Source organism: Acanthochromis polyacanthus, chromosome 1 (genome assembly GCF_021347895.1).
Source record: "Acanthochromis polyacanthus isolate Apoly-LR-REF ecotype Palm Island chromosome 1, KAUST_Apoly_ChrSc, whole genome shotgun sequence".
NCBI classification, from domain to species: Eukaryota; Metazoa; Chordata; class Actinopteri; family Pomacentridae; genus Acanthochromis; species Acanthochromis polyacanthus.
In genome coordinates, this window is record NC_067113.1 from 4,654,637 (window position 1) to 4,942,994 (window position 288,358).

Here is a 288,358-nt window from a genome sequence, read left to right on the forward strand (position 1 = left end):
AACAGTTTCTTTCCCACCGCCATCCGTCTAAACAGAGGACTGTAAATATCAACACAGACACTTTTTACTGTCTTTCACATGTGCAGTTTCCTTGGGACATGTGTAATAACTTCTTATTTATTCTCTGTTTTCACTTATTTATTTTCATTTGCTGAACTACCGCACCAGTATTTATAATTTATTTTATCTCAGGTATTTTTTGACTATGTATGTGTTTTTTGTTTTGTTTTTATCGCTGATCCCTGCATTGTCATTTCATTCTGCAGTGCATTTCTGATGTATATGAATGACAATAAAGTAATCTGAATCTGAATCTGAAAAAGTTTTACTTCAGTTGTGAACAACTTCTGCATACTCAAATCTATCCATGGCCACATTCTAATTCTTTAGAATACTTTTTGTGATATTCAATTCACTTCAGTTCAATTTTATTTATACAGCACCAGTTACAATTAAAATTGTCTCAAGATGCTTTACTGTACTTCATTCCTTAATCTTAGTAATTAGCCAGTATTCACATTAAACTATTGAGCTTACGAGAAAACTATTTCAACCATATATATATGTATATATATATATGTGTGTGTATATCTATATATATATATATATATATATATATATATATATATATATATATATATATATATATATATGTGTGTGTGTGTATATATATATATATATATATATATATATATATATATATTGTTCGCCAGTCTAGCCTTTTTTAACCCTTGCCTCAGGTTAAAGTTGGTCCAGCTCTCCGTTTAAAGGGTTAGATTCTATCTGCCTATTAGTATTTCACCTAACAGGTTTCAGCAGAATAAATTAAGCTGGAATCGAGAGATACTCGCCCAGGTTCTAACTGCCTTGCATCCGAATGTCTCACCCCTCTTATCTGATAAATGCTATCCCACCAAGCAGCCTTTCTTAGTAGTAGAATTGATCTATCATTCACATTCGTTATTGGTCAGCTTCTCTCTAAGGACTTGCCTGCACTTGGTGCTATTCCTGGGTTCGTTTTAGAGGTTTGGAAGAACTAACCTCAGGGGTAATGTTTAAACACTCTCACTTTAGACTAAGCAACCTTTAAGAACCATTGGATTGAATGCACACAATCAACTTAACTTTTTACCACTATGCAGATTTCCAGTGATTTATAATAATTTCATTAGGCTTCTCTTTAAATGCAATACAGCTTTTTATTAAGCAAATCTTAGCAAGAGCACAGCATCAATTCATGATTAAAACAATTAATTATTTTTGATTATAAATGATATTAAAGTAAATAAATTGAGCGTACCTGACAATCTTCTCTAATTATTAAATTTAGGAGAGAGAGAGCAAACAGCATGGCCACTACCGTATCACTCGGTCTTGTCTTGCGTCTGGGAAAAGCACTCAGTTGTCCGGAGGACTCGGTACGATGTCTTCTTTGTGGACAAAAGGATCTTATCCCTCGGCAGGGGGGAGCGGAGGAGTCCTGTAAGCCAATCGTGGTCTGGCAGTTATCTTCTGGAATTGGCTGGCACGTTAGTGCTTACGCCCCAGCTGTCTTCTCTGTGGTATGGTGGTGATGGAAAACCCTCGTCTGGTCAGGCTGTAGTGGGTCACTGGGTCTCCCAGCCCCGGGGAGGGGAACAGCCCGGTGCTGTTGCCTCCTTTGCCTCTTCGGGTGTAGTCGGATCTTCCCTCTATTGGTTTCTTCTGGATAACTTCAGAACCTCTTAGGACTCTCCGTTTGGCAGAGTGTGGTCTTCGCTTGTTGAACAAAGTCAGAAAAAGACTTTGCTTCCAACGATGTCCTCAGCGATCTCTGGAGCCTAAGTCCCGCGTCGTCTTCCCGTCTCTCGGGCAAAAGAGGAAGGTGAAGATTCTTCAGAACTCTGGCCAAGTTCCCTTTGCTGTTCTTCTGACGGCTCCGGCGAACTACTCCCAACAAATGTCTCTGCGCTTCCCTTTTTATACTTTCTCTCTCTCTTACAAACACATACACCGTTTTACACACAGTTCTACCTCTTGGTACGCCCATATCCTTGACTCATAGGTCTTAAGACTCAACCTTTTTCCTGTTACACACACAACAGTTGCATAGAATCATGTGTTTTACAGCAAATACATTTAACACACACTCAGTTGCTATGACAATGTTCTGCAAATAGGCCTCAGCCCATCCTGTCATCCTGTGGAAACTCCAAGTTCCTCATTTCTAAGGGGACTTCTGCCATTCTCACTTCTGTTTTCTTAAGGCCTGGACACACAAGCCTATGAGGCCTGTACGCACACACAGAGCCTAAACAAGGATTACTTCACACAGAATCACTTCTTAAATCATTCTTCTCAATCTGAACATAATAAATCATCTGAGTCATTACTTCAATCAAATCAACACTTCAAAAAATATATATGTATTTTAGCAAGCACAATCATATGGTTAACTTATAATGTTTCTTCTTAAGATCTTTATTTGTCTGCTTCAAATCCTTTGTTACCTTAGGGCCGTAATGAGCCTGAGTCCTCTCTGAGACCTCAACATCTGCATCTTACTTGACACCCCCTTCTTGAGGTCACAGATAGCGACTCCAAGCAGTCAGGGGAAGAGGTCAACGTCGTCTTCTGGTGCAGTGAGATCCAGCAGGTCTCCAAGCTGCATCTCAGTGTCAGTGGTGGTAACAACTTCTTCAACGATGTAGAGCTCTCCAGGTGACTGCTCCCAGCTGTCGATCACTCGCAACTCTGATAGGTCAGGTAATGCAGGTCGTTGGACGCCCTGTACCACAGCTACTGCAGGCGTCACTGGTCGTTGGATACCCTGCACAGCAGCCAATTTGGGCATCGTGAGTTGCTCGATGGCTCGCTCGATTTCCACCAGCGTGTCTGGGACCGTCATCGTAGGCTGCGTGTCTTGGCATCCCATTGTTTCAGGTGTAGATTTTACCTCCAATATCTCAGGCGGGTCGTCCGTTAGTGGTGTCGGAGGCCGTGAAGGTATGGGCGACAGCACCGGAGGTAACTGACATTCTGCTTCCATTACTGGGAGTGGCATCTCCAGTATTTCACTGAGTTCCTGGCTGTAGTTCCACTGGACCTCCGTTTCTTGTGGTGGAGGCTCAGTCTGCGTGCCTTGGGACCGTCCAACCGTCTTCTTTGACGGAGTAGGGGGCCTCTCAACTACTGGCATCGCTGCTTCGATCGGAGTTATAGGTAACTCGGGTAATTTCCATGGTTTCCCTATGGCGACACATCTTCCGTCTGCAACATGGGTTGTGGAGACGCCTTCTCCAGTTGGAAGTTTCCAGAATCTAACATAGACTGGGAGGTAATACCCAGTCGGACTTTCTTGACACCATTCTTCAGGCTTGGCTTGATATGCGACCATCGAGCTGCCCATCGGCATGGCCGTGGTTTGTATGCTTATGTGGTGTCCCAGGACAACATTAGGGAGGTAAGCTTCAGGTTTCTTACAATAAATGCCTTGTGCTGTGGTAACAGGGAAGGCTTCCTTGTAACAGATCTCACACCAAAAGGTAGGTGAGACATCCCAGAGGCATTTCTTTTCTTCAATTGTACCCCCACATTTAACGCAGGCTGCACTCATCTGGAATTTAAGCAGACATAGAAACTCTTGATTTCATTTAATATATGTATAAATATTCATAGCGTAGCAAGCTAGCGAGCAAAACAGGGCATGGTGTTGCTTCTTATTCAGCCCTGTCATCTCTTTGGGCGCGCCTTTGTGCCATTCTGCTTCTCCAAGGGGATTGCAGGACCACTGGTGGTGTGCGTCCTGGACTTTTTGCTTCTCCTTCTTTCCGAGGAAAGAGGGCTCCGTACAACATGAACCAAACTACTCCAACTACCCCTCTATCTATCAGCAGCCAATACATAACTGCCATAATGCCCCAGCCTACTCCCCAAAGAGTAATGGCGCCTAGCTTGAGCAGCCAACGCCCTCTTCCTCTTTCTTGTAGCGCCATTGCTAGTGTGACTAGATATGCTAACAGCAGCACCACTAGCAACCCTTCGTAGGCGACGCTGATCCATCTCAGGGGGCTGTAGAACAGGGCGGCGAAATCCAATATCGCCCAGGAGATCACACCTGCTCCCTTAAGCAGGCCAACTCGGGTGGTGTCAATCCTGGCTCGTCCCTGGATGTAGGTCATGAACAGGGACAGGGTATTCAGGCCACACCGTCGATAGACGTTGACTAGGGCTTCTTTAGTGAGCCCCAGGATCAGGGTAGCGATTCTCAGTGGCTGGTCCAGGGCCCATGCCCCGGTGCAGCAATGGATGATCCAAGTGACTTCAATAGCCCAAAACTCCATGCATTCTCTGAAGCTGGCTTTGTCGCAAAGCAAAGTGCAGTCACTTACATTGAATCGAGTGCTGTTGTTATCCATGGTTCTTCTTTTCTGTTGTAGGGTGTGGTCACTTCTCAATCTGTCCTTGGTTTAGCTGTGGCTGGTTCAAGCTCAGCAAGTAAAATGGCTGAGGCGCGTCCGTGTTCCTTCTCTTATACTGTAGTCCACGCCTCCTTCCGGAGGAGGGACTGCTTAGCCTCCTCCTTCGCGCCTGCGTGGTCGTTCTTCTGGCAGGAAAGGAAGGCAGCTCCAATTCCTCCCTTGATGACTGCGTAGATTATGACCATTATGATGATTATTACCAAAATCATCAGCAAATATGGCCATAACCAGGTGAACAAACTCTTGATCCACCCTCCTACCACCGAAGCTCCTTCTTCGATGGTCTCAACCACAGTTTCCAAGGCTGTCTCGAACGTTCCTTGTACCGTCAGGGTGGCTCTCTCCCACCAGGTGCATTCATGCTCCTTTCTTCCCTGACCACAATGCATCCAATGCTCTTCTGGTGAATGGCAGGTCCCGTTGTTGTAGATTCTGTTGGGACCCAACCACTCGAACCCTCTGGTTTCTTTACCTTCACAAAGGCTCTTTCTGAAGGCGTGTCCTTCTGCTATGGCGACAGTCGGGTCTGCTACATGTGGAATGATCTTTCCGTTCACCTCTTTTCTGTTCATCATCTGATGACCCAGAATTGCTTTAGCACATCCCACTCCCTCAGGAATGTCTCTTCTCCATTTTCCACTCTTCTTAACCCATTTTACCTCCAACCCATAGGTCGCGTAGTCTTCTCCATAGTGGCTTTGGCAGTGGTCTTCCCATCCTGGAACCCCCTGGCAATGCTGTCTGGCTAGGCCGATGGTGCACGTCGTGTTAGCTCTGTCACACACCATGCTCCATGGCCTTGGACTCACGTAGGGCTCAGGTTTGCTCCATATACCAGGCCAAATGTCTTTTTCTTTGGAATAGACTGTAGCTAAATACTGGTACTTTACCCAGTAGTTGCTGGTCTCGCTCAGGCAGGGAACTACCCACTCCTGGATCTCTTGTTTCTGCAGGCCCCACCAGGTAGAGGATTCACTTCTGGTGTGTCCTTCACTCCAGGCTTGTAGAATACCTTTAAGTGTCTCGTTGGCTGTCAGTCCGCTGCAGTTGTAGGTCCATGTACCATAGTACCTGTTCCATTCTTGCCATAGTGGGCATCTTGGCGAGGCACCGTTACTCACGTACTCTTCTCCGTCCAGTGCTTCAACTACTTTCTTCACCACACATTGGTCAATCTTCTGGAAATCCCCTCTTGGAACCCCCATCAACTCTAGTGGCGTAGGAAGCTTCTGTACGTACATGTCAGTTTCTGTTGGTCCTGCCAGGCCCTGGCCTGTTCTTGCATAACCCTTCTGGAATGCTCCTCTAAAGTGTTTTACTGGAACTATCCATAACCAGGGCAAAGTGTCATTTAACCAGTTCTCATGATGTGCCCGTGGTTCAGCTCCATACATGCCTTTAGTGACGTAGAACATCAGGTGTGTAGCTGGAGTTATTACCAGATAATTCTGAGTTTTACAGTCGGCTAGCATGTTCCAGTAACACGGGTTTAAGGTTAAGAACTTATTCGTTACACAGGCCTTGATTATTTCCCAATAGCGGTTCTGGCGATGGTTTCTTCTTGGCTTGAAGTTTGGATCTACTAACTGTATAGTAGCTTTCTGGGTAGTTGTACTCACCCCAGGTGCTGGTGTAAGGGTGGCTGAAACTGAACCTGTTTCAGCAGTGATGGTGGTTAGACCTTGGGTTACATTTCTTGAGGCCGTGGTTACCATTGAAGGTGGCTGTGCTGTTGGAGGTGGTGGGATATCACATGTGAAGTTGTAGTATCCCCAAAACATCCCATCTGACGGGAGGATTCTGGTACACGTCTCATTCTTGTGGTGTGCTGGATACACGACTTCAGATTTCCAGTAGCCTTTGGTCGTCTGTCCCGGCCATAGGACACATGCCTTCGTGCAGTACCATCTTGGGGTTTCTGAGTTTGGATGAACCCAGTTACACTGACCTGTCTTAATCCTGGTTCCATTCCTGATCCAGTACTGGATACCTATTTCTTCAGAGTAGGTCTGCCAGTCTTCCACCATTGTGGTCGCGTTGATCAGGTCTTCTGCTTCAAGGATGTCTCTCCAGGTCTGCAGAGTGGTCTGGTTGTTGGTGGCGTTTGTTCCAATCTCTCCAACCCAGGTTAGGATGTCTGTGGTGAGGTTCTTGCTGTCATCTTTGCCTTGTATGGGGCCCAGCAGCTTCATCACTTCTGGTAGGGCCGTCTGGTTTGTATCATTCCCCCATGCTTGTAGCTTTGGTAGGAATAGGTTTCTGGACTGCGCTTCTCCGCAGGTCTGGTTAAACCTCTTCGTTGAGGTGTAACTAATCTCTGTATAGGCTTCTGCCCATGGTTCTTCTCCAAGAACATACAGTATAGTTAGGACTGATGTACATCCCACTATAACTGCTAAAACTCTAATCGCTAGACATATCCAAGTCCATTTACCGTTCCGTGGTCGTTGTCGTGGTCGTGAATGCCGTTCATCCATGTCGAATTCTTCATCTAGGCCCATAAACTTTCTGCTTTTTGGGGACATTTTGCGTCCCCTTATCTTCTTTTGGTGCGTCTGTGGGTTCTTCTTCTGGCGGTTTGGGGAAGATAGCCTTCAGTTCTTCGTAGCGTTCCCTCTCTTTATCTCCGCAAACTCTTCCTTCAAGTAACCTTGTATAGATGGGAAGACGGTACTTATCAAGCCGTGGGTCCATCCCTCGCCACACCCATCTCCATGACGTAATGATCAGCCGATCTGGCCTCGGTAGGGGCCCTTGAGCAATTCTTGAGTATTGATCAAAAGGTCTCACCTTTAACCCTCTCCGGGCCACTTCGTAGGGGGAATCTGATGAATAGTAGTACCGATGTTCATTCCAAGCTCTGGCGTTGCGTGGTCCTGATTCTCGACTTTGCAGCAACTCGGCGTACAGCGGGTGGCCTTCTGGAGTCACTAGTTCCACCAACTTTGCCTTTCGTTCATGGTAGTACCACTCTCCTCTTCCCTCACTCACTATAGGCCTTTCTACTGTTCTAGGAAACATTTGTCTCCCATCCAGAGTCGTAGGGACTTTTTTCTCTTGGACGATCATTCTTAGTGGAAGGTTCCAGTTCTCCAAAACATACCTATTAGGGTCGTCCATTCGTTTTCTCAGCTTCTTGTACATGTAGAGGTTAGAAGCCCAGACCACTAATTCCCCCACACTGATCTCAACATATTCTCTCTGCCATGGGTCGGCATAGTTGGGTCCCCAAGTCAGCTTGATGCTCGTCCTTCCCCAGGGAATACAGGCTACATTCAGGATCCAGGGGCCTGCGACAGGACAGGTTGGGACTGGCTGGTCCTTCCATCTACCCCTTGATTCTTCGTATCTTTTCTGCCTTTCCTGGAGTTCCTTTCCTTTCACTATGCACTGAGTACACACTTTAATTGACCTGGTTCGGTCAATGTCTGGATCTCTAGAATACTCGTAGTTGGTACAAAAATAATTCAGTGTGCCACACTTGTTGTTGGTATATTCAAAATCTCTGTTGGGACGATCCAAATATATTTTTCCATTAATCTCTTGTATACATGGTCGCCCCGTATACCTATCATTACACAGATATGGTCGGCGTGGCATTATGTACAAGGAGAGGCTTTATCTTACTGTCGGCTAGGATCGGAATCCTTCCTCCTTTTGTCGTTCCTTCGTCCTGAGTTTCCTCTCGATCCGCCTGCGGGCCGCTTCTTGGTGCAAGGTTTCAGGATCTGGACTGGTTTATCCTCAGGTTCGGTCTCGGGTGAGACAGTGAAGAGGGGCTTCAGTGCTCGTGCCAGCTCCGCTTCTTCATCTCGTGTGACCCTTCCTTTGAGTAACTCCGTGTAGATAGGAGCAGGGTACTTGTCTATCTCTGGGTCCAGCCCTCTCCACACCCATTTCCATGACGTCACGATCAACCGATCTGGCCTTGGCAATGGTCCTTCAGCAATTTGTGCGAACAATCCTGCATTCATTTGCACTCCTCTTCGGGCCTCCTCAAAAGGGGTGTCTTCTAGGTAGTCTTCTGCCGTTCCGCCATCCCTTTTAGCGTTTCTTCTGCCCGATTCTCGGATCTGCAATAGCTCAGCATATAGTGGCTGGTCTCCTGGCGCCACCAACTCCATCACCTTGGCTTTTCGGTCATGGTAGAACCAGTTTCCTCGCCCAGGATATATGAGAGGACTTTCCACTGTTCTTGGAAGCAGGTATCCTCCATTCTGCCTTGGGTGGATTTCTATTTCTTGGGTGATTGTACGCAGAGGAAGACTTCGGTTTTCAAGGAGATAACAGCTAGGATTCACTATCCGATATCTCATCTTCCTATACATATAAGGGCTGGAGGTCCAGATTACCCTCCTTCCTATACTGATCTCGCAGTACTCACCCTGCCATGGGTCAGCGTAGTTAGGCCCCCATGTCAGTTTGACTTCTGTTGACCCCCACGAGAAGCAGGCCACATTTAGGATCCAAGGACACGACTTTGGGCAGGGGGGCACCGCTTTCCATATCCAGTGCCTTCTTTGGTTCACATCGTCGAACCGTCTCTGCCTCATTTGAAGATCGATCCCTCTTACTACACGTGGCGCACGTATAGGAAATGGTCCAGATTTCTGCGTATCCGGGTCTCTGGTGTACTCAAAATTAGTGCAAAAATAGTTCACTGTCCCACATTCTCTGTTAGTGTATTTGAAATCCCTTTCTGGGGAGTCTAAGTATATTTTACCATTACATTCTTGTATATATGGCCTTCCAGAATGCAATTCTTCATCCGTGTATGGTGCATACACTGGTAGATACGGCATTTCACAACGACAGGTTGACCTTACTGTTGGCTGGGTTCAGGATTCTTCTTTCCTCTCCCAACTCTCTTGGTGAGGCCTTTGATTCTTGACCAAACGCTCTCCTTCTCTTTCTCCCCCTTCTTGGCAGAATCTTCTTCAGGCTTCACTTCTCTCTGTACCTCGGACACGTCTGCCCCCAGCGAGTACACACCCACGAATGGCACAATGACCATGCGCACTCGTACCTTCACCGTCATCGTCTGATGCGGTCTTGTAGGCGTGGCTGCCCTTGACACCCAGGAGTTCACCAATTGGACACTTCCTTCTCGGCGCCAGTCTTCTGGTGTCACAGTGTACTCTGCAGACTTCTCTTTGGCTTTCATGCCCGAGTGGCCCCATGCATCGAGGCTTGTGACGCTGTAGTAGAGGTTCGTGCCTCTGGCACCTTCTTCTCTTGGCACTGGTCCAGCGTCTACTAGGGGGATGGTTGAATCAGCATACACTTCTTCTACTAACCTATCCCAGGTAGTTAGCTCCCATGGTCCTTCCCAACCATGCGCTTGTGCCATTTCTCTGTGAGGGCCTGGAATCGTTTCCATACCTGATGTATACTTGGGCCCATCTGGGTCACGATAGACCCTGAACACCAGAGGGACTTGTGTTGTCGCTAGTGGCGGAGACATCATTTCTGCTGAAGCCGTGCTGTAAGGCCAGGCCCTCTGGATGGTCTTCTTCCAGAGCGGTTGCTCCCGGGCCTCATCCTTGGTGGCTCCCTTTCCTTCATCCTGTATCGGTGGATACAGTGGCGGTGCTGATGGCTCTCCCTCACCCTCGGGGGTCCAGGCTGAGGTCGATGCTTCTCTTTCGTCACCTTCAATCTCCCCTGGTCCCAACGCTTGGAGAGGATCAACCATCTTCCTCACCTGCCATCCCTCGGCCTCACCAGTTTGCACCAGCTGCCCACATTTTCTCTGGAGGCTGCAGCCGCTGCAGTAGTTAAGCATATCTCCATCCCACTGACAAGCACACTCCGTAGTCTCTGGCCTTACCCCGCGTAGATCCCATTGGGTGATGAAGATCAGCCTGGGTAACTTATCCACTCTGCATAGCCCACAAACATAGGCATCAGTTACCTTTACTGGTTTATGGTGCAGACTTTTCATCTCTCTTCGCTTTGGCTTAACCTTCGTAGGTTTTTCTTGCCCTGGTCCTTCCCATTGGACCGTCAGGGTGGTTGGCTTCCAGCAAACCACACAGTTGTTGTTCATCTTCCTCCACTCTAACATCTCTTTTTCTTCTGACAGGAATCCTTTTTTAGCATAGTCCAATTTCTTCAGGGCTCTGCCTGCCCAGAGTCCCGTAGTACTTCTCCGCATAGTAACCACCCCTTTAACGTTGGCTACTCCGATGAAGGGTGGTAAGCCTTGTGTGCTCGTAGCCATGGTTTTTGATTCCTGGTTTTCTCTAGTCTGGAACTGGCTTAAGCTGCTCCACTCCTTGGATTCCTCCTTTCTTTAGCAAAACTGTGTTGCTATCCAAAACTTCTTTTATTATGTCAGGCTTCTCGTATTTGGCTTTCACCGCTGTGCCTGTGGGTGCGTCTCTGGCCTTCACCCACACTCGCTGTCCAACTTGGAATGGCACTTTAGGGCTTGGTGCTGCCATCTTATCTTCAGAGCCCCGCCCTATTTCTTCTGACACAAAGGGGCGTTGATTTAGCTCCTCGGAAGGGGAAGGCCTATCAGCTCGATGTCTGTCGTTCAGGGCCTTTCCTATTTCTAGGGTTTTAGTGCTCCATTCTTTGGAATTTGCATTCTTGCCTATCCAGTTCTTTACCAGCCCAATGGCTCGCTCGACCACTCCATTTGCTTGTGGCGTGTATGGAGGTGAATAAATCCTCATCACCCCATACTGTTGGCACCATGCATCCACTTTTGCATTCTTGAAGTGTGTTCCATTGTCTGTTCTCAATTCTTTTGGCACCCCTAGTATGCCACACGTCTGTTCCAACATGCTAACTACACTGTTGCCGTTAGCTTTCTTCACTGGTTTAGTAACCACATAGCCTGACATTGAATCAACTAGCACTAAAAGGTATTTCTCACCTCTTTTCCCTGCAACCCCCATTGGGCCTGCTACGTCCATGCAGATAGAACCCCAGGGAATAGTGCTCTTGATGGTGAGCCCGTCTACTCTTTGCCCTCGGCGTCCTGCGTTGTATCGACCACATACTTCACAGGCCCTCAGTACTTGTCGCACACGGCGCTCTGGAATCCAGAGTTGCAGCTTTTCCAGCTCCCTACGGGTAGGAAGTGTGCTCACATGGCCTAGCGCCTCATGTACGGCCCGCACTACTTCTTCCACGTACTTCTCTGGGACAATTTTTCCTTTAGGGGTCTGGTCCCATTCCTCGATCCCGACAAAGACGAATTTTCTCATCTGGACGAAACGATCCACTTCGTCGTTCCCCTTCCAGTGGGCCCCTTCTCTCGTATGGGCCCGTTGGTGCCTCACTTCGAGGTCCATGTTCATTCTTAACTCGGCAATCTTTTGCCACAAATCACGGTGTGCTACCGTCTTGCCTTTAGCTGTTTCAAAACCATTTTCCTCCCAAATGGCTAAGTCTTCATTTAGAGCTTGTGCACAGTAAGAACTGTCTGTTATTACTCTAGCTCTCTTAACCTTTCTTTTCTCCAGCTCCAGCAGGCCCTCTAGGACTGCTGTGACTTCTCCTGTCTGTGCACTGCCTTCTGCTTTACCTTTCTGTCGGTAACGCTCTTTTTCTCCTTGTTTAAGGATGAAACCCCAATAGGCAGTGCTGTCTGGACCTTTTCTCGATCCATCGGTGTACAGAGTCCATTCATATGGATCCTCTGTTGGTTCTTCAGGCTTTGGTGCCTTCTTACTTGTGGGTTGAGTTGGCCCAATCTCGAGGTCTGGGTCCAGTAGGATGTCTTCCCATCTTCCCCATCTCGCATTGGTCGCCTTGGTACTCTCTACAGTGGCCTTTCTCAGGAATCGGTGTACTTGGCTCTGGGTGTTGACTTTGATGCCCTGACCCTGTGCCAGGTCCTTCAGGGCACTCCAGTATCTTGCCAGGACTGCCAATTCCTTTTCTTCTGGTGGGTACTTCTTCTCCACGGATGTCAGTGTGTAGCTCCATAGAGCCACAATTCCTGCTCCTTCGTTACTGACTTTTACCACGGCGTCGTCGTCGTCACAGCTCGTCTCAGCTACCAATCTGGTTGTCAGGCTCCTAGGTTCCAACCGTAGGGCTCCCTGGATCGCCTTCTTCAGTTCTTCCAGATGGTGCTGATCTGTTGCTGTCCATGTCCAAGTCTTGTCGTGCTCCTCTTCGGGCTGGTCTTCAGCTTTCTTCAATCTTGCATACAGCGATCTGGCATACTTCTGGTACCCAGGGACATGGTCTCTCACGTAGTTACACAAACCTAGGATCTGTTGTAGTTCTCTCAGTGATCCTGGAGGTCTAATTTGCTCTAGTTTCTCTCGGTATCCTTCAGAGATCCCTAGGTCGGTTGAGACCTGGAATCCTAAGTAGTTTACCTCAAACTGGCCAAATTGACATTTTTTCAGGTTCAGCTTTAGGCCGGCTTCTGTCAACTTCTCAACAATCTTTTGCAGCTTTTCCAGGTGTTCTTTCTCAGAGTCGTCTGCGATGAACACGTCGTCTATGTAGATTGTCGCTCCAAGCCCTTGCAGAATATCCATTACAGCAGCTTGGAACACATTTGGCGAGTTCTTGAAGCCTTGGGGCAGTCGGGTCCACACATAAGCTTTCCCTTTATGTGTGAACGCTGTCTTGCCTTGCGAAGCTTTGGCTAGGCGCAGGGAGAAGAATCCGTTCGCTAGGTCGATACAGGACTTGTACTTCTTGACCTGTAGAGTCTTCAGGGTGCCTTGGGGATTGATCAAACTTGCCTTGTTCGCGGTTGTCCGTCGGTTAAGGGCTTTAAAGTTGATCACTGGCCTCCATCCTCCACCCGTCGACTCAGGTTTCTTCACTGCCTGGATTGGGCTGTTGGTTATTGGATTCGGTTCCTCTCGGATTATCCCCAGTGCGCTCAGCTCTTTGACGATCAGGTCCATTTCTTCTACTGCACCTGGATTGAGGGGATATTGGCGGACCGCTGGATGCACTCCTCCAATGATAGTATGGGTGTACTTCTCCCCAAGATCCCCACAATCATTCTTGAACCGTGCTACCTTGGCTCTGGAGATGATTCCTTTCAGCTGCTCTTTCCCTGCAGCTGACAGATCACTCTCTTCAACCTTTTGTGCTGCGACTTCTTTTACATCGACTGGCTTGTACCACTGCTTAAGCTGGAACTCTTCTTGTTGAGGTGTAAAGCGGATCATGCGGGCCCGCAACTTCTTCAGTCTCTCGACTGGCATGTTCTTCTTGGGTTGATGTAGCCGTTTTAGGTCTTTTGTTGTTACCAGATTGAAAGGCCCAAGAACCCATACAATTCCTTTCCAAATTGCATATGGGAACTCCTTAACTGCTCCATCAGCTAGTTGGGCCTGTAGGTGTCCTGCTATGTCGAGGCTCTTGCGGGTCATCGACACCTCTGCCCCGGAGTCTACTTGGTAAGGGACTCCATCCACATCTGTGTAGATTTCATCCCCCTTCCAGTAGGCATGTTCCAGGGTGACCCGTGCCTCTTGGGCCATCATTTAGCAGGCCCCTGAGTGCCCGCTGCTTGGCGAGCGGCACGGAGGGCGTCTCTCTGCTCCGGGGTCAGCTTTCTGTACTCTTCTGGGGGCAGGTAATCACTCTTCCTTTCACCAGCTGGCTTCTGGGTCTGTCGAGGCTGGAATGGTTGCTTGTTCTGGGCTGGTCTTGCCTGGTCTCTGGGGGCTGGTCGGTTAGGCCAGGACCGAGAACGCTGTGGTGGGTTTGGTTCTCTTGGTCGTTGAGGGGTCTCTTGTGGTGGCTTAGCCTTTGGTGGCTGCTGTTGTGACTCCTTCTCTTTCCTTGTCTGGTAGAACCTCCTCTTCAGGTCCCACCCCTTTACTGCTGCATTGAGCTGGGTTACTGTGGTTTCATACGGCATGGCGGCGAAGTCTACCTCATCCCTCTGGTTTTTAGTCAGGGCCCTCAGGGCTCTTATATACCTTGTCGGCGGAAATTTGTCTTGGATCTCATGCCAGATGAGGGTGAGGGTCTGTCCCTTTTCTAGCCTTGCTTTGGCTCTGAGTAACCAGCCCTCTTCGTCATCTGAGTCTTCAAGCACCAACCGGTCATAATGGCTCTGAGAAGTTTCTCCCTCTTTCACTGAGTTACCTGTTGCATAGGTCAACCACAGCTTTCTGGCTTCTTCGCACGTAGTGGTATTCTTCACCAGTGACCAGTTGTCTCTCAGGTAATTTACCATACTTTGCCCAGGCTCTTTGTCCTTCACTAGCATTTTGACCTTTTTGAACTCTGTGAAGCCCTGGGCTGGTGTCAGCAGGCTCATCGCATTACCTGCTGCTCCAGCCACGGATGCTGCTGGGGCCTGCTGTGGCTGCTGTTGGGGTCTTCCTCCGGTTTCTTCATCCTCGGAAAAGTCTTCCAACATTGCCCTTTCCACTTCTTTGGAGTAGCTGTATGCTGCCCTCTTCATTCTTCGAAGCATCACATCATGGGTTATGGCGATGAAGGCCGTTCTGAAACCAGCTGTCAGCTGCGTACATGCTGCTAGAGTTCCATAACTAGGCATCATCAATATATTAGCCCATTCCCCAATTGTAGCACTCACCGGCAGGATTTTCCTCTCATCTGGTTTTTCAGCCCAGCTGACTGGCACATCATAGCTGGTCTGGCCGACTTCTGGCATGTATGCTTGCCTCTCATCTCTGGTCTTTATGGGGCCGAAGCTTGGATCTCTTGCCAACCTTTCTGAGGTTCTTCTTACTGACACCATTTCTACTGGTTTCTTCTCACCTTTTCTGGTGCCAACTCTGAGGTCTTTTGGAGGGTTAGGTGTCTGATGGGGGACTGATTCCAGTGACTGGTCGTCTTCTTGCTCTTCTTCTTCATCGGACGACTCACTGCTGCTTATCACGATATCTGGTTCTGGTGCTGGATTGACGGTAACACGCCTTGGCTCCAAACTAGTGCGTCGTCTTGGGACAGGAGGCGTTGGTCCTGGAGTGATGGGTGAAACTACTGGACCTGTAGGTACAGGGGTCCTTGGTGTTCTCTGCTCTCTTGGGTCTTGCCCAGTGGTCTGCAGGTTGGTATAGTCACCTTCGGGGATTGCGGCTTCCATGGCCCCTTCTTGATCCCGTAGGTACAACCTCTGTACTACAGCTCCCGGAGGAGTCTCTTGCTTCCATATCACCATGGACTTGGGTTGAGACTGGCTCTGTACGTAGCTGTGTTCACCCCCAGGGTAAGCTCCAGGCTGGGCTGCTTCACCGGGTGTGGATGATTTTCTTTCCCGTTCAGGGCTGAACACCTCAGGCAGCTTTGCCCCGTCCTCTGCTGGTCGATCAGTTTTTCCTTTTGCTTTAAGGCCTCTCGCCTTCTCTGCGTCTTTGCAGGGCTTCAGTATGCGATCTCTCCGCTCTTTGTTCTGTGCTTGAGAGGTCATGACTACCAGTTGCTTCAACTCGTTACAGACCTCATGCGCCATCAGCTGCCATTTCGCCGCTCTTGTGGCTGCCTCTTCTGCCACTTCCCAGGGCAGCGTGTTGGATCTCAGCCCATCAGCACAAATGACCACTCTTCTGTACTTCAGGTCATTTGCTTTCGCCAGTCCTTTGACCAGGGCACTGTACAGCTTTTTCCTGTATGACTCAATGTCATCTCCTTCACGATACTCATCTTCTATCACATGGATTATAGAGTAGTACGTTGAATCACCCCCGCTAGTTACCACCACAGATCTACATCCATCTGGACGATTTCTATTCTCTTTACTGGCTTCTTCTCTCTCCCTCTTGTACTCTTCGCCACCTCTGCGTGTGAGCGCCTTTCTGAAAGCTGTATTTCTGACTTTCAGGATGGAGGAGGATATCACCAGCAGAGCATCTGCGTGGTACTGCCAAGGGTCTCCTTCGATGTAGTAAGCTGTAGCGCCTGTCTGGTTGCCGAACTTTTTACCATCTGTGGGCAACGGGGGTAAGATGGGGAGGATCCTCTCGGATCTGTCGCTCACTGATTCGTCCTTGGTGCAGAGGTCGTCGACTGGGTAGTCTGCAATGGCGTATGCGGCTTGGTACGCCTTTAAGGTTTGAAGGGCCTTCTGTGTGGTTTGGAGAACTTCGTCGGTTGCTTGCACCCTCTCACGGCCTGCTGGAGTCAGAGCAGTGTAGTTTCCTGCAAAACTTGGGCGAGGCATCGGGTGTTGACGGCTTGGTTCACCAGATTCCATCAGGGCTTCCCATTTGGCGAACCCTGTTGGCTTTGGCAGCCCGGCATACTCAGGTCCCCCTGGCTCTTCGTCTGAGTCCTCCGACTCGTTTACGGATCCGGTGTGTGTTTGTTCACTCTGCCGGTCTTCTTCAATCGTCATCTGGGTTCTTGAGGCCCTATATTCATGTATGGGCTTCAACACATCTCTCCAGTCCCTCTGGATTGCCGTTGCCCGGACGCGGCTGGCAATCAGGACTGGAGTTACCTCTGTTTCTCTGGCGAGCATCTTTACCACTGGGTCATATTCTGGAGAAGGACTCAAAAGCATGACAACTTTCGACATTGGAGCTGTTCTCATTGATTCCTTCAGATACTCACCCCACCAGATTAACCATTGTCTCGCCCCATCCTTCGACTTTGGTGGTGTCGACAGGGCTCCTAGCACTGTCAACCAGTGCTTTCCTATTTTCTCGTGGGAGGTGAAGCACCCGTCTTTGTCAAGGCCTTCCTGTATTTGCTCTTTTAGTTGCGCTTCTGTCAGCCTCTGGTTGAAGTTGCGCACATGCTTCCTTATTCCTTCTTCCCAGGTATCCCACCCTTTACCTGCCAGGACAATCTGGTACTGGAAGGTCGGAGTGAGGTCTGGGCGAAGCATCTTTGAAGTGGAATCTTTCACTACTTCGCTGATCGTTGTTTCCCCCGGCACTGGGGCTTCGGAGGATGGATCCTCTTCTTCTTGCTCACCGGACCCTCCGGCTTTTGTGTCGTCTTGTGGGGCTGTCGCCTCTTCTATATCAGGGACGAGTACATCATTGTCTTGCTGGCTCTCAGCCATCGTCTTTGTCGTCTCGAGTCGTCTGCTCCCTCAAAACCTCTCGTAGGACCGTTGAGCAGGGATGGGTGCAGACCTCGTCTAGCTGCTCCGCGGTGCCTTTTTTCTGGGATGCGCTGGCCCAAGGTCACTGCGGCTTCTTCTAGCCTGCGGTTCTCACTGTACCTCCCGTCAGGCGTGATGATCCCGAGTCTCTCTATCGGCTGATCACCCGTGCTGTGGATCCTCGGCCAGAAGGTCTCGTCTTTTTCTTCCCCGATCTCCGCAGCGTGGACCCTCGGTCAGAAGAGATTGGCCCTCTCTTCCCCAGTTTCCACTGAAAGGTTCTGGCGGTTGATTCTAGGTGTCGGTGCCGGACCCTCAGAATCTTCTTTTGGACACTTTCTCTTCACTCGTGCCCACCCAGGGACGCCATGTTCGCCAGTCTAGCCTTTTTTAACCCTTGCCTCAGGTTAAAGTTGGTCCAGCTCTCCGTTTAAAGGGTTAGATTCTATCTGCCTATTAGTATTTCACCTAACAGGTTTCAGCAGAATAAATTAAGCTGGAATCGAGAGATACTCGCCCAGGTTCTAACTGCCTTGCATCCGAATGTCTCACCCCTCTTATCTGATAAATGCTATCCCACCAAGCAGCCTTTCTTAGTAGTAGAATTGATCTATCATTCACATTCGTTATTGGTCAGCTTCTCTCTAAGGACTTGCCTGCACTTGGTGCTATTCCTGGGTTCGTTTTAGAGGTTTGGAAGAACTAACCTCAGGGGTAATGTTTAAACACTCTCACTTTAGACTAAGCAACCTTTAAGAACCATTGGATTGAATGCACACAATCAACTTAACTTTTTACCACTATGCAGATTTCCAGTGATTTATAATAATTTCATTAGGCTTCTCTTTAAATGCAATACAGCTTTTTATTAAGCAAATCTTAGCAAGAGCACAGCATCAATTCATGATTAAAACAATTAATTATTTTTGATTATAAATGATATTAAAGTAAATAAATTGAGCGTACCTGACAATCTTCTCTAATTATTAAATTTAGGAGAGAGAGAGCAAACAGCATGGCCACTACCGTATCACTCGGTCTTGTCTTGCGTCTGGGAAAAGCACTCAGTTGTCCGGAGGACTCGGTACGATGTCTTCTTTGTGGACAAAAGGATCTTATCCCTCGGCAGGGGGGAGCGGAGGAGTCCTGTAAGCCAATCGTGGTCTGGCAGTTATCTTCTGGAATTGGCTGGCACGTTAGTGCTTACGCCCCAGCTGTCTTCTCTGTGGTATGGTGGTGATGGAAAACCCTCGTCTGGTCAGGCTGTAGTGGGTCACTGGGTCTCCCAGCCCCGGGGAGGGGAACAGCCCGGTGCTGTTGCCTCCTTTGCCTCTTCGGGTGTAGTCGGATCTTCCCTCTATTGGTTTCTTCTGGATAACTTCAGAACCTCTTAGGACTCTCCGTTTGGCAGAGTGTGGTCTTCGCTTGTTGAACAAAGTCAGAAAAAGACTTTGCTTCCAACGATGTCCTCAGCGATCTCTGGAGCCTAAGTCCCGCGTCGTCTTCCCGTCTCTCGGGCAAAAGAGGAAGGTGAAGATTCTTCAGAACTCTGGCCAAGTTCCCTTTGCTGTTCTTCTGACGGCTCCGGCGAACTACTCCCAACAAATGTCTCTGCGCTTCCCTTTTTATACTTTCTCTCTCTCTTACAAACACATACACCGTTTTACACACAGTTCTACCTCTTGGTACGCCCATATCCTTGACTCATAGGTCTTAAGACTCAACCTTTTTCCTGTTACACACACAACAGTTGCATAGAATCATGTGTTTTACAGCAAATACATTTAACACACACTCAGTTGCTATGACAATGTTCTGCAAATAGGCCTCAGCCCATCCTGTCATCCTGTGGAAACTCCAAGTTCCTCATTTCTAAGGGGACTTCTGCCATTCTCACTTCTGTTTTCTTAAGGCCTGGACACACAAGCCTATGAGGCCTGTACGCACACACAGAGCCTAAACAAGGATTACTTCACACAGAATCACTTCTTAAATCATTCTTCTCAATCTGAACATAATAAATCATCTGAGTCATTACTTCAATCAAATCAACACTTCAAAAAATATATATGTATTTTAGCAAGCACAATCATATGGTTAACTTATAATGTTTCTTCTTAAGATCTTTATTTGTCTGCTTCAAATCCTTTGTTACCTTAGGGCCGTAATGAGCCTGAGTCCTCTCTGAGACCTCAACATCTGCATCTTACTTGACAATATATATATATATATAGCTATATCTTGTGTATCTTTATTTTTATTATTCTTATTGTTTTGGTCTGGAACAGGTCCACAATACATTTCACTGCATATTAAACTATGTATAATTGTGTTTGTGATAAATAAAGGCCTTGAATCTTGAATCTTGAAATCATACATGATGGTAAGACAGCTGTTTAAACATGCCAAAATTAAATAAATCCATGCTTAAATTCGTAAAGGTTAGCTCACATCAAGGTTCTGCAGTGGCTTCCTCCCACAGGCAGTCAGACTGTTGAACACCTAAGACCTGCACACACCCGTCACCTCCATACCCAAAAGTGCAGTCACATTAATCTCACTCATTATCACCCAAGTAGCGAGTATGATTGCGTCTGATGTATGCTTGTGTTTTTGTTTTGTTTTGTTTTGTGTAGTTTAGTATTTTTAATTTATCTTATATTTATTTTTACCTTATATTTATTCTTAACTTTTAGAGTATTACCTTTATTTATGAATGGATGTGAGAAACGTCATTTTGTTTAACTGTGTATTACGTACATTGCAGAATGACAATAAAGCTGAAGTTGAAGTTGGAATTCCATTGTATATATGGGAAAACGTTATTTTTGATCATAAAACACGTGTTATCTGATTTATATAGGGGATGCCAATAAAGGATTGGCTTCCACATCGGGAAGTTGGCACCAGTACTAAAAGTAGACAACAGGTTAGTGTTGAGACTGGACTGGGCTGACAGGCAGTTCAGGAGGGGCAGGATTGTTATGCGAGGCACAGAGACACACCTTGGCAGGAAAAAGCTGTACTTTCCCAATCAAAACAAACAAAAAAATGGAGTAAAGCTTAGCTGGATTATAGTTTTCAGTGCTTTCAAATAAAAACAGAAGTGTTGGAAGATGAACTGATGGTGCACACTGTGCTGCACTCAGCTACACTCTAGGAGGTAACTGGATCACTCTATAAATGACCTACTGTGAGAAAAAGGTTTATATCCTGTAATAAATAAACTTAAATAGTACAGTTAAAACGACTACAAACAATTTAAAGCTAAAGAAACGAGTGTCTTGGTATCTGGCTAGAATTAGGTGTGCACAATTTTTTAAATGTATTTTTGTCTTGACAAGAGCATTACTTACAAAAATAAACACATCATACAACAATGTAGAGAACATGTGAATTTGAGAATGCAAAAACACAGCTCTGAGCTCACATCATTCCAACAAATGGAAATTTTCTAGAGGTCAACTTTACTGGCTGTGACTCATCCATCCATCCATCCATCCATCCATCCATCCTCTACACACCGCTTTATCCTCACTAGGGTTGCGGGGGGTGCTGGAGCCTATCCCAGCTGACTCGGGCGAAGGCAGGGGACACCCTGGACAGGTCACCAGACTGTCACAGGGCTACATATACAGACAAACAATCACACTCACATTCACACCTATGGGCAATTTAGAGTTATCAATCAACCTCAGCATGTTTTTGGACTGTGGGAGAAAGCCGGAGGGCCTGGAGAAAACCCACGCATTCACAGGGAGAACATGCAAACTCCAGGCAGAAAGATCCCAGGCCCAGGCCGGGATTTAAACCGGGGATCTTCTTGCTGCAAGGTGAAAGTGCTAACCACTACCCCACTGTGCAGCCCTTAACTAAATAACAATACAATATAATAACATACAATAGCAGTTTGACATATACAAGCATATAATTTTTGACTTATATTCCCATAGTGTATTTCTAAATTAAGTTAAGAAGATATCACCATTTGGGTTAGAATACATCCTTCTACAATGTGCTTGAAACTTTTCCATTTTCTCAAAGTTGCCAGGGTGACACTTCCTACCCTAAATGATGTTTGGGTTACTGAAAAGGAGTGAAGTAAAATAATAGAAGCTAAAAACAGTTTGTTTTGAACCTTAACAGTGATATATCACCAACATACAGAATCGGAATGACAATACATTTTCCTCATCGCTGAGAATGCAATTTAGTTCTACTATTACAATTTAGTTCTTTTTCTTGCATTACGCTCCACTGGGGACTCATTTCCCCACTGACTATATAATTTTATTTAATTAAATGCTACTATTGTACAGTTCTTGCTACTGTTCTATGATCTACGTGCCTTGAATCTCCCCCAAAACTCACCTCTGACACTTCTCCAGTCCTTTGTCGTACTGTAGTTGTGTTTGATTGGTCAATATTTTATTTAGCATGTAATTGCCAATAAAGATGTCATGGTACTACAACTAGTAATTCATGTACAAGAAAATATATTTCTTTGTAATTTTGCATTCTTAATATATACATGGGCTGATCCTAAATATTTCTGACTTAACTTTAAAAGACATGAATATGTACAACGTATGCTCAGCACATGGTTTGCATTGAATATGAAAATAACTTTAGTGGAGGGATGAAAGAAGAGTGGTTAAGCTAACTACCCATGTATTAATAATGTTTTACTGTCAACTCAGTTCACTCACCACAAACTAATTGCAAGTCAGGTTTCAGTGTTAGTTTTCTAAAATTCTATTTACATGCATTAAAAAGACAAAAAATCAAGTAAAAGTCAATGCACTGTATACATACACAAATAAATGACAAAAATAAGGAGGTAGCACATTTTAAAACAGCCTTCGAGTTAAATGTGTAGTTGTATTAATCATGTATGATTTACTTTCTTTGAAAATGCAAACTTGTTATCACTGTGCTTCCCACAGTTATAATTTCATCATCTGTACCTAGATTTAAGGACCAGCAGTCATTTTATTGGTACCCGATTTAGACAGTAAACTCACTGCGAATTGTGGACTGCACTGACATTAAGTGTTGTCGGAATGGAACAATGTGTTAAAAATAGATATTTTGGTTTCTGTAAAGAGGTGAGTTGTGCTGGGGGAAATGCAACTAGTTCTAAAAGTCTGACTACATGTACGATAACGCCTGTTGACCTATAATCTCATGATCCTCTACAAAGGCTGTGAACATGATAGTGGGTTTCTTACCTTTGTGATCCACTTCTATGTGACACAGTGAGATTCCATGTTCCAGCAATGAGTAAAGCAGCAGTCATTCCCTCTGTTGTTGTCTGAACTACAATCCAGCATCATCACAGCTGATTATCTAAATTTCATTATATTTTTGTGTTCTTGTGGTCTGGATAATCCAGTGATAGACAGTAAGGATCACAAAAAGGGTCTCAAATTGAAACTGCAACAAACACTCAATCCCAAAGTTTCAGATTTAAATTCGGAAGCTAAAAAAAGAGTTGAAAATCAAATGAGCCTGTGAAACATTCAGTTCAGATTCCACAGTCACAATCCACAAGCAGTTTGTTCAATTACAAATGAAAAAAAACGTCACTGAAAGCTGAGTCACATACGGATCCTTGTGGCAATTTGTAAAATTTCACAGAAACTTGCAGGCATCCAAAAAAAAACTATAGATGAACTCTTGTTTTCTTCAAGTATCCACACAGAGTATGTTCTTGTTTTTTTGACTCTGTACTCTTCTTTTTCCCTCTCCGTTACGATGTCTTCAAGAGAGACTGTCTCTGCTGTTTCACATTCTATCAAACAGAATGTATAGAGAATGACAGATCAGTCATGGTGTACAAATGTGGAGGCTTTAAAACTCACACTGCTGCATTCCTGCTGGTGGCAGTCACACCCAGAGTTCACATGCTGCATTGTCTGTGTGTGTAGTGTGTGTGCATGCATGCGTCAGACTGCTGTCGGTCAGTGTTCAAACATCGCTATGGGGTCATCATGTCTGATATGTATTTGATTTTTCAGATGTAGATAAGCAGACAACACCATATACTGAATTTTGTTTCTCTCTTTAACAATGTTACACCAGGAACATAACTTAGCATGTCACAACTAACTGAAGGACATAAAAAAATCGGACACAACACATACAATACTTATTTAAAGCTATTAAAAAAAACAAAAAACCAATATGAATCTCTGACAGGGCAAATGCAGCACAATAGCATCTGTGATATATTAATGAATGGAATGTTGTATGGTGCAGGAAAGGATTCTACATGTCACCAAAGCAGCACCAAACACAGTGAAAGCCAGTAGTTCCCCACAGTGGAGACAGTCCGGTCATGTGAGCCTGATGACCCCCAATGCCACCCTCAAGGCTTGTGTGGGGAGAAAGTATTGATGCCTGATGACTGGTGGAAACAGAAACACAAAGTACCATATTATTACGGAAAGAAATGAGTGGGCATAACAAAAAAAATCTAAAATAATTGTGTAATAACTATAACATGTGTCTGTAAAAAAATACACAGCAGGTGGAAATGTGTCAGATGTTATATTTTTTTCTGTCATCATCGGTGTAAGAGTATCATAAATACCTTCACATTATCATTCACTCCAGCTATGTGTGTGTCTTTTTTATTCACTGTTACTTCTTTTATTCTTTAATAAAATACAAAGACAAATAGTGTTGCATCTTGACTGTTTTTGCTACGGCTCATCCAGATTTCCACAACACTGACAGAATTCAGTAATGCAACAACAATACTCTGTTACACCAACACTTACTGTAATTGAGTAGGAAAATGCTGCTGAAACTGGAATGAATGTCCTCTACTTCTTGTTTAAGGTTTATTGGCTGTTGGATAACAGCAAATTGGTGCCTTACTGCCACCAACTGGTATAGTGTGTGTATTGTGTTTTCCTACTTATACAGTGTTTTAAAAAGTGTACTGCTTAATCTAGTGTCAAAATCTTAGTCTTGATATTATTGTCTTGTCTCTCCTGAGACCCACTGATCACTCCTATCTGATACATACGGCTACTTATTGCTCTAGAGTTCAACCTCAAAACAGGAGTAAATATCAGATCATTACTCACTAATAGTTACTTCCATTTTGAGGTTGAGCTCTGAAACAGTCAATGCTATTCCTACTTTATTTCTCTTAATCTTTGAAGCACTGGTGTAGATCTGTAAGTAACTGTGGCAGCTATCAATAAACCTATGTCTGTGAATTAAAAATGGCTTCCTTGTTTTTGTTCTTCTTAGTTTGCTGTGACATCCTGATGTTTCCCTAGTTGTTTAGCTGGAAACTGCGAGGCGGATGGTTAACTTATCTCATTAATTGTTGCTGATTGCTTACTTATAGGGAATCCATAGGCAACTTTGGATTGTTGGGTTCTCTGTTCCTTGTTTATAATTTGTAAGGTCTGTACCTTATTATGTTAAGCGCTGTGAGATGACATGTTGTGAACTGGTGCTATATCAATAAAATGGAAATGAATTGAATCTAGTTGTTATGTTCAGTAGTTCTGTTGCTTTTTGTGTTACTGTCCACCCAAAGCTTCTTGTTCCCCCCACCCCCTCTCTTTCTTCCAGCACGGTTTCAAGTCCTGTGTTGAATGATCATGACTGTGTTCCTGTAAATGAACCTAGTTGTTTGGTAATAACTGTGTCCTCATCATTTCCATCGCCATTTCTCCCATTTTCAACCTGTAGTGCTGATGTAGTTTTCAGCGGTCCAGTGCATAACAATAATGCATTATAGAACACATCCATAATCCAGTGCTGCCTGAGGTACACCATAATAAACAGTCCTTAGTGCACTTCTGCCTTCCCTTACCACTAAACATCACAACTGAATATATACATTTCTTGATTAAACAATTTTAGTTTATAATGCTTGTCTTTTGAGAAGTCAAAATCCCATTAATGAGACCATTCTTCTGCTTTTGCATTACCCTCTTGCAGTTTTAAACATGAATTCAGGGCTTCATAGTCAATGTCTGTTGAACGACCGACTTAAATCTTCCCCGCGGTCAAAAACAAAGCAACATTCAAGACTGCAAATCAGCAGCCGTTTGTTTAGTAGTCAACTGCCTCATGATAGAATGAATAATGTGTACGGCAGGTTACAGATGAAGTGTTTGAAGCAGTCCTAAGTCTGTCCCATCTCGGCTGAAGTGGACGGGACAACTCGGTTGCGCAGTTTTCTGGGCGGTGCGACGTTCACGAGCTCACAGATGTGCAAGCAACAGCGCGGCGCGAGCTGCTGGTGTCTACTTCCTGAACTCACAGCGACAGATGAAAACAGTTTGGCAGGACAAGCTCAAGATCAACTTTGGCTTTTAACTCCGGCTTTGCTCTGCCGCGATGGTCGAGACTCCGGCTGGCTGTGTGTTTGAAGACATCCAGCATGAAGACATCCAAGTTGAAGCGGTAAGTTTACTCTCCAACCGCGGCTCAACACGGGAACCAACGTTCGGTCAGCAGCGGAGGGGACAAGGTTTGGTCCAGGAGCAAGGCAGAAATAAAAGACAGACACCGACTAAGAGGATATCTGGTCTGCTTGTTCAGCTGCAAGGTTTGTTCTCTCAGACAAAGAACAGTAGTGAGGCGTTTCTAAACCAAACCAGCGTAAACGGTGAAGCCATACATCATTCGGTTGGATTTTAACACTCAATACAAGGCCTGTTTTTTAAAGGCCAGGCTTTTTGCGAAAGTGGAGATGTAGTAAAATTGCAGTCTAGTCTTATAAAATAAGAAAAGGCAATATTTTAAGTTCCTGTTTTCATACTGAATGTGGGTATGTCATGTTTCCCTGTTGATGTTTCCTATCCTGAACTGTATGTGGAGCTGGACTGTATTCTAATGCTTTGTGTCTTCAGGCTGTTGGCAGAGGGACTTTTGGAGTTGTCTTCAAAGCAGTATGGAAGGGAAAGGACGTAGCAATCAAGACAATTGAGAGTGACAATGAAAGGAATGCTTTCCTTGTTGAGGTATTGTAAACACGTTTGTTTTTCTGTTTTGTGCAGTGCAGTGTGAAACCAGTTTTACATGTGGTTTGCTTTGTGGTCCATTTCAACTATATTCTGGCACTAAAGGCTAGGCTCACAATGGAGTTTTAAGTCCTTAGAAACTTTGAAAAACAGTTTACATCACATACAGAAACTTCAGATATGACTTTTTTTTTTTTTTTTTTTTTAAAGTCATCAGACACTGCAGGATATTTGTGAGATTACTGTGGCAGAGAGCTTTGAAGGAGGAGAGCACCACCTTGCATGATCTCAAACCTAAAAATATCAAAGCAGAAGCCTAAGCAAGTCTGGATGAGAAAATAGTTTGGGACATGCAAATAAACAACATGGGTCTTCAGCAAGAACTCTAGGTCAGATGTGAACAGTTTTGATGTCTGTGACTAATATTAACCTCTTACAGATAGAATGTTTAGCTATGTTTGACAACCGTGTGTGCTGCTTCTGGCTGTAGTGTGATAATCATAACCATCTGACTTTTAACTTAACATGTTTGATATTATTTGGAATAACCCAGAAGAGTCTGTGAGTAATTTGTCAGGTTTCAGACTAGATCTGTGAAACACCGGGTCAGACAAAGGTCCTATACGAGGTTCCTAATGGTAAATGTATAAACCCAGCCTATTGCTTTGGGAATTATTTCAACAGTTTGAAACACTCCTCACCTTTAATGACCACAGATTGTGCCTGTGGCCTGCTGGGTTCTAGGTGCAGCCATTTAAAAGGAAATGTGCAGACCTGGAATCATGTTAGACCTCATCATACTAAAGGATACATTTTTAAGAGCAATAGTAACATAAACCTTGTTTAAGCTCAGCCTGTCTATATTTTATTTACTACCACTACCAAAACAATATTTTCAGTAGCTTAAAATGAGGAGTTTCGACAAACACCTTTTCTCCCCTTGAAAAAAATAGCCAGTGTCCTCAGAAATGTGATATTTCTGAACACAATAACCTCTTCATGCAAAAATGGATATAATGATCAAAATTTGTAATTTTATTTCAGGAAATATATGATCAAATATTCAGTAAACTGAGTACGATACATCTGGGAATATGGAGTGTGTTATCTTTTTTGGTGCAGGCTACCCTAATTGTGTAGCTGATGCACACAATGAATCTTCTGACTTTAAGGATGTGCTGGTCAGCTCATTAACAGTGTGTATTGTTTCCCACGTGTCCATTTGTTGTCTGTTCACAGCTCCGCCAGCTATCCAGGGTGAACCATCCCAACATTGTTAAACTGTATGGCTCCTGTGACAATCCAGTGAGTATGCAACACTCAACACCAGATTCATTGGGATCAGTGCCCCTCTCATGATGTGTGTGATAAAGGACAAACCACATCCTGAATGAATTTCAGAACTAAATACCAAGGTTTGATTTAACTCTAGGATGTAACACCGTCAAAAAATGAATGAATGCATTCATTTTAATTTTTTTAACAGTAATTTTTGTTTCTTTTTCCTTTACATTGCCATCAGGCATCTGGAACTATTGAATGATTTGCCTCGAACCTTCAGTTATTTTCTAGGAAGTGCTGGTAGTGGTTGTTCAGGTTTTTCAGTGGAACAGCTGATAAGTGTCTATGAGTGGGGAATAAATGCTTCATGATACCAAGATTATTAGTTCAGTTATCGCTAAATATCTCACTGGGTCATTCTTCCCCAATTCACTGAATGCCTCATGCCTGATCATCTTCAGTTTGAATGTTTGTTTTTTTTTCCAAGTGTTGTATATTCATTGAGTTGACAGTTTGCAGTATCTGGGGTCACAGGTAACTTTAGTTTTTGAGTTAAAAAAATTTAGAGAGGTGGGGTCATGCTGATTGTTGTGTTGTTTTTTTCGCTTCAATTTGTGGAGCAATGTTTCATGTGCCATAGCTTGAGAAATAATGTAACTAGAGTCCTGAAAATTTGTAGGCTCATTGATTTGCACAAATGTTCCCTGATAGTACAATCCTGCTGTGACACAATAATACAAACCAGTTATGTGACGGTTCAAATTTGGTCAAAAAATGTCCATGTTTTGTCTTTTCCGAAAAAATCTGTGACCAATGTTGTGCATGTATGCACAGAAAAAATCTGGCACGTGTGATACGGCCAGGCATGAACTTTTAGAAAAATATGACGTACTGACCCCAGTACCAATACCACAGCAAGAACATCAAACATCAGGAAAAGTAGTGGAGCAATAAATACCAGAACTGGGAACTTAAAATTTATTGCTTTATTTTATTAGTTAGTAAAAAAAAAAGAAACAATATTTTGCAATCATTGCAAGGCAGCAGAAAATGTGAAAAGAAACCAGAAAAGAACAGGAGGGAACATGTTGTGTTCATGTATTTTAATACTGAACTAGGGCTAGAAGAAGTCTTTCTTGAGGTTGACATCCTAGAGGAGAAAATTAGCTAAAATTATCAAGACAAATCACACGGTGATCATTGCCATAAAGTGCCTTGACACATTGTGATGGTGGAAAAAAGTTGACAGTGTGGTTAAAGATGGGCTTTGTCTGTGGGATTGTTCTGATTGATGCTCTAAACATAAAGCATCAGTCAGTGCACAAAATCTGCTTTGTGCACAATCCGTGGACTGTCAGCCAGAGCACTTAATTTGCAATCATGTCTCTTTTTTGTCACCATGAAAACTCCAACATACATGCAACCAATGGAAGCACAGTGCTACACACACAGTGTTCCACTATTGCACATCAAGGAAGCTGATAGGAAACAGCTTCTATAGGCCACCGTCATTTATCCTAAACTAGTGGTATGGATAAAATGGGACATAGTACGTTTTTCAATGGTATTGCAAGCCTTTTTACGTTAGTATACCATGCAGCACTAGTAAGTGCAGCGTGCCAAACTTAAGTCCATCTCACATATGCGCTCTGCACAAACAGCTGTACTTTGAGTTGTGGGAAGTGACTTTTTAGGGAAAGATTTTTCCACATTTCAGCCCTAATATTTGTTCAGTAACATTACAGATTACAGTTTGTGTGCCAAAATCACAACACATTTTTCCACGCACCTTGCTTTACAATTTAAAATCTATTAGGCAACAAAATTAAAAGCCATTAACAATAAAAACTTACTGTGATGAAAACAGACACCACCAGGCCATTGGTTAATGATACTAACAACAATAATGATTATAATCAAAAATTTTTTCCCCACAAGACATAAACAGGAGCTGAAGTTTGTTTCTTCCAGCTGTTTGAAGCTGTTAGCTCCGAGTTTAATACATGCAGCATCAGACAGCAGCAGGACCCAGATGTGTGTCTCCAAAGAAAGAGAGTTGCGCCATTTGCACATGTAACATCAGTGGCAGTAACTTAAAGTAAATTTTCCTGAATTGTAACTTATCACCGACAGGACATAGAGAGCGGATCACTTGAAACCAGGATCTGACAGCAAGTCTTACTGTGTAGGTTTATATGTTGTAACATCAGAAAAGTGAACTGTCACACACGGAATAACAGTTTAGTTTTAAGCTGTTCAAGGCCGTTTCATAGTTAATTACATGAGACAGCTGTAGGATCCAGACAGACAAGTGACCTGTCACAGAGTCACATTTTTAAATGCTGCAGTTAAACATTTGGTTATATTGTGGTCAATCTCACGTTGAGTCCTGAGCTTTCAGCTTCAGCGTTTATTAAATCAGAAATAAACTGGGTTGTTTGTTGTTTGGACACTTTGATCAGCTGTTGTTAGGTTAGCTCAGAATATGCAGTTTTTAAAATGAAATATTTACCTGGCATTACCTTGTAAAAGGAAAGGGTGTAAAAACTCCACAGGAATGTATAAAAGATTCAGATAAACTAAAAATAAATAGTAACGTGACTTACAGTCATATGATGAAAAAAGTACATTATTTCAGATATTTTAGTACCATGTCACATTTATGGATATGAAGTGAAGTTGTTGAAGTTAATCATAATATTACAGAATATTGGTGTATGTATAATAAACACAGTAGCATAAATAAAACAAATGTGAGTTAAAAACCATATTACTTTAGCTCATCATGCTATTTTTGGCATGAATATCTTGTCAGATATTTGCAGGACGTTGGACGTTAAGGGTGTGTGATTTTAGAAGATTCCACAGCATCACTGTCATGCCTTCATTTTTAACATAACATGATTTGTGTTCTCAGGTCTGTCTGGTCATGGAGTATGCAGAATGTGGTTCTTTATATAACCGTAAGTCCTATTTTGTCTAGAAGAAAGTCTTTTTTAATTATGTTCACCATGATCAAAAATAATAACTAGTTTATTGTCCACAAAAAGTCCTTGATTAATGTTGAAATTGCCTCTCTGTATACATACATATATATATATGTGTGTGTGTGTGTGTACAGGGTGGGGAAGCAAAAAATGTTCTGTCAGGTAAAAACAACTATAAATGGGTATAACTTTTTTATTCTTTGGAATTTTGAACTGATTTCTTGAACATGTTTATTCAATATGTCCTCCATCAGCCATGATGAAGGCCTCGATACAGCCTCTGAAAGAGACACAGACCCTCCTGATATCCTCCTTGGGGTAGGCCTCCCATTCCCTGGAGAATGCAGCCTTAAGTAAATCCATATTGGCATGAGGGGTGGCATTGTTCCTCAAATCAATGGCACCCCATCAGAAAAAATCCAGGGGGTTTAGCTCAGGTGAGCTCGGGGGCCAAATGCCTTTGGGCCAGAAGTTCGCCATATTCTACTCACAGAACTTTTGGACCTGGATTGATGTGTGAGAAGGAGCCCCATCTTGCTGCCACACATAGTTGTTGTCAGGGTAGGTGGCCTTCAGCCAGGGCAAAACAGTGTATCTCAGAACTTTGTAGTACACATCAGCCCCAATTTTCTGATCTGGCTTGAAGAAGTAGGGGGGCATCTTATTGCCATCTGAGCCCAAGATTCCCAGGACCATCTGGAGATCTCTTGGTGCCTAAACTGGATTGTCTGGCATGCTGGATGCGGCGAATGGTCCTCTCACTGATGCCAACAATCTTGGCAATGTCCTTCTGAGGGATTTGGGCATCCAGGAGATCACAAACCCTATTGCGTTTTGCTTGTTGCTTGCTCACTTCACAATGCACCAAGGTCTGACAAATACTAAAAAGATTGGTTAAAGGTAAGGAACTTTGATTTTAATTATTGTTTTTGGCAGGGCATTCAAATTTGTCAATAGGACATTTTTGCTTCCCCATCCTGTAACATAAAAATTCTGGAATCAAAAATTTAAATCTTTGGTTCATCATGTAGGATTTTCGTATACTACAGAGTAGGTGAAAGAATGGTTCCTCAGTGTATGACATCAACTGTCAAACATGGAGGAGGAAGCGTGATGGAAATGTATTGACCTGCACCAGAAGTGTGATAGGAAGATGGAAAGAGTACTTTGAAGAGTTGATAAGTGAGGAAAATCAAAGAGAACAAAGAGTAGAAGAGGTGACCGTTAGGGACCAAGAAGTAGCAAAGTTTAGTTCAGGGTGAAGTGAGGAGGGCATTAAAGTTGATGAAGAGTGGAAAGGGAGTTGATGATATACCTGTGGAGGTATGGAAGTGTCTAGGAGAGATCACAGTAGAGTTTCTGACTAGGTTGTTCAACAAGATCTTAGAAGATGCCTGAGGAATGGCGAAGTGTGCAGGTGTCATTTTCTTTTGTGCCGGACATGTATGAGGGCTGTAAGACAGTGGTGAGGTCTGCTGTAGGTGTGACAGAGGAGTTCAAGGTGGAGGTGAGGCTGCATCAAGGATCAGCTCTGGACCCTTGTTGTTCCCTGTGGTGATGGACAGACTGACCGATGAGGTTAGAGAGAAATCTCCAGGGACTGTGATGTTTGCAGATGACATTGTGATCTGCAGTGAGAGCAGGTGGGGGTATGACCTGGACAAGAGGAATGAAGGTTAGCCACAGCAAGAAAGAATACATGTATGTGAATGAGAGTGGAAGGGTGAGGTTACACGAAGTAGACATAAAGAAGGTGAAGGATTTTAAGTATTTAGGGTCAACACTCCAGAGCAATGGAGAATGAGAAAAAGAGGGATGAAGCAGTGTGTGCAAGCAGGTTGTAACGGATGGAAAAATATTTCAAGTGAGATGTATGATAAAAGAGTATCATCATAGAGGAAGACCAAAGATGAGGTTTATGGTTGTAGTGAAAGAAGTCATGAAGTTAGTTGGTGTGAGAGAAGAGAATGCAGAGGATAGGGTTAGATGAAAGAAGATGATTTGCTGTGGCGACCGCTGAAGGGAAAAGCCAAAAGTAAAAGAACAACATTAGTTAAGCATAGCCAGTGAAAAGATAATGAATATTGGTAACAATATAAACCCAGCTGGAATGCACTGGGCAACAACATGTCATTCACATACGTTACAAATCAGATTTACATAGAAATGGTGTGGTCATTTGTGTGTTTGTACAATAAAACATTCCGTTGTTGTTTCATTATTTGGTTCTCTCTTCCATTGTCTCTCATAGTCCTGCACAGTGCAGATCCACAGCCCCACTACACAGCATCCCATGCAATGAGCTGGTGTCTGCAGTGTGCCCAAGGGGTTGCCTATCTTCATGCAATGAAGCCAAAGGCCTTAATTCACAGGGACCTCAAACCACCGAAGTAAGACTCTTCATAGCAAAACAGACAGGAATTACACATTTCAGGACTTTTGTTAGAATTACAAAGACATAGGTGGGTATTTAGAGGTTTTTATCCATTCGTTGACACCTGACTGTTCTGAATCAGTCGATGCAATCCGGGTAAACACACCAGATCGCATCTGGAAACACGGCATGTGGCATGCTGGTCCGGCTGCGGTGCGTTTCCACTTGTGATCCAGTGTGTACGATCCTCATTTGCATAAAGTGGACTGGACTTCTACTTCTACTTTATTCGATGTGGCGTGCAGAGATCCCACGCATCGTCAAACTTTCTTCAAACTTCTAAACTAGCCGTTAGTGGCCTAAAATGAGGACAAATTCAGCTGCTGCACAGCTTATTTCTCACCTGAAATGCTTTCAGAAATACTTTTCACTGAAGGGTTTTCGAAATAAAAGAAAGTTTGCAGCTTATCCGACATGCCTACTGGACCATCAAGCTGAAAGCTCGGTCATGTGACCACGTAGTGGCCTGCTGTTGCTCCAGCGCTGTCATGTGACAATGTTGTGGTCCGCTAGTGACCGCCCACTGTCCATGCGATTTTCAGACGCGGTGCGTTGCAGTCCGGGACAATCTCATCTAGTGGACACATGGCTTTAGGCTTGCCCAATACAATTGTGATTGATTTTATTGAAATACAAACAAGCCAGAGTGTTTGCTTATCCTGTAACAGAATGACAACAGAATGAGGTATGTGAATGACAAGTCTGAGTGGTCTGGTTATGGGAGACTAAATTGTTCTCTGCTTTTGGTTATGAGTAAATATCTTCAAAGGTATTTAGTTTTTCCTCTCTTTTCGTTCACTAAAATTGTTTTAAGTACCGCAGAATATTTATAGTATGTACCATGTTAAAGGGGAACTTCCTTTTTTTTCAACCTGGGCTCTGTTTTCATATGTCATTTCATACATGTGAGTGATGGAGAAATGAATTTTTGACATAGCTCCAGTATTTAGCCAGGCAGGCAGCTTAGCAGCTCAGCTAGCGAAAAGTATGGGGCAAGAGGCCCCCCCGCATCAAAGTCCGCCCTAAGGTGCTTTTTTCCCCACACTTACCGGCTCGGATAGTCTCAACGAGTGTCCCACAACATACTAGAGATGAGAAGTGAACGAAAACCTCCACATTACCTGGCGATCGCTCTTTGTTGTGGTCTGTATCCAAATCTCAGGACGCTAGAAAGCAAATCTTGTTCCGAAATCTCGCGATAGCTCGGTTTTGGCGCGAGCTATCGCGTGATTTTGCCATACTTTTCGCTAGCTGAGCTGCTAGCTGGGCTGCTAAGCTGCCTGCCTGGCTAAATACTGGAGCTATGTCGAAAATTCATTTCTCCATCACTCACATGCATGAAATTACATATGAAAACAGACCCCAGGTTGAAAAAAAACGAAGTTTCCCTTTAAGGAAGGTCTCTTATCCGTGTCCACTGTTTTGTTTCAGTCTGCTCCTTGTAGCCCGTGGTACTGTGCTGAAGATATGTGACTTTGGAACAGCTTGTGATATTCAGACCTACATGACCAACAACAAAGGCAGTGCAGCCTGGATGGCACCAGAGGTATTTGAAGGTCAGCCATACACGGTATTCTTTTCATTCTGGAGCCTGTTCCAAGACTGATTAGATACATATTTATTTGCCACACTTGGTATGTAGATCTGTAAGTCTTTTTATTAAATATATTAGAATTGAAGGATGACAAATGCGGCAAGGCACAACTAGAATTGATTCTAATGGCTTTGCTCTCCAAAGGTTGTGCTTGTCTGGCTAAAGTATTCAGAAATTGTGTGGTTCATTCTCTCTCATTGTTTGTAAGCTTGTTTTTGTGGAACAGCTGTTGAAAAGACAGAAATCCAATGTTGTAGCTCACAGTTTGTTAATTAATGACTGCACTTAATGTCATTTTCCTCTACACCTATTTTTTCTCCTGTAGCAGTGGGATATAGCCTTTTTCCTCTTGCATATAGTGCTAAAATACGATCTGTAGAATTTGATTCAGCGCCCACCAGGTTGGTTTATATCTTGACAGCATTACCCACTTAGCTTCACTTTATTCTACAATTTTTGTGTACATTCCTCAGGCAGCAACTACAGTGAAAAATGTGATGTCTTCAGTTGGGGCATTATCCTGTGGGAGGTCATCACACGCAAGAAACCCTTTGATGAGATTGGTGGCTCTGCATTCTGCATAATGTGGGCTGTTCACAGAGGTGAGTAATATTCTGCCTCAACTGGGCCTAAAATCTTGCTCATTGCCCACAGAGGATTTAGAGAGATTTCAGTGCCTTTACAAAAACATGAATTTCCCACTGTTGGAGGATTCTGCAAATGTGTTGATGTTTTGTATTAACACTTTCAGCCCTTGCTGCTTCTTGTCTTGAAAAAGGGACATTGGGGCAAGTAGCCTAAATGAATACAGTCACTGTGCTAGACAGAGGGCTGTACTACGAAGCAAGATTAGTGGGTTACTGAGGTTTGTTGAGCCTGAATTTTGTGCAGAAGAAGAGTCACACAAGGCATTAAGCACCTATTTTTATATGAAAGAGTACAGAATCTGAAGAAGAAAGCCAAGGTTGACATATAAAGGTGAGATCCACTGTTGTGATACCCATTATCTGTGACTGGGGTTTTGGATGTTGCTCTGCAGGCTCACATTAAGGAAGCCTTGCTCTGTCAAACTTGCTTTGTGGTACAGCCCTTAAGTGTAGTGTGACCGGACTTACTTTATTATTGTTACAGTATCCTGACTTCTCAGCTGTAGTGACAGTAAAACAAATATTGTTGTCCTCAGCAAAGCTTCATCAACAGGGCCCTAAATGACCGACTGACTGCTTACTGTGACACAGGTACACGACCTCCTCTGATCAAAGATCTTCCAGAGCCCATAGAGACTCTGATGACCCGCTGCTGGGACAAAGAACCCAGCCAGAGACCATCCATGAATGAGGTCAAAAACACCATGAGCCACCTCATGAAGGTATAATCCCACCACATGACTCTACTGTAAATCCACAAACTGATTTTATTGTCGTTTGTATACACAATATAGATGTGTGTTTGAAAATCAAACCGGCATTAAAGTAAATTAAAGCAACGCAGAGCTGTTGAAAATCTAGGTTGAGTTGTTAGAAAGTTAGTTGTAAGCATGCTCTACAATAATTAGTTTTCACTGTAAATGTTGATTGACTCAGGTGCACTTGGGTTTCAAGGAAAAAATCAGTGGAGAAAAACAGGATTTCTGCAGGGCATTAAAAAGCATTAATAGTCATTAAGTTGATTTTGCGAAAATGAAGGCCTTAAATCGCATTGAAAATCATTAAATCTGATTCTCAGTGACATTAAAAATAGTTTCTGCAGTTTTCAAGAAAATATTTGGCAATAATAATATAATATATAATTACAGACTGCGATTCGTCAGATGTGTGCATCTGTGTAAACATGTAAAACTATTGCAATAATTGTTCAAGCCGGTCGAGTACAATTACCCAAAACTGCATGTTTTTAAAGTGGCCAGCAGACTGGACCAGGTGGAGGAGAGCTGGGAAATTGGGAAAGGCAAATTTCAGCAAAAATGGCTAGAAAACGTGGGTTTCAGAGAATCCCGTGGGTGTTCAGGGGTGGTTTCCGAATTCAGAAAAAATGATTAAAACGATTAACGATCCCTTCGATTAAAACGACTGTCTTACACTGGCGTGTTCCAGCTGAATTACCCATGTCTTCTTGGGGTTGTCCTACTGCATCTGGTCACGTTTTGCTGTATGCAGGCCCAACATGCTTTTCTGGCCATTCTGATCCACACCATTATGTCACTTATGTCTGTGTGAGTAGAACAAAGCTTGAGCCACTGAGAGCACGCAAATAGATGGCAGCTCATTTCACACTACAAGCATGTCCCAATTGTATGAATATGGCCTGAAGGAAGCACAAGCTACTATGCATGTCTGGCTAGGACATGACAGGATAATAAAGATATTTAGGCTAAGAAATGCCTTGTTTTAGAGAGTGTTTTTCCTCTCTCTTTTTCCTCTTCTGAATAAATTAATTCACAGTTCAGGAAACAAACATGAAGAAAAAATTACGAGGCCGGATATGCTTATACCTTTCTCTGTGCATTGTGGCTACCTGACATGTCTACTCACTTCTTGGGAGCTTGTCTACGTTCTCAGAAAATAATTCTACATTTCCACTAAACACAATCTGACACATGACCACTGGGGCCTGAAAATAAGGTGAGCAACAGCTTTGGATCAACACAACAGTGGTGGAAAGTTTAGAATAGAAACTGACAGTCTGACTGACAGCGTGCAGTGTCGCTGTTTTCTTTGCTGGGATCTGAACATGCAACACAGTGTGACCCCCTGGAGGACTGAAATGATTTGTCTTTACATGCTGGAAGAAGTTTAGAAGGAAGAAGTTAGCCAGGTATGATTAGCCTATAATTTGTCCTTGTGAACTCTGACGATGGTGTGGCAGTCTTTGTTAATGGGCGTGCACTTTGTTACATCCCCATGCAACTAGGGGATTAGGAGAGTAACAAATGATGTTCTGAAAGCCAGGTTAAAGGAAGAGGAAACTGGTTATGTAACAAAATGCTTTTTTTTTTTACAGTTAAAGCAAAGCTATATTTCAAATTAAAGCAGCTTCTAAGAAAAAGGCCAAAGCAGTCTATAGGTGGGGAGAGCACCACATGTGTCTGGATGCATCAACACCACACGGTCCACAAGCTGATTGCAGCAGTGATTAAGGCGGCCTCGCTCTTAAGCTCCATGTCATTTGCAGAGCGGCCTCAGGTGCACCTGGCCACTCCTATTGCTTCTCAGAGAGACTTAAAAATAACTTTAAAGTATGTCCATAAGACATAAGCAACATATTTTATTTGATTGAAATCAATAAATTTAAATACTGGCATACTGGGCAGAACTTGTTACTGGATGATAATCAAGAAACAAAATGAAGATAAATAAAATGACATGAACACAATTAAAACTTTTCGACTTCTCAAAAACTGATGGAAACTGAAAACAGTGACTTTGATAAGATTTTGTCATTTGAAATGCGACGTTTACCAGACAGTATCTGTTCACATTTCACCACCCGCTTTTGTTCTGCTCAACAGGATTGTTTAAGCTTCATTTGAAAACTGGTGTTCCCAGTGCAGCAGGAGAAAGATACAAAAACACAGACAGATTGTAGTACTTTGCATTTGGCTGGTTTAACTTGAGGTGAAGCTTAAAATGAGAACTCGCCTGACCAGGACCAGGTTAGACTTGAATCATCAGTTTCCATGTCAACTTAGGTGAAACTTATGTAAGCATCCCTAATAAAAGATGATTTCCAGAAAATATTTATTTGAACTGGTGGTATTTTAGCTGATGATGTAGCTTAAATAAATGTTCTTCACTTATATCAGTAAAACAAAGACTAAGAGCATATTTCCAGAAAGTTAAATTATTTCTTAAATTTGTTAATGTTGTTTTTACCTCCAACAAATAGCCTTTTGAAAATGTTCCCTTCTAATGAGGCTTTATGAAGCAGGTTACACTGAGGTCTTTTTAAAAGAGCTGAGTGGTATGTGTGGATCTTCCAGTACTTCCCAGGTTCTGATGAACCACTCAACCTCCCTCACCAGTCTGCAGCCAACAAAAGTGGCTCCTCATCAGCTACAAGCACAGGTGAGTCTCTGCTCCACAGCTTATGCATGATAGTTTCTGTCAACTTTCTGAAAATGTATATGGTCAACACTGAAGTCAGTACATTTTTTTTTACATCATTGTATGTTGCAGGTAGACAAAGCGTTTTCATGAGTCATTATTCGCTGTTTCCAGGCTCGTATGCGGACTGCACCATGAACAGTAACCGGAGTGATGACAACACAGAGCACAGGAACTCACTTGGCAGAGACGAAACCCTGAAAAGCTTCGAGTCTAAATTCCCACTTCAGTTAAAACCCTCAAAGGTAGTATCACCTTAAAATTAAAGGTACACGATCATATTTTAGGACTGTTTTGTTGCACCCTACTTTAGTATGGTGTTCTTTCTTCCCAGACTGCTGGATTGCGTACCGATCTTTCCAGGATGTCCAGTGTAGACAATCAGCCAGGACGTTCCCAGAGCTCCTCCTACTCCACCAGCCCTGTAATTTCCTCTGGACAGTCGGAGCTAAGGATGACTTTGAGCACTACTGGTAGGGAACCCTAATCACAAGTTTAATCACTAATACTAGAGCTGCAATCAGGCTGAAATCCACTTGGCACATTGTACTTACTTTCCTGGTCAAATTGAAGGAAGGGAGAGAATTGCATGTTTGTAAAATGTACACTGCAGGAGCTAGTATGGCTATCAGGCTAACAAAAGCAGTACACAAAGTTGTCAGTTGTACAGTGTTTTATAAGAGGAGGTCACCTCCTTCACTGGCATATATCTGGATAAGTCATACATTGCCCAGTTAGCTGTTTTTTCCAAGACTGATAAGAAGACTAAATTTACTGTTTTGCATTGACATAAGACAAGTGAAGACTGATCCACACCTTTTTAAATACTTATTTTTATTTTTTAATACTTGTTTTTGTAAAGTTGTTTGTTGTTGTGTGTTATACTGTGTTGTTGTTTTTTTTAAAAAGTGCCAACAAAATTTTGCTGTAGAAATGCAAAGATCCTCGATACTTTATCCTCTGAACTAAAATTCAATAGTCAAGAGGATTTAAGAATCTTCACTTGTGCTGTGTAATTGCAGGACTAACAGCAATATTAGTCAATTTATGAGCCATGGGGAAAGGACAAAATGGACAAAACTTTTGAATAGCAGTGACTTTATTATTCATTTATTTTCTTTAGAATTAAATACCATGCAGCATTTTACATTACAGTACGTCATTACTGTTCACGGCGCTCCCATCTGAAGCACCTCACTAAAGCCTCTTTCAGACATGCACTCTGTTCTGTTAATAGGCAGCTGAACATGTCAGCTTCACATCTGAATGCGTACTTTAGTCACTTTTCCATAAATGTCACTAGGTCAGACCCAGTAATATTTCCAAATCACATTTAACACGGCACAAGTCTGAACTGAACCTAGTCACATTAATGGAAAGACACACAAAAGTGATACACTTTGAGTTGCGTGAAGTGACAACGGGAAGGCTTTTTCCATATTCCTGCACCAGTATTAATAAATTAACTATCTACTCTCAGATGTACGATGCTTTAGATATGAGCATCTGCTATATGAAATTGTAGAATAAACATCACAGGGAGTTTTTCTTCTGTTTATTAAATTCCTGCAGCATCACTTAGCAGCAGAATCCACATGAGCTGCTTGAATCTGCACACATGAAACAACAGTTCTGATAACTTCATGAATTACTTGTAATTTTAAATGAATTCTGATATGGAGAATTCATTGTCCCACTGTTGGGGGTATGTGTGAATAAAACTGTGAGGAGCGTTAAGAGAAAAGCAAACATTGGCTGCATGACTGAATGCAGCGAATTTAACAGACTGATGAAACCATTGTCGGGTATCCCATGTCTAAAAAGGGATTAAAATTGTAATGTTAACAGGACCTCATTCTGTGAATGAGCGATGATCACAGAGAAAACTGTTATATGCCTAAATGTGCCATAAATATTTCTTTAACCCTTGAAGAAATTTCTTGCATTCAACCCTTTATCAAAGTGGATATAACAAATCTTACTGAAACGTGTCAAAACTTCTGATGTACAAGTTGCACTGCCCACTATACACCACCAGGGGTCAATATACTGCTACCTGCCAGTGTGTATTTGTGCAGGTTGCATATGCTTGTTCTACACTAAGCAGCTCCTTTACCATGACAATGACAGATATATATGTGTGTGTCTTTAGCTACCAATGGATTTGACAGCTCCATTCCCATGGCGTACCTAAAACTTGATCACCAGTTACAGGTATGTTGAAAACAATGGGGATTTTTTTTGACTGAAAACATATATGATCACTCATTTATTTTCTAACTTAACATAAAATAGACCAAGGGTCTGTAGAGTAGTCATATGAATTACTCTATGCCAAACCTTATTGTTTAAGTTTAATACTGTTCACTGTCTTTTATTAAACTGTGTCTTTACCTAAATTAAAATGACAATTTCATTCATGCAATTAAAATAATTCATTTAGAACCTACAGAATATTTTGCAAAGCTTTTTGTTGTGGATGCATTGGTTGCCAAGTTCAACTGGTTTGGGTTACAGAATTTCCCTTCAACTGGGTATTCAGCATGTTTAGTTTATCAAAACAAAGAAACGCTTAAGAGCGAACTCCCCTCATCTATATCAGTTTTAAAATTACAGCCATGGCCATAAGTTTGGACACAGCATGACTTACTATGTCTGTTTTGATGTCTATGACAGAACATAACTAATATTTTTTGACAGCACCAGTTTAATTAGTCAACAAATCAACAAGGGATATAATATTATCAATAAATTCCAACAATTGGAACAACTTTGTTCCCAAAACATAATATTAGAAGAAAATAACAAAAAAATGCAGTACTTTCACAACCGAATTTGGTAAGAATAACAAAATGACACCAAACTCTTTTGATGTTTTTTTTTAAAATATGAAACTTAATATAGTTCTCAGGAGTTGTGTACTGTATTGTAAGTGACAATTTTGTGGTATTTTCTAAGATTCACAAGCGTCATGGTACTTGTGTCCAAACTTATGGCCATGGCTGTAAGTTGAACCTGTTGCAGTGTGGAAGTATTGCCAGAGGATTTCCAGTCTGCATAACTATCTCTGGCTTATATCTTGCCACATTTTCAAATTGAAAGTGAAGTAGTGTTTTTTGTTGGACAAAAATTCCGTACTAATCTTTGAGCACGTTTCAGTTCAGATGGAAACAAAACAGAACTTTTGCACTTCCCTTTTTCTTCATTTTAAAGTTTTGGAAAATCTAGCCTGTTCCAGGAGATTTCAGTCAGTCACACGGCTTCTCGGTTATCTGATGAGATAGTATAAATATTGCCAAAGACCCTGGATGTGGTGACACAGTGGATTAGGACTTTCCTTTGGGAGCACAAAGTTTGGATAATTGAAAGCATAATTTTTTGTCGTCTTTTAGCTTGAAGTACATGTTTGTCTGGTTGCAGGGAAAAGCTGCAGGGCTGTGTGTTTTCGGCTTCTATGAATGAGATTTCCTTTTCCTCTTTTCTAGATTTCTGCCTATTCCAGCTTTTAATGTGTAACATCTCCTGCTGTGTGATGACAGAACTCTTCAACACACTGTGGCTCCATAAGCACTGACACTGGTACCACATCATTAGCTCTAGAAAGGAAAACAAAAATCTCTCGCGTTAACCTGACAGTATAGCACTACAGCTTAGATGCCTTGTAGTTAAACACATATGTAATATTACTACTACTTTACGATAGTATTAGTTAAGTTGACCTGAAATATTCATAGAGTCACTGTCACTGTACACATGGTCTTAAAGAGGAAAGGATAATGCAAAGTTACCTGTCAAATGCAGTTTTAACAGTCCAAATTCAGACATTGCTTGCTAGCTTCATCTGGCAGTGTTTTCTATTTTCACATAATGTGGAGTGGTAAAAAATGAATGATCATGATGGACGTTTATGATGAGAATTATTTTTTAAAGTACTTTTTGGCCTTTACTAGACAGATTAGTAGAGAGGCAGATAGGAAAGTAGGGAGAAGAATGGGGGGAAGACCTGCAGCAAAGGGCCATAAGCTGGAATCGAACTCAGGCACTGTGTCGGGGACTGTAGCTCCTGTTCATGGGTCACCAGCTTAACCAGTTGAGCTATCTGGGCACTCTGATCAGGTTTTTTTTTGTGACGCATAGTGACTTGTCTAACTTCAGGTCAACCATAGTGCTTTGTGTTCACTCTGTTTTAGTTTTCTGGAAGTTTTCCTGACATGGGAAAGACCACAGGGGTAACATTAGGATCACATGTTGACACGCAGGTGATAACACTGTTGATGGAGAATGTCTTACTTGTCCAGGGATGAAAAAAGTAATCATTTTTTGTTGTATTATTGCACTGGGCACAGCCTTTACAGTGATAGTTCCTGTCTGGAAGGGGATGCAACGGTGTTAGCAGCTGGGATTTATCCCTCTGGTTGAAATGGACACAGACCAGATGACAAATACTTCGGCACCTTACTCGTCCTGAGAAAACCCATACAAATTATATATCAAACTGCTCGACAAGGAATAGTGTCTCTTGGTTTTGGTTTGTCATACTGTTTGTATGAAATTCGTGAAAAAACTTTCAAAATCCCCATTGAAATGAACAGGAAGACGCCTGAATAACTGGCAAAACTGGCCCCAGCCATCTTTGGAAAACCCTGTAGCTCTGGCATATTTTACAGTAGACACTTTATTCAAAATGTAACATTTTGATGCATAGGATGGGTCAAAAGTGACCCAAATCCAATGAAAAATGGGTATTTCCTGACCCACGCTGGGTATCAAAGGATGATACAAGTCGCAAGGCTTTGAATGTAATTTGTCTCCATACAAAATCCAAAGTAGTTTAAATCAATCCACTGGACTTTAAGAAAGTTCCTTGAAGACGTTTCACCTCTCATCCAAGAGGCTTCTTCAGTTCTGGTGGTGGTTGGTGTTCCCTCAGCTTTTAAACCTCTGTGAGGTGTCTCCAGGGCTATTATTCCAACGACCAATACCAAGACTCATCTGACTACTCAACGATGGTCGTTGTGAGTATCGGTGGGGGTCGTTGAAATGCACAGATGTCACTGAGCCCTTGTGGGCTAATGTTGGTCATTAGCATGAGTCTGCTGAGTAGCTCTTCTGGGGAGTTTTGAAAGGACCTGATTGTAAATTGGCGAAAGATGATGACGCAGACCACCCCCACCCCCACCCCCCCGTTCAGAGATGGCTTCTCTACTTTGACATGGATGGCTTCTTTCACTCCTCTCTCAAACCATCTGTCCTCCCTGTCCAAAATCTGAACATTGGTGAGGTCCGCATAGAAGAGGACAGAAGTCTGAGTGTTGGGGTATACAGGAAACCAACACACACGGACCAGTACCTGCTTTTTGACTCTCACCATCCACTGGAGCACAAGCTAGGAGTCATCAGGACCCTGCAACACAGGGCTGACAAGTTACCCACAAGTACCCAAGGCCAGGAACAAGAACACAAACACCTGAAAGAGGCACTGAAAACTTGTGGATACCCTGACTGGATCTTTGTGAAGGCTCACACAAGATCCAGAAAGGAGAACAACCCAGTAAGACGTTAGAGAAGGAGAGCAGGCGCAACAATATAGTGATCCCATATGTGTCTGGTGTGTCTGAAAAACTGAGGAGGATTTTCAACAAACACCAGATCCCTGTCTTTTTTAAGCCAAATAACACCCTCAGGCAAAGACTGGTCCACCCAAAAGACCCCACACCACACAGCCAGAAGAGCAACCTGGTGTATGCAGTTAAGTGCAGCGAGGAATGCTCAGATCTCTACATAGGGGAAACCAAACAGCCACTTAACAAGCTCATGGCTCAACACAGAAGAGCCAGTTCCTCAGGACAGGATTCAGCAGTCTTCCTTCACCTTAAGGAAGAAGGACACTCGTTTCAGGACACCAATGTTCAGATTTTGGACAGGGAGGACAGATGGTTTGAGAGAGGAGTGAAAGAAGCCATCCATGTCAAAGTAGAGAAGCCATCTCTGAACAGGGGGGGTGGTCTGCGTCATCATCTTTCGCCAATTTACAATCAGGTCCTTTCAAAACTCCCCAGAAGAGCTACTCAGCAGACTCATGCTAATGACCAACATTAGCCCACAAGGGCTCAGTGACATCTGTGCATTTCAACGACCCCCACCGATACTCACAACGACCATCGTTGAGTAGTCAGATGAGTCTTGGTATTGGTCGTTGGAATAATAGCCCTGGAGACACCTCACAGAGATTTAAAAGCTGAGGCAACACCAACCACCACCAGAACTGAAGAAGCCTCTTGGATGACAGGTGAAACGTCTTCAAGGAACTTTCTTAAAGTCCAGTGGATTGATTTAAACTACTTTGGATAACCATGACCTGGATGAATGAGAAACTTCACAGACATCTCCATCCAAAAATATTTTGTAGTTTTACGGAGTAACAGTTTAACTTTCTGGAAATTTTTGTAAAATTCAGACTTTTTGTTTAGTGACATCACGTATAATGTTACATTTGCAAAGTTTTTACTCAAAAATTTTTTTGGAATAAGTGTGGTTATCCTTATCTCCTTCTCACAAATTTTCCTCTACTTGAACAATATATGCATAGACATGGAGGCATTTTCATCCTCTTTCTTCCATTGGTAGTTTAATTAATTAATTAATACAGCTTACATTTTTTGAGCTGTGACCGTTTGTTCAAGGGGCTAATCATTAGTCTGCCTGTCGGCCGTCTCTCTGCACCCATGCTTGGGAAAGACGGGAATCACCATAGCAACCAGTGACCAACAGGTAGTTGGCTTGTTGATACCACACTAAGAAAGAAGGATTACAAAAATGGCTGCCTCCATCAGCAATCTGTAATGTTATAGTGTCCTCTATCAGCACATATCTAACAGGAGCTTCAAGATAAATCAACAAAGCCTTAATGCATGTTCTAACATGTCCCAGACCAGTATCCACAAGCCATACAGTGTTTAGGCTCTCCATATCATCCCATGTAGCAGTGGTTTAAGGATTTCTAGGAGCTGCATGTCGTTTTTACTATATAAATGATACCTTAAGTATGATCATAGCAGGACATATCAACCAGCAGAAGGTGCACTGGCACAAATTTCTTCAGAATTTTCTGAGTTAAACATTGTTTCTACTCGTGAATTCTTTTTTTTTTTTTTTAACAGACATTAATTAAGGATGTTACACCACCCATGGGAGCACAGAAACCCAATGACCAGTTTTATATGCTCAATCACTAAGCTGTTGTTTTGTTTATAGCCTCTTGCTCCATGTCCAAACTCCAAGGAGTCCATGGCTGTATTTGAGCAGCACATCAGGGTGGCTCAGGAGTACCTTAAAGTCCAGTCAGAGATTGCTCACCTTGTTCGGACAAAGTAAGTACAAGCGCTTGTTGTATGCCATTAACAACTGAACTGTATACATGTTTTGGGATTTTGTAGTAATACACATGATTTCAGAATGAATTCAAACTCAACTACTATTAAATCCATTTCATCATCATTGATTTCCATGCGATCTTTGAAAGCAATATTTATTTTTGTACAGTCATGACGGTAACTTCACCTCACACAGGGGTCTTGTATGTTTGATCAGTTCTTCATTAACATGTCAATGAAAAGTAGCAGACACCATTTCAGAACATCATACCTCTTTTCTATTTTGTTTCTACCCGTTTATTGTTTAACAACTTAATATTGCTACACTAAAAATCTTTGTCTGGAAAATATCTCCGTGCTTTCCTTTTACTAGAAAATGAATGGCATGCCCCTGTGATTATTTTCTGTGACGACAGAGTCACAGGGGTGTGCCTAAACTTTTCTTATTCCGCTGTCTATATAGGTTTGCTGGTTATACATTTGAGTGTATGATGACTGAATGTGGACTCCTAAGCTTTCTTTTTTAGGGTATAGATATTTTCATTTGTATACCAGTCACATATGAAGTGTCACCGATATTCAGTTTATGTAGTTTGCAATTTTTTTTTGTTGTAAGCTCTTGAAGGAAAATGCTGTAAATATAATTGTCTAACCAAGAAGAAAATAATTTTGAAGTTACTTTCAAATTTCAGCAAAAGGATGATGGAATATCAGTTTCTCTAGATCGAGTTCAACACTCACTGAACTATACTAACAATTCTGGAAAGATAATGATCATTGTCAGCAATTTTCAGTCCCCTTGTAGTTTTATTGCTAACTGCACAGAGTAAAACACACGAGCAACTGAGACATGAAAGGTTTGTCAAATAAGCTGTCTTACAAGTATGATCTGATTTTCTCCTTTTCAAGCTGTGTAGTCAAATTCACATCAACCATCTCATGACTTTATGACCAACAAAGCTATATTTCTGCGTGTCCTGTTTTGCACGTAGTCATTATTTAAACCTCACAATGTCTCCGCTTTCCTTGCCCAGAGTTTAGAGTTTAGCATTAGATTTCTTCATCGTATGATCTTTGTGATTTTTTTCATATCATGATTTCTTTCAATCTTCTGATTGTGCATTACCTTTACCTTTGAGTCCATGTGTTTGTATACTTCCTTGTAAAAACTGTTACACAGTATATTTCTTGGTAAACTACAGTGTGTCCACATGCCCGGTTTCTGTGTGGTGTCCCTGACTAAAGCACAGTCAGAAGACTTTGGTTTTGGTCTATGCATGCACAGTGACAGTAGTACTACATGGCCCCACTATGATAACAGAACTGCGATTATTTTTAGCACGTACCTCCCCTTAAAACTGCAAATTGTTGTTTTTACATTTCTACATTTTTCTTTGCATACAGTATAATAGATCAGTTACCCCCATTCCAGTGTGTTTGACTTAGGTCAGCTTGTCTTTCTGGTTCCTGTTGTTTCTACTCATCTCACAAACACAAAGAAAGCAAAATAATATAAATACGTGTATTTCCAACAATGTTAACCATATATTTAGCAAAATAGTAACTAATTCCTCTCAAGTTAAAAATTGATGATGATGTAATTATATCAGTAGATACTTTCTGCTTTTCTTTCTATATAGACAGGAGCTAATGTCTGAGCTGGAGCAGGAGCAGAGGGAGCAGCAGACTTCATCTCGACTCATCGAGGAACATAGCAAGCTGCTGGAGGAAAACAGCAACTTGTCAGCCTACTGCCAGGGCCTGAAGAGCAAACTGAGCCTGATCAAGAGCCAGAACCAGCACCACAGCTAGGACAGACCGATGGGCTGCAGCAGACAAGACACGTCTCTGCTTTTGCTTTTACTCTAGTGTTTTCAGCACTGCCTTTTTCTGTGATGGATCAGAAGAATCAGTTTGGTAAAGTTCGTTATCATGAGAAAATAAGACTTGCTACAAAACAGGTATCAACACAACATTAGAATTGAATTGTTATGTGGCGATTACAGTTTTTACAGTATATTTGAAAGTCTGTTTTTTGTAATGAATTATAAACTAATAGTAGTGTGATATTTTTGGAGGTACATGTTTGTGGCAACGGCATTCTAACTTTAATGGTGCTGTATATAACATTCACAACCACTGGATGCCACTGGAGCTCCAGCATCTCAGACAAGAACAAAGGGCTGTTAGAAATGCAGAAACGGACTTACATGCATGTACAGCTGGATACAGAGCAGAGAAGTTCTGATTCCAACATACAAAGGGGGACTTGCAACTTCAGTCTCTGGAAAAGACACCATTACCCCACTCTGTCTTTATGTAGCAGAAAGCTGTTTGCTGCTACTTTAGTGCTCAAAATCTCACACGCTGAACGTTTCAGTCTCTGATTGATATCAGTTTGTAGCTTAAGGATTAAATGGACCTGTGAGGGACCCAAAGTTGTGTCATCTTAGCAGTGGAAGTGACTATATTGTGCTAATTCTGATGTTCTATTTTATCTCAGATACCTGTCAAGCAGTGTGACATCTGCCTAAAGCAGCTGATATTTGCCCCAGGCTTTCTAAGCCACCCTTTCCTTAAAGCCTTCTCTTCTGATTAGCAGGTTTTGCTGAATTCCTTTGACTGTGAGCATAAACTCACCCTCTTTCTGGAGTAGGTACTCGATGTGCTCAGCCTGCCAGATATAGTGTCATGTGTTTACAGATTGCACCATACATTGCCACCCCTATCACATATATGCACTCTATTCTGTTAATCTGATGACAAGTAAACGGTCCGGCTGCACGTGTGAATGCACACCTTGGTCGCTTATCCATAAAAGTCACGGCAGTGATCTTACTAGGCAGGACCTCCAACTTTCAGCACGGCACAAGTATGAACTGAGCCATCATATTAAAAAGTGGCGGTACTTTGAGTTGTGTGAAGAAATTTTAATGATTTTTCCGCATTTCAGCATCAGTATTTGTCCGAAAACATCACAGAGATGCCTAATACACAGTTTGTGTGCCAATAATCACAGCACACCTTTTTCAGACACTTTGCTTCACAATTACAGCTTAAAGAATAATGATACTCACCAACAATCAATCTATAATAATCTGAGTGTTTTTCCCCACAAGATGTTAAACGTAGCTGAAGTATATTTCTTCCAGCTGTTTGACACTACAGACTGGTGACCTGTCCAGGGTGTCCCCTGCCTTCGCCCGAGTCAGCTGAGAGAGGCTCCAGCACCCTCCACGACCCTAGTGAGGATAAAGCAGTGTCTAGAGAATGGATGGATGGATGTTTGACACTATTTCCTCTAAAATCTAGGTGTATTGATTAGTCTCACGTGAATGGCAAATATCGCGAGCCTCGTGCTGCACTCTCAAGCAGTGTGGGTGGTGTGTCTGAATGCAGCCTTGAGGACCATTAATGGATAAGTGACCTACATGTGAAAGGGGCTTAAATGACAGACTGCCGTCACATAATGAGGTTGAATAACCCAGCAATGTTGCATGTCTGAAAGGGGCTTATGACTAGCAGTAGAAACAAATGCTAATTTGGATTGTGCACAGTAATAGATCTAGATTTTAATGAAATGTAAATGCCTTATTTTGACATATCTTGCCATGTCTGTTTGTGTAGGGATTGTACACTGACAGTCAGTAGAAACTTTGAGACCATATTTTTCAACATAATTTTTATTTTGAAGCCTGAAACTGGATTTTCTTCATATGAATAATTAGTTTAGCATATTGGCATACAGAAACAAAAATCTAAAATTTCAAGAATGATTTCAAAATAAAGAATTTCACAAAAGAAAACGGCACCTGCCAAACACAAAGTCACAACACTCAATACCGAGTATGGCCTCCATTTGCTTTGATGCAGGCAGCAATCTGTCAGCGCATGCATTGGACCAGGCTTCTGATTGTGGGTTGGGAACAGCCCATACGCCTGACTACGTCACTGTAGCTCAAACCGGCCTCCACCATACCCAGTGCTGTTCACTGGACTAACAGTGGTGGCCTTTTTTGGGCCTTTATATAGGCCTTCAAAACCCATTCTCAAATTGTGCAGATACTCACTGAGTATTGCTTGGTGTGTATTTGGTTCACTTTTGCAAAGTGACCAACCCATGTGCAATGAATCATGACAAAATGACAACTCATCATTATCTCAACTACCAGGGCACCAGATCATCAGTAAATCCACAATGAATAATTACAACCCCCCTACAAGTAGAATTCTGCGTACATTTCTACCTCAAAGTTTCTATTGACTGTCAGTATATGTTGGCTACACTCATAGAGCATTGGTGTTGGTATGTGCTTATATGGGTGAAAGAGAAACACATTGTAAAGAGCTTTGTGCAACCTAACATAGGTTAAAAGGTGCTATATAAGTATGAACCAATTACAATTTCACAATATACAGTTGTAAACGAAAGTGTGAATACTCTTGTAAAGACCAAGCATCCCATGACAGTCCAGTGCAGAGTTTCCAGTGCGTCTTATAACTCTTCATTTTGTATGAGGCAATCATTGAAACACATGTCTTGTTCACTAAAAACATGCAATGTGGTTCTTTCATTATTTTGTTATAAGTGTTTTGGAAATATGACAATCTGTTCAGTCAAAGTTATAAATACAGCAACCATCAGCTTTGGTAATGTAGGTAATGTTAATTAGATTTCTTGGTCGCATGACCTCTTAATTTCTCGTGATTACAATTGACTACAGCTGCGCACTTCTCTGAGTCAACTTTAAATGGGGTCAGTTTGATACACTCATGACACACACTGCTACAGACACAAACACTACAGTAGGAAAGTCTGAGGAGCTCAGCAAATGTATGAAAATGCAAATCATTGACTGAAACAAGTCAGGAAAATCATTTGTAACCATTTCAAAGCAGCTAAAAATCCCAAAATCATCTGTGCAAAATATTGTTTGAAAGTATATAGTGCAAGAATATAGTGTGTGACACCGTTGTGTCACTGCCACGATCAGGAAGAAACCCAAACTTTCACCTGCTGTGGACTGACAGTTGGTCAGAATGGTCAAGAGTCTACCCAGCATCACAAAAAGCAGATCTGCAGTAAAGTAGAAGCTGCTGCAACACAGGTGTAAGTGTCCACACTCAGGTGTGTTTTACATTACTGTGAGAGGCTGCCCTACAAGAAAGAAGCTCTTTCTCTTAAGCAGCACCTTAAGGCTCAGCTGAAGTTTGCTGCTGATCACATGGACAAAGAAAAGGCCTTCAGGAGGAGCTTCCTGTGGTTGGATTAAATAAAAAAAAAAGTGCCATTTGACAACAACAAGAAGTTTATTTAAAGGAAGGAAGGTGAGACCCCTAATTCCAAGAACACTAAAGTATTGTCAAGCATGATGGTGGTTGTTTTATGCTCTGGGGCTGTTTTGGTGCCAATGGAATCGGTGCGCCACATAAAGTAAATGTTATGATGATGGAAGATTACCTCTAGGGTTTCTTAGACTATCTTTCCCAAATTCCTAACTTAAATCCCATCAAAAATCTATGGATTGTGCTGAAGAAACAAGTCTGTCAGAAAGGCTTAGTTTACCTGCACCAATTCTGTCAAGAGGAGTGATCAAAGATACAACATGAAGCTTGTGGACATCGTGGAACCTTAAGACTGCCATGATACACAATGTCTTAAGTGAACACTGCAGCAAAAAGAATTGGCTGTCCAACAGGTATGTTATATTTGTGCGTATTTGTCACTGTTAAATGTTTCAGATCAAATTAATTTTGTTATAAGACAAAGATAACCCAAGAAAACACAAAATGCAGTTTTTAGATTATTTCATTTATTGAAGGAAAAATGCGGTCCAGCTCATCGTACCCCATGTGAAAAAGCAATTTTCCCCTTAAGTATCAATCTACCAAATTCACTTGGCAATTTAGTTGAGTTTCACCAGATACAGTCATGATTGCTGCCAGGCTTGTTGAATCTAAACAGTACTAAATGGAACTCTAACTTAGTGTCAGTGGTGGTATAGGCTATTGCTATGAGCTTTGCTGTGTCTCTTAGCTTGCAGCTAATGCCATTTAGAGTACTCTAACATCTTTCTAAAATCAGATTACTGTAACTATAACAGTCTGCTCTAACTGACAGACACATCTCTCTAGCAGAGCATCTTGAAGAAGATGAAAAACAAGTACAGCCAGACAGTCATAGATGAGCCTGAAACAGTATCTGGAAAACAATAAGAAATGGTCCGTATTTATATAGCGCTTTACTATACCTGCAAGGTACCCAAAACGCTTTACAAGATACATCACATTCACCCATTCACACACACATTCACACACTGATGCTTTCAGATATGGAACTTAGTGGTCAATAAAAGTGACAGAACAGAAGAGCAGCAGACTGAACGGCAGGACACAAACTGGTGTTGTCAAACTCACAATAAACTGAAGCGCATCATAGTATCATGAGCCACTCAAATGTCATCACTCTTATTTCTACTGTACATATTTATTTATAGGATCATTATTAATGAAGCCAAGTTAGGAATGAGAGGCTGATTGGAATCATGTGCTGTTAACATATAACAATGTATATATTCAGTAATAATAATCCTTCTTAATGAGCAAATCTAGTCATGAATGACCCATGCTATCACATAACTTTACCCTTTAATGTTACAGTTACACATATTGATTATTGGCCTTTTAAAATGACCAATAATCGATACTGACATTGATTATGCAGGGATGGTAGTAAACCTCCACAAACTCGATGAACCAAATGGCATCAAAGGGCAAAGCGTGATGAAACAATCAGAGCAGCTGACCAGCAAAGAATTTTGTTCCGGAGCTCCAATTTTTACTACCTTTCACATAAAAAATACACAGCTCACCAAAACACACCAGCAGGACAAAGAAGTCACCCAGGTGCAGACATGGTGGCAGATTTCATCAGCTTCAGCCTGACCCCTTCCTTCTCACACATTGCATTGACTGTTCAACTGTCCTTTATAAATCTCCTCTCACCTCAGTGACAATCCCGTGACCTGGAAACACTTCTGTTTAAAACGTCTTTACATAATTTAAATTTATTTAACCACTCCCTTCTCCCCGCTCTGATCACTCAATTCAGCCTAATCAGGTAAATGACAACTGATCTGTGGCCATATCTTCACCTAAGCACTCCATGAAAACACTCCTTGTGAAGTGAATTTTAAAAAGAGAGAGATTGACAGTTTTTTTCACATCACAAAGCAAAATAATAAATGAACTTATATCAGTTTGTCAGTAAGCAGGTGTTCTTTTATCCCCGGTGAGAAGGATGCTTTCCAGCTCCCTCACAGGCCCTAGAAAACATATTGGTCATCCCTTTTCAGGAGCATGTTACATTTGGGATTATTCCCGAGTTGTGCCAGGTACAGTGTGTGAGCATGGCAGATGATTTCTGGAGAAATGAGGACTTCATTCTATATTTGGGCTCAATAGATGAAAGCATGATCAAAAAAGGTTCCTCCAAAGCAACTACTTCAATTAAAACTCTTTAAATGTTTAATTATAAAGGTGTGTATGACAGCATTCATGTACAGTCTCTCCCCAGACATTTGATTCAAGTTTCAAACGCCGCTTGTTTTCCTGATATATGTGCAGTCTGTGCGCAGACAGAGCAGACCGTAGCGTGCAGCCAAATTTGGTGACCGCGTGAACCCTCGCGGACTTGGGTGAAAGATGACGTCTATCTCCTACGCACCCTTGCGGACGCGGAAAGCATGAAGGTGTCGGCTACGTCACGGCCAATAGTTTGTGTCTGCACCGTCAGGGAGGGCGGGGCTTGAAGGGATGGAGAGCCGCTGTGAATGAGGGCCAGCATGACGTCAGGAAACCAATGTCAACAATGCAGCTCTTGGAGGAGAAAAGGCGTTTCAGCTGCACGCGCGCGGGCGCGCGCACGCACGCACATACACACACGCAGGAGAGCAGTGTACCACAAAGCGACCGATGTCTGCGGTCCTTTAAAAGCAGTTTGGGCTGTGGGAGGACAGCGGACAGAAAACACGATGTGGACTCACTCTTCTTATCTCTAGTGAACTGAACGCAGACGAGCAAAAATTAGGTGAGTCTGATATTAAGCAACCAGCTGGGTTTTATTAGGCTTGAATAAAGCAGACTACAGCCAGTTGTCAGCACTGGGTTTGTTTGTTTGTTTGTTTGTGTGGTTGTCTTACTGGTCTCTGTGCATTCCTGAGGTGTCCCATCTGATGATGCTATTCTGCTTTGTGCCGACATGCGTCTCTAATAAACGTGTCCCCTCTGTGGTCGGTGATAGTAGGCAAAGTGCAGCTCTGACAAAGTGATTCTGTGATTCAGGCCTGTTATCGCCAAGCTGTTTGTTTTGCAGAAATCACTAGCACCACTTTACGTTATTCCAAACACTGAACAGGGATAGTAGCTGAATGTTGGTGCCATGTAGTGACCGAGCAGACCTGTTTGTGTTGTCTTTATGTCGGACCACACGCGTCCCTTAATTCTACAAGGAAGTTGTGCACTGGTCTGCCGTCATTTGTTGAATTATTACCTTTATTATCTAACTCGTGTCTGCAGAGGGTTAAACGGGGGCTCATGTTTTACATGGGAAGCAAATAGTGTTAAATACTGGGCTAGATGCTGTCAAAGTGGGCCAGAGGGACAAAGAGCCAGTCTCCCACTCCCTTATCCCGCCCCCAGACACCCAGCTGTGGGCTGCATGTCCCTAAGCAGGAATGCCTGTTTGGACTGTGATGATGTATCCTCATATTTGTTGCATGTTACATCCATGTGAGGTTATGTGTCAGAGATGTGCCACTGCCCTTCCCCTATTAGAATTTGCTACTTCAGAAGCCTTAGTTACCGTAATTGATATTATGTCTACCTCAAATAGTTTGTTATAGCCTATTCATTTATCACCAAAATCTAGTATTATGAACTAGACTGGAGTTAGTGGCTGTTTGTATCACTTGTTCAAGCCATTGAGAACATGGCTTGTTGTGAACAGATAAGCTCTTTGTTGTCCTTTTATTGTGCAGTCACTACTACAGAGCCACATGCCCTTCTTTCATCTGCCATGCCTCCCTAATAGAAAAACAGTAACATCTGAGTATTTGAAGCACTTACTATCTCTCCTTCATGCTGTCTGGTGATTTGCATACAGTTCAGTGGAACAGAGCTGATGAGAGGTGACTGAGGCCCATGAAATATTGACCACCACCACCTCGTCTGCTGCAGACAGTTATCTTGAACAAAGATGGCTGAAATATTTCTTTGGGCTTCGTGTAAATGTTGTCTGCTCAGGTGAAAGCATAGACAAATTTAGAGTAATATTTTACAGAATTGTTACTATTTTTATAAATCAAGTAATGCTTAATGCCTATTTCATAAAAATGGAAATATATTTTCAGGTTTGAGAAAACAGCCAGTGGTGTCACTATGGTTATCTCTGCTTGGGCCTGTGCTGCACAACATTTGACCATATTAGAAAAAAAATCAGTCTCTTGCAGGTTCTCTAACTTTGTCGATGTGATATACATAAATATCAGATTGGCGTTTGTGTTTCTCAGGGTAAACATGGCTACAAAATAGAAGCACTCTCTTGTGCACTGCCTCGCTACTTGATACTGCCATTGTGAGACGGTGCCATAAGAAAAACAAGACTGAGTATTTTTAAGTTAACGATTGTAGTTAGATATTAATTATTATTAGGTATTGTTAGTGCTGAGTTGATTGTTAGGATTTGGAGTAGGGTTCAGATTCTATGGAGAATGAAGTTCCATGGCCATGAAGGTAATTTGCGTTTTCAATCCATTTCGATTCTGCTAACTCTAACCACTCAAACAATCAGAATTGATAAGAATAACAGCAAAATTCCACTTTTACATAAATGCAGGAGTAATACTTATCTAATGACATGATACAATGTATTATAGTATAACAGTCACAGGAGTATTTTTCTGTATTGAGTACTTTTGTGTTTAATCTCATGGTACATTTTCCTGATTATGCATCCATACTTTACTTAAACTGACATTTTCTAAGGAATACTTTTATAGTGTGCTGCTAAGTCTTTACTTAAGTAAAGGATCTCCACTACAGGCCATCTCTGTCAACTAAACAAACATTTAATAATTACATGAATTAAAAAAAAGCTGGAAAAGGCACAGAAAGGCAGAATTTTGAAACTCCACAGCACTCCCCCAGGAGCTCTTCATATTATCAAGTCCTTCCTGAGTTCTCCACAGCAGAGTCGTGTGAAACACTACATACAGCTAATAAATGTTACCAAGAGATACACAAAACCAGAAAATGTATTTGTAACTGTAGTGATGATGCTGTCCTTTGTGTGATTTGTTGAATAGATGTGTGTTTATTTTGCTTACTATAAGTCCTTGTAAAGTATTTGCTAAATTAACATGATTGTTGTGCGAAAAAGTGGGTGAGAACTCTCATTTCTCCTCACCACTGGTCTGTTGATGCTTTCATGCTGCACATTACACCATACACAACATCCTTATGTGTATTTTGCTTTAATTTAACCAAGCTAATGTAACATTGCAGCATGTACTATCCCTGGTTTGTTTGTGTTAATATCATGTTGCAGTTCACATCCATGATATGGAGGATTAAAGTAAAACATGCCGTCATAATTAGTATCAGTTATCCTTGATTAAGTTACAGGTGAAATGTGTTTTAGTTGTTTGTTCCTTTGTTCTGGATCACCATGCAGGACTAATGTTTGGGAGGGGGGCCTGCCCAAAACTTCCTGAATTTATGGTGTTGGTGATGTCAGAGTTGTCAGACCAAGTTTTTTTTTTCTTATTGAAGAATGTTTCTTTTGTATTAAAAGACATCAGTCAGTATTGCTTTCACATGTTTAGCTTTCATAGGGAGACAGAGAGAAATGTAGAAATGCCAACAGGTTTCTAGTGTGTACAGTGAGATTGTTTACAGATTTGTTTGCATCTGGGCTGAGCGCCCTATATAAGGGGCAGAGAGTTTGCTTCCTCAATGTGACTTTTTTAAGTAGCTATGAGTTAATTTTGAAATTATTTTTCTTTGTAAACTATTTCTGTATTGTTTTGTAACATAAATCTCACATCAACGGAGAAGTACTGTAAAATAAAATCTTCATCTCTTTTGTTCTCAAGAAGTCTGCTGAGTCTGCCTACCACCTTCCTTGATCTTTCTGGCCAGACTACTCCACATGTTGTGACACAGTCACATAGTTGGTGGCTTTTACCTGCTAGTCACACAGCTCAGCAGCATCTGAGTAGGTTAACTGGGAATAATGTTAAATTCACTATTTATTAAGAGAAATGCATTAGATGATGTAAAGACATACAGGTGTTGAGCTCACATAAAAGATGGTGCAGACAGGTAGCTAGGTCCTGGTAGATGTCTGCAGTGTGTACAGTACACTGTGTATTTGCTGACACGAGGGAAATTAGTTTCAGAATCAATATACAGGAATGGCAGTTTCTTAGTAATCCTAAGGGACTGGAATTTTGGAACGATTTCTAAGTTGGAACTTCTTGTCAGTACCCAACCCAAATGGCCAGTCAGCTTATTACGTGTTTATTTTTCAGCAGGGTGCTGATACGTGTCATATGTCTATTGTTCAATCATGACTGGTGCAAGGCAGAAAAAACGTGATTATTAGGAATCTTTTTATGGCCAACTGAGTAGTTGTTGTTGCTTTTGCTCTGGAATTGAGCGTTGGAAGGAGGGGAAGAGTGTGGTGTTCAAAGGAAAATGTGTACTCCCAGGGCTTTCAAAAGGAATACAACATGAATCAACTCAGGTATGGAAATATTTTAAGTTCAATGTTTCAATAATTCAATGTATGTTTGCCTGAAAGCAAACCAGACATCTGCATTTTCTCTCGGCTCTGTTTTTATATTTTATAAAATCCAGCCCGTGATGGACATTTTAGCCAATCATAGGGTTTTTCACACAGGTCATGGCGTGAGTTGGATATGTTGATTGAATGGGTTAACTAGGGGCTTTTCATTCAGGAGACTGGAGTTCTCTTGGTTTTCCTTTCCTGAGGTGGTCCTCATGTGAGCTAGTTTCGTCCAAGCGCTCAACGGTTTTTGTGACTGCACTTCGGGATAAATTAAATTCCTTTTTTTTTCTTTTTTCTTTTTTTACAATTTTCAGAACTGACTGACCTTCAGTTCTTAAAGTAATGATGGACAATTGTTTCTCTTTACTTAGCTAAATGGTTCTTGCTATAATATGGATTCTATCATTTGTCAAATAGGACTGTTAACTATGTACCAACCTGACTTCTGCACACAACTGATCTGAGTCTATATATAGATCAACATTAATGTCGGAAGAACACTTGCTGTAGTTTGACATTCTATTGTGTTTGATAATCCTAGAAGCAATGCAAACATCAAAAACACTGAAATAAATCACGGCATTTCAGAATTGTAATACAAATCGTGTGAGATTTCCTTAAGAGCAACTTTGTGGTAGGAAATCAGCCCACACGTGCACTTTTGTTGTGACGCTTACACTGTGTTGCCTTGTGAAGGAGATAAAATAATCCTCTGCTTAACATTCCTGCCTTAATGAAACATTTTAGAAACTGATCATTTTTTCACCCTGTCAATTTATTTATTGCAGTTTTGATGTAACACATTTGACCTTGGCCTATAGGTTATAATGTGTAATTGCTCTGGCCCGTATTAGGAGCTGAAGCCAGTGATGTCTGTGTGACTGGACCGTCTGATAAAATTAGATTCCTGATGATGTCATATGATAAAAGTACTAATAGTAGTTACTAACATGCACTGTTGACATGTAATTAAAGGCACCAAACCGCAAAGCGTCCTTTTGCCACAACAGTGTTTACCAATGTTCCTCTCCAGTGTAACTGCTATGTGAAAACATACATGTGGTCCAAGAAGACAGTTCCCTACCAGTATTGATAAATCTCTTGCATGCAGAGAAATGAAACAGTGTGCATAAGTTTATTATTCTAATCAGTGTTAAAAACCTAGATATTATGCCAATTAAACAGTGACAGTGTAGAATAGAATGCTTTATTGTCATTATACAGTGTATAATGACATTGGAAAGCGTCTCCTTTTCAGTGCAAGAAAATCTTAATAGTGTAGATTTTGTACTATGACTAAGCTTGTTTTAAGGGAGCACCCACATGTCAGACCAGACCAAATGAGTATGTTGGCCACCCCCATTTCATTTACAACCAGGGTTGTGTGCATGGAAGTCAAATTTTTTTAAAGTCAACTGTTAGTCTGCCCCAGGGCAGCTGTGGCTACAAATGTAGTGAGAATGTGTGAGTGAATGAATAATGGATCCATTGTGAAGCGCTTTGAGTGGCCAAAAAAGCGCGATATAAATCTAATCCGTTATTATTATTATTAAGTTTTAGTAACATTAGCTTCACTTGACCTTTCACTCCTTCATGGGTCATGCTCATGACCCAACAGAAACATACATAGAGGAAATGAACAAACCTGAGTGGAGAAGCAGAGAAGAGCCTCAAAACAACAGTAGAGCCTTTCACAGTGGCCTGAAAAGTGTACTACTTCATTTTTAAAGTCCTTGTTTTTTGTACAGAATTTCTTTATTAATCTCAAAAAGCTACAGACATTTGTGCTTGCATGCACACAGATGCTGTACACACACAGATGGTATACCCCACATGACATAATCAGGGCAGGTCAGACAGCAGGCAAGGGTTATAGAAAGTAGGGCATAGTATATAGGACAGTGTATATACTCACACACAGTTAAGATTCTGTGAACAGAGGCTCAAGTGAAGGAGCAGAGACACGACACCAGGCGTTGGCAATTTATAGGAAAATTTACAACAAGCACAAAGGTATAAAGAACTACAACAACTGCCAGAAGGACTACACAGGAAATAATACATTACACAGGAAGTGACCAGAACAATACAGGGCATAAGGCCCTCTAGGGAATGAGTGGAGTTATAGCTATGCACCAAAAACAAGATATGGACCAATACCAGGCTATACAACTAAACGACTGATCTAGAAACACTGACACGACAAAAACACAACGCTTCTCTGGCTTGGAGATCAAGGGAGAACTTAACTATGGTGGTACACTGGGAGCAGCTGAGCGGGGAGCAGGTGGCTTGTGGCAGCAGGTTGGTGGCTGAAGGCAGGCACCAGAGAGCAGAGGGTTCCAGAGGTCCAACAAACCGGGTTGAACAATGATATAGCTGCTGTGGTGAATAATGGCAAGTCCAGGTGAGCACAAGCAGGTGGGAGTCTAGATGTGGCTGTTCAACAGTCCAATGCAGAATGAAGTGCACCGTCTGCTTATATGGGGAGAAGGTAGTTGTCTTGATTACTCCCACCTGCTTGTGCACCAATTCAGTTGATTGGATGGAGAACACCTGCCCTCCTTGTCACACACACACACACACACACACACACACACACACACACACACACACACACACACACACACACACACACACACACACACACACACACACACACGTTTGTTTTTCTATACCGGTGGGGACTTACCATTGACTCCCATTCATATCTAGCTCCTAACCCTTACCCTAACCCTAACCTTAACCATCACCAAATCAATGCCTAACCCTAAACAAACGTTTTTGCACTTTTACATTTTTTATTAACAACAATATGGCCAAGAAAACGGTGTTGCCACCCATGGGGACCTCATTTTAGGTCCCCACCGTAAGACAAGTCCCCACCTTTATAGCAAATAGTCAGGTCAAAGTCCCCACCGGAATAGCAGAAACAAGTACACACACACACACACACACACACACACACACACACACACACACACACACACACACACACACGTTTGTTTTTCTATACCGGTGGGGACTTACCATTGACTCCCATTCATATCTAACTCCTAACCCTTACCCTAACCCTAACCTTAACCATCACCAAATCAATGCCTAACCCTAAACAAACGTTTTTGCACTTTTACATTTTTTATTAACAACAATATGGCCAAGAAAACGGTGTTGCCACCCATGGGGACCTCATTTTAGGTCCCCACCGTAAGACAAGTCCCCACCTTTATAGCAAATAGTCAGGTCAAAGTCCCCACCGGAATAGCAGAAACAAGTACACACACACACACACACACACACACACACACACACACACACACACACACACACACACACAGACACACACACACACACACACACACACACATGGAATGAGGAATGAGGGAAGGAAAACCCACCACCATCTTGCTCCAGAGGCAGAGGGCATGACACATACACAGTACTACTCTGTCTGCTGTTACAAATTACTGATAAGGTCAATCCATGTCATTTAATTCATGTTCTAATTCAACTACTTCAGTAAAAATACATATTGTCTTGTTCAGGTAAAGGTTTGCTATCACATATAGTTAAATTAAGCTACAGTATATATCATTTTAAATTTCCGGGTGCTGTATTTTCCTGTTCAAGCATTTGAGATATAGGGTATACTATTACTATTAATATAACAGCAGTGACACGAAAATTAGATGATTAAATACTGGAGGTCAAACAATATGCCTGCTATGTGTAAAAATCTATCTTTGACCAGGGATTGGGGGTATATATGTACATGTTCTATAGAACTGGTAAGACAGGGTGAAGTTTATGACGTATTTTTTCCTCTTCCTACTGCTCCTTAGGGGATCACCACAGTCGGTCGTCAGTTTCCATTTGTTTTATGATCAAATTTGGCAATAGGTCCCCAGATAGCAAACTATGGGTGAATCAATGTTGAATCTATGTTGAGACCTAACGTCGAAATTATACAGAAAGCGCAAGGTTGATAAAATGTTGAGTCAACGTTTGCTTACTTAGAATACATGTTTGCAAACATAGATTCAACATTAATTAAACATTGACCTGTCAAACATTTTAATTAAACCAAAATACAATGTAGATTCAATGGTATCTTTTAAACACAAACTTCAATGTTGACAAAATGTTGTTGAATCAACGTTGATCCAACCATCAATCTTCAACCGTAACCACAATTCAACCTTCTTAACCCTAATTCAACATTGATTTAACATCTTTTGCTGTCTGGGTAAAGTGTGATTTATGGTTGAAAAGCAAACGTTGACTCAACATTTTATCAACCTTGCGCTTTCTGTATAATTTCGACATTAGGTCTCAACATAGATTCAACATTGATTCACCCATAGTTTGCTATCTGGGTCTTGTAGCCCGTCCTGACACAAACCTCCACCTCCACACTTGAGACTTGCAATGAGGATGCATTTGCTTGTGCACAGGAGTGGCTGCTGTAAGTTGTGTCATACTTTATATACAGTATTTACATAACTTATTTCCACTCAGTGCATTCTGGAAGAAATTAGCTGCACTTCACCTCCCCTCTCACACTTAACTGCAATTTTATAGTTTTAGGACCATGAATCTCAGTTAGCTGCCCATCAGCCCAGTCTGCTGCTTAAACGTGCCATCCTCTTCTCACACATTAAAGCACACCCCAGACGACATGATGAAACCACTGGCAATGCCTTGCTAATACAAGCCTTCTCTCTGAACATTTTATCCAGCATGACTGGAAGAGAAAAAGAAAAAACAGACGCATAACTTTGAACGTGAAAGACACAAAGAGACAAATAGGAAAACATGATTGTATATTGTTTAGGCAGTTGCTCTTCAGCTTTCCTTGTAATTATATATCCAGTTGTGACAGCACAACTACCTCTGGCTTTTCCTTCTCAAATAATAAAGTCAGCATTGCTGTCACGGCTACTCAGAAAACCCAAATGAAAAGCATGAATCACAAGTAAACCAGTACAGGCTAAGAATGAATGAACTTACAGTATCTACCAAGATTTGTGATGAGTAAAAAATGAGGGGTCGGTGTGTTGTGGACATTTTTTGGCCTTTATTACATTACCATAATGTGACTGACTAAGTTCATGTTTCTTCTGCAATTAATGGTCCAAACTGTTTTTATTAGCTCATTCAGCACACTACATGGATGGCACGTCTAAGTAATTTGAGGCATAGCATAAAAAAGAAATTAACCACACGCAGCAGTTTGCAGGTTATACATTCAATAGGAGGTATTAACCCAGTCACACAAAACTGAAATTGAAGCCTTAAGCACTTTCAAATGGGTTTTTGGATTAACAGAGCCAAGGAGTTTGTTTTTCACAATGTATGTAAAAATAATTCTAAGCTCTATGAACTGTTCGTATGGTAAACAGGATCTTATCTTACTTCCATGTGGTAAATGAGTTAATGATTTATCATAGGTTGTTATGTTGTTGGACATATTTATATTAAAGAAAGATGTGTCTTCATAGCTGAGAAATGTACAACTAATGCAGTCAGGATGACTATAGCTGTAACTTCAGTGGCAAAGCAGGTCCACAAATCACAGGGTTGATCATTTTAACTCCTCAACCATTGGTGAATAGGTGAGTGACACACATTTGGACTCGCTCAGGTTAACAAGACACTTTAATTTACTTGATTTATACTTAATTCTAAAAATTGTGTTGTATGAGGAAAAAGTACAGTTTGTAGTTAGATATGCAAACATATTTAAACCACAAACTTTTATTATTGATGGCAATGAGAAATCCTACAATTTTATGCATTTTCTTTTCTTCATGGCGTTACGGAGCAGGTCAGAGACTCAAATGTGGAGCAAACAAGACACAGCAGACCAGAGTACTGAATAATAACAAAATTTACTATAAATGTGTACAATAATTTGCACAGGAAGTATACGGGCAAAAGGGGAACTGACAGGGCATACACAGATTGGTGACTCCGAAGGGAGAGGACTTTTGGATGGGCAGGTAACTACCCATGAAACTGATAGAAATAGAAATGCTAATATGACACGAATCAGACAGACTTAAGCTTCTAAAAACAGGAAACACGTACATGGCGCAACAAAAACCTTCTAACACTACACATATCTACATGGTGATTACACAGAACATGCTCAACAAAGTACACAAGCGCTACACAGACTAAGACTCAAAGAGAGAGCGCGGCTCCACATGAGCAAGAGAGAGCATCTAATGCAGTCCATTGGCGAATATGTTTTTGATCAAAATTTTACCATCTTGAAAAATTAGGTATGACATGAAAAAGCACAAATTAGTGGCCTTGCATAATGAATTGCTTCATCGATGAGAGCCAAGTGAGGTGTCTGAAACTATAGAAACACATTCAACACAGTAGTAAATGACTACAAAAAGCAATGTTAATAAATGCGTCTTTGTTTTTCTTTGGTTTTCACTCCCAGCAGGAAAGGATAACTAGAATTCGGAGGGAACTTGGGTAAATAGTGGCAGTTGTCAATTTCCAAGTGTCATGAAAAGCTGTCATGCATGGTCAGAGCTTCAAGCATTCCTGGGGCACAGAACCAGAACATTACTACTACTTCAGCAAGCCTTCAAAAGCTATGAATCAGCAGAAAGCAACTGTTGTGTGCTTACTGACACACACATACACACACACACACGCATCGAGCCCTCGGCTGATGAGGCAGACAGACTGCATACTCAGCCGTCTGTGACAGGGCTTCATGTGCTACAGCATCGAATGGAAACACAATGAAAAATCCACGGAGAGAGCTGCCTGCAATCAATGTAAAATACTGATTTTACATCTATATGTATCTACTTCCTTGTATATACATTTACATGTATACTCTTTTATACCCACCGCAAACATTTTGTATAATATCAATAAGGTGAATAGTAAAATACCCCCTTGTGTCCAGTTTGTTAAAAGAGATTGTCACAGACTTGTTTTGGTGAAATTAAGATTGGTAGGGCTCAAACTGCCTTACTTTGCCTCACTGTAGACAGTGTGTAGATAGTAATCAAAACTGATTACTGTTGTGATAGTATAGGAAAGGTTAGAGGGTCTTGTAAGAAAATTATTGTTTTCACAATAAGTAAGCTACTATACAGGTATGTCACTGTGTTTGTTTTCTCAAAGGTATTCGGGTGTCCATCATGTAGGACAAAGAAAAGCAACAAACTAATGCTGAGACACTAGGAGCACATTTTTCCTTTTTCAATTCACAAAGTCTCTGAATTGCAGCCATTAAATTCTGTTGCTTTTATCATATTTTCAATCATTTCAAATTCTGCATGGCTCGACAGAATTCTTGCACAATAAGTGTACTCATGTAGCTAGCTGACATTTTGCCTTTTTTCCTTCTGTGCAGGGTGCTAGCTTGAGTTATGTCGGCAGGCGAGGAGTGGGACAGTGAGGCAGCAGCACCTGTGTATGTGTATGAATCCAAGGTCCACTGTGCCAACGTGCTGTTGAGCCTGGAAGAGCAGCGACAGCAGGGCATCCTCTGTGATGTGACCATTCTGGTGGAGGGCACGGAGGTGCGAGCACACAGAGCTGTCCTCGCAGCAAGTAGCCGGTACTTTCTGCAAGCCCTGCTGGGACACAACAGGTCACCAGGGGAGGCAGAGCCCATCATTAACCTGCCAGACCAGGTAAAGTGAGATAATGATAACAGAAATGAACAGTGAGGTTGTTCCAGGGAGTAGTCTCAGTTCTTTTTAAAAGAAAAAAAATTACACAGAAGCTCAAATTCCCAATATCTGGGTGTGTTGTGTTGTCTCAGAAAGCCGCTTACAAAAGTTTCAAAGGTGTGGGCATTCAACATGGTAAACAACCACACTGTTTCATCCTTACCCTTCAACAAAAAATAGCATAGCATCTGTGGGAAATTCTAAATTCTAAATGAATAGAACTCCACTTTTTTTCCAGCTTTGAAGATGTCTGCTTGCTCAAATTATATCTTTGGATTTGTTGGGTTTCTCTCATAGACTGTATATAAAGATGGACGTAGCATCTGGCTCCAAAATTGAAGCCCACCCGGAAGTGTCAAAAACTTGCAATATCACGCCGTCCGCTAGGGTTGGCTCCAAAAAGCTTTTTCTCCATAGACCCCAATTCATTTTTGGAAAAAATAAAATTTGATAGACTGATTTTCTACAGCTCAGGATTTTTTTCCCGTTAGTTTTCATGGTCAAAATGACAGATCAGGTGGCTGATCTTAAAATAAATCAATACTGAATTTGAACTAAATCGTTAAAGTTGGCGGAGCCAGGGGGTGTGGCTATACTTGATAGACAGTCCCATTGACTGGTCCTGCCCCTGGTTGCTCTCCGGTCCGGCCTGTTTGATGACGCTTTTTACATCACTGGCTCCAAAAAAATCCAAACTGGCAACCAGGAAGTAGCAAAATCTGGGCTTCATTTTCTCGGGTGACGTCACGGTTAGTTTACATCTGGTTTCTCTTTAAAATTGTGTAAGATTTTCAACTTGCTTTGTGAAATACCTTCAGATGATATATGTTGCTGGCCCTTTATAGATCAAACTGAATTGAAATGAATTTCTTTAAAGTACAAATTTGTGAATTATACAAAGAAACTAGTTTGTGATGGAAGGGGCAGCAGTGTTAAGTGTCGCGCACAGTGATGCTGCAGCTCTGTCAACACAATAATCCATATGGTAGTACTGTTCAGGTAGCTGCCCTCCAACGTACTGGCCCATGGCAATGAAGTAAATATTACTGGAATGTGGAATGAAATTATTACATGGACATCTATTGTAAAGGAGTTTCTGTCAAATGCTGTGTACAGGGGTATCATAACCAGAAAAAAGTGGGATGGATTGCCCAGGGTCACACTGATTGGAGGATTCTCTTTTTGTTTTCCATATTTTTTTCCCCCTGAGTGAACGGTGCTTAAACTAAATTTACATTTTGTTAATAAATTGGATAAGAGACTGAAATTTGTATCCAAATAAGTGAGGCCTCTCTCACTCTTTACAAAAGGCATAAAATGGATATGCATTAGGATTTCTATCTGAAAGCAGCTAATGTAAGTGACAGACAGGCAGACAGACAGACAACATGCTATGAAACTCCACAGATACCAACACAGCGATGTTTTTTTTATCTTGACAAAAAGATCTCAGTCAGTTTTCTCTGCAGAGAGAAATAACTGAAGTGTCTAATACATACATACGTTTTTATAATGTTGGCAAAAATCTGTGTATCATTTCTTTTCTAATGTCCATCCTCTCTGGCTCCCTCTACCAATAAGGATATTTTACCTAGATTATTATTATTATTTATTATTATTACCTAGATTATTATATATTAGTCTCCTTTTTCAGTCAGCCTGAGGTGGAGAGCAGTGGTGAGGATTTTCTGTTTACACATTCCATTCCGCATTCTTCTTAATAAGAGGTGAAATGAGAATACACTACAACTTTGCTCATATGAAAAAAGAATGATGCAGTAATTGTTAATATGTAAAAGTTCATAGAACACATGCATATCTATATAGAAATATGTATGACCACATGGATATCTGTGTATGATTAAATGACTGACTACAATACGTTTAACTCATGAACACACAAATGAATTAATATAAAAAAAAATATATATATATATATATATATGGAAACCCACATTTAGATGACATTTTCCACTGCAGTCATAATAAATAATCAAGTTAAAAGGTTGTAACAGAAAATATCTTCTCAGGTCCAGTCTACTTTTGCACCAGTGGGGTTCTGTTGTGAATTTTTGCACCAGTATTGAACTCCTAGTTATGACTTAGTGAAGCTAAAGTGCAAGAAGATGAGCTTAAGAAAGGTGGAAATGGAGAGGAAAAGCATTCAGTCGATGACCTGGATCAAATATCTAGGATAGAGTGGCTGCAGTTTCATATCATGCTATTGCTGCACTGAGTTACATTACATGAGTGTGGTCATTAAGCCTTTGTTGTCCTCTCCTCATCACACCCTGACCCCTCTGCCTGTGCAGAGATGTGGAAGCTGGGCGTCATTGCCCCTCATCTCATCTTGTAAATGCACCTATGCATACTGAAGGCCTACCCCATAAATATCCACTGGCAGCTTCCTGGCACCACAGGAGACATCCTGGAGGTCACAGGTCCATTGTCTGGTGGGTCAGAACTGTCAAGAGAGTCTTTTGTTCCTTTTGGAGTAAAATCCAGTCTCAACCAATCAATATTTTGTTTTCTTAAAAATAATGTCATAATGTTGTCCTTTTACCATCCAGAAACAGTATTAATTCCTGGATAGTGAATCTCTTCTAATCCTCAATTACTGTGTGTCCAATATAATAGAAATTTCTTTCCAAAGTTTCAATGTTTGTAAAACTTCGTCTCTTTTCATTCTCATACGGTGCACTGTGCTGCTCTCATAACTGTGCTGTATCTACCGTGATATTCTTGTATAAAACATGGAAAATTCTCATACGCCTCAGTAGCAGAAAGAACCAAGCTTCTATTATTTATTTATTTATTTTTATTTATTTATTTATTTGGTAGGGACAGTGCACATTAATGAATGCCTGCAATACAGCAATGGATGTAAATATGCCGGAATTTAGCAACAGTGCTAATCTATATCCGCAGTCCCTAGGTAAAAAGAAAAAAAGACACAACAGTGATACATAGGACAATAAGTCACAATAAAAGCACATTGCAAAAAGTACACAAAGAAAACATAACAGTAAAACATACAATAAAACATAGGACAGTAGGTCACAATAAAAGGACATTACAAAGTGTACACAAAGAAGTTAAAGGTCAGTGGTCACAAGATTGAGGTGAGATTTGAAAGTTGGTAACGTGGGACACTCCCTTATGGAGAGTGGAAGATTTTTCCAGGTCTTACTGGCCTTCACAGAAAGAACATTTCGTCCGCAGGCTGTTTTTCTGTGTGGGACCTCACAGTCCCCTCTAGAGGAGGCCCTGGTCCTGAGACCGCTGTGAGCCCTTCTTTTAAGAAAGTCAGACACTGGGGGTTGGGCGAGTCCATGTACCACCTATTATTACATACTGAAGGTAGACCTTTATTTATAATTTCCTCTGATCCCAAATCACAGCAGTTGTTTTACTGGCTGTTTAACAGATGCTAGTAGGCCTATCTGCTTCAGACATGTAGAAAATGGATGGCAGCGTACACATCCCTTCACAGTTTGTTCAGCATGGCAAGGTCCTGAGCATTTATTGAAATTTGTCCCTTTTGCCGCTAGTTTTATTAATATATACGGTACACACAAAGGCCGCTACCTGCATGAAGCAAAGAAAAACTGAACATTGTAGCAAACTTTCAGGTTCATGTGTTCTGTGATCTGCATCCCCAGAAATTTGCGCTGTACACCTTCTCGATAGTGTTCCTCACAGTTCACCAGTGTGTGGTCAGCACATGTTTTTGGAGTTATGATAACCTCTTTATACATGCGACAATAGCGGACTTCTTATCTCGGAAAGTATTTGACATATCAAACTAAATATTAATATCTATAATTTGTGATGTAAATTTTCCAGGCAAATCTGAGATGGTCAACAGATACTCTTCTAAAAATATGATGATTTAAAATGACAAAAATTGACAAAATTTGTGGAGTCTGATCAGCACAGTTTCCTTGGCTTTTTGCATGTTGAATATTGTCGTTGTCTGTCAACTTAGTCTCTATTTCCAAAAGCTATATGTATAAATGCAGTATTTGTTCACATAAGGTGTGTTGATTTGTATTATTCTTCTCACAGTTATTAAAATCTACTCTCAACTCTTCTCTGCAGGTCACAGCAAAAGGTTTTGCTCCATTGCTCCAGTTTGCCTACACTGCCAGGCTGGTTTTAAGTCAGGAAAACATCCATGAGGTCATTCTGTGTGCTGACTTCCTGGGTGTTCACAATTTGGAGGACACTTGCTTTGTGTTTCTTCAAGAACAGTTACAAAATGACAGCCAGCAGGCCAGCAGTGGCAAGGGGACATATGATGATGACAATATGGCCGAGGATACAGTCTTGTCTGAGAAAGTCTCCTTGGATGATTCTGCAAAGACAAGACAGCAGACCAATAATGTAGCCAACACTTCTTCGCTTCTTGCTGACTTCCCACGGTGTTCTAAATCTAGGATGTATCAGTACCAGATCTGTGACAACAAGCACAGTGGAGAAAACCATCATGGCAGTAATGATGTTGTTTTATCCGACCATAGCTCAATCAACCCATTGAGCTTACAGTTGGCAGACAACAGTGCTTCTCCACAAACTCTTCTTACACCCTCCAGGATCAAAGAGGAAACCTTTGTATTTGAGGAAGGAGGAGATGAAAAGACAGGTAGCAACCCAGAATTGTGTACTGAGGAGGTATTGGAGATGGAGCTCGAGGTAGAAGGGGTTCCAATAGCTGCTGAGCACCCTCCAAACCAAGAATCTCCTTCTTCCTGTCTGCGTTCCTACCTCCAGAGTAGTGGCTTGGATCTCAGCAACATTCCAAGCACCGCCATTGAGCAGCTACTCACCAACCGACTGTCCTTCAACCACTGCAGGGAATCAGTCAAGAACAGTCACCAGAGTAAGAGGGACAATAGCAGGAAAATGGAAAGCTCAGTTTCTAAAGTTTCAGCCTCTAAACATGAGGGAGAACTAGACAGATGCAGTGTGATTTTCTCTTTTTCTGCTGGTGGGGCAGACATGTTGAGCCAGTCCTACATGGATGAAAAGCTAAGAGAGAAAGTCTCAACCCTGATGCAGATAGAACCTAGTTCCTCGAGTCGGTTATGCCTTACTAATAGCTGCCCTGCTTCCATCAAGACATCAGCAGACTCTCTTGCTACCTTTAAACCCTGCACCCAGACCAAAAGTTTCCGCTACTCATTCTCTTACCCTGAGGATACAGCCAGTGGTAGCTCACCTTCCAGCCTACCCCAGCTTGACGTCTACTCATCACCACACTCAAGCTCAATCTCTGGACTTCCTTACTGTATGGCTGGGGTGTTGGAACAGAAGGATCCCCATGGTAGTGAGGTGGTCTTTTCTCAGGGTTGCACTAAGATCAAAAGTGAACAGGAATTTTCTGTCAGTGGTGGCAACTTCAGTGATGAATCCAGCTCTTTCTCAGAGGGAGATAGTGAAAGTGGCATCTCAAGAGTCTCTGGCCCTGAGGTTAGTACAGTCCTTCATTATACCTTTCACTGGTTTGAACTGTGTTGAAGACTCTATAACTTTTGTTGTACCGAGTCCATTGACCACAGTGTGACCATTAATTTATGTTTAATTGCTGTTATGTCATGCGCTTTAAAGATGTTATTAGCAGTGTGACCGAGAGGACATGGAATGAGATCACAATTAGGACACATCACACACATTTTTGTGGTGTTTACTTCTCGTTTTATTTTGGTGACAAAAACACAAAATGCTTTAAAAATATACTTAGTGTAACACAGTTCACTTGCTGACTTCATGGCAACAATATGCCTACTGTTAAAACAAAGCCATGATGGGAAAGATGTTGGCAAAACATGCAAAGCTAAGACCAAAACAGTATGCTGACATGCTGAATATACCATGTAACTCAAAGCATTGCTGTGCCCAGGTACAGTTTCAAAGAGCCTCAGTGCTAAAAACTCCGAATGTGCCATCACCATTCTTACATTCCTGAAACACTGACCCTCACACCTATTGACCTGTTCCATGTAACTGACTACAAAAATACTAATATCCATCCATTCTCTATACACCGCTTTATCCTCACTAGGGTCGCGGGAAATACTAATATGCAAGTTGGTATTAACCCTCACTTATTGTATTCTTCTCTGTCATGATGGTACATGACTTACAACTGTACGGAGCCCCCTAGGGGACATCCTTCCTGTTTGTGTTATATCCCTTCCTGTTGTACTTTTTCTCCTCCGCGTTTGTATTTTATTCCTTCGCGTTTGTGTTTCTTTCCTTCGCGTTGTACTTTCTCTCCTCCACGTTTGTATTTTATCCCTCCGCGTTTATTTTTTAAGGAACACTTTTGTCATTTTTGCCCTCCGCCTTTATTTTTTAAGGAACACTTTTGTCATTTTTGCCCTCCGCCTTTATTTTTTAAGTAACACTTTTGTCATTTTTGCTGTTGACAAGTTGTTTTTCAAAGACGGAGTTCACGTTCAAAGTCGAACTCCGCGTTCAAAGTCGAACTCCGCGTTTAAAAACGAACTCCGCGTTCAAAGTCGAACTCCGTCTTGGGCCCGAGCAGTGTCACTCAGTCTGTCTGTTGAGCGTGCAGCAGGGGAGTCAGAGGACGGATTCCTACGGTACTACTTCCTGTCCAAACTTAGTTTGGAGGTTTGCTTTGCCTGGCACACCGGCTGATCATCACCTTGGGACATTACACGCCAAACGGTAAATAATTATTTTAATGAATACCACTGTGCTTCGTCTATTGTTCTGAACTCTGCTGATCTCAAGTCACATTAGCCCTTTCTGTATTTATCGCAGTTGGCCTGCTTCGGTTTGCACGCTGGCATGAAGCTAAAAGGAGCGCTCGTTTTTGTCAACGTTTCTACTGACCAAACCACGACTGTTTCTCTGAATGTATAAAAAGCGCACCGTCCCGCGCGCGGTCCCACTGAACAAAAACTCCTCCCCGGACCAATCGGAGGCAGCCAAGCACCACACCTGTGGACTATAAACCCCCACCACGCCATCAGTCTTGGTGGCTGGTATTTTGACCAGTCCACCCTGGTGCTCTCTTTGTTCTGTGGTTTTGTGTGGTCATTTGGTCTGGAAGCACTTGTGGTGGGTGCTCCAGACAACTCTGACCTTCTGTTGGCTTTAGTTTAGTGTGGAGACTGAGGCTCCACTTCGTAGTCTGCCAACTCTGTGTAGAAACCACTATGTATGTTGAGCTGTTGTAAACTATGCTCATTATGTACGTCGTTCCAGAGGCACCAGTTCTGTTTAGTTTGTTTGTACACCTTTTGTATTAGTTTTTGTTCTGGTGGTGGGTGTTGCTACTGTAGTTTGGTTTGGCTAGGGAGTTTAGTTGTTTTCTTTGTGTTTAGCTTAGTTGTAAACTCTGTTAGCTGTTATGTTTTATTCTGTTCTTTGTTTTAGCAACACCCACCAGTCTTGTGTTTCTTTCGTTGTCACCTTTTTCGTTTCCTTTTACTACTAAGCAATAAATCCCTTACCTAAACCAATTACATCTGGTTATTTTGTTGCATCCAGCCAGCCCCAAGAGGTTGGATCGTAACAGTCAGCATTACGCATTCTATCGTACAGCCTGCCGGAATTAAAAATACATCCTTTTTAAAAAGAAAAGCTTTAAGAGCTGCTTCTTGTTGAGGTTTTAAGGACAAATTCAGCCCGTGCAAAACAGAGGAAAGCGCACGAGAAAAACCTCGCTCTGTTGCGGTCGCCAACTCGGCCCTGAAGTGGACGCATCGTTAACTCCCGCCTCTGGTGCTCTGATTGGTTCGGTCCGATCTGCTCGGAGCTTGAAAACCTGTCAAAATGTGTCAATGGAGGAGGGCTAGACCGTATTCCCGTATATCCCTTATAATGGGAATACAGTCTAGCTAAGCTAGGCTAACTCAATCTCACTTCCCTTCCCCGAGCTCATCCACCGTCTCATCCTCAACAATCCAGTTATTTCAGGTGAAAAGGGAACTGGACAGGCTGAAAACGGGCCAAGGCAGCTGGTCCTGATGTTATCAGCCCCAGACTGATGAAGACCTACTCAACTCAGCTGTGTGACATACATATCTGTTCAGCCTCAGTCTGAATCTCTTGAAGATCCCCACACTGTGGAAAACATACTGCACAGTCCCTGTTCCCAAGAGAAGACATCCTACTGATTCCTGTGAATGCAGACCTGTAGCCCTCACTTCTCACATCATGAAGACACTTGAGAGACTGGTCCTTTCCCATCGAAGACCCACAGTGAGGACATACACAGACCCCCTGCAGTTTGCATATCAGCCCAGTGTTGGTGTGGATGATGCCCTCATCTACATGCTAGAGGACCTGTGGACATCTGAAAACTGTAAATGTGATTGTGAGGATCATGTTTTTTTAATTTTTCAAGTGCCTTCAATGCTATGCAGCCAGCGTTGCTTGTCGAGAAGATGAAGATGATGCAGGTGGACTCACCAGTGGTCTCTTGGTCATGGACTATCTGACCTGCAGACCACGGTATGTTTGACTGCAGAACTGTGTCCAACAAAATCCTCAGCAGCACAGGGGCCCTACGAGGAACTGTCCTGTGCCTTTTCCTCTTCACATTATATATGTATTACTCAGACAGCTGCTCTCTTCAGGAATATTCTGATGACTCTGCAGTTGTCGGCTGTATCGGAGGAGGACGTGAGAAGAAGTACAGGGACATGATCATGAACTTTTGTGACTGGTGTAACCTCAACCACCTTCTACAGAGCACCTTTTAATCCAAAGAAATGGTGATTGGCGTCAGGAGGAAGAAGTCCACACTGGCTCCAGTCACCATTCTTGGCATGGAGGTGGAGGTTGTCTCCTGCTGTAGGTACCTGGGACTGCAGCTGGACAACAAGCTAGACTGGTCAAGACAAATGGAGGCAGTGTACGAGAAAGGTCAAAGCAGACTTTACTTCCTGCGAGGGTTAAGGTCTTTTAACATCAGCAGGCCTCATGTACATTTTACCAGACTGGTCACCTTAGTGCAGAGTGGCCAGATCAAAGGCTCTCCTCAGTGAAACGCACATTGATACCTACCTGGAGTTTTAAAAAAAAATCTAAAGAAAAAATTAAGCTATTTGTCCACAATAACCTGCAATCTGTTCAGAGGACAGCTTTTAGTCCCAAGAACACCAAACCTACCATCAGTATTATGCTCTGGGCTATTTTGCGGCCAGTGGAACTGGTGCTTTACACAAAGTAAATGTAATGATAAAGAAGGAGGATTACTCTCATACACTTCAGGAAAAGTTAAAATCCCCCGTCACAAGTTTTGGTTTTGGACACAGTTCTGTGTTCCAACATGACAAGACCCCAAACACACCTGAAAAGTAGTAAAAAAAATTGAACTAAGGTTTTAGACTGGCTTTCCCAAAGTCCTGACTGTGCTGACGAGACATGTCTGTCAGAAAAGCAACAAATTTAGTTTCATTGTACCAATACTCTCACTAGGAGTGGTCAAAGACACAACCAGAAGCTTGCCATAAGGTTGTGGATGGATACTAAAGGTGCCCAATTTAAGTTTAAATGTCCAAAGAACATTTTACCAAATATTATAATTGCTAATTTCTAGAATTTGTCACATTTCCAGAGGATCTGTAATAAATCTGTGAGAAAATCAAAATGCATGATTGTTTTTTGTGACAAAGATATATGTAAACCTTTGTCCAAACTGTATGTGTGACTTAAAGGACATAGTATGGTCAATAGTAACTCTCTGGTTCTTTACAGTAGAACTTGTGGTAACACCATCCAGAGTAGCTATCTGATAGTGTGCGTCTGACGCTTTTAGGGCCAAATCCAACGACTAAGTTTTCTTTGAATTCAATACACAACAATGACAAGTCATCCAGGCCTTCATGTCCTTAAGACATGCTTTGAGTTGCCAAACTAATTAGTCTTATGTGACTTCAGGAATAAATGTAGTGTGGAAGTCATCTGTTTAATCTGTGCAATTTATGTAGTGTTCCTAATAACATTGCTTAAGGGGAGCATGCACAAGGTACATAGTATCAATCGTAGCACAGAACCCTGTGGAATTCCATAATGAACTCTGGTGTAGGCAGAAGAATCATCATTACATGAATAAACGGGAAAATAAACGGGATGAATATGATTTAAACCAGTTTAATGTGTTTCCTTTAATCCCAATAACATGTTCCAGTCTATGTAATCAGATGCTGTGATCAACTGTATCAAATGCAGCACTGAGGTCTGACAGATCAAGTATAGAAACTAGTCCACTGTCTAAAGCTATTAGAAGATCATTGATGACTTTCACTGGTGCTGTCTCTGTACTATGATTCATTTTAAATCCTAACTGAAAATCTTAAAACAAATAATTTGGTCACCTTGCAACAGCTTTTCCAAGAATGTTTCATATCAAAGGTGTTAGATATGGGTTAATAATTGGCTAAAAGTCCAGCATCTAGAGAAAGCTTTTTGATAAGTGTCTTTCTTACATCAACTTTGAAAGCCTGCGGTACATATCCTGTTAGTAAAGATAAGTTGATTACTACTGTAGTGTTAATTAAAGGAAAGATGTCCTTGAAAAATCCAGTGGGGATGGGGGTCTAACAGATATGTTTGCTGATTTTAAAGAATTTGCTATCGATGTGAGCTCTTAGAGATTTACAGAAGATATATGTAACTGGTGTGAATTTTTATTTTTTTGGCTCTTGACAAAATGTGTAATATGGGTTTTTTTGTTTGTTTTGTTTTGTTTTTGTTTTTTAAGATTACATGCCTTTCAAACACACTGTCAGGTTTTGTTATTTGGAAAGTTAAATGTGCCTAACACCTATTAAGTAAAGGATTGAGTGTCCTAAAGAATATTTACAATGTTAAAAATCAAAACCACAGCACCCCAAAGAGAGGCAGATTGGTGAGGAAATTTGTAACTAACTAGCTTTTCGTGTCTAAGCTGCTATTCCAAGAGCTTTGACTAATACTGACATCTAGTGGATTTTGCTCCACATGGTCTCTATCTGACAACTTCTAATAGTCAATGAAGTATTTAGATCTGTCAGTTTGCTTACTTTTACTTATTTGAGTTACAATTAGGAAGCCTGTACAAAATCCTACTTAAAATGTAAAGCGAGTTTAAACACAGAAGCACTGTCACCAAATGTTCTCTAAGTTTTCAAATTTTTAATACAGTTATTCTTAAAATTATTGTTATTACTCTGTTGTTTACTATTACAAAATAGATGGGTGTACAATCACTAGAAGAATGTTTTTCTTATTTTTGTTTTTGATTCCCAAATGTAGGAAATAAAGTAAGCTTCTTTAAAAAAAAAATCAGAGCAATAAGGATTCATTTGAAGGGTTAACTGTTTATGTAGCTCTATAACAGCAATTTTTGCATTAAAAACGTGGATCATTTTTTTTGTTCTTCTTTACTTTTTTAAATGAATTTCCACTATAGTCCCAGCAGTCAGTTAGGTGCATTTGCAATTATAATCCCAAATAGCGATCTTTTTGGATGGACCTCTCTTTTCTGATGGTTTTCGAAAACAGGAAAAGTAATACTTTCCAGGCAAGAAGCAAAAAAAAAACCCAGAACAGTTTCAAGAACTGCAAACACAAATAATTCATTCATTTATTCACTTCTGGTCCAAACTCAAAATTTTAACTGAGAAACATGTTTCTTACATTGACTTACTTATAGTTTTAGCTGAAAGGTATATTTTTATTTCGGTCTACTGATGAGCTTTTTGTGGAGCTTTCAAATACAACTTTACCAGTAAATGCAGACTTCTTTGGTACCATCAAGATGGTTCAGGTCATCATGTAAAGTGGATTCATTTTGTTTAAAATTGTATTGATTAACATGAAGCAATGCGGTCCTTTTAGGTAAAACTGCCCTTTCCTGTGGACCAGATCACCAACTTGCCACGTAATGACTTCCAGATTCTCATCAAAATGCATAAACTGACCTCTGAGCAGCTGGAGTTCATCCATGACATTCGGCGCCGGTGCAAAAATCGCATTGCTGCCCAGCGATGTCGCAAGAGGAAGCTGGACTGCATCCAGAGCCTGGAGAACGAGATTCGCATACTGGTAAAGGCATCTACCGCTCACAAACACATGCACACATACTCCATAGATGAGCACAGTCATGCACGTCATTCAAATCAAAAACAGTACCCTCCTGGGTCTCAAGAGTATAGCTCGTATCTCAAATTAATGCATTTCTAAAGCTTTCATAACAATTTAATTGTCAATTAACAACTAACCATATCATAACAAATAATAGCAACCAGTCAATCAACCAATTCACAATTATTTGGGATTATCAGTGAGGTTTTCCAATGAGATTTACATCTTTGTTTTGAAATTAAAAGGCTAAACAATCATTTCAGTTTATTATATTTAAAGTGTTTCTTTTTGGCATTCATATCCAACAGATAGAATAAAATGAGAAAACTGTCACAATTGATGATTGCACAGTAGCAGGTATCTGGAGAGAAGAATCCAAATGTAGACACTGGATACAGAACTAATGCATTTCAGTGATTTATTTTACACAAAGAGCAACGTTGAGTGTTAGAACTGGAGAGATGAAGGGAAGAACATGGCTCTAAGAAAAGTGAACAGGGGCTGGACACTACGTATGCCTAAGGGGAACTGTGGAACAGATTGTAACAAAAAGGTTAACACTGAAATTCTAAAAGTATAAACATCCTGAGTTTACCCACCCAAATTCCTTTTCAACTTTCCTGTGCTTACTGTAGCCAAGTGAATACATTTTTTCTTTTGAAATGAGGAGAGTTACCAAAAAAAATCCAGGTGGGATCAGTTTTACCTCTGAATCACATCAGTGATGTCATAATAACTGGATTATACTTATACTGTCTTATGAACCCAGGTATGTGAGAAGGAGAAGCTACTGAGTGAGCGCAGCCAGCTCAAGGTTTGTATGTCAGAGCTATGGCGGAACTTCTCCTTCCTCTCTCAGCAAGTGTGTAGGGAGGTGCAGGGCAGCCATCCACCTTCCATTTCCGGCAGCATCAACCACACATCCAACCCTTCATCGCCTTCTTCTGATGAGGACTCTGACCAACCCAGGCCTCCTGTGTCACAACTAAGTGAGCCTGCTTTTCTGTCTGATGTGGGTGTCATTCAGAGGTTGCTGGAGAATAGACACTCTGGGGTGGAGGTGTCACGTCTAGGGCAGGAGAACCCAGATTGTCCACTGCTGCTTGGATCCACTGAGGAAGTATGTAGCACCACTGTATCAGTGGATTTCTGTCAGCAGTTGTCTGAGAAATGCACAACAGAGGAACAGAACTCATAGGACTGTCCTTGGAGACTGGTGGAGAATACCTTGGTCCAAGATGCACTCATACTTCATACTTGTATTCCTTGATATTTGAAGTTGTTTGTTTTGTAATACACACAGATGTTGTTTTATCAGCAATACTGTTCAACTGGTATTTTCTGGATTGGTATAAAAGAAACACATTGGCAGCTTACTCTCTCTTTCTCATCTAGCTTTTACTTCCTGTTAGTTTCCACCCTCTCTCTTGGGAGGTTCAACTCAGGAATTCCACAGAATGTACAGTGAAATCCTTCTTAACATGCATATGCACTCTACTTTTCAGTCCTGCTAATCTTGACAATTGCTTTAGTGCATATAATTCATTTAAAATGGATAGTATTTGTCCTCTGAGCAGTTTTAGTTTTCAGCATCAGTAAACCTATGGTTAACAAAAAGAATAGCTTGAAATTGGGGCAATCTGCTTTTCTCATTCGCCTTTTTGTGAGAATGAGATGAGAAGATTGAGAACATCCTTATGCCTGTGTGTTGAAGGAGGAAAACAGCAAGCCTGGCTCTGTCTTAAAGTGAAAAAAAAACTAAACATTCCTATTGACAAATCTAAGACAGACCTTTATGCATACTGTATTGTTTGCTGGTCATTTGTGATAATAATAAGGGTGTTCAAACTTCAAAATTTCCTCTTTCCACAATAGCAAGCACTACCAGATACAGTCAGTGTAGGTCTCTGCTTAGGTCTCCCTCCTGGAAATCTCACAAAAGCCATACTGCTACATAAACATAAGCAGAATTGGAAGAATGAGGGCAAATGAATAGAAAATTCTAACATTCCATGAAGATAGTAACACCAAGTATTAGTCTTGTAGTCACACCTTTTACCAACTTAGTTTCAGCTTCAATATTATTAGTAGTATTTTTTTTCTTTATTCAATAGAAAAATAGAGAGGCAAACAGGAAAGCACCTGTGGTAAAGGACCATGAGCTGGATTTGAACCCAGGCCACTGCATTGCCTGTTCATGGGTCACTTGCTCAACCTCTTGAGCTACCTGGATGCCCCAATTTTCAATACTGTTGTGTTCCAGATTTGGAGCTTTTGTTGATGTTGTGCAAGTGAATTGAAACAGATTCACAAGCAGGACTTGGTCAAGTGTGGGCAGTGGGTAGTAATGGCGTCTCCAGAAGTTTTTCATGGGCTGGACACTGAAAATGTTTGTGTGGCACACCAAAACCAAAAGCCATCATTTAATTTCAGGAATTCTGTTATGCTTTTGTAGTATAGAAGCTCCTTTAAAGCAATTCAATATCAGTGAGACTTATGAAATCACATACTTTGCTTTCTTATTTACAGAAATTGTTACTATTTCCGACAAGTGCACAGACAAGTAACAGTACACTTACATTTTTTGTTATTTGAGTGGCTTCCCTTAAAAAGCCCAGGAGAACAAGCTGCGGTGTACTTGAGAGGAAAATTTTCTCCTATATGCATGGCATCTAGACTTCATTTATGATTCAGACATACAAAATTCTGTCCATGTGTGACCAAACTATGATACAATAAAATATTTTTTCCTTGTTTCTAGGTTACCCATTACCATGTTTTGGTAGTTACTTTAAAGGTCCCACATTGTACCCATGTCTATCAAACAATGAAAGTCTCACTTCCTCCTCGAATGTGCCTTCCAATTTTCTGCCCAAAATACTGCAAAGATGGTTCATCTCACCATGACTAAACAACCACTAATTTTAGTTCTGTTCTAAACAGGCTTGTGCAGTTTTAACAATGGTATATCCTTTACTTAAGTCTGATTCTGCCTGACCCGCGACCAGGAGAAAAACACTCTATAGAAATACATCGGTCTCTCCTATTACCATGCAGGAAGGGTTAGGATGTACAAGAGCTACAATTGATATGTACATTTAGTATAATTATTTACACAGTGCTCACAAACGGATATAAATGCTCACTACCCACTCAGTCTCACTTAAAATAAACAATCAGCCAAACAGAACAACTCATTCCCAGTCCTTCTTCTTCTCCTCAGTCCACTTGGTCTGCTCCAAAGAAGCCGACTGAAATCTCCAGATCCCTAGCCGAGCCGCGCTAGACCCATGCTCTGAAGACGCAAGGGTCTAGGCACGCTTGACAGGGAGGGAGGCGGGCTAAAAGGTTGTCTATCAAATCACTCTGCAGCAATTGGGTAGATATACAACCAATCAGCGCAACGAATAGGCTGACGTAGTTCCTAGAGCGCCGGATTGTGTGTAAGTCCCATTAGCTTCCCAACCAGCGGAGCCAACTGGTATATTAAGGATTTGCCATATCCCATCGGCATAAGTCCAAATACGTCTTTCTTCTCAATGAAACACTTCAGTGCCGTCCTTTGTTTTTCTTTCAAGTTGAATTTTAGCTTCAAATCTTTAAGGGCTGTGGCCAAAGCTGAGTCAAAAGATAACTGTTTATTGTGCGCCGGTTGTTTCTGTCAGAATCGTCGCGCCTCTGTCGTCACTTAGTTACGCCCGCCTTCTGACTCTACACTTCATGGTGATTCGTCCGGCCAGTTTTAGGAGCATCCAACCTCGAGCCTTATGGAGGGTAACTAGACCCACCCTGGCAGAGAATTAAATTCGTCGTCGTGGGTTGTCTACCATGGCTAGGCTACCAGATCCCTGTAATAAGAAGCAGGATTGAACATTATCGGGGTATCTTCAGGGTCACCTGAGGGTTTTTGGTTCTACAGCGGTGGTTCACGTCTTACTGGTGTACATTACCATAGTAACTTACATGAACACTCCAGATGAGAGATCAGCGCATATAGTGGCAAGAAACAGTATGTGAAACTTTTGGAATTTCATTGGTTTTCTGCAATAATTTGTCATAAAATGCGATCTGATTTTCATCTCAGTCAAGGGTATTGACAGACATAATGTGCCTAAAATAGTAACACAAAAAATTCCGATCTTCCATGCATTTATTGAGAACAACCATAAAAACCTCATGGTGCGAGTGGAAAGAAGTATGTGAACCCTGAACTTAATGACCTCAAAAAGCTAGCTGGAGTCAGGTGTTAGCATATCTGGACTCATGTTCAGAGAATGAGTTTGGAGGTATGGACTAGAGCTACTTTGATGGATAAAAACAACTAAAACATTTTGAGTTTGCTCTGCACAAGAATAATTTGTTTACGTGAGCCATGCCTCGAAAATAAAGAGAGGATCAACAATCAAGAATTCTGGATTTACATAAAGCTTGAAAGGGTTAGAAAGTGATTTAAAAACCTCAAAAAAATCACCAGTCTACAGTTATGTAAAGGATCTACAAATGGAGACACTTTGGGACTGTGGCTGCTCTACCAAAAAGTGCTCGCCCAGTCAATTGACCTTAAGAGCACAACAAAGACTCATCAATGAGGTAAAGAAATAACCAGTCACTAATTCCAAAGGTTCACTTACATTTCCACTACCATTTTGAACGTTGAATCAGTGTATTCAATAAAGACATTACATTTGTCAATCCCCTTGATTTAGATAAACATTGGTTCACATTTTTTGACAAACTAATGCAGAAAACCATGAAATTCCAAAAGGTTCACATACTTTTTCTTGCCAATGTACAAAAGCATCTCCTACTGACCAATTCATTATCTTGAAAAATATCATTAGTGTCCTGGAAGATCTCAAGGACAAACATCTAAAAGATGGAGGCTAAAAATGTCTTACTTGCAAAAAGAATGGCACTTAATGTGAGATTACTTAGTTCATCTACCACATCATCACCATGAAAATAGTTACACTTTATTATGTAATATAAAAAGTAATGTTGTAATTACTTAAATAATATGCCTTTTTTTTAAAGTAACATGAAAAGCCTACATCTGTGATTTTGTTACTTCATTTTGTAATGCTGGACTGCACAGTGGGTCAGTGATTAGCAATGTCAGCGCACAGCTAAAAGATCCCATCCTGGCCTGATCCTGGGATCTTTCTGCGTGGAGTTTGCATGTTCTCCCTGTGCAATACGGCTTCACACTGGGCTCTCCAGCTTCCTCCCACAGTCCAAAAACATGCTGAGGTTAATTGGTGACTCTAAATTGTCCATAGGTGTGAATGTGACTGTGCTTGTTTGTCTGTATATGTAGCCCTGTGATAGACTGGTGACCTGTCCAGGGTGTCCCCTGCCTTCACCATAAACAGCTTCACCATCTGGGATAGACTCCAGCCCCCCTATGACCCTAATGAAGATTTAGTGTGGTATAGATGATGGATAGAATCTTCTAATACATGAGAGTAATTGAAATGAATTTTAAATAAACCTTTATCAAACAGCATGTACAGAAAGGGGCAGTGATGTTGGCAAGCATGTTAATTACGTTTCACACAGTCTGCGGTCATTTGAAGTTTTTCTTCCTGTTTTGACTGCTGCAAAAGTGTCATTTTTAGTTTATGTTATGAGTTTAAAGTGTTTCTCTAATATTTGCTCTTCATTTGTAAAATGTGCCACTCTGATGCCAGTAGACCAGTCCAGCTCTACCTCTTTCATGTGCACATGCACGGAGCTAAATTCCACAAAACCTGAGTTGACGTACTGGGTTGATAAGCAGCTTTGTAAAACTGCCAATCCCAGCTGCAGTTGTTAGGTTAAGTGAATTCGGGTAACGAAAAGATTCTCGGTGTATGTTGAACTTGCTTAGTAATACAGGCCAAAGGCCGTTGTTTGTGTTATCATGGCGCTGTCTCCATAACAATGCTTGTTGGTCTAACCTCAGAAAGACTAATCAGAAACAAGAAAACATTGCTACCAAAACAAATAATGAAAATTGATTCAACCAATCATAGGTGTCAGTTTAGGGGGGGACGGTGGGGATGTGTCCCCCCCACTTTTTGTCAGGGGTCATTTTTGTCTCCAACACATTCAAATTCTTCACATGTAAGCCGTTGTAAACCCAGTTATTTTCAGCAGTACAGAAAATTCCTACGCTTCTGAACGCACCATCCGCACTCGGCCGAGAGTTGCACAGACACGCAGCACACCTTCGTGAGGTTAAAAAAAAAAACAAAAACGTGCAGATGCTAAATTTGCGCCTGTGCCAAGTGGAAGCTCCGACCAGAGGCATGCTGGGGCAAAATTTCGGCCCGGGAGAATTAGTACTATAGCGGCCCACAGACCCCTCTACCTGCATGTACCGATAGCTCAACAGGGTGAGCCTCCGCCTTTGGTGTGGTGGTTATGAGTTTGAGCCAAGCTTGTCGCATGTTGCTGCTGTTCTTTGACATTTTCTCAAAGTGCTGTGGTCTCCATCCCCCCCCCCCCCCCCCCCCACACACACACACACACACACACACTTTTAAAAACAAACTGACGCCCTTGCAACCAATATGTCACTCAGTAAATCTGTAGCAGATTACCACACCAAAGAACAAACATCACACAGGCTGAACTTAATTAACTCAGTTCATTTGTATCTGAGTGGATTTAGGAGTGTTTCTGTGTGAAACACGTACACTTGTTTAGTAAGGAGATGCCTGGAGCTCCCTCACAGGCTGTTTCAGTGTCTGTAGCTTCAAATGCAGCTGAGCTGATGCTGTCCACACACCCTTCAGAAAGGAGACTAACTCAGCATCAGTGAGGGACAGAACAGAGCAGCACATTTTACCACATGGCAGCCGGCACAGACACTGAACATATTCAAAAATCTACAATACTAGGTTACGTTTTAGGAAATAATGAGTTGTTATATAAAGTACACAGTAATGAGCCACAGCATTAGAGCCTCCAGGATCACAATTTTTGACCCTGACATTTAGCTTACACATCAAGACTTCAGGCAATTCCAATACACTGGTATGCTCCTTGTAATTCAACAGTTTAAACAAGTCATGTGGTCTTTTCAGCTCATTTATTTATTCACTTATAGTGCTTATACTTAAATAGTGTTGTATTTAGCTGCACTATTCTTGTTTTGTACAGAAGAAAAATTGCCTTACTACAAATCTTTGGTACAGTATGTTGGTGTTAGACACCTACGTTTTAAAATTCACACATCATATGTGCATTTCTTCAACTATTAAGCAAATAGATGAATTTCTACAGACAAATCAGTAGCCCTAATAGTGCATGGTTTGAAGTTCAAAGATCTAAACAAACACACAGGCACATTATTGACTGAGAGAGACGCCAAATTAATCTGCTGAAAAGTCAATGGCTGAGCACGTGGCAGAGGTGAGTGCTGCTGCTGTCTGCTTTATCGCTGCCTAATACTATGCTGCTGCACACTCACACTCACAGTGGTTCATGTCCACAGCATGTGAATCCTGACAATTACAATTGGAATTTGATGCAAAATAATATTACAATAATGAATTGCACGTGATTGTTCAGATATTGATTGACAGCCCTTAAATAAAGGGTTGTTTTTTCCCTGTGAGATTTTGTAAATATACTTTTTCTTTTTGTTCTGGAAAGAGGAACGGATGTTTAAATTGAAAAAGTAAAAGTAGATGATGGCAGCTTGGCCGTGCTCGCTTGAAGGGACAAGATGTATAGTCAATCAAAAGTAAATGTGAATGAACAGATCCAACAGACAATACTACTACAGCACAGTATTAGAAAATGAGAAACATTTAGACACTCTTCAACTGATTGTCCGATTTCTTTAATTGTTCAATTTCCATTTGTACGTTTATTTATTTGGACTCTTGTTGGAAGTTATGATGGTGTGTAGATTTTATTTATTTATTTATATTTTTACAATTGGCATGGTTGTATTTTTCTTTATTGACAGTTTAATGAGTTATAAGTCTTTGTTTACAGATCACACATGTGCTTATGCTGGAATGTTTTGACCTAAAGGGTGTAAGTTAGTTTACAATTTTGTGTATCACATCTTGTTTTCATTTATAAAGATTTATTTGAAACTGATAATTAATTAGAACAGGAAAGATGATGAAGCTCCTTTTTAATATTACTTCAAGCTGTTTACGATTTTATGTGAAGAATAGCATTCTGGCAAGTGCAGCTACAACTTCTTGGCTTAGAGGTTATAGAGGCCCAGCTATGCAGGAAAGGTAGCAAGGATTTTATTTGTGTGAGTTAAAGCCTCAAGAAGGAGAGTCTGACTTTATTTTTTCCTTCGAATATTCAGAAAGCCTCCATCTGTGAAAAATACTGACATTTGGAGACCCAGTGTTCAATATATAGGATTAAAATGTGCAAAAATATTTCAGTAATCATAAATAAATATAACAATTACAATAAACAATTAATGATCTTGTGAAAACATTGAAAATAATGATGAAAAACGGCCTGTAATACATTTTTAAAATGTGCTTGATTTTCATTGGTTTTATGGTTACATCAAATATTTGTTTTGTATTTATTCATATGATTATGTAATACAATTTCCTATTTTTTTCTTCTCTCCTTTATCCTTTTCTATTTGCCAGATGGTGTTTTAAGTGGCCCTTGGATAGAGTACGTATTTACTTGCTGTAATTAATCAGATGCTCTAATTTTTTTTTTGAATAAATATCAAAATTAAGCATCAAACCATTTTACAGCAATCAATCCCTTTAAAACAAAACAAAGCATAAATTATTAAATCTGACTAAAATGCATTCTTTAGTACTATTTTTTGCAATGTTCTGCATCATTTGTGCTTTTTTTTACGAGACATTACGGATAAATAAGTGGCATGTGTTACTGTGACTTTTGAAGTTTCCAGAGAGTATCAGTGTCTGACAGTATTAGTTAGCATGGAGCATCTGTTACCCCGCAGCAGTCATACATTAAAAGTCATGAAAAATAGAATATAAAGGAACATAACTTCAGACTCTTCTACCACTGTGCCCAATAAAAGAGCAACATTGGCTCACAGAATGTCACCACATTAATATGTCATCAGATTACTCATATCAACAAACTGAAGTTGACTAAACTCTTCTACTTCAAATTGTTACTTGACCAACTTCAGTGCATTTTTTCCAAATAAATGTTTGAGTTTCAAACTTTCCAGTAACTTAAAATGCTGCGGTAGTAGCACAACAGTTATTTACGTAAACTTTTAGCAATGGAGATATGGGAGGAGATTTTGGAGCATGTATTCTCTAATAAAACGCCTCAATTTACAATTACAGTCCATGGCAGCAGACTAGTGGAAGTACCTATTTAATCCAGTCAGTTTACAGGGAGCATTAAGTGGAAGCCACTTTTTTAAACCTTAATTTAACAGTTATTACACATGACGACATTATTCAGCGTACCTCTTCTTATAGGTAAGGACTGTATGATCCACATGTGGACAGTGTCTGTGATGTGTTTTCTACCTTTTTACAGTGGTGACATCATTGTATTTGTAGATTTTGGTGACACATTTTTTACACTTCATTTTTTTTTGAATACCTGAAACATGACTGTTACATGCAGATTGAATTTCGATTGTCTTGTTTTCTGTTTAACTGGTAAAATGAGCTGTATTGTGTTTAGGTTTTTATAAGTGTTGTGCAACATGTCATCTCTTACTTATCTGAATGAAAATATTGCAAAATTTTGAAGTAAAAAAACATAACATTTTGTCAAGGCAGTTTTGTTATGAAATAAAACAAAAAGCATGAAAATTACACAGTGTGGTGTTGGTGTGTGGATTTTGATAAAATACCTGTTGACAAATTCTTTGTGTTTTGTTAAGAATCATTTAATTTGAATATAATAGAAAGTATCATAGTTTTTCATGAAATGACTGTATAAATGTCTATGTACACATACACACAGATTCTAATCAAGTACATGTTATGGAAGCAAACATCCTCTGAGGCTTATGCTCCATAATTATTCATGTTGATTCGGCACAGTCCAAAAGACTCAGTCAATACATTGAAATTGTCCACATTTATAAGAACATTCAGTCATTTCTTTTTAGTACTCAAATGTAGACATGTAAGGTGCTTTAAATCCCAAACATACTGGGCTTTGGCATTCAGTCCGCAGCTTCATCATGGCTGACTGACAAGTTTTGGCCCCATGTGACTTGAGCGGTAGATCAATGTTGATGGCTGGATCATTGATACAGTTTCAGCCTGTTTGTCACTCGGCTAGGCTGTGGAACAAAACTGCGACAGCCACAATGTTAGTCTTTTCTCTTCACTTCTTCATGATAGAGGAGATATCCAGAAACATACTCTGAAAAAGACAAAAAGACAGATTTCACTTATACAGTACACATATATTTATCACATTTAGAAAAAACTAACAAACAAACAAAAACAGTGTCGTAGTGATGACTGTGTATGAATTTTGTTGTTAGTGTATTTGTCATGCTGTAGCTGATGGACTGGACTGCAATGATCCATCCAAATATACAAGTAAATACAAAATGTGTGAGACCTGTCGAGTGTCATGAGGAAAATGTGCAGAAATAAAAGAAGAACTGTAGGTGCAGATTAACTCATTTATTAAGATTACATAATATCAAAATATTTTAAGATGTCAGTAGGGATGTCAAGGACAGCTCGGTGTTGTTTAGCAGATGGAATTCAAAGTATTTTCTCAAATCTTCATTGTTAAAAGATTTGTGTATGACATCCCTAAATATATGCTTAATGGCTGTGTCTATGTTTTCAAAAGTCGAGCAATATATGCCCACAAATGATTAATGTGGGAACAAGAGCTCTGTAGCTGTCTGTATTTGTGAAAGACTAGTAATGTCTATGATGTTTATATAGTGTCTAATTGTGCATTTTGTTTTTTTTTAAGTGATTCCAAATTGTGTTTAAATGCCTTATGCTGAGAATCAACAAAAACTTTATTTTATGTAAGGTATGTCTTAAAATGGACACATATTGCAGATTGTAATATCCGTCTTATCTTTAAAACATATAGTTGAAATTTAAAATAAAAGTCAGTCTAGTGCTGTCAGCGCTTTGCTCTGTCTGTAGTACCAGCCCATGCCGTACTATTGTTGCTGCTGTTTTCCTTTTCAGATAGCCTCATTTGTTTGACATTCTGTCACAACACAAATGAATAGTTTGGAATAACTTCAGAGCTGTTTGATTTCTTCTCATGATTTGACAGTGCTGAGCCTCAACCAGATCAACAGAAGAGCTTTCTCACTTTCTCTTTCTTCTGCTTCACTTGCTACTTTTTGCAATTATTCCATTCTGTTGAGTGTTTTATTCAGATTCTGTGGTTAATTTAGTTAACAAAGTACTTCCATAATTCTGTCAGGAAGGAAATATCAGATTACAATAATTGCAAGTAATTGTGTCTTATATGTAAGTGATAAAAACAACTATGCTCTCAAGAACAATGACAGATCAAGCTTAAATGGAAAATAATCTGCAGTGTGATTATCAAGTACACAGCTATGCATAACTTAGCCTCTGAACAGTAATTGTTACTGTTATGTAACAATTATGATGTTATGAGACAATGTCAGCTCTTTACTTGCCATTGACATTCTTCGACCTCCAGCAGGCGGCATCATGGGCATGTCTCCCTGAAGGGAGCCCAGTTCATCTGACTCCTCTGAGGTATGTAAGGAGGGACTTGTGGAGCCACTCATGGACGACAAGCTTTCAGATGGTGGCCTGATCATAAAGCTGGTCTTCCTGGGATTGGGGATCAAGTGCTCGCTCCCCACCGACTCTCTTCTGACATCTTCATTGAGGTGTCTGATAGCACTGGGCCTTAAAGTGCTACTGGACAGCAGAACTTCCAAATGGCTTGGGGGAAGGTGCTCTATCTCTTGGGTGTTCTCATGTCTAGTTGTGTTCACTTCCACAGTGGGCATGACAGAAGTCCAGGCTGGATGGTGGTCCATCACGGCTGCATGGACCTCTGAACCTTCATTGCTTTGGGGGATTTGGATTGTGCAGTTCTGACCAGACCTGGGTGGCATCCTAGGTTGGGGACAGATATAACTGGTCTGACTGTGTCCCAGATGAGCCAGGCTGTTTTGTCTAACTGCTTCCTGGTTGGCTTTGAGCCCACTGTTGTAATGAGGAGGCTTCATGTCAGCCTCTGGAATCACTTTGAAGGTCTGAGTCAAAGGCCCATTTTGAGGTGATATATTGCTCATTACACACAGGTGTGGTAAAGATGCTTTCTTCTTGGACTTGTAAATCAAACTGTCATCTTCCATGTACCTCTCTCCATTCAGTGCATGCTTGATTTTCCTGATGCCTAAGTGGGATATTTCCAGAATGTTTAGGAAAAGTGACACACCAGCAATGGCAATCATGAAGACCATGAAAATGGTCTTCTCTGTGGGCCGAGAGATGTAACAGTCTACACTATTGGGGCAAGGCAGTCTTTCACACTTATAGAGTGGCTCCAGTTGGATACCATATAGTATATACTGGCCCAGGATGAAGCAGACCTCCACCAGAGAGCGTGTAAGGATATGGATGATATAGGTTCTCAACAGAGAGCCTCTAAGAGGAGCCTTCTTCACCTTCCTCTGCTCGTCCAGCTTCCGCAGTTCCTTCTCCATGCGTTTATGTTCATCCAATGCTAACTCAGCCTCATCCATCTCTTCCTTCAGCTGGGCCCGTCGGCGGTGACGATCCTTCTCCATTGCACGTATGCAGTAGAGAGCATGACCCATGTAGACCAAGGAGGGTGCAGACACAAAGATGACCTGCAGGACCCAGAAGCGAATGAGGGAGATAGGGAATGCACGATCATAGCAGACTGCCTTGCAGCCTGGTTGGTCTGTGTTGCAGACAAACTCGGACTGCTCATCATCCCATACATCCTCAGCAGCCGCTCCCAGAATCAGCATACGGAAGATGAAGAGTATGGTAAGCCAGATCTTGCCCACAATGGTGGAGTGAATGTGGACCTCTTCTAGGATGCTGCCCAGCAGGTTCCAGTCACCCATAGTCAGCTTCTTACCACTTCAATGCCACATATTCAAACTGTGGGGGGAAAAAAGTGTGCAATTACAATTCATTATTTTCACAAAGCAGGAATTATGGTAAGTTTTGCTATTAAAATTCAAAAGGAGAACTCCAAGTTATTACAACTCGTGGTGTACTTTTCTGATTTTCACAATAGTTAGATAACACTGCAATCAGTAAAGATAATATTTATATCTCTGGGCAATGCTATAGCTACCTCCAAAGAGGCAGGACACACGAGCAATGAGATGACCAGACAGGTTGCCAGCAAGGTCACAGTTGAGCAGTTTAGCAGTTTAGCAGGTAGGTATTCCAAGGTAAAACTGAGAGTGAGTGCAGCAGCAATCCAGCTCATAATGCTTCATTATACAAGACAAATGCAGAAATGTTAAATTAAAAAATGCTGGAGAAAACCAAACTTTATAATTCAGCTTACTATAGCTGGGAACACATTTGTTTTCATGCCAGTTTAGCCTGTATTTGTAGCCCCATTGCATCTATTTTGAGCATTGTTGTATCACTCATATCTCTGGAATTACTTGAGTAATTCAAGCCAGGGATATGTTCTAATTCACTGATGGCATACAAACAATCAGATTACAAGATGGCATGTCATTCATCTGAGCCCAAGATTATGAGGAAGTGTTGCATATGATAAAAGAAAGTTCAGATTTCCAACATGTTCCAAATGCTTTCACAAATTTGGGCCCATTGACAATGCGATTGAGCATCCTTCTCTGTCAGACCCACGGACTGCCATGGAGTACAGCAATCTGTCTTCCTTCTAGCTGGTTCCCTGCAAACCCCTGTGTGCCTATGAAACAGTAATCATATGGTTCTCCTAAACTTTCTAAATGCAGTTAGACTTAATAATGTAAAAAGTCATTGAGTCAAGACCATAATCCTTTTTATGTTGAGTGTGGGGAAAAATGCTCAGAGAGAGTCTGCATCACATGACGAACGTGAACATTGTAGTAACAGTTAAGCCACTACCCCAAAGTGCCAGTTATTTACTATTCACTTACCTAAAACAGCCCCAAATATGAACATCTTACACAGAAAGATCAGTCATGTTAAAGGCAGTCCTTGGTGCTTACTGTGCACAGACTTTTACATAACTTTGCCTTAAAGAAAGTTCCCTTCTCAATCTCAGGAGAAATGCTGTGTTAAGGACAAACTCAGAGAACGAATGTCCCTTCCATTGTTATTTTAAAAACTAGTAACTTCATAGCTCCCATAAATATAAAGAAAACAAACAGTAGGGTACTTGTGAGCTTTGGTGGCAACAAGATAATATTGACAATCATATAAATATCAATTGTATCAATATATCACAGCTCCCTCAGAAGGCACTGACATAACATTAGATAACATTAAGTACAAAGCCAGCAGTGGGCCTTCATTACTCACTGGCTCACCAATGTAATTGATCAAATTACATGTTGCAACAATATATGCTAGAAAAAAAATACATAAGGAAAGAAATAAACAAGAACTGGATTTACATTTGGCTTGTGTATGTTGAATTTATCTTCTAATTAAAACGGAACTGTAGAAACAGTGGTTGTGTTAAATGTCCAGAATTGGTTCCTATGATTCAGTCAGGCTGACATTTCCCTTCACTGGGCAGGCTAGCTGGCTTTTAAGGGGATCTAACATTCACAACAACAAAGGTTAAACAAAGTTCTATAATGTGAAATAATAAAATAAAAGTAAGATGTGACACGCTTCCATCGATCCACCCAGTACACCCAGTCAAATTCTTCAGAAACCACAAGAACAAACGCATGGCTGCCTCCTTCCTGGTGCTAGTACTGTTTGCTGCTCAGCCTGACGTGAATTCACCTGTCGATTTACCTGCAATTGATGTTTTTAACAGCCGAGTTTAAAAATATTTCCCTGCACAATCAAGGATAGAAAGTCAAGATGCTCCTCATCAAATTGTCATGGAAAGACATCATTTTGAAAAAGAGATGAAGCTAACAGAAGAGCTGGTGCAGAAAACTGGACTTCCAAGCTGAGCCATCACTACTGGGTCCAGGGAGAGAATGCTCCCTTACAAGGCTTGAACACAACTAGCTTGAGAAAAGCAACAAATGTGAAGAACAGTTATGACCTAAGACACATTTAGAATAATACATTTGACAGACAACTGACAGAGCTGGACAATCTCCTGCAGGAAGACCATTATGGAAAACTGACAACAGTACGATTTCTGTTTCTCCCACAGTCAACTAAGTTTACATAGATCGAGTCATTGTGAACTTGTGTGCATGTAATCATAGTGACTCTTCAGATTCTGATAAGAAGACTTCTTTTAAAGGCTAAACCCAGGGGTTCAAACCTTGTTATATAGACCATGAAAACAAACTAAGAAGACATGTTAATTTATGAATTTTCATTACGTTTTATTGGCACCTGAAAGGCTTTCAAGGTAAGTAATGGTATGTTGTGTATTGTGCACTGCATGCCTACTGCAAATTTGCTGTTACTGTTAGTTTTGAGCACAGAAACAAAATTTTAAGTTGTCAACCAATTTTTTTTTTTTTACCATACAAATGTTAAAGACATTAAGAAGTGTGTTGTTCTTTCTCAGTTCAACCAATGGTCAGCTGGATGTTGTTATGCAATGATTTCCTTTTACAAAAGATTTGCATAGTTGCCATATTGGCTGTTATGTGTGAGCTGACCATGGTACTCAGGCAGCAATGACTGTAATAAAAGTGGCTGAGGCTCAGTTGTAGAGTGGGTTTTCAACTAATGGGTTGGTGGTTTGAACCCATGCAATTCTCCAGAATTTGCTGAAGTGTCCTTGGGCAAGACACTGTACCCAAAGTCGCTCCTGACGGCAGGCAAGCACCTGTCACTGTGTGTGAACGGGAAACATTGTAAAGTGCTTTTATGGCACACAACAATAAAATATAAGCAATACACAGCTATAGAATACAGTCATTGTTAGTTTTAATTTAATATATGTGGGATTTGTTGAGAGGAAAAATCTGCAACATCACCAGAATCGAAAAAACATTTACACTAAAACTTCATTGCGATACATATGCATAGAAGTTGGTGTAATATTGTGACACAGCTACTGTATGTCAGAGACATGTTCTAGGTATGTAATTCAGAGTTATTTACAGAACTAGTTGTGGAGAAATGTAAAAGTTTGTTTTTTCCATTTTCAAAACTGCTGTATCCTTTGACTTCCTAGGAAATGCGATGCCTGTCCAGTGAGTTGTGGCAGGATTCCTCTTGACTGAAGGCGGTAACTGTCAATCATGCATTGTACAACCCTGCACACGGCCTGTCCTGAGTTAAGTTTGACCAGATCAAACAGCAGAACAGAAGAAGTGTGGTTTGGCAAAACAAAGTGTGAGAGCATTTACATTTGAGCTGTCAATAGGAAAGACATCACAGTGTTTGGGAATAAAACGCCAAGAAACAAATATAGTCCTCAGAAGGAGAATAATGACTTTTAAGCATTCACAGGTGACTCCTTCAATGAAAGTGAATTTGTGATGCCATTTTTGAGCGTATATTTAAGACAGTACACAGAAACAGTTGGACTTCAATATCGGCCTTTTTCTATCATTGTCCTAGAACCTCCATAACAGCATCACAGCAGTGTGTGTTCAGAGGCATTTATTTAAAAGGAAGATGACTTAACCCAACTGAATTTATTGGATTGCTGCTGTTCCAACTGTATTCTGGGGTAACATATAAATTCTATTTTTGTTTGAATCTACAAGTACTAAATGCTCTGCATGGTCAGTTTTATGTAAATGTGTCAGAAATTCAGCTAGAAACATTTTCTTTTGACTCTACCTGCAACAAATTAAAGTATGACATTTACAATGACTGATTCAGCTGTCTAAAAACTATTTTACATGAGTCATTCGAGGACCTATGTGTTGCAGACATTTTGGATCATGACATGACAAATTACTTAATTTAATACATCAAGCATTTCAGAAGTACTTACATATTACTGGTATGGGTTCCCTCTTGGCCTCTTGATACACTTCATCGTGTTTATATAAGCATGCCAGGAGTGAACTGTGGCTGTATAGCTACCCCATCGATGTGTTTGAAGGTCCTTTTGTGACAATCCCAAACTCTAATCCAGATCCATCTGCTCTCCTGTGTCTTTATGTCACTGTATGACTGTGTGTTCTGAGGTTACCAATGTGTTGGGAGTGCTCTCCCGTGTTACATGCTGGGTTCACAGGATGTGAACATTGATTGCCTCTCGACGGGACAATGCCCCCACCCCACTCCCTTCTCCTACAGCAGCAGTGCCAACACCAACCAGTGCCATCAATATCGCCCTTTCTGACAGAGAGCAATGATATTTGTTTATGGTTGGTCTTTCATGTAGAGCCTGCTTCTGATGATCCCAACATGTACATATAGCTGAGCTAACAGGGAAGCTTAAACACAAATATTGAATTCATTTCACTGAACTGAAGTGGGCAGTGTGATTTATTAGATTGCATCCTAGCTATTATCATGCACACAGCTTTGAACTTAACAGATGTGTGCTGTGCATGTGATTATGTGTACATGTAGGCATGCCAGCCTGGAATCCCTCCAACAATCCAACAAAGACTGTGTATGAATGCTGTAAGAGTCCTACATGAAAAGCATAAGATGACATTGATATGAAATATGTGGAAAAACTACCCAAATAGTTGCATTGCTGCTTTTCTCATAGGATTATTCTAGGAGGAATATTTAAACATTGGGAAATACCCATTGATAAATGTCTAAAAACTAAAATACAGCTTTAACTGTAAAACTTAAGTGTTGCTGTTAGTTAGTCTTGACACTTTTCTGAAAACATTAGACATATTCTTCAATGTGTGGTTAATAGACAAACATTGATGAGTGTAGCTTTAAAAAACCCGAAGGCGAGCAGAATTTGGCAAAGGTTGTCCATTTAATACCGAAATTAACGGGAAAGCTACTGTAACATAATCTGATATCACATTGTGCCATTCAAATAAATTCATGTTTACTTTTCTCTCAAAGTTAAAGCCTCATCTCTCATACATGTATTTGCCAACAGATCCTCTCTGTCACTGTGCAGAGCAAAGCAATAGTGCATATTAGTGGCTTGATTTTGGAGTCCTGCTGCTTGGCTGCAAAAAATGACCAGCTGTGCCTTTAGGGGCTTTAATTAGGTTTCCATCGTGCTCTGACAGTCAATGGAGCATTGATTTGATTTCCCCTTCAGAAGCTACTGCTGTGGTTGCTGAGGCCAGATGCCAGATGTCACACCAGGATCATTGGGTTACACAACCAACACTGACTTCATCAGGAGCTCCACCCACCTGCCTGACTGACAGCTGAGCAGCGTGGGTGGGACTTTATTTAGTCTCTTTGTTTGTTTGTTCACGCCAGACCTCAACTCACACACATGTTGGTCTTAATATCCTTGTGTGGACTTCGGGGATGTCATTCTAGATTTTAAAAAACTCACAACTAGTGGGTTAGATCAGCATTGCTCATCAGGACAAATCTCTCTTTCACACATTAACCCAAACCATTCTCTATCACAGTAATCTATCCATTGCAAACATGTATTCTATATGATATATGTGTAATATTACACAATGTTAGTAATGGTATTTATGTACTTGTTATTCATTTGTTTAAATAATCTTTTTTTTCCATTTCATTTTCCAGCCTAGTTGAAAGCATTTAGTCTCCCTCCAGCATTGATCCCTGTCAGAGTGCATCAGTTTTCTACATTTTAATTGGTTTTCAGCCTTTGAAGCTCCTCCTCTAGCATGCTGATTCGCTCCAGTAGCTTCTTCCTGTCCTGTTGCGCTCTGAGCTCAGTCTGCTGCTCCACCTCCAAGATCTTTCTCTCACACCAACGTTCCAGCTGAGCTGACACTGTCTCAAAGAAACGCTGAGTCACCTGACAGAGAGACAACAGCACACTTGGAATGGTTGGAAACTTTAGTATCAGCTTAAATGAAAAGAAAGTTATTACTTATAGACCTAAAGACTGCATGCCTATTTCTGGTTCTGCACTTCATGCAGACTTGAGGTTGCTGTCGATACTCCCACCACATTCTCAGTAAGAAAGACAATATGCCAAAAAATATAAATGACTGTAAAAATACTGTACATTCATGTAAGAAAAATGTTATTTTTTTAGTCTTGTACATAATTTCTATCAGTTGCAAAAAATATCAAATTAACCAAGGTAATTTACTGAAATAATGACATCACTTAAGCAAGCAATCAAAAAAGTCAGTCGGGTCAAGAAATCGGATTATCAGTGCAGATCCATATTTGCTAAACTGCTTTATTTCTTAGGTCAAATTGAATGTTAACACACCTTAAATGTTGTTAATAATTCTGAATTTAAAAAAAAAAAAAGCTATTAACTGCATTGAATACAACAGATGACTCTACTCTGACAGATGTTCCCAACAGTGAAAAATAAATTTCCTCTAGTTCTCATCTAGGTGGTTTGTTTAAAACCTGCGCGACTGGTTGTTTCTTGAACCCTTTTGACCTTGGGCATTATATATATTTTTTTACTGCTGAGAGAAATGACATCCTATATAAATAAAGACCATTTTGTAATTACCTAGCATTATGCTCTCCTCTAAAGCCTGTTTGCTTGGGAGCATACTAGATATTTTTACAGGATCAGTTATATCAATCTATCACTGCTGCTGTGGTGGGTAATTCCTAAATTCACCCATCAGTGAACTGACCTCTATAGTGTGCAGATTGTTCCTCTCCTTGCTAAATGTAGGCTCAGAGGGATGATCAGTGAAGGATTCATGTGTCGTGATGCTGTCAGCATATATTCCTGCATGGCTGCTGGCATTCATCAGCGTTCCAAAGTGTTCTTTGTGTTGTCTGCTAAAGCTGTGTTCCTGATGTGGGATCTGACTGGATCTAGGGTCGCTGAAGCAGGATTGCTTGCTGCTGCTTGAGACGGCCTCCTCACACTTGGCAGGCAGAGGAAAAAGGCCTGCGTTCTCATAGTCATCTGACAAGGAAGGTGAGGGATCACAAAACAAAAGTTCAATAAATCAAGTCCAGCCTTAATTCAGATGAAAAATGCATTTTTTTAAGTTTTAATTTTGATTTTGAAATCTTTAAAAAAAAAAAACTTAAATCAAGGCATCAACTGCATCTCATGGCTTCCCTAGATGGGTCAAGTTTGCTTCATTGTCCGCTACTGATCTGCCAGTATGCATGACAGCTGAGAACAAAGTGGACTCAGAGACAGAACTAGTACACAGATGAGTCTGTCAATTCTAACTTAAGCCATCTGCTTTCTTTCTCTCCATAATACTACTTCCAAATTAAACAATATTGATTTCTGCATTTTCAGATCCAATAACTGACACCAGAACTCATTTAATAAGTAAATGCTAAAAGTCTTTTATTAAAACTTTATTTATATGTTTGTATTTTGTAGGTTCATAGCCAATGACACATGGTTTCTCTGCCAGATATTTAGTTTCCAAAACGGTGATGGTAAGATTCCGAAGTCAAGCCTTCAAAACAGCAGTCCACACACCAATAGGTTATGTCATGTCACTTTAGCTATGTCCGTCTTTTATACACACTCCATAGTCCCATGGAGTGTTTATGGATGCTGTTGCGTTGACAACAGCCAGAAATAAATGCTGAATGCTCCTTTGCAATGGTCTTTATTGGCTGCATTTATTTGGGTGTTCTCCACATACCTAGTGACCTGTCCACTTTCATTTCAAAGTATGTTCTACTCCCCATCTGCTCCTGCTCTGGGCATCCCATACTAAAGGCAGATTGAGATGGCAAGGTGTTGACATAGGTGGCCAGTGAAGTGTTGCTGTCTCCAGACAGTAGGGGCAGTAATTCTGGGTTAGCTTCTGCCGCTGACTGCTCCACCAATGGTGATGGCAGAAGTTTGTAATGCTGGGTTTCAGCTGGGATGTGGCCGTCCATGTCTTTGAGGTGAGATATACACCACCTCTTCAGTTTATGTTTCACTGCTGCCTGCTTTAGATAAGAAACAAAACTGATGAATGATCATGTTCAAAAAGAAGGCAGAAGTCTTTGAAACTGAAATCTGGGCCTTCATTTTCAGAAATACTGCCTTAAGATATAGAGTTAACCTTAAGCTCAAATATTTTTGGGCCCTGAAAGAAAGCTAGTGCTAGCTGTAAATCGTAAGTGATACCTGTGACATCAGGACTTCCTCTCTGCATTCAGCAGCTTTCTGTTCCATCATGTGAATCATGCTCTGCCTCTCTGCTGCCACTCTTTCCTGGTTCAGCATATCCAACACTTTAATCTGTCCAGGCCAAAGCACAGAAAATCTGATTAAGGAAAATCCTGAATCAAGCAATTACAGTAATGCTTGTGGAATTTTCCATTATTAAAATGACCACACTGGTATGTGCCCATGCTGTTTCACAAAACTGTAATTACTAAAAAGAAAAAGGTTAAAGTTAAGTTTTAGTTATTTTTCTACTGTGATAGCAGCTTTAAATTCACATCGACCTGCTGTTGGGAATTTTAGGAACTAAGAGGCATTCTTGCTACTGTTTCTTACTGTAGCATTTGGCTTTGACAGTTTCCAGGTTCAGGGAAAAATGTACAATTATTCGTATTGTAATTTACATTTCTTTATTGAAAAGTGAGGACAATTGAAATTGTAGTTTAACTGTAAACACACACAATATATAGAAAGCCGCCTTTGGTAACAAATAAGAAAACCACTTGACTCTGAAAGTGTGAAAGTAAACTGAGGGAGTCAGTCAGAGACAGAGAAGAAGCAGACCTGATGCCTGGTCTTACGGTCCATTTTTTCCAACCTACTGTTGACCTGTTCTTGGACATTCAGGATGTGCAGCCTCATCTCCCCCTGCATGGTTTCCAGCTGGCCCTCCAGCATCTTAAGCAGGGGCTTGCAGTGGCACCTACTGGCTGGTGCCTGAAAACAATATTTACAAGTCACAAACTGTATCTGTAGCTAATCAAGGGTTCCATGCAGTATCCTGCTAATGCTTTTCATAGTTTTAGCACTAAGAGCAATATGGTTTTGACAAGTTCTATGCAAGTGATGCTATTAGTGCAGACTCACTGCATTACAAAAACACGTTGGCGTTCATAAGAATTTACCTGCTTAATGTTGCCTTCCTTGTCACGATATAGCGTGTAAAGCTGATAGGTTTTTCCATTCTGTTTGGAACTATCTTCAGCATTATCACAAAGCAGATCCTTCTTAGTGTGAAAATCATCATCTTCATCCAAATCCTGCAAAGACAGAAAAGTAATTTACAGTTACAAAAGTTTGCAATGTGTGGTCTTCCTTCATAAAACCATATTCTCTTAATGGGCTGTTCCCATTTTCTTATGACACGCAGAGTAGTCACAACACGAGAGTATTAGTACAGGTAAAACGTAGTGTTATATCATCATAGTTTATCTGGTTATTGCCACAAAATTCTCAGCTGAGTATTATAAACATATCTCGTGGCAAAAAGCGATAGGCTGCCAAAGAACAATTACCCTTGTGTCTCTGCATTCTTTTATCTACTCTGTGCCCTGCATTTTAACAGATCCAGTTGTTTTAACTGGTTGAAATAGCTTCACTGCACCACTTAAGTGCTTATAATACAATTTTCCTCTTGCTAAAATGTGATCACTCTGCCAGCATTGTGACTGAAATATTGTTAATGCATCAAATTAAGTTGAGTTCAATTCATGAGGGTTGTAGTTTACAGGTTATAGCCCAAATTAGATAATTTACTTATCTTATTTGTAAGACCTAACTATTTATCATGTACATTACAGTATAAACAATGGTATTAGACATATCAAACACATAGAGCAAAACCAAAAGATGTGTGCGATCAGTTTTTGGTAAATGATCATTTCTTGGTAAACTGGACACTGGTATTTCATATTGAGGCAAGGGTTATTGATTTTTTATGAGAAGTTAGCTCCAAATTAAATGACAAAATGTAAAAGAAATCTGTGGCATGGCTGCATTTTGTTTGAAAGACATAATCGAAAAGTAAGTAAGCTTGTAGAGTAAGCTTGGCAAACAGTATTTTGTATTTCAGAGCGCAACAACCAACATGGCAAGTTATTTAAAAACGGGAGGCAAACTTGTCTGGGCTCTTGTGCTGGGATTACCAGTTGATTTGGTTATATTTTTAGAAATTATACAAATATGATCTGATCAGATCTGCTCCGAGTCTACTCTTATCATTTCAGTATAAAATAACCAAGTTCAAATGAATTAATATGCTGTAAATGCTCATTTTTCAAGTTTATTGAGAATTCATTTAGGCTGTAGTCCACTGTGTCAAAGTACTTGAACAGCAACAAGGACCCCACTGACAGAATGAATCCTTCCCATTTATTAAACATGTGAACTATAGAATGTATCACGTAGAGAACTCAAAGATGCATCATCACTATGTGTTAGAAATGTCAACAATACCTAAGTAATTTGGATGTTTGGGTGGCAGAGCAAACCGCTCCATTTAGCATGAGTGGACTAGCCATAGACATAATAAAGAGTAGACGCCGCTCGGGGTGCTGCGCAGCGAGAAATACAGCAGCCATCTTGGTCCGGTCACCCGCTCCACACAGCGCTGTTTGACAGCGCATTTAATCCATCTTAACTCTGAATATTAAACTGATTTTCACGCGTTTTTTATTTATTTTTTAAGAACACTTGGTAACGCTGATGTCAGTATTTTGTTTATATATGTATATATAGCGTAATCATATATTGTCTCTTCAAATTATTAAAATAATTGACTTTACTGCCATTATCTGCTTCTCTAACATATATTAGTGTGTGTGTGTGTGTTTACAGTGTTTGCAAAATACCTGTCTACAGTCGAGCTTAATATCAGAATATTCTATTACCTGTTATTATTATTATCTCTTATTCCCGCTATGAATATTAAAATACGCTGAACCATTTGTCCTGTATCACACAGCTACATGTATGATGTTTGCAGCAAAAAAATAAAAATAAAAAACGCGTGAAAATCAGTTTAATATTCAGAGTTAAGATGGATTAAATGCGCTGTCAAACAGCGCTGAGTGGAGCGGCTGACCGGACCAAGATGGCGACCCCACCGCTCGTCAGCCCCAATAGGCAGTAGCGGTCGATGCACCGTCTACTCTTTATTATGTCTATGGGACTAGCACTCAGAACTCATAAAACACAGTGACTTCAGTGGACTTTGTGAGATCGCACAAAACGTAACGGCTTGATTGTCTACCTGACAGCTGATGGGCAATCAGCTTATCTATCAATAAAATGTAGACATTAAATTATTAATTAAACAGCTGATTGGTGCACAAATTATAATATTACTTTCGGAAGTCACTTTTTCCCAGTCAGAAACAACAGATGCAACATTTATATCAAGTACCCGAATTAGCTTTTATTTGTAATTATTTCTATTCATAGGAATAAGGCACAGATGAAAGTTTGCTACTACTCTAAAGCTGTTGCTCCTGCTGGTGAGGACTCACCTTGACCGCTGTCCTGCTGCTAGTTTTCTCCACCACAGCAGGTCTGTCCTATCATGAAACACATGAAAGATTAAGAACCTGAAATTCAACTTAAACGTTAAATGAAAATTGCAGTTGACTACAACAAAAAACAAAACAAATACTGAAATAACACTTTATTTTATTTGAATAAAAATGACTTACATCATTATAGGATTTTTTCCTGCAGTTCAAAGAATCTATCCCCTTATTTCCACATGCCATGAAATATTTCAAAACTTAAGTTACTTACTTTGTGTGGTAGTGTTTCTACTCGACTGACAGACTGGATCCTTTGTTTTACTGCCAGCTTTACTCTTCTCTTCCTTACTGTACTTCCTCTCAGGACGTGTTCTACCTAAAAGCAATGACAAAATCTGCTATGATTACAATACAACGTTTCATTATTTATTGCTAAAAATGGACATTAAAATACATAAGACGTTTACTGATTCATTGAAAAGAACAATAAATTTTGCATCTAATCTAAAACAGGAATACAGGCAAATGAAATCTAAAATATATTTGTTGAACATCACCTGAGGAGCTCTGGCCAAGAGAAGCGCCACGTCTTTGTGATTATTGTCTTTGGCCTTGTCCAGGGCTGTTTTCCCCGCCTGGAAGGACAATATGCCACAAACGCAAGAAACACAGTGACATACTGTATTATAAGCTGCAGTAAAAGGACAACACGTCTTTGATGAAATTTAGAGCGATCAGTTGTGAAATGCATTTTATTACTACAGATTAAGATGGTTTGCTTACATGATAAATACAAAAACAACCTGTGAGATAGAACTTACTTTGTTTCTAATTTTGCAATCAGTCCCAGCATCCAGTAAGAGCTGAACTGTTTTCTTATGGTTTAGAGCTGCAGCCACATGAAGAGCTGTGTCTCCTCCCTACGGTCAAACACAGATATGTTGTTTGTTTGCTTGTAAGCACTGGTAATACTTGAATGCCGGCTTAGGAACTTTATACATACTGCACCTATAGTCAGGTTCATAAATATTTGTACATTGACACACTTTTAAGTGTTTTGGCTCTGTACACCACCACAATGGATTTGAATTGAAGAAATCAAGATGTGCTTTAGGTGCAGACTTTCAGCTTTATTTGAGGGTATTTACATCCAAATCAGGAGAGCAGTGCAGGAATTACAACACATTCTATACGTGCCCTCCACTTTTTTAAGGGACTAAAAGTAATTGAACAATTCTTAAAAAGACAGAATGCACTGGCGAGCTCAGCAATGCCAACAGAATGGGAAGACCACAGAAAACAAGTGTGGTGGATGACAAAAAAATCCTTTCCCTGGTCAAGAAAAATACCTTCGCAACAGTTGGCCAGATCAAGAACACTCTCCAGGAGGTAGGCATATCTGTGTCAAAGTCAACAATGAGCAGAAGACTTCGCTAGAGTGAATACAGAGAGTTTACCACGAGGTGTAAACCACTGGTGAGCCTCAAAAACAGGAAATTCACATTAGAGTTTGCAAAAAAAAAGCAAAAAAAACAAAACAATGATAAGATCCTGTGCAGTTCTGAAACTGTGGTAGTGTAATTGCAGGGGCATGTATGGCTGCCAATGGGACTGGTTCTCTTATATTTATTGAAAATGTAACTACTGGCAAAAACAGCAGGATGAATTATGACGTGTTTAGGACAACATTATTGGCACATACTCAGCTAAATGCTTCAGAACTCACTGGATGGCACTTCACGGTGCAGATGGACAATGACCTGAAGCAAACCAACCAAAGAGTTTTTTAAGGCAAAGAAGTGGAATGTTCTGCAATGACCGAGTCAATCAAAGGACTTGAATCCAATTGAGCATGCATTTCAGTAACTGAAGACAACACTGAAGGTAACTGCCTCAAGAACAAGCAGGAACTGAAGACAGCAGCAGTAGAGGCCTGGCAGAGCATCACCTGGGATAAAACCAGTATCTGGTGATGTCTATGGATTCCAGGCTTCAGGCTGTCATTGACTGCAAAGGATTTGTAACCAAATATTGAAAATGGCCATTTGATTTATAATTACGTTAGTTTGTCCTATATATCTCGTCTGGCCTTGGAACGCCTCGGCATCCCCCAGGAAGAGCTGGAAAGCGTTGCTGCGGGGAGGGATGTCTGGAACGACCTGCTTCGCCTGCTGCATCCACGACCCAGCCCTGGATAAGCGGAAGTCGATGGATGGATGGATGGATGGATGGATGGATGGATGCATGGATAGTTTGTCCAATTACTTTTGGTACCTTCACAGGTAAAGGGCACATGTAATGTGCTGTAATTCCTACGTCACTGATTTGGAGGTAAATACCTCAAAAGCTGTAAGTTTACACTTAAAGCACATCTCGATTGCTTCATTTTAAATCCATTGTGGTGGTGTACAGAGCCGAAACGTTGAACGTCGTATCAATGTCCAAATATTTCTGGACCTGGCTGTACTGTATATACTGATGAAACCACAGATAGTTTTATGATGTCCACTTCAAAAAATTACAACTTGCAACTGAATAACCTCTGACACATCCATATACATTAGCAAAGCCTCAACCACCTTCAGTGTTTTTTTAAAATAAAACATCACTAGTATGGGATTTTTTCTCAGGCAATTTACAGTGGAGTTGTTTGTTAATGGTTTGCCAGTGTTGAGGCTAAAGTTTTAATTAAGAACAATAAATTTGTCTGAATATGCTGATCATGAACATACTAAACCTGGTTTGTCTCTGTCACAGAGCACAGTGAACTCAGCAGCATTTTCACCAGGGTCAGGTTGTTGTAGCGGGCAGCCACGTGCAAACAGGTGTCACCCACCTGGAACCAAAGCAAAGTTTAATATCTTATCAAAGGATACCATGAAGCACAAGGTGCATTGTGAAATTGTCAAGTACTATTAAGCACTTCATAGTACCACAGCTCAATGTTCTCATAGTGATGTCGCAGAGAGTTTACTACTTTTCACTGTTAGATGCTCTGACATGATGGGGTATGAGGAAAAAGAAATGTAATGTACATTCTCCGTCGTGATTCTAGCACTCCAAATGTGTTTACAGTGAAGACATCACAATTTACCCATTTTGATTATGTCACTTGGTGAGGATCAGAACGGAGAGTTCAGCTCCAGCAATTTGAAATGTTAAGGTGCATACTGTCACCTACAGTATCAGAAACTGAAGAATACAACTTAAACCTGCAAAGAAACCGTTGTCTCCCCATTCTGGCAGTGAGAGTACATTGTCAAAAAATAGAGGGAAGGTGGTCCACTAACTGGTTTACTTTCCATGTGGCAAAATGTCATTAAGAGACTGAACCCCACGATGCCTCTGATGGCAGGCAAGGGCCTCGCATGGCAGCTCTGCCACCACTCCTGTGTGTGTATGTGAAAAGGCGAATGACAAAAGGTACTACATAAGAGCTGACCATTTACAATTACCAAAGCTAACTTAAATAAGAACTGCTGATGGTTATTGAATATGATTAGATACGTACAAACAAAACACAAATGGAAGATATTAGAAATACTTGTGGCATGGCAAAAGATGCTAAAAAAAGATGCTCAGTTTAGTCTACAAGCCAAATTTGATAACAGCTGTGGTTAATTTTAGAAAGACAATAACACCAAATCTACTTGTTTCTAAATGTAAATACTCACCTCAGGGGTCAAAAATGGAGGTAACGGGAAAAATGAAATCAGCTCAGTGCTTTCTCAAAGTAGCACTGTCAGATGCATCATTGAGCAGACACTTAATTGAACCACAGTGTAAAGAAAGGTTTTATTATTAAATATATCTAGTAATCTTAATGCTACATGATGGGGGAAAAAAATCCATATGCATATTTTGCACATACAAGGACAATATAATTATCTAATATCGAGTCTAAAATGACACCGGCTCCATACTGGAAGAATATTGTACAATTAAAACAGCATGTAGTAGTTATTCTTCCATTAGAAACTGGGCATTTAGATCAGATATGGAATCAATGATTTACGCTACATGTGACACCAATTGCTGATTTTGATTGACTATGACTGTTTAATCGCCCTCAAAGGTTGTTGAAATTTAAGCTTGCTTCCAAAGAGAACAAATCCTAGAGTTCTGACATTCTGACATTAGACACATGCGTCCAATGGGAACAGTGTAACTGGATGCAGAAGTTTTCAATATGCTAGCAATTATATCCGACAAATGTCACGTTCAGTGGGAATAGGCCATTAGTCTATTAGAACAAGACTGACATTGTTCTTGGTGTCCGGTGTGGATCCTCCAAGCAACAGAAGGCGAGCGGTTTCAGCGTGTGCGTTTTGACATGCCAGGTGAAGTGCTGTGTTTCCTGCCTGAAACAAAAATAATACTGTGACAACAGAATATGTCATGATAATGGCTTCATCTTTCCTTGTTTCCTTTGTTTTTGTTTTTGTTTTAGTCCCTATTGCAGTCACTAGTTTGTCCTTCTCTGTCTCTCTGTATATGTTTGCGTGGTCATGTACCATGCTGCCACATCAAATGCACATCAGAGTCTTTTGTGGCATACTAACATTAAGGCCAACATTCTGCTCTAGTTTGTTTGCTCCAGTATGCCTTTGCCAACTCAGGAAAGTCTGATGTCTCTCTGCCTCATGTTCACACTCTGCACACTGCCAGTCTGATCAGGAACCCTGCCTTGTTCAACTCTGTCAGCTTCATTCTCCACATCGCAGTGCCAGCATGTTACAACACCCGACAGCCCAGCTACATGTTGTTATTCAGCCTGCATTCTTAAGCACTGTCTGCTCCCCCAAACTACAACTGTCTGAGAGCTTACTGCTAACATCAAGCAACATTAAGGCCTTACCTCTGGACATTTAAGCATAATTATTTAAATAAACCACTCTCTCTGCTCAAGTCTGATTACTGATTTCCACGTAAGCACTCTCACATCATTCATGACCTGAATAAAATCAGTGCTAAAGGGATTCTTAATTGTAGATGGTTAAGATGCATAGTTTAGAAACCACCATGATCTGAAGGAAAAACCACAATATGTTCGGATGGTATCCGGGAGTTTTGCATGACAGTCCACACTGCTACCATTGTAGTATTTAGCAACTTTTTGGTTGACCTTCTTATTACATTAGAATGTATTTTACAACAGTATCAACTTGAGATTGTTTTGACAGGGAGGTAAGTGCATGATTACTCACATGACAAATGTGCTACTGCTCACAAATGAGTGACAACTCAGTATAATCAGTTCACTTTGAAAATGCACTCATACAGGGTTAATGCAATATCCATGTGACACGTGATTCTAGCTTTATCACATTTCTGATCATCTACGTAGGAGTGTCTTTGACGCCTCCATGTCACAGCCATCTACACACGTGGACAAAATTGTTGGTACCCCTCAGTTAAAGAAGGAAAAACCCACAATTCTCACTGAAATCACTTGAAACTCACAAAAGTAACAATAAATAAAAAATTATTGAAAGTTAAATAATCAAAATCAGCCATCACTTTTGAATTGTTGATTAACATAATTATTTAAAAAAACAAACTAATGAAATAGGGCTGGACAAAAATGATGGTACCCATAACTTAATATTTTGTTGCACAACCTTTTGAGGCAATCACTGCAATTAAACGATTTCTGTATTTGTCAATGAGCGTTCTGCAGCTGTCAACAGGTATTTTGGCCCACTCCTCATGAGCAAACAGCTCCAGTTGTCTCAGGTTTGATGGGTGTCTTCTCCAAATGGCATGTTTCAGCTCCTTCCACATATGTTCAATGGGATTCAGATCTGGGCTCATAGAAGGCCACTTTAGAATAGTCCAACGCTTTTCTCTCAGCCATTCTTGGGTGTTTTTGGCTGTGTGTTTTGGATCGTTGTCCTGTTGGAAGACCCATGACCTGCGACTGAGACCAAGCTTTCTGACACTAGGCAGCACATTTCTCTCCAGAATGCCTTGATAGTCTTCAGATTTCATCGTACCTTGCACACTTTCAAGACACCCTGTGCCAGATGCAGCAAAGCAGCCCCAAAACATTACTGAGCCTCCTCCATGTTTCACCGTAGGGACAGTGTTCTTTTCTTCGTATGCTTGGTTTTTGAGTCTATGAACATAGAGTTGATGTGCCTTACAGAAAAGCTCCAGTTTGGTCTCATCTGTCCAAAGGACATTCTCCCAGAAGCTTTGTGGCTTGTCAACATGCATTTTTGCAAATTCCAGTCTGGCTTTTTTATGAGTTTTTTTCAGCAGTGGTGTCCTCCTTGGTCGTCTCCCATGAAGTCCACTTTGGCTCAAACAACGACGAATGGTGCGATCTGACACTGATGTACCTTGGCCTTGGAGTTCACCTTTAATTTCTTTGGAGGTTGCTCTGGGCTCTTTGGATACAATTCCAACGATCCGTCTCTTCAATTTGTCATCAATTTTCCTCTTGCGGCCACGTCCAGGGAGGTTGGCTACTGTCCCGTGGGTCTTGAACTTCTGAATAATATGAGCCACTGTTGTCACAGGAACTTCAAGCTGTTTAGAGATGGTCTTATAGCCTTTACCTTTAAGATGTTTGTCTATCATTTTTTTTCGGATGTCCTGGGACAATTCTCTCCTTCGCTTTCTGTTGTCCATGTTCAGTGTGGTACACACCTTTTCACCAAACAGCAGGGTGACGACTTGTCTCCCTTTAAATAGGCAGACTGACTGATTATGAGTTTGGAAACACCTGTGATGTCAATTAAATGACACACCTGAGTTAATCATGTCACTCTGATCAAATAGTTTTCAATCTTTTATAGAGGTACCATCATTTTTGTCCAGGCCTGTTTCATTAGTTTTTTTTTTTGTAATAATTATGTTAATCAACAATTCAAAAGTGATGGCTGTTTTTGATTATTTAATTTTCAATAAATTTTTATTTATTGTTACTTTTGTGAGTTTCAAGTGATTTCAGTGAGAATTGTGGGTTTTTCCTTCTTTAACTGAGGGGTACCAACAATTTTGTCCACGTGTGTATGTAGTAGGGTACACACTGCAAAAACTCGAAATCTTACCAAGTCTGTTTGTCTTATTTTTAGTCAAAATGTCTCATCCCATTTGATTTAAGATAAATTCACTTAACAAGTGACATTTCAGCAAGATGGAGAGACTTCTTTTAAGACCACACATCTTAGATACACACGTGGACAAAATTGTTGGTACCTCTCAGTTAAAGAAGGAAAAACCCACAATTCTCACTGAAATCACTTGAAACTCACAAAAGTAACAATAAATAAAAATTTATTGAAAATTAAATAATCAAAAACAGCCATTACTTTTGAATTGTTGATTAACATAATTATTTAAAAAAACAAACTAATGAAACAGGCCTGGACAAAAATGATGGTACCTCTATAAAAGATTGAAAACTATTTGACCAGAGTGACATGATTAACTCAGGTGTGTCATTTAATTGACATCACAGGTGTTTCCAAACTCATAATCAGTCAGTCTGCCTATTTAAAGGGAGACAAGTCGTCACCCTGCTGTTTGGTGAAAAGGTGTGTACCACACTGAACATGGACAACAGAAAGCGAAGGAGAGAATTGTCCCAGAACATCCGAAAAAAAATGATAGACAAACATCTTAAAGGTAAAGGCTATAAGACCATCTCTAAACAGCTTGAAGTTCCTGTGACAACAGTGGCTCATATTATTCAGAAGTTCAAGACCCACGGGACAGTAGCCAACCTCCCTGGACGTGGCCGCAAGAGGAAAATTGATGACAAATTGAAGAGACGGATCGTTCGAATTGTATCCAAAGAGCCCAGAGCAACCTCCAAAGAAATTAAAGGTGAACTCCAAGGCCAAGGTACATCAGTGTCAGATTGCACCATTCGTCGTTGTTTGAGCCAAAGTGGACTTCATGGGAGACGACCAAGGAGGACACCACTGCTGAAAAAAACTCATAAAAAGCCAGACTGGAATTTGCAAAAATGCATGTTGACAAGCCACAAAGCTTCTGGGAGAATGTCCTTTGGACAGATGAGACCAAACTGGAGCTTTTTGGTGAGGCACATCAACTCTATGTTCATAGACTCAAAAACCAAGCATACGAAGAAAAGAACACTGTCCCTACGGTGAAACATGGAGGAGGCTCAGTAATGTTTTGGGGCTGCTTTGCTGCATCTGGCACAGGGTGTCTTGAAAGTGTGCAAGGTACGATGAAATCTGAAGACTATCAAGGCATTCTGGAGAGAAATGTGCTGCCTAGTGTCAGAAAGCTTGGTCTCAGTCGCAGGTCATGGGTCTTCCAACAGGACAACGATCCAAAACACACAGCCAAAAACACCCAAGAATGGCTGAGAGAAAAGCGTTGGACTATTCTAAAGTGGCCTTCTATGAGCCCAGATCTGAATCCCATTGAACATATGTGGAAGGAGCTGAAACATGCCATTTGGAGAAGACACCCATCAAACCTGAGACAACTGGAGCTGTTTGCTCATGAGGAGTGGGCCAAAATACCTGTTGACAGCTGCAGAACGCTCATTGACAAATACAGAAATCGTTTAATTGCAGTGATTGCCTCAAAAGGTTGTGCAACAAAATATTAAGTTATGGGTACCATCATTTTTGTCCAGCCCTATTTCATTAGTTTGTTTTTTTTAATAATTATGTTAATCAACAATTCAAAAGTGATGGCTGATTTTGATTATTTAATTTTCAATAAATTTTTATTTATTGTTACTTTTGTGAGTTTCAAGTGATTTCAGTGAGAATTGTGGGTTTTTCCTTCTTTAACTGAGGGGTACCAACAATTTTGTCCACGTGTGTATCTTGTTAAGTCAAACAATCTTGAAATGATCTTGTTTTGAGTTGAATTTTACAAGAAACAAGGTTAATTTTACTTTCCATACATTTTTCAAGCTGAGGTGTTATTTGTAGAAGCTACACAATCTAGATTTAAGAAATAAACTTCACTTGATTCAAGCAAATGCGTTTTATTGGAAAATCACCAATTAGTTCATATTGTCAAATTTGCTAAAGCGTTGCATGCAAATTCTCAAATAAATTGTTGATTTCAATGCCAGACTTGTTTATTGGTGTAGAGTTATTTATAAATGAGGGAGTAAGAACCATGGTCATATTTGGAATTAATGTATTTTCAACTGACTGTATGGGGACGGATAACTTAAAATGCTTAAATCGCACTTTTTACTCTTGTTTCAGAGACAAGGTGGTCTTAAATCTAGTCATGTCACTGTTATACAACTTAAAAAAAGTAAAATACATCTTAAATTTTGCAGTCAACATACATGTTTACAAAGCAAATGTCTACTTTTGAGTTAAAAACACCTGCTTTTGGACAAAGCTGGTTTACCCTAAAGCACAACACCTCCAGATGCAGTCAAAACACGACGAAATATTAGGATTTCTAGTTAACTGTGAGAAGACATATCTCAAAATGCTTCAATTAATCTTTGTTATCCTATTTCAGGTACAATCTAGAGAAGTGTCACTATGATACTACTCAAAATAAGTTTAATACAGGGTGCCTGGTTAGCTCAACGGGTTAAGTGTGCGACCCATGGACAGGGGCTGGTCCCCAATACAGCAGCCTGGGTTTGATTCCTGCCCATGGAACCTTTGCTACATGTCTTCTCCCTCCTTTCTTGACTGTCTCCATTACACCTATCTAATAAAGGAAAAAAAAAAAAGTTTAATACATCTCAAATTAGGAGGTTACATGAAAGCAAAAATCTATTTTTGAGTGAAAAACTGCTATTTTTTTTAGTATGTCTGGCTCATTTTAAGACACCTAAGCTTGACAATCCTGGTAAAATGTAGCTTAAAATAAGTTTTCCCAGCTAATTTTAAGATCTTAATATTCTAAATGTATCTTATTTCAAGAAATCTTACCAAGCTATTTTTCACTTTTTCTATTGGCAGATTCACCCCCCCCCACACACACACACACACACACTTATTTCAAGGTAAAAGTTCTTTGAAATAAGTCTTTCTGTTCTTGTTTTGAGAGGGACGTTTTCTCCAATGCAGACAACATGACAATTTCTTCTGATCACGTTTTATTTTTCAATATTTACTATTCTTGTGTTTTTGACATTTTCCATTTATTCTATAACATACAAATACAGTGTACTTTTTCATCTGTATTAAAATCAGGGAAAACATTTCCACAACAGTTCATTTTGATACTGGGCTGTGTCTTTGGTCTGAGAGTATTTTCTATTTTATCAGTTTGGTATAGCAGTAATAGTAGTCCAACCTTGTTCTTGATGTGTACATCAGCTCCTGTTTTGACCAACAGTTTGACACACTGTGAGAATCCATGCCAGGACACCTGATGGAGCGCAGTGTTGCCATCCTGAAACAGATATGGACAAAGGATTCCTATCAAACACTATCATCATTTTATTAACCACATCAATTATGGTGTGTATGAATTCAGTATACTATGTGATTGTGTGCTGACATGTACAGCATGGCTGCCACTCACTCTGTCCTGCAGGTCCACAGCACAGCCTCCCTGAATCAGTGCTGCCATGGTCTCACTGTTCCCCACCATGGAACTTTGATGCAGGGCAGTTAGATGACCTGAGCCTTGGCATAATGATGGAGGGGCATGGCCCTTTGACTGTTCACTCATCCCTGTTGGTGCACACACATTCATGCATATACATTTGTGAATAAAGTTTACATACCCTTGTAAGGACTGTGTACATCATGGCAGTCTGGAGTTTCCATTGACTCCTGAAACTGAATTGTCTACGATGGAATTATTGAAACACAAGCATCTTTGTCACACAAAAATACTCATGCAATTTGGTTCTTTTATAGATTTTTTTTTTCAGTCTTCTGGAATTGTGCTGGGTCAACAATATACAAACAGAAATGTTAATGTTTGGACAAATGTCGCTTGGCCATTTTTACCTCAACTAGGTGCTTTTGAGAGCCATCATCATAACAGGTCCACAGTTTCTTGATGGATGATGGAGAGGCCAGGAAATAAATATAATAAATAAAGTACATCTAAGAATGAACCAAAATGCATGATTGTTTTTGTGACAAAGATGCATTCGTTTAAATGATTCCATTGTAGAAAATTCAGAGTAATAGGAATCACTAGAAAGTCAAGACTGCCAGTGATATCCATGGCCTTTACTAGTGTATGCAAACATCTGTTCATGACTGTAGATACATGTGTATCTATTGGGATTATTGTGACAGTAACATGACAACACTGCATCTAAGTACAGGTTTGGTTCAAAGAAGCATTTTCTTTGATACTGGAATATAGTTATGACAGCAGTGCTGCAAATGTACCTGATGATGACTGATGATAAGTTGTCAAGTATCTATAAACATTCAACAGGCCCAAGAAAAGTTAGGACTGATGAGGTCTCACTGTCTTCAGGTCTTCAGCACAAGCAGTTTTCCAGATGAAGATTCCAACATAGGAGGCCCGAAGATTCTGCAGACACAAACTCACCTGGAAAACACCGTTAAAAACTGTTGGATGCTCTGAAAGCCTTTAGCTTTTCCAAAAATAACATTCATTGTTCTGTTTGTACTGTTTGCCTGTTCTCCATCTGCTCTTCTGCTATCCCTACTCTGGAGGTTCTTTGTTTCAACCGGTTAAAGGAGGTAACTTTGGATTGTTGGGTTCTCTGTTCTTTGTTTAAAATTTGTAAGGTGAAGACCTTACTAGTATGTGAAGTGCTATGAGATGACATATGCTGTGAATTGGCACCATATAAATAAAATCAAATTGAACTGAACAACAGAATCTCTGAAAAAAATCATCACACTTTCCTTAGCCACAAAACCGTGAACAGTCAATAAAAAGTAGAATGAGTTTAATATGTGGTTAACAAGCCTTGCAATAGAGTCAGTGGTCACAGTGACCAAAAAAAGCTGAAGTCGTTCAGGGTTAAATCTTCCAATTGTTGTTTGCCTCCTACAAAATGAAAATTGATGGGACTTGATGGGAAGTAGCACAGTTATTTGTAAATAAATGAAATATCTAGCAGAGTCGGGTGACTATGCCAAAAGCCTACAAATGAAAGGACTGACAGGAACTGAACTGAAGCAGCATTAATGTGTTTATGTCTAGAAAATGAAATTCAAACTATGAAGGCCACACTCTGTCACACTCTAGCATGCATTTAGTTTACTCATTAAAAACCACTGCCCTGCATTTTCATGCAGATTATCCTGCTCCTTTACTGCTAAGCATCTTACCCAAATGACAAAGGATTTCAGTGCTGCATTATTTTAGCTTTCAGATTTGCTCTATGACCGGGGTCGAAGTTTAACCTTTGCTGGTGATTATAAACAGTCTTGAATGTAAAGCATGTTTACATACTGAGTAACAGTTTACATACTTATTCTCCCCACTCTTTTCACTCATCCCTTCTGTATTACTATGTGGTCTATGTGTTTGTAATAGAACTGATATTTTATGGTGACTTCTCATCTGTTTAACTCACCTTGAAACCTTTGATGGATTGATGTGATATATTTTAAATCACAGACTATTTTGTGTTGTGGTGTGATGTGCTTATTGTCCTTTGGAAAGATTTTAAGTGATCTTGACCTGCAGCATTACCATCAGGTGAAATATTATCCTCGACCAACCGTTAAACCGAGACAACCTATGATATGAAGTAATTTAGGATACTGGGAATGTGAACTATCTTTTCCTAACTTTGAAATACTATGAGTTTTTTTGTGAGAACCAAAAGTAAAAATGGTGTAAGCTTCTATGATCAGATATTGTCCATCCATCTGTTAGCTATACTTGGCTTGTCCTGCAGATGGTCGCAGTGGGCTGGAGCCTATGCCCGCTGACACTGGGTGAAAGACAGCATATTCCACCAGGTCAGCAGTTAATCACAGGACTAAAACAAGAAGACAAACAGTCATCCATACTCACACTCACACCGACAGTCGATTCAAAATCCCCAACCAACCTCCGCATGTCTTTGGATTTTAGGAGAAAGCTGGAGCACTTAAAGAGAACCAGCACAGGCACAGGGGGAACATGCAAACTCCCAAAAGATAAGCTCCAGCTGACCAACAGGTTGAAACCCAAAGCCTTGTTGCCCTAAGAGGACACTACTTACCACTGCACCACCTGGCCTTGTTAGATATTGTAGGAAAATAAATGAAACATGCCATGTCATTAATGTGTGTCCAGTATGAACATTTTGAAGTCAAATGTAATCCAAGTGGCGGTATGTTTTTTTAATTAAAAAAAAAATAGGAAAAAAAAATCTACTTCCATTAACATATTGATAGTTTCATGTCATTTCAGAAGTAGAGAATGTTAAAAAATGTTTATGTTTGCTGTATATTCCATGCTATAAAACATACAATATCTTGAATATGCCCTTGTAAGTATGCAGTGTAGTTAGGATAACCCTTATAATATTAATCGGGAATCACTCCGAATTCAGTTGAAAGTGCCATAATACAATTTAAATCTATTTTATATCATGTCAATTCACAACATATATCATCTCATTACACTTCACAAGACCTTACGAATGTGAAAGAAGGACTAGAGAACCCAACAAGCCAAGTTGCCTTTGGATTCCCTATGACCAAGCCTATGATATTTTTATTATTGTATCCTCATACGGCTTTTTGCTAAAATGTTTGTTCATATGACATGTTCTTTACCTTGTAGTCCACAGAGCCCGGAAAATTCTGTTACCTTGTGTAGTGCAAAGGAGCATCCATGCTAAATCCAACCGAATAAGTCCAAAAATGTCCTGCTGTGATGCTGTGACAGCAGATAGATAAATAGACAGATCTGTGAACACAGATGTACTGGTAGGATGCCAGCTGTTGTGTATTACAGCTTAGAGAGAGAGAGCAGACAGTGCAAGAGATTAGGACTGTCCATGTCAATGTCAGATTTATTTATATAGCACTTTTAAAGGCCTATGGCCAAGCAAAGTGCTTTACAGTAAAATAAATCATCAACAATACGAGAACGATAAAAGCAAAATAATAAAACAGTGAAATAAAACAGATAAAAGATACATTAAAGGTGACTCTGCTGAGCCATAGGCCAGGGTGAACAAGTGGGTCTCTAGACATTTTTTTTTAAAATTAGCTCTACGACTCTTTGACCTGCATAAATATAAATGTTTATAATGTTAATAAACAAACGGCCCTCTCCATGCAACCTCCAGATTTGCAGAGACATACTATTGAATGTCATTAATCCAAGATCAGTGGTCGATAAATCCAGCACCAAGACACACAGAAACACTAAAACACAATGTTCAGACTGCCAACAGATTTACATCAACAATAATACCTTTATGCCTCCTCCTACACATGCATCCTAAAATGTTTTAAGATGTGAAATGTCAGCTGACTGCTTACTTATCTGCATGCAAACTACGCAAACACAGACCTGCAGAGCGTCTGTCATAAATATTTCTTACACGCGTTCTATGAGGATTAGCCTTAGGATACCCCTATGAAATCTGTAACTTACCCTGTTTTATGGAGAAAGTCATTGTTTTAGCATATTCTTCAATTGCGCATGATACAGAAAATAAAATAATACTGGAGGTCAGGCTTTCCAATGGACATTAATATTTTAACTTATGATTACATTCTGTGCATATGTGTTTAATTTTTTCTAATGTATATCCTATGCATATGGTCATACTTGATACTTGTTGGTGTTCTGTCAGGTTTGTGGGTTGGCTGCATCTTAACATGCTGCTGTAACAAAGTAATTTCCTGTGAAGGATCAATAAAGTATTATTCTATTCTATTCTATTCTATTCTATTCTATTCTATTCTATTCTATTCTATTCTATCATTATGACCATACAGACATTGAGCTGGTTGACATATAATGGACATTTTTGTACCATTCAAGATATAATTTATTTCCAATGAGGAAAAATGTGTTATTGTCATTTCAACAGCAGGTCAGAGGTTTGAATTCCAGTCAGGGATGCCTCTATTATGGGTCCCCAGGCTAAGACCCACAATGCTATGCAAGTCTCAGAAAATGTGCAAGAGAACTATAATTACAGCTGCACCAGCTCAGAGATCACCCAGCTTAACAGATTCCATGTCAAATGTTGGGGAACCACAACACCGAAAAATTGATGGCAGAAAAAACTGCTGAAAATTGGGCTTCTGAAGAAGACACACATGGAGAGGACTGAAAATATGTAATTTATAGGATGCTACTACAGCAGCAGGCACAAGGATAGAAACATGCAACATATGTGGGAGCTATGAATAGGCATATGGTCATTTTTCACACATGGTGGCGCAGTGCACTAACCTCAGTAGAATTGAATAGAGTTTATTGCCATTTGCACAGGTATATCACAGTACAGGTACACTGGAAGTCTTGTATGTGATTGAATCAAAAGAATAATTTAGCAACATTTTATAAAAAAAAAAAAACAAGAACCCTGAAATAAATCACATTAAAGCACATTAGCAGTGCAAGTATTAGCATAAATAGATTAACAATAAATACAACAATCAATAAAATACTTGTTTGCAAATGTACACATTACACATCTTGAAGGTATTGCACATTTGTCCATTATAATTTGCGTAATGTCGCCATATTTTGATATTATGCCGTGTTATAGTAACTCCCCTCCCTGAAGTCCAATGCCACTTTTCTGATGGTGTCCGGGAAAAAGCTGTTATGAAAACGGGCTGTGATGCTCACTAGTCTGCTGTGTTTAATGAAGTGCAGCCTCTGTTGAGTTTTTTTTCACCATGATTATAGCGTGTTTGGCCCAGCTGAGGCTTTCTGAGGTGTTCAGGTTCAGGAACTTGTAGCTGTCAGTTCATTCTGCCGTGGTGTCTTTGATGGTGAGTAGTTGCAGAGGTTTGGCAAGTCTCCTAAAAATCTATGATGAATTCTTTTGTTTGATCAATGTTGAGTAAGAAGTAAAAAGGTCATTGTCCTTACCGTAGACAGTTTTGTGAACCAGTTCCATGTATGACGACTCATCCCCTCATCTGATGAGGACGAGGATGGTTGTGTCATCTGCATATTTAATAATGATGCTATTGTCCTGAGTGGAAGTAAAGCCATATGTGAAGTGCAAAGAGTTTTGGACTGAGGCAGTAGCCCTGCGGAGTTCCAATGCTCACTGTGAGCACTGTGGTGACCTTGTTCCCCATCCTCACCACCTGTGATCTATTTGTGAGGAACTCTAGTATCCAGTTGCAGATGGGTGTTAGTATTCCTAGTTCTGATAGCTTCACAGTAAGCTTCTTTGGCCTGACAGTATTAAACACGGAGCTGTAATGCAGGAAAAGGAGTCACGCATATGTGTTGGCGCCTTCCAAGTGTTTCAAGATTTTATAAAGTGCTATGGCCACTGCATCATCTACTGATCTGTTTGAGCAGTAGGCGAACGGAAGGGGGTCTGTTTTGTTTAGAACCACAGAGTTGATGTGATCTAATACAAACTTCTCAACACATTTCACAACTCACTAGCGTGAGTGCCACTGATCTGAAGTTGTTCATTGTGAATATGTTTGCTTTTTTGGAGACAGGCACTATGACAGGATTTGAAGATGGGGGGGACTGTGAATGTCTGTGTATACCTCTGCCAGCTGTTCTACACAGGCCCTCAGGGCCCTCGGTCCCACAGCTTTGCAGGGGCTCACCATACACTGTATATATAGTGGACGTTGCATCTGGCTCCAGAATTGAAGCCCACCTGGAAGTGTCAAAAACTTGCAATATCACGCCGTCCGCTAGGGTTGGCTCCAAAAAGCTTTTGCTCCATAGATCCCAATTCATTTTTGGAAAAAATAAAATTTGATAGACTGATTTTCTACAGCTGAGGATTTTTTCACATTAGTTTTCATGGTCAAAATGACAGATCAGGTGGCCGATCTGAAAATAAATCAATATTGAATTTTAAATAAATTGTTAAAGTTGGCAGAGCCAGGGGGCGTGGCTATACTTGATGGACAGCAACAGAAGCCTCTGCGGTAAAATGTGGGCAGGATAAGAGAGTCCTCAGCCAATCCTGTCCCTAGTCCTGTTTTATGACGCTTTTTACGTCACTGGCTCCAAAAAATCCAAAACGGCGACCAGGAAGTAGCAAAATCCGGGCTTCATTTTCTCGGCGTTGAAACCAACGGGTGACGTCACAGTTAGTTTACGCCTGGGGCTCACCTGCTTCAGTGTTCTGAGAACCAGGGAGTGTGTCACCTGAAGTGGGGTCTTCACTGAATTGCATCGGGCCTTTAGAGGGATGTCTGTGTTGTACTGGTCAAAACTGGCAGTTGTTGGGTAGGGTGACGCTCCGGATTGTAGTTGTGTCTGCATTTTTTCTATAGTTAGTGACTGATTTTATTCCATGCCACATCCTCCTTGTGTTGATTTCCCTGTAGCAGCTCTCAAGTCTTTGGGTGTACGGTCTCTTAGCTGCTTTGATGGCTGTCTGGAGCTCATATCAAGCCAGCCTGTACTCCTCGATGTCTTCTGACTTGAAGGCTGCACACCAGATCCTGATATTGTGGCAAATCTCTGCGTTGATCCAGGGTTTCTGATTGGGGTACACACGGATAGTCCAGGAGGGGATACACATAGATGTACACCAGTCAATATAACTACTCAATGTGTCCGTGTACTCATGAATATTGTCAGTAGCATTGAAAATTCTCATGTCTGTGGCATCTAGACAGCCCTGCAGTTTTTCCCACGGCTTCCTCAGTCCACATCTTTACAGTCCTGATTGTGACTGAGTCTGCTTTAAGCCTCTTGGTGTAGGTGGGCTGTAGTAGGATGGCAAGATGATCACATTTCCCAAAGTGTGCCTTGGAAAGAGCAGTGTAAGCGTTTCTGATGTTACAGTGGCATGTATCCAGCATATTATTTCCCCTGGTGGGGAACTTAATAAACTGATGATATTAGGGGATGCTTTTCCTGAGATCACAATGATTAAAATCTCCCACAACAATAAAAGCAGCCTCAGGATAGTCTTTCTCATGTCTGCTGATTGTGCTGTGCAGTCCTCTAAGAGCACTGTCCTCATTAGCTGAGGAGGGGATGTCCACTATACTCAATGTGAGATGATGCAGCTCTCTGGGCAGGTAGTTTTCCCTTGTCCCAGTGTTTCCTCAGAGAGGGAGCCCTCTGTATTGAGAGCGGTGTTCGGCTGTGGCGGCCTGGGTGCTGTGTGTGCATGAGTGGAGTCTGGGTGTCTCTCCCACACGTCCGCTAGGCGCCGTGTTGTGCCTGGCTGCCGTGGCTGACCTGTCGCTCTCGATGCAGACGGCTTCTCAGGTGGTGTTTCCTCACCTGGTTCGTCTGTACCCAGCCCCATGTTAACTATTTTAATGACAGTCACGTCTCTGCATGTTTGCAGGGTGGGCTGGGGGTGGGCGTGGGTGGTGGGGAGGTATGAGTGTTCCTTTGTGTCTTTTTTGTACTGTGTGGGTTCAGGGAGGTGGTGTTCGTCCCCCATGAGTTTTACCGCATTCCGTAGCATTACGGTCGGTCCTGAAGACGATGTAGCCTGCTGGTGTTATAGCCCCATCAATTGGAGCTAAGGAGGCTCAAACAGAAAGTTTGTGCATTTGATACCACCATGATTTAACACTCATTTCTACTTTCAAATCATTGTCCAATCAACCTGATGTGCAGAGACCTGATGTGCAGATTTGGTAAAATATCGGTTTCTCATCCTCATGGGTTAGAAATCTCTAGGTTGTCTGTTACAGCACAAATGGTGAAATGCAGCCCACAGTCACTGCTGTATGCCTTCGAATGGACGCTGCTGCCATCTGGTGGACATTCATTGCAACAACATCTCCCATCATTTACACACACATTGCACACAGCTGACTGTGCCCGCTGATTCATTACACTGCACTACATACGTGACACATGGACCAAAAACAGGTTGGAAGAACAGTGGTATAGACATGATCAAAGATTTGAAAGATTAAATCTGCCATTTGTTCTCTGGACAAGGTCTGCTGCTGCTGTCTTTGTGTTTCTATGGTTTTGTGTGTATACAAGACCCAGGTAACATCCACCGCATTGGATAAAAGAACAGAACCATCAGAGGTGCCCATTTGTTTGTGGGCCAAGCGCAAATATGATGTGAGGCTCAGATCTTGAGCAAGCCATAAGACCACTCTCTGCTTGAATCTCTGATCCCACTCAACATGGCTATCCAAGACCACAGATACCTCCCCACTGGTCAGAGAATGATGCTCAAGATTCTCAAAAAAAGTAGATGTTCAACGCTTTGATGGTTAGTACTGACTCTGAACACCTCCTAAACTGCATCCTCTTGGACATGTTGAGACTCCTCCAACAGTGCTTTACATGGCTCCTCTATGAGTCGCTGGCAGACATGGCTTTTGACAAAAGGACGTCTGCTCTAAGCATCAGCAACAACATTCTAGATAAATTCAGAGAATACTTAAATCAGATGAATGTGGATAAGCACTTCAATTGTAGAGTTGTCAAGGAAATGACAATGGCCAAATACCTTGGAATACCTTGGATTATGAAGGGGCTTCAAAACGCCTGAAAGAAGAAAAACTTATTGAAAAATAGAGAATTTACAACAGGACTGCACACGCTGAAAATAGATATGATATATAAGAATAGGTTAACAAATGTTTTAAGAGTTTGTAAGAAAGATTATTATGATAGAATATTAGAATATTAGAACAAAAATAATTTTAAGGCCACATGGAAGGTGTTAAATAATGTTAAAACGAATTAGAACTGAAAGCTACCTACAATATTTTGTGGAAAATAATAGAACTGTAAATAATAGTAATGAAATTGTACTCCAATGATTGAAGATCACAGTTCTGTAGATATAAATCTAACATCAGTGTTTCTTAAACCAGTAGATGAGAAGGAAATAGTAAATATTGTTAGTAAATGTACACCAAAGACATCGACTGGCTTAAATGAATTTCATATGAAAATAATTTATTAAAAAAGGGTAATACATCAGATTGTAAAGCGATCCCTACTCCAGTCCCTGTTCTTCTAAAGGTAAACCATAAAAGGAGTAGCAATCAACTGCTTGAAAAGTTATTTTAGCAACAGGAAACAATTTGTGCAGATTTCACAGCAAAAATAAAGTCTGTTATTACGTGCGGTGTTCCACAAAGGTCAGTGTTGGGACCAAAACTGTTTATTCTATACATGAATAATATTTTGTGTAAGGTGTCAAGGGAAATGACATTTGTGGAGTTTGCAGATGGTACAAGTATTTTTTTTTGCTCACATGACATTGTAGAGAGACTATTTATTAAAGTTCAGATGGATGGCTAATTTAAAACAGTGGTTTGACAAAGTATCTTTAAATCTGACAAAAAGTAAATTTGTACTGTTTGGAAATCAAAAAAACTATAATTCAGAAAAAGATTGATAGTACTAATATTAATAGTTTATGAAAAGGAATTTCTAGGTATGATACCTGATCACAAACTTAGTTGGAAACCTCATATAAAGTATATGAGAGCAAACCTGGCAAAAACTGTCTCATTACTGTGAGTGCCACAGATTAAGTGCCTCCATGCCACAGAGCATTGCTGCAGCAAAGGGAGACCCACCAAGTTTTGTCAGAGCATACACAAACATACTTTTCAGGGTTTGGATATATGTGGATATTTTAATTTTAAATATTCTAATATAATGAGATGGATTTTGGGGGGATTTCATGACTTGTAAGTTGTTATAATCAACATTAAAACAAATAAAAGCTTTAAATGTATCAGTTTATGTGTTTTGAGCAATGTCTGCAGAAAAAAATGTAAACTTTCCCTCATTATATGAGATGTACCTATACTTCAACACAAACAATTACCGAGTCATGTGCTGTTGTGTCCTTGGGCAAGACACTTTACCTGCCTTGCCTGCTGCTCTCACACTGGTGTGTGAATGTTGGTGGTGGTTGGAGGGGCCGTAGGCGCGGATTGGCAGCCACACTTCCGTCAGTCTGCCTCAGGGCAGCTGTAGCTACAAATGTAGCTTAACACCGCCAGAGTGAGAATGTGTGAGTGAATGAATAATGGATCCATTGTGAAGCGCTTTGAGTGCCCAAAAAAGCGCTATATAAATCTAATCTGTTATTATTATTAGGGTCCGAGCACCGACAGGCGGTGCAAGGGCACCGACTGTCCAAGGCACCAACGGTGCCTAGGACCCTATTGGAACCTTAGGGTTCTTTATTATTATCCTGCCAAAAGAACTGCATTTTTCAGGGCCTGAACATGCTCGAAAAGTCATGAAAATTTGCACACACATCACAACTGGCGAAAAATTTCATATTTTTTAGAGCATGTGGAGGTGTGTAGCAAAATGGCTCCATAGCGCCCTCTACACTTTCCCACGGCCATCATGTTTCACCTACAGCTACCAAATTTGGTACACATATGAAGCACATCAGACTGAACAAAAAAGTCAGTGACAGCCATATTCCAAACCCAACAGGAAGTGAGCTATTTTGCGTTGAATGTCAGATTTTGCCCATTTTTCATTTTTTTCCAGAGCGAACTCCTCCCAGGGCAAAACTCCAATTTGCCTCAAATTCGACCAGTACATACAGGAGGCCTTAATGAGCAAAAGTTATTAAAATCTTTTTCCAAAGTCAAAGGGCGTGTCCGTGGCGGTCTGTGGAATTTTGATCCTTCGCCATGAAATTTCGAGTGCTGTGTAAATGCCCTGAACATGCTCCAATCTGCCTGAAACTTTAGATGTATGATCAGATTCCTGCCCTGATCACATCCATATGATGAAATCCATTCACAGTCAGAGTGCCACCTGCTGGCAACAGAAAATGTCATTGTTTACACTTTGATGTATTATTCATTGTCTCTTGTTCAGATTCACCTCAAATGTGGTGATATAAACCTTAACATGTTGATGATGATTCACAGTTAAAATGGTGATGTGTCATCAAAAGGCGTGTCTGTGGGGGCACGGCGAATTTCGATGTCTCGCCATGACTTCTAAAATGCTTATATCTCAGCAAATCCTCATCATATCTGCCCCAAACTTCATGTGCTGGACACCAGGCCCAGTGTGAGGACATCCACAGTGAAAATTTTAGAAAAAGTCATAGCGCCACCTATTGGTAACAAGAAGTTTAGAAATTACATTTGCACACACCATTGCTCCAAACTTTTTCATATCATTCTGAAAATTGGTCAGCTGATTCTTCACCCCCGGACAATACCACAGTGTGAAGATTTTGACATTTGATGAAATGCTGTTGCCGTGGCAACACGTTGTTTTTGTGACAAACAAAGTACTTTTTGACAGGCTTAGAATGTTCAACAGCTCACCAAAATTTACACACACATCACAGTCGTCTCAAGGAATAACACTGTATGCATCTCTACAGGGCATGTGCTATAGCGTCCCCTACAGTAGGTTTAACAAACAGCCCCGGCAGCACGTTTCACCTACATCCACAAAATTTGGGTGGCCTATAGAGCACACCAGGACACACAAAAAAGCCTCTTGGAGCCATCCCCTAAACTCAACAGGAAGTCCGCCATTTTTAATTACGTGGATAAATTTTCTCTATTTTTTGAATTTTTGAGAGCGAACTCCTCCTAGGGGTTAACTCCTAGAGACCTCAAATTTTACCAGGGTATAAAACACGATGTTATGATCAAAAGTTATTAAAAGATTCTTCCAGAGTCAAAGGGTGTGGACATGGCGACCTCCAGAATTTTGATGGTTCGCCATGAAACATCAAGTGCTAACTATCCTCTGCATGCTCCAATCTACCTCAGACCTCACATGATTAAACACAGTCCTATCCTGATCACATTTATAGGCCAAAATATATTCAAAGTATGTACCATAGCGCCCCCTAAAGCATTTAAAAAATAGCCTCCACACAGACTTTCACCGATGACTATGAAATTTGGCATGCATATGTAGCACGTCAGTGCAAACAAAAAAGTCTCTTGGAGTCATTCTCTAAACCCAATAGGAAGTCCGCTATTTTGAATTAAATGTCAGATTTTTGCTGTATTTGATCATTTTCAACAATTCATTTCTTACAGGCAATAGCTCCAAAACACCTGAAATTGGGACAATATATACAACACGCCTTCAGGTTGCGTATTTGTGAAAATTGTTCACAAAACTCAAAGGGCGGGGCCATGGCGGCCAACTGAACTTTAATGTTATGCCATGAAGCAGGACGTCTTATGTAAATCCCCTGTACATGCTGCAATCTGCCTCAAACTTTACATGTTTGATCAGAGACCGGTCCTGATGAGTTTCATAGACCAATATACAGTCACAGAGATATCGCCACCTGGTGGATGGACAGAAAGTGCTGCATAAATAGCCTGTACATGCTCCAATCTGCCTGAAATTTAACCTGTGTGCTCAGAATCCAAGCTTTGTGACATCCGTGGGCCTAAATACACTCTCAGTCGTAGCATTGCCTGGTGGAGATGCTTGGGGTCGCCAACCAGCAAGGATGCGAGGACCCGTTCAACGCTGCTCGCAGCTTTAATTATTATTAGAGTCCCATTTCCACACTATCCAAAATATCAAAAATGAAACTAAACAAACAGCATTTTCACTTATTTGTCAAATGCACCCACACACTGAAGGAACACAGCCAACTCTCTTCAAATATATAAACATAAATACAGTCTTCACAAACACTCTCCTGAACCTTCCACAAACTTGTAATGAGAGTCCTCTTCTGTAGAGAAGTGGAGCACTAGTGGCCATTGTTTTGCTTGATTGCCTGTTAAACCAGCCTGTCCCAATCATCCTTTGTCACAGTTAGCATTGAAGCGTACATGCTTCTGGCTCAGCTTGGAGGCCCAATGAGGTGTGCTTGCTTCTAGTGCAGCCTGGAAGTGCCATGGTCTGCAGTTCCCAGGCCCTGGGGAATCCCAGTTACTGCTTCTGGTGTGTGCTGGATCTGTATTGAAGAGGCTTGAAAGCTTCTCTCGAATACATTGTTATTTAGAACCAGGCGAGATGAAGAAATACCATTTTTAGGCCTTTCAAAGGAAATACAAGTGCTGAGAAGCTTGCTTAGTGGAACAACAACAAAAAAAATCCAATCCATACACATGTGCATCCTATGCATCATATGATACCCAGCTGTAAAGTTAGCTGACCACTAGAGAAGATGGATGCCACTAATGTGAAGACAAAAACTCTTCATGTTGTGATAAGTTGTATTTCTTCATTTGTGAGCAAATCATGCTGGAGATGATGCTTTTCTGAGTTAGGATGATTGTGGTGAAGATGAAAACAACTTTAAGATTCTAAAACTAAATCTAGCTGAAAAGTAAGTTTATGAATATAGTTCCCAATACGTAACGACCGTAAGTCAATATTTTGAAATCGCTTCTCATTAATTTGACAAAGTGGGTCATAATTAGTAGAAAATATCAAATTGTTTTGACACAGTTCCTATCTTGAGATAGTGATTATTTTTTGATAAAGTTTCACATTATTTTGAATTAGTACCTAGTAAATTCACAAGGTTTGTCACTGTTTTTACTTACACGATTTTTTTTTTGCCATCACAGCAATGGGCTTCCATATTATGGTTCACAGAAAAAAAAAAGGAACTAGCCTATTAGTTAATTTAATGAACTTCATTTTCCAGAATCGAAATGCCCACATTTTGCATCCATGGCAACGTAACACTTCATGTATACTGTGAACGTTTGTATTTGTTCACACAAAGAGATTATACCAAATAATGATCAGAATGAATCATTATGATGCCCACATCTGCCTCCTAAAACGCTAAGGATGGCGCTACCCGAGTTAATGTGGGAGCTTTTGTTGCGAATTTAAAAATATATTCCGTTGAGTGAGCGCACACAGCCACCGTAAAGGCTGCTTCGTTGCAATGCCCATGCCTTCCTCTGTTACCGCAGTATGTGGGGACTCGGGGGTGAAAGTTCACCAGCATGGCTCTCACGTATCAGTTGACAATATGGGCAAGTTGGACATAAGAAGCAGCTTGAATTTAAAGTAAAGAAGCAAGACATCAGGAGGAAGAAATCAACATGACGAGCGACAGGGTTTCATCGCTGGGCGCAGAGGAGGACGACACAGCTCTGGGATACTATGACGACGACGATCTAGAGGCGTTTTCAGACGCCGGTCTGGGCTGTGAGGACGGAGGTAGGGGATATTTCTGCTTCTCGGGAAGTTTACACAGCGGCTAGGAGCAAGGGGAAACTGTATACTTTCACAGCTCCGCTTCGTTAACGTTTGAACAGACTCACTGTTGTGAACTGCACTCAGTTGTAGCTGCTAGCCCGTCCTCTGGTTAGCTAGCTAACTCCCATCGTTTGTTCAACCCAATATTCATTTTGCATCAGCTAGAAGTTTTATGAGTAGTTTTATGACGTTTGAAGCTACAGAGGTGTGGCTGAGCGCATTTCAAGTTTGGCATCGTCACGACGACGGAGGCCGATAAGTGACTTTATTTAAATAACATAAATTTGAAAATAAAAATATAATATAATTTTTATTCACTGCCTTTCTTTTTTTTTAAAAAATAAAAAAATAACTTTGAGAACTATGGCAACTCTTGCATAGCTTGTTCATAATTTCTTACTCTATGCATTCCATACATTCATGCACTTAAAATGTTCTGTAAATAGGTTGTTTACTAGTGTGATCAGAAACAATGAATCTCAATTATGAAGCTGTTATGTAAATTCATTCATACACTTAAAAATATTCATGTTCTGACTCAATAAAAAATACTTGTTCTGTAAATAGTTCCTTTACTATAGTGATCAAAAATATTCAAATCTCAGTTCTGAGGCTTTTGTGTGAATAAATAATCATTTATGTAACTTTAACAATATTCATGTTGTGACTAAAATAAAAAACTTGTACATTGTATCATTGAGACTGTTCTGTAAATAGTTTTCAAATAATCAATAAATATAGCAACTTCTGAGCAATCCATATCAATTTCAGACTTAAAATATTGTACTGATTTATGCCCCGCCCCATTTCCAGTTAAACCTCGCCCACATCCGGTTTAGGCCATGCCCCCTCCGAGTACAGATACGATACAGATATTTGGTTGGGTAAACAGATACAGTTACAGATAGTGGTATACTCACTCATTCCTAGTGGTAACCCTTCTTCAGTGTCCCTGTCTTTTAATCAAAAAGGTTATTTTTCTCTGCATTATTACTTTGACAAAAAAAGTCTTGACTGTTTGGTTGTGCTTCTCTCTGTTTTTATTTAACATATGTATCTGTCAGTGATGACCATTGTAAATTCTGTTGAAAGTTTTTCAGCCAATCACAACAACGTGTGGAATTTCAGGTGTAATTTATTGCTCGCCCCGTCCCGGCGCAAGCGGCGCTTGTTGACGTCTGTTGACTAGTTATGGAAAATGTCCCAGTGCAATAAATGAAGTGCACTTATTTGCTATTGGCTGCTACTGGCAATAGCGATCGCAGTTTTACGGAAAGTAGACACGCATACACACTCACGTACTACTGAGTGAATGGTCGATAGCAGGCAGTTGGGCATTGTACCAGTGGAAGAGCGACGATCTTTTCCCGGTACTGCGCACCGCCACCAGATCTTTTGCCGGTACGGAGTGCCGGACCGTACCAGCTTATTTTCACCTATGCTTCTAAGTCATAACATATTGATGTTGTATATGCTATCCATAATACTGGTATATTTTTCAGTTTCATATGAATTTGCTTGAAGATAAAAATGATATTGGGATGTTTTGACATATTTTCATCTTGATAGAAGTGACAATGTTGGCGATAACTGTTGTTGTTTTTCAGATATTTTGTACACTGGTCAATTTCAAGAAATAGTGCAACTGAGTGTTGTGTAAATGGTTTGGTTGTAAAATATGCAAATCACAACAAATGATCTGGATGAGATGGAAATTGCAGAGTAACAGCAAGGAGAACACAACAAAAAATTTCTCAGTATTTTGCTTCACTATGTTGTATATCATTATCACAAAATTGTTCTACCATATCGTGATAATATTGTGGGGCAATATCACCCACTTCTGCTGAAAAAAACTTAAAACTTGACTGTTCTCATAGGTGTTTGACTGATATAGGTTTACATATTCAATTGACAGTGCCTCTGTCCCTTTTTTGCTGTGTAGTTCTGGGCTTCAGTGACTCTCTCAATGGAGATGTCAAACCTCGTATCTTGTTAATGGGCCTGAGAAGGAGTGGGAAGTCCTCCATCCAGAAAGTGGTTTTCCATAAAATGTCACCCAATGAAACTCTGTTCTTGGAGAGCACAAATAAGATCTGCAGGGAGGATGTCTCCAGCAGTTCCTTCGTCAGCTTCCAGATCTGGGACTTCCCTGGCCAGATCGACTTCTTCGACCCAAGCTTCGACTACGAAATGATCTTCATAGGCACAGGAGCTTTAATCTTTGTCATCGACTCACAGGTCAGGCCACAAGGAACAAAAATATGTATACAAATTCAACAAGCAATATAGAAATAATTATTCCTAAATATTAATTATTAAGAGAGAGTGAAAGATTTACTGCTTTTTGTCCTCATACTAGGATGACTATGTGGAGGCACTGAGTAGATTGCATCTTACAGTGACCAGGGCCTACAAAGTCAACCCAGATATCCACTTCGAGGTGTTCATTCACAAAGTGGATGGCTTGTCAGATGACCACAAGATCGAGAAACAGGGGGACATTCACAAACGTGCAAATGATGACCTTGCAGACACAGGCCTTGAAAGAATACACCTAAGGTGGGCTTTAACAGCAGCTTTTGGAGAGTTTTTTGTTTGTCTGAATTAAATACATTCTGTAAAATTTCAAAATTATTTACTGATTTTATATTGAGACTTGAATGACAGAATCAAAAATGTATCATCTCTGAATAATTGCATTATTTTAGAGTAATTCTTCATATGAACAATTCAAAACAACTTTAGAGATACTGTCTTGAGAATGTAGTCCCAAAAGTAGAAACTCAGTGCAACAAAACACCTGTGATTACTGACACACACTGTTAGATTACATTTATATAGTCAGATCCATAAATATTTGGACATTGACACAATTATCAGCATTTCGGCAATGTACACCATCACAGTAGATTTGAAATGAAACAATCAAGATGTGCTTTAAGTACAGATTTTCAGATTTAATTTGAGAGTAGTAGCGTCAAAATCAGGTGAAAAGTGTAGGAATTGCAACATGTTTAATTTGTGCCCTCCACCCTTTTAATGGACCAAAAGTAATTGTAAAAAGTAAATTGAGTAAAAAGTAAATTCTTATCGCAAAATTAATATTCCGATACCTCCGTCACAACTCAATGTTCGGGTATTCGGATATTTGGGTCCAGCCCTATAAATAATCAAACATGTTGTCCAGTGGGTGAACAAACTGTTGGGACACAGTTTAAAAGAGCCTGTGCAGATAACAACATCTTATGGACAGATGAGAAAAAAATCAACTTGTACCAGACTGATGGGAAGAGAGAAGGGAAAGAACTGCTCAAGATCCAAAGCATACCACCTCATCAGTGAAGCATGGAAGTGGTAGTAGAAAGGCATTGGTATGCATGGCTTGTCAGTGGAACCAGTTCTCTGATATTTATTAATGACGTGACTGCTGACAAAAGCAGCAGGAGAAAATCTGAACTGTTTTGGGCAATATTCCCTGTTCATATTCAGCCAAATGTTACAGAAGTCATTGGACAGCGCTTCCCAAATCATAGTATGAAAGCAACCAAAGGGTTTTTTAATTCAAAGAAGTGGAATGTTCTGTAATGACCAAGTCAATCGCCTGACCTAAATCCAACTGAGCATGCATTTCACTTGCTGAAGACAAAACTGATGGGAAAGTGCCCCAAGAACAAACAGGGACTGAAAACAGCAGGAGTAGATATCCAGCAGAGCATCACCAGGGACCAAACCCAGCGTGTGGTGATGTCTATGGGTTCCAGACTTCAGGCTGTCATTGGCTGCAAAAGATTTACAACCAAATATTAAAAGTGTCAGTTTGATTCTGAATTTTCTCCAATTCATTTTGGTCCCATTGAAGGGTGAAGAGCATATCTTAAATGTGTTGTAATTCCTACACTATTCACCTTTAAATACCCTCAAATTAAAGCTGAATGTCTGGACCTAAAGCCCACCTTGATTGTTTCATTTCAAATCCATTGTGCTGGTGTACAGAGCATGTCTGAATATTTATAGACCTCACTGTACTATAAATACCTGTGGATTTACCAAAATAGTGGCCAAGAAGAAGACTTTCAGTCCAGAGAAGCTTGACAGAAGAGACAAGCTGTTGATAAATTAAAATTATCTAACACCAGCTTTCCTTACTTCAAGCAGAATTAAATATTTCTTGAAAAATAAGGATTAAATAAAAGCAATGAAAAACAGAAGGACTTTTATCTTAATAATGAATACTGGTGTTGCATTGAATTCCTGCTATGGATGTTGATAGAGAAGTACAGAAAGTCAGAGGGAGCTGCATTCTGTCTTTGTACATCTGGAGAAATCATATGATAGGGTGCTGAGACAGGAACTGTGGTGTTGCATAAGGAAGTTTGGAGTGGCAGAGAAGTATGTTAGAGTGGTGCAGGACATGTATGAGGGCTGTAAGACAGTTGTGAGGTGTGCTGTAGGTGTGACAGAGGAGTTCAAGGTGGAGGTGGGACTGCATCAAGGATCAGCTCTGAGGAGCTTCTTGTTCACTTGCTCCATAAAGCCAGAGAGGCCAGACGGAGATGGTTTGGACAAGCACAGAAGAGGGACAGTGAAAATCAGTAGAAGGATGCTGAATTTTGAACTTCCAAGCAGAAGGCCTAGAAGAAGACCAAAGAAGAGGCTTATGGATGTAGTGAAAGAGTTAGTTGGTGTGAGAGAAGAGGATGCAGAGGATAGGGTTAGATGAAAGCAGATGATTCGCTGTGGCGACTCTGGAAGGGAGAAGCCAAAAGGATAAAGGATTTTCCTTTACTTCCACAGTCACTTAATTTAAATGTTTAATTTTAATTCACTGACATAACATTGTAGAGATCTGTTTTCACATCTCAAATCATTTTTGTAAATTCTTGTCTAAAAAGTCAAATCAGATTGGCAATGATTCAGTGCTAAAAAGCAAAAAAAGAGTGAGCCTCGCATGGAGTGAATACTTTCTATAATCACCGTATGTTGCATAAAGACACTAATTAATCTATTACTACAGTAAAAGACAGATAAAATAAATGCTCCAGACCTCCAGTTTCTGATATTCTAACCGGAATTTACTGTCCATGTTAGTCGCCTCAGCCAGTCTTTTCTTTTAGTGTAGTTGTTACATCCCCGGTGACAAGGGGAGTAACAAACATACGATACTATCTGTCTATACACTAAAATGGAATAAGTGGAATACTCTACTACTAATTACTAGAGTCTAGTTTTGTAGGAAAATGTGTTTGTATGCATCAAAGTAAAGTATCCAATAAGTACTGTTATCAATGTTGAAAATCTGGTTCTGCATCTCAGCTTGTATAATTGTAAAAATTTCCCCATCGTTTTGACCTTGAAATGCTGATAATTTGATTAATGACAATTGCCTTATTTGTTCATAACTGAAAAGTCATATTAAAATGTCAAATATAATTTGATATAAAATCTATTTTGATTCAGATTTTTCTTCCTGACCTCTACAGCTTTTATTTAACCAGTATATATGACCACTCCATATTTGAGGCTTTCAGTAAAGTGGTCCAGAAGCTCATCCCACAGTTGCCGACACTGGAAAACCTGCTCAACATCTTCATATCTGTGAGTAATCTGATCTTGTGGCACACAATCAGGCTGGCACTTTATATAGTGCTGTGAAAACTATTTCCAGCACTACAGAAATCTTGTATTGTTGCATATTTGTCACGCTTAACTGTTTGAGATCTAGAACTTGTTTTAATTTGAGACAAAGATAACCCAAGAAAACACAAAATGTAGTTTTTAGATGATGATATTGTTTTTGATGGAAACATGCTGTCCAACCCATTTTGCCCTTTGTGAAAATTGCTACCAATCTACCAAATGACCAAATTAATTTGGCATTGGGGTTCAATTTTAGCTGCCACACCGACAAATGATTGCTGCCAGGCTTGTTGAACCAAATTATCATGAAATAGAACCTGTCTGGCATTGTGGAATAGACTAAAGGGGTCTCAAACAGCGGAACATGATGCCACATTCTAAAGAGATTTAAAAACAATTGCTAAGCAAAGTAGTTGACGCTGATCAGATTAAAAAGGGTTACAAAACCATTGCTAAGGCTCTGGGACTCCTGAAAACCACAGTGAGAAACTTTATCTACAAATGGAAGGAACATGGAGCAGAGAGTGCATCAGTATCTTATCCAGGAGGTCACAAAAGAACACAGACAGACATGAAAAGATCTGCAGGCCTCACCTGCCTCAGTTAAGGTCAGTGTACATGAATCCACAAAAAGGAAGACACAAGCCCCAAGAACTTGGGATAACATCCTGCAGACTGATGAGTGAAAGGTGGAGCTTTTTAGAAGTCATGGGTCCCGTTACATTTGGCGTAAAGCTGATACTACATTCCACAAAAAGAACATCATAGTAACAGTAACACGTGATGGTGGTAGTGTGATGGTTTGGGGCTGCTTTGCTTCCACAGGACTTGGACATCTTGTCATTACCTTCGCCAAGAAGGTTATGTGACACTCGGCGTCAGTCAGTCAGTCAGTCAGTCAGTCAGTCAGTAAGATAACTCAAAAACGCCTGGGCAGATTCGCATGAAATTTTGAGGGGATGTAGACTATGGTAAGAGGAAGAGCTGATTTAATTTTGGTGGCAATCCGGAAAGGATTCTGGATCACTTTGAATTTTTTAGTATGTGGTCCAAAATATGACAAAAAACTTCATAGGTTAGTATGTCGTCCAGCAAATTGGATTAAGGTTCTTGACCTCAAGCTCAAATGGGTTCTGCAGCATGCCAAAAAACCAAAGCACAAAATCAAGTCCGCCTCTGAGTGGCTCAAAAGAACAAAATTAAGGTTTTGGAGTGACCGAGTCAAAGTCTGGAATTGAATTCCATTCTGTGGCAAGACTTTGGGCAGTTCATGCTTGCGAACCATCTAATGTCACCAAAGTTAAACTATTCTACAGAGAAGAGAGGGCCAAAATTCCTCCTTGGTGACTGATGATAAGCTATCACAGACATTTAGCGTATGGTTACATTGTGAACTTGGTTCTCTGAGTGAAGAGACTGTCTCTCCACCTAGTTACATGTTTCATATGTCTAGTTTTATTCTCCAAGGCCCAAGGGTGCTCACTGAGGTCGTGGAGAAAGGTTTGCTGCAAATTTTTGTAACTCAACTCCTCTCTCTGTGTTATTAGGAGAAGAGGCTGCATTTCTTAAATCAAATTAAATTTGCATTATACGTGCAAACGTGATCTATTCGTCTCTCTCCATAACCCATCAGCATGAAATAAGTTCAATGATGTACATGTACAGGATATGTCATAAGTTTCCATACAGAGGAAAAATAAACATTTTATGTTAGACAACTGCTTTTATTTATATAATGTGCTCTATATGATTATCATTGTTTCAAAAACATATATTAATACATGTTTTCCACTGTTGATGAACTTGCATTAGTACAGTTTATGTTATGCTTGTAATGGCATTGGTGATACGTTCCTTGAGCTGATTTATGTCTCATATCTTTCACCTGATACACCATGGCCTTCAAGTGCCCCCAAAGATAGCGTCAAATGCATCTTCTCGGGTATCTGAAACATAAAAAATATACATGATGCATTTTCCTATGTATGGAAACTTATGGCCTGTCCTGTACATCACAGGATAGCACTGGCTACACAAAAAATAGAAATAAGATATGAAAAGGTTTAGATATTAAGAATGTATGTTATCGTAGAAGAATATAATAATAATAATAACAAATTTTATTTAGAAAGCGTTTTACAAGTATCTCAAAGACTCTGTACATAGAATACAATAAAATAAAGCAAGAGTTAAAAACAGTTAAAAAGTCAATAAACAGTAATTTAAAAATGACAAAATTAAAATATTAAAATAAAATTGTATTATTCAATAGAAGCATCTCTAAAAAGGTAAGTCACTGAGTAAAGTATATAGTTCTAAATATAATCGATTTCTCCTATTAGCACATTTAATCAACAGTAACAAATCTATCAATGGTGATTTAGTCTCGACATCACCAGACCTTCCAATGTCAGTACAGTAGATGGCACTGTGGGTTTACATTAAAAATGTAAATATTTCCGTAAAGTATTAAATTTGTTCCCATATCACCTACAACTTAATGACAATGAGGTATGTACAAACACACAAAACGGAGACTAGAAAAGCAGTCATTTAGTCCGTGTCTGCGTCAATGTATAAAGTGTGGGAGCATTACTTAGATCCCTGCAGGTATGCAGCAGCAGTTTTATGATTGTTTCCTTTTTAGCTGGCAGTTTTATGGCAGGAGTAGGTTGAGAAACTAAACAAAAGGGGGTTTGTTACCTGTTTTGACCTCTCCCTTGACATTCCAAAGAGGGACACACTGTGTCTGCTACACTGAAGAACGGTAACCACAGAAACTGCTTCTATCAATTCTTGTGCTTGAGAGTGTAAAATCTGGCTTCCCATGGGGTGTCACTTACATTTGTGTAATGTATTTATATTTGGTTTTTCTTACTGACAGAATGATGACTGACAAAAATTCTGACACACTTTTGTAATATTCAAAATACACAGAATTTAGAAGGCTGAGTTTGTTCCAGTGTCTGGATCATCTCCATCTATGACACATACACAGTCTATTTCGCAACCATTCTAAAAAGATTTTGGCATTAGACTTTGAGTTAGATTTGTATGATCAGAAGATTAAACATAACAATTTATCAGTTAAATTATTTTCTGTGTTTAATGCTGTCTTATCTTATTTTTGATCTCCTTCCTGACTAACAGACGTGTATGAAATAAAAGACAAGAAAAAATGCATTGGTCTGTCTGTCAAGAAAACTGTTTGTGTCGAAGATAGTACCTGAAGCTGGCATAGGAGTTAATTAAAGGATATAATTCATGACTTGCACTTACTGTTCCTCTTCTTTGTCTGTGCTTCTGTTTTCAGAACTCAGGTATTGAGAAGGCCTTCCTGTTTGATGTGGTCAGTAAGATTTACATTGCCACAGACAGCAGTCCAGTAGACATGCAGACATATGAACTCTGTTGTGACATGATTGACGTGGTCATTGACATCTCCTGCATCTACGGGTAAGCCAGTATACATGCTCAACAAACTTTAACAACATCACCCATATTAGTTTTTAGTTGTCATGAGATTTATACAAACTTCTGCAGTGTCACAAAACATGAAAGATGCTTTTGGTCTTCATTGTCAATTATGGTGATATTAATGTGTCCAGACAAAGATTAGAGACAGCACAGGCTATAAGTTTTCAACACACAATTTTAAATATATACATCCATGATGGATGCGTCTACATATTACATATCAACAGATGTGGCAGATGGAACCAACAAAAGAGGGCATAATGCAATCAACTAGTCAAAATACTTTACATGATAGTTGCATGTGGATTCCTCGGTGAATAGTTACACTTTAACATAGAATGTTTCTTTATCAGCAGTATATATGCATTGGTTTAATGTATATTTTACATCAGTAAAATGTGTAAGCCCTTAAGCAAATCTCTAAAGGGCAGTGGAAACGACACAAAAAGATCCATGTACAAGCTACTGGTAATAAAGCAATGACCAAAGACTCTAAGACTAGACAGATAAACCTGAGTACAGCTTCCATTGTCTACATAAAAGCCTATGTCTCACTGCTAAACACATGAATGCTAGAGTGGCTACACCAGGCTATAGAACAGTGTGTGAGTAAATGACATAAAATGTTACACTAAAAATTAATTTCTTAAGATGAAATAAGTTCAATGTTAAGCATTTATATCTTCATGTCTATAAAAGATTAAAAGATTAAGAACAACAGGCACATTCAGCTATTACTCATACAGCTCATACAGAGGTATTTTATGCAGAGAATAGCAGCAGCTTACACATATGTACACCATGTGTGCTGGTGTCTGTGCTGTTCTGCTTTAACCAGTGGTCAACAGTGTAGAACTGATTAGAATGTTAAAGGACAGACAGTGTGTAGCTGAATGTGAAGTAAAGCCCAAAACGCACTCAGTACTCTGATCCTCTTGAACAAATCCTTACCAATCTGTGTGATATTCTCACTTCAATTATCAGTTCTTCTGGGAGTATAAGTTTATATTCATAACTAAGACCTGTGTGATTCTTTAGGGATTCCTAAGTAGAACATTGAAAGGCAATATGTGTGTTGTGGCCCAAACCATACAAATTCTTCCACTATCATGAAGATATCAGGGGACAACTTCTTTATCTATATCTCATCAAAAATAACAAAGAAAAATTCTGTCCTTCACCAATTTTGTAGACATTGTGTACGGGAGAAACAAGACACATTCTATATATGTGATTCAGAAGCTAAAAGCAAATTCTCTGGTGTAATGTTTTTATAAGGGAACTTGGCAGCAACAACACACTTAGTCGGGTAACATCACCCTGGCAACAATAGAAAAACAATCATCCAGCTAGCCAGCAGAGGCAGACTAATAAAACAACATAATTTAAAGCAAGCAAAGACATGGCGACTAGTGACTAGTTCAAACTACTCAGCTGACAGCAGGGTTGGGGTCTGGTAAGATGGGGGTTGGTCTGCAGAGTTGGAGGCCATTGGAGGTGGGGAAGGCAGGAGTAGGTGAAATAGCTGAGTTGATGCACGTTGGCTGAAGTGTAGTCTGTTATGATTCAAGAGAGATGGGAGGAATATGAGGCAGGAGACCTGTTGGAGAAAATGTGAAGCAGAGCAAACAAAGTTCAACTTGGAAAGTGCCATTTGTTTGCAGTTTAATTATTTCACTTTACAAAGCTGCATGATTATCAGGGCAGAGCTGTGTGATGTTTGGAGTAACACGTAAGGGGTTTTCAATAAAACTGAAAATATCCTGATGTTCATTCACATCACTGAATCTGGATTCAAAGTCAGCCTTCAGCTTAAGATGCCTCTGTTAAATGCTCTGCAGCAGAGGTTGATAAGATTTTGCTGCTCACAAAGTGAAGCAATAAGCTGTGCTGTTTTTCTCTTTCTGGGTTCGCTGCCAGGTGGATCCCTTTCATTGAATTTTGTATGCACTTTTGTGAAATGGTGCTCCAAGTTGCTTCTTTTGAAACAGATACGGGTTTGTATATTAAGCACAGAGGGTCCATACCTTCCTCTGCTCCTCTTGTATTCCTTGCACCTTTTGTTTTTTGCATGAATACCCGCCGTTTGCCTGCTCGTCTCCTTTCCAGCATCTTCAAGTTGATTTTTGTTTGCTGCTTCCACAGGTTTTTTTATTTTCACTATTCCTTACTACGTTGTGTGTCCGTCTGGTGTTTGTATTTTTTAATTAGAAATTGATCCATTTTGTGCCCTGTGCATGTCACTCTGGCTAGCTGAGCTATCGTGACATGCTCGCGTGTACTGCCATAAAGTAAGCCAGTGCTGGAATGGATGTTGGAATTAGTGGAATTAATGTTGGAAACAACATTAATTGAGGTGAAGGGAGAAATATAGTGTGGGTGTTTGCATGTTTGTAGTGTAGTGTTCATTGTGTATTTATATTTATTTTAATAAATGTATTGGCTGTGTTATGTTGTTATAAGCTACCATGCAATCCATCAAAAAGCTTGACGAGTCACATGTGTTTTTTTTGTCACTGATGATACTTTATAGTGACAAAAACCAAAAGTAGGAAATCAAACAAGTCTGTGTGAAAAGATGGTTGAGGAAACATGGCTTGCTTTTTATCCGCAAGAAAAGACATTGAAATATCTAGATAACGTCAGCCATAAGAGATAGAATGTTTAGTGTCCCCTGCTCTGATTGTGTGATAATCGGCAGCCGTGATGAGTCTGCAAGCAGATTTAGAGGTGTAAGACCTCTCACATTATTAAATTGTCTGAGCAGAACATCGGTTCAGACCAACGTTCCAGACCAGAGTTCTTCTCTGTTTATTGGAAGGGGTGAAAGGGTGTAAATTTGCCCAGAACTGTAGTGTGAAACCAATATTAGTCATTTAAAAGAAAAAAAGATACATTTTCTCTCAGTTTTTACTTACTTTACGTAGATGAACTGAAGTTAGCTTGTTCATTTCTGATTTACACTTACATATATAAAACAGCAACCTGTGTTTCCCAGCATGATCTCTATTTCATTCAGTCTACATGATGCGTCCCTAAAGCTTTTAGTTATTAATTTTACTCACTTCTGCAGGTCAGGTTTACCTTAGGCTTTACACATGTAACTGCAACCTGAAGTGTCATCTTATGTAATAATCTGTTCTCAACCAACTTAACCCTTTGTTTTGTTTGCTTGATTTGTCCATGTAAATGTTGCAGAAGTTAAATGTCTGTCATCAATCTGCTCCCACATTTCTAGCATTGTGGTCACTCCTTATGCTGGCATTTATTTTGTCTGTTCTCCTTTAGTCTAGAAAATAATGTAGCTGGTTTGCCCTATGACAAGGAGTCTATGGCTATCATCCACCTGAACAACACTACAGTCATGTACCTGAAGGAGGTCACCAAGTTTCTCGCCATGGTCTGCTTCCTTCGCAAGGAAAGCTTCGACAGGAAAGGTAAGTTTGTTAAAAAAAATTATTTGCATGTTTGTCAGAAACTAACCATGTGGTTCAACCATGCCACCCTGGACTGTATAAGAAAGATGGATATAGCAACTGGCCCTGAAAAGTGGAGCTAACCTGGAAGTGTCAAAAACCTGCAATACCACAACAGCCAACAGGGGCTGGCTTCAAAAATCCCTGACTCCCACAGACACAAATTCTAAATGCAAAATTACACAAACTCACAAAAGGCTCTATTTCAACAGAGCCTGTAATTTCCCTGGCCAAGCCCAGACATCTGGTGTCCTATCTGAAAATATTTCTAGAATTAATTTAATATAAGGCGTCAAAACATTGCCATGTCAGAGGACATAGCTGCTTCACTGACAGTCTGGTCTGGAATGATGGACAGGTCACGTGGACGAGGCAGCCATGACAGTCATTTAGCGTAAACTAGAGTCTCATCCTGGTTTAGATTTACTTCTGATATGACTGTTAGTTTATTTGTCAGTGGAGTAACATTTTCGACTGACAGTTTTACTGCCCATTGGCTCGTTTTAATCAGTTTTCTGTCCACCATAATTATGACTTTGTACCAGCAGAAAGGACTCTGACAGTCTGTTCAGTAAGTAAATGTTAATTTTCTTAATGGTTGCCAGTTTTAATGGTGGCCAGCTTTAATGCACTTTATATGCAACTGTAGCATCAAATATATATTGTATACAGAGCACCTCAGAGGATGGTACGGTTTATTTCTGTGTTTTTTTGACCAGAGAAGAGAGCTCGCATCTCAGTGGATATGATCTTTAATTTGAATTACAGTTGCCTTTAAAAGGGTGTTTTCCTTGCCACTTTCGCCTTAGGGCTTGTTCAGGGGGTTCAGGCATATGAGTTCTGTAAAGCGTCTTGGGACAATTTGACCTGTAATTGGTGCTATATAAATAAAATTGAATTGAATTGAATTAACCAGCTGCTGTGTCTCTGATGTGAAACAGGAGAAAACCGTTAATCTACACACTCTAATCGTTAATGTGGTATTGTAAAACCACTTGTGTCATGATGAATGGTAAAACACAGACTCTATAGATGTCAAATTAAACTGCTGGACAGGAAAAACTGAAGGCAGTTAGTTTTTTTTTTTTTTTTTTTTTTTAAATATTTTTTTTATTTTTTGAAGAACAAAGAACAAAGCTCAGGCAAAACGTACACAGGTCCAAGTGGGTATACAATAACAATCAAGAATACAGCATTTAGCACATTACAGCAGAAATGAATAAAAATAGAAGTTAAACAAAAGTATACATGTATTTACTTTTTATGAGTGAGGTAGCATACCTAGTTACTACTAGGGAAGCCAAGTAAAATGGAAGATGAGAGCTGAGGACCAATGTGTTTTAAGTATGGCTCCCAGAGCTGATAGAAACTTCCCAAAGAAGAATGCAACAAACAAGTAATGTATTCAATAGGGATACTGTCCATGATCAGGTTATGCCAGGACTTTTTGGAGGGAGCGGAGTCTTTAATCCAGAAAAGCAGAATGTTCTTTCTGGCAGCAAAAGTCAATAGATTAAAGAGTCTTTTATGATTTACATTCACAATATGATGATCAGGAAAACCAAGGAGAAGGCACATTGGGTCCAGGTCTATTGATACTCCGAAAATAGCACATAGTTCTGTTACAATGCCTGACCAGTAGTTTTGCAGCTTTGTACATGTCCAGAAACAGTGAATGAAATTACCAACATCAGTGTTACATTTACAACAGATAGGGGAAGTCTTAGAATCCATTTTATTTTTCAGGGCTGGACTTGTATAAATCCGGTGGAGAATCTTAAATTGGGTTGACTTAGTACGGTTACAAATAGAGATTTTCATAGCCTGCAGCCATACCCTCTCCCATTTTGAAACCTCAATAGAGATTCCAAGATCTCTCTCCCACGCTTCCCTTGTACTCTGAGACATTAAAGACAAATTTAAATTTGAATTCAGTGCCCTATGAAAAAACCTAATATGTTTCATAGACGGCTGCAACAGTAAGGCACGTTCTACCTCTGAGATGTCATTCCTGGAGAACAATGTAGTATCCTTAGAAACAAAGTGCCTGATTTGTAAATATCTAAAAAAATGACTATTTTCTAAACCATGTCTCTGTTGCAGTTGCTGGAAGGATAGAAATCCTGTATCACAGAAAAGATCACCTAGCTTCACAATACCCTGTTCAAACCAGACTGAAAAACCCTTATCTAAAGAACCTGGCAAAAAAATCAGGGTTATTCAGAAGCGGAGTTAGAGGAGAAGTTAACTGTACACGACCCTCTAAATTACGAATAATTCTCCAGGCTTTTAGAGTGCTTAAAGTTATAGGGTTAGAGCAGGAGTTTCTGACTGTTTCCATGTTTTTTATAAATAACAGATTCCATAGGGGACACTCAGACATACAGGATTCAATGTCAAACCAAATGCATGAAGGGTCTGATTTGTACCAGGCTCCCATGACACGAAGATGAATTGCCAGCTGATAAAGCCTTAAATTAGGCAAGTCCAAACCCCCTTCAGGACCAGACAACTGGAGTTTAGCCATTTTTAACCCTGGTTTCCTTTTGCTCCAGATAAACGAGCTTAACCAGCCCTCAAGTACCTTAATGACCTTTTTTGACAGCAAAATAGGAATCATTTGTAATGGGTAAAGTAACCTAGGCAAGATGCACATCTTAATGAGAGCGACCCTGCCAAGCCAAGAAAGGGGAAGAGGAGACCAGCGCTCTAAGTCTGCTCTTATGGTCTCAAAAAGAGGAGGAAAATTGGTTTTAAACATATCCCCAAAAGATGGAGTAATATGCACCCCCAAATATACGAACCCAGAGGGTGACCAATGAAAAGGAAAGGACCCTGGTAAGAATGAGGTAAGCTCTAAAGACCCCAAAGGCATAGCTTCAGATTTGGACATATTAATTTTGTATCCTGAGAATGAGCCATATGAGGAGATTAAATGAATAAGGTTAGGAATGGAGATTTGTGGCCTGGAAAGGAAAATCAAAATATCATCTGCATACAGCGAAATTACATGCTCTCTTTTTTTGACTCCAATACCGAAAATACCAGTATTCTGCCTAATAGTTTGAGCGAGGGGCTCAATGGCTATAGCAAAAAGCAGAGGACTAAGAGGGTCCCCTTGTCTGTTACCACGATAGAGAGGAAAGTTATCAGATCTTAAACCATTAGTTACAACTGCAACAGTTGGATTATTATAAAGAATCTTTATCCATTGAATAAAATTATCACCCAGACCAAACTTTTCTCAAGTATAAAATAAATAAGGCCACTCCACGCGATCGAACGCCTTTTCAGCGTCGAGGGAAAGAACAAGTAATGGCTCTTTACAACCCTTTGAAAATTGAATAATATTAAGTAAGCGTCTCATATTATCAGTGGAGTGGCGTCCTTTAATGAAACCTGTCTGGTCCTCTTTAATGATTCCAGGTAGAACTCTCTCCAGCCGCATAGCTAAAATTTTTGAGAGTAGTTTTTGATCAGAGTTAAGTAAAGCTATTGGCCTGTATGAGGCACATCTATAAGGACATTTGCCTTTCTTAAGGATGAGGGAGATATTTGCCTCGCGCAGTGACTGAGGTAGAATCCCTTTCCCAAAAGAGTGATTAAACATGGCTAACATAGGGTCCAAAAGTACATTGCTAAACTCTTTGTAGAACTCGCAACCGAACCCATCCGGTCCAGGCGCCTTTCCGGAGGGCATCGATTTTAAAGCAAGCAGGGCCTCGTCCCTTGTGATGGGAGCGTTCAACATTAATTTATGTGCATCAGAAACCACAGGAAGTTTAATGTCTGAAAAAAAGGAGCGCATGAGGGCTGGAGCAAGATCTGACTGCTCTGATTTATATAAATTTGAATAAAAGAGTGCAAATTCGTTATTAATGGTTTTGCTATCAAATGATTTAATACCATTTGAATCTTCAATTGAAACTATGGTCTGGGATTCAGCTCTCTTTTTAACAAGGTTAGAAAGGTATTTACCCGGTTTATCCCCAAACTCATATAACTTTTGTCTTGCAAATTTAAGCGAAAATTCTGCATTCTGAATTAACAGAGTTTTCAAAGCAGTGCGAGTAACTGTCAATTCTGAGAGTATGCTTGGGTGAGGGCTAGAGAGATATAGCTTCTCCAAATCATGTAATTTAGCTTCAAGGGACCTTTGCTGTACAGACGTAAGACGTCTCTTAGATGCTACAAAAGACATAATTAGGCCACGGGAATAGGCTTTGCATGTTTCCCAGATAATGGAGGGATCATTTATAGATAGGGAGTTAATAGAATAAAATATTTTGAATTCTGATATGAAATAGGATGCAAATCTTTCATCCTTCAGGAGGGCAGGTTGTAATCTCCAGCTTTTGGAAAATATTTTCCCTCCAGGGAGAGAGTAAACCATAAACAGGGGGGCATGATCAGACAGAAAAATATTTCCTATGGAACATGATTGAACTAAAAACAGTTTGCACAGAGGAATAAAAAAATAATCTATTCGTGTGTAACTTCTATGGAGGGGCGAGAAAAAAGTGAACTCAGAATCATTTGGATGAATTTCCCTCCAAACATCGGAATAGCCAATATCCTTACATATAGAGATGAGCATCCTAGCCTGCTTTGAAACAGAAGTACTTGCTGGAAATCTATCAAGAGAGGAATTGAGATGGCAATTGAAGTCTCCTCCCACAATGGATTCATCCGAAGTCAGATCAGCAAAGTCTATGAAGGCCTTGGATAAGAAATCAGGAGAATAACCGGGAGGACAATAAAGGTTCATAATAGTAATTGATCTACCAGCCAGAACTCCTTTAACAATAATATAGCGGCCATGACTATCTTTAACACAGCTGAGAGGTTGAAAAGCAAGTTTTTTATTCACTAGGATTGCTACACCTCTACTGAAAGACGAGTAAGACGTTGCAAAAACCTGTCCAACCCAGTTCTTCTGTACTTTAACAATGTCTTCATCCATTAAATGAGTTTCTTGAAGTAAGGCAATTGAGACCTTCTCTCTCCCAAGAAATGACAAAACTGACACTCTTTTAGCAGCTTTGCGAAGACCCCTCACATTCCAGGAACACAGTTTCACATTATTACGGTCAGCCATCACTAAACATAATTTTCAAAACCCCAGACCTTCCAAGCACACAGTTGAGCCACAATAAGTAAATACAAAAGAGAAGTAGAAATAGTGTAACACTCCCAATTGCAGCTTCCAAAACCTGAAACAACCATGCCTGAGCTAACTAAAATAGAACAGAACATATGAACCTCACAGCAATTATAAACAAAGTAACACTGGCAAAGGGGTCTTTCCCTTAAATAGCAGGGAATCAATCCAACAACTTCCATTCTCGGAGTTGCAACACACCAGCAATGCACAAATAAAGTAAAAAGGAATGTGGACAACGAGTGACCACGCCACTGGCTGAGAAATAGAAACTAAAGTAATACATTATCCTGAGAAAAATGCAAATGTTTAGGGAATGTCTGAGTTGAAAAAGTGTCAAAAGAAACAAATATATGTATATATATCAACCATCAAAGTGTAAGTATGATCTAAAGCCAAAGTTCCAAAGCTAGTTCAGCCGACACAGGCCGAAGAAAGTCAGTCTTTACCTTACAGGTTTGTTTTCTTATTGAAGAGATGAAAATACTGAAGAGAGTTCTGGATGAGGTGATCAGGGTAAGGAGTCCACATAGCTGAGTACCTGCTCTGGGGTGGCAAACCTTTTCTTAGAGCCTTCGTGAGACACCTGTAAAGTGGCCGGGAAAAACATGGCATAGGGTATCCCACGCTCACGCAGTTGTTGTTTCACCGCATCATATGCCTTCCTCTTCCTCATCACCGCTACGCTGAAGTCGTTGTAAAACGCGATCCTGGACCCGTTGTGCAGTAAGGCGCCATCCCGGCCCACCCGACGCGCTGCCTCCATGACTTTCTGTTTGTCTTTGAAAGCGTGAAAACGCAGCAGAAGCGGTCTGGGAGCCTTGTTATGACCCGACCTGGGTGCGAGGGTCCGGTGTGCTCTCTCCAACTTTATACGGCCGGCTTTAGTCTCAATTTTGAGAAAACGAGGCAGCCATGACTCCAAAAACTCTGTAGGTTGACCCTGCTCCGTGTCTTCGGGCAGACCGACGAGGCGTATGTTCAGGCGTCTGCTATAGTTTTCTGCCATGTCGAGACTCTCTTTAAGGGCACCCACCTGCGCCTCCAGCTCGGTAATCCTCGGCTCGTGTGCCGTGGCGGAGTTCTCGGTTTCAAGTAGCCTAGCTTCCACTTCGTCGGCACGCTTGCTAACAGTCTGGAACTCCGCGGTCAGTCTGTGAATGCCCTCGCTCAGAGGGCTCAGTTTTTCATCAAGCACTTTGGTAATATTTGCTGTCATCAATTCAAAAGCCTTGGCAAGGGCAGGGTCCAATTCCGCCACGTTTTCAGAGCCAGACTGGTCTGCGCCATCTTGCGTACTCAAACTCGACGGTGAAGGCAAATCCTTCTTCTCTTTGCCTTTTAAACTTTTCCCCATTTCATCAAAAGACTGTGGCCAGAAGTTCTCCAAGGACATAACACTAAACGAGCCTGCCAGAATTACCACCAGTTCACAGTCAAAATCAGGATAATTACAAAATTAGAGCCGAGTGGCACGGAGCTCTCACAGAAATGCTGCGTTCACGTCGCCGCCATCACGTGACCCCCTGAAGGCAGTTAGTTTACTACATTTTGTGAACTGATCCTAGATTTTAAGATTAAACATCCAGAATATGACTGAAATAGTTACTAACACTGCAGGTAAATATAAAATTTAAGGTGTAGCACAGAGCATCTGAAGAACAAAATCCTCTCACTTAACTGTGAAACAAATCTAGTGGCAAGAAAAACTCCCTTTTAATATTTTCTTCTTTGACAAATTTGACTCAGTCTTCCCTCTGTCCCTTACAGGGCTGATTGACTACAACTTTCACTGTTTCAAGAGCGCTATCCAGGAGGTATTTGACGTTCGGGTTAAGGTTCAACAGAATCGCAAACTCCTCAGCCAGAGGAGGTGGAGCAAACTCACCAGTACAGTCCTCAGTAACACGCACTGAGAACTGATGGCAGCACATCAATCAGCCAAATGCACCTGAGCTACAATGAACTGACAAACACAAGAGACAATGTTTTTCTTCTTATTGGGAATCATTCCACCTATTAAATACTCTATCCTCCACTGAGTCCATCATCAGAAGCAGCTTTCTGTCAGCAGAAGACAGGGCAAAATCTCTTTCACCTGCCTAATGACATTTACTGTACAAAAAATGTAGCCTCTTCAAGAAGTATACAGGAAAGTGAATTGATTTCATTACCCCTTCTATATTTTGAAATGGAAAACTCATAGCAAAACTCGGGCCTTTACCACTCACTAGAGATACTGTTTCATCTCAGAAATGCAGAAAATTTCTGAAATTCAGAAAATCTAAACAGTGAGAGACTTTTTTTGTAATTTAAATGGCTGTTAATGTAGGTTCACTAAGCACACCAGAGCACGCCTGAATCTCCAAGTTCACAGTTGTGAATGGGGCATGTTCAAGGTAAGACGAGGTTTGAAGTTTGTCTTTGAAAAGGTTTACGTTTCACATTTGGCCAGTCCTGTCAATTATGTTGGGTCTGGTCATATTTGGATCGTAGTAAGAGTATGATGTCAGAATATGAGCTTGTGGGACAGAATTTTAGTTGTATGTTTTCAGTTCAGTTTATATCTTTAACACGTATGCGAAATGATATGACTGTAAAACCAAAGAGTATTAAATTTTTTTTGGTTTGTCAAAAGACTCTTTAAAGAATACACTTTTTTTTTTTTCAACAGCAGATATATGATAACCATGCCTACCCGAATGGTACTGACAGTGTGCATGTTACGTATGCTAAACATTGACTGGTTTATTGTGTGACTGTGTTTATTTGATACCCATAAATAAAACCACATTTCTTCACTAGCTATCTGCTTGTGTCAGAATAGATTTTAAAGTTTTGTTATTTATTTTATCTTTAAATGGGCTAGCATCAACATATGTTACTGAACTCATACATTTCCATGTGTAAGCCAGTTCATTAAGCCCATTTTGACCAGATCCTCCTGGTGGTTTGAAAATCCAACTTAAAAACAAAAAAGAAACACTATTTAATTTGCTGCCCATATTTAGAACAGTTTACAGCCCTGTCATTTGCCGCTCTGACTTACTACTTTAGCTTTGCATGTAATCCATCTTGAAAAGAGATTTGTATAGTATTTATTTTATCTGCTTATTTTTTAATATTACCTAGTTTTCAGTTTCTGTTTGTAATGTGTTTCAGTTTTTAGAATGTTGAACAGTACTTTAGTTGATGTGCATTGCTTTGAAACATGCTTTTAAAAATAAATTGATCAGGATAACTAGTACAAATGTAGTCTCTCTGTATATTTATTAATGTTTGGTATTAAATCTGTTCTAACAGAATAATGTTAATGCTTCTTATACAAACACTTTTAATGAAAGGATGAGCTCTGACTGTTAACTTTAAAGCCAGCATGACCGAAAACAAGGCTCAGAAACAAATTGGTTGATGAAGGCAGTATGAAATGTTTGAAAGTTGTAGAACGACAAGGTTGTTAGTTTTTTACAGTACATACCAAACATTGAAATTTTGGCTTAAAAAGTTACTTTTTGGCAAAAACAGAAAACCAGACATAACGTCTGTATTGATAAAAACTGATAACTTATTAAGCATGAATTGAAGGAAATACGGACTTTTCAGTTTAGTGAACACGAATGAGGAAATGACTAGACTCTAAGAACAGTTACCCTGTGCTGAAACATCTGATGAACGTAATTTGATGATCTTGAAAGTGATCACAGTTCAAGAACTTCATGAATTCTTTGACTCTTCAGATCATGTGGTCAAAAAAATCGTTTTTTATTGTTTGGTTTGTAAATAAAAGAGGGCAGAGAAGAAGCGAGACACTTCTGTTGTCAAAAAATTTGGAAATTCAGTGTTGAGATCTCTAATAAATTATCCTTAAACTGGTCATCTGTAATATGAATTTGATGTTTTAAACATGAAAACGGGGCTTTAAAATTTAAATATCTTCCTTATAATGTGCAATTTCTTTCCAAGAAACATGACCCCAGACTGCCACATGGTAGCACTGTAACTATGACCCAGAAATTCAGTTTTGGAAAGGTCACATCTATCACAGAATAAATCTGAATGACATTAAATTTGAGTTCAGTGTTCTTTACAAGAAAAAGACTCATGATCATTAAAGCCTGTCATGTCTGTTGTTGCTGTTGTTTTTTTTGATAATTTGCATAACTTGAAAAACAGTAAAGTGACTGTATTCACATCAAATTTGGTATGCAGCATTTACAGGATGGAGCTACATAATTCTACAATAAACAGGCAGTATCAGTCAAAAGCCATGACCACCATCATTAAATGTTCTTCACAAAGGGTAAAGGATCTAAAGATGGTCTAAAGGGTTTGCACATACCCAGTACTTTTCTGCCATAGTGGTTTTCAGAGGGCTTCACAATACTTTACCATTCACCCGTTCATATACCAAAGGCAACAGAACTTCCCTGCAAAGTGCCTGCCTGCCATCAAGAGCAACTAGGAGTTCATTGTCTTGCCCAAGGACACTTCGGGTTACAGAGGGGCATCAAATGGCCAACCTTGCGTTTAGTAGGCAACTCGCTCTACCACCTGAACCACAGCAGCCCCTAGAGCGGGGATAATCAGGAAATTGGCCACAACTTATTTACCATTTCTCAATGATCATATAATCTTGATAAATATGTTCATTATTTGTTTAGCATTGAGCCATCCAATAGGGGGCACCTTAAAACCCAGACAACACAATTTCACCGATATCGGTCCAAATGGTCAGTGAGCAAGCATTAACCAGTCTGAAGTTTTTATATCGATTGGTTCATGTTTTACTATTCATCAACATCTGCCATTATATGCTTTTGCTGAATTTACTGTGAGCTGAAACCACCCAGAGACATGCAATTTTGTACAATAGCTAGAAGTCACAAAAAAATATGATCCCTACTCGCCTTGTTGTGGTGGTGTTATAATGTACAGTTCTGTTAGGGTGGACATCACTACGTGACAAAACTGCTCTTACTCACCAAACAACTTGCCATGTAAAACCCCTTTACACAGTCTCAGTCATATTTTAAATGTATGAATGCATTTATTTTATGGCTGCATGTTGAAGCTTTAACCTTTATGTTCTTATATTCAGGATTTTTAAATTAAACCCCGTACTTATCATTACATTTATGGACATTGTACCCATTCAGTGTATTAGCTTTGTGTAATTTCCAGTCATCTTTGAGAAGTTTGCCTCTCATTTGCAGGATTGTCATTGCATTCCCTCACATGACATTTAAATGCTAAATGCTCTGTATTTACATAGTGCCTTTCTACCTTTCTAGTGCTCAAAGCACTTTACAGTATATTTCTCATTCATCCATTCACACGCCACTGACGACAGAGCTTCCATGCAAGGTGCCTGCCTATCATCGGCAGCAACTTTGGGTTCAGTGTCTTGATTAAAGACACTTCAGCATGCGGAGGCCAACCTTGCGATCAGTGGACAACCTGCTCTACCACCAGAGCCACCAATGACTGAATACATTTATTGATGTATCGAAGGCATTGGAAAGTTCAACAGAAAGAGGATTTTGAGGCGGATTTTAGGCTCAAGCTAGACTTGGATTTGGTTATTTTTAAACAATTTGTTTATTGTTTTTCATCTCTTTCCCCACCCAGATTTTAGTTGTGTTTTTTCTTCCCCATCTTGGTACATGTTTGCTCAAATGGTAAATGATGGGTTTCTCTCAATAATTATATAAGGTCTCTGCAAACTCCACCCAGAAAAAACCCACAGAGGCAAAGGAAGAACAAGCTAACATTGCTAACCTTCATCGTTTAAATCCAGAGCCTTCTTGCTGTAAGGTATTACCTGCTGCACCACCGTTCAACTAATTACCATACCAGTTTTGTGGTCACAAAATACCCTTGCATATAGATGCGGTAAACTATGTTTTGCTAGCTGAATGTGAAGGTTAAACTAATTCAGAATAATATGGTTCATTAATCTTGCACAGTTCAAAAATTCAAATGAAGTAACAGTAAGCAAAGCACATGTTCTAAAGGAAGATCAATAAGACAATTACCAAGCCTTTCTTAAATCTTTCACGTGTTTTACCTGTTAAGTATACAGTCTTTTAGTTTCATATAGATTGTTGCCTCATAGTAAAAAAAAAATGTTTGAATGTTTCTGATTGGCACCAGCTTGTCTGTGAATATCTTTGCGTACATATATTCATGTGTTTGAGCATCTGTCTGTGTATGCACATGTGCTGCCATGTCTCCTCCTTGCCAGGTCAACTGTGGATTGCATAACAGCTGCTGGTGGCTGTCGTCTGCACTACAATGTGTTACATAAGACAATTTGATGTTCAGAATTATAATCCGGCCTGTGCTGAGCACTCCCCATCTGGGATTTCCAGCTTGTCCTCATCCTGAGCTCTGTATTCAGCTCGCCCCACAGCTCTTTCACTCATATGCTACTCTACATGTAAAGATGGGTCAGAACGTCCCCTTTGACATTCTGGGGACTAAGGCCAGAATTTACTATTTTTTGTTGCAACATGTACCATAGTAATTCAATTAGTAGCTGTCAACATTCAACATGTGTGGTGCCCCAGTAGCTCAAAAGGTTGAGCAGGTGACCCATAAACAGTGGCTGTTGTCCCTGACATAATGGTCATGGGTTTGAATCCAGCCCATGGCCATTTGCTGCAGGTCCCTTCCCCATTCTTCTCTCCACTTTCCTGTCTACTACCCTGTCAATAAAGGTGAAAGGCATAAAAAATATAATATTATACACACACACACATGGTAGGGTTAGGGTTATATATATATTCAACATGTATGACATATAGTTTGTGAACTGCACATGCCAAGCACCACACAGTAAATGCCTGCAGGTGAAAAATATGCTGCTGACTGATAAACCAGTGACTAATGAGCAATGTGCTCTTTGACTTGAGCTTGCTCGTAGATCAAATAATTACATCTGATGTGAACACTGTTGCAGTGATGAACCCCCAAAGAAAAATCACCAAGATGGCAGTTTCTGTCAGCTCTGCAGGGCTTGTTAGACTTTTTTTATCTCATTGTTTTTGTTTGATGGTACGCTTAGAGTTAACAGCAACCATGAGACTTATCTGTAGTCAAAAATGATGAATGTCATATAAACGGCCCATTTGCCTGTATGTATAAATAGAGTATATTTGCATTTTATTTCTTTCATACAACAAATGTGTAAACAGAACTGTACCATAAACACCATTGGTGAATTGCATCCTTGTTGTTTTTGTCGCCTTTCTTCTGTTGGGAGATCTATTTCTTTTTGTGACTGTAGTCTGATTTTTCTATTTCAGTATCAACACCATGATCCTATAGCAGCACTGAGTCCTCCTGACAATTGTGGCATTGATGGTTTAGAGTTTAGGTAAGTGTGAAGGCGATTTTTCATGAACAACAATACTTTTTTTGTGAACACCTTTCTTGACACCAAAGGTCGCTTAATTTATTGGTTCTCACTTGAAAGCATTCACCCAGTGCAGGTGGTGTTTAATTGATTTACTGTTTCTGACATCAATATTGGGTTTTGTCACACTGGTCTGGGTTGGCGTGCCACTAAACAAGAACTGCAAATCACCTACCAGCTCTAAAACATCACCTTTTAGCTCATCTAGCAGATAGTCAGGCTGATCAATGAGGACTTGCAACATCTCAGATTTTGGGATGCAGACACTTTGCATAGAGTTATGATGCACATGCAAATCCTCATTACGGTCCGGCTGTAAGCCTCCACTTATGGTGCTATAATTGGGTCAAACGTCACGTGCGCGTAACTCTCTCTCTCGCGCACGTGAAACACGTACCCCGCGCGTGCGTAGCAATGTCTCCGCACGCAAAAAACACTCTGCGCGCACGGAGACATTGCTACGCGTGCGAGGAGCCTCGTGGAGCTCTGATCTACGCGTGCAGGGAGAAGACTTTTGACCCTTTGTGGGCGGCTACCAGTGCTCGCCACAACCTCCCTATGATTGGCTGTCTGCGACAGCAAGAACTCACCCCCCACGTGGGATGCCACTGTATACAAGAGAGGAAATGACACAGTCCGCTGAAGCCCCTTTGATGCTGCTGCCGCTGACACGCTGGGTTTTGGACCGATTCCAGTCAGTCCACCTGGGTAACTGCCGTTAGCAATGGAGCTAACTAATGTCCAATCGCTGTACTAAAGGCTGACAGCCCCGCAATAGAGCACTGAGACCTCCCGTTTAGAGCCAGAAATACGTGGAGACACTCACCCACCGGCAGTTGGAGATCCGGGCTCAGTTCTGTGTGTGTTCGGCGGAGCTGCAGTCCATGGGCACAGCAGAACAGCGGCAGCAGCATCAAAGGGGCTCCAGCGGACTGTGTCATTTCCTCTCTTGTATACAGTGGCATCCCACGTGGGGGGTGAGTTCTTGCTGTCGCAGACAGCCAATCATAGGGAGGTTGTGGCGAGCACTGGTATCCGCCCGCAAAGGGTCAAAAGTCTTCTCCCCGCGTGGGTAGATCAGAGCTCCACAAGGCTCCTCGCGCGCGGAGACATTGCTACGCGCGCGCAGAGTGGTTTTTGCGCGCGGAGACATTGCTACACGCGCGCGGGGTACGTGTTTGGCGTGTGTGAGAGAGAGTTACGCATGCGTGACTTTTGACCCAATTATGGCACCATACCACTGGCTATTGCAGCAGATGTGGAGTGGATTTTGCTAAACTTACGCCTGCTTGGAATTATATAGCTTTAACATAGTCACATGACAAACATGTGACTTGCACCTTCTATCAGGAGCTCCAAAGACATTATTATACTTACCATGCCTCTTAAGGATGTCACGTGGATGTGTTTGGTTGCAGGAACTGGATGCAATTAGACACAGGATCGGGCCACATCTTATTTTAAACCTGGCTACAAAAACTGCTTAAGTAGAAAGTAATATATTTTGGTGACCCCCAAATATTCTGACCATTGACTTTCATAAAACTGATGGATGTAACAGGACAGAATCACTAGCTGCTTCATAGCACTCCAATCAGAGGCATCTGTACTGATGATGACCACTTGTGCATCAGGATATCCTGATCAATGAAATATGCTGTTTTTCCACTGTTAACTTGATCAGCACCTACCACACTGGAGAAGCTTTTTCACCACATTGGGTAAGCTTTCTGAGCAGTGCACAAGCAACTGTGGATCATCAGTACAGACATGCTGTCTGAGAGTAGAGGCTCCGCAGCAGGTTGTTTCGTTATCTGCCATGTTTTCTGTTTTTTTTTCTTGTCCTGAAAGAGCTGACATGAGAGCAATGTCAGACAGAGAAATATCTGAATATTTTTGCAACTGGGCAAAACAAGTGATTACAAATACCAGATATAACTGAGAAGACAGCGACTCAGACATGTTGTTGACTGTGGTATTAGGTGTTACTTCTGATCTAGGCATCACTTTGCTGCCAGCCACAGTGTTACCCATCAGTATGACGATGCTTTTAATTGGCAGCACAGGACAGACAGCGATGGGGAGGAACTCAACAACAAGCTTAGACTTAACATGAAACCTATGTATAGGCCGAGGACATATTCCATCTCTATACCATGCAGGGTTTCCTCTACATGTAATTGATTGTGGCGCACCACCACGGCAAAATAAAAGCCGCCACACCTTCAGAATAATGTTTTTTTTAACCTTGTTTTTATGTTGTTTTATGTTTACAGTGAACCTTTGCTATAACACGGTTCACCTTTCACGGCTTCACTGTTTCACGGATTTTTTTAGTGCAGTTTTTTTATGCTTTTTTTAAACAGTTCATTGTGTTCTGCATCCTGATTGGCTAAGGGACTGACCAACGTGAACAGTCTCCGCGCCTCGTCTCCTCTGCCATACAGGCCAGCGCTGCCTGCTGTGGAGCGCTGGATCATTTCTCTCCTTGGTCTCCATGTAGTGAGACACCCTGAAAGACGGAGCCGAAGGAGCAGCCTTATTCTTTTCCACCGCCGTCTCAGGCCACCGCAGCCGCGCTCCCCAGGAGAAGAGCGCCGGCGCGAGCCTTCCCCACCCCCGACTGCTCCAATAGACCTTTTTCCGAAACGTCATCATCGAACGTCACCGCCGGTCACCGGCCCTAGCAACGCGATTCCGCCATTTTAAGAGGGGTATGCTTTGCCTTGACGACCATTACTTTCCCACGTTTCCCTCCCGAGTTGAACGACCAAAAGCAAATATGCCCAAAACCTGCGCTGTTTTTGGCTGTAGTTCTCAGTCATGGAGCAACAAGAACATTTCCTTTTACAGGATTCCGACTGAAAAGGGCCAGAAAAGGAGTTTATGGCTCAAAGCATTGAGGCGGATTAACAATAATGGAACCACATGGAGCCCACAGTCAAAATGGTCCTATGTTTGCAGTCAGCATTTCGTCAATGGTATGTTGTGTTTCATGCAATTATTAACCCTTAACTGATTTTCTGAAATTATTAATTAATAAGCTTAACCCGTTGCGCTTCAGTGTCCCGCCCGCGGTACACTTTGAAATCTGCATAAGCAATTTGCTAAATGTCTGAAACTGCAAACACGATTATACAAACACTATACGCCGATGGAAAGCTTAGATTCTCATGAATCCGCTGATATAAACCACTTTCAGATGTGATTACCACAGCGGGTAATATAAACACATTTGTCCGACAAAAACGAATATCCATCCATCCTTTCTCTGTACACGGCTTCAACATACACAGCGCGACTCACATTTCCGGGTTCATTATGACACACAGATGAAAATATTCCACAAAAAACGGCCATAATCCAACCTTGGACATCCAGACGAAACAAGCCAGTAACCTATTTTGTCCAAAACATGTCTTGAAGTCGGTATATAATCCACGAATAGGTCGTTTTCAAGGAAATGCACCTCGCGATGCACGTCCAATATTCCCTGTATTTCTCGTCATATTTTTATTTACAAATAGAATATTACAGATTTTTTTGTACTAAAAGTGGCTGGAATTGACTGCAGCTTATGATGTCTATAATTATCTGAAATGTTGAGGGCTAGCTACTTAGCTTAGGCTAGTGCTAGCTGTGCTTCCCACAAAAAGTCAGGGGTCTTTCTACTCACACTGCTATTTTTAAACCTTCTCTCCTCCCTTTCGTTCTGCTAACTACTATGCTGTAATCAGCAGCATTGTCCTCATTATTGTTAGCACCTCATACCCTTGGGCCAAGGGTGGGTAGAGCTCATTTACAGGTATCTGACTCTTAGTTTTGATAATGCACATCTAACTAATATACATACACTACTTCCACTTGAAATTAAAAGGTGTAATGGCTCACCCCGTTAGCTTAACATTAGCTTAGCATTGCGGAGCTGGTGTAGCCCTATCTTACAAAGCATTTATCATTCTGACATTGACCTGTATGCACAAAAACGTATAAATATAAGCATACCTCAAAGAAAACGTATGAGTCCAGGCTTTTATAAGTCTTCATCTTCTCCATTGTGTGGATGTCTGGGCTGTTGATAAGGTACTCGTAAATGGAGTGCCAATGAAGATCTGGACACGTAGTAGGGTCGTTTTCCCATGAAACCAGAGGAATTTGGTACGGACATGACTGCAAACCAACCAGTTCTATTTTTTCTTTATACCGTAGCTTGGCTTTTGGCTCAAGATTTCCGAAATAATCACCAGACGTTTTTCTCCGGGTCAAAACCGCGTGGTTTCGGTGGTCAAATCATGGTTGCTAATGACTTTGTTGCCCCCTCTTAAAATGGCGGCGTGCGTTGCTAAGGAAGGTATGGTCACGTGTCCCCGACTCTGACGTCACTGCGAAAAGGTCTATTGATTCAACCGGCTCGCTCTCTGAGGCAAGAGTACCGCCGCGGCGTCCACCTGGCTGCAGCTGCAGCGCTCCCCCAAGTGCAGTATTGTATAATAACTGTAAAAAATAAAGCTGACTACTTCACGGATTTCGCCTATCGCGGGTTCTTTTTGGAATGTAATCCCCACAATAAACGAGGGTTCACTGTATATTAATGACAATTATTGTATTAAATGTGATTTCGGCACAAAACGTGGTGTTTTTCGTGAAATGTGAGGCTGCTGCAAATACCCTACCTTTATTTTGAAAAACCAACACCGGAACACCGAAGTCACTGCCTGGCACCTGCCTGTCTAACTGCTGCGCGCGAAATGCGAAGTGAGTAGAGACAACAGTCCGACGTGGAGGGAGAGAAAAGGGTGAAAGAAAGGGACCTAAACTAGGTTGTATTTGATACAGTTTTTTTCAAACCAGTGAAAACGAAATATAGATGGATTAGGCTACAGAAAAAAATCCTGAGTCGTGATAAATGTGTTATTCATTGTTTAATACAGGATATGCATTATCATTATTTCAGAGAGATTCATATTTTTATTTTATTTTTGTACCATTGACACTTGTTAAAGAGAGATTAATCTAGGCCTAATAAAGCATGTCGAGTCTTTGGTTATACAGTAGAGAGATAATATTTTGTTGGAGATTATTTTTTAACTGTAAAATTAAATTTTCTGTTGATAGAGGAAACCCGTTACATTTCAGATAGATGTTCTGAACAGCACGACATAACGTTAGCTTAGGTCATGCCCAGGTAATTTTCTGCCATGACTCTTTTCTGGTCACATTTTCAGATGAGTATATTAAACTATTTTCTCAAGAAGAGAAAGGTTCCAGAGGAAGAGACTCAGGTAACCTTACATAGAAGCTCAATGTTCTTGAGACTTTTGTCGTGATGTAATTCCCTCAAGTCAATAGAAATGATAATGATGTGCACCATGATAAGTGCAACATTTAAATATTACTAACATTACCTGCGTGTTATTGGTGATGATGTGAACAAATTTAACACTTCCCAATAGACCCTTTAATGACCCACGTCACGAATGACGTCACAGCTTTAGCTGGAGGCAAAAGAGGAAGCCCGTGACCGAAAGGCGAAAGACTGAGGGACTAGGCTCTATCAACTTCTCTAAAATGTCGTCCTGCTGTGTTTTTGGATGCCAGAATAGGAGGAATGACAATGGCGAACGCAAATTAAAGTTTTATAGGATTCCACCGAACACTCGTGCTCAGAGGGAACGAAGACAGTTGTGGTTAAATGCACTGAGGCGAAAAGACTGGACAGAGACGATCAGCTGCAGTCAATTCCAGCCATTTTCAGTACAAAAAAATCGCTAATATTCTATTTGTAAATAAAAAATATTCAATTCAATTCAGTTCAGCTTTATTCCAGACACTGGGTCCAAATACACACACCATAAGGACAAGGACACAACAAGACACAGAAAAAAATACAATCAAAAACAATAACCCATTAAATATGACGAGAAATACAGGGAATATTGGACGTGCATCGCGTGGTGCATTTCCTTGAAAACGACTGATTCGTGGATTATATACCGACTTCAAGACATGTTTTGGACAAAATAGTTTCCTGGCTTGTGTCGTCTGGATGTCCAAGGTTGGATTATGGTCGTTTTTGTGGAATATTTTCATCTGTGTGTAATAATGAACCTGGATGTGAGTCGCGCTGTGTACGTTAAAGCCGTGTACAGAGAACGGATGGATGGATATTCGTTGTTTGTCGGACAAATGTGTTTATATTACCCGCTGTGGTAATCACATCTGAAAGTGATTTATACCGGCGGATTCATGAGAATCTAAGCTTTCCATCGGCGTATAGTGTTTGTATAATCGCGTTTGCAGCCTTCGGACATTCTTTAAATTCCTATGCAAATTAGTAAGTGTACCGTCGGCGGTACACTTAAGTTTAACGGGTTAAAAATGCTCGAGTTTGCAGCGCAAACTCCCAGCGCAAACTATATACTCCCAGTCCAGCTTGACTTCTCGCTCCGCTTTTGCCTCCAGCATAAGCCCCGCCCACAAAAAACGTCACAATGTTTGTAAACAAATAAAGGGTCTATATTATATTAGATAAGAGCGCAGGTACAAGTAGTGCAGGAGGTGAGTAGAGGAGAGGCAGGGAAGGAGGTTGAGCATGGTGAGGCAGCAGAGAGCAGCAGCGAAGGAGAGAGAGGGAGGAAAAAAACAAAACGGCGAATGGGGCCAGCTCTATCCGTCCTTGAGCCAGCTAGCGGCCATTGCGTTGACATTGCCCATATCATCCGTCAACTGTGAGAGAGATTTCTCTACAATGAGCAGGGTCAGACATTTGGTTATTAGTAAACTTCAAGTCAGAGATGGTTTGGTTTCTCTCAATTTTCTACACCCCACTCACTTTTAATTGTTTTATGTGTAGGTGAAGACAGATCTCAGGAATAGGCTGCAGGGGGATCATCTGGCAGCGTGTATGCTCCTCAGCATCAACGGACCAGCTCTTAAGGACTTCCCTTATCAAAGAGCCTTAGCGCTCTTCTTCAAAAGCCACGGAAAATGAAGTGCTCTGAGCCAGGCTGCAAATCAGATAGACAGTGCAGTTGCAGTTGCAGATGCAGTTTCAAATGTTAAAAAAGTCTCACAGGAGACAGAAGGGCACAGTTGTATATAGTTTTGCTACAGCCTTTTACTTTATGCCTCTTTGTTTACTGTTGTTGCCACAGCACTAGGATAAAGCAAAGGCACAAGCTCTGTGGCACTGGCAGATTGACACCTCTTCTAGATGCTGCTTTAATTTGTCGTTGTGTTTGTTGTTACTGCAAGATAGTCTTTTGTTATTATTTTCAATTATTGTACTGGAAACCTGATAATAAATAATGTATTTAGAAAAACATTCAGTTTGAAATAGTCATAATTTCACATTTCAAAATTTGTTGTCGTCGTCACCCCCCCCCCAGTTAAAAAAAATCCTGGAGGAAACCCTGCCATGTCTTGCAAAAAGATACCAGCCGCTGCTCAGCTGAGTCGCCAATCAACGGCACAAAGCCTTTAAAGATTTCAACTTAAAATGCAAGCCAGCGTCTCATTATTGCAGACATTAAGCGTCTGGCTGCAGAGCTCTCATGGATTATTCTCACACCTTTGAGCTGCTGTGGAATTTGTTGGGCTTCAGCGTCAAAGTCATATAGTCAGCTATTCCTCAGCCTGCATCTCTGAAAGTACGCTTGGAAGGTCAGATTTTCTGAGGCCCCTTTTCCTCTTGGCTCGACCAAAGACAGAAAAATGATATGTTTAGCCATCCGTCCATCCATTTTCAATCATGATCATGCCTTTGATACTTCTACTTCAGTAAATTTTTGGCACTCTTTACCTTAACCAGAGTACAAAGCAGTTAGTTCGTCCTTCATCACAACTAAAAACGACATGGTGTGAAATTTCATTTCGTCTTACACACCTTTTGGAGTTGCTGAGAACCGTTGCATTTTCTTGATCTATGTATACTTTGATCCAGTCATTTAGTTTCACAATTACCTAGTGACTATAAGAAGAATGGCTACAGATACTACACTGCGTCAGAAAGTAAATTAATTAGTGACTCACTCGTTAAGTCAATGGGAAAAAAATGCAGCTGCATATGTTCTGTTTATGTGCCACTGTAGCTACATGTAGCTTTCATCAGGCGTTCTTGAGTTGGCATGCTGCACACTTTACACCTGAATTCTGGGTCATTGGTCTCTCTGGTCTGATCTCGCTTGCAGGCACTTACACCTGCAATAATAATAATGTGAAAATCAACCATGGTCTCTGTTTACTGCTTCTTTCCAGTTAAAAGATGTTGGTGTGATATGCTGGAGGTTGATGTTGATGGTGTAGGTGTCCGAGCTGGTACTGGTGTTGCAACTGGTGCCGGAGTGCAGGGTTCTCGCCAGGATTTTTTTTCAGCGTAACGGCAGGTCCTCCTGCACGCGCGCGCGCAATAGACGGGAACGCGCGCGCAATAGACGGGAACGCGCGCGCAATAGATGGGAACGGGTCAATCGACAGGAAAGTACGGCTGAGGTGGGGAGACATAAATTAACCTAGGTAGGCAACCCAGTTGATAAAAACAAACGCACATGGCATTATCTGTCAAAATAACAGCGCAGCGGCCCTAATCACAGTGTTAACCCTTCCTGTTCGGCCCCCGACCGTGGTCAGGAAGCCCGGGGTTAACTCCCTTCACTTCCTCAGCAGCCGTAGAGGCAAAGACACAGGAGCCCAGCCACATCGAAGAACACTGCAGCCTTTATTGTCTATAAACAGTGGCTGAACCGAACAGTACCGCCAAACCAGCAAATACACACCTTCTCGCCTCCTCCGACTGCCCGTCTCTCTCACTCGCTCTCCCCCTCCCTCCCACACAGACACGCTGCTCTCTCTCCCACTCTCATGACGGAGCCACACACTCTCATAACAACAGCGTAATCTTTGAAATGCGCTGGCGTAGCGGCCCTAATCACAGCGTAATCTTTTAAACTGAGCGTAACGGGCCGCTAAGACTGTGTAACGGCCCGTTAGACAGCGTAACGGCCCGTTACGCTGAAATGCGCTGGCGAGAACCCTGGAGTGGAAGCGGCTGCTGGTGCTGGAGAGGAGGCAGGGGAGCTTGGGGGCTCCATGACCGAGGTGAAGAAGGCCTTGCATGTGGAAAGGGATTTTTTATTCTTCTTGGTGATGTCTTTTTGGTTTTGATTTTGGTGATTTGGAGGCAAATTTTGTCTTGCTTTATTTTCCACTGTCTCTCTGACTGAATGTTGGTGTTCGTGGTAGGAAAAGTACTTCATTGTTTTCTTCGCTAAACTATTTAAAATGCACAGTAAAAATACCGTCAAAGTCATGCATTCTTTTTATACCCAAAAGTTGAAGAATAAAAGAGGTTTTCTCAGCACAATGTACTGACATATACTTCCATTCAAGATGGAGCTTTTAATTCTGATTTAATTCTGAGCAGTTTAATGAAACACACTGCATAATGTTGTATTTTGTCCACAGAGCTCTGATCATTCCCATCAACACAACACTAGTGTCTGTATAAATTTACATTTAAATACAGTATGTATGAGAAAAAAACTTTATTCTGTTCTGAATTTGTTTAATTTTTTCTCCTTAAGAAAACAAAACAGAGAATAGCTATCAAAAAGAACATAAAGTAGTACCATTAGATCAGCTACAGATCAATAAGCAGTATCAGTAGAATTAGTATTGTTAAAATCTTAACAGTACTCATCTCTAGTCATATCCCTGAGATATGACCTGACAAAGGTGGAGGAGGATGACCAGGATGCTGCCAAGGGGATGTATTTCTCTCAAAACACCTCTAAGGTTGTGGAAGCAGCAACCCCCCCTGGTAGAGTGCGTGCTGTGAGCTACTGAAAAGCCACTCAGGAAAGCTCACCTGACAATGCTGGCCAGCCACCAAACTCCGGGGATATGCCCAAAATGCTGAGCTGAGCTTGGAGTTCCAACACGGCTTTTCATAGTTTCTCAGTCGGTCCTCTGGAAATATTTCCTTCTTGCAGGTGTTCATCCATTCATCTCTGGATTTCCAACTTGTGCAGACGTGCTTCTCTTTTGCTCAGCTTCAGCTGGGTCATGAGGTGGGAAATGACCGTCATAACCTCTTGATGTTTCTTGGTTGCTATCATTCCGATTGAAGTCCTCTGGTTTCCTGGTTTGTTGTTTCTCTTCATATCCTGGAAGGACATTCTCTGTCATGACACTCAACCAGGTTGTCATATCCCCCCAAGGGAAAGGGGGAGGGACTCACAAAACACTGATGTTTTGTGAGTCAGGTGTAAATAAATATCACCAGTTTTAAGAAAACTTGTTTGACTGAGCTTAGTAAAGAACTGACACCATTACTTCAACAGGAAATAATTATAACGGAGGTACGGCAGAGAGTCACTTTAACCATAAAACAGTTCACATCAGCTCAATCCCTGTATCACCACAATTTACCCACTGCTTAACAGGACAATCACTGTAAAACACAACCAATACACGCTTATAATCAAAGAGAACAGGTAAGGTCAGTTTGAGATTGTTGTCTCTAAAATGTGATGCTATGAATGCTAATAGTATTGGCATCAAGCAGTTCTCTGTTTTCCTCAGTGCAGAAGGGGAAGCTCTGTGAGGGTCTATGAGTGTGACATCGGTACGTCAGGCTTTAGCTCCACCCCCTGACAGACCCTCAGGACTGAGACTAGAGGAGGTCAGTCTCACTTAGAATACAGAAGTCACTTCTTTAATTTTTACTTTATTTCTTTGCTCATCAACTTTAACAATGGGTCTGAGCACAGTGACTCTCAAGTTTCATCGCACAAGTTTCTTCTGTGTGAGTTTTAACAGTTATCAAGCAGTTTTGGTTTTTCAGAATTAAACAGGTTCTTTTCACTTTTTCTTAAATTCAGGGGTTTCTAACAAGTGAGAATTTTTTCTTCACTATTCAACAGTTCTCGTCCTGGTAAAACACAGCGACGGGTTACTTTGCCTTTTTCTGGAATGAATAATTTCCCTCTCAGACTTAAAAATGAGTGATGAGCAATTGTATTTTATTAGCTTTTCATGAAAAAAACACTTGAGGGGATTCTCTTTTTAATGAGACAATGACATGTGGATCAAATCCTACACAGGCAAAGAACAATAACAATCACGGCTTGATTTATTAGTCCACTGCAGCTAATTTATCTGAAAGGTCTTGTGGATAACAATCTGCATACATTTTCTTTAATAGATAGGTTATATAATAGATATGAAACTGAGATCTTACAAATAATTACAAATATATTCTATAAAAATCGTTTTTAATACATGTACGCTACCAGTCAAAAGTTTTAGAATACCCCAATTTTTTTCATTTTTTATTGGAAATTATGCATATGAATGTCTCACTGTACTCTGAAATGAAAACATAGAACAAATAAACAAATGAAGTTAAAAAGCAATTGAGAAACCAAAATGTATTCCAAATTTTTGACTCATCAATGTAGCCACCTTTGGCTGATATAACAACTGAACACACTCATGGCATTCTTTCCACAATGGAAATCAAATATTCTTCAGAAAATTCCTCTCAACTCTGTTGCAAAAGTTCCCATAAATGTGTGGTTCTTGTAGGTTGCTTTGCTTTCATTCTTCTGTCCAGTTCATCCCAAACCAGCTCCATGGGGTTTAGGTTTAGAGGCTGTGCTGGACACTCCATGTTTTCAAGCCTACCATCTTGGTCTTTTTTTTTTTCTAAGGTAGTTCTGCAGAGCTTGGACTGATGTTTTGCTGTAGGATGATCCTCTGACCAACTAGGAACTAGGGCTGGACCCGAATATCCCGAATATTCGTTCGCTACGGCACTATCCGGAAAATATTCAGAGCTCGTCTCTTCCCTGCCCCTTCGGCCCACTTTGGCTCATCCCGCCGTGTTCTTCGGCTCATCTCGGCTCCTCCATTCGTGTTTGTAAACACCACCCGAATGGCCGGATGGCTGCTGACTCTGACGTCACGCTTGACTTCGTTGCATAAACACAAGACAAGATGTTGAAGACCTCCGCTGCTTGGGAATTCTTCAGTTTAACTGAAGACAAAACGAAGGCAACATTTGGACCCGGGAGACGAGACGAACGGATCCGAGTATTCGGGCCGTCTCTGCCACCATATCTATGTCTGCCACAAGCCGCCGCCGCGCCGTCGCCATTGCCGCCCCCCCAGTCGGACATTACGGGGCGGAACGAATATTTGGATATTGATCTTTAATAGGGCCCGAATATTCGGAGGCCAGAAACCACTATTCGGGCCAGCCCTACTAGGAACATACCAGAGGGTTCTGCATGGCGCTGCAGAATGCTGTGGTAGCCATTTCCTCACTATGTTGCTCAGTCGAAAATGGCAGATGAAATCTCTGACGTAGCTTCATATAGACTTTCCCTAAACCATAACATTGAACAATCTTTGTTTTCAAGTAATTTGAGAGTTGTTTTGAGGCCCCCATGTTGCCACACTTCCCTTCACAGAACAACTTGCAATTGGTCATTTTACTGGGGAGTGGTGCATCGTACTTTGCAATACTAGACTTTCTTCCACAGACATTTAAGCAGTCTTAGTGATGGAGCTGCATTCAAGACACTCAACCTAGCGTTAAGAAGAGCAGGAATCAAACGGACAGAAACCATCATAAAATGTTATGTGTGAACTAGTCACAAGACTAAACGAAATGAGGGGTGGTGGATGATTCTACCAAGAGCCCTAAATCCTGAGAGTGGCTCTGCAGTACGTGAATAATAGTTGCAATGAAACTGTTTCACCATGCCCCTGAGTGAAACGTGACCCTTGTGATGAGGTTTATATTTACCAGAGGGAGAAATAATCTGGCTCTCTTGTTGTGTCATGCCAGCCTGAAAATAATCCCTGTGTGTGTGTGTGTGTGTGTGTGTGTGTGTGTGTGTATGTGTAGTATGCGTTTACCATGGAACATGTAGGGTACAGATGTTCGTTCTCTCTTTCTCTCTCTCTCTCTCTCTTTGTGTGCGTGTGTGTGTGTGTGTAGTATGCATTTACCATGGAACATGTAGGGTACAGATGTTCATTCTCTCTCTCTGTCTCTCTCTCTCCCCTCTCTCTCTCTCTCTTTGCGTGCGTGTGTGTGTATGTGTGTGTGTAGTATGCGTTTACCATGGAACATGTAGGGTACAGATGTTCGTTCTCTCTCTCTGTCTCTCTCTCTCTCTCTCTCCCCTCTCTCTCTCTCTCTTTGCGTGCGTGTGTGTGTATGTGTGTGTGTAGTATGCGTTTACCATGGAACATGTAGGGTACAGATGTTCATTCTCTCTCTCTGTCTCTCTGTCTCTCTCTCTCTCCCTCTGTGTGTGTGTGTCTCGTGAGGGGATAAGTGCAGGCAATGAATAGCATCTGACACACTCCCTCTCCTCTCTGCAGCCTGGCCAGTGTGATGCCATGCCCGAGGAAGGCTCTATCCTCTGCTGAGAACCATGCGCTGCCGCCTGAACCCTGCTGGAATGAACCGACTGAACGGGGCTTTTAACGCTCTCACCTGTGGATTTGCAGCGTCAAGATGCCTTATTTGACCAAACCTCTATTTTTACTTTTCTGTCTGGTTCTCACCGGGGAATGCCGTAATCACCGTCATCGGGTGCGGAGATGGACCGGTACCGTAGAGAACCAAAAGCATGGAACGTAAGTGAGGAAATACATAGAACAATAAATACATGTTGACTTTACAGTTAGCCGATTGGTAGCAGAGGAAAATAATGATGCTGTTTTATGTCATTGAGGATTAATTCGAGGGCCCATTAGATGTCAGCACTAACTCTTTAACCGGGGTCAACTGATGATGGTTTAAGATGCTTGGCAGTACTGGTGCCCATGGATTACTTGTCATAGTATTTAGGGGGGAAAAAATCACAATTATGAAAAGACAGCAGAACTAAATCACATCTACTCCATCTGCAGTCAAATATGCACATGCAGGATCATATGTAATTAAAAACAAATGCTGTAAAGGCATAGAACATGTTGAAATGGAACATTTTGCCTTTAATGATTTTGCCCAAATGATGCTTTCATCTACTGGTTTGGTTAAAAGAAACTCAAAGTCTAAACTTTGTGTACTGCATTATTTGTTCAGAAGTAGATCTCACAATTAGGATGTCTTCTGTACATGATTTTTACAGTTTCACCAATAACAATATCAGTTTAAATGAAGTAATGACAACATTCAACAATTTATAGACTGCACTTATATCAGCACAAAATGAGTATCACTACGTCAAGTCTATCAATATTCACAGATAACTAAACACAGTATGCTACTAAGGGTATTAAAGATGACAATTATCACAGCATGACATTATATTAAGATAAGAACTCTGATACAGTTCCAGAAGTGGCATGGCTGCAGCCAGGGTGACAGGGTTTCAGTTGCTTTTGGAAGTTTGAAGAGCAAAAGTCATTTTGCCTTTGGTCTTTTTAATGCAATACAGCAATGCAGGAAAAAAGAAACAAGTTGTAATCACACCAGAATACAGTAAATGAGCAATTTATGAAATTCCATTCTATATTGCACATTTTTGGAGCATTGCTTCTAATCTCTTAATAACCAAAGCAATTTTTCAGACAGCTATTTGACAGTAAATCTCATCTTTCTCTAGCTCCTACGCAAAGAAACCTCCAGATGTGACCAAGTCTCGCAAAATGAAGACAGAGCATCTGCTCAAAGTAGATGACCATGACTTCACCATGAGACCAGCATTTGGAGGTAAGTGTAAAAAGCTTTGACTTTGATAAATCATGAGACATGCTGAAAACTCCACAAAAATCTGGAAAGGGAACTGTGATTAGGCTTGCTGTTAAGACACATTATCAAAATTGATACAGGTGGCGACTTCTTGCTAGTGTTAGATTTCTTAGGTTGTTTGAATCTCTTTAGAGTAATTTATATTGTTTCTTTTTTCCTTATTTTTTGCTGGTAAGAAGTTGAGTTCTAAGCAACAGATCATATGAAGTTTTGAACAAATATCTCTTTGGAACAAGCACTGATGACATAGAGGAGTACATTTGTTTCAGTGTATCATGTGTTCATTAAATTTCCAAGATTAGTCAGGAAAAGAAGCAACCTCCCGAGTATACATGTAATATTTATATATGTGTATTTAAAGCTGACTAGATTGTGTATCAATAGATTTATACTATTTTATTTATTGAAAAGTGAATGCAAGTGTTGCTCTCATTTGCATAACAGTGGACGGTTTACCCAACAAACTTTGTCAGTATGAACTTATAGTGAATATATTACTGTTTGACAAATAAGCAGACATACCGATGTGGAAACATCAGCTATGGTGCATGCTGCCAAAACCCAGTGTCTTGACTTGAGCACAAGCTATGTTTTAGAAAAAAATTATTTGTATAGTGTTCAATGTCCAACGTACAAACAATATTTTAGGCTTCCCTACTAATGTTGTGTGTAATGGCCACTAAACCACTATCAAATTTTTGTAGCGGTTAAATATTAGTAGAAGTGTTGGTCTTAAGTATCTATTATCAGAAATGTTATATAAGACATCTTAAGTTTATATAATATACAGTACATTCAAATTTTGAAACATTTTACTACCCTCCACGTTTTTTACATTTTGTTGTGTTTCAAAGTCATCACTCATTTTACTTTATTCTCATCAATTTACACACAGTGCTCCACAATGACAACCCAAAACAGGTTACTGGAGGGTATTTTTTTTTAAAGACAGAATGTGGAGTTATCTGATTTACATATTCTTATGACGTTTGCAATATAACATTCTACTTTTATCAATGATCCTTGAGGTGCTTCTAGACCTTGAAAGGAGTGCATCTCTACATTCATAATTCAAAAAAGCACATACAGAAATGCCTAAGGCCTAATCACTAAATCTTCACAAACTCACGTGAAGTCACAGCTATTGTACGAGTTAGTAAGTGGTAAAAATGGTGTAAAAAGAAGGAATGTAGCACACTATCATGACTGTACATTTTGCTTAGAAACAATGCATTGCCATTAGAAAGAAATATGCACAGGCTTGTTTTATTCACTCTTTGGTTAGCTGCTTGGATGGTCATGCCCTGTTTGTGACATTACAGCATCTGAAATGTTTTTGCAAACTCAGGAAAACCATGAAATCCTATGTTTCACTTCGGATATAAACAACTTCACAAATATGTAATAAATGAGCAAATATCTTTCTCATACCATCAGAACTTGGTTTCTATACTTTTATATGGGAAGCAGGATAACCATGTAAAGTCCCTCAGGAAAGTGCCCGTTGTGCCTTATGTGTGATTCATAGAACAATTAAGTCACTTAGCTGTTTGACAGGGTGACTGCCCTGCGCTTTCATGCCCTTAGCAGAAATGTGCCTCGAAGTTCATGAGTCTGTGAGTGTGGAGACTAGAACTGGGCCAAGATCTAGGTCACGGTCAGAGTTGATGGTGTATGTTAAAATGAAAACCAAGCCATGAAGTCAACAGAACTGTTCATACACATGTAAGATTGGATTTTGTACGAGTATATATTCCTCTAAAATGGAACAACTGTGGAAAATTTTAAAGGCTCTGAAACCTTGGAAAGCATTAATAAACTTAAATGCACTGTAATTGCTTCTCTTTGAACTTAAGACTTCGTGCCGCACTCCAGTGGTTTATTAATGCACTGGAAGTTAGGGTCATGCCAAAGGAGGATAAAATAGTGTCATAATCTGCACAAAATCTGCACCAAAATATTCAGACTTGTAGTCCCTCCTATGAGCAACACTTCCAAAACACTTGTGTGTTTTCTAAAAACAAATTAAAACACACATTTCTTGTTTAATTTTGTAGCCCAAGTTAATAATCCTGACGACATCATCATCAAATTACCACCAATGTACTCACATATTGGCCTCCTCATGAGAAGTAATATGATCTTTATGTGTAAAGTTGGTGGACTACCTCTTTAACACTGCAGCAACCTGCAGGAAGACTGGGCTAAGGAAATAACTTAGGCAGTGATGCTCATGTGCTATAAGGTATCTTTTTTTATCTTGTATAATCTTCTCAAACCATCAATCTCTCTCTGTAATACTATAGATACATTTTCAAAATGTTGAATTTTTTAATCTGGAACTTAAGAAACAGTATATATGACAGTCTAACCAGATACAGATACGACTTTTTTTCAAATGACGACATTGCCACAGTAATGTGAAGTTAAATGCTGTGGTGGCAGTGATGGAGTGTGAAATAATTAATGTAGTAGAGGTAGCTGCAGTGCATATCAACAAACACCAGGGGGCACATGTCAGCAGTCAGTACCAAATGGCAGCCATGATAGGCAGGCATCTGACAGATGGAACAAAGAGTGACAATGAAACTCTTTGGGAATGAGTCACAGCACGGTTCAATTTTCTACCAGGCCTTTAGAATATACTTAGATATGAATTTCTGTGAAAAATTAACATCCATGTGGCTTTATTGTATATCTATGTGTGATTTTACTGTGAAATGGCCTCTTGGCTCAAAAGGTGCTCTTTGAACATTAAGGTCAAAAGTGCAATTTGCCCAAACATCCTTTGCTTCTCCTGCTTGCTTGATTTCCTAAGGATTTTGAATGCGGTAATTAAATAGGGAACGTTCAGGTTACTCTCGTAAAGTTGTCTCATAAAAGCACAAGATATTGCTAAAACACAATAATAAAGCAAAACAAAAGACTTTTTAAAGTTATATTTTTGGGCTTCTTAGCCTTTATTATAGTTTGAAAGTCTTGAACCCATGACTACTGCATCAGGTGTTATAGTCCCTGTTTATGGGTCGCCAGCTCAAGCAGTTGAGTTGCAGGGGCACCCAACAAAAGACTTTTATCATCGCTGTTTTATTTGAATTGAAGCTCCTACATAAAACTCAAATTAGTTCTGGCACAGTGAAGTTGATCATCAGCTTATCAGCTCCTCATGACCAGAGGCTTAATCCACCAACAGTCCCACCCAGGGCTCCAGCCTGTGACTAAATGTTTGAGAGAATGCAAGTAAACATTTCAAGTGGTCGCATTTGTACAAGTAAATCACAAAGCTGTTTTGCCATAGCTCTAACTGATATGGGCAGTGACTGTGTTAGCTTTATTGATGAAAAGTAATATTTTGATTTTTTTCAATGGCTCCAGCAGTTTGTCCTGCCGAGTGTGTAAAATCAAACTGTGTGCTCCAAAGATAAAGGCTGCTGGTGGAGAAAGACAGATTCTTGGTCATCTTGGACAATTGTGCCATCTGAATGCACTATTTCACCCTTTTCAAAGTAATTTCGGTCACACGCCACTCTGAGTACACCAGAGATACCAAGCAGCACCTACAGTAAGGTGCTCAGGAAACCCAGAGACCGTCTTATATGCACTGGACTTGTAATCAGTAAATTGCAATAGGATTTTAAATTTGATGGGTCATCACATTTACACAGCTTTTTCAGTGTTTACAGCATTGGTTATTAGCTCAGGAACACACAAACCAATTACGTACAAGTTCATTCATCGCAAGTGGCGCTACTCAGCCAATGAAGTCTCTGCATTGCAGGTGTTAAACATCACGGCTCTGCGTTCAGAAAACAGCTGAGAGGTGAGGGACAGATAGGAAGAGGACAAACATAAAAGGAAAATAAATAAAGCAACACAGAGAATAAAATAGTCCTGCACATACTGACCATATTTGGCTCAACATACAGCTGTGAGGCAGCTTTCTCAACTGTGAACATAGTCAAAACTAAATATCATTCCAGACTCACCAATGAGCTCCTTCAAATGTGTTTGAAAATGACCCTGACACCATTCAGGCCATGATTCAAAATATTGGCAGGGCAAGCTGCTGCTCAGTTGTTCCATTAAGCAGCAAGGAATATAAGGGGAGTGATGTAAGAGAGGAAAAAAAAGTAAAAGTGTTCAATTGTTTTTTTTTGTTTTTTTTTTAGGTATTGTTAAAAATGTATTTAAGATGGTTCAGGTTGTTCATTCATTGTTTTTTCAAATTCTGCATTTTATTTTAAGATGTACACTTATATAAAAAGTTATTTATTAATAAATGTTGTCAAAACGTTTTTGAACCATACTGAATTTATTTGATTTGACAGTCAGTTATTGATTACAACAGACAGTAATAAAACTACGAGGTTACATCAACATATATCACACTTATTCAAGTAAGACAGTGTGATGCTTCAAAGATTTTTCTTTGACTGGACTTCTTTGAATATTAGTTGCATATCCCTGATATAGATGCTCAGTTAAGGAAAGTGGACTTCATTGATGCTCTTTTAATGCTCTCGCACAATTCAGTGGGATCTGTTTGAAACTGAGTGAAAACACGAACCACATTTTTTTTGCAGTCAGACTGGCTATGGTTGTTTAGAAAAAAAAGGGGAAAAAAAAATTGGTCTCCCCACAACCATCAATCAGTCTCTAACTATGTAATCAAATTAAATATTATAGGTAAGTATAATAATATATAGGATAATATACCTTAGATTTGTTGATAACACCTCGTGTTTTAAGCGCGTTATGTTAAAAGCAACTCGACTTTATGTCTAGATTATAGCAAATGAGTATCTGCCCCAGGACAAGTTAGATGTATTTTGGGAAGTTTTGCGGATGCTTTGTTATCTCAATCTATGCTGAAATATGATCATATGGTCTGGCTAGGGCACCTTAATTATGCAACAATAATTATTTCTCAGGCAGCTCTTTTGTGTCCAGACTTCTCAACCTTTTTTAAATTGTGGATAAGTTGTGTATCATCTTGATATCAGGACTTTCAATCAGATTAACTGTTGAAAGAGCATAACCTTTCTTTATAAAGACACACTAGCATTGTTGGCCACCCCAAGGTTCTTATCGATGCTACTGCCTGAGCAGGTTTTGGGGTCTGTTTTAATAACTTATGTTTTGCAGATGGCTAAGGGACTTCCATCTTTGCCTGCTAACTTCCAGCCTACCACTCTGTTATGATCTATTCCCCTTCCTGCAGAAAGATACAGTTGTGCTCTTAAATTTACATGCCCTGGCAGAATTTGCAAAATATTTACCATTCTTTAATGAAAACATGGATGATGAGGCAACACAAATTTCTTTTTATTTTAAATTTGATTCAGACTAAACTATGGGGCTGTTTCAAAACACACAATCCTGAGATGTTCAAAAAAATTTCATACACTTAGTCCTTAATTCTCCACTTTAGCAGAAATGACAGCTTGTAGTCTTTTGTGTGAGTTGCAGATCAGTCCTTTTATTTTCTCAGATGATTAAGCCGTTCTTACTATTCTATACCTATTCTTCTTGGCAAAAGGCTTCCAGGTCTTGTAAATTCTTGGCCTGTCTTGCATGAACTGCATGTGTGAGATCCCCCAAAAGTGGGTCAATGGCTGTGTCCGAAATCGCATACTAACGTACTACATACTACATTCTCAATGAGTATATACTGTATACTACGTACTATAAGTATGATTAGAATGCCGACCGTTCACACTGTCGTATACTACTCCGTTTCCCATAATGCATTTCAAACCTCCGACGACAAAAACCGGAAGTACGGCTATCAAATATCTCGGCTGAATGCCGGCTTCAGGTCGATTTTACGCTAACAAACAGTCGCATAATTAATGTGGCAATTTCAAGCCGGCACTCCTCATGCAGTTATTAGCCAGATTATGCGAATCGTTTCAGTTGTAGCTGCAGGCTACTCGAGGTAGCTGCTACTTGTTCTGTATGCAAAGCGAGCTGCTGTAACAAGCTGCTAGCATTCAGTAGCACGTTGTGAGGCGTCTGACAAATTTAAAACGTTGGTCAGAAAACGCCTATTTCTCAAATCTGTGGGGTGATTAGGATGACTACTTAACCACATAAAATAAAATAAAAATCACCGCGGTCCGGCCACATATCCCGCGGAGGCTTGCATTTCGGTGGATAGCTCGCAAAGCATTATGGGGCGGTTGAGTATGACTAGTGTGGTCACCGCGCATACTTAAAATTTTTCCGGATATAGTATACAACCGGGTATTTCTCGCGTACTCAATCTATTCATACTATCCAGTGTGAACGCACTACATACTTATTTTGACGTCACATTTAGTATGAGTAGTACGTTAGTATGCGATTTCGGACACAGCCAGTGATATTGAGGTCAGGAGATTGTGATGGCCACTACAGAACCTGCATTTTTTTCTGCTGTAGCCAAAGACTTGTTGACTTGGCCTTGTGTTTTAGATCATTGTCATGTTGGATAATCCAAGTGTGTGCAGCTTCTGGACTGATGAATGCAAATCATCAGTGCTTTTCCAGTACTGATATCATGGATTCAAATGGGAGAAGGAAGTTTTGCATAACACCAATGCTTAGTGGCTGATGGATGGCACACCAGTCTCCTGATACAAAACTCATCACGAAAGCAGCCATCCAAGAAAAACTGTCAAGAATGAAGAGCTGGACAGCACCAGGCCTCAACATAATCACCAACAGGGGGGCGGCATGGCTCAGTGGGTAGAGTGGCCGTCTTGCAACCAAAGGGTTGACGGTTCGTTCCTTGGCCCGTCGCGCTGGTGTCGAGGTGTCCTGGTGGGTCGTGGTTAGCGCCTTGCATGGCAGCTTCTGCCATCAGTGTGTGAATGTGTGTGTGAATAGGTGAATGTGACGTATCATGTAAAGCGCTTTGGATAAAAGCGCTATATAAATACAACCATTTACCAAAACCAACTGGCTAAAGAAGCTACACTCTATGGACACTGAGCAAATGAACCAGCTGCTAATGGATTACCCAAGGACAGAGAGTCCTGATAATGAAGGATTCCCAGAAGGGAGCAATTCCAGCCAATTACTGGCCATATTTCTTTGCACAGTGTAAAAACTAGTGTCAGACATCATAGTGTCTAAGATGAGTATGCACATGCCTCAATTCATAAGCAAGTCCCAGACATGTGTTGCACCAAGCACCAGCTACTGATATCAACAAAGCAGTCACTGGAGACTGTAAGACCACAAAACTAACCTGTGGACTGCCTGGGCTGATTACTATATAAAGAAAATTGAACTGAATTGAATTGAAATGAATTGAATTGAATTGAACTTCCAAATCCAGAGTGACAAACTGTTAGTGGCGAATCAACCAGGCACCATGGTGGTCGATAAAGAGCAGAACAAGGCAGCAGTGATAGATGTAACAAGCCTAAGTGACAGCAACATCAGAAAGAAGGAACATGAGAAGCTCAGAAATACCAAGGACTAAGAGAGGACTTAGAAAAGATGTTGAAGGTGTACCCAGCGGTAGTACTAGTGGTGATTGGAGCACTCATGGTCTTAACCTCTTAACTGGGAAAGTGGCTTCAGCACATCCCCAGAACAACATCTGAGATTTCTGTTTAGAAGAGAGGAGTCCTCTCAACAGCTGATACAATGAACACTCAAGCTCCCAGGAACTCTGGTAGAAGACCTGAGCTTGAAGGATGCAGAAGATTCCCTGTAAGGGCCAGTGGGGAGCTTTGTTTGTTTTTTTCTACACCTTTAACTCAGAATTTTTGGTGGTGGAATCACTGAAACTCATGTGTCTTTGTCACGTGAAAAAAAATGCATTTTGGTTTTTAAAGGTCTTCTGGAAATGTCTACTGGGTCAAAAATATGCTTACAGAAATGCTAATATTTGGTTTAACATCCTTTGACCATTTTCACCTCAACTAGGCACTCTTGGTAGCCATCCACAAGCTTCTGGTTACATCTTTGACCACTCCTGTTGGCAGAATTCATACAGTTAGACTAAATTTGTCGACTTTCTGACACAGACTTGTATTTTTATTACAGTCCAAAGGTTCTTGATTGAGTATAAATTAGGACTCTGGCGAGACCAGTCTAAGCTCTCAGTTCTTATGTGACTTAGCCATTTCTTAGCTGTTTTTGATGTTTAATTGTGGTCATTGTCTTGTTGGAACACATAGCTGCACCCTAGACCCAACTGTCTAGCTGATGATTTGCATGCCAATGTAAAGCATCTTGACTGTGGACACTGAGACATGTCATCCAGCAGCTTCTAATTCAGAATATATGGAAAATATATGCCCATATGTTGTTATTCAAACTAGAGACTATCCATATCAAGCTGCATTTATTAAAGAAGACTATTAAAGCTATTATAGAGGCATTTGAATCAGGCAACAATACTAGAAAAAGTGTATCAAGGCAAAATCAAGATTGTATTCATCACAGATATGATGTACTGTATATTTACTGAAGGGCTTATTTTACATTACCTTTGTAAATTAAATATTTGCGGGCTTGAATAGCTCATGAAGTGCACTTTTTTTTAAAAGTGAATGCCACTGTATGTCTAACAAATTTCAAGATATAGGATTCTGAGAATGTGGTTAAAAGGCTCTCTTTCCCAGGTAGTTTTTGTTCCCACTTATGCCGGATAAAAGTAGCTTACAATAGGAAAGTGAAGTAGCTGAATGTTTCTCTCAAAAACTTGATTAGGAAATACATATCTGCTCTTGTGTCCAATTATGACCTTGATGGATGAAATCTTGCTTCATTAAAGTCTCAGGAACATGCAATATTTGGTGTTTGATTATTCTTCTGGGTCCATGGACAGGTGTAGCATTCTTTGTAGAAAACAAGGCATAATCTACTAAAAATAGCTTTTTTATGCATCAAAATGTTAGTCAACTAGCTACCCAATGATGACAATAGCTGAAAGGACATGAGGCTGCCAAAAATATTGGCCCTATGAATCTCTGAACAAAATTATCTTACTCTGTTGCCAATGACTCTGGTGTTGACCAGTAAATGCAAACTCGTGGCAGAGGCTAGTATAGCCTGACTTTTCGTTCCCAGTATAGGCAAAAAACCTGAAACGTTTGGTTCAACATTTTCAGTAGTGGGATTTTTGATTAGGACACCTGCTTTCCAGGTAAATTCCCATGGCTTCATTACATATGTAGCTATACATAGTTGTACACAAACATATATTCAACCTGATCTATACCAGATGCTTCAAGTCTTTGAATGGAAAGAGGGGGAGGGGTGTGTAGCTAACGTGTGGGGTGTATTATTGCTCTTAATCCTCGATAAGATAACACGTTAAGCTCGTTGTTAATCCATGCAGAAGAGAAGAGATAAAAAGCCCATCGGCCAATTCATTTGATGTATGGGCTCAGCGCAAGTCATGTTATGATCTGTTAACTGTATACCACAGCCGCTGTGAGCTTTTCAGAAAATGTCATCGCTTAGCAGTGCTGTGGATTTATCAGAGGTCCCAAAGTCCGAGGGTGGTTATTTCATGGAGCCTATTACTTTATTATATCCTCCACTCAGTTGTGTGACCTGGATGCCAAGAAGATTGTCCCCTAATGACAGGGTCATGCTGTTTGATCCCCAGCTCCTCCTAAGACAGACTTACTTTTACTGAATGCAACTGTGTGCCTCTAAGGACTATGTCCGTATAATCAGACAAATGTAATGACAAGTGTAACGTGGGGGTTCTTGTTCACATCATACTCTAACTGATGTTTGTATGCATTTAATGAATGACGCATGAAAAGACTGTTACAAAGACAGTTGAAAAGGAGGCTCAGATGGGCAGGCATCATGAACTCTGGTATCCGGATATCTTCGACATCCATGCAGAAAAAAAAAGGGATGTCCATCCCAGCTGACTTATGTTGAAGGCAAGGGACACCCTGGGAAGGTCACCGGTCTAGCACAGGGTTACACAGAGAGACAGACAAGCACACTCACATTCACAATTACAGGCAATTGAGAGTTACCAATGAACCTCAGCGTGTTTTTGGACTGTGGGAGAAAGCCAGAGTACCTGCAGAAAACTCACACATGCTCAGGGAGAACATGCAAACTCCACATAGAAAGATCCCAGCCCCAGGGGAATTGGGGATCTTCTAGCTGTGAGGTGATGGTGCTAACCACCGAGTCACTATGTAGCTGCTTCAACAGTGTTCTGGAAGCCTTCATGCTGAACAATCTTTCAGTTATCATGACATAAAGGGATGCATCACTGAAAGGCAGAAAAAGCCACAATATTTTTTGCATTCTGAATATAGGCTGTTAAAAACTTATGTTTTTCAGGTCATAACTGGTGTTGTTTCAAGACTTGTTAAGGATGACATTCAAACCTGTAGCAGACCTGTGGCTGCTGCTGCCATAGTTTAATGTCAAAAAGATTGCTTTACACTTGCTGCATTAAAGTGTAACAATTCACTGATTTGTGTTCACTGCTAATATATTATTCCAAAACATTTAAATGCTATCATTTTTAAATATGTGCATGATTAAATATTTTCATATTTCCATGAGAAGAGTCATAGCTTCTGAAATATCACGAACAGCAACACTTGTCATTTGCATTATCCCCCAGAACACCAAAATGACATGCTAGCACTGTGTGTCATCTGTTCATGGAAATAAGCCCAGGGGAGCGCAATAATACTCATCACAGTCTGTGTTTCCATTTTTCAGTCAGTTGCACCCAGAGACCATCTGGAGATGTCAGCTTATTTTGAGGTGACTGGAGTATAGTTTAGCTGCTAGCTACACCCAGTGTAATTCAGCTTGCCTTTACAGTTAGTCTAGGTTAGCTTTGTCTAGCTGCACGCCAGTCCCCATTCAGCAGTGAAAAGTAGATTAAGCTGGCAGGGGCTCCTCCTGTTTACTGTTTAGATTAGCATGGGCACCAGTCTGTTACGCCATCAGACAGCTGTTACCCCACAACACGGTGCTCTGTCCCAACTGAACAACAGATATAGAAATGAAAAGTGCCTTGTATTGAATTGTTTGCCAAGAGCCATATAGAACCCAAACCCTAAAGTCATTTATACACACACACACACACGCATATATGTGTGTATATATATATATACATATACATATATATGTTACTGATTTGTATGTATTTGTATGCACATTTAAATTTTTGTTTAAATTTTTTTTTATACTACATGGCACATAGGTCTTGAGTAACTACATGGCCTGCATTATAAGTATGCTGAGCTACATGTTGAATAAAATATAAGTAGTTAAGCAAGTTTAAAAACTGATTGATTGTCCATGTGCAGGGGCTGCACAGTGGCTTGGTGGTTAGCACTTGCGCTTCGCAGCTTGCCAGTTCTCATCCAAGCCTTCCCGGGATCTTTCTGCATGGAGTTTTTGCATGGTCTCTCTGTGCATGCGTGGGTTTTCTCCGGGTTCTCCAGCTTCCTCCCACAGTCCAAAAACATGCTGAGGTTAATTGGTAAATTTAAATTGTCTGTAGGTGTGAATGTGAGTTGTATTGTTTGTCTCTCAGTGTAGTCCTATGATAGACTGGTGACCTGTCCCCTGCCTTCACCCTCAGTCAGCTGGAATAGACTCCAGCCCCCCTAATGAGGATTAAGTGGTGCATAGATAATGGATGGATGGATTGATTAATTCGAAATGAATACGAGTAGACATAGGTCTCAACTAGCTCAACTAATTTTGTTAACGGATAGGTTTTTTGGTTGAGCATTTTTCTAAAAGTCAAACACTTATGCAACTTATAATAGCATTTATGTCAATTGTGTCAGACACACTGAAGTCCATTTTATTTTCATTTTTTTTATAAAATATTATAAACCCAACAAGACTTCAAAATTCTCAAGCATCTAATGGTAGCATTCAGTTATAAAGTGCAGTAAAAAAATGCAATATATAAATATTTGTTCTGATTTTTTGCTCTTCTAAGTTATCCCACTTCTAAATTTCTTAACTTCTATCTTAATTTTTAAGTAATTTAAAAACATAAACATGATAAATAAATGCAAAAAATATAATATATTTCTTTAAAGAAGAACAAAATTATCATCTGAATGTACTGGCAAACCTCTGATGGTGTTGACAAACCACTGATGGGAAATAAATGAGATGAAGTATAATTGTGTTCTTCTCAATAGAGCTGATTAAAATCACAACGGATAAATAATCTAGCTACCACAGTGTTTGGAAATATCTTATTGTAATTCTATCATTATCATTTTTTTAAGTTACAGATTCTGCCTTTTGAAGAAACATAAGGTGGCTAAAGATTCTGGAAAAATCAAAACTAAATGTGCATGTATCAAGAAAGAAAGAGAAATCTATAAGGTACAAAAACACAAACACAAGCACAAGAAACAACACAGTTTAAAAAAAAAAGTAAAAATGAGGAAGTGATGAGCAGAAACAAAGGGCTTCAGTTCTTCTCTTTTTCTTATTCACTCATTTGAAACGGAAAATATATATTTTAGTAAGCATAGTTTTATTGGCTGTATTAAGCATAGAGAGCGAAAGGGAAGCAAACAGGTGGAAAAAGGGCCGACTCTAGCTCAGTTTAACTTGAAGTGAAGCACAGCAGGTGACATGAAAACACAGTAAGCACCCAGTCCTTCTTCTACTGGTTTCAAATGACTCTTCAAGTTTCCACTATCTCTGACTGTCCTTTCAATTCACAGTTCCCCATTAGCTCCAGCCTGTGGTCGACAATCAAAGGGAACAGTAATGTTAGCCACATTAGCAGTACAACATGCTAACACTAAGGATTGTCCTATTGCTGTGGGGATGTTGCTATCCGTAATAAAATAGTAAAATAATTCACTGTGTCTACGGTGCTCATGTGTGCTTTTGGCAGACAACAGAACTTTAGATGTGCTTTATTTATGGCTGATAGTTCTGAGTTATACACACGTGGACAAAATTGTTGGTACCCCTCAGTTAAAGAAGGAAAAACCCACAATTCTCACTGAAATCACTTGAAACTCACAAAAGTAACAATAAATAAAAATTTATTGAAAATTAAATAATCAAAATCAGCCATCACTTTTGAATTGTTGATTAACATAATTATTTAAAAAAAAAAAAACTAATGAAATAGGGCTGGACAAAAATGATGGTACCCATAACTTAATATTTTGTTGCACAACCTTTTGAGGCAATCACTGCCATTAAACGATTTCTGTATTTGTCAATGAGTGTTCTGCAGCTGTCAACAGGTATTTTGGCCCACTCCTCATGAGCAAACAGCTCCAGTTGTCTCAGGTTTGATGGGTGTCTTCTCCAAATGGCATGTTTCAGCTCCTTCCACATATGTTCAATGGGATTCAGATCTGGGCTCATAGAAGGCCACTTTAGAATAGTCCAACGCTTTTCTCTCAGCCATTCTTGGGTGTTTTTGGCTGTGTGTTTTGGATCGTTGTCCTGTTGGAAGACCCATGACCTGCGACTGAGACCAAGCTTTCTGACACTAGGCAGCACATTTCTCTCCAGAATGCCTTGATAGTCTTCAGATTTCATCGTACCTTGCACACTTTCAAGACACCCTGTGCCAGATGCAGCAAAGCAGCCCCAAAACATTACTGAGCCTCCTCCATGTTTCACCGTAGGGACAGTGTTCTTTTCTTCGTATGCTTGCTTTTTGAGTCTATGAACATAGAGTTGATGTGCCTTACCAAAAAGCTCCAGTTTGGTCTCATCTGTCCAAAGGACATTCTCCCAGAAGCTTTGTGGCTTGTCAACATGCATTTTTGCAAATTCCAGTCTGGCTTTTTTATGAGTTTTTTCAGCAGTGGTGTCCTCCTTGGTCGTCTCCCATGAAGTCCACTTTGGCTCAAACAACGACGAATGGTGCGATCTGACACGGATGTACCTTGGCCTTGGAGTTCACCTTTAATTTCTTTGGAGGTTGCTCTGGGCTCTTTGGATACAATTCCAACGATCCGTCTCTTCAATTTGTCATCAATTTTCCTCTTGCGGCCACGTCCAGGGAGGTTGGCTACTGTCCCGTGGGTCTTGAACTTCTGAATAATATGAGCCACTGTTGTCACAGGAACTTCAAGCTGTTTAGAGATGGTCTTATAGCCTTTACCTTTAAGATGTTTGTCTATCATTTTTTTTCGGATGTCCTGGGACAATTCTCTCCTTCGCTTTCTGTTGTCCATGTTCAGTGTGGTACACACCTTTTCACCAAACAGCAGGGTGACTACTTGTCTCCCTTTAAATAGGCAGACTGACTGATTATGAGTTTGGAAACACCTGTGATGTCAATTAAATGACACACCTGAGTTAATCATGTCACTCTGGTCAAATAGTTTTCAATCTTTTATAGAAGTACCATCATTTTTGTCCAGGCCTGTTTCATTAGTTTGTTTTTTTAAATAATTATGTTAATCAACAATTCAAAAGTGATGGCTGTTTTTGATTATTTAATTTTCAATAAATTTTTATTTATTGTTACTTTTGTGAGTTTCAAGTGATTTCAGTGAGAATTGTGGGTTTTTCCTTCTTTAACTGAGGGGTACCAACAATTTTGTCCACGTGTGTAGTTTGCACAAATGACTGTAGTAGTAAGTAAATACACTTGGTGGACTGCGAGGCAGCTGCTTATTCTGAATAGCTCATCTATGAAGCAGAAGGTGGCAAGGGGGCAGGATCACACACATTTTTGCTCAATGACTTTTGGTTACGCAGTTTTTGGATTTCTTTGATATATTGTATATTATAGCAGAAGCACTACCACAAATTCTGGGCCCTTTGACCCCATTTGGCCCCAAGCTCCTTGAATAAATGTCTTCCTATTTATTTAGTGAAACAACAGTAGATGTGACCACCAGTAAAGTTTAAAACCATTTAAGTATTATGTGAGAAGAAGTGGAACACTTTTGATGCCATTGTTTCAGTAAGTGAAGAATAATCACAAACACAAAAATCCCTCTTCAACCTCTTATCTGACTGGCTTTGGTGACTCTAATCTAGCATTTAGCGTCTCTGTTAATCTGTTTGGATTAAAGTCTGTGTAGAAAAGTGATGCAAAGTGGTTCAAATCGCCTGTAAATCTTCCCTCCTCTTTGGCTTTAACTATTAAGAGTGTGCCCACTGATGACATGTGAGAAGTCTCATGAAATGCTGTCGTCCTTATGTAGGTCAGATGTCCTAATAAAGAGAGATGAAGCAGTAAATAGAATATTTGTGTACTATATGTACAGTTCACCCTGCCTTCGCTTTAAGTCAGCGGAGATAGGCTCCAGCCCCCACACGGCCCTGATGAGGATTAAGCGTTGTATAGATAATGGATGGATGGATGTACAGTTCATATACTATAGCTGCAAAAAGCAGCTAAATTAAGCAGTCAGTAAGAAAGCAACTAGCTTTATCTAATGTTTCCTACTGGCAAATTCAGTACAAACGCATCTTTGAACAAAACACTTTTAATGTCTAAATTGTCGCAGCAAATTTTGCTTGAATGTTTTCTTTTTGCATTGACGTGACACATACAGAATTCAGGTTTGTTTTTGGGTCATTTGTTCTACCTCTTTTGACCTGATCCTTCATTCAGATATTCCCTAAGTGAGGCATCTGCCAGTTCCTGGATTTCACACAAATTAAAGCACACTGACAAACTGGGCAAAATGCCTTTATGAGTTCACATGGTACTAAAAGGTTTCATGTGAGTAATACGCTTTTAAAATCTAAATCCCATTCTTTGTCTTTGAGTTTCCAAAACTTTTACTTAATGTCAGTAATATCTAAACTTTATATAGGACAAGGGAGAGATCAGCTTTGGGGATCAGAATCATAAAACAAAATTGTATTGATCCCCACAGAGAAACTGCTTTGTTTATTATACTGAACACACAGTGTTAGTGTCCATTACTAGCTTGCGTCTATAATATTAACATTTATACACCATTTGTTTACATACGGTTTAGATTTATGTATTTGTAGGTGTAATTCAAATCCAGATATTTGTTGGTTGATTAATTTAATTGCATATATGAAAAAATGTGAATCTTTTCAAATGGTTTCCTTCATCACGATTCAGCTCGTATTTTCTCATTTCAGACATTCCATTTGGTGCTTCTAAACCATATGCCTATAAGTATTTTTTATTATTTTTTGTAACCAAGACAGTAATGCTACTATTGATCATTCCATACTAATTCACTGAATTAAGTAATTATGTATCTGAGCTGAAATCAAACAAATTAGCATTGTGTGTTCGACTTAGAAATAAAATGCTAACTATACAAATAAATTCGTCATCAGTGAAAATGAAGTGACTTAGAATAGAATTCTAATATTTTATTTTTAACAACAAAAATTAAGTCTGTGGCAAATTGTCTTATGTCCTCTTCACTAAATCACGTAGTCTCTGCTTTACCAAGCTACCGAAAACATTTACCTACAGAGTTGTTTCTAGCTGTGGTTTCGATAGATTAAAGATCAGAACTTTTATTTTCTTACTAATCAAAATGCCATCTTAGGCAAAATGTCACAGTTAGTGTATACATGAGTATAGTACTAGTGTTAACATAAAATTGGCATAGTTTTATAGCACAGTATAGTTCTATTATAACCACAAGTTATTTACTACCCCGTAAAAAATTAACTACTAGTTCGCTAACTGTCACTGTTTACAAATCAACTGGTGGTCAGACACAGTTACTGAATTGAATGGAAAAAAGATGTAGCTGCAAAAATTTCCAGCTGGACAGTGTCACTTGTGTATTTTTAAATACTATAGATACTATTTGGTCATGATGCACTTGTTTTTGGCAGGTCCTGCAATCCCTGTTGGAGTGGATGTTCAGGTGGAAAGCTTGGACAGTATCTCTGAAGTTGACATGGTAAGAAAACCTGTTTGTCCACATTATACCAGTGTGACATGTTATTACACAGACAGATCTAGATAGTTTGTGGTAGGATGTGATTCAACTTGTTTTTTTTCTACATCATGAGGAAAGATTTAATAGTGTCGTCATGATAGTCTCTCAACTGAAAGGAGAAAAGCAAAATAGGATGTCACTGTAATTTTATAGTGATAATAATTAAACTCCACAGACAGGCCATCAACATCAGAAGAGACCCCTCTCACTCCCTGTTCACCTCCCTCCCTTCACTCAGACTCAGAACCATCCACACTCGGTCAAACAGACTGAGGAACAGTTTCTTCCCCAGAGCTGTGGAGAGCTAGCCTAGCCGCGCTAGACAACCCACGGCAACGAATTTAATTCTCTGCCAGGGTGGGTCTAGTTACCCTCCATAAGGCTCGAGGCTGGATTCTCCTAAAACTGGCCGGACGAATCACCATGAAGTGTAGAGTCAGAAGGCGGGCGTAACTAAGTGACGACAGAGGTGCGACGATTCTGACAGAAACAACCGGCGCACAATAAACAGTTATCTTTCGACTTGGCTTTGGCCACAGCCCTTAAAGATTTGAAGCTAAAATTCAACTTGAAAGATAAACAAAGGACGGCACTGAAGTGTTTCATTGAGAAGAAAGACGTATTTGGACTTATGCCGACGGGATATGGCAAATCCTTAATACACCAGTTGGCTCCGCGGCTCTGCTGGTTGGGAAGCTAACGGGACTTAGCCACAATCCGCCGGTTCTCCAGGAACTACGTCAGCCTATTCGTTGCGTTGATTGGTTGTATACCTACCCAATTGCTGCAGAGGGATTTGATAGACAACCTTTTAGCCCGCCTCCCTCCCTGTCGAGCTTCCCTAGACCCTTGTGCCGTCAGAAACATGGGTGTAGCGTGGCTAGGCTAGTGGAGAGCCTGAACTTATAATCCATAATAGCACACTAATCACTGAAAAGTATGTGCAATAACTGCTCAACGGACACTTTGTAAATGCACCTTAATGTTTTCTACATCCTTGCTGGTGCTTGTGTACATACTTGCATATTGATTCAATTTTATTTACATTCATATATAATCCTATATTGTGATTTCCAGTGACCACTGGAACTGCTACTGTGTGAGATTCCCAACAGAATTTTATTGTATTTTCATGTACATTGATAATAAAGGCATCTTATCTTATCTCATCTTATCTCATCTCATCTGTAATGCAGACTTTGAAATGCATTAGCAGGTTGACTATTTGCTAAGCTGACTTCTCATGAAGGAAGACCATTAAATTATGAAAATAAAATGACAAAATTCATTTCTTTTGGTCCAATCTTTGGTTTTAATTTCATATGCACTCTGTGCTTCCACCAGGACTTCACTATGACCTTGTACCTGAGGCACTACTGGAAGGATGAGCGTCTGTCATTCACCAGCAGCACCAACAAGAGCATGACATTTGATGGCCGTCTGGTGAAGAAGATCTGGGTCCCTGATGTCTTTTTTGTCCACTCTAAGAGGTCCTTCATCCATGATACCACCACTGACAACATCATGCTACGGGTCTTTCCTGATGGTCATGTACTCTACAGTTTGAGGTCTGTAGCATTTAGGCATTTGACTTACGGGCATGCATTTGAAGACCAGTATGTTAATCAGATTTACAGATCTCTGTTGTTCAACAGGACTTTGTTCAATTAACCCTTTTCCACATCAAAGACCATGACCAGTTATAGTAATGGGAAGTACTGCTCTAATTTCTAATATTAATAATGGCTCGGTGTCAGTGAATATCTTTGGAAGATATGCCACAAAGCCTTTCTACATAGGAGTGTGTTTGATTTTTTGTTTTTCGGGGTTCAACATTGGCAAGAAAACCTGGATACCTGAGTTTGATCGGTTTTCACCAGTATTTATTTTTAAAACTTCCTTGACTTTGATTCAGTTTACATCCAGAAAACTGTTGCAGAAGCAAAGCAGTGGAGTTTTCAGTCTTGAACTGAAAGTGCTGTTGCTACCCAGAAAGTGTACATTTGAGAGGAGGAGATTTTTTTTTAGATAAGTTATGTAAGGTTTATTTTTTGGACAATTTTTTGATTCCATGCTATCCAGTTTTAAATCATTTAATGTTTTTTTTGTCTACAGTCCCCTTAATTTCATTCATTTCTGAACAATACTAAGCAGCCACAGTTGCATTTTCATTTAAAATGCAATCTGTGTTTAAACACAGATTAACATGAAAAGTCTTCACTGTATTTCCTTACAACAGTAACACACCTTTGACATGAACTTCAGGAATTCAATAATTCCCTCATGAGTTTCATACCACATGATAATGCAAGGAAACCAATTGATGGAAACTAAGGAAAATATACAGAGACATGTGAAACATAATACAGTAGTTTGCAATATGATAAGCTGTGATGTAAAGTGCACTGGAATTGCAATAAATAGTCGAGATTTCCATGATATATAAATCATTTCATTTTAGGCTTCTTTCAATTAATCGTTCAATCAGAGTTAATTTATATAGAATTTTTCATATAAATGAAATGTAACACCAAGTGCTTTGCAGATGAAATTAAGAGAAATATTATGACCAATATCCACAAGAATTTTTACTTGTTGACATGCTTTTGATCCCAGTTGTTGCCATTTTACATTAAGCTTCTTGCTCTGATATTCACTGCCAATGACTAAGATCTCCTGGTTGTGTTGTAGAGCTTTCTGACATCCATGACTTGATTTCTTAAAAAACAACTTTCAAAAAGGGCAAGAATCGGGTTATCAGGAGACATGGTGATGAAGAGCTGGGTATCACTGACGTAATTATGGAAACGAGTTTGCTGTGCCTTCTGATAATGTCGCTGAGTAGCAGTATGTGTAGATCTAAAGTGTAGGACCTATAATTGTAGCCTGACAAATGCCATGATTTATTTTATAGTTCAAGATGAGCAATCCTACATGATCACTAATCCTAATGAGGAGTAAGCAGTGTATAGATAGTGGATGGATGGATGTCCACATGCATAGATCACTTAAAATATGATTGAGTTGTTGGTTTTGTGGGGAATGGAGAGTAGCTCTGAAAAATCTGAAATAAAAACAGGCCATCATTTAGGTGGTCTGTACAAAGTTATAGATAAAAGCTGTTAAAATTTAAACACTGACAGGCAAAAAATGTGTAGTCATTAAATATGTCTTTAAAACCATTTGATGTTTAGAGAATGGTTGCTTTACTTCCATCTTTTTGACCTTTCCTGGAGTATACAAAATTGTAATGTGGAGATGAAGCCTCATTAAAGCTCGTGTCCGGAGTTTGAATCGCAGGGTCTCCCAGAACACTGTTGGTCCCACCCTCCCTCCCTCTGATTTCGCCCCTTTATTTGTGCACGCGCGCAGTATCTGACAGGAGTGCCCGGAGTGCTGCATCTTGCCTGTTTTGCTGTTTTCCACTCTTCTACATTTAGTACATTTAGTAAATAATAAAGGAATTACGTTAGAATTCTGTATTGAGTCTAACTTGTCCTAATACCAAAATAACATGAATCTGCTAGGACGAACGAGTAAAGTTTCAATATGTGATTACACTCGTGTATCCCTCTCGATGACGTCGTTTATCAAATTTAGTGCATTTACGCTTGTATATGTGTTACATTGTTTATTTATTTCTATCTACGTAGAGTTCAGAATTGCATGACTCCTCTGATGAAGAGTATGTCCCAGACGCCCCAACATCTTCCTCCAGAGGTCGTGCATCTAAACGAAGCCGTCAGGCGGGCTATGGAGGCCGTGGTCGGGGAGCGACGCGAGCACCCCGAGCCAAAAAATGTCCTGCAGTCTCTTGGCCTGACAAGCCGTGGGATTGGTAACTTTTCTGGAAGTTGCTGATCCCTGATGCTCTCTCAGCTCCTCCACAAGCAAAACAAATGTGCTCGCGGTTGCGTAGTGCGTAGCTCGCCCACCTCTGCATGGGCTTGCTTGCTGTGCGCGTAACCGTTGATTGACAGCATGACAAAGCTGAAGCTCGAACTTGATTGGTCGGCAGCGACCGGCGCTTTTTGGAATAACATGGGGATCTATGAGAGGAAGGCGGAGCTCATGAATAAATTTTCATATCGCGTCACACTAATATTATATTATAGTATCAAACTAGACTAACACATTTAAGCTTTGTTAAACAATGATACATAAATTGAAAACAAACGGAAACTCCGGACACGAGCTTTAAGACCTGTTGGTCATCTGTGTTAGCCATGTCATTAACCGTGATTATCAAAAATTACATCATTTTTCAGAAACATGTTGTTTAGAGGGAGTTATCTTTACTGATTACTAGTCAAAAGAATTTAATTGGTAGATTTGTCAGTAATGACGCAAGTGTGAATACAGATGTAATATTATGACATCTCTCAATTCATTCTGGATATTTGTTTGGTGTTACAATGCTTAAGGTCATGTGTGGCAGTGATAATGATTGAAGTTATTGAATTGTTAAGAGTATCTGAATTGTAGGTGCAGCCAATCCGTTCGGATCAGTCTGAAAAATGTATCAGGCACATTAAAGCAAAATTGGATCTTTTTCATAAAAGGAAAATTGTATCACCTATAAATTAACCATGAATTTTGACAACTCAATAATTCTTTTTTTTAAAATCAAAATTAACAGTAAACAAGCTAAGTTAATAGTACTAATTGAAGCTATAGCTGTCCTACAACTAGGTTCAGAACATTCAATAACTGAGCTGACACTGAGGGAAACTGGAGTCTTGTTGGACTGGGATGACTTTAATTAATTCATATTCAGTGTGTGTGTCGAGTACATCAAGAAAAATGCAGTCTAGTTGTTCTCTGTCATTAGTATAGTCAGGTCTGCTCCTCTGTGGTTTCACATGAGCAGCGATAAAGGCTAACAGGGTGATTGACGTTCTGGAATAACTGAAGTTCATCTCTTTTTATCCCTTTACTACTGTGAGGCTTTTGCAGTGAAAAATATTAAACCAGTAATAACTATGACAGTCACTTATTGAACAAAGCTAAGTTTCCTTACTCTAACCGTGGTTAGTGGCAAAGCAAAACAACATGGTCCTTTGTTTTTAATTCTTCAGCCGAGGGACGGGCATCTCTTTTTGCCAGTGCAGGATACAGCAGAGTGAATGATCCTAATTCTGAACATGGCGTTTATTCACATGCGATTACATGTGATTACATGTACAAGTGTTTTTGGACATGTGAAGTTTATTTTTTGAAAACATCAACAAATGTATGTGAAAGTCACATGTGAAATATATGGAACACCTGAAACATGTTTTTTTTTTTTTTTTTTTACATGGGAACCGTGATTTTGAAACATTTTCATAGTGTATATGTGTAAAATGAAATGCTATTGGATTACATGCGGATCCCATGTTCTTCGCATGGCTTTAGATGTGAAAATTCATTGCACTTAGCATAATCAAGTCAGAGGTCACAGTGCAAGGTCACACTACATAGCTCTTCAAGCAGATAGGGTAAGCTTGGTAGTGCTGGGGCTTCAACCCTGAACTTCTGATTAGGGTTGGGTATCTCTTGTCAAAATTACAATTTTATGGTCAAATTAGGAATCTATCCAGGCATGCAATGGTATATGCATTGTAAAGCACACATTTTATGAAATGTATTTCATTAATCTTTTAGGCTATGTAAAAAAGTTATTTTTTTATTCTTTATTTTTTTAAAATTCTAGCTGTGTATGTGTGCAAATGTGATTTATGATTTGCTCTTTAAAGCAGTTGCATGAATACATATAAGGATGAGAGTTTGAAAAGCTTACCCAAAACAGTAAAAACCAATACAGTAAAACTGTTGTCCCCATGAAGTGTAGCTTTCCTTTTGGCCTTTGGGACTGTAATTTGACCAGGCCCAATTGGTCATTAGTTTCCAGAGAAGTCTCCTTATAGTATCCCCAATCCTGCGGCCTCCCATCTTATTAAATTTCATTGTGCGTTAGGTAGGTGGCAGCTAAACATCATCATATCTGTTGCAAAATAGATATGACACAATAAGTTAAAAAAAAATCACATGATAAAGAATGTGGATGTGTAACCCAGGATGGTTGCAGGCTTTTACTCCAAACCAGGTTTAACAAACCAGACTCGACTAACAACAGACTGTAGTATTCACAAAACTGATGAGTTATCTCAGGTGTGCTCTTCCTTAGTCCTGGGACTCGGCAAGTGCCTACGGATCGGCCGAGGGAAATGTTCGGGTGGGCGACCACGGGTCCGGGCAGAGGAGTGGTAAGGAATTGAGGGCTGGACTGGGGGGGGGGGGGGGGGGGGGGGGGGGGGGTCCGAACCTGCCCTGGGGGGGCGATGCAGCGATTGGCGATCGTTTCCCCCTCTCGACGGCCGATCCGGGAAACAAGCTTGGGTCCGGCTGGAGGCTTGCCTGCAGTGGGACTCCCCCGAAGATCTGTTCACTGGCTCTGTCGGAGACCAACGGTGCAGAGACCTCCGTGGAGAGCAGAGGGGCAAACGGCCTCTCGATCTGTGGCGGAGAACCCCCTCGGAGTGTCTGGCGGACCGATGGACTGAAGATTGGTGTCTGGGATGACGATGTCTCCCCTCCACCATCCTGCCGGGGAGCTGAATTAAGGGCGACGGGCAGGGCTGGTCCGTGAAGAGTTGTGACACGGACTGCAGCTGGCCCAGGGGGGGTTGACGAGGGCGGGATTCCCCTGGGGGTCGAATAGGTAGACGGGCAGGGAGTCCCCCTGGAGACAGACCTGGGGCTGGAGCTGATAATCCCTGAGGGTGTAGCTGGGGTTGGGGATTCCTCCGGGGCCTGCGTCACAGCCAGGGAGACGTTGGGGAGCTGAGCTTGAGTCAGAATGTCCTTCAGGGGTTGAACGGGAGCCGGGGGTGGAGTCTCGATCTCTCCCCGGGCTGGGGGCGGCACGCCGGCCTGCTCCGGGGTTGGAAACAGGATGCTGACCCCCACAGTGACTGAAGGTGGGGAACCAATGCCCTCAGGGTCAGGAGGCGGAGCATCAATCCCCACTGCGGTTGGGGGAGGGGTGTCGGTTTCCTCAGGAGTAGGATAAGAAGCTAGGGCGGAGACGAGACTTAAGTGTGATTCAGAAGTAGGCACAGGACATGGAGCTTCGCTTGGACTAGGACCAGAGACAGTTATGCTAACTTGGCCTGAACCTGGGGCAGGAGTTGGACAAGAGTCTGAATCGATAACAGAATTTGGACCTGATGTTACCAAAAGGCCGGAGGTAGAATCTAGTATTGCTACAGAAACTGGGCCAGCGTCTGGAGACGTCGTTGGGCACGAGCTGGAGGCAGAAGACTAGGAGCTGATAGCAGAGAGGCGGAAACCGTCGATGGGGAGGTGACGCCGGCCGAGCGGTCTGGGCAGGCGGTGGCCGGGGAATCCTCGTATTCGTCAGAGGTCTGGAGCAGAACGGAGCCTTCCAGCAGCACTGTGGCCGTGTACATAGCCATCAGTCCCTCAGTGGCTGCTCGCAATATCTTGGGATCCTGGGTAGAGGCCAGGGACTCCCCATGGATGGCATACGCTGCAGTGAGCTCCCCCATGCGGTCGGTGGCTATCTGGAGCTCCGTCAGTCTCCCGATTCCTCACCTCTGGCAGCACCGCGATCATCCATCCCAGGGCGGAGGAGGCGGCGTCGAGGAAGGCAGGGACTGAGGAGATGCCTTCAGGATCCCCGATGAACCAAGGGGTCAGGATATTGTCCGATTCGCCAGATTCCTGGAGAAACTCCCCGGTCTGGCGTAGAGGTGGAGCCTCATCCGGGGGGAACCCCTCCCATCCCGGCTGCCGTGGCGGTTCCGAGAAGTGTCGGGTGGGCTCTTCGTCGAAGGAAATGGAGACCACCTCCCCGGGTCGCTGATCTCGCGCCCTCCTGGGCGCTCTCTCCAGGTCTTCCGAGTGCATAGGAGACAGAGCCGTTCCATGGAGTTTTATCCATGAAAAAAAAAAAAAAACGAGTAGCACTTTAATTAATAAATGTGATCTAACAATGGTAAAGAGCAAATATTTACCATTTATGTTGTTAATATTGCTTGTAATTGGAATGAGGAAAACATCTGTTGAGTATTTTAACATAAAACTATTTGATTGTGTTGAACTGAAAACCTCAAAATGCTAAACATTGGAGGGGGTCTGCGACACCATTGATCAAACGCCTGTAGTGCAGTGATAAAGTCTCTCCCCAGAAAGTTTTGTCATCATTAACATCTGGAGTCACTCCTGACATGACAGATTCATGTCTGAGGTTGTGTAAACTGGCAGCTCCACAACCGTGATTGCTTTTGTTGTTGGTGAATCATCTGGTTTCACAACTATTCACACCTTGAGACATGTGAGTCCTGGGTTGTTATTGGGCCATTATCCATGTGAGCTGGATAATGGCCAGCTCACATGGAGCTAATGGGAACCTCCAGAATATATAGATATTCTGGAGCTTCCCATTAGTTAGTTACAAGTGAAGTAGTCTCTTAGATGAGAGGTGAAATGTCCTCAGGAACCTACAAGACAAGTCTAGTTGAATTCTATGAAAGCTTCTGCAATTACCTGTGTTATTGATTTCGTGCATGGGTATGGTGAAATGACTGGACAGTGCCCCCTACAAAATTTCAATGGAGTAGATCTCGTACTACATTTAACATACATGTGCAAAGTTTGTTAGCCACAACTTACATCCCAAGGCTCACACAAAAAATAATTTTAGACTAACATCTTAAAGTTACCAAGATGTCCACCATTTTAAATGTACTGTGAGCTTTTAAACTTTTTTATAAAATGGTGTGTCTGTGGCAACATCACAAATTTTCATGTTTTGTTATTGGAAAGGAAACTATTTTAACATGTATATACATTTGAAAAGAGTTCTGACTCGAAGAGATTTATTTTGAAAAGCTCAGTTATAGGTAGAGTGGAACCTACTGGTGACAGGATATTAGATGTTTTATGCATTGATGTACTTCATCTATTGGGCTAATCACATCCATCTCAAACTTAGTCAAAAAGTCCCAAAGATCTTGGTACTGTTGCATTATGAATATTGTGAGTTTTGATTAACAACGTTGCTCTGGCAGTGTGGTGAATGTTAACTCATTGGCTGCCAGCTGTTTTCAGAACAAAGAGCCCCCTACTGCCAGAGTTTTTAAGAATTTTGACAGATTTTTCAAGATCTACAGAATATCAAGTTTTAAGACTACATAAACATTGAAACTATCGAAAGAAAGTGTAGATTCTCTTCTTTCATCAGGGAAAGAAAGTTTGTTTCTAGCATTTTCGGTTCTAAAGTTATCGGCAGCAGAATATAGGGTCGTTTCAGCAAAAACACCTGTTTTTGACCAAAAAACAGAGATAACGAGCTTTTTGTACAGAGAGGCACATCAATCACTTTGATGCCAATATTTTTGGGTTTAGTGACATCCCACACAACTGAACAGTTGTTTACTTATATGAAACAACAAAAACAACTCGGAAAAAGCATTTTGAGGTCAACTTTTTAACCTTTTGTTAGCTAAATCATTTATTTACAAACAAACAACACAAGTCAACATTTTGGTTCAGAACAATACATCTTACAAAATATAAACAATCTATTTTTAGGTGTGTGTGTGTGTGTGTCTGTGTGTGTCTTTGTGTGTATGTGTGCTCGCTCTAAACTCATCTGACTCGGCTTCGTCAGATGAGCTCAAGAGAGCGGTGGTGGCGAAACCGAAACCGAAAACGAGCGCGGCTTTGATCGCCAGCGGCTGTTGGCAACGGCACTTTTTGCTGTCGTCCCACCATGGTCACTGTCTTTGTCATTCTTTTGGCCCACCGCAACACTCTCACGTTCCAAAACTCCAGGATTTTCACCGACAAGCTGCGACAGACTATTCTGCAGCCCCCCCAGTCAAAAAACATGATTGACGTCTATAGACGTCATTGGCAGCGAATGAGTTAATGTTTTGTCAAGTCAGAGAAAGTTGCTTAGGGGTAAGGAAAGCTTGTTTTTGAATACTCATCAAACAACATGTCCTCAGCACCATGGTGATTTTCCATGCTTTGCAATAAAACAGGTTGTTGGAACTCAAATGTGCACTTTCCAAATGTCTTTAAATCTGTCATGAGTTCCAGCCTGGACACACCTACCTGTCAGTATTGAGCCATAGCGCCCCCTACTGGCAACAAAATCAGCTTTCTGTGACAAGGTTATTAACCAAGCCTGACGTGTACGTCAGCAGGGTTACTGCATTCACTTCAGTATGTGGCTGGCTGGGTAAGTATGTATGTATGTGTGTGTGTATGTCCGGTCAGATATCTCTGCAAGTGCTGAAGTCAGGATGATCAAACTTGGCACTGAAGATCGGTCTAAGGTCCCTTGCTCAGTTGTGGAGTTAGAGGTCAGCAGATCAAGGTCAAGGCCACAGGGGTCACTTAGCACATTTCTGGCATATTGCATGCATGGATGTGGTTCTGCCATCTACTGAGGGCTTGTCTAGTTTAGATCTGCATGATTTTTACATGATGTCTTCACAATGTACAGCAAAATGACAAGCAATGCCAGTGATTGTGATTACAGGTGACTTCCAGATTGTAGTTTTCTATATTGTTTTATAAAGAGTAATGTTGAGCCCAAAGACACAAAATCTATAACTAGCACAAACAAATCTTTGGATTGATTCAGATCACAGAAAATAAGACATGAGTTGGGATGATTTATGGTGGAGATTGCTGCTAAATTAAAAAAAAAAAACATAAAATAAAAATGAAGATGAAATAGAAAACATATTTCTGCTTCTGACTATGTTACCGACTGTGGTTGAATTTAAATTATTTTAACTGACAATAATGTCTGTTGGTTTATCTGTTTTTAAATAGAGTGACAGTGACAGCTGCCTGCAACATGGACTTCAGTCGCTTCCCTCTGGATTCTCAGACCTGCTCACTGGAACTGGAGAGTTGTAAGTAATTGCTTAGTTCATTGTTCCAAAAATCATGAAGTGGTGATGATACTTCTGGCCATTTAAAATTTGAAAATGTGTTAAATTAGCAAATATTGTCATTATTTTATTTCAATTTTTTGATGGGAATACACTACAGTAGATATTAGTCGGTGTTCGCGGTAAGACTGATTTTAAATTCCATGCTCTACTATTTCATTTGTTATATGTTTCAGTGTTACATATTTTTCTTAAATTTTTATTAAAAAAATAACTGAAAGTGTTGAATTAAAAAAAAAAGAAGTTTCTCGAGATCTGAGACATGGGGACAAGCCCACTTCATCCCTGCACTAATTATACAGACATAAAGAAAAGAAGGTTATGTGCACAGAATTTCAGACATGTGCAGAGGATGTAAGACCACATGGCCCACATTGAAAAAGACTTACAGTGAGGCCAGACAGCAACAGTCCATAAATGGTCTTCATAAAAAGGGAAGTAAAAGTTTAACAGTTAATCCTTCTACAGTGCTTACAAAAATAGCAAATGAATTAAAACCTGGAGGCAGCAGCACTCAGTCAATTACCATACACATACAGAGCCAAAGCACAGCAGAACAAAAGGCAACTGAGACGAGAACAGAACAAAGGCACTGAAAGAACACTGCAAAGTTGCAATGGAAAAGTCCTGAGTTTGGCTGTTGTAGCTTTATGACCCGTGCTGCAGTGCCTGTAAAAGAAATATTCACAAAGCCTTGGAAGTTTTCCACTTTGTTGTTTTACAGCACAACAGTCATGGTCAACTTAACTTGGCTTTTTGACAAGAATTTACAAAAAAACGTCTCCTTGTCAAACATGTCAAACTGAAAATGCATTTTGACAATGTAATGTCACTTCATTAAAGGTATTTGTTCCCTTTAAAATGACTCACTAAGGTTCTGCAAATTACAGTTGGTAAAATGGAGATAATCTGAGTTTAGTGAATGTGTCTAAACTGATTACAGTCATGAAGCAGTACTCCTGAATAAATTTACGCAATGAAGACAAAACAAAAAACAAAAAACACTGTTGTAATAACTGTAGTGTCTCTGTCTGCTAGTAAGGGGGCCTGTGAGGAATACAGCAGCTTCATCTACCTCTTCAAAAATTGTTTCTGGATCAACTTTTAGTATCTTTAAGAAAAACAGTCTTTAGAGTCTGATGAAAATAATGTTTATTCATACAAGTTGTAAGAACAAACATGGGCAAAGTTTCGAGGCCTTAACTGTGTAAACACTGCAGTACAATTTCATATGAAGAGTTCATTTGCAAAAAACAGGGAACTCCGTTTTCAGAAAACTCATTTTTTTATTGTTTACTTGAGATAATAATAATAATAACACTAATGATTTATTTTTTCTCTATTTTGTCATGTATTTTTCTACTGAGTCAAATCCACTCAACTTCAGTTTGATTGATATTGTAGCACTGAGCGGCGACTTAAGGCAGGAATGATGAGAGATCTTGTCATTCAACACACCAGGGTTTATTGTCGTCACCACAATAAACACTCCAAAACTCACACACACCCTGTACCGGCTCGCAGGTCATTCCCCCAACAACTCCCCTAAGTCACAGTACACATGAAAACAATGAACACACAAAATGAACGCAGAACTGGAACAACTAAAAGCAACCAGTAAATAAAGAACATCTTGAACAAACAAATAACCACAAAACAATTCCCAAAGAACACATAATTTCCCCCATGATGCTTAGCGGCCCCCCTACCCGGAACACAGTCACAGCGGCCCCCACGGTAGCTACAACATTATCTCCAGTAAACAATAAAAAAAGTGTTCTGAAAATTTAGCAAAACGGAGTTCTGTTTTTGCAAATGAACTCTTCATATGTACTTTGTAACTTCTCCAATTGAGAAGTCAGCTGAGATAGGCTCCACCACCCCCCCGTGACCCTAGTGAGGATAAAGTGGTGTATAGAGAATGGATGGAAGTTCTCCGATTCTTCTCTTCCTCCTAGAAAACCAATCCAGACATTTCTGCCACAGTTATATTTGAATACAGTCATCTCTAAGGGTGTATGACCTAATCATGGTAAATATCCTATTGCCTCTTTAAAAAGAAAAAACATTAAAAAAAAATCTCTGCTGCGCTGCACCTGTGGATGCAGGTTACATGATTAACTGACACACACACAAGCCTCACACACGAACTCACAATGTAAGGTATCAGGTAACGAAAGTGTGAATTTAAGCACTGACCATCTGAACCAGCTGTTTTTACAATATACTATCCACAAATAAACACAGAGCCTGCTCTTATTAAGATAACAAAATATTTATTAAACAAAAAATGTATTTCACCAATAATATCACACTTTAACCAATAAACATCTGTCTAGTATATTATTATTATTATTATTAGAAATTTTTTCCTTGGGTTATAATTTTCACCCACATTTATTTTAAGTATGGAAACAGAAGAGATAATTCCTTTAAGTTTTGTTGAACATGTCTGGGTGCATGTTTAGATTTGTATGGACTGTGTGATTCTTTGCAGATGCTTACACAGATGAAGACCTGATGCTGTACTGGAAGAGTGGTGATGAGTCCCTCAGCACTGATGATCGTATCTCGTTATCACAGTTTCTCATTCAGAAGTTCCACACCACATCTCGCTTGGCCTTCTACAGCAGCACAGGTATACTAACACACACATCACTTTAGACTAAGTTATTTCCAAATGTTTAAAACTTGTAAGATGTTGTTCTGGAGTTATGAATGGCAGCTGCTTTGTCCACATGATGAATCATCACCAAGCCTTACCCACAATGTTGTTTCATCAGTATTGCAAGTGAGCAATGTAATGTACAGCTGATACATTGATAAAGACTTTCAATTCAGCAGTCTACTGGAATTAGAGTGGCACATTTGACAAACAAGAAAAGCACTCTCCACAGTACTCCGTCAAGGCTGCTCGGTTGTATAATTTCCAACATCTGAAATCTTGAAAAACAATTGTGGCAAAAATCATGTCAACCTAGAATGTCATTTAATATAGACGTACCCACAAACAATATGACCTCGCGCTGATCACAGACATGTGTTATGTATGTATACATTATGTATGGATAATTGGGTGACCTCAATATGTAGCAAGTGGTGGGAATTGATGGGACTCGGAAAAACACCCACAATTTAATCAGTTGTTCCCTATATCAGTGGTACCCAACCCACGGGCCGCGGACCGGTACCGGTCCGTGGGTCAATTGGGAGGAGTGGAATATATACACTATCGGGCCGTCTCCACCGCAGCCGCGCACCCGCGCACCCCCCCGCCACCGGAGGGTGGCGGATGGTCTCGTCGTCAGAGAGCAGAGGGCGCACCTCTGAGTCTTGACCTCAAGAGGGCGCCATTTGTTATGTAAAGTAACACCATCAGAGTGTCAATGGATGCTTACTCAGCTGCGTGCTTATGAAGGGAATTGTATTTAATGATTTTTTTTCCCCCCTTCATCATGCCGCCCCCTTGAGTTTGCCGCCCTAGGCGCCCGCCTAGTTGGCTTGTGCAAAAAAACGCCAGTGGATAGATTAAAAGACATACGCACGCCGATCATGACAGAACTCTGCCAAGGAATGCGAGTTATGTGAGTAATAGACAGCAAACTAGAATATTAGAGATATACTAAGATCTTATACACAATACAAACTAAAAGTTACACGGCAGCTGCAGCTAAAGCAGGAGGGAAAGCTATAAAAACCTGCAGACCATGTGAACGTGTAAGTTAACATTGATTAATATTGATTATGTGTTAATCATTAGCCCTACCAAATTATTGGGGCACAAGTACACAGGATTAAAACTGTAATTGTATATGTCATTAAATAAATGACCTGCTTTCACGTATTCTTCTGGTATGTAACCTAAAGCAGTCTTAGTCTTCTTTTGGCTGCAGGTCTTGTGAGAAAGTAATAAATGAACAGAAAATTCTAATTCAAAGCTCTAAGTAGCCGACTCATATTGAAGGTTGCACGTATGTACAGCTTTTTGTATTTTTCACATGGAGCACAAACTGCAATCCTAAATGATATGAGGAGTTTACAGTGTTATACAGGATAAAAGCATCACACCTGCTGCAGCCAAAGTAAAGAGGAAAAGCGACCACAAAATCACAAAAAGCCTAATTATTATGCTTCTTCGTATACTTAATGTTGCTGTCCTTTTGTGTGTAGGTTGACTAAATGTCCGTTTCTTATTCAAGATTCAGTTTAATTATCATTATGCATCACAATATTGTCCAGTAAAATTACAGATTATGTCCTTTTATGCTACTCATAAAAAGACTAATTATTTAACAAATAATCAAGTCATCATGCTGATGTGGATGAATGAATTCAGTCATCTCACATTAAGTCTCGCTCTCATGAGGTGTAATACAGTTTCAGCCTTATCCTTTCAGCTGCTTGGCAGTGGAGCACGTAAAGAGCAAATATAGAAACACAACTAAAAGGGATAAATAGATACACTGTCCTCACTAAAAAGTTGTTGCATGCAACATTTTTTTAAGGTATACAACTAACTTAACATCATATTCTCTAGCTATGCATCCTTCAAGGAGCAGACACTTTGTGTGTTTAGCAGAATGTTCAAAAAAACCTTTTGTGTTTTTGTAAAACTGCAAGCAAGCTCAAAATGTGTGATTAGGTATATTTTAAAATATTGCATTATATCTCTAGTACATTAGCAAAAACAGATTACTGGCAGAAACTCATGTGAACAGTTGCTGAAAGCTAGGTCCAGGAACATAAAAAATGAAGATATAACAGTAAATATTATTTACATTGCACACCAGTGCTTACACTACTAATGCATCCATTGTAGGTTTGCTAAAGCTAATCACCATCATCAAATATACTGTACTCAACCTAAGAAACTGTAACAGAAACATGTTAATGTAATTGTAAATAGCTGATGCCTCAAAAATGAATCAGTTTTTTCAACTTGAAAGCTCAGGATTAGGAGGATTGATGCTCTGTGATTCTCAATCTGATTACATCACGTTGAGAAGAACTTCCAGAACAGTATTTCCTGTTGCTATTAGCACACTTCCTTTTCAGTGTTGCTAAAGTGCTGCTACCACAAGTGGTGCTAAAGGACATAAAAAAGAAACAAGAAGCTGATTCCAATACAGTGGGCTTATTGCAAAGTTATAAGATCAACAAGCTCAAGGCTGTAGGCTTGTCATCCCCTGTCACTATTTGTGCACTGAGCCCTGTGTGATCTTCCAGGAATGCTGATGCATGTTGATCTGTTATCTGGAACATAATCTGCTCGAGATCAGATTATGTGTTCAGCATGAGTTACCATGGTGATTCACCTCAGTAAGAAGTGAACCACTGTCATAGTCCTGAAAACCAGAGTTAAACCTGAAGTTACCTTGATAACCTCAAATCCTGCTTCAAAGTACAGGCCTCTGGTAAGGTTGATCGCTGAAAGTGGTGCAGGAGAGAAGACAGCAGAGGGAATAAGCTTGCTTTTCAAACATACTGTGGCACTCCAGCTGTAACTGCATGTGGCGGCAGTTTTACCATCATGTCAGAACAGCCAGAGGCCAACGTTGTAGCAAATTTTGATCACAAATGTAGAATGAATAAAGGTCTCTCTACAAACTCTTTGCTTTTATAAAAAATCTTGTCTATCACAGCGGTTACCATTGCTACTGCTTACACTGCTCAGATGTCTTACTGGACCAATGGAAAACCTCTCATGAACACAACAATTAAAGCAAACATAATGACATTATAGATATCTGCACCCATTATTTTGCTGAGTCAAAGCTGAATAACAGATATAACTTGTCAGAATTAAGTTACAGATATCTGGAATAAAGATTTTGACTAGTTATAGAGCAATTAGAATTATCAAATTGACATTTTAATATCTGTAATTAAAATCAAAGTAAGCTCAGATAAATGTTTAAATAGCTTGCCATGCCTGTGCAAGTCTTGTGTGAGTAAACTATTCCAAAGTTTTGGGGCAAAGACAACAAATGCTCTGTGATGTTGAGGGACAACAGTAACTGAGCATCTTCACTGGGGTTCCACCAGGCAGGGCAAGTATAAGAAGCTACTATGTACATATTTTTGATGTTAGAGATCAAAGGTCACAAATTTTGGTGCAGGACCTTTAAGGAGGAGTAAGGAGTTGACATTTACTAATAACACTTCATGTAAAATTATTAGTGTTTTTTGTTCACACTGTCTACAGTATTGAAGCTTTAGTGTTTCACCTCATCTGAGCAGGTGTCTTGTTGTGTTTGCAGGCTGGTATAATCGTCTTTACATCAACTTTACTCTGCGACGGCACATCTTCTTCTTCCTGCTGCAGACGTACTTTCCTGCCACTCTCATGGTGATGCTTTCATGGGTGTCGTTCTGGATTGACCGGCGGGCTGTGCCGGCCAGAGTTTCCTTGGGTAAAAAAAGAATACTAATAATTACATTTTTAAAAATTCATGTCATTTCCTTTGAAGAGTGTCAGTGTGCCCTGGGGAAAATCTGTGTGTGTGAAATGATGAAGGCTGGCTGTGTGACATGGCTTCACATAGGGAATATACACATGCATGTGTGATCACACAAACCTCCCACGCTCTACCACTCTTACTCTTCTTTTGAATTATCTTCCGGATTTGGGCTGTTGCTGCACATGCCATAACAGGCATCTGTTTTCCCCCTCATTGAGGTACTGTCTTAGCTCAACCTCTCACTCTTATTAATTTCAGCCATTACGGAGGATTTTTTTTTACAAGGCTTGAAAAAAACAAACATGCTTAGTCAAATGTTTTCTCTATGCATTTTATTGCTGTTTTCCTTGTCTTCCTACTGGCCTTGTGGATAAGGGATGTATATCAATATGTCAAACATGACACTTCTTATTTTCTACACTTGACAGCTTTTGTCACATTTGCTTCCAAAAAACAGTAATAGCAGTATTCACAAAGTCCACTTACTGAGCTATTCAGTATAGGGGCAGAATTATATTGACATACTGCTTGAGATATTGATATACTAATAGAATCATAGATCATACAATCAGCATGACTATTGTGTCAGAAGCATTTCATCCACTATGTTTTACCATGTGGATTTAGAGGACTGAAATATGGATGAACTGCATAGAAACTAGGTGCTTTAAAGGTGTTGCAACCATGACTGACTGGGAGCTTCAGAGGGCTATATTTGTTGCAAGGCTGTTTAACAGCATTGCATCATATTGTATAAATGAACTCAGAACTCGTGCAGCTGAGTTCTGAGTTCATTGCAGAACTCAGCTGCACGAGTCCTGACGAAGACCAGAAAGCGGGACCACATTACACCAGTTTTAAGATCACTTCACTGGCTCCCTGTGTGCTTCAGGGTAGATTTTAAAATTATTTTAACAGTTTTTAAATGTATTTATGGTCTTGGGCCTCCATATTTGTCTGATCTACGTTTACCTTATGAACCCTCACGGACCCTCAGGTCCTCTGGCACTGGCCTTTTGATAATTCCCGAGGTGAATACAGTGACTCATGGCGAGGCAGCTTTTCAACATTACGGCCCTCGCCTGTGGAACAGCCTGCCAGAGGACCTGAGGGCTGTAGAGAACGTAGAGACTTTTAAACGCAGGCTCAAGACTCACCTTTTTAAACTGGCTTTTACGTAATGCTTTTATTTTATCTTAATGCCTTGATTTATATTATTTATTCCCTGGTCTTGCTTTTTATTTAATTATCTTGTATACTATATTATTATTTCACTATTTTAGTATTTATTTTACTGTCTATTTTACTATTTACTTACTATTTTACTATTCTCCATCTTTTAGTAGCTATTTTATTCTTTAATTCTTAGTTTTACCTGTTATTTTCAACAAGTCTATTTTAGATTCCAGTGTTTCCTCAGTGGGGAGCCGTCTGCATCCGGGGCTTTGGCAGGGCCTGGGCCTAATGGCCCTGGAGCTAGTTGGCCTGTTGGGGCTTGTTGGGGCCTGCTGCTGCCCTAGGTGTGGGCGGCTCTCAATGATGGTGTTTCCTCTTTCTGGTGCTTCTGCTCTCAGCCAACCAACGCTATTATTTCTGATGTAGAAGTGTGTGTGTGTGTGTGTGTGTGTGTGTGTGTGTACTTGTTTCTGCTATTCCGGTGGGGACTTTGACCTGACTATTTGCTATAAAGGTGGGGACTTGTCTTACGGTGGGGACCTAAAATGAGGTCCCCACGGGTGGCAACATCGTTTTCTTGGCCATATTGTTGTTAATAAAAAATGTGCAAAAACGTTTGTTTAGGGTTAGGCATTGATTTGGTGATGGTTAAGGTTAGGGTTAGGGTAAGGGTTAGGAGTTAGATATGAATGGGAGTCAATGGTAAGTCCCCACCGGTATAGAAAAACAAACGTGTGTATGTGTGTGTGTGTGTGTGTGTGTGTGTTGATAGGGAGTATGATGGAGGCAGGAGTTGGGAAGGATGTGGGACATTGTCTTTTTAATGTTTGTTTTTAACTTTTTAAGCACTTTGTGCTACTTTATGTATGAAAAGTGCTATAGAAATAAACTTTGATTGATTGATTTGAAATGGACATATTACTTTCACCATCTTGAAGCAGAGTTACTCAAAACTGAGTCAGCTCCATGACCCTAGATAGGATGTACATTTCTGATACTGTGTCTCTACTGTGATACTGAAATAGATACTGAGATTCAACCATGTGTTTAACATGCAGCTTACCACTGTCTAACTAGAGTATTGTGTATTTTGTGTCTAGGCATTACTACAGTGCTGACCATGTCCACTATCATCACTGGAGTGAATGCGTCCATGCCACGAGTGTCCTACATCAAGGCCGTAGACATTTACCTCTGGGTTAGCTTTGTCTTTGTCTTCTTGTCTGTGCTGGAATACGCCGCTGTCAACTACCTGTCCACTGTTCAGGACCGCCGGGAGCGCAAGATGAGAGAGAGGGCACGATCTCAGGTTTGATTTTACTGCAAGCTGTTTGGTGTTTTAAGACAAAGGACAAACCACCAATTATTTATTTTATTGATATTTAAAAAGCATCATTGTCTCTGCTCATAAAGTCGACTCTTCAGACTCCAAAAACGTTCTTGTTGACTTTGTGCAGTTTCACTCACAGAGTGTCTGTCAGGGTGAAGCAGGAGCATCAGTGAAACAAACATTCAAACAAAGGGCAAGAACCATTAGTGTCTGTAACCAACATGTTGAGAAAGAAAGTTCAACATCTGATGAAAGACCTGTTTGGTTTGAAACAGTTAGCCCACTCAACTAGACCTTTTTCTGGTTTTAACCCTCAACAGGCAAAAGAATAAAAGCAAAATAACTAAATAAAACTATGCCAACTTAATCAAAGCTCACTCAGCTAGTTTTAATGAGTCAGTTAGTTAGAATTTTCTCCAGTCAGTGCCATGGTTTATACACATTTTGGCCACTGAGTCTCTTTTCCATTTTTCTGTCTAACCAAATATTTGGTGCACTGATATGCTGTAGTGTTAAAACTAACCACAGTTTATAAGTCAATTTATCAGCGACAAATCAGTGTTATTCTTATCCACATTTAGTGGAAGCATATAGATGTCACATCAAGATATCATTTTGCAAATTTTGCTACCAACAACTAATATGTTTTGTCAAATGTAATCAAACGTACTCTCGTTAACCTCACTCACAAACAGTTGAAAACTTTTACAGATTTTTTTTTGCATAAGCCTTATTATTATAAGCTTTTTAAAATAACAAAACTAAAAAATGTAATAAACTGATGAGCATATCTGCTTTTGACATTTTCGCAATTTGCCCTGACTTTTACAGGTTTTCATGACTGGATAGTGATGCTTCAGAACTGTGATTTATAGTTTTAATATTTTAATGAAGATTGTGTTTGTAGCATTAAATTATAAAAAAAATGCCAGCGATATAGCATTTGCTTGTTGTGTCTGCATTAGGTTTAAGTTCGTTTTCTTTAAATATATCACAGTAATAGTATGACAAATGAGTAAATTATGAAATTCCTTCTGCAAGCATATTTCATGTCAGCTTGAGCTAGAAAACTTTATTTTTATTTTGAGAACATTTGTCAATATTTTACAAAAAAAATGTCAAAAATCTATGTGTTTGTTATTACTAATCTGTTAATTTAAAAAAAAAAAATATGTGCTGCTTATAGTTAGGAACCCACAGAGATCATAAACTTTGCAGTTCTGCTTAGCTCTACACAGCATTTTAAGCTTCTTTCAACTCAGCGATTAGGTTTTGCAGTGCACAGCTTTACTACCACTGTCTTTCAGCTCTCATTAACCTCATTTTCAACAGCAGCAGGCAAATGTTTTTAGTCAGTAAGTTTTGATGAACAAAAACACCAGAGGAGCAACAATCAGCATGTTTGTTACATAACCAAAATGAAAACTGCACACTTCAAAACAGTATCTGTGAATTGTTCTTTAAATGTTAATTACTATAGAAATGTTTTTACAGTTTAGTTCGCTTGACAGATGTAGTGGTTTAATGCTAAACTTTGACCCTGCAGCTGGTTATGTATGTAGAGAATAATTTTGTTCCCTCTTCCTTTAGGAATGCTATGGTATAAGATAAGAATAAGATAAGTGAGGAATAAGACAGGAATAAGATAAGATTTATTTCTCCCCACGCCAGGGGAAATTCTCATTGTTACAGCAGCTTATGTAGCAATAAACATAGCAACAGTAATAAAATAATGATAAAATAGCAGTAATAATATTTACAATATATACAGAGATGAAAAATGAGAATGAAATAGTACAGTATTGACTCACTATAAACAATACAATATAAAATGGCTTGAAAGATGTAGCCGTGCAAGAATTGCTGTGCTAAATTTTATAGATTGGGATGATATGATATGAGTTCATTATATGCTAGCATTAGCCACTGATACTGATGTTGTACAGTCGTACAGCAGATGGGACCTGCAATACTGCTCCTTCTTGCAGGGTGGGTATGGCACATTTATTACTATTCTTCTGGCTCATTTTGGATTCTTCTTTATACGACTCAATCGGGAATGATGTTTTATGTCTTTCGGTAGCGATTCATCATATTGTTTTTACAAAATTTGCAAAGAAAAAAAACTGTGTTAAAAATCCACCTTTGAAGCAAACAGGAAATCAGCCGGACAATTGCCAGTCATCGAACCAGTCATCTGAGGAACCCTGTAGCTCTGGCATATTTGACAGTAGAAACTTCATTCAAAGTTTAAACAAATCACAAGGCTTCAAATGTTATTCATGTCAGTCTAAGTTTTGATATCTCTTAATATGTGGATTTTAATATGTCATATGAAGCATCTCTCTTTAACCAAATCCTTTCCTGGTGATTCTTTGTGAGAGATGCAGATTCTCAATGGAGAGAATATCTTATACACTGCCTGGCCAAAAAAAAGTTGCCGACTGGATTTCAGTAAGCAAATAGGTGAGAGCCTTCCATTGGATAACTGCTGCAGTGGTGAATACGTTTCAGCAGACAAACTTACTTAACCCTAGCTGAGGAAGTGAGGAGTTTCTCATTTCTTAAACAACCATGTTGGAAGACATATCCTGTGATCATGAAAATATGTTAATCTGTCTCAAAAGGGTCCAGTTACTGGCCTGCAGATTTCTGAAACTACTAAAATCAGGATGGGAAACCATCCGGTGCAAACCTGGAAAGCTAGTGGTGAACCATCATCTGCAAGGAACACGTGTGGATGGTCGTGTGGTGTGATCCAGATTTACCCTGTTCCAAAATGATGAATGCATCAGGGAAAGAAGAGAGACAGATGAAGTGATGCACTCATCATGGCTAGTGCCTACAAGCCTGTGGGGTTAGGGTTATGATCTGGGGTTGGTCAGATTCAGCAACTTAATGTTCCCAAAGAATGAGGTCAGCTGACTACCTGAATATACTGAATGACCAGGTCTTTCTCTTTCTTCTCTGGTGGCATGGGCATATTCCAAGGTGATGATGCCAGGACTCATGGGGCTCACATTGTGAATGAGTGGTTCAGGGGGCATGAGACATCATTTTCACACATGGATTGTCCTACACAGAGTCCAGACCTGAGACCCATTGAGAATCTTTGGGATGTGCTGGAGAAGACTTTGCACAGTGGTCCAACTCTCCCATCATCAATATAAGATCTTGGTGAAAAATAATGCATCTCTGGACAGAAATAAATGATCTGACGTTGCAGAAGCTTATTGAAACGATGCTACAGCGAATGAGTGCCATACTCAGAGATAAAGGCAGTCCAACAAAATATTAGAGTCTGCAACTTTTTTTTGTCTGGACAGTGTACACACAAAGATTTTGAGCTGTACATTACTAAAACAACAGAATGAAACTATGCAATTACAGTGTCACACACTGTATACATCATGTTGCCTTGGGAACCCAACATATATTCAGCTATATGTGTTCTCATGTGTAGATCTTCTTGTGTGTCTTGTTGCGGGCTCCCAAACATATTGCAACAGTCATGTATTTATGCTCTTCTTCAGTTGGTTCCTAAAATAGATCTCTTCCCATAGTTTAAATAGTCAAACTAAATTTCTAATTATTTAGCTTAATTTTTCTTTGGCCCAGGAGAAGGTAAATACAACATCATTACATGGACAGGATTTGCAATCATTTAGCAGTTTAGCAGTGTTGGACGTACTAGTTGTGATGCATACAGTACTCGTGCAATGGTTTTAAAGACTCAAATGCCAAAAGTTGCAAAGACTTGCTACTTTGCAGGATCATCAGAAAAACTGAGCTCCTGTGGGGAACATGTACATCCACAGAATGTTTCATAGAAACCCTTCAATAACTTTTTGAGGGTTCGTTACAGTAAATGTTGACCTATACATTAAGAGGTCACCACAGTTACAATGGAAACCCTCCATGGGCCATGAAGCTACATTGTATTACATCGCATCATTGTCTTACAGCTCCACAGGAAAGACCAGTGGGTCGAAATCAACACATGCCATCTTCTCAGGACTTTGAACATCTACAACTAATTTCATAGAAATCTAACTTATCAACTTTTTGTAAGCCCTGCCATGGAGACAAGTAGAAATGTTTACCTTATGTTGGTGCTACACATAACATTTCTGTGTATTTCTTTCTCCCAGTCATTGCCCTGCACCTGTGGCATCTCCCAAACACGGACCATGGCCATGTTGGATGGTACCTACAGCGAGGCTGACACCAACAGCCTAGCTGGCTACACTGAAGAGCCCATGGTGCCTGAAGAAGAGCAGGAAGAAATACCTGAGGTTCCAGAGAAGTCTGGACACATGGTGGTCCACCTGTCAGTGAGCAGTGAGTCCACCACTACCAAGAAGAAGAAGAGCTTGCGTGCCCTCAACATTATTCAGAACACGCACGCTATTGACAAATACTCCCGAATGATTTTCCCTGGTTCATACATCTTTTTCAACCTTATCTACTGGTCAGTCTACTGCTGAACAACACTTGAGTAAGGACAGAGGCCACAAACATTCACACACAGAGACAATCTGAATGTTAGCTCAGAAGGACACTTGTGGAGTAATTCAAATAATGCTGTACTGTATGTCTAGTGCTGGCAGCTGATTACATTTAAGGCCATGGATAGTAATACACCCTGAAAACATGAGTTGTCTTAAAAAGTTCTGCGTTGCAACTTTGGGATTGAATGGAATACTACGGTCTGATTTTTGTTCCCTCATGCAGCAGATTGAATGTACATAAATCCTATAAATTAAAACGTTAAAAGTAATCATGAATGGTGTTTTAAAACTATGAATGCTAATTATGTAGTCCTTTTCAGCTTTGTCAATTCCGGTTGAAGTTTTTTTCTTCTCATACTGCTATTCCTGGTATGATGGGAAAAAATAGTTTTTTTATCTGAATTATAACTGATAGATATGGATCAGGCACACTTTGTATGTGATCATGCTATGGAGCACTCAGTTGACTGAAGTCTGTATTTATTCATTTGAAACGACCACCAAGCTTAGAGTCACTTTGAGTATAACATTTTATTGCTCAAGGTTAACTTGATGATGACTTATTTTTTATATTCCCATCCTCAGTTCCATTTTATTTGTATAGCACCAAAGTATAAGTCATCTCAGGGAACTTTACATAGGTCAAGATTTTACATTATAGAGAGAAACACAACTATTGCTCATTAAGCAGCAACTGGCCAAAGTGGATTTCAAAAACTTTCAAAATCTTTTAATAGGAAAAATTCTCTGGCAGACCCAGACTCAGGGAGGGCGGCCATCTGCCTCATCTGGTTGGGGTGAGAGTAGAGTGGAGAGAGAGAAAAGAGTAGCAATGAGAAACAGCAAACGATAAACACTGAGCAGGTTGGTGGGAACAGTACCCACAGATCAGAAACATGCAACTCTGGTACCCACAGAAAGGTACAGTGAGATTGTAATCTGAAAATTTTAGAGTATATCCACCTATTGAACCAAAACTAAGCATTGGTTCAGTCAGCAGCTCCCAGTTTATTTAACTAACATTACCATACCAACTTAATCTTGAGGAAAGCTAAGCCATGTGAGTAGCACGGTGAGGTGGTACTCTAATAATATCTTTATTTTAACATGCTAAGGGTAGCAGTATACCACATTTCCTGTATTTCCTGCAAAATTTGCTCAAATATAAAATTTAATTTAGGCTGATCACAATGTTGTTTGTTTTGAGGGTGCCATAACCCCCATGTATTGGAAAAATGTAAGCTTTGCCCTGATGATGGCGGTAGACAAAACTCAGGATCAACAAAGCTGTAGCAGTTCACTCTTTAAAGAACATGTCTGTACTAAACCGAATGGCATTTTATCCAAAAATTTGCAGATGTTTCACTCAGCTGATACACAGTTAAGGTCAGTAAATTTGTGAATATTAGGAGCTGGCCTGGTCAAAATAAACAGCAGGTGACACTAATGCCACACTGAGTAGTAGTTCATGTGCCATTAAAACATTGCTGAAGAAGATGGATCAACAACTTGATGTTATTATAAGAGCGACAGACAACCCTCAAAGGATCGGTAACTAGAAAAAATATCAAATCTGTGTTTCTTTTATGCACTAACGTGAAGACTGTATTAATCTTGCATGACTGCTCACAGATGTAACAGTTTGTTTGCTGCCGCTTTTTAAATCTGCAGCCAAATTGATACTTACACTTCATATATTCCATGATTTATTTGCTAAATGTGTTTCCATTGCTCTTGGTTGCATTTTGTTTCTGCTGATATATCAGGCTTTTCAAACAAAAAAACTCTTCTGCAGAAATATTTAAACATTCTTGATTACATTGTCCAATGTCCTATCTGGATTATTATGTGCTCGTTACCAATGTGAAAAATATATGGATGGAAGAACATTTACAGGAATATTATGGAAGAAATGGGGCAAAAAGAAAAGACAGGATATCATATATTGCAACAGTGTAAGGATGAAATTAAGTTGTGAAGACAGCAAGTAATTGTCCTGAGAAAAAAAAAGATATTCTATTGCAAACAAAAAAGATAACTAAGTAATGATGTTGTGACAACAGGCCCAAAAACAGTAGCAACCAATGGATGATATCAACTTCTGTAGGCTGCCATGACTTCAGGAGAAACTGGTTAAATATCATGACAATGCTATTTGCACAGCACAACACTAGACAATACAACAAACCTTTTTTCCCCCCTTTGCATTACTATGTGACAGAGAGATACCAGAGAGGGCAGCAGAGATGACTGTGATGACACTTGTATTAGAAGATCTAAAAGACTGTTAACCAGTTGAATATTTTCTCCTTTGGTCCTTGCGGTCACTTACCTAAGCAACACATGTCATGAGAAGCTAATTTCCAGGGTCAGTGTACAGGATTAAGTGGCATCTAGCAGTTAGGTTGCACATTTCAACCAAGTAAATACTCTTTGCTTTGCCTTCTTCTTCAAAGTGTGTAGGAGAGCTGACAGTGGCCATTAAATATGCATCTCTACAGGCAATGTTTGGAAACATGGTGGTACAACAAGTCAGACTCTGTGGAAGAGAGCAGGCTCCCTATTCAATTATTGTGAGGGCTCATTCTGCGAAAACATCATTCTGATTTCCAGGTGATTATACTTACATGTTTTATAAACATACCTAACCATAATATATTTAATGTCTGCTATAGATCCTTCTAAAACTGCATACACTGACCCTGTAATAAAGCTACTTAACGTATCAGGAACCCTATTATTGAATAGTAAGTAAACAGAAATATTTTCTTATTCTCCTCTCTTGTCTTTGAAAAAAAAACTGGGATACTGGAATGAGCTTCTTATCCATGATCTACTTACATCGCAGAATGCAGGGTTTCCCTAAACTTTTCAAGAAATGCATATGCCTATGATAATTTAGATGAACTTGTCATTGTGTGAAAACATGCTTACTGACTTGACGGTGCTGTTTTTTTAAAAATTCCATTTCAGTGTACATATGTCCTCCTCTGTACACAAATCTCTTTTTTTTAACTGTACTGTGGTAATTGATCAATCACTCATTGTCATTAATTGTTTGATTAATTTGGTCTCATAAAAACATATGCTTTCCTTTTGAACACTACCTGAACAATGACTTAATCAACATGACTGAGATTCTGTCCAGAATATTTGCATATGACTTTTGGCTCTGATTTACTGAAATCACTTTAAGTGATAACGAGCACAGTTCCCCACACCACCCATTGTTGTTCAGTTATTATAACTGTGCGGACTACACTGTGAAAAAGACTCAGTGTTATTGTGTTCCTCAAGCTTTAGTTGCTGATTTTTGTGACTTTTTCATTATGTTTAAACACCAAATCACAATACTGAGTTTTCTGTCTATCTTCATCTATTACTGGAGTTCTTGGTAAAAACTGAACATCTCTTCAGTTCAACAAAATAACACACCAATACTTTTGTTTAAATTTAACTAATTGTGTCATGATTGTTTGACAACACTCCCATGGGTGAGATTTCTTATTTATGCCAAGGCAAATAAACTGCTCATGGTTCTCACTAATCATTATTCTTGTTAAAAGATAAGTTGCTAAAGTTTTTACTAACCAGCACAATGATGGACGCGGGCTTTTTTAATGGACACAAAATCTCAGCATTATTTTGTACCGCATTAAAAGAGTGATGACAGAGAATGTCCATAAGAAATCCACACTGGAACAAATAGCTGCAAATCGAGCAGAGATATAGCTCAACATATGGTGTCCCACAGAGAAAAGCACAAGATTTTAGATAATAAATGAATAAAACTGAAAAAATTGCTGTTCAGAAAACATGGCATCCAAACGTTCATCATAGACAACATATTTTTAGAAGAAACAACTTTTGAATCTACGCAAACAGACCCCTATGAAAACACTTTTAAAAATTCATCCTTTGAAGTAGAAACCAAAATCTTTTATTCTTTTTTTGTTTGAACATTTTTATCCTTTTTTCACCACACATTGGCAAATTCCAGTATGATGTCTTTATTAGATATTGTCTAAAATGTGTATGTTTGCATATTTTTTATGGCAGCATGTTGCTGCAGCAGGGTCTACATTAAACTCACCTTGGCCATATGTATCTATCAGCAAAAAATAAAAAATAAAACATCCTATTTCAGTATTTGAATTAACTGTGATTATTTTGAGTACAGCCAGAATGGTTGTGTGTGTGTGTGTGTGTGTGTGGGGGGGGGGGGGATTATAGGGGTTGTGGGGACCTAATGTCCTCACAACCATAGGAAAACCAAAAGAAATGTCATTTGTGGGGACCTCATTTGGGGCCCCATGAGGGGAAACAGTGTTTTCTTGGCCATGTTGTTGTTACTGAAAAAGTAAAAGTGCAAAAACATTTCTTTAGGGTTAGGCATTGTTTTGGTTAGGGTTAGGGTTAGGGTTAGGGGTTAGATATAAATGGGAGTCAATGGTGGGTCCCCACAAGGATAGGAATACACAGTGTGTGTGTGTGTGTGTGTGTGTGTGTGTTTAATTTTATGCACTGCAATACATTGGGATTGTTCTTGACAGCACTGTTTAATTTGATGAAAATGAAAACAATGTGCAAACAAGTTCACTCCGTATTATGGATAAAAAAGATAGCTAAATACCTCTTCTGGTTTCATGTTTTCTGAAATGTATGTTTTTGTCTGTAGTTTCTCTTCCTGTCAAGAAAAATACATGTCCCATTTTCTGCTGTGCAGCATTGTGTGATGAAGGTGGTCCCCACTGCAGTGCCATCAATGTGAAGTGTCAAAAACTGAAACAAACAGTGCAAAATATGTCTGTAAGCTATCAAGTATCACACACACATTCTGCAGTCAGGCAGGATTTGAAAAGAAATAAAAGTGAAGGCAATCCTGCACACCGTTCTTATAGCACTTTAAAAAAAAAATACAAAATGTATTAACAGTATATTAAAGTGATATTTTAAACATACAGGTTTGTAAAAAAAAAAAAAAAAGAAAATATTGCAATGATGTAAAATATTTAAAAGCTTTTTGATGTGATGATTTGGTATACAACTTTAGAAATTTAAATTTGAAACTGCAGAGATTTTATACAAATACAACCAGTTTACTCTTCAACACCATCTTATATTACATTTAATATCTGTTATCTGTTCCCACAGTAAAGCTGAAAAATTTGAAAAGTATGAAAATTTATAAAATTTGTTTCTTCAGAAGCTGTTTCAGTTTCATTAAACATGAAGCCTGTGGTTGAAATGCTCTGTTGGCCTATCACTGTGGCCATTCATCAGTTACTAATGATATAGTAAAGAATGGTACAAAGTTTTTATTAGATTTTTAAAAATGTAATTGTGATCAACTTTTATGCCTTTGAGGTAGATGCATTAAAACTGTTTAAAGTAATTTATAGAAAAAATAGGTTTCAGTTGTAAAAGCATAAACTATGAATAATCATTCTGAACACAAGACCAAAGTTATTAGATGTTGTAAAAAAACAAGCAAAAAAAGAGAGATAATCAGTTAAGACCAAAAGTGGAGGAAGTATTCAGTTCTTTATTTTATTAAAAATGTAATACATCAATGTAAAAAATACAAACACAAGTCCTGCATTCGGACAACTATTTGAAATGCACTACCAGTCAAAAGTTTGGACACACATTCACTTTCAATGTTTTTTTATTTATTTTAATTATTTTCTGCATTGTAGATTAATACTGAAGACATCAAAATTATGAAAGAACTTATCTGGAATTCTGTTGAAAACAAAAAAACAATGTCAAGCAAACCAGAATAGCTTTTAGATTTTAGATTCTCTAAAGTAGCCACCTTTTGCTTTGATTCCTGCTTTGATCACACTCATGAGGTGTTCTCCTGGAATGGTTCTCCAACAATCTTGAAGGAGTTCCCAGACGTGCTGAGTACTTGTTGGCTGCTTTTCCTTCACTCTGGGGTCCAACTAATTTTATTTATTTATTTGTTTTTATAATTTGAGCTTTATTTTACCAGGTAAAAATGTTTGAGAACCAGTTCTCATTTGCCAACATGACCTGGCCAAGAGGCACCAGCAGGAACAAATACACACGTAAAACTACAGACACAAATAGACATAGAAACATAAAGAACAAAATTAAAGAAGTAAGAAGCATGGGATCATATGCGTGTGAGTGAAAAAAAAATGCATGCAGTGTAGAAAGTGTGTGTATATACAGTGCCTTGTGAAAGTATTCGGCCCCCTTGAACTTTTCAACCTTTCGCCACATTTCAGGCTTCAAACAAAGATATAAAATTTTAATTTTTTGTCAAGAATCAACAACAAGTGGGACACAATCGTGAAGTGGAACGAAATTTATTGGATATTTTAAACTTTAACAAATAAAAACCTGAAAAGTGGGGCGTGCAATAGTATTCGGCCCCCTTGCATTAATACTTTGTAGCGCCACCTTTTGCTGCAATTACAGCTGCAAGTCGCTTGGGGTATGTCTCTATCAGTTTTGCACATCGAGAGACTGAAATTCTTGCCCATTCTTCCTTGCAAAACAGCTGGAGCTCAATGAGGTTGGATGGAGAGCGTTTGTGAACAGCAGTCTTCAGCTCTGCCCACAGATTCTCCATTGGATTCAGGTCTGGACTTTGACTTGGCCATTCTAACACCTGGATACGTCTATTTGTGAACCATTCCATTGTAGATTTGGCTTTATGTTTTGGATCACTGTCCTGTTGGAAGATAAATCTCCGTCCCAGTCTCAGGTCTTTTGCAGACTCCAACAGGTTTTCTTCCAGAATGCTCCTGTATTTGGCTCCATTCATCTTCCCATCAATTTTAACCATCTTCCCTGTCCCTGCTGAAGAAAAGCAGGCCCAAACCATGAGGCTGCCACCACCATGTTTGGCAGTGGGGATGGTGTGTTCAGGGTGATGAGCTGTGTTGCTTTTACGCCAAACATATCGTTTTGCATTGTGGCCAAAAAGTCCGATTTTGGTTTCATCTGACCAGAGCACCTTCTTCCACATGTTTGGTGTGTCTCCCAGGTGGCTTGTGGCAAACTTCAAACCAGACTTTTTATGGATATCTTTGAGAAATGGCTTTCTTCTTGCCACTCTTCCATAAAGGCCAGATTTGTGCAGTGTACGACTGATTGTTGTCCTATGGACAGACTCTCCCGCCTCAGCTGTAGATCTCTGCAGTTCATCCAGAGTGATCATGGGCCTCTTGGCTGCATCTCTGATCAGTCTTCTCCTTGTTCCAGGTGAAAGTTTAGAGGGACGGCCAGGTCTTGGTAGATTTGCAGTGGTCTGATACTCCTTCCATTTCAATATGATTGCTTGCACAGTGCTCCTTGAGATGTTTAAAGCTTGGGAAATCTTTTTGTATCCAAATCCGGCTTTAAACTTCTCCACAACAGTATCTCGGACTTGCCTGGTGTGTTCCTTGGTCTTCATGATGCTCTCTGCACTTTAAACAGAACCCTGAGACTATCACAGAGCAGGTGCATTTATACGGAGACTTGATTACACACAGGTGGATTCTATTTATCATCATCAGTCATTTAGGACAACATTGGATCATTCAGAGATCCTCACTGAACTTCTGGAGTGAGTTTGCAGCACTGAAAGTAAAGGGGCCGAATAATATTGCACACCACACTTTTCAGTTTTTTATTTGTTAAAAAAGTATAAAATATCCAATAAATTTCATTCCACTTCACGATTGTGTCCCACTTTTTGTTAATGCTTGACAAAAAATTACAATTTTATATCTTTATGTTTGAAGCCTGAAATGTGGCGAAAGGTTGAAAAGTTCAAGGGGGCCGAATACTTTCGCAAGGCACTGTATATGTATGCGTGTAGGTACAGTCCGAAGTTATCAGCAAGAGCAACAGTCAACTACAACTACTCATCCCAAACCATCTCATTTGAGTTTAGGTTGGGTGACTGTGGAGACCAGGTCATCTGACACAGCACATCAAATAGCCCTTACACAGCCTGGAGGTGTGTTTGGGATCACTGACTTGTTGAAAAACAAATGATGGTCCCAGTAAGCACATATCAGATTGGATGGCATGTCGCTGCAGGATGCTGTGGTCACCATGCTGGTTAAGTGTGCCTTGAACTTTGAATAAATCCCCAACTGTGTCCCCAGCAAAGCACCCCAACACCATTACACCTCCTCCTCCACGCTTCACAGTGGAAACCATGCATGTAGAGACCATCCATTCACCTTTTCTGCATCTCATGAAGAGAAGCAAAAATTTTAAATTTGAACTCATCAGACCAAATTACAGATGTCCACTGGTGTAATGTCCAGTCCAAACCACTCTTCTTCATCCTCAATAGTGTTCATCCTCAATAGTGGTTTCTTTGCAACAATTCCACCATTAAGTCCCGATTCACACAGTCACCTCTGAACAACTGATGTTGACATTTGTCTTCTACTAGAACTCTGAATTTATGTGGGCTTTAATCTGAGGTACTGTTAATATATGGTTTCTGATGCTGGTAACTCTAATGGAGTTGTCCTCAGCAGCAGGGGTGACTTTTGGTCTTCCTTTCCTGGAGCAGTCTTCATGTGAGTCAGTTTCATGATGGGTTACACTTGAGGATACGTTCAAAGTTCTTGAAATTTTCCGGATCAGCTGACCTTTGTGTCTTAAAATAATGATGGACTGTAGTAGGCCTGCACGATTCAGGAAAAAATATAAACCTCGATTTTTTTAGCTTTGAATTGAAATCACGATTTTCTTCCATGATTTTTTTTCCACAAAATGAAATATTTATTATACATCATGAATGAAAAAAATGAAGGCATAACATAAATAAGCCTTGATAAATAAATAAAACACAATCTACTGAAGTGTCAGTGATTTTTTTTTTTAAAAAGATGCAAATAAAGTTGAATAATTTCTTTCAGACTTAGGCTATGCTAAATTACCCTAGATTAGAACCCTGAACATGGCACAATACAGTAGTTTAATAAACATTAACCTGTCAAAATACTCAAATATACTCAAAGTCCACACAGAGGTTAGTTTTGTTTTGTGGAAAAGGTAGTAACCAGTGGTCATTCAGTTAGGCTCTGAAAAATTGTAACAGAAAAAGACTAAAAAATAATAAAAAATATTCAGTAGCAAAAAAAGATAACTTCCTCTGAGATATCGGTTAGGCCTCTCAAATGGCCCTGGATATACACTGAGCATGGCATTTAAAGATTCCTTGCCAGAAAAACTAGCCTGTCAACATGCTCAGGCTTTAGTGATGTGCGGTGACATGTCACTATATTCCTCCCTGTGCTGAACAGCCGCTCAGAAGGTGAACTGGTAGCTGGGATGCATAAGTATTTCTTCCCTAACACAGACAACCGTGGATATTGACTCTGATGTTGCTGCCACCAGATTAATGGATCCTCTTCACTGTCGATGCTGCCCATCAGAAGATATGCTTCCAGCTCTGAGGCCACTGCTGTCTCTTGACTTCTGGACTCCTTGCTGCCTTGTGCTTCCTTGAAGAAACTTCCAAGGGTCTTTCGGACTTTCTTTAAAGAGGATCCTGGGGAGAGAGTTGACTGTGGAAAGTAAATTATGAACATCAGTATTCACTAATATCACAATAGTTCAGTTTTTTGAAAAAAAAAATTAATTGTACACTTAAAATGTGGAAATGACCTTACCGTGGCTACAGTAATGGAAGTCATCTCTTCAGCCAGTCTGGCTTTAAGTGTGGCTCTCTTCTCGTCGCTGACGTAGGTCATTTTGAACCAAGGATCAACGCTGGTGGCTATGTTGAGGAGATTCTGAGTGCTCGGGTCACTGTATTTATCTTGGAGATATTTCAGGATGTCTGACTTGACTTTTTTTGTGAGTTCGGTGTCATCGTCTTTCACAACCAAAACTGAAGTCTTGAAAAGGTGGAGAACTGGCTTCACAGAGGATACGCTGACATATAGCTCTCCAGAGAGAGCATCAGTGAAGTCAGCCAGGGGACTTAGGGTGCTGTTGAGTGTCTCAAGGACTTCTACGTCCTGATATCCAGGAACCAGATGTCTAACCTTTCAATCGCTGGAGAAAGCCCGGGTAATGGCTGGAAGCTGTTCCAGGATCCTCTGAATCATTGCCTGCCTTGATCCTCTTCTTGTAAGGCCTTCAGTTTTTAGTTGATGCTCAGGGAGTTTGAGCTCTTTCTGAGTTGTGGTAAGGTCTCTCCTCTGTTTCCAGCTGTGATTAAATGCACCCACGATCTTCTTGCAGAGTCCCATGACACGGTCAATTCGTGAATCCTTCTTGGCATTTTCTAGAGGAAAAATACAACATAGATCAGTACAACATGAACTACTACTCTGAATGTAATCTTTAATGTAGTAGAAGTAGCCTATGTCTGACAGTTTAAGGGGAAGAATAAAACAGCAGCTTACCAATGGCCAGATGTACAGTGCCTTGTGAAAGTATTCGGCCCCCTTGAACTTTTCAACCTTTCGCCACATTTCAGGCTTCAAACATAAAGATATAAAATTGTAATTTTTTTGTCAAGAATCAACAACAATTGGGACACAATTGTGAAGTGGAATGAAATTTATTGGATATTTTATACTTTAACAAATAAAAAACTGAAAAGTGGGGTGTGCAATATTATTCCCCTTATGCATTAAGGGGCATATGGCATATGGCATTCCATATGGCATTACTATTAATACCACCAATACTACCAATCGTAGTGATAAAGCCTAACTCATATATATCCAGATTACCATCCATGTTCTTCCTCCAAACCCATTTTATGATTGGGATTACAAGCAATAGGACTGCTTTCAAATAATTGAAATGTTACCAAACAATGCTATACTTATCAAATTAAATAGCTTTGGTCTCCAGTATATTGGCTAATTCAGTTCTTTGTACCACCACTGTTCAGGTCAGCTGTTGCTCAGTATGGCTCACCATCTCGTATGTTGTGTGAGAGTCAAAATAATGCTACCAAAACACATAAAAAGTTAAAACATATGTTTAGTTGTTTTGACAATTGCTCTGATGTGAAATAAATAAATAAAAGGAAAAAACAGAAAAGGTAAAAGACAAAATTTTCCACATTTATTTATTTATTTATTTATTTCTCTTTATATTTCCACATTTATTTATTTATTTATTTATATTTTGATTTGGCACTCCTGTGACTCCATAAGATAGACAGATTGTTTACCCGTTTAATGTCACATACTCTTTATCCATTTTGGATCATTTCCTTTCTCTGTGAAAACAAAGGAACTGCTGTCGCTAGGCAACTCGCGCTGAAAGTTCCTTGCTCCACCCAGGTCCGGACCTCAGAGGCTTCTAAACCTTAAATTTAGCTTCTACCCCCCACCTACTCTCTTACTCTCTTACCCTCTCCTTCCGTCTCTGGGACCCATGTCAGGGTTTCCCACTATTTCCTTCTAAAGCGCTTTTTTTTTTTTTCTATCTCCTAAAATTCTAAGTTCCAAAGTTTAACTATTTCATCCTTTTTACTTTTGTAACCTAAGTAGACATATTTGCTCACGCTCAATGCTGAATTTATTCTTTTATTCGTGATTTTTTGACAGAGAACCCATGAAGCACCAGCATTTATTTTTCTTAATTTTAGCCGTTTTTCATCAAACATCCGTTTTTCTTGGCTAAATCCTGAGAGCCCTCATTTTAATTCAAGTGACTTTCCATCAAACCAACCCCGCCATTCAGCTGTGACCTCCGGAGACCTGCTGGACCAGGTCCATTTGGGCAGAACCGATCTCTTTATGCAGGACGACTACCACATTGCTCTCGTGACACACAGTGTCTGAGAAGCCAGGCCTTCCCAGCTCGTTGTGAGATCTACCAAGGCATCCTCTGCGTCCCTGTGATTTCACAGTATGACACATTGACATTATTTATTGACTGTATCTAAAGATAAAAATTTAAATTAAGATATGAAGTGAAACAAACTTCACAGCATTGTGCGTTCTGCTGAGAAGATGATCAGCCGCAGCCTCCCATCTCTCCAGGACCTGAACGTCTCCAACACTCGGGGGCATGCAGGCTGAATCGCAGCCGACCCTTCTTACCCTGGACACGAACTTTCCGAGCCACTTCCCTTAGGCAGGATGCTACGGTCCATATGAACCAGAACATCCCACCACAATAAGTTGCTTCCCCTCTGCTGTGAGACTTATGAACCATTAAAATAACCTCCATGTACCAGTCGCATTATTCTTTTTACTTGCACTCATTCTGGTTGCGCCATTCTATTTGCACATTCTGTTGCACTATTCTGTTCTGGGAAAAATGATGACTACCATTTGTGGTGGCTTTTTTAAAAATTGTCATCATTTCTTTATTATAGTAGTATCATAATTTCATTTTTATGTTCTTTGTTGCACCACGTACTGAAACAACTAATTCTGATGTCAGTTGAGTTTGTCAACTAGGTTGCCTGTAATTATTTTTAAGATTCAGCAGGTGCCATTATTGAGCAGCACTGACACAGTACAAATACATTTCCGGTAATGTGCAGCAACACTTCATGAGACTTCATCTACCCATCATTGCCATTTACATGGGGGAAAAACAAATGTCGTGGACATGTGGCTTCAGTGGGTCACCTGCTTTGTGTGACACACATAGGCACACAACACAAAGGTTGAGTCAACTTTTATACATTCCAACTGGCTTCAGGTGTGTTTCCAAATTGTCAGCACCTGTTACTTACCACAGGTGAGTTTAAATGAGGATCACAGGCTTGAAATAAAGTGATTTAACCACAGATGGTGCCAACAATTTCCGGCCCATTTCTTTGAGTTTTGTGTAAAGTTATGTCAATTTTGCCTTTTTTCTTATGTTTTTTTGTGTTTTCTCAATGCACATCAAGGACACAAACACGTGTATACCAAAAACATTTGAAATTTCAACAATTTCTGGGATAAATGGTGTATATTCTGGAAAAATTCCAAGGATGCAAATACTTCTGTCCTTGTTTGTATATTGTCACATTTTGTGATGAAACAACATATATAGATTTAGGAGGTGTCAAATGCTCATTCCTTTAATCTTGTTGTGAAAATATATGGAATACATGGCCATTTCTGCTTTATTTAACAGTGAAAATGGAGAGACAGGCAGGGCAGAGAAGAAAGAAGGGATGGCAATGGCAGTTTCCTCTCAGGTTGGATTCAGACAGATCTCAGGATTCTTGGTGATCTCCTACCATGTGAGTTAAATCCCTAAAATCTTCTCATTGAAATCATTTAGGTCCGGACCTCACCTATTTTTTCCGAGTTTTTTTTTTTTCGCCAAATATGCCCAACTGAATAAAACATAAACTCATAAAAACTTGAAACCTCTCTGTGAAACGTGCTTGTAAATTTTAAATTGTGGTAAACATCCATGGGCTTTGTGTTCTGTTTGTGCCTGTGTGCGTGTTGCGGTGAAAAGCTGTTTGATCAGCTGATGCACGTACCCGCAAATGCGCCCTGTGACGCGCTTGGCAGCGGGCCAAACCCCGTACAAAAACTAGTGTTTTTATTATTAGTACTATGTAGACCACATCCCCGCCCATCTACACTAAGGTGACCACAATATATATATATTTTTAGATAATTCGGCACTAGTTCGGCCTGTCAGATCATCTGATCAAAGAGTTTAATTACTTTTATCCACAGCAGAGAGCGCGTCCGGCGCCTTTTTTTTTTTTTTTTTTTTTTTTTTGATGATGAGCGCCTGGCTCATCAGACAACATACAATGTATGTTGAAGATATTTCTAACCTTTCCAGTGACGACTTGTGCCTGTGAGAGGTCATTCTCAGCCATGCGAAGACTTAAGACATGGCTTAGATCTACCATGTCCAACGACAGACTGACAGGCCTGGCGATGATGCATGTGCATCAGAAAGTGGAGGTGAACCGGGAGAATGTCTTTCGACGGTGGGATGCCTCTGGTCACAGGAGGATTCAGCTAGCCTTTGATGTAAAAAGTTGATTTGTTTTTTTGAAAAATATACATTTTTGTTTGGAAAATGCTGATTTCACATCATTAAAAGATATTTCAACAACAAACATCTTGTGTGACTTGTAGCCTAAAAAATATATATAAAAATAAATATTTTAAAAAAGACATTGAAAAATTTTCGGCGGCGCTTTGCGCGCGCATCATGGACCTCACCTATTCCAAAATCCTGGCTACGGCCCTGCTGCTCCATAAAAGCCAGACTCAGACCACTACACAATGCTGCACTGGTGAATCACCTCTGTTAGTCATCACAGGCTTTTGCTCAGTTTTGTTGTCCTAACCACTGTCTCTGTTTGCCCCACTTCTGTGTAGTGTTGGGCAAGTGAAGCTTCGTGAAGCGCTAAGGCTTTGCATACAATTGTGCCAAAAAAGTTTCAAAGCTTCAAGGCTTTAGTGACAGTGACATCTGGTGGACAACTGAAACCATAGCAACCTCTCAAGAGCACAACTGATGCACTGACACCGTTTCAATCCCATGTCAGCAACACAAGTTCAGTAAAGACTGTGTGGTCATTCATGTGTGTTGTTGATTTATACTGAACAATGACTACATCTTCATCATTACATATTAAAATCAATTATACTCGTTAAGCATTAGCATTCCAGATTAAACTAAAGAATAAATCTAAATGACCGAATATGAAGTGTTAAATGTTGGTTTGGGTTCATTTAGAGCTTTAAGCTTAATTTAAAAACTTGACTAAAAGTCCATAACAGAATAAAAGATCCTTCCTGCTTTGCAGCTGATCATGATGTTTTGATGAACTCAGAAACAGCTTGTTTAGTGTTTTACTCCACTTATTTTTTTTTTTAAGGAAAACCTTTAAAGCTAATGGTTTATCAGTCATTTTGGGACTGGTATAATCCATCAGGAATGTTTATTCAGAGACAAGGTGACAAAGTTTTTTTTTTCTTCAGTTTTTATTTAGAAATAGAATTTTTTTTTTTTCTAGTGACATCTTCAGTCTGCTCCTCTTCTGGCTCCCCAGCTTTTGAAAATATTCTTTTGCAGGGAACAGATGATGCTGGGATGCACAGATAAACTCAACAAAAATATAAACAACACTTTTGTTTTTCCTCCAATTTTTTTTTATGAACACAAAGATCTAAAACTTTTTCCACATACACGAGATCACCATTTCTCTCAAATATTGTTCACAAATCTGTGATAGTGAGCACTTCTCCTTTGCTGAGATAATCCATCTCACCTCACAGGTGTGCCATATCAAGATGCTGATTAGACACCATGATTAGTGCACAGGTGTGCCTTAGACTGCCCACAATAAAAGGCCACTCTCAACTTATACAGGAGTTTCAAGTGTAGGATATATTGCTCTATGTGCTGCCCAGTATTTCAGGGGATTATCTGCTTTTGCCAGACGTTGGTCTTTCAAATATCTAGTAATGGTGAAATCGAAGCTTCAGGAAGTAATGAACCACTTTGACACATCTGCTTCAAGGATGACACATTGCTTCGAAGCATTTGACAAAATCAGAAGAGGGACACCTACTGGTCCTGTGTCTGAACTTCATCCAAGTGGAAACAACTGAAAAAGCCTCAGGACTGCTTGTCTCACACTGCTTTGTACTTGCAATAAATGTTTTAAAATGTTATAAAATGTATATTTGTGTGCATATATGTGTAGAGTGTTTCTATGAATGAATGTGTGTTGTGTATGTGTGAATCTCTGCCTATGTATCTGTGTGTTAACCCACGGTTTGAGGAGTGAATCAGACCCCTATGCCTTTAAAGACCTGGACAGATTGAAATGTCCAACCCCTTCAAAGTTCGCGTGAAGCAGGGCGACACGCAATGTGACGTAACGAGGCCTCGCTCTCGATAGTCATGTGATTGTGGGCGTGCTGAAGCAGGGATCGATACACCGTCTCGGAACACTTTCGCTTCAAAAGCTCGGCACTGTGTCGAGCAAACTGGCTCGAGCGTAACATCACTACAAATATCTCAGTAAGACATAAAAGCAATGAATGGATGACTGAATGAAACAATGGGTGTTTCAGCAGGACTCAACATGCATACTTCTGGATCTCCACTATAGCGCTGGCAGACACATGGCTGGTGCGGTGCTGAGACTCCACATGGCTGTCTAGCAACGTTTACAATTTTTAGTTCTCTTCATCTATACTGGTAGATGTTGCTGCATTCTCCAGAGGCACATCTTCTATTGATTCATCAATAAGACTAGCACACTCCCATGTCAGCCTTTCAACAGCAGCCTGAGCATTACTTTGATTGCCAAAGCCAACCTTTTTGAACCATGGATCCAGAGTGGTGAACACAGACAGTTGACCTTTTCCAAGCCACTGAATTTTTCATATTATTTCTCAAGTGGTTGGCAATTGTGCTACCAATACAAGGAACCATTTGGAAACATTCAGCAGAAATAACATGTCTTAGCATTTGGTGATGGGAATCGCCTTCCCTCAAAGAGCTCAACGGGTGCCTGACAGAACAGCCTTAAAACTGTAAGGTAATTGTTGATTGCTTCATACTCATCAGCAGTGAAAGGCACTGTTGGTGCTTAGAGATGAACCAAAACATATATGCAGTTGGGCCTGGTTGGAATAAAAAAAAGAAGCAAATTAAAGAGATCAGTATCAAATCTATTGATCAATAACAAGAGTCGGCTATGGCTCTTATGTTGGTATTAATACAAAAATTGAACTGCTCTAAACTGCTGACGAGTACCTGAAACAGTGAACAGTAATACCACATACTGCTGGACTACCTGCACTCTAAATGAGAAACTGACATGAAGAAAACTAGAAATTAAATAAAAGGGATGTCATGGTGTACTGGCAACAAAAAATCCAGCTACATCAAGCCTAAAGTAAAGCCAAAACTAAAGAGCAGGTGTCAACAGAACACATATTGAACTGTGTTCTTTAGAGCGGTGATTCGATTCTTGATGTAGAATTTTATGGCCAACCAGTTTCTGCCTTGGAGAGCAACTTTTTCAAGTTCAAGGCACTTTTCACTGGAACATTGCATGTTACGATGAAGGACATCATGTGCTTCTAGACAGCATGGATCTTTTTTTTTTTTTTTTTGTCTGCATTTACTCTCATTGTTTAACTCCACAAAAGGGGTGTCAACACTTTATGAGATGAATGCATTTTTCAGTCTTGCAGCCAAATATTTTAATATTTAGTGCATGCGTGTGACCATCACCAGCCCTCCCTGAAAGCTAAGCTGATACTCTTTATTAGAATTCCCTATTATGAGCCAGGGAGGGCACTGCTACATCTCAGTGATGTGCAGGAGAAAAAAAGCCAGGGCAGGACGAAACAGAACGAACAGGGATAGGATCTAACAAGCGGTGCTATTACAACTGAAAAGCGTCAGGTGTTGTTGCTCCCGACTACTAATTACCCATCAATAAAACAAAACAATCAAAACAAAAAATAAACAAACAGATATCATGCAATGACATGCTGCTGCTTTTTTCGTGTTCCACTTGGGCCTTGTGTCTCTCTAGCTTAGCAGCGGCTAACTGGCTAGCAAACCATAGCCAACCTCCGATCCGACCCGTTTTACATACTACGTTAGCTGGTGTGACGTTCTTAATACTGATGTGCGACTATTGCAGCAAGCACGTCCTTACAGCCGATGTTTGAGAAGTAAAACTTACCAGTTTCAGGAGTGGATGTAGACCTCCTCTCCACAGAGGCTGTGTCCGGGTTTAAGGCCCCTGAGGCCTGGTTGGCCGGCCGGTCTCCTAAAACGGAGTCCAGTATCTCGAAATGCATAGTTCTTTTTGGCCTGCCACTGCCGCTGCGTCCCAGCTCTGTCTTCTGGTCTCTATACTCCTTCTTAAGCTTCTTTAGTTTATTGACCAGCTGCTCTGTGGTACGTACATAACCCTGGTCCTCCATCTCCCTCTGTATAGCCTGGAAAACGGGCTTCGTCCTGTTTGCTCCTAATAATTTAGCCTGGACTTCAGAGGAAGACCACAGTGCCAGGAAGCACTGTGTCTCCTCTTCCGTCCATTGCTTTATTTTGTTCTCCATTCTATCAAATTGCTAAGTCCTCAGACCGAAAGCTGCTGCTGCTGCACTGCTGTGCTGTTTAAAAATGGCGCTTGTGTTTCCGCTGGCGGTCGGTCACCGTAACCCCGACCCCAGCCTCCGACGTACTGGGCTCTCACCTTGGTCCACCTCCGGCCCAGCAACGACTTGGGGCCGGTGCGAGTCCCAGTTTTTGGATCCTGGAGGCGGCCCACCACCTGTCGAAAAACAAAAACCCGGGGCCGAATTGGGCACCGACTCCAACCTCGAACCGGAACAGCCTCGGTCGAAAAGGGGGTTGAGAGAGCCACCGTGAACCATACGGACCCTGCCCCCCCAAGGGAGCCGGGCCCCAATGAGAGTCCAGAGGTAACCCTAAGTGTCATGTGGTGCATTAAAAGTGGGGAGGCTGGGCGAGGCATCAACCATCCCAGACCTACCCAAGATGAGCGTGTGTGGCGCACTAAAAAAAAACCTGGAGAGCAGGGGAGGCACAGATGGGGGAGACACGGGGCTGTAGAGCCCCGTGTCTCCCCGTGTCATTTTGGGGGGTTACAATTTATAAGAGTTTCTGGTATAGAAAAGCATTCTCCTAAAACTACCTGAAAAATTAATATGCATCTATGACATAGTGAACTACAACTCATGTTTTTTTTCTTTTTGCCTTAAGAGAATGCCGATACAGATATTCGTTCTCAAAACAAAGTGCACAGTGGGTTGCAAGGCCCATCTATGAACATACCAAGCAGACCTTCCGTAATGACCTCATGCAGCGTGTCTTGAAGAGAAGAGATGACACAACTGTTGTTTTTACAGAGCCTCTGCCCTGTCTCAAACCCCGCCGAAGACTTCTTCGTAACATTGCTCCTGTTCCGAGGCCTAAAAAAGCTGATTTGCTTGCACGACATAGTTCAAAGTTCAGACCTTACTAAAGAGGATCCAATATAATGTTTAGGACATTATAGACGGATTTGGAGCCGACGTCACTCTTATGTCACACTCAAGTGACTACGCATGACGGCTGCAAAAAGCGCCGTATTTATCGTGGAAAGAAGACGAAAATGTCTTGTTGTGCTGTTGGTTGCGCAAATCATTTTGATAAGAACCATAAAACGCGCAAATTTTACAGAATTCCAAGTACTCGTACCCCTTTTAAGGCAAACAGGAGACGTCTATGGTTGCAAGCCATCCGAAGGATCAACTGGAACAAGCAGCAGATCAGCAATGCCAGAATTTGCAATGATCACTTCATATCAGGTAACTAACTTGGCCTTCACTAACAATAAGTATCCGCATGGCTAAGTTATAAAACCATAATCAATTATATTTTATCAAGCTTGTGGGAGCATGTTAACTATGTACTATATGCACATGTTCTCTTTGTTGACACTTGTGAAGCAAACTGTTGCTAATGTATGCTAACATGCTAAATGTTTGAGATGATGTATATTTTGTACAGGAGAAGCATCTGATGACATCAATAATCCTGACTTTGTCCCGTCTATCTCTTCTTATTCATCCCAGTCAGACAAAGAAGGCGATGCCAAATTGGAGCGGTAAATATTCTGATTTTCTTGTGTTGCTTCTCTGATAGAACTGTATGTTTCCACGTAGTGTGATCATTAGTAAAAATAAATAGGAAGGTGATGTTTTAATATATTTGAAATAACTCTGGTTAATGAAATAACATTACTGTACATCTTTGAATGAACCTCATGGAAACGTGAAAGTCAGATTTGAAATGATAAAGTAATCCTGTGCGTAAAAGTAGCTGCCTTCTTTGCAATTGATTACTCTCTTCTGTGCATTTCAGATATAAGAGAAAAAGACGAAGAGATGAAGCCTCCAGAAGATGTCCACACAATGATCAATCTACACCTATTTCCCCAGCAAATGATAGTGGAATGGGCCCTGATCAATCTACGCCCACTCCACCTGTGAATGACTGTGAAATGGCGCCAAATGCTGATCTTTGTAATGGTATGAACTCTGAACACTCTTCATAACCAAAACAGTACCATCATTAAGAAAAAAAAAAGTAAATCAAAACTATGTGCCTTTCTTTGTTTTTAATGTTAATATGATAATCGTTTTAGACTGGGACGGTTACTTAACATTTATCAGGCTGCCCTAATTGTTTAGCAAAGTCTGAATTATCTCCAGGAAGGTAATTATGAATTAGATTTGGGGGAAAAAAAATAGTGACATGTTTTCTTCTTATTAACTTTACAGAAGCTACAGTCCCAAAGGCCAACCATGAGGACCTCAAACAGAAATACCACCAACTGAATATCGAGTGTGACAACCTGTGTGCAGAAAACAACCATCTAAGAGCTGAGAATTATTAAATTAAATTTTTTATGAATTTTTATGGCATCTAACTTAACAGGTATGTAACATAGGCACTCAGTAACCAGTGAAAAGTAAAAGTACAGGCATCAAATTAAAATTTCACTGTTTTGAATACTTTCTACTTCACCACATTTACTTTGAATATTATTAATGTGGTAAGAAAGTCTTCATAAAATTTACCTAAGTGTAAGTTCTTAAAGTTTGTATTTTTTATCTGTGCTTTTACTTTACTTTCCACCACTCCCAATAAGAATGACAGTCAGTTATTCAGATATGTTTTTATTTCTGTTTTATATGTTGAACCTAAGTGCAAACTTTCAATAGTTAAACAGAAACTGGTCCGACAAATAAAGCTTGTTTAAGTGCATACTCCAGCTCTTTTCACTTACACTTAGCACAATACCATTGTTTCACCTTTTTTACCTTTGCACATTCATAGTGGAAATGCTTATTGCACTTTGCACAGGTAATGATCTTTCCAAATTCTGGTCTTTCACAGTGAGGGCAGACCATCGGTGCTTGTTGTTGCTGGTCCATGCTGCGTGTTAACAGCTCAGGCAGAATATTTTGTTTAAAGAACTGTTCAGCAATAGGGAGGGCTGTGGAAAGGAATGGATCATCTCTGGCAACATGAGTGATGATTAGATCTTGCTGTGTCCACATCACAAAGTTGCAGTACTGTACCTCACATACAAACGTGAAGTTGTACTTGATGGTAGTACTTGTGGTTCTTTTTGAGACAGAATGATTGGTCTAAGCAAAAATCTTTGGGCACTTGATCTCTACAGTTCCTCTACCGCAGCAACCACAGTTCACCACTCCATCTGGTGATGCTCCAAGATGTGGATGGTCTGGATGGACAACTAGACCACAGAGTTCAACATTAAAGTTGTGATGATGTGCTTTCATTGCCTCAGCATAACATTTTCTTGCAGTGCATTCATTGTTTCTTCCCCACTTTATTGCATTTACATGAGATACGTCTTTGTTGTCATATTTCATCATCTGTTTGAGTAAGTTGGCGTTAGCTGTTTCAGTTTTAACAGTACAAACACGATATAGGGTGGTGCTAGTAATTCGTCCTAATCTGTGTGTTTGCCAAGCCTGTGATTGGGCTTGTTTTTTAGTAATTGATTCAAGGTTTGCACACTTTACCTGTGTTATCTCCCTTCTAAGCCTGGAAAATATAGCCTCACTTTTTTCTAGTAATTCAGTTGACGAGAGGCCTCTCAGATTTGCATCATACAGAGCTGCAAGTGGCTCCAATGGGTCTTCATTCTCTTTGTCCGAATCTGATGCGGTGTCTGTGTCACTGCAGTCCAGGCTAGTGAGAACAGCAGCCTTGGGTTCCAGAAGTTTCAGCTTCTTCATGTCTTCATCTCTGAAATCACACAGAAGAGAAGGTACACCCCAGTGAAACCAAATGTTATGAGAGGAGTACTACCATATCAATAATACACTATTATTTTACAATTTTGATAATAGATATTTGATATTTTTAACAACTATTTGAAGCCCTTATGAAAGTTCTTACTCCTCGTGATGGCTGCACTAATTTATGGCTATGATAAACTTCATACCTTTGACATTGTTGTTGATCTCGTGGCGTTTTCTTCTCACAGGTAGCAGTAAGCCGGTATGCGTCCACTTAGGTCTTTTGACACAGATTTCACTCAGTCTGGCTGCCTTTACCTCTTTTCTGGAGGCCAGAAGCCATTGGTTGATCCCTGATGTACAAGCCACTTCAGTCTTTCCATATCTGACCCACAACTCAACCTTAAGCATTAGAGCTGCTGTGTGCCTACAGCATGACCCCAAACTGAGGAAAAAGAAACACAGGAAAAAATTTCACACAAATTGATTAGAACAATAATAAAGAGAGAAAGCATTATGCCACTTTGCACCACTGTAACAATGATCATAAAAATGTTTTCACTATTGAAAGAGACTGAGTAACAGAGGTCGGTTGAGTAGTAAAAATATTGACTTCAGTAAGAGTAGTGGTACTTTGAAATTATTTTACTGAAGTAGAAGTAAACAGTAGCAACCTAAAATATTATTCAAAGTATAAAAAGCCCTCAAAGGAATATTTACATTTCACATTTGTACTGCGAGTAATGAGCCTGTGATTGAGTATACATTTTTAATTTATAAATCAGTGGGGTTCATAGGAATGTTATGTTATGAGGAAAACAAAACATGGTATAAAATAAATAAGTAAAATATTTTATTGTGACAATAAATAACAAAAAAAAACTTATTTTGAAGATTGTGGTACTAAGAAAAACACAAACATGACCTGCCTAATCTGTAAAATTTAGCTTCAGCCACAACATATTTATTCACAGTAAAACATTTTTAAGTAAGAGTACAAAAACTTCAGTGTAATATTATTGACTAGATGTAAAAAGCACTGTATGGTAAAGCGACTGAGTATTTTCCTCAACAATTAACTCAAGTATATAACAATTTACTAGTAGCAACTACCCACCTCTGCTCTCAAAGTGATAAAAGTTAGCAGATAATGTCTGTATTGTTATCAGAGTATTCAGTATTACCTACCCAGCCATGCAGGTGCAGTTCGCGGTTAGAATGCTGTTCTTTTTGTTTACAATCACCCACACCTTGTACATCTGTCCTCTTTCCTTGTCTTTGACTTGGTAGCACCTCTGTTTTCAGAGCCACAAAGTTTTCTGGGTTGTAGTCATGTAATAAAATATCCTGCACATGGTTGTCCATTACATAGCTGTATGCATCCAGTGTTTGGTAGGATTTCAGGCTTTCCCAGGAATAGAGACTCGGAGTCTCAATCAGGTAAGACTGGATGTCTGGCCACTGACGTTTGGGCCATTTTTTTTGTTATTTATCCAGGCAGCAGCTTGCAAGGCATATGGGTCATTAAGGCGTATACCGCTTACTAATGTCAATTTAGTTGAATAACTTACTTTATCACTTGGCGATAAACTGTTGTAGTATGCCGACAACATCACTAGCTAAAATTAAAACCGCTAACGTGGCTGAAAACTGTGTTGACAGCCGACTTGACAATTTAAAGGGCCCGCCTTTCTGCAGCCGTGATGCGCGTGCATCCTCTCGTGTTTGTAAACAACAAATCCCTCTATTCTTTATGCTGCTTTGTGTGTGTACCAGGTTGAAAATGAAGAGATTGGAAAACAGTAGTTCTAAAAATAATTTATTTTAGATGATTGATTTTTACAGTGAAGTATAACTGTCACACAATCAGGACCGGACTTGAGCAGAGAACTACCACCAAGGCCAAGATGCAGTTTCTATGAATGATTTATTGCAGGGAGAGAAGATCTGGTGGACGGGGAGCCGGAGTCTTGTCAGGGGAGGATGAGGAGTGGTGCCGGGTGGGCGACGTTCCTACCGGGGATCGGTGGCGGCTGGTTCGGGGAGGGGAGACAGAGTGCGGCGCCGGGCGGTCTGAGGATCCCTGGTGGCAGGAGTAAGGCAGGGAATGAGGGTTGGGCTGTAGACAGGGCGGACTGGAGAACTCAGACGCTGAGAGATGATTTCGGGGAATGACTGGGTCCAGGAGGGAAACCGGGGAGAAGGAGATGGCAGGAGTCTGAGCAGCGGGTTGTGTATGTCGAGTCTATCGATCTGGCAGAGTGTTGCTGGAAGAGCCGGAGTTTTATGGTCGGTGTGTAATCAGGAGAATGCTTGTCAGCTGCTCAGACTCTGCCGGAGGTGACTGATTGCATGACCGGTTTCAGCTGCTTCTCGTCAGCTCTGCTGACAGGAGAGGGAGAAAAGGCATGGAGAGAGTGAGAGCACTTCAAATTGCAGTGTATGAGGGAAGGGTCCTGACAATAACAGAGGACGTCTTTGGGATAATGTAAATTATTCTGCACACATACATTTCTCTGTCGTTGAAACCAGCGTAAGTGCCAGTTGGAGAGGGGTACTTGTTTCTTATAGCCACAACAATGCAGCACTCTCCTATTCCCACGACCAAGACGCTCTCCTCTGAGTGCCCACTCCAGCACTACACAGTAAGCCACGAGTCTGCATTGGCTGGAGAAGAGGACATAATCAATTTTATATGTGAAAAGTATGACAAAATAACAGTAATTGCGCACACCGGAGACCTTTCGCAGTAAATAAAGTACACAAATGTAAATGGTCACATATAGGCTACTCACTCAATAGATAAATGGCCATTTTCTCCCTGTGGTCTTGGCCGCCTCTTCCAGTTGATTTTGGGAACATGGAAGAAGGTCTCCAGCACGGCCCTGTTGATCAAGGGGGGGAAATTCTCTGACGAAGTCAGACAGCGTGTACCATCCAGTGGGTAACCCCCACTCACAGCTTGCTGCAGCAAGTCTCATTCCCTGCAGCAAAGGCATTCCTCTTCTGTAGGCATAGGTACGCAGCACCCACAGAGACACCACCAGTTTCCCGAGGTTCGCAGCCTTGCTTCAGCTGGTTCCGTGCTCTCTGCTTGTTGACCAACTGTTTCTGTCCTTGCCCGTTCTTCAATATCTTGAAGTTCTTCGTCCGTGTATTCGGACTCAAATAAATACGGTCAGCCATCAAAATGAAATTCAGTTTCTTCCACGTCCTGCTCATCGGTCAAAAACTCAGCCATAACTTGAAAATAAATAAATAAATAAATAAATAAACTTAGGTAATCCAACACAAAATCACTCCACTCGTCTCTCTCCTCGTCTCCTGAGGCAAACAGCTGTTTCCCCCACCGGGCACGAGCTACCGCGCGATTTCGGAACGAGATTTTGGTACAGACCACAACAAATAGCGATCGCCAAGTAATGTGGAGGTTTTCGTTCACTTCTCATCTCTAGTATGTTGTGGGACACTCGTTGAGACGATCCGAGCCGGTCAGTGTGGGGAAAAAAAGCACATTAGGGCAGACTTTGACGCGGGGGGGCCTCTTGCCCCATACTTTTCGCTAGCTGAGCTGCGAAGCCCCCTGCCTGGCTGAATACTGGAGCTATGTCGAAAATTCATTTCTCCATCACTCACATGTATGAAATTACATATGAAAACTGATTAACACAGATTTAAATTTGGTTTGTTTCACACAATGATATGTAGATCGAATTACATAATTAACAGGTTGCCTGTAAGAGATAGATTTTATATAAAAATCCATTTTTCACAGTATACATTACCACCATTGAGTGAGTGAGTTTTCCTAAAGGGGAACTTGGTTTTTTTTTTCAACCTGGGGTCTAAGATATTATTCCAAGAATCTAAACAATTTTACAAATTGTCTTCTTAATTTATCTTCATATATTATACTGGTAGTTTTATGTCATTTCTTTTCAGGTTTTTCTTTCAGATATGTGTATCCTTACTGCTTTAAAAAACCTGTTCTCCTTTTGTGGTAAATCATTCATTCAATCATTCAATAAAGTAATCTGTCTGTATGAATGTATGTATTGCATTACAACATCTGCATAAAACCTTTTCAAATGTTTTTATTGTATTTCTGTACAATATGAACTATTGACATAATAACAAGACCAATGACAACAAGAACAATTACAATAACAGGCAGCATGGTGGTGCAGCAGGTAGTGGACATGTCTCACAACAAGAAGGTACCCAGTTTGGTCTGGCATGTTCTTCCCGTGCATGCATGGGTTCTCTTTGGGCACTCCGGATTCCTCCCACAGACCAAAAATTAGGTTAATTGGTGACTCTAAGTTGTCCTTAAGTATGAGTGTGAGTATGAATGGCTGTCTGTTTCTCTATGTTGCCCTGCAATCAGCTAGCTGGTTCAGGGTGTACCGTGCCTCTCGCCCAGAGATGGCTGGGATGGGCTCCAGCCCCACCGTGTGTGTGTGTGTGTGTGTGTGTTCTTGTACTTGCTACATGGTGAGTACCATTTTCTGCATTTAACTATCAAAATGAGGACATTTTTACAAAGTGAGGACATTTTGGCCGGTCCTCACTTTGAAACAGCCATGTTTGAGGGTGAACACTTGCTTTTAGAGAACAGGTATGAATTGAGGTTTGGTTAGGGTTAGGGTAAGGATTAAGTTTAGGCAATCAGTTGTGATGGTTAAGGTTAGGGTAAGGCTCTAGGAAATGCATTACGCCTATGGATGTCCTCACTAAGATAGAAGTACAAACATGTGTATGTGTGTGTGTGTGTGTGTGTGTGTGTGCATTAGCAGGGGTGTGTTCATTGGTGTGCATGAGTGAAGGCACGTATGTGTTTTAACTCTTGGTGTTCTTCTTAGCCACCCACTGTAGAGGCCGCGTCTTCCCACTGCAAAATACATAAAAAAGGTTCAATGACAACATGATGATAGAAGACAATGAGCTACAGTGGGCACCAGTTTGTACCCCATACTCATGTTTACTGTAAGTTACCTTTGGTAAAAGTTTGACTTAGGTATTTATATGTACTCTCTGTGTATGCTAGCAGTTTAAAATTGGTTAATATAAATAAACAACATAAAAGCATTTGAAAATAAAAACCTTAAAACCACCATTTCATGAGTACTAAAACTTTGACAATTTATTTGTAAATAAAAAAGAAATTATACATGCCACATTGAGAAGGGTTCCCACTCAACCAACTCCATTTGGTTCCCCTAAAAAATATGTGAAGAATGTTTAGTACCATAAGCAATTACACTGTCAGAGGACTTTAAAACTGTGGTGCAATGAAATCCACTAAATACACCCAGTCTATATTTACATTAAAATTCAACTTCAAATAATGACAAAAGACAACCTTTTTCATTTTGGTCTTTACTACTTGCTTCACCGGGTAAAACTGGTCCTTTCCCTCGACCAAATTGCTGCATTCTGAAAGAGCAAAAAGTGTACACTTACAGTTTTTGCTAAACACTGCACAACAAAGAGAGTTTAATGCACATTTTTTTGCAAGCAAGTTATTGTAATGTTCTCCTCTTTGGCCTTCCAAATTATAAAATAAACTGCAGTTGACTGAAAGTGCAGAACTATGGGTGCCAACAAATACTAGAAGAATAAAAAGGCACACTTTACACACCTGTGACTTCTCTTATTGATTTTACAATTATTACATTAGTTTTTAAGGCACTGCACAACCTTGCACCGGATGGCCTCTCAGAGATGCATTTAGTTTACAAACCAGGACAGCGGCCCCTCAAGCTTCTCTCTTTTAGCTTAACAGATCAGATCAAAATTGTTGGTGGTACTTCATTTCACTGTGATGCTCTGAAACAGTGTACACGCATGCATACTTTTCAACAAAAACTAAAAATCAATGAATCAGTCAAGATTTTGACTGCACTCAGAGAGTGCAGACCTCCGCCAACGATAGAGAGGAAAACGGGAAAGATACTGGTCAACTCGTGCGTACGTATGCAAACTTGTGTGTATTGAGTGAATGTAAAATCAGTGTTTTATTATTTATTTATGGTGATCAAACATGGATTTATAAACCACTGGCAGTTGCTGAATTGTCGTCCCTAACCCTAACCCTTGCATACGCACAAGTTTGAATACGCACGAGTTGACCAGGTACCAACAGGAAACCCATGCAGTAAAGGATCATGAGCTGGAATTGAAGGTCTGAGCCTTGATTTAACAGCTTCTCTCTCACATGAGGTGAGTTAGTGGCAAATACGATCCTATCACGCACCATCTCTTCACAAGTAGCTTTAGCTCAGTAACGAAATGCTCAAAAGACTCCCCGTCACCTTGCAGTCTGTCATTGAACTCGTACCTTGCAAAAATCGTGTTAGTTTTAGGCATGAGGTACTCTTCAAAGCGTCCGTAATAAGTGTCTAGCTTATTAGCTTCATCTGTGGTCAATGTCCAAGTGTTAAAAATATCACGGCCTCTTTCTCCTACCCACAAAAGCAAGTAGCTGCATTGGGTCGCTTCCTCCTTTCCCTTTAGCGGTTCAGAAAACATGAGCTTTACGTGCTGCATGAATGTCCATGCATTGGGAAGGTTTGCCGAATCCCAATCCATCTGGGGTGTAGACACTCCTGATGGATCCATCATTAACTCCTTTCTTTAGAAGCGTACGGTCTGATGAGTCTCTGACACCATGTAATGTTGTGGTTTGCATGAAATAAGACGGGTTATTGAAGATTCTATCGGAGCTTTATTTGCTGCTCTGCCGCTCACATTGACCTTCATTATAACTGAGGTAAACAACACATCCCAGCATGCATTGCTACTCCCACTTGAACTCTGGTGAGTGATAAGGGACAAAATACTAGTACGCATTGGGAATACGACACATACTAAAAAAAACATACAAAAAAACAGAATCCAGGATCCTTTTCAGATTGCCACCAAAATTAAATCAGCTCTTCCTCTTACCATAGTCTACATCCCCTCAAAATTTCATCTGAATCTGCCCAGGCGTTTTTGAGTTATCTTGCTAACAGACGGACATACAAACGCCGGGTGTCACATAACCTCCTTGGCGGACAAAAACAACTACAATGCAAATTGGATACATACACTCTTTATAGTGTTTATTTATGTCGTATTTATATTTCACTACAACATACCCTGGTTCTTTTTGCTACGGTGTGCACAACACTGGTGGAGGGCTGTATTTCAGGAGGCGTGGCAGGGACATGGATGCCAGGATAGGAGGAAGGTTTGATAGCAGGAGGGCAGGATGACGGTGGAGGCTGGATGACCGAGGTGGTGTAGGAGTGGATGGCAGCAGTGGGCTGGACAGAGGAGGTCGAGAGGTGGATGGCAGTGCCAGTGGAGGGCTGTATGGTTGAGGCGGAGGAGGACTGCTGGTTCATCCAACCTCAATGAAACAAAAAGACAAAATGATTAGAGTAAGGCTGTTTTGTTCAGTGTGCTAAAATGGTTATTTGAGATATTTAACTGGATAGACTTAATGTTAACAGATGACAATTTCTTCTCATTAAAATGTATTTCATCTGGAGTTAAACTGTCAAATTATGAACACGTGATATCAACTACATTTCATTAAATGTTGATAAGTATTAAGATTAGGCTGAGCTATACGTTGAAATTATAAATGACTGCAAATAGACAGGCTTACCAGTGACCAGCACCTCATAAGGCCTTCATTCAGTCAAGGCACTTACACACGTGGACAAAATTGTTGGTACCCCTCAGTTAAAGAAGGAAAACCCACAATTCTCACTGAAATCACTTGAAACTCACAAAAGTAACAATAAATAAAAATTTATTGAAAATTAAATAATCAAAATCAGCCATCACTTTTGAATTGTTGATTAACATAATTATTTAAAAAAACAAGCTAATGAAATAGGGCTGGACAAAAATGATGGTACCCATAACTTAATATTTTGTTGCACAACCTTTTGAGGCAATCACTGCAATTAAACGATTTCTGTATTTGTCAATGAGCGTTCTGCAGCTGTCAACAGGTATTTTGGCCCACTCCTCATGAGCAAACAGCTCCAGTTGTCTCAGGTTTGATGGGTGTCTTCTCCAAATGGCATGTTTCAGCTCCTTCCACATATGTTCAATGGGATTCAGATCTGGGCTCATAGAAGGCCACTTTAGAATAGTCCAACGCTTTTCTCTCAGCCATTCTTGGGTGTTTTTGGCTGTGTGTTTTGGATCGTTGTCCTGTTGGAAGACCCATGACCTGCGACTGAGACCAAGCTTTCTGACACTAGGCAGCACATTTCTCTCCAGAATGCCTTGATAGTCTTCAGATTTCATCGTACCTTGCACACTTTCAAGACACCCTGTGCCAGATGCAGCAAAGCAGCCCCAAAACATTACTGAGCCTCCTCCATGTTTCACCGTAGGGACAGTGTTCTTTTCTTCGTATGCTTGGTTTTGAGTCTATGAACATAGAGTTGATGTGCCTTACCAAAAGCTCCAGTTTTGGTCTCATCTGTCCAAAGGACATTCTCCCAGAAGCTTTGTGGCTTGTCAACATGCATTTTTGCAAATTCCAGTCTGGCTTTTTTATGAGTTTTATTCAGCAGTGGTGTCCTCCTTGGTCGTCTCCCATGAAGTCCACTTTGGCTCAAACAATGACAAATGGTGCGATCTGACACTGATGTACCTTGGCCTTGGAGTTCACCTTTAATTTCTTTGGAGGTTGCTCTGGGCTCTTTGGATACAATTCCAACGATCCGTCTCTTCAATTTGTCATCAATTTTCCTCTTGCGGCCACGTCCAGGGAGGTTGGCTACTGTCCCGTGGGTCTTGAACTTCTGAATAATATGAGCCACTGTTGTCACAGGAACTTCAAGCTGTTTAGAGATGGTCTTATAGCCTTTACCTTTAAGATGTTTGTCTATCATTTTTTTTCGGATGTCCTGGGACAATTCTCTCCTTCGCTTTCTGTTGTCCATGTTCAGTGTGGTACACACCTTTTCACCAAACAGCAGGGTGACTACTTGTCTCCCTTTAAATAGGCAGACTGACTGATTGAGTTTGGAAACACCTGTGATGTCAATTAAATGACACACCTGAGTTAATCATGTCACTCTGGTCAAATAGTTTTCAATCTTTTATAGAGGTACCATCATTTTTGTCCAGGCCTGTTTCATTAGTTTGTTTTTTTAAATAATTATGTTAATCAACAATTCAAAAGTAATGGCTGTTTTTGATTATTTAATTTTCAATAAATTTTTATTTATTGTTACTTTTGTGAGTTTCAAGTGATTTCAGTGAGAATTGTGGGTTTTTCCTTCTTTAACTGAGGGGTACCAACAATTTTGTCCACGTGTGTAGCAGCCTGATCTGTCAGCTTCCACTTGGGGTGCACGACCAGTGTATGCCAAGTGGCAGGCTTTTTGCCTGGTTTGGCAACAAACACCACAGCTCTGTGTCCCAGCGTGTGCAATTTTTCCAGCTAAAAAAGTCATATAATCACCAATTACTTGTGAAATTCAATTACAGATGTTAAACACATATCAACACAGATGCCTCATCCATAACATGTGAGGTGGTCTTGTTTTGTTGTTGTTTTTTCAACCAGCTTTCTTTCTTGGCCTCAAATGTTTGGAGCTTTTTTGCCAGCCTTTGCTTCCTTGGCTGAACTGTCTGGCAAGACTTGCAGGTCTTGGTGGCTACAGCAATCACTGCTTTGCAGTTGATGCAGAGGGTTGTTGTAGAGCCTCGAGGCATCATGAACTGAATGGGGAAAAAACAAACAAACAAAAAAACCCAACTTGATTTGACCAGTGACAAGGACAAAAAACACTATCATAAGTGAGCAGCTTGTGTCATTTCTGGTCTCAAGTGGAGTCAGGCTGAGGCTCAAAGGATTGACCTGGAGATACTGGGAATTTGCCTAAGTCTACAGCGAAAAGAAAAAAAAAACATAAAGTCCAATAAAATTGTTGACATGTAACTTTGCTGTTTACACTGGATACTGCAGGAATTCAGTAATTGCATATTTGTAACATATAATCAATATATCAGTGCAGTATGAGCACTTGTGTGAGAAAAACAGATACTAGCACATGCCCATGCATAATCTACTGAGCTTGGTCATTTTATATTTTAATTCAATTGGCCTTCTTATGAATTGATGCTTTATAGAATATAGATGCTGTTTAATAGATTTACATGTCAGTGAAAAGATGCAAATTAACTTTCAAAAACTAGTGTTCAGTTACATTTTATTGTTCACTGTACCTGTATATAATATGAAATAAAAGTAATCTAAAATGTGGTTTACTCTCCAATACGAAAACCCCCAAATTCGTTTCACTTTTACTATACTGATATGATAATCCTTTATAATTATTGATTTAAGAATTAGTCAGAAATCCATTTGATCAACATATTCAGTTAAATTGGCTGCCTTTTCTCCGTTTTAGAGTAGTACCCTATTCAGAAGCGACTTTTAAAAATGAAGTCATGTTATTTAATGTTATTATTACTTAATTTGATCAGTTTGAATAGCCTAGGATATCTGGGAAATTTGTCAGGTCCAGTCTGCAACTCACAGCTTACTAGAATGTAAGCAAGCACATACAGGTTACAACATTGACTTAAGTGAGGTAGATGGCGATCAGTACAACTCTAATTATTATGATTACTACAAAGATAGTATCAGAATTTTAAGAAACACGGAAGTGATCGCTGTAGGGGATGGCAAACAAAGATCCAAATGGTAAATGGTTGTATTTATATAGTGCTTTACATGATACATGACATTCACGGCAGACGCTGCCATGCAAGGTGCTAACCACGACCCATCAGGAGCAATTAGGGGTTCGGTGTCTTGCTCAGGGACACCTCGACATGAGCTCAACGGGCCAAGGATCGAACCGGCAACCTTCCAGTTACAAGATGGCCACTCTACCCACTGAGCCATGCCCCCGCATGCATAATACAAACATGATACAAACATACATAATATCCGTGCTCATTCGGATGTTCATATATTGTTTGCTTGTGTGTTAATTCCTTACCATTAAGACTCTCCTGTCGTGCAAAGCACGCTGAAGGGATGCTTCGTCAGCTGAACTCTGAACTCTCTGCCTCTGGGATTCTGGGAAGGCCACCGCCCCCAGCAGCACACGTACACACATATCAAGCTTTGAGCGCCTTTCTCATACACTTTTGTTTGATCTACAATCCCCAAATTTGTTCCAGTTGTGTATAAGATCACACACTGTCACATAAACAGTCCAAACTGTGAATTTTAACCACCTTCACAGCTAAGAGCACAATATGTTTAGCATTTTTTTTCAAGGTTTCTGTCAGGAGTACCTGATATTTCTGCAAGTTGGGTGTATATCAGATTAAGCATGGAGATGTTATCAGATAATAAGGATGATGACAATAAGACCAAATCATTGAATATATTAACTCTGTCTATACAATAGCCTAATCATATATCAGGAAATGAGCCTGCTGATGAAATAGCAGGTCATGCCTGTTCATTAACACCTACAAAAATGAGTCAAAAGTGGGCTTTAAATGTGTCCAATATATATATATATATATATATATATATATATATATAACTATATATAAATGTATGTATATATAAACTTTTTTTCTTGGACTTGGAATAGGATTGGTGTCAGACACACCTTAAAGGAGCCTCAAAAGACTCACTTCACCCTTTGAGGCCTACCTGAGCCATGAAGCCTGTTGGCCACATTGACCTTGTTGCTCTTTTGCTCTCATTACATTACTACAGTAGATACAGACCTGAAACTTGAACTGTGGGGCCTTTGAAAATTGTAAAATCATAATCTGGTGGAATAATTTTATAAGCCCCTCCCAAACAGGAAGTAGCTTCAGGGAGGAGGTGAGGTTTCAAAATTCTGAATATTGGTTTCTGGCAAGGTTGTGAATGCATCCCAGAAATCTCATCCTATTTGGAACAAATTTGACCAAGTTATGATGCTTCACATGCAGTCTTAATTGGACATTGCCACACCCTGTATGGGCAGCAGAAAGGACTTAGGGAGGTCAAACCACCACAGATGTGATCCTTGAGGAGAACAGAACAACATACTAAAATTTCAACTTCCTAGGCTATAAGAAAAAAAAAACCCTTTGTGAAACTGGGGAAATCAGGGTCTGTGACCTGTGCGCTCTTAGAGCCTTTTTGAGCAGTAATGAGGATCAATTCCAGGTTCTGATATTTCTACTCGGGCTACATACACCAAATTTTACACACATTATATAATCCCCAAGAGTAGCACGTGCTGTGAATTTCAGTCATCTAAGTGCTAAGGGGCCTAAGCACTGTCCTTGAGAAATTACTAACCCCAACCCTGAGTGGCTCCTCCCAAGCCTGGCCTTGTGTCCCTGGTTTTCATTTGAGCTAGAGCCACCAAAGTTACACCAAAGATCAGTGTCAGAAGGAGGACTGGTTCTGAAATTTCAGCCATCTAGAAGTTACAGAGCTGCAACATAAGCCCAAAAGACTGCAGCAAATTTTGTAATGGAAGTTCACTGTCATTTCTGCCATATCTCTTCCAACATGTATGGAGGGGACTTGAAGCTTGTTATAGGTGTAGCACAGCCTTGTCACCAATATCGGTTTCAAGTATTGAAAACATTTCAAGTGTTAAGGTAGTTGTCCATGAGGATTATCTGGGCCCTCATTTGAGTTTATGGGCCCAGGGCATTTTTGAAAAAATAACTTTATGTAAATAAGTTGAAACTTAATGTTGTTCTGGGCATCATTTTCTAAAATCACTTCGAATTCAGCCACCCATAACTTTATAGCTTGTAGGCAACCTGCCACATGTGGGCTCCGATGACAGAATCAGCACCCAGCTGCTTCCTGTTGGGTAACACCACATTGGCTATTGCAATATAGCTTAAGATTTTATTTGCATTTATATATATTTATTAATACACATGCACACACATATAGTATCTGCATTTTTTTACTTTTTGATAGAGCAAAGAGGCTGGAGTTATTAAATAGTAAGCTCATACACCCAACCGTTGCTCATACCGGACCTGCCTTGCACACCATTTCTTCTTAAGTGAAGTGCCTTCAACACAGGTGCAAGTACTATTAGTGTTTTGGGTGAGGTTATGTGAAAAGCCCTTTCAAAGTAACCAGTCATGCATCAACATTTGATATAATGACTCTCATAATTTACATCAACGGCATCAATATCTGATTGGCCAATACAGTGAATTTATCAATTTAAAATGGTGCAGAAAATAATACACAGAATATCAAATTGCAAGGAATTTATTTTTCATATTCCTCAATCATCAAGTACAGTCTCAATATAAGATTTTTCTATACAGGCATCAGTATTTCAGTCTTGGTCAACCCTACAAAGTGTGTGTTACAATGCTTCCACTTGCTGAAACATTGTAGGAAAAAAGTCAGCTGGGGCTCTGGCAAAGACCAGCTAGAGGGCACTGGAATGTCTGTATATGCATGCATCTTTGGGTGCTGGGGTGACTGCTCTAAGAGTAGGTCAAAGTTCTTCATCAGTGGAGGAGCTACTCTCCAAATTTTCTCATCGCCAGTGGAGGAGTCATCCAGAGATGAGGCTTGCAATCCCAAAATATGTTGGTTTGTTGTACGAGCAGCACCCTGCTGAGCTTGAACTGTAGACAATCTCCTCCTCAGCAGAAAGAGTAGCCCCTCACGTCCTCTCTCCGTCAATGCCTCAGTGCTGCCTGACAATGACATTAAAAAGGAAAAGCAAATGTTACAAGCTCTGGACATCCATGCAAATTGTGAAAAAAATAAATAAATAACTTGCTATGCAGGGTGATCCCCTCAGAAAGCTGTGAGGAAAGCTCTTCCATCATTCCAATCACACTCCTCAAGTACTCCCAGTGCTGCTTGATTTCACGAACCACAATAACCTCTTCTTTCAGTCTGGTCAGCAGCATTACCTTGTCATAAAGCCTTTTTTCTTAATCATATCGCCATGACCTGCAATTCACATTAAGTTTTGTTTTAGATTAGGTTGAATTTTATTAATCCCTTTGGGAAACTCCCTCAGGGATATTTTATCAGTCATCTTACATTTCTCCAAGAAAGCTGTGCAAATTTTCATCAGTGCCTTTTAACGTATAGTTTTATACAAATTTGGGGCTTTCAATACACTTCTAATCTCAGCTCCATGATGCTATCCTACTTCAGAGGACAACAATTTCATTACGACAGTGAGGCATATATCTGCAACTCAACCCAACATAAGTTCATTCACTATTTAATAGAAAAAAGGAGGTACTTTGTCTCCATGGTTTGTGTAATCCAGTAAGAGCGATATCCCAAATCTTTGCAACACCAGCAAAAGTTGCCGATTGGGATATCCAAATCCTTTCGCTGGAATTTGAGTGAGCGAACAGTTCTATACAATTGTGTTTTAAATACTTACATTCCAAGGCCAGGAATAATTTTCCCCAGCCAAGAGCTCACTGGGAGAGGGCAGTTTGTCAGCGTCCCCCATAACGGCATTGTATTTTGTGATACAATGCTAAGGCTAAGGCTTTCTTCTCTGCAGCAATCTTTTTCCTTAGCTGATGTCTCCGCTTGTTCCCATCTAGAATGTGAAACAAAATATTTAGTGTATGTTAACCCAGTTACTGATTAACAGTCATTTAACTGAGTCTGGACAACCCAAAACTGTATTTTACTATATGTTTTTCAGGTACTAAAAACCTTTTCAAAGTCAGGAAAAAATAAAATAAAAAGTCAGTCTTAGTTGTGGTGTTTTTGTCTCACCAGCCTGATGATATAGCTGATATTTTCTCTGCTTGATGCTTAGGTACAGTCCTTCAATGGTTTTCTCCAGGTTATTTTGATGGGGAGTTCCTTGTGATGAGAGAAGTATAAAATCCACTCACACCAACATCAGTTTACAATTTTCAATAGTTCATGAAATGAAAAAGTTTTCACAGTACCTGCAGCCCACTGCTGAACATCAGACACCCATTGCTGGACTGTGTCTTCCTGTATCGACAACTCTGCAGTCAGTTTCTTAAGCTCCTCAGTTGTCTCTGAAATCCTTTGTACAGTCTGTCAAAATCAATGTTTGAGTAACAAATCACTGAGCCAAATTTGAAAGAAAAAAAAGTCTGTTCATGAAAAACATCGGCCTGGTCTTTACCTTGATGTATCTCTTGGTCAATGTCCGGTCAAGGTTTTCTGCCTTCCGCTTGTTCCAGCCACTGGCCTGGGGCCTCATTTATAAGCTTGCGTACGCACAAAACGCAAAGGTTGTAATTTATAAAAACAAACTTGGCGTGAGACTGTGCGCACCGGTGTGCCAACCTTGATGCTTGATGTTTGCTTACACACAAGGTTGATGCTAGAGGTACGGACCCGTACCTGTAGCATCTGTACTAGAGGTATGGACCCGTTAAGGTCACTGAAGAGCTGGCGCCGGTTAACTACTATTTGCTGCACATTACAGGCAGTTTATATGAATGACTTTGACAGCGAACATTGTATAATTTAACCAAAAATACACCGTCTCCTCTCACACTTTAGACATTGCAGTTTTTACGCTTTTAGACGCCGTGTCTAAATTGTTTGAAGTCCAGTTCCTATTAATTAGTTTACCACGTTCAGTGGTGGAAGCGGCTGACGAACTCCATTGCAAATGTTCCCATTTAATTTCGGACGCTAATTTACAAGATAAAGGATGTCGAATATGAAACAAACACTCGTGAATGGTGAGGAGCAGCTCTTTAATTTGGCATGAATTTAAAAAACCCACAAACTCGATTTACTGTGATATTGTGAGATTTGTTTGTGGTTATGTAACTTAGCCATTCAACAGATTCCGCTAACATTAAAGTGACTGACGTGCAGTGTCTGTGTTGACAGACGTAGAAAATACGTCAGGGTTTTGTTTAGGTTGTTAATATGTAATAGTCTGTCGCTACTTTTGAAGGTAAAAAAATACTTGTAGTTTGCTGGCTGTTAGTTCCGCCATTTGTTTTGTTTGCTGTTTGTGCTTTATTAGAACAGGGTCACGTGAATAAAAGTTTTGCTATTTTTAATAGTAGTGCTGATTTCAACCCCCAAATCGGTGTCCGTGAAAAAGTCAGATAATGATATTTATAAGACATTATGCATGATAGAAAAGAGAACAGCAGATGACTGATATGACAGGCTCGGCACGCAGATTCACCTCGAATCACGGAAGCGCCTTCATCACTCGGATTACCAAGCCGGCTCATTAATATTTATGTACGTCAGATTACAGCCAATCACAAAGCGTGTTCATCAGCCGGCTCATTAATATTCATATCCGTCTCATTAATATTTATAGTAAGGGAAAGTGCCGTATCCGTAGGCCACAGGCTACGGGTACGGGTCCGTATCTATAGACACTACCTACACACAAAACAGGGCTAGAAAGTGGCGTAAATCACAACCTTTGCGTCGAAAGTGGCGTACGCTGTGTACGTTGTGATTTCTAAAAACAAACTTGCCGTGAGAATGTGCGCACCGGTGCGCCAACTTTGATTCTTGCTTAAACCCCATAAAGTTCAGTCAATTTTCACCTGAAATTTCTACTGAAGATGTACGGAAAGTAAACTGAATGCTGTTCTTGAACTGTTTGGAGTACAGGCATGGCTGGGGTCTCCTTTGAAAGCTGACAACCTGAATCTTCACCCAGTGCAGTCAGAATTACTCTAGGCACTACTGGCACAGAGTATTTTATGTTGGAACACACTGAATTAGGATGACTTTTATTCTCGCCTAAATTTTTTCCCTAATAAAACACCTGAAAATAAGTGTGGCAGCACTGTGAGAGCTTGAAAACACAAAAGGCAACAGCCTGGGGTCTTACATAGTTCAGGTCAAAATTTCAGAGCAATACTACAAGAATGAGTGTTTCACACATGTATTTGTACTGCTATGGCCCGGCGCAGTCAATTTTGGACACCCTCTGTACACCCTGGGCAAAAATGGTATATGTTTGTTTTATAGCCCGTTTTCACATTATTTTCACTCCAAAAACTCATAAAGAACTCAAAAAATCACTTCAGATGAGCTTCAGTGTGGGATCAGACACAGACTGAGAGGGGGAGAAAGACAGGCTGCAGATTCTGCCTGCAGCCGAGGTGTGAAATGTCACACAACCCGCTGGCAGAGGCTCTATTTATATCCTGCTATTCAGCAGGCTCACTGGCTATCAGCCCTGTCAGTCAAACGTTTCCTTCGAGGTTGTCAGCTTACAAAGGAGACCCCAGCCATGCCTGTACTCCAAACAGTTCAAGAACAGCATTCAATTTACTTTCCATACATCTTCAGTAGAAATTTCAGGCGAAAATTGACAGAAGCTTATAGGGTTAAGCTTCAGCGTCCCGTATTCGGGACATTTTGAGATCTGCATAAGGATTTTTCAAAATTCACCGAAGCCTTGCCTATTAAAAAAATATCAAGTCAACATTTCTGTCTGAGTTAAATTCACTGCCAACATTACCATATATTTTAGAAAACACTGCATAATCTAAATGCTTTCTCCCCCAATAGGGCTGTTCCTGTGTGAAGCAACTGTCGCTGTGAGAAGTGAGTGAAATATGGAGACAAGAGTGATCTCTAGGTCTACACTGCGAAGGCGTGCGAGCAGAGACCTGAACAGGAGACTACAACAAATTACCAATGACTACAACACTGTGCTGGAGGACATTTGTAATACAGATGTAGGGGGAGGGCACTGCATCCGCTGTAGACATGGACACATCTGTCTATGAAGATATGAATGGTTGCAGTGATGAACAAATGGACTTTCCTCAGTATAGGCCAGACTCAGATCCTGACTCAGACTTGTCAGATGATGTTTTGAACCATGTAGCCTCAGAGAAAGTATCTGTAATTGGGCCCTCACCTTTGGTATTTCCCTTGTAGCGCTCACAGCACTTCTAAGTATATTGCAATTTTACCACCCTGATCTGCCAAAAGATGCTAGAACTCTCCTTAAGACTGACACTCGCTACGCTATTCAGAACAAGGTTGGGGGGCAGTATCATTATTTTGGTATATTGTCTTCCATCAAGAGGACACTGTCTCGGGTAGTTGACTCCGTTACTGATTGTTTTACATTGAAGTTACAGATAAACATAGATGGGTTACCTTTGTTCAAGAGCTCAGGTGTTCAAATTTGGCCTATATTGGGACTGTTGGTCAGTGTTCCCATGAAAGAGCCTGTTGTAATTGCTTTATTTGTGGGATGAACAAACCAAGTTCAGCTAATGAATTCTTAAAAGACTTTGTTGTTGAACTTCAGGAACTGGAGAAGGGCTATGATTTTAATGGGAAACGGCTTTTTCTGAATGTCGACTCCATAATATGTGATGCACCTGCCAGAGCATTTGTAAAGTGCATAAAGCCACATAATGGATATTATGGCTGTGATAAATGTGTCCAGCGAGGACAGTTTGTAAACAGACACGACATTTCCATCTACCGATAGCATGCTTAGGACTGATGAGTCCTTTGCACGTGAGGCATATGAGGACCATCAAAATGGGCCAAGTCCTTTTCTTGGTTCAAATATTGGCATGGTGACACAATTTCCCTTGATTATATGCACTTGGTTTGTTTGGGTGTTGTCCAGAAGTTGTTGCTTATGTGGCTCAGAGGTCCTCTTACTATTCGTCTATCTGCTAATGTTGTTAATAGAATGTCTGAACATATGAAAAAACTGAAGCCTGACATTCCCATGGAATTTGCTCGTAAACGAGATCATTTAGAGAATAGACAGGTGGAAAGCCACTGAATTTAGGCAATTTCTCTTGTATACTGGTCCAGTTATATTGTCTTTGTATTGGAGAGTACTACAATGTATAACAACTTCATGTTGCGTTTTCTGCCATTTCACTTTTGATCAATCCAGACCTTGCATTATCCTACTGTCAGTATGCACAGACATTACTTGAAACGTTTGTGAAACATTTTGGTGAGATAAATGGCAATGAAAATATTGTTTACAATGTGCATGGTTTAATTCACCTACCCTTGGATGTACAGCAGTTTGGTAGTCTAGATCGCATTTCCGCGTTTCTTTGAAAACCACTCCAGAAGATGAAGAAGCTTGTCCGCAAACCAGAATGTCCCATCGCTCAGATCATACGTTGATTGTCGGAACAAAGTTTTGTTGGACCTGCATGACACCTTGTCAGGATTCTGGTTTGGCATTGGGTTTTTAAAAAAACACTTTGATGGACCAGTTCCTGCTGGGCTTGATGTTAAAGGACAGTACAAGCAGTTAGACACTGATCAGTGGACAATGAAAGTCAAGAGGAAACAACATCTTTTTGATTGGGGAGATATTTGTGTGATAGACAACATTGTTGAGTGCATAAGTGGAATATATGTTGTATACAGAGTCTTTTCGGATAAAAAGGACTTCTTTACATATCCATTCAGTTCTGACCTGCTAGATATATACTCTGTGAGTCAAGCATTAGGTGCAATCAAATATACAGAACTGTCAGCTGTTAGAAGAAAATGCATTGCCCTACATAGGAGAGATTTTGTGTCATCCCTTTACTTTATTCATCCAATAGAGCTGCAATAATTGACAAATTAATTGCAGACTATTTTAATCCTTTTATTTTAATCTGTAATATGATGCTTCTTAGATTTGAAATGGCAGAACAATGACATTGACGTTGAACAATGTACTGACTTCAAAGGATCTGAAATGTGCCAACAGAATGCACTCTTCTGTCCACATCCTTATTTTTTTTTTAATCTCTCTGTCAAAGGATGTTTCTTGTTGTGGAATTTCTTGGTGTGAAAAAGTCTGTGGGTGTGCTGCCACAATCATGGTACAAGGATGGAGTGGTTTACTGCCAAAACTACAAGAATGATGAAAAGATCAACAAAGCTGCAGATCAGTTCACCTGAAAAGCCAGTGAAGGACCAAATATGATGCCAGTGTGTTGACCAGATGTGGTAAGTGATTTCATTAAGCACACAGCACACGTATGTGTTAGTCCCTAACTTTCAGTTAGTTAAAACTGACAGTTTGACTTTTTTATATTATTTGACAGGCAGGCAGAAAGTCTTTGAACTGGTCCACATCAGAACTGGATTCTGATCAGGAAGAAGACTTAAAAAGAACGTAAGCCAGTGTAAGTCAGAACAACAATCTCATACATTGTTAGATAAATTATTTGACAAAAATTTATGATAAAGATGATTGAAATTTTGTCTCAGGATTGTCATTAAGTATTGCCTTATACATGGACTAAAAGACTGGGAGTTTCCCATCTGTGTGGGTTTTGCTTTATTGTCTGTAGAAATTAATGCAAATTTTTCTTTTACAAACAGCAAGCGCTTTGAGTCAGACAGTGAGGATGAAGAGGCTCAGCCATCTTTAAAATCTAAGCCACACAAATTAATACCACAGACTGCACCACCAGGTCCATCTCCTCACCTGTCGTCACCGCCACCAGTTAAACCTCCTCACCTGTCGTCATCATCACCTCCATCAGTGGCATTGTCAGTGTCAACTCATCCACCTTTATTACCAAGGCAAATTAAATTTCACCAAAAAACACACTTAAAGTCATACATTTGCAATTTTTTAAAATAGGTCTACAACTGTGCTGCATTTTTTTCTTCTAATTTTTGTATGAATATTTTTGGGTCAAATGCTCTTCTCACCCCGTTTCTTCATACCTCTTTGCTTGAAGCCCTGCATATAGATGCCGGAGCCCAGTGACACTTCATCGGTCTGCATCAAGCTATTCAATGCCACACCGTAAGCTGCCTCTACATCGGTCATCACCAAGCCCCCATCCATCTCCGAGTCAGTCTTCATCTCACGCTGCCCATCGGCCATCTCCTTGTGGGTCTGCAGGTCAACGTCAGCCATCTCCATGCCCACCTCTATCTCCAAGTGGGCCTACATCGCACGGAGCTCATTATTGGTCATCTCAAAGCCCCCAGTCATCTCCTCGCCTGTCTTCATCGCACGCAGTGGAATCTCATTGGTTACCATCATATTCATCTCATCAGTCAACGCCATCATCCCACCCGGTGCCATCTAATCAGTCCTTAATCTCTGCACAAAGGTCACACCTAAGCTCTAAAAATGCCACAGAACCATTCAAGCCATCTTTCAGAGTGGGGCAATCTGAAATGGAGCACATACCTTGCTCTGGTGAGTTCTCATGTACTTATTAGTTGCATATAGGGATGTCACAATTATAGATTTTCTAGGTACTATTATTGTCTGAAAACTAATCCCGATTTCACCATAATTATGTAATTTAATAGCACTGTACATAACACTCCTTTTTACATCTAAGTTTTATTTTCTTTTGATGTAAAAAAAAAACAATATTGCAAGGAAGGAGACAAAATTCCTGTTATAATTCCTATTGAATGAAGCTAAAATCACCTCTGGCGTGGAAACAATCCAACATAAAGGCTACACATGAATCATTAATTCTATCACAAACAAATTTAAAATGCTACAGGACCTTAACCTGGGCCTACATCAGGGTTCACCAATTCAGTCCTACAAAACATTTCTTCTCAAGTTAAGAGAATTTAGAGAAGGTGGGGAAAACAGCAGGCTTGCTTGGATTCCAGTTGCACTTTAAAAGAACAAATGCCATTTGAAACATAAATTATAATGAAATGATGACAGTTAATCAAGAAATAAACTTAATACAAGCTGCTTTGAAATAAAAGGGGTTAAAGACTGCAGGAATCAGCAATGGTTCCTGTTGAGAGCTTTTCATGCAACGTTTGTAATAAATGAAACTGACACCCCATAGTGCTGGGATGTCTGAGCCGACCCTGATTCAGCACAGCTGGGAAGAATCAAGCAAAGCTAATTCTAAGTGTTCACAATGTTGACAAAACTACGTTAGCTTGATGCAGTTTTCTGCCGCCTGTGTACAACGGCCTGTAGAAGAAACTAACGCTGAGTGGTTCACTAGTGTGCGATAATGTACAAGGTGCTAGCTTTTACAAAGTATGAATGTGAAATCTCAAGGAAAATCAGATTTATGTACTACATTAAATACATTTGCAGTTTGTAGTGATAGATGAATGGTTACTATGGAAAGACTCCTGACACTGCATGCATAACTATGTGTAGTCAACATCCAGCTTCAACCCTATTACTCATTTCTGCCTTTTACAACACAAAGTTTCAGTAGTGTGCACGTCTGAAAGTATTTCCCTGCTTCTGGCGAGAGAAATATATCAATTACAACCTGTAAACAACAATGCCACCGCCAACCAGAACTAAATCGAAGCAGTCGCCTATGGAGGCGGGTGCTTCTGATTGTGAAGCTGCTGCTGAGGGCGGCTCATCGGCCATGATGGAAAAAATTATGGACAAGTTACTCGAAACGATGAATAAACGTTTTGATCTAATCGAGCAAAAGTTGGAATCAATTTCCCAGGGCCAGGCCGCACTCACAAAGAGAGTGGAGGAAGTGGAGAAGCAGGGCTTGGACCATGAACGCCGCATACACAGGCTGGAGCAGGAACTGGTCTCAACGCGCAGGATAAATGAAAAGCTTTCCGCTAAGATAGTGGACCTGGAAGGGAACTCAAGGCGCAACAACGTGAAAATTGTGGGAATACCAGAGGGAGAGAAGGAGGAAGACCCACTGAGTTTGTTACACGTCTCATACCGAAGCTATTTGGGGAAAACAATTTCCCAAACACTGTGACAGTGGATCGTGCCCACAGAGTCCCTCTGCCACGCCGCAATGTAGATTCTGGGCGCCCCAGGACCATCATAGCCAGGATCCACTTCTACCAGGAGAAAGAGCTGCTCCTGCGACTAAGCCGAAACCAGGAGCTGACATACAACGGCCTGCGTGTGTTTATGTTTCCGGACTACACAGCAGAGGTGATGGCGCAAAGACGAGCTTTCCGAGAGGTAATGAAAACGCTACGTGACAAGGGGATGAAGTACACGTTGCGTTATCCAGCCAAACTGCATGTGCAGTATAACGATCAGGTAAAGATATTTACCTCTTTTACGGATACTGAAACTTTTATAAAGAATGAACTAGTCACATAGCCATGATACTTTTATGTAAAATACTCTACGGCTTGTGACTAGGGTTGAGTTAAAGGCAGTGTGAGAAAACATCAACAACTACTACTTTCACCGGGGGAATGAGGAGCGGAAAAGCACATCGTTGCTGGGTGTATTCCAGCAACTACAGCCTACTTCCATGTGCCCTGCGCCTTTGTTGAACGTTAGGGGCAGGAGACGGTTCAGGGATATGGACCTGTCTGTCAGAGAACTTTCCTATAATGATAATTGGACATATTTAGAACTGAGATTTTCTGGCAAACAATGTCTATTTTACTGTCCAGGTGGGAGGGTGTTACAATGGGCCGGGGTGTGGGTGAATGGTCGTATGTGTGTGTCTGAATGTCGTTTTGAGTGGTTGGATGTGGAGGAGCGAGATGTTTATTGCGAACTAATGGTACATGACTGCAGAATGGTTACCCATCCACTTACTTCGGAAATACTTCAATGGTTACTCATAAGAAGACACTTAATTTAGTGTCATGGAATATTAGGGGACTGGGGAACAATATTAAAAAGGAAAAGGTCTTTTCACACTTGAATTCCTTAAAAGCAAACATCATATTTTTGCAGGAAACCCATCTCTGTAAAGATAAAGAACATATCCTGAAGACTAACTGGATTTCTCAACTTTATCATGCGTCCTTTACTTCACAGGCCAGGGGTGTAGCGATTTTAATTCATAAAAATGTTCCCTTTACTCTCAAATCTAAAACAATTGATCCCAATGGAAGATTTGTTCTAGTATCTGGGCACATAGCTTCGTTTCCAATTACTTTATTAAATATATATGGGCCTAATATAGATGATTCTAATTTTTTTATAGGATTTTTGATTTACTTCCAGATGATAAATCCTCTCACATTTATATTGGTGGTGACTTTAACTGTTATTTGGATCCTTTCCTAGATAGAACTTCAGTTAAGCCACCAGTGATTAAAAATTCATCAAAAACACTTAAAAATTTAATGAAATCAAGAAATATTATAGATATTTGGAGATTAAAGAATCCAGATAAAAAAGAGTTTTCATTCTATTCTCCGGTACATAATTCATATACAAGAATTGATTATTTTTTATTAGAGGCAGGAGACCTTTCCACTGTTCAGAAATCTGAATACCACCCTCGCGTTATATCTGATCATAGTCCTATTAGTTTGCAATTAAAAACAAATTTATCTAAAATAAAATACCAATGGAGATTTAATACACAATTATTGTTATCTTTAGATTTTAAAAACTATATGAATCAAACTATAGAAGTTTTTTTTGATTTGAATGACAACGGAGCGGTCTCCGACTCTACTCTTTGGGAGGCCTTTAAGGCTACTATGAGAGGATATATTATATCATATGAAAGCTCAAAAAGAAGGGAACAAACAAAAAAGAAGATAGATCTAGAAAGAGAGATTAAAAGGATGGAAGGGATCCATGTAAATTCACTTGCGCAGTCTGACTACAATAAAATTCTAAGATTAAAAAATGAGTATAACATTATTATTCAGGAGGAGATATAATTTTCTTCTAAAAAATAAACAAAAACATTTTGAAATAAGTGATAAACCGTTAAAACTTCTTTCAAGACAACTTAAAGGAGAACAATCTACAGCAGCAATTCATAAAATTCGATCAAAGACAGGAGAGATTTACACAGATCCTGAAGATATTAATAATGTTTTTAAGGATTTTTATGCAGAATTATATAAGTCAAAATCAGATTCTTCACTTTTCCACTTGAATGATTTTTTTGCCAAATTATCTTTACCTCAATTGAAAAAAGAACAGCAACACTTACTAGATAATGTTATCTCTACGGAAGAATTGACAAAAGCATTACTCTCATTTCCACCAAATAAGAGTCCGGGCCCGGATGGATTCGGAGCAGAGTTTTATCAAGCTTTTTCGGAAAAATTGACCCCTTTTTTACTTAGAATGCTTAATCATTCTTTTCATAAAAATAGGCTCCCTGAATCACTATATGAAGCCAACATATGTGTTATACCCAAAAAGGGAAAAGATCCTTTAGATCCAGCTAGTTACAGGCCTGTCTCACTTTTGAATTTGGACCATAAAATTCTTACAAAAATTCTTTCAATACGACTAAACAAGTTTATAACAGATATTATTCATCCGGATCAGACCGGATTTATACCAGGCAGGCCTGCTTTCGGTAATGTGCGAAGACTACTGAATCTGTTGTATTCAGATTGCAACGGAAATAATAAGGCAGCCATCTTGACTTTAGACGCCCATAAAGCCTTTGATTCAATTGAGTGGGAATATTTATTCATTGCTCTTAAACACTTTGGTTTTGGAGAAACCTTCATAAAATGGGTCAAAATGATTTATTTAATGCCAAAATCAAGTATCATATGTAATAATATTATCAAAGAGCTTCCAATTATATCGCGGCGTAAGACAAGGCGACTGCCTTTCTCCTTTACTTTTTAATATAGCCTTAGAGCCATTAGCTATTGGCTTAAGAATGCATCCTGATATAGAGGGTTTTACAGTTGGTCAATCAGAGAGTTTGGTGTCACTCTACGCAGATGATCTTCTTTTGACTTTTGCTAAACCAGAAACTGGAATCCCAAACCTGCTAAAATATGTGGATGCTTTTGGTAAAATATCCGGTTACAACATAAATTGGTTAAAGAGCGAACTTATGTTCATTGGCGCTAATAGGACCATAGATAGCTGCCCAATTAAAGTGGTGGAAGATCATATAACATATCTTGGGATAAAAATATCTAAAAATTATGAATCCTTGTTAAAACTCAATTTTGAGGAAGGACTTGAAAAACTGAAACGATCTATTGACTACTGGAAGACCTTGCCTCTCTCCATGGTGGGCAGAGTGAATGCCATAAAAATGGTATCTCTGCCCAAGTTTATATACCTCTTTCAAAATTTGCCAATTATTATACCTGCGGATTACTTTAGAAAAGTTGAATCAATGATTTTGGACTTTGTATGGGGATATAAAAAACATAGAATATCTAAAAAACACATATTAAGATCCACAAAGGAGGGCGGTCTCGGTCTTCCGGTACTCAAAAACTACTGGGCAGCTAACATACAAGCATTGACCTATTGGAAAATTGGTGCTCCTAACGATGAATCACTTCCTTCTGCTCCATTATGGGTGAAAATTGAACTCCAGTCACTTATTAGACCTTACACCTCTTTGTCAGCTTTACTTTTTACTAGAACAATTTCCTCCGTAAAGTCAATAAGTCATAGTGTCATTGTTAGGAATTCAATCAAAATGTTAAGTCAAATTAGAAAAAATTTTGATGTTCCTGGTGTCTCTTTATATACACCTATATGTTATAATCATGCTTTCACGCCTGCTATTATGGATAAAACATTCTTTGATTGGTACTCTAAAGGTATCAAAAGTATAAAAGACGTTTGTCAGGAAGGCAGACTTTTTACATTCGAAGAATTAAAAACAAAGTACAGACTTCCTCAATCGGGTTCATACAGATATTTACAGTTAAGACACTTCATTAAAAGTAATCTAAATAATCATGAAAAGCACCCTGTTTTGGTAATACTTAATCAGGGCCTGTCTAGTAAAAAAATTATTGGTAAATTTCTAAAATGCTGTAGTTCGACACTGGAATCAACAAATGACGTTAAAATGGCATGGGAAGGGGAATTAAAAACTACAATATCCGAACAACAATGGAAACATTCCCTTTCCCAAATCCATAACTGTTCAATTAACAGTAGACACAGACTAACGCAGTTTAAAGTGATTCATCGTTTTTATTACTGTAAAGCATCACTTCATAGGTTCTATCCTGAGGTGTCTCCATTCTGTGACAAATGTAAAACAACTGAAGACTCACTGCTACATTCTTTTTGGGAATGTCCAATTATTCAACCGTCTGGTCTAGTATTTTTTTTTTTCTTTTCCGGAGTATACCAAAGGAACTGTGCTCCGGATAGAGATATGGCGTTGTTTGGATATTCAAAGGAAACACAAAACCTACCACAACATATAAGGGTTGCTATAGTTCTTGGGACAGTTTTGGCCAAAAGACTACTTCTTAAAGAGTGGAAATCATCTTGTGCACCGGGTTTAGAACGTGGTTGTCTGAATTAGTCGATGTTATATCATTGGAAAAAGTACGTTATATAAAAACTGGAAATTTGAAGAAGTGGGAAGAAATATGGTCTCCGTTATTGAAATATTTCAATGAGTAAATGTGAATGTTAGACAGCTAGATTCAGTGTACTGTTGTGGGTATATAGATAAAAATGTATTGGGGTTTGACACAAAGTTTCTTCGCTGTTTGACAGGCTCCCTACCCTCGCCTGTTAAAAAAGAAGTTGACAGTTATCATGACAAATTTAAGAGAGAAAGAATTAGATCATGATAAATAAAAATAGCCATGTGTACACAATTGCAATCTTTAGGGTACACATACAAAACTTCTTCTGAATCTTGATTGTGTCAAACCTCAATGAAGAAAGGAAAAAATAGTGTCCAAATTGTGCTATATGTGTAAAGTATATTTCGCTCCTCTGGTGTGTGCGGTCGGGTTTGAAAGTAGTATGAATGTGCAGATGTAAGTGGGGCCCATTCTGTTTTATCTTTGTTCTAAAATTAATAAAAACATTAAAAAAAAAAAAAAAACATCCAGCTTCAAGAGGCCCAGACATTCCACAGGAACATCATCTCACAGGAAAAACAAAATTCTCTCCCCTCAGAAAGCTTAAGCAAACAAACTAAGAGCTCCAAAGTGGATTTTTATGGCTTCAGAGACATCTGCACCTTCCACCAAAGCCTCGTAAAATTCATTTACGGGGACCTGTGACCTGACTAGAGAACCCCCTTTTGCAGACTCTCACATGGATTGTTGTATTTGCATGTTTTCTTGTATTCCTACCTTCACAGAAGACACTAAGACCCCTTGCAGAGAATTGGAAGGGGACACAAATGTTTCACACCTTCCTAAATTTGCATCTAAAGGACTGTTTATTCCCTTTTGGTTCCTATCCTTTGATTAACTGAACTCATCTTCACAGACGCCATGCAGTCTCCCTCCCTCACGATCAGATACTGAGAGTCATAAATATCTAAGGACCTTTCCGTCACCCCGGCAGGGCTGCAGAAAGACACTCAGCCTGTTTGATGCCAATAAGGACTCTCTTTCTAAAAATCATGCTTCTGACATTTGTTTGTGATTTTGAAGATATCAAAGTTGAAATAATAATTTGTTATACGTTAGTCCAACTCCGACGTCTCTAGCATATTTCTGTCCTGAGATATTAATTCTGAAAGTTTATTGTCTGCCTAACCCATTTCTTCCACAGTTCAACATTGCCCCCTATTGACGTCGGAATGCCATGACATTATCAAGGATTTCACTGAAATTAATCATAAAATTGTGTTTTATACAGGTCGAAAAGAGTTGGAAATTGTTTATTTACCTCCTTATGTACACCATGTTGTCTTATGTACACTGTGACCCACATAGTCATTAGATAGAGTACACAAACCTATAATTAAACAAATAACTCACATATTTTTGGTAGCTAACATGTTCTATCGTGTTACACACTTTGATTGTGTTAAAAGTAGTGTCCTGGATTATGACAGAGTAAACAGATCGTTTTTTCTTGCGCGCTTTAATATTTTTAATTCACTATCTGATCAGCTCTCATCTCCCATCCGGAGCCCACAGGGAGGGGGGAGTCCTCCAGAGTCAAACTCGCGCTTAAACTTCTAGGCTCCCGCCTCCTCTGGCCAAAAGCTATAAGAGGCTTCACGCTTCTTTGTTCGCTCTCTTACGACTCTTTCGACTCTCACGTCCTTACTTCTTTTATAAGAATTACTTTGAGCGAATCTTCTTTTCTCTTTAGGTGCGCCCTTCTTTATCTTCCTCTCCAAACTTACTCATTACGGTTATAGAGGCTGGCCCTCGGTTAACCACAACTTCTTATTCAATTTTTCTTTTTGTTCAGAATAGATATTTTTGCTCATCTCCAACAACCAGATCTACAATTTTGTTTTATCTGCGATTTATTTTTGATAGGAACCAATTTGATTTTGTTCCGTCGTTTATATCCTTCCCGCTGAAGAGTTCCAGTCTGTTCGGCCCTCAGCTACACTGACCGGCAGAAATAGAACGTTAGCCTTCAGCCTCCAAATAATTATTTTTGACAAAATCAACCCAGAAGGACGCAGGCTGTTCCAGCCCTCGCCACCGCCAGCTGACCACCAGACGAACCGGGTCAAGCCAGACCCCCAAGGACATGCGAGGTTCGAAGTAGACAGGACGACGAAGCGTTGCCATAGCAGCCAAACAGCGCAGCTCCCGAGCCAACTCTCGGAACCAACGAAGGCCGTTGCCACAGCAACCCGTCCCAGCCTCTGAGCTCCGGGTGATCCCTCTTCTCCAACGCAAAGTAAGACCAGCTGACGTGTGATCTAAGCTAATGGTTGATGTCAAAAATAATAGCTTGATTTAATATTAATCACTCCGTTTAATCACTTACCGTCGTTCATATTCCAAATTATTAAACTCCTCGATATTTTTACCACGGTCTGATTACTCAGTGCCATAATCTCAGATTAGAAATGCAAACATAAATAACCTACACGCACACACACACACACACACACACACACACACACACACACACACACACACACACACACACACACACACACACACAGCATTTATTCATTCCATATTTGTCACTGTATTAATCCCTGTGTTTATCATTATATTGGTTAATAAATATCTTTCATTTAGACCAAAATTACAGTCTCTTTTGTGTTTATATGTGTTGACTGGGGTCAATGTTTTTCGAGGATTCTCGACATTCAGATATTAGACTGATTAACTAATCAAAATTTTTCAATCCATTAATAATATTTTTATTAAGATTGATTAATAATTTCCCGGTAGATTAAACTCCGGGTGGTGCCCCGATTAATAAAACTACAATCAACGAGTGCATACTTATTAAATTAATGTTTAATAAGGCAATATCGCTACATATGTGTAGGTGTATTTTCTGTTTTTGTTGTTCCCAGTTGCTGAACGGTACATGCTCCATCTGCTTGAATATCAGAAACAGCAGCTAAACCAACTAATGGCTATGGTCAACTCTCTGCCTGGGAGAACAAACATTGAATGTCCTTCTGAACTGCCCGAAGACATTCAGTTTCCCTTTGCCTCAGTTGGTGAAGTGCGAAACTTTGAGCGATTGTGAGGATCCTTCAGCCAATCTTCAGAGGAAGAACCTGGGGGGTATTCCACGAAGCTGGCTTAGGTCTAAGCCTGGCTTATTTCGGTCAGCTTCGCCAACTTTAGTGAGAGTTTTGTTCCACCAACAAGGCTTAGGGCTAGCCTGGCTTGGTAACCATGGTAACTCAGCCAGAGCGACAAGCCTGGTCCGGGGCAGGCTAACAGTCAAGCTTACTTCAGCCCCATGTCAGAGAAGGTTCTGACGAGCTTCAGAAAGACGCCTGTGAACCGCATGTTACACATGAAATTCATCTTGATCTGTAATCAATGATGTTCTTGTTCGGTGACATACATTGAGACCTTTTTTAAATTTTCTTATTTAAATAATGCCGGAATAACCGTGAATCAAACTATTTCATATTACACTACACATTTTGTCACAGTGTGCAACTGTGGCTCAGTGGTTAAAGCGTAGTTACGTAGATTAAATCTGGTTTTACTTTTCATTGCGCCATGGGTTCGAATCCACCAGCGGTAAATACTTGGAAATATCTGATTTTCTTTCTTCTTTCACCCTCAAAGTGCAGTCAACACATAAAAGGAATAGGCACAGATTGTCTTAAAATAAGCAGGACACAACAGCCACAGTTTTCCATAAAGAATACCTTCCTTTTACCAGCGGTCCAATCATGATGATAATCCAAAGGTGATGCCAAATGATGAGATAACTATTTTGTGTACAAGCTCATTTGTGTCTTCTCCCTTATTTAAATGTAGGGCACAGCAGCACTATCATCTCTAATAAAAATGACATCTCCTCTATAGACCTACATGTTTTTTCTGCTTTTTTATTCAAAGTTTGAGTGTTTGATGAAACATCTCCACATGAAGTTGCCCGTTTATTCCCCAAAGTATTCCTACTTTGGTTTTAGGTGTTACCTGCTGCTTTATTCATCTATGGTGGCTATATATTTGTCAAATCAAGAACATGAATTAGGCCTACCGGAGTAAAAAGTGAAAACCACCATCACATTACACAAAACCAGGCTATGTTGTAGCCTCTTTCTCTCTTTCATATATATATATATTTTTTTATATATACATATATAAATATGTATATGTTTATACACTCACAAAAAAATGTCTTCAATGGGTTTTGAAAAGCTTTATTTCATCAAGATTGATCTCCTCTGGGTCACAGTAATGTGACAAACTTCAGGGTGAGGGAAAAAAAAAAAGTCATCAACCACTGCAGTTGTGGGTTATCCCTAATCAGTGTCAAAAACTTGCCCTCTGAAAATTAAATTTTCAGACATGTGTGCGTGTGTACGCTCAGACTAAGTGCTTCATTAAAAAGAAAATAAACACACATACGGTCAGCAATGCTTTGCCAGGCAGCGTCTCGAGCTTTACTTATCGCAACCGTGTTGCCTTTTCTTGTGATAATCTCCCTGTAGTCCTCGTACAACTCCGTGAGAAGTTTCTGCTCCACCGAAGAGAAAGTCTCCACTCTGTTTTTAGACTTAATATCATCATTTGGACGATCGACACATCGGGGCTTTTTATCTCCCCCGGACGCGCGCTCAGCCACAGCTTGGATCAGCCTGGCTTGAATAAGCGTCTCTGAAAAACAGCTGAGCCTCGTTCGTGGAACTACTTGCAGCCGAGATTAAAGTTGCCGCTTATTCAAGCCACGCTTACCGGCATAAGCCCAGCCTGTTTTAGCCAGCTTTGTGGAATACCCCCCTGGTATGAATTTATTTGGACTTGTATTTTGTATATAGACAGGGATAGCATGATGGGTCAGACATTGGACACGGCCTTCCTACTTCCTGTGATCTGTGCATTTGCTTTCAGGGTTTTTTTTTACGAATCACTTTTAAAATTGTCGTAAGTTTGGGTGATAGAAGTAACATTTTATATATGTTTATTTCCCCTCTTCTAAAGCACTTTGTGTGCTTCTTTTTCTTTTTTTTATAATTATGTCTTTTTTATTTTTTCAGATTGCTTCTTTGGCCTGCATGGGGGGAAAGGATACAAAGTGACTTAGCTGGAACATTCTTTCACACATCTACTCTAAACATTTGACCCTCCAAATTTGTTGGAAGGGAACGACAGGCAAGCTTTCATTTAAGCAGATGGAAGCAACAACAACGATTTGCCGTAAGTATGAAAGTCACTTAAATGACCAGAATTTATAAAAGAATCATTTAAAGGTAGAGTGTGTGATTTTTCTTTGATGTTTATCAAAAGACTTTCCACAGGCTTCAAAGCATGTGGAAAAAAGTAGTGGAATTTACGGTACATTGTAAGAAGCGGTATTAGTAAGTACTTTTGCTTTGTGTGTTTATATACAGGTGCTGTACGCAAAAATCATATAGCAAAGCAATCAACAGATGTCGACATTGGCAAACATATAATGAAGTGGTTCCATTTGGGCTCGGACAATACTCGCAGGGGAAGTTGACAGAGTCGTGCACAGGTAAGGATTGAGGGTATAAAATGTTTTCAGTTTTCATGGTTTGTGCTGAAATTAAGTGTTTTTAAAACATTCAAGTTTAGAAAACTTACAAGATTTTGCTTTCCCAGGTCCAGGGCCCCGAACAAGAGGCTGAGGAGGACTAAGGAAGGACTGTGATGATCCTTGTTTTTTTTTTTTTTCACAATTTAAATGTGCATACTGTTGTTGGAAAGTCATAAAACACAAAGGTTACAAAAAAGAAAATTTCCTTAAAGTACTGTTTATAATTTTGAATTCTGTTGTTGCTTTAACCCTTTACGCTTCAGTGTGTCGTAGGTGTACTGCCGGCGGTACACCTACTAATTTGCATAGGAATTTCAAGAATGTCCGACGGCTGCAAACCCGATTATACAAACACTATACACCGATGGAAAGCTTAGATTCTCATGAATCCGCCGATATAAACCACTTTCAGATGCGATTACCACAGCGGGTGAGAAAAACACATTTGTCCGACAAAAACAAATATCCATCCATCCGTTCTCTGTACACGGCTTCAACGTACACAGCGCGACTCACATTTCCGGGTTTATTATTACACACAGAAAAAAAGATTCCACAAAAAACGGCCAAAATCCAACCTTTTACATCCAGACAACACAAGCCAGTAAACTATTTTGTCCAAAACATGTCCTGAAGTCGGTATAAAATCCACGAATCGGTCGTTTTCAAGGAAATGCACCTCGCGATGTGCGTCCAATATTCCCTGTATTTTTCGTAATTTTTTTTATTTAAAAATAGAATATTAGCGATTTTTTTGTACTGAAAACGGCTGGAATTGACTGAAACTTAAAGGGTTAAGTTCAGCATTTTGGCAAATTGGCCCATTGCCATAATCACTAGTCTCCCTGAACTATTTTTTTTTTTTAAGTACTGTGACTTAATGCTATAAAAGAGTACAGTTGATTGTTTACTTGCTGTTGTAAAAACACAAACCAAGTTCTGGTTCTTGAAGTCAATAAAGAGCCCTGCTTGTTGAAAGGAAAACATTGTGATTGTTTTATTACTCATAGACTAAATGTGATTAGCCATTAAAACACATTAGTGTAATAATATCTAACAATTAATTGCCAACACTTTTTCACTTTTTACAAGAGCTTTAGTTCAAATATGTACCTAATCCGCCCTGGATCTGGACCACATCTGTACCAGATCCGCGCCAGATATGGGCTGTAAACAGTAGGTTTTTTGCGGATCCGTGCCAGATCTGGCCCAGATCTGTTCCGGAATTGTAAAGCAGATCCATGCCAGATCTGGGCCAGGGTGCAAAAACTATCTGGGGCGGATCCGTTTTAAGGATTGAAACCGGATGTTGGACTACATCCAGCGCAGATCCGGCCCAGATCCATTTGCTATCTGGGTATTTTCTACAGTGAAAGCATTGTACATAAGGGCTTGCCCTGAGTTTTCCAATGTAAAATAGGTGAAATAAAAATAACACTCTTAGTTACCTTGTTATCCGACAGCAATTGAAAATCCTCCCATGCACAGGACCTTTTTCCAGTTGGCTCCTGCTGTGGCTCCATCTATCTAGCTATATCTAGCTAGCTTATCGGTCTCTCTCTATGTATACATATATAATATACACACGTGGACAAAATTGTTGGTACCCCTCAGTTAAAGAAGGAAAAACCCACAATTCTCACTGAAATCACTTGAAACTCACAAAAGTAACAATAAACAAAAATTTATTGAAAATTAAATAATCAAAAACAGCCATTACTTTTGAATTGTTGATTAACATAATTATTTTAAAAAACAAACTCATGAAACAGGCCTGGACAAAAATGATGGTACCTCTATAAAAGATTGAAAACTATTTGACCAGAGTGACATGATTAACTCAGGTGTGTCATTTAATTGACATCACAGGTGTTTCCAAACTCATAATCAGTCAGTCTGCCTATTTAAAGGGAGACAAGTAGTCACCCTGCTGTTTGGTGAAAAGGTGTGTACCACACTGAACATGGACAACAGAAAGCGAAGGAGAGAATTGTCCCAGGACATCCGAAAAAAAATTATAGACAAACATCTTAAAGGTAAAGGCTATAAGACCATCTCTAAACAGCTTGAAGTTCCTGTGACAACAGTGGCTCATATTATTCAGAAGTTCAAGACCCACGGGACAGTAGCCAACCTCCCTGGACGTGGCCGCAAGAGGAAAATTGATGACAAATTGAAGAGACGGATCGTTGAAATTGTATCCAAAGAGCCCAGAGCAACCTCCAAAGAAATTAAAGGTGAACTCCAAGGCCAAGGTACATCAGTGTCAGATCGCACCATTCGTCGTTGTTTGAGCCAAAGTGGACTTCATGGGAGACGACCAAGGAGGACACCACTGCTGAAAAAAACTCATAAAAAAGCCAGACTGGAATTTGCAAAAATGCATGTTGACAAGCCACAAAGCTTCTGGGAGAATGTCCTTTGGACAGATGAGACCAAACTGGAGCTTTTTGGTAAGGCACATCAACTCTATGTTCATAGACTCAAAAACCAAGCATACGAAGAAAAGAACACTGTCCCTACGGTGAAACATGGAGGAGGCTCAGTAATGTTTTGGGGCTGCTTTGCTGCATCTGGCACAGGGTGTCTTGAAAGTGTGCAAGGTACGATGAAATCTGAAGACTATCAAGGCATTCTGGAGAGAAATGTGCTGCCTCGTGTCAGAAAGCTTGGTCTCAGTCGCAGGTCATGGGTCTTCCAACAGGACAACGATCCAAAACACACAGCCAAAAACACCCAAGAATGGTTGAGAGAAAAGCGTTGGACTATTCTAAAGTGGCCTTCTATGAGCCCAGATCTGAATCCCATTGAACATATGTGGAAGGAGCTGAAACATGCCATTTGGAGAAGACACCCATCAAACCTGAGACAACTGGAGCTGTTTGCTCATGAGGAGTGGGCCAAAATACCTGTTGACAGCTGCAGAACGCTCATTGACAAATACAGAAATCGTTTAACTGCAGTGATTGCCTCAAAAGGTTGTGCAACAAAATATTAAGTTATGGGTACCATCATTTTTGTCCAGCCCTATTTCATTAGTTTGTTTTTTTAAATAATTATGTTAATCAACAATTCAAAAGTAATGGCTGATTTTGATTATTTAATTTTCAATAAATTTTTATTTATTGTTACTTTTGTGAGTTTCAAGTGATTTCAGTGAGAATTGTGGGTTTTTCCTTCTTTAACTGAGGGGTACCAACAATTTTGTCCACGTGTGTATCTATCCATCTCTAACGTAAATGAGGACTATCTATCTATCTCTGATATACACAATCTGACACACAACTAACTCTCAAAGCAACTAACGGCAACAACAACAACAAAACCAACCTACTCTGCGAAAAAAAATTTCAAATGAATGACGCTAAATAGGGATCTCCTATCCCGGAACACTCTCGATCCCGCCAAGTGATTCACGTGACAAACTGAACCAATCAGGTGATTCGAAGCAGTTGAGTGCTTAGAATGTCGCTGAAGTGATTCAAACGTCACGAGTCACGTGACCAAACCTCACTTCGGCACAGTGGTTCGATACGTTTGCTTCATGGGCTACCGCGCATGTGTCGAAGCCTCGGGTATCAAAAGACCATCACTAGTGATGGGATGATGATGCCTCAAGGAGTGTATTGACACACTACCCAAACTGTGTTGGCCACTCAATAGTGACCTCTGCAGTAGTTCTAAAATCATTGCAATCAAGCACAATGAAAATATGATGGAAAAACTCACATGCTGCAAACCCAAAATCAACCTGTGAAATAATATTTCGTCTTTATTTAATTGCTAGTCTTTTACTGAAAATGTGATCTCATCATTGTATAATTTCATTTGCTCAATTTGTTCGTTGAGTTAAGTTGTTTATGAGAAGAGTTTTAAATTTGCTAAATACCTTGTTCGCTATATTTTACATACCAACTCATTTTAGCATTTACACAAACTTGTCCATAATAAAATTTAGAGTTCCAATTGTTAACTTATGTATGGATTTTTTTAACTTAAGTGTTCAATCATACGAAATAACAGATTAAAAATGGATTCATTCATACATTTTTATTGAGGAACAAAAGTTTTTGTAGTGTCTTTGCTCCAAGGCAATTTCTCTTCTTGGACACCAGTTCCTCTGCCTTAGAAAAAACTCACAGGGTACAGATGAGGATGGGGTGCATAAAAAATTTAAGTGTGAGTTGATACAGGTGTGGATATGCTTTGTGGTTATTTTTCCAATATTGCAACGGATCTTGGGTTCTGGGTGTGTTGGTTTCAGCCAGGTAGCGTTGGACTTCAACAATGAAATCGGCTGTAGGATTCGAGGTCGAGTTGTTCTCAACCTCCATATCCAGAAGTTTCCAGAGATTGTGCCCTAACAAATATTTTAGAAATAATTCTTTGTCAGTTTATTATCACATGACAAACTGCAACAGAAGTATACAAATAAACACAAAAAATGTGTTTTCATACCTGAACTGGGTTCTGATCCATGTGAAGAGCTAGGTTCTTCTCCTGCTGGGTCACGCTCATGGCTCCTTATTTCAGCAGCACACTCCAACTTCAGTCTGTTGATAGCTTCAGTTGCTTTTAGTGGACTAAAGAAGCCAACTGTTTTAAACCAGTGTTGCCACTGTCATGACACTGACCGATTCCAGGTTGCAGATACACTCAGTCGCTTTCTCAGATTTTCAGACAGCTGTTGAGCAGCTGTTTTTGTCACTGGTGAGGCTTGGCGTTGAAGTTCAATGTGGATCATTCTCATCAATGGAATAACTTTTGTAATAACCCTGTCAGCTTGGCCCTGCCTTGCCTTGATAGCTGTTCTGGGCTTCGGGGTCCTTCACACTTGCATGTGCATGTTTGTTCAGGTCCCACCAACTCCTGTTGAGTTCCACTGTTGAGAAGTGATGGGACCCGCCAGAATGTGCTGAGACTCTCTGCAGAGTCTAAACTCACAATAAACCCACTCTCCTTTTCTCTAGTACCTTCTTCTGGCCTATTCCATTCGATACTGACATAACACCCACAACTATGCTGTTCAGTACCGTTTGGTTATTTTTCTTTTGTTTATCCTTTTTGTTTGTTCGGTTTTTCTGGGGTTTTTTTTGTGTGTGTTTGTTTTTGTCTTATTGATGGGTAATTAATAGTCGGGAATAACACAGCATCTGATATTCTTCAGATGTAATAGCACTGCTTGCTAGTCCCTGTCCCTCTCCGTCCTGTTCACCCTTTGTTTCCCTGCACATCACCACTGAGGTGTAGCACTGCCCTCCCTGGCTCTTAACAGGGAATACAAATGGTTTGCCGTATTTGCAGCATTTTAGCACATGAATTCATGTTTGCTGCTGCATCAGTGACAAGACACCTGACCTTGCCTGCTATGCCCCACTCCTCCATGAGGTTCCTTTTAACCATGGCCAAATTTTCTGCAGTGCATCTCTCCACATAGAGGCAAGTAACAGCAAGATCTGCCTCCATATTAATGGACGTCCACATAGCAGTTGTTAAACTAATAGCAACGACGCTCTGGAGGTCCTTTTTGGTTTTCTCCTTTTCCTCCTCATATTCCTGGCTCACCAAGTCCTTGATGGCCTAAAAATAACCATACAAATACTTGAATACATTATGAAAATACACACACACACACACACACACACACACACACACACACACGGTAGAACATATGAGGGTGCAATAAGCTTCAGGAGCTCCCTGAATCCCTCATTTTCAACAATGGTGAGTGGCTGATAGTCTTTGATAATCATGTTGACCACGGCCTCATCCACCGCTTGCTTGTTAGGAACTTGCAAGCCAAATGGAAATATTTTGTTTAAAGCTTGTTAAAGGACTGCAATTTATGCAAACAATATTACAGGGTCACACAAAGCCTTTTGTGTGTAATAAACTATTTTTAGAAATTCAAATTTCTGACAATTTCAACATACTTGGGGTACTCACACAAGTATCTGCCAATTCTTCACTGCCATGCCGAGCTCTATAATGCTTCAGCATTGATGAAGTGCTCTTATTGATGTGAAATAGCTCCGTGGAGCAGAGCAGACACTTCACCTACAATAAAATAAAGTTAATCTATCTGAAAACAATTCAAACCTCTTATAGAAAAGAGTAGAAACATATTTACTAAAAAAAAAACCTCACAGTAAACAATGCCCAAAGGAGAAAAAGATTTACCTTATTTGCCATCAAAAGATCAAAATGATTCCAGACCAGGGAAAACTTCTTAGTGGAATATAGTGATGGGACAAATGAACCGAGGCATTGAGGTGTGTCTCGAGTAAAAGTGGGCGTGTCAGATGAAGCTTTGCTTCGAGGCTTGGGTCGCTTCCGGAAAAGTCACGTGACCGATGACAAACGAGGCCTCGGTTTGTGCAGATCACGTGATTGGTTCGTTCAACGTATCGCTGTCCCATAAAAGCGTTTCAAATCTCGCGCCACACTGTGGGCGTTTGTGGAGAGAGGAGTGAGAGCAAGTCAGAGCGAGTTATAGTTAGTATTATTCAGTAAGTATTACTAGTTAGTATTATTCGGTGTGAAATACAATAGCAGTAGCTGGAGGAGTAGGAGAAATGTAGGAAGATCAGCAGTTTAGATTATTTCCCCACTGTAGTGCTTTGATGTGAGACAGTGGGTACGGAAAGTATTCAGACCCCTTGAAATTTTTCACTCTGTGTCATTGCAGCCATTTGCCAAAATCAAAACAGTTCATTTTATTTCTCATTAATGTACACTCAGCACTCCATCTTGACAGAAAAAACACAGAAATGTAGGAATTTAGGCAAATTTAAAAAAAACAAACTGAAATATCACATGGTCATAAGTATTCAGACCCTTTGCAGCGACATTCATATTTAACTCACATGCTGTCCATTTCTTCTGATCCTCCTCGAGATGGTTCTGCTTCTTTATTGGAGTCCAGCTGTGTTTAATTAAACTGATTGGACTTGATTAGGAAAGGCACACACCTGTCTATATAAGACCTTATAGCTCACAGTGCATGTCAGAGCAAATGAGAATCATGAGGTGGAAGGAACTGCCCAAGGAGCTCAGAGACAGAATTGTGGCAAGGCCACATCCATGGGAATGGATGCAGCTATGCTGTGACTCTCGCGAGACTGCCAGTGAGATTTCGGAATACAACATGGCGGTGCCCTGCTGCTGAAATAGAATTCACTAGTCTTAGCTCTTTCTCTAAACAAAATTAAATTTAATCACCGCATTACTTGCATTCACTTATTGATATTTCCTGACTCGAACTGCGGATTTGGAGCACCACCCACCGTGGAGGACCTCGAGCGATTTATCGACGGATATTTTTACAACCGCGTCATGGAAGACCCGAACCGCGACAATCCGTCTAAAAAGAGGAAAACCAATTCCTCGACTGATACGGACGACCTAGCTACAACGGACATCCCGGTTGATATCCTGGAGTCCATAAATAAAAAGCTAGATGTTCTCAGCGTCCTCCGCGACGAAATTCGAGACCTGAAGGAAAGTTTGGAGAATGCCTATCAACAGGTAAGTGAGCTCCAACTGGACAACGCGGAACTACGTTCTAACTTTTCCGCAGTTACAACCGAGTTGGAAACGATTAAAAGGGAGAATAAAGCGCTTAAAGAGACTGTACTGGATGTCCAATCCCGTAGTATGCGGGACAATTTAATATTTTCAGGAATCTCTGAAAGCACCACAGATAATCCGGAGACAGAAATTAAGAAATTCATGACAACGACTTTAAAAATTCCCCAGGAAACGGTGAATAATATTTCCTTTCACCGAGTTCACCGGCTCGGAGCCCGTAGAGGCAATAAGTCCCGTCCTATTATCGCTAAATTCGAACATTTTAAACAGAAAGAATTAGTTAAAAGTAAAGGACGGGAGCTTAAAGGGACCTCTTTCGGAATGAACGATCAATTCCCGAGAGAGATCAACGAGCGGCGGAAGGTATTCTTTTTCATACTGAAACAGAACAGACAGAAGGGTAAACGGTCTACTTTGGTTGTAGATCAACTTTATATCGACGGCCAACTGTACCGGGACCCCAATACCACTCCCTGGCTGTTCTGATCAGTACTGGTGAAACGAAAGAGCTTTGTTTATTTATTATAAAATAATGTATATATATATATTGTGTGTGTGTGTGTGTGTATATATATGAAGGTATGTATATATGTATATGTATTTAATCTCACTATGGCTACTTATAATAATGGCTCACTGTTTTATGTTTGACCCCCTTCTGTTTACCTTTTTGTCTACCTCCCCTCCCTCTGCTTACCCTAACCACCTAAACTCACACCTCCCCTCTCCCCCCACACAAACTCCCTATGTAAATCTTTTGTGTGTTATATATGTCGAGGCACCAGTGTTCTTTGTTTTTTTGTGCTCACGTTTGACATGTTTTACAGTCTTGTTATCCACATCCATCATAGATTTAAACCCCGCTATACATCCGTCCAACGTTATCAGTAGACTGAGTTTATTTCATAACATGCCAGACCAGTAAGCTGCTCACACAGATATACATCCAAGGCTGAACTTAAACTGTCTATATGCATAAACTAACTCTGGTCTCCTGGAATGTGTGTGGCACTCGCTCACAGGCAAAAAGAATAAAAATCTTAGACCATTTTTCAAAATTAAAAGCAGACATTTGTCTCCTACAAGAAACCCACCTACAAAAATCTGAAGAAAAATTACTTACTGGCTTAAATTTCAATCAGGTTTATTCTGCCTCTTATAACAGTAGACAAAGAGGAGTCTCTACACTTATTCATAAGAGGCTACTTTTCACTTTAAATGACATAATAGTTGACTCAGAAGGCAGATACATTCTTATCCAGGCAACTATATTCAATAAAGAATATACTATTGGGAATTTGTACGCCCCTAATAATGATGATCCGGCCTTTTTTCATTCATTTTTCTCTCAACTATCTGATTTAACAGCAAATTCAACTGTTATCATTGGAGGAGACTTCAACACAGTCCTAAATCCATTAGTAGATCGCTCCAATAACACAACACGTACAAGGCAATCTCAATCTGCTAAAGTAATAGAGGAATATATGGATGATTTTGGCCTTGGCGACAGCTGGAGACTAAAAAATCCAACAAAGAAGGAATTCACCTTCCATTCCTCGGTGCGTCGATCATTTTCAAGAATTGATTTTTTTCTTACAAATAATTCTATTGCCGAGAAAATTTCTACAAGAATACACCCCATTATTATCAGCGACCATGCACCAGTCTCCCTCTCCTTACAAACTGACCTCACCTTTAAACCACCTCCTACATGGCGTTTTAACATCTCACTGTTAAAAGATGAAGAGTTTGATAAGATCATAAGGAGAGAGTGGGCAGACTATCTGGAAATGAATGACTCCCCAAACTCATCTCCATCTTTACTCTGGGAAGCAGGGAAAGCAGTACTTAGAGGTAAAATTATATCATATTCCTCTTATAAAAAGAAACAAGATCAAAAATTAGAAAGAGATCTAGAAGATAAAATTAAACAACTGATGAATATACAACAAACCCAAATAATCAAATATGGACTGAATTACAAAATACAAAAATACAGCTAGATGAGATGTTATCCAAAAGGACCGAGTTCATAATACAACAATTGCGATACAACAACTTTGAGCATAATAACAAATCAGGTAAATTTTTTGCAAACCAACTCCAACGCAATCAGGAAAAATCTCTCATAACAGCGATAAAAGGGACAACTGGTGAGTATACGCAATCGCCAGAAGAAATTAATCATATTTTTTACACTTATTATTGGAATCTGTATTCAGAAAATAAACCCAACCCTGAGCATATTGAGGCATTTCTCAGTAGTTTAAATATGCCTCAGTTATCTACTGAACATAAAAATATCCTAGATGCTCCACTGTCCATAAATGAGCTGTCCAGTGCTCTAGACAGTATGCCTAATGGTAAGGCACCAGGCCCGGACGGTTTCCCGGCCGAATTTCTGAAGCACTTCTGGTCAATGCTGGCTCCACTGTTTTTTAGATTAGTAACAGAGATTAAAACCAATGGTCACATACGGCCTCACATGAACACAGCAGCAATTAAACTTTTATTAAAGCCAGATAAAGACCCGACCCCTGCTGATCAGGACCCTCACTACTCTTTCCCTACAGGCAACTTAAAATACTTAGGCATAAAAATTTCACCTAAATTATCTGAATTAACTCACTTAAATTTTGCCCCATTACTGGATAACATCACCAATGACCTACAGCGCTGGAACAATCTCCCTATATCTCTTATGGGACGAATAGCTACTATCAAAATGAAAATCCTACCAAAAATAAATTACTTCTTTGCAATGATTCCATTCAAACCAACGTCCAACTGGTTCCAGTTGCTGGACTCGGCTATCACAAAATTTTACTGGAATAATAAAAAAAGCAAAAATCAGCCTATCTACTCTTCAGAAAAGTAAATCCGAAGGAGGTCTAGAGGCACCAAATTTTATGCATGATTATTTAGCTAACCAGCCACAATGTCTTTTTCTATGGACACAACCTACCGTAGATGCCAACTGTTGGTTAGAATTAGAACAGAAGGATTGCAATAGCATCAGACTTTCAGACATACTCTTTATTACAACATCCATCAAACGACATAACTGTTCTAAAAACCCAATGATTTCCTCCACCTTGACCGCTTGGTGGAGTTAACAATCAGCCGCTCCATTTAGCTGTTTGGGAGCAGAATGGAATCACACATCTCCACCACCTCTTCTCAGATAATACGTTCATGCCATATACAAACTTGCTTCAAAAATACAAAATAAAAAACGGGAATTTTTTACATTATCTACAAGTTAAAAATATTATTAAGAAAAGAATCCCAACACTTCAAAGCACGCTCCGGCTGCCGGCATTAGCTGAAGCAATCATAAAGCTTTCTCCGACAACAACTAAAACCCTCTCTAAAATATATGTTACTCTTAAGCACTGATACAATACATTTACTCATCTCTAAATGGGAGTCTATATCTCCGGAACCAGACTTCTGGACTCAAATTTGCGATGATGCATTTAAAATGACAAAACACACAAACTTACAACTCATCCAATACAAAATCCTCCATAGAACACATATTACTCAATACATGATGAACAAAATGGGATTCTCCGACTCCGACATCTGTCTCCAGTGCTCCCAGAACACTGCTGATACTTATTTTCATGCTCTATGGCTGTGCACCCCTGTAAAAAATTTCTGGACCAACGTCTCAGAAAAGCTTTCCGCTATCTTAAACTGCTCAATTCCTTTATCTCCAAGTCTGTGTCTACTCGGCGACTTAACAACGGACCTACAACGCAAACAATCTCAATCCTTACTTGTAGCCCTCGCCATTGCCAAAAAATGTGTAGTGTATGGGGGGGCGCTGGGCGCGCGCGCGCACCTCTCTCCGCCTGGCTGGGTGGGGCCCCGTTGACCGCTCCTCTTAATTCACTTCACTAGCTTCGCACAATACACCTTGTAAATATACACATAGGGCACACAACACATCCCTTGGGGGTGGGTTGTGGGGGGTGGTGTGGGGGGGTGGCGGGGCTGTGGGCCGGTGGGGCGCCGTGGGGGTCTGCTATGGCCTGTTCTGCTGCGCGGGCCTTGGGGCTCTGGCTGTGTCGGCGGGGGTTGCTCCGGGCTCCTGGGCTGGGTCTCCGCTTGGTGGCTCCTGCAGGGGGCTGTGTGGACCTCCTTGGGCTGGAGGGGACAGCTCCCTCCTTTTGGTGGAGGTTTTCATGCATGCCAGACCCACCACACCGGCACCTACCAAAACTCTATTGAGTTTGTTCCTCCGGTCGCTGAGTCAGTGGAGGTTGCTGGGTTAGTGTCTGTGGATCTCACTCTGCTTTATCTATCCTTCTTGTGGTCTCCTGACATCTTCATGATCCAGTTGGGATTTTGTCATATTTGGTGTTTGTGAAGGGTCTTAGATTTGTAAATGGTTTTAAGGTGTGAATTAAAGAGCACAAATAAATAAAATGCACCTTTTCTCTTAGAACACTGTCTATGCCTCACCTTTCTGTCTGTCCTGTTTGTTTTATGTTTCACTTGGGTGTGCACAGCCCTCAATGGCATAATGTAGGAAACTGCTTGAAATAAACATGATAGGTTAATTTGCCATGAGGACAGGTGATGGTCACAGTCACAAAGAAGAAAAACAATTGCACATGAAGCTCAAGCAATGACACCATGGTTGGTTGGTGTCATTTTTGAGTGGACTTGCAGACAAAAAAAAAAAAAAAAAAATTGTGGCAAGGCACAGATCTGGCCAAGGTTACAAAAGAATTTCTGCAGCACTCAAGGTTCTTAAGAGCACAGTGGCCTCCATAATCCTCAAATGGAAGAAGTTTGGGACGACCACAACTCTTCCTAGACCTGGCCGTCCAGCCAAACTGAGCAATGGTGGGAGAAGAGCCTTGGTGAGAGAGGTAAAGAAGAACCCAAAGATCACTGTGGCTGAGCTCCAGAGATGCATTTGGGAGATAGGAGAAAGTTCCACAAAGTCAACTATCACTGCAGCCCTCCACCAGTCGGGGCTTTATGGCAGAGTGGCCCGACGGAAGCCTCTCCTCAGTGCAAGACACATGAAAGCCCGCATAGAGTTTGCCAAAAAACACATGAAGGACTCCCCGACTATGAGAAATAAGATTCTCTGGTCTGATGAGACAAAGATTGAACTTTTTGGTATTAATTCTAAGCGGTATGTGTGGAGAAAACCAGGCACTGCTCATCACCTGCCCAATACAATCCCTACAGTGAAACCTGGCGGTGGGAGCATCATGTTGTGGGGGTGTTTTTCAGCTGCAGGGACAGGACGACCGGTTGCAATTGAAGGAAGGATGAATGCGGCCAAGTACAGAGATATCCTGGAGGAAAACCTCTTCCAGAGTGCTCAGGACCTCAGACTGGGCCGAAGGTTCACCTTTCAACAGGACAATGACCCTAAGCACACAGCTAAAATAACAGAGTGGCTTCAGAACAACTCTGTGACCGTTCTTGACTTGCCCAGCCAGAGCCCTGACCTAAACCCAATTGAGCATCTCTGGAGAGACTTCAAAATGGCTGTCCACCAACGTTCACCATCCAACCTGACAGAACTGGAGAGGATCTGCAAGGAAGAATGGCAGAGGATCCCCAAATGCAGGTGTGAAAAACTTGTTTTGTCATTCCCAAGAAGACTCATGGCTGTACTAGCTGAAAAGGGTGCTTCTACTCAATACTGAGCACAGGGTCTGAATACTTATGACCATGTGATATTTCAGTTGTTCTTTAATAAATTTGCAAAAATTTCTACATTTCTGTTTTTTCTGTCAAGATGGGGTGCTGAGTGTACATTAATCAGAAATAAAATGAATTTTTGATTTTGGCAAATGGCTGCGATGACAGAGTGAAAAATTTCAAGGGGTCTGAATACTTTCCGTACCCACTGTATATTTGTCTATTACACTGGTTTGTGGGTTGTGCAAAATTATGGGTGTTTGTGTCAGTTTTACCGTTTGTAAATGTCACTCCTGTATTTGGTGTCTGCACCTTCTGTCACCTTCTTCAGTCACATGTGAACTCGACACTACTTTGACACATGTATGTAAAGAAGCCACTGGGAGCCACAGTTCTACAGCAGGGCCTGCAAAGCATGTGTTAGTTTCTGTGTTAACCATTCTGAAAGACAACATGTGTAAGTGAAATATGTCCAAAAGTTTTCTGTATTATTAATAAAATGAGCTGTAAAATATACACTGTTGTTGGGTCATGATTACTTCATGTGATGGTGGATATATATATATATATATATATATATATATATATATATATAGTGATGACCATGATTTTACAAGAAAGCACTGTAAGAACATTCAAATTCCTGCCAGTTCCATCACAAATGCTCTCTCACAGATGGAGCAAGGACGAAAGAGGAAGTCTTCACCCGTGTGGGAGTATTTTGAGTTGACTACTCATAATAAGGTTTGTATGTGTGAAAACTCATAATATATTGGATACTTGCCATATATTGAACTATCAGTCCTAATATGTGATTTTATTAAAGGTTTAGTGTTTGCTGCGTGACAAGGAGCTGACATACACTAACACCACTTCCTCCATGCTTCGTCATTATAGAGCACTGCATGAGCATGCCCAGCCTACCAACAGGCTGGATACAAGCCAAAGTAATAGTAAATCTTCATTCCATGTTCTCAAAATCTTGTATTCGGCTCCTACAATACAGCAGCATTAACTGTTACAAGTTCCAGAAAAGCAATGGTGGACGCGGCTGATCATTAAAGACTCCCAGCCATTCTCCATTGTGGAGGATGTGGGGTTCAGGGAGCTAATGCATGTAATGGATGCCAACTCTATTCTCCCCAGCAGAAAGGTGTGGACAAAGCCAAGTTGTTCATTTTTGTGTTGGTCATCATAACAGCTCTTCTTTTCACCCTCAGGCTCTGAAGGCAATGGTGGAGAGAAAATATCAGGAGGCCAAGGAGAAGGCAAAAGAGCAGGTCCACAAGGCTCTGGCTGTCAGTCTCACATCTGACATGTGGACGTCCATTAATATGGATGCCCACTTGGTCGTCACCTGTCATATTAATGACGAGGACCAGCTCTGCACTACACTGCTTGGGGTGCAACATTTTCCAAGGGTCCATACAACAGAAAACCTGGCTGCAGGACATGTACAACTGATGGAGGAGTGGGGCGTCACCGATGGCGCAGCAAACATGAAAGCATGTGCCAGACAGCTGAATGTGAGGCATGCAATTTGCATTGCCCACACAATGATTCTTATTGTTCAAAAGTCCTTTGATGCTGTGGAAGGACTGAACGAATTAAGACAGAAATGTAGGAAGTTGGTCACCCTTTTCAGGACAAGCACTACAGCAAAAGAAAGATTGGTGCAGGTACAGGAGCAGATGGGTAGGCAGCCACTTAAGATGATCAGAGAGGTGGACACACGCTGGAAAAGCACATTTCATATGTTGCGGCGGCTTTGTGAGCTGAGAGAGCCAGTGGGGGCAGCAATTGCCTCACTGAAAACAGACATGACCCCCCTTACAGCATCAGAGTATGACTGTAAATGATGCTCTCTGTGTGCTCGATCCTGTTGAGGTTTCAACTGAGAAGAGGGTATCGGCTTCAAAAGTCATTCCACTGATGAAAATGTTGCACCATGCAGTCATCAACAAGATGCAGACAATGACTTCCACCATTTCAAGGCAGCTAGGTGACAACCTGATAAGACGTCTCAGGGAACATAAGCTGTCTGGAATCAGCAGGTGCCCTGACAATGCCAACCTCGCTGGATCCTAGATTCAAGAAACTTGGATTCCAAAGTCCAGCAAAAGCAGACGAAGCAGTAAACCGATTGAAAAATGAATGTGCAGGGTTAATGAGAACTGAGGCCTTATCTGTATCCCCAGACCAGCTGCCAGATGCCTATGTGGATGAATCTGCAAGTAAGAGTAAGTAACCCTATCTCTGTATTCTTGATTATGATGTTGGTATTGTGAATTACACCCTGCTCTCTTGTTGTTAGTGAACTTTGGCAGCTGCTGGATGATTCCGTTAATAGCAGCAGCAGGAGCAGTTCAAGTATCGTGGCTGATTCAGTTATTGAAGTTGACAGTTACCTGGCAGAGTGCAACATTGCAAGAGCTGAGGCTCCTCTGGCTTACTGGAAGATGCACAAAACCCAGTGCCCTCTCCTGTATACAATAGCGCTTACATGGCTATGTTCCCCAGCTTCATCAGTGCCCTGTGAAAGGGTATTTTCCAAGGCGGGTGAAGTGTTATGTAAAAGAAGAAACCGCCTGAATCCAGGCACAATGGAAAAACTTTTTATTTAAAAAATAAACAAACACTTGAGATGATTTCATTGTTATTTTAATTAAGAACTCTGTATCTCTGTTGGTTTCCATATACTTACGCATGCATATACTATAGAAACGTCCATTATTTATCGTTTCTGCACATAAAAGTCATTCCTAAATTTCAGCTCAGGTCACGGTACTTTGGCAATGCCGGTAATGTCAGTTTGTCCAATAGACACTGTTTCATTGAGGCCTCAAGAAGTGAACCTTTTGGCGAAGCAATGGGCTGGAAAGCCTCAGTGATTTATGGGGCTTCATTTGATCACTAGTGGAATGATTCATGAAGTCAGAAGTTGAACAAAGTGAGGGAAAACAGACACAGCAACCGGCCAAAGTGTGTGAGGACAGGGGACTGTGTGTCCGACACTGTGGTCTGCAGTACAGGGGCCCCACAGGGGACTGTCCTTGCCCTCTTTCTTTTCATCCTCTACACTGCAGACTTCTCCCATCACACCACAAACTGCCATCTTCAGAAGTTCTCTGACACTCTGCCATCGTCGGCCTCATCACGGACGGAGATGAGGAAGAGTACAGAGAACTTAACCGGGACTTTGTGGACTGGTGCTTGCTGAACTGCCTCCAGATCAATGCAGTGAAAACCAAGGAACTGGTGGTGGACTTTAGCAGGAACAGACACACTTCTACACCAGTGAACGGACATTGAGATTGTGGACTCCTACAAGTACCTGGGTGTTCACTTAAACAAGAAACTGGACTGTACTACTAACACCAGCACACTTTACAAGAAAGGTTAGAGTAGAAAAAAGTAAAATAAAAGTGATTCTGAAGAGTCCACCTGCTCAGAAAACTGAGGTCCTTTGGGGTGCAGGGAGCCCTTCTGAAGACCTTTTATGATTCTGTGGTGGCATCAGCCATCATGTATGGAGTGGTCTGCTGGAGCAGCAGCATCACAGCTGCAGAGAGGAAGAGACTAAACAAACTGCTAAAGAAAGCCAGTTCTGTCCTGGGCTGCCCCCTTGATCCTGTGGAGGTGGTGGGAGACAGGAGGATGATGACAAAGCTGTTTATCATGGAGGACACCTCCCACCCCCCCGCAGGAAACAGTAAGAACACTGGGCAGCTCCTTCAGTGACAGACTGCTTCACCTGCGGTGTCTAAAGGAGCGATACCGCAGGTCCTTCCTTCCTGCTGCAGTCAGACTTTACAATCAAGCCTGCTCCCAGTAGTTTCAGTTCACCCACTTACAAACTGCAATAAAAAAATGTAAATAATGATGATGTGCAAGTTCATAGAAATTTTGCTGGAAATACTGCTTTCTTTTAGCCTAGCCGTGCTAGACAACCTACGGCAACGAATTTAATTCTCTGCCAGGGTAGGTCTAGTTACCCTCCATAAGGCTCGAGGCTGGATGCTCCTAAAACTGGCCGGACGAATCACCATGAAGTGTAGAGTCAGAAGGCGGGCGTAACTAAGTGACGACAGAGGCGCGACGATTCTGACAGAAACAACCGGAAATAACTAGCTTAGCCGCACTAGACAACCCACGGCAACAAATTTAATTCTCTGCCAGGGTCGACAACAAAAACGACAACAGTCGTTGAGCTCCATTAGCACCGACTCTGAATAATCTTTCTGTTAACATGTCTGTAATATACTTGAGCTTCACCCATTGACTGTATAAATAAGGCTTCACCGAACTACCGCATCCTCTGATTTCCAGCGCTCTAGGAGCCTATTCGTTGCGCTGATTGGTTGTATACCTACCCAATTGCTGCAGAGGGATTTGATAGACAACCTTTTAGCCCGCCTCCCTCCCTGTCAAGCGTCCCTAGACCCTTGTGCCTTCAGAACATGGGTCTAGCAGGGCTAGGCTAGCTTTCTTTTCTTCTGAAGAAGAAAATATTTTTATTTATATATATATGCACTGTGTGCTGACTCTTGATTCAAATGTTCTATTTGCTGCTGTACACTGTAAATTTCCCCACTGTGGGATTAATAAAGGTTTAATCTATCTATCTAACAATACATGTCAATACAGTTTGTTTCTTTATAAACACAATTTGGCGCGGCACATCCAAAGATCACACTTCCTGTATCGGTTATGCGATTTTTTTCTTAAAGGGATACACGCACCAATATGGGGTTTCACTTGTGTGTTTGGCCCAGTGCTGATGCACCGAGAGGGGTCTAGCTGCAGACCGCACCTCTCAGGCCCCGCCACCGCACTTCTCAAGCCCCTGTCCTGTAGACCTCTACCGCATCTCTCAAGCCCCTGAGGCGTCAGTCCAGCCCAGAAATGACGTAACTTACTGTACACTTGGACCGGAAATAGTGACATCATTTCACAGCTGACGGAAAAGACGGTGAGTGACTAGTCTGTGAAAAACTTTAAACAATCAGGTGAATGTAGTATTTTTCATCTTGACATAAATAAATATTGTCAGTCTTTAGTAAAACGACCGGATGTTACCTCTGTCTTTTGCAGAACTTCTTTAAAGTTTTGTGTCCACGAGAGCATAGACTTGTGTTGGCAGCGAACAATGGCATTAGCAGCTGCTATTTTTAATCGTTATTATTATTATTATTATTACTACTATTACATTATATCACATGTATAAATCACGTTCTTTGGGAAAGCTTAAACATGTGAGAAAAGTAGCCAGAGATAAAGAATTGTCTACAACAAAAATAATTCCATCATAAATCAGGGCTATTATTAGATCAGATGTAGTAAGTCTGTTTTTTTTTTCTTTGTAACAGGCTGTTGCTAGGAACGCTAGATTCATAACATCGAATTTTAAACAAAAAAATGTCTCTGATTAGTTATTTCGCCGGTAAGCAGCTGTGTAATATACAGGATGCCGTAGAGAGCTGGTTAGATCATGGGTAGAAGCCACACACAGAGCTGATGGGGTTCTATCCGTCTTGTCGGCGTTTATTTCACTATGACAACCTGTTAACAATATATTATTCCTTACATACATCTTACATGTGAAAAGTAATCCCACGAGCTCTTGTTTCCTTACAGCTCTCATTAGTGCATCCATAGGCTGAACAGAAGTCCGGCATGTTTCGCGAAGCTCGTCTGCTGTTTAAATAACTGTGCTGGAGTCAGAGGGAGATAGAGTATAGCTTAAGTGTTCAGTGGCAAAACCAGCATTGTAAAAATATCCGAGCAGCTTGTATAGTAGCTACACCTGTGACATTTCTAAAAAAAAAAAAAAAAAAAATCAAACAGTTTGGCAATCGGTTCAAAATTCAGCGAATAATTCCACTTTGAGATTCAGCAGTACGTCTTGCCTCCGTAGATGTCTATGCACCGCTGCCTCCGCTGGCCCCGTTTCAAGATGGCGGTGCTGTAAGCACGCCTCTCGACAGCCTATGAGGGGTCTATGTATACATGTCTATGTGCTAAGCTGACTGCCATGCTAAATACTGGAGCTATGTCGAGAATTAATTTCTCCATCACTCACATGTATGAAATGACATATGAAAACAGACCCCAGTTTGAAAAAAAACCGAAGTTCCCCTTTAAGGCGAAGTGCGTCTGAAGTGATTTTTAATTTTTTATTTTCTATGTTAGTATTTTTTGAATGTCAGCGCTGGCCAATCATGTTCTACTGTAACATCATGTTATACTGTAACATGATTGGCCAGCGCTGTCGTCATGGCATAGTTCTGACCAACCGGGTTGAGCCCTCATAGAAGACGAGAGCTGGCAGTCTTTCATTTCCATCACGAGGAAAAGCTTGGTAAGTCGAAAAGATGATATGAATGATATTCAAGTCAACATGAGTCAAAAGCATTAAACTTTAATGTTATAATATACATGTTCAAGTCAAGTGAGTATGTGTAGCTAACACATTGGAAAGCTAGCGCCGTTACAGCTAACGTTCGTAAATATAGCTAATTAGCTAACTTGTTACCCGCCTCTGAGCTCCGCCACTTTGTGATTTAGATTCTTGTTTAGTTTGTCTTAATTTGAAGTTTGCTATGTGTGTGTTTTGCCTGTCAGTCCAGCCGGTATTTTTCTGTTGAGAATAGGGCTGAAACGATTGTAATTTGATTACTAAAGAGTCTTTTTTTAAGGCCTCTTTTAAATCTGAACAACTGTACAGCGCACTGTGTTTCGCACTTAGGGGTGGATACTGAAATGAGGTATTAAACGGCTGAATTAATGAAGACCGGAGTACTAATAAGCTCCAACATTTAAGTTTTAATGTAATTTATATACTGCAGCGCCTCTCCTCTGTCAGTGCAGCGCCCATAAAATACACACTTGCTGAGGAGGTCGGCAAGTTTCTCTTACCGTTTAGTGTGTTGATTTTCTTCATCAGCATGATGTTTTATAAAATCAACCTAAACCCCAAATTCACTGCTGCATGTGGAGGAGACTTGTTGTTAATGACGGATTTTATAAAAAGAAAACACCTAACGTGATGTAAATGACATGGACACCAACCAGGTGCACTTATAAGATAATACAACTTTATAAGGAGGCCTTTATATTAAACATGAAAGTGTGTTTCTGTCAGAAACTGTCAGATCTTCTCAGAGCAAAGTGAACTGGTGAAGGAGGGGAGGAGGGCAGATCATCACTAATCAATCTTTGTCCTGTCGGACTGCTAAAATAATAAAAAATAAAAATGCTCAAACGATGTTCAAACGAATACATGTCTTTAGATTTATTTTAACAATCATAATTATGGCTAACATTACATGAAGACCTAAAATTCAGGATCCCAAAAAACTAAAACGTAACTGCTTATAAACTAACTCTCTTCATTGTTATTTTTCTCTGTCTAGTAGTAATTTGTATATGACAGAAAAAGTACTGATAATATTTATGTCTTTCAGGTTTGAAAATGTATGCATATGTACGATACATTGCTGACAATGTCCGCAAGACTGTGTCCACAAAAGAATTCGAAAATTTCCATCCCCGAAATCTGGATGACTTCAATGCCAAGAAGCAGTATAAAATCCTCTGGAGAAGGACCCCAGAGGAAAGCGGCTCTTATTATTATGGGCAAATTTTAAAATTGGCAGGTAAACATTCTTTATGGCCTTACAAATTTTGCATCTTTGTCATGTTAGTCTTGATGGATTAAAGAGGACATGAAACGGTCAACTAAGTTGTGATAGTTTACTAAATGGACTTCCCCTCTAATTAACTATTATATATTAAACATAATAAATGTAAGCATTTAAGAGAGAAAAAAGAAGCTCTGTTTTAGATTTCGTAGTAAGTAAAAAATAAAGACAATGAGATGTTATTGGCTGAAAAGAACGCCAAAATCCAAAAATTACAGGACAAAAATAAGGAACTTTCTGAAGAGCTCAAGACAATACGAAGTCTGACCCTGCGCTTGCAGGAGCAGCTCCTCAGTACCCTAGGTTTCTTCTCAAGTTTTTTTCTTATTAGATTAAGGGGCTGTGTCCACCAAACACGGTTTTTAGCAACTGATTTCAGAGCGCTTAGCGCTCTCTCTTCAGAATGCCACAGTTGCTAGGTTACAAAATGAGTCCTTTCATATTTCCGTGTTCTCTCCAGTTGTGTTGCTGTCAGTAACATATGCCTACTCCTTTATTTTTATTGGTCAGTGTGAGAAAAGTGACATTGACGAGCATCAGGCTGTTCCAAAAGTTGACCAGATTACAACTCATTACAACAAATAAAGTCAGCTCTGAGAGCATTATTTCTGCCAAGGGTGCTAAGCGCTGTGAGCGCCAAACTACATAGGATCGGAATGTAAAGTAGATGCTCAGAGTTTGGTGGACATGGCCAATAAATTAGTGCTTTTGTGTTTGAGTGGCATGTGCAGCAGCTTTATCATCCAGCCTGTTTGTCTGAGTGTCAGTTCGTCCGAGTGTGAGAAGAATTGATGCAGTGCCTATACAGCCCGATTTCACGAGGATTCGTGAAACTGTCACGTAAGTTTTAGTTTCGGTTTCGTGCGCACCAACACGATTTCGTCATGTTTTTCGTGCCGCTCACCACGAAATGCGCACCAATGTATTTTAAACGGCGGACTTTTCGTGCCACTCAGAACGTATTTCAAAAGAATGTGTATATTATATTTTTAATGTAAAACCGTGGCGAATCCAACGCTATATTTTGCATGACATCGTCCCTAAACATAACCCTAACCATAACCTAACCATAAGCCGGTGGTACACTTACCAATTTGCATAGGAATTTCAAGAATGTCCGGCGGCCGCAAACGCGATCACACAAGCAGTATACGCCGATGGACAGCTTAGATCGTCATGAATCCGCCGGTATAAACCACTTTCAGATGTGATTACCACAGCGAAAAACATTTCGTGGTGAGCGGCACGAAAAACATGACGAAATCGTGTTGGTGCGCACGAAACCAAAACTAAAACTTACGTGACAGTTTCACGAATCCCCGTGAGACCGGGTTGGCCTATACTGTAGCCACAACCAAACTCAGAGTTCATACAGTGCTACTTACTGGGTGTGTTTATTTTTATACAGTGTAGAATGTTATTCATATTTTTTATTCTATCCTACAGGGATCCTGAAACAGTCTCTCCCCCAGTCTGGAGAAACAGGTCTGGAAGGATCTGACGTGATCACCCCAGAGCTGGACGAAGAAGGAAAAGTAACCATTTCACACACAGTTTTGGTTTGATAATGTCTTTCAAAGGGATGTAGTATACCATTTGAAAGATTGATCATTATTAATAGGGTCGTACGGGGTCACGGCAATACCGTTTAATAACGTTATTAAAAAATGTTGATGGTATTAACAATGCTGTGGGTGTCGTCACAGTTTGGTGCGCCGTCACATACTGTAATGTTGCTGGCTACAGATTTCTGTCGTAGGCATGAGCACTGAGCAGTGTGTGGAGTCTGGATAGTCTCGATAGCAGATTGTCCTCAAATTTTTTCCAGTATTAGCACTCAGTGACCTTAAGGTGTGGAGGCTGACATGACATTTGGCCGGAGTTCTCCTTTAAGTCTCAGGTCTAACAGAACACTTGTTTTTATTTTTATAGATCAAACTTGGCCCAGGAGTTTCCCTGAACAAGGAGAAATGGCAGAGGGTGCAGGAGGCAAAATCAAACTCCCAATTCTGCAAGTCGTTGGCAGTTTGCATATGGGGCACAGAGGGACTGAGGGAGAGAAGCGTCACAGGGGCCAAATCAAACGCGGTCCAAGACTCTGTCCCCAAGCGTCCCCTGACCCCAGAAAAAGTGGCTGTCATAAGAGGTAAGTGCCTTATAACCCATTATACAACAGTTAGTTCCAACTGAGTAATTTAACTGGATGAGAGGCATTCTATGAGTGCTGATATACAGTACAACATCACTGGGACTTTTTACAGACCTATCACTCCAGTGTACAGTCATTCTATTAACTGTTAATTAGCATTACAGGGAACCCCGACACGCAGCAGAGGGAATTAAAATCACCGGCTCAAAATACATGATTTGAACTCATTTTATTGATTAAAAAACTGCATGCGGGGACCCGTGACCATAGCGTCATATTGTCTCGGCTTGCTGCAGCTCTGTGTACGGAAGCCTGTGAGGGCGCGCAGAGAAACGGAGGGAACATCAATAAAAATAGATTTTTAAAAATTATGAATGAATTGAGAATTGTAAAGGATAATAATCCCGACTCTTATATGAATGGATTTTTTTCCTCCCACCCCTACCTCTTTTTTCTTTTAAATTGATTTCTCACAGCAGCTTTGTCGTAGTTTGCTAAGTCAAATGCTTTGTCTTTGGTGACAGACTGCCTGAGGGACCGGCTTCAGAAGATGGGCTAACCAAAGGAGGCCATTGAACAGCAGCTGGCCCTAGTTAGACGAACCATATCAGAAAAGATTAGTGATATTAGGAAGAGGAGCCCTCAGACAGAGGTGAGTATTGTGTTCAAACTCTTGCTCTACTTGTTCGGCAGCAGTGGTTAGGGACTTCAGGTCCAAAGCTTTTTTCAGTGTATTCAGAATACACACTGCAGTCCCTTGCTTTGTACTGGAGCAATTGTAAATACTGAAAATCACACCACTCATTTAGTAGAGCTGAAACAGTTCACCTAACCTGTGGTTTGGTTCAAACCTCGGTTTTTGACTCACGGTTTAGTTCAAACCTCGGTTTTCAAAACTAGTAAAGAAACATTTTGAAACTTTTGAGACAAAATGTCTGGATTTTATTAAAGAAATGTTGCACTGCAATAAAGAACATAAACGTCATATTTAAGTGTAACACTTTTCGCACCAGATCACAAAAAAAAACAAAAAACTTCTTAGTCTGTTCAAGCAGCACTGCAGAGCATTTTACTTTGGTCCACTTTAGCGGCCACCAATGGTGTTTCGGGTGCGTTGGAGAGGCCATTCTCTCCGTTACAGCACCAAGCTCCACAGAACAGACTTGGAAGAGAATATTTGAAGGTTCAAAAGTTCTGCAGTGTTGCTTTAGCTATCCAGGAATACAAAAAAAGTGGATGGGAAAATTGGACCAGGGTGGATAAAACTATACTTCCCATATAGTATTGAAATGTTCTTGAAATTGCTGTCTTGAATGACTTGAATGAGGCAGTGACTAAAATATTAACAATTTTTCTTTTTCTGTTTCTCTCTAGGGAAAGCAGTAAACTGCTGCTGTCAACGCCACATACTTCTTTGCCAAAGTTGTTGGTTGGTTTAAAAAAATAAATAAAAATGACAAACTGCAATGAGTTGTCACACCCCATATGTCCTGTTCCCAATTCAGAGGGGAAAATATCCGAATACATACACAACTAGATGAGCCCTCAGTAGAGGGCAGAACCACGCCCTCTGCTGGCGAAAACCCTGTCCTCCCTATACAACTGATGCAATATG

At 40.4% G+C, this 288,358-nt stretch overlaps 6 protein-coding genes and 2 long non-coding RNA genes across 11 annotated transcripts in view; 5 read left to right on the forward strand and 3 right to left on the reverse strand.

The window, feature by feature from the left end:
• The first annotated feature begins 25,639 nt into the window (after positions 1-25,639).
• Positions 25,640-48,847, forward strand: LOC110967874 (mitogen-activated protein kinase kinase kinase 7-like). The gene is made up of 14 exons (XM_051955725.1): positions 25,640-25,917; positions 26,367-26,477; positions 27,717-27,782; positions 30,676-30,721; positions 32,997-33,135; positions 34,611-34,735; positions 35,247-35,375; positions 36,012-36,142; positions 38,753-38,837; positions 38,991-39,121; positions 39,211-39,349; positions 41,029-41,090; positions 46,131-46,246; positions 47,890-48,847. The coding sequence occupies exons 1-14, from the start codon at positions 25,852-25,854 to the stop codon at positions 48,059-48,061; spliced, it is 1,518 nt and encodes a 505-aa protein (XP_051811685.1). The 5' UTR covers positions 25,640-25,851; the 3' UTR covers positions 48,062-48,847.
• A 5,212-nt stretch (positions 48,848-54,059) lies between these two features.
• LOC110967876 (transcription regulator protein BACH2-like) lies at positions 54,060-87,714 on the forward strand. The gene is made up of 5 exons (XM_022217622.2): positions 54,060-54,338; positions 65,491-65,773; positions 69,914-71,284; positions 77,675-77,881; positions 78,690-87,714. Exons 2-5 carry the CDS (start codon positions 65,507-65,509, stop codon positions 79,116-79,118), a joined length of 2,274 nt encoding a protein of 757 aa, XP_022073314.1. The 5' UTR covers positions 54,060-54,338; positions 65,491-65,506; the 3' UTR covers positions 79,119-87,714.
• Positions 87,715-89,457: 1,743 nt separating this feature from the next.
• LOC110967875 (gap junction alpha-10 protein-like) lies at positions 89,458-91,219 on the reverse strand. The gene has a single exon (XM_022217621.2). The coding sequence runs from the start codon at positions 90,972-90,974 to the stop codon at positions 89,493-89,495; it is 1,482 nt and encodes a 493-aa protein (XP_022073313.2). The 5' UTR covers positions 90,975-91,219; the 3' UTR covers positions 89,458-89,492.
• Positions 91,220-96,670: 5,451 nt separating this feature from the next.
• ankrd6a (ankyrin repeat domain 6a) lies at positions 96,671-113,169 on the reverse strand. Its single transcript, XM_051945163.1, has 14 exons — positions 113,020-113,169; positions 112,789-112,887; positions 106,782-106,880; positions 105,257-105,355; positions 103,341-103,439; positions 103,077-103,154; positions 102,756-102,895; positions 102,520-102,562; positions 100,138-100,272; positions 99,797-99,949; positions 99,194-99,307; positions 98,706-99,009; positions 97,731-98,011; positions 96,671-96,919 (listed from the first exon to the last, which is right to left on the reverse strand). The coding sequence occupies exons 1-14, from the start codon at positions 113,167-113,169 to the stop codon at positions 96,749-96,751; spliced, it is 1,965 nt and encodes a 654-aa protein (XP_051801123.1). The 3' UTR covers positions 96,671-96,748.
• A 14,076-nt stretch (positions 113,170-127,245) lies between these two features.
• rragd (ras-related GTP binding D) lies at positions 127,246-148,301 on the forward strand. Of its 3 annotated transcripts, none has more exons than XM_051947262.1 (7): positions 127,249-127,704; positions 129,689-129,984; positions 130,106-130,305; positions 133,227-133,341; positions 136,697-136,839; positions 138,781-138,857; positions 140,149-140,264. In XM_051947262.1, exons 1-7 carry the CDS (start codon positions 127,587-127,589, stop codon positions 140,151-140,153), a joined length of 954 nt encoding a protein of 317 aa, XP_051803222.1. In that variant the 5' UTR covers positions 127,249-127,586; the 3' UTR covers positions 140,154-140,264. The 3 variants fall into 3 exon arrangements, with proteins under 3 accessions (XP_051803208.1, XP_051803222.1, XP_051803215.1); XM_051947255.1 differs by lacking the exon at positions 138,781-138,857 and adding an exon at positions 147,268-148,301 and having other exon boundaries at positions 127,260-127,704; positions 140,149-140,297; XM_051947248.1 differs by having other exon boundaries at positions 127,246-127,704; positions 138,781-140,267.
• A 4,484-nt stretch (positions 148,302-152,785) lies between these two features.
• gabrr2a (gamma-aminobutyric acid type A receptor subunit rho2a) lies at positions 152,786-213,200 on the forward strand. Its single transcript, XM_022219422.2, is given in 11 exon segments — positions 152,786-152,875; positions 166,310-166,435; positions 166,438-166,567; positions 167,542-167,648; positions 184,482-184,549; positions 185,933-186,156; positions 195,446-195,528; positions 198,065-198,205; positions 201,828-201,980; positions 204,305-204,513; positions 208,686-213,200. Coding segments are annotated over 10 exon segments (1,524 nt in total). The 5' UTR covers positions 152,786-152,875; positions 166,310-166,362; the 3' UTR covers positions 209,022-213,200.
• A 19,392-nt stretch (positions 213,201-232,592) lies between these two features.
• Positions 232,593-234,114, reverse strand: LOC110972424 (uncharacterized). Its single transcript, XR_002597321.2, has 3 exons — positions 233,590-234,114; positions 233,305-233,461; positions 232,593-233,176 (listed from the first exon to the last, which is right to left on the reverse strand). It is a non-coding gene; the product is annotated as an uncharacterized LOC110972424 (long non-coding RNA).
• Positions 234,115-284,347: 50,233 nt separating this feature from the next.
• LOC127536366 (uncharacterized) overlaps positions 284,348-288,358 on the forward strand; it is a 104,651-nt gene continuing 100,640 nt past the window's right edge. The window contains exons 1-3 of one of the 2 annotated variants that reach the window (XR_007945361.1): positions 284,348-284,549; positions 286,041-286,129; positions 286,527-286,694. This is a non-coding gene — a long non-coding RNA (uncharacterized LOC127536366). Of the gene's footprint in view, positions 284,550-286,040; positions 286,130-286,526; positions 286,695-288,358 lie in introns of those variants that run through there. The other variant, XR_007945362.1, reaches the window with a different exon arrangement.

What these genes read in the sequence shown, in the direction of transcription:
- LOC110967874 (XM_051955725.1), top strand. Translation starts at nt 25,852, where the DNA reads ATGGTCGAGACTCCGGCTGGCTGTGTGTTTGAAGACATCCAGCATGAA. An exon ending in CTCATCAGCTACAAGCACAG is followed by an intron (nt 38,838 to 38,990) that starts GTGAGTCTCTGC and finishes CGCTGTTTCCAG; the next exon opens with GCTCGTATGCGGACTGCACC. An exon ending in GCTCACCTTGTTCGGACAAA is followed by an intron (nt 46,247 to 47,889) that starts GTAAGTACAAGC and finishes CTTTCTATATAG; the next exon opens with ACAGGAGCTAATGTCTGAGC.
- LOC110967876 (XM_022217622.2), top strand. Translation starts at nt 65,507, where the DNA reads ATGTCGGCAGGCGAGGAGTGGGACAGTGAGGCAGCAGCACCTGTGTAT. An exon ending in TCATTAACCTGCCAGACCAG is followed by an intron (nt 65,774 to 69,913) that starts GTAAAGTGAGAT and finishes TCTTCTCTGCAG; the next exon opens with GTCACAGCAAAAGGTTTTGC. An exon ending in CAAGAGTCTCTGGCCCTGAG is followed by an intron (nt 71,285 to 77,674) that starts GTTAGTACAGTC and finishes CGGTCCTTTTAG; the next exon opens with GTAAAACTGCCCTTTCCTGT.
- LOC110967875 (XM_022217621.2), bottom strand. Translation starts at nt 90,974, where the DNA reads ATGGGTGACTGGAACCTGCTGGGCAGCATCCTAGAAGAGGTCCACATT.
- ankrd6a (XM_051945163.1), bottom strand. Translation starts at nt 113,169, where the DNA reads ATGAGTGAACAGTCAAAGGGCCATGCCCCTCCATCATTATGCCAAGGC. An exon ending in ATGTACACATCAAGAACAAG is followed by an intron (nt 106,881 to 112,788) that starts GTTGGACTACTA and finishes TTTTTGTTTCAG; the next exon opens with GCAGGAAACACAGCACTTCA. An exon ending in CACCGGACACCAAGAACAAT is followed by an intron (nt 105,356 to 106,781) that starts GTCAGTCTTGTT and finishes CTTTGGTTCCAG; the next exon opens with GTGGGTGACACCTGTTTGCA.
- rragd (XM_051947248.1), top strand. Translation starts at nt 127,587, where the DNA reads ATGACGAGCGACAGGGTTTCATCGCTGGGCGCAGAGGAGGACGACACA. An exon ending in CTTGAAAGAATACACCTAAG is followed by an intron (nt 130,306 to 133,226) that starts GTGGGCTTTAAC and finishes TGACCTCTACAG; the next exon opens with CTTTTATTTAACCAGTATAT. An exon ending in TGCTCAACATCTTCATATCT is followed by an intron (nt 133,342 to 136,696) that starts GTGAGTAATCTG and finishes TTCTGTTTTCAG; the next exon opens with AACTCAGGTATTGAGAAGGC.